Source organism: Crinia signifera, chromosome 6 (genome assembly GCF_055691185.1).
Source record: "Crinia signifera chromosome 6, ASM5569118v1, whole genome shotgun sequence".
NCBI classification, from domain to species: domain Eukaryota; kingdom Metazoa; phylum Chordata; class Amphibia; order Anura; family Myobatrachidae; genus Crinia; species Crinia signifera.
Window position 1 is genome coordinate 99,172,984 of NC_139222.1, and position 288,358 is coordinate 99,461,341.

General features: G+C 44.3%; 5 protein-coding genes across 9 annotated transcripts; 3 read left to right on the top strand and 2 right to left on the bottom strand.

Moving 5' to 3' along the window:
* The first annotated feature begins 32,885 nt into the window (after positions 1 to 32,885).
* MIMS2 (mitochondrial inner membrane scaffold 2) lies at positions 32,886 to 39,217 on the top strand. 2 transcript variants are annotated; one of them, XM_083146532.1, is made up of 3 exons: positions 32,886 to 33,243; positions 35,309 to 35,475; positions 37,687 to 39,217. In XM_083146532.1, the coding sequence occupies exons 1-3, from the start codon at positions 33,046 to 33,048 to the stop codon at positions 37,898 to 37,900; spliced, it is 579 nt and encodes a 192-aa protein (XP_083002658.1). In that variant the 5' UTR covers positions 32,886 to 33,045; the 3' UTR covers positions 37,901 to 39,217. The 2 variants fall into 2 exon arrangements, with proteins under 2 accessions (XP_083002658.1, XP_083002659.1); XM_083146533.1 differs by lacking the exon at positions 32,886 to 33,243 and adding an exon at positions 33,346 to 33,975.
* A 3,828-nt stretch (positions 39,218 to 43,045) lies between these two features.
* Positions 43,046 to 60,397, bottom strand: AURKA (aurora kinase A). Of its 2 annotated transcripts, none has more exons than XM_083146537.1 (9): positions 60,144 to 60,397; positions 59,011 to 59,073; positions 53,522 to 53,795; positions 53,128 to 53,194; positions 50,462 to 50,653; positions 49,200 to 49,338; positions 47,562 to 47,710; positions 46,490 to 46,664; positions 43,046 to 43,699 (listed from the first exon to the last, which is right to left on the bottom strand). In XM_083146537.1, the coding sequence occupies exons 2-9, from the start codon at positions 59,065 to 59,067 to the stop codon at positions 43,526 to 43,528; spliced, it is 1,227 nt and encodes a 408-aa protein (XP_083002663.1). In that variant the 5' UTR covers positions 59,068 to 59,073; positions 60,144 to 60,397; the 3' UTR covers positions 43,046 to 43,525. The 2 variants fall into 2 exon arrangements, with proteins under 2 accessions (XP_083002663.1, XP_083002662.1); XM_083146536.1 differs by having other exon boundaries at positions 60,082 to 60,395.
* A 47-nt stretch (positions 60,398 to 60,444) lies between these two features.
* CSTF1 (cleavage stimulation factor subunit 1) lies at positions 60,445 to 74,370 on the top strand. The gene is made up of 6 exons (XM_083146534.1): positions 60,445 to 60,633; positions 64,663 to 64,850; positions 66,042 to 66,319; positions 69,482 to 69,679; positions 71,134 to 71,524; positions 72,981 to 74,370. The coding sequence occupies exons 2-6, from the start codon at positions 64,682 to 64,684 to the stop codon at positions 73,238 to 73,240; spliced, it is 1,296 nt and encodes a 431-aa protein (XP_083002660.1). The 5' UTR covers positions 60,445 to 60,633; positions 64,663 to 64,681; the 3' UTR covers positions 73,241 to 74,370.
* A 12,455-nt stretch (positions 74,371 to 86,825) lies between these two features.
* CASS4 (Cas scaffold protein family member 4) lies at positions 86,826 to 188,232 on the top strand. Of its 3 annotated transcripts, none has more exons than XM_083146538.1 (8): positions 86,826 to 86,899; positions 169,280 to 169,705; positions 175,913 to 176,023; positions 177,922 to 178,065; positions 179,061 to 180,395; positions 183,646 to 183,723; positions 184,874 to 184,954; positions 186,770 to 188,232. In XM_083146538.1, exons 1-8 carry the CDS (start codon positions 86,834 to 86,836, stop codon positions 187,184 to 187,186), a joined length of 2,658 nt encoding a protein of 885 aa, XP_083002664.1. In that variant the 5' UTR covers positions 86,826 to 86,833; the 3' UTR covers positions 187,187 to 188,232. The 3 variants fall into 3 exon arrangements, with proteins under 3 accessions (XP_083002664.1, XP_083002665.1, XP_083002666.1); XM_083146539.1 differs by lacking the exon at positions 86,826 to 86,899 and adding an exon at positions 143,427 to 143,556; XM_083146540.1 differs by lacking the exons at positions 86,826 to 86,899; positions 169,280 to 169,705 and adding an exon at positions 170,701 to 170,807.
* A 56,394-nt stretch (positions 188,233 to 244,626) lies between these two features.
* On the bottom strand, positions 244,627 to 265,957 carry LOC146007023 (putative beta-1,3-galactosyl-O-glycosyl-glycoprotein beta-1,6-N-acetylglucosaminyltransferase 7). Its single transcript, XM_083145422.1, has 4 exons — positions 265,834 to 265,957; positions 251,662 to 252,678; positions 249,567 to 249,662; positions 244,627 to 245,193 (listed from the first exon to the last, which is right to left on the bottom strand). Exons 2-4 carry the CDS (start codon positions 252,632 to 252,634, stop codon positions 244,973 to 244,975), a joined length of 1,290 nt encoding a protein of 429 aa, XP_083001548.1. The 5' UTR covers positions 252,635 to 252,678; positions 265,834 to 265,957; the 3' UTR covers positions 244,627 to 244,972.
* Positions 265,958 to 288,358: the final 22,401 nt, after the last annotated feature.

The window sequence follows — 288,358 nt, forward strand, 5'->3', positions numbered from 1 at the left end:
TGAAGCTCCACCACCTTGCACGCCTCCTCCTCGCACGCCTCCTCCTCGTCCACCACCTCCTCGGCCAGCTCCTCCTGTGCCAGCACCTCCTCGGCCAGCACCTCCTGGGCCACCACCTCCTCGGTCATCACCTCCTGGCCCTGCTCCTCCTCGGCCAGCTCCTCCTGGGCCTGCCCCTCCTGGCCCAGCACCTCCTGGCCCAGCTCCTCCTGGCCCTGCTCACGGGCCTGTCTTGCACGTTCATGTGCTGTAAGAAAAATCAAAATGCAGAGTGTTAAATAAGGCACATGATTTGTTCATTCATCATTCACCAAAAACAATGACATATTAGACCCACATTACAACATGTCAAACAGGAAGTACCACACATATAGTGTATGCCATGTTTAACTCGTGATCAGCCAGGTTACCTTATTGGCTAAAAAAAGGTCATGGAAGCAATAAGGTACAATTGGCCATTTAATGTGTAAACACTCACATCGTGCAATGCTGGCCCTGATTTTCTGGAGCAAATCCGTCTGTCTCCGCCTCAGATCTGACCATCGCCGCTCCAGCCGAGCGATGGTCCTGCGCACCTGGGTGCGCGCGAATATGCGCCTGCGGGCCGCGGCATAGGCATGGCGCTTCTGCCTATTTGTAATAAAAGGGCCCGCACGCCCCAGCCTGGTCTCCATAACGGAGACCAGTGCCCTCAGCTCCGCGGGCGAGAATGGGGCTGCTCTCCCATAGGCCGCCATCTTAGCAATGGCACAATTCAAGCAAACATGTCCTGTAATTGTTATTTTGGGGGAAAAAGGGGATTGTGGGAAGGTACCGGCGCACAGGTTACTAACACAATTAGAGATGTATAGAGATACAAATGTGTATTAATTCCACAATGTTAGTAATTGGGTGCTGTATTAATTAATATACTACAATAGCTGGTGGAGGTGCTCCCCTGAGAGTAAACACAGTACTAGGAAAAGAGAAAAGAAAAGTACTCTCTGTTTGTGGGGGCACTACTTTTGAATTTTTTTTAAAACTTAGCTTTTAATTTGATTCATGATACTTTAAGCATAAAATAGGACATACTGAAACACACTCAACATGAAACACGTAATTTGTGGATAATATAATGCTGTAGTATTGTATAGCATATATCCACTATTCAAAGGTACATTTATCCTCTAAAAATAAAGTAGCAATACTTGGCTTTGGTTATTCTGGTGGTAACCAATGGCAACAGATACAGAATATGTTATTTCCTTCACTAATTATAGCAAAGAAATGTGTATTCTATACATCTACTTTCCAGAAACCGGCTTGTTTTCCAAATCTAAAATAACAAGACTAGATTCTGGTTGGTTTTAGAGGTAACCAGTAGCAACAAAATGCAAAAATATATTCTTATTGCAGACCGCAAATAGATTCAGGCAATTAGTTGGAAATCATGCAAGAATATATAATCCTATTGTAAATAACAGTTGTTCGATAGCCTCATGCAGTGGCTGTTATTTTATAAAATAACACAGTCAGGGGAGTAGCCCCTAAATAACCTTTTGTTTCAAGAAACAAGCAATTCATAGTAGCATACAGACTCAGCATTCCTGAATTGGATACATGGTAATGTTCAATTATTCACTTAAAAAATCAAGGTAATTTTGTTTCAAAAGGTCTGAAATGGCTTGCTAAATATTTGTAGAATAGTTTGAAGAAGATATATGTTACCATAAACAATTGTTTCTTGTGTCTCTCACTGAGAGCTACCGAACACTTTGGAAATAATTGTAAATTCAAAAAATGGCAGTAATTAACTGCACTCAAGGTCAATTATACATTATTTGCTCTGAATTGCGGTACAATATATGAAAACATAAGAGAGAGTGTAGTATACTCTTTTTAAATAAACACGGTACGATTGCCGTGCTGCGGCACACCTTAATTAATGGAATATAATCTTTCTAGTACAGTGACTAAATTAAGATTTCTTTATTAGTCTTTAATTAAGGGTAATAGTAAATATGACACAGGAATAGGGGTGAAAACAGTGGTGAAAAGAATACCCTCTTCCAATCCCAGGATCTGTCTCTGTGTCTTAATCCAGGGCAAGGGAAATTGCTTCTGGATGGATCCGTGGGAATTACCAGGGTTAGACTGAAGAAGATAGTACTGCTGTCCTGGAGGGTAGGTCGCAGGAAATTCTGTTGGTTAGTACCAGCGCAGAAGTGTCCTCACCATTCAGGATGAGTGTCTATCTGTGCAGAAATAGTGAGACAGATAGTGAGGAACCCTGGCCGCTGATGGTATGCTGCTGCTCCCCACTTGCCAGCAGCAGAGGTGGAGGGTGAGCGATACTTAGGCGGGTGCAGAGATTCTCAGAGATAGAGAAGGGCGATAGCAGGGGCGGGCTGGGCCGGGGGGCAGGGTGCCATGTGCCCCCCGGGCCACTGTACCAGTTGCTGCTGCGGGCCGCCTGGTGATGATCCACCCATACATCGTCCACCGGCACCTTCTCCTGTCAGCCGCAGCAGCACTGGCCGCGGCTACAGGAACATTGCCGCCGCCCACACTGCCCTGAGGACGCATTGTCCTCCTCTTGTCAGCGCCGCTGGCCGCCGCTACAGAAACATGGCCGCCGCTCCCCTGCACTGAGGACATGTCCTCAGTGCAGAGGTGACATCATGATGCCGACTCTGCCCGACTGCGTGTGAAGATTCAGGAAGTGGGCTGACTCACTGTAGGGGGGAGGTGTAGCGCGCAGCGGAGAGGAGTCTCCTGAGAACTTCAAGTACTGCCAGGCAAGTGGGCTCCTCTCCTCCACACACCATGCTTCATCCACCCCCTCCTCATAATCTATCCTTTCGGCTATTTCCTACCACCACTCACGGGCTATATGATATGAGAGAGAGAGATGACCTGCCTCCTCCTGGGCACTTCACATTCTAATGGTATACTCTGTCTCTCTCCCCTTCTCCCCCCCCCTCTCTCTCCCCTTCTCCCCCCCCCCCCTCTCTCCCCTCCCCCCCCCCCCTCTCCCCTTCCCCCCCCCCTCTCTCCCCTTCTCCCCCCCCCCTCTCTCCCCTTCTCCCCCCCTCTCTCTCCCCTTCTCCCCCTCTCTCTCTCTGTCTCCCTCCCCTTCTCCCCTCTCTCTCTCTCCTCCCATCACTCTCTCCATGCCCCCTCTCTCCATGTTCCATCCACATCCCCCCTCTCTCTTCATATCTCCATCTCTCTCCATGTGGCCTTTCTCATATGTGTAAAGGTCTGCATATTTGGAACTTTTATATGCAGCATGTTTTCTTTTTTTACATATGTATTAAGTTAAAAAAAATAAAATAAAATTATAGCCTGACTCCAGAGTGCACCACCCCCTTTAACACAAACTCAGCTGCTGTACACAGGTATACAGGAGCCAAACCATTTTAGTGTTGACTTTGCTTTTATTTATTTATACTGTGTATATATATATATATATATATATATATATATATATATATATATATATATATATATATATATATAAATATATAGTCCAAAATGTTGCCTGGCACTCCGCACAACCCAAAAACAACTTCTGCGGTGTCCTGTCCTCCCAAATGGGAAACATAGAAGACAGAGGATGCTGGACGGCACTCGCATTCACAACTTAAGCAATCAGTCAAATAAGAGTCTACACACGGAGGTGCAGTCGACGTTTGGGGTCTCTGACCCTTTATCAAGACAGAACAAACATAGAAGACAGTACTTACATTTATAGGTGAAAACTGTGATCAACCCACCCAGTGCTCCGTCTCGCGCTGGCCTCCTGGAGTACTATGACGTCACCTTTGCGCCTTAGCGCCGATCAGTCCTGTCATCACAGGGGGCGTGCCAGAAACCGTGCACCCATTACCATGGTGACAAAAGTGCAATACATCTAAGGAAGGGAAAAACAAGAGACATGAGCTGATGATCCCAATAGTGCAAGAGGAATTGCGGTATATTAATAGCATAGGAGATAATACAGTCTCGGGGATACAAGGCTCAAAGGAAACAACAGTATTAGAGTAACGGCCATGGTACATAAATGTGTAGAGACCTAGCCAATTAGTTGGCCAATTGAAGAGGAAACATTGAATGAAATGTAAGCGGAAACAATTCATGGGGCTAATTAGCGGGAATTGCTAGCAACCTCGGCAGGGTGCCGAATGTAAACACTGAGACAGGCAAACACAGCTGGGTGGAAGTGCAGAACGGGCTCAGGGCAAGTTACAGAAAGCTAGTGAAGGAGAGTTGCTCATTTAATCCAAGCGGGGACACCGTCTGCAGACGGTGTATCCATCTAGCTTCGCATCTGAGAAGCAGACGATTCCGATCACCGCCTCTAATGTTGGCAGGGATACAGTCGATCATTTTGTATCTGATAGAGGGGAGTGGGTGATTGTGGGCTTTGAAGTGACGAGCCACCGGCTGGTCTGATCCTTTGTCAGATAGCGCGGCCCTTATGCTAGTTTTGTGGTTGGCAATTCTTTCCTTAAATTGGGTTATAGTTTTACCTATATAGAGTAGCCCACAGGGGCACTTTATATAGTATATAACGTATTTGCTACTACACGTCAAGGGGAATTTAATTGGTATTTTTTCACCTGTATGGGGGTGGAAAAAATGATCACCCGTTTCCAAGCTGGAACAGGTAGTGCAGCCTATGCATTTGTAGTTGCCATTTTTTCGGGTGGGGAGAAAAGATTTAGAGGTAGGAGTAAATGAGCTGATGTCATTATGGACAACTATGTCCTTCATATTCCTGCCTCTTCTGAATGAGGGTAGGATCGAACTACCTTTTAGGGAGGGCAAGGTTTTGTTGCTTGAGATCACCGGCCAGAATTCACGGGCAGCTTTCATAAGTTTATTGCTGGCTGTTGTGAACTTTTGTGTCCATATAATTTTGTTATCAAGTGGCTGCTTCTGAGAGGAGTTAAGTACCAGCCTCCTGTCTAGACTCAAAACCTTTTCTTTGGTTTTCTTCAAAAGCTGATGGGGATAACCACGACTTAGAAAGTCAGCAAGCATTTTAGAGATTTCCAATTCTGCAGTTATGGGGTCACTACAAATTCTCCGAGCCCTTAGGAATTGAGAATAGGGTAAGCCCCATTTTAAAGAAGGGGGATGGTGACTGGAGCCCAAAAGAATGGTATTCTTGTCGGTCGGTTTTTTGTACAGGGAGGTGGCAATTTGGCGATTGGGCAAAATGCTTACTGCCACATCTAAGAAGTTGGTGGTAATGGTGCTGCAGGTGTAGGTGAATTTGATATCTGGGTCACTAGAGTTGGCAGAGAGCATGAGATCATGAAAGGATGCCTCGCTGCCAGCCCAAATTACAAAAATATCATCTATATAGCGATAATACAATTTAATGGCTTCAGCGGTGTTGGGATTGGAAAAGAAGATATCTCGTTCTACCTCATGCATAAAAATATTGGCAAGGCTGGGGGCGACGCAAGACCCCATCGCCACCCCCGAGCACTGCAAGAAAAACTTATTATCTACTTTGATAATAAGTTTTTCTTGCAGTGCTCGGGGGTGGCGATGGGGTCTTGCGTCGCCCCCAGCCTTGCCAATATTTTTATGCATGAGGTAGAACGAGATATCTTCTTTTCCAATCCCAACACCGCTGAAGCCATTAAATTGTATTATCGCTATATAGATGATATTTTTGTAATTTGGGCTGGCAGCGAGGCATCCTTTCATGATCTCATGCTCTCTGCCAACTCTAGTGACCCAGATATCAAATTCACCTACACCTGCAGCACCAGTACCACCAACTTCTTAGATGTGGCAGTAAGCATTTTGCCCAATCGCCAAATTGCTACCTCCCTGTACAAAAAACCGACCGACAAGAATACCATTCTTTTGGGCTCCAGTCACCATCCCCCTTCTTTAAAATGGGGCTTACCCTATTCTCAATTCCTAAGGGCTCGGAGAATTTGTAGTGACCCCATAACTGCAGAATTGGAAATCTCTAAAATGCTCGCTGACTTTCTAAGTCGTGGTTATCCCCATCAGCTTTTGAAGAAAACCAAAGAAAAGGTTTTGAGTCTAGACAGGAGGCTGGTACTTAACTCCTCTCAGAAGCAGCCACTTGATAACAAAATTATATGGACACAAAAGTTCACAACAGCCAGCAATAAACTTATGAAAGCTGCCCGTGAATTCTGGCCGGTGATCTCAAGCAACAAAACCTTGCCCTCCCTAAAAGGTAGTTCGATCCTACCCTCATTCAGAAGAGGCAGGAATATGAAGGACATAGTTGTCCATAATGACATCAGCTCATTTACTCCTACCTCTAAATCTTTTCTCCCCACCCGAAAAAATGGCAACTACAAATGCATAGGCTGCACTACCTGTTCCAGCTTGGAAACGGGTGATCATTTTTTCCACCCCCATACAGGTGAAAAAATACCAATTAAATTCCCCTTGACGTGTAGTAGCAAATACGTTATATACTATATAAAGTGCCCCTGTGGGCTACTCTATATAGGTAAAACTATAACCCAATTTAAGGAAAGAATTGCCAACCACAAAACTAGCATAAGGGCCGCGCTATCTGACAAAGGATCAGACCAGCCGGTGGCTCGTCACTTCAAAGCCCACAATCACCCACTCCCCTCTATCAGATACAAAATGATCGACTGTATCCCTGCCAACATTAGAGGCGGTGATCGGAATCGTCTGCTTCTCAGATGCGAAGCTAGATGGATACACCGTCTGCAGACGGTGTCCCCGCTTGGATTAAATGAGCAACTCTCCTTCACTAGCTTTCTGTAACTTGCCCTGAGCCCGTTCTGCACTTCCACCCAGCTGTGTTTGCCTGTCTCAGTGTTTACATTCGGCACCCTGCCGAGGTTGCTAGCAATTCCCGCTAATTAGCCCCATGAATTGTTTCCGCTTACATTTCATTCAATGTTTCCTCTTCAATTGGCCAACTAATTGGCTAGGTCTCTACACATTTATGTACCATGGCCGTTACTCTAATACTGTTGTTTCCTTTGAGCCTTGTATCCCCGAGACTGTATTATCTCCTATGCTATTAATATACCGCAATTCCTCTTGCACTATTGGGATCATCAGCTCATGTCTCTTGTTTTTCCCTTCCTTAGATGTATTGCACTTTTGTCACCATGGTAATGGGTGCACGGTTTCTGGCACGCCCCCTGTGATGACAGGACTGATCGGCGCTAAGGCGCAAAGGTGACGTCATAGTACTCCAGGAGGCCAGCGCGAGACGGAGCACTGGGTGGGTTGATCACAGTTTTCACCTATAAATGTAAGTACTGTCTTCTATGTTTGTTCTGTCTTGATAAAGGGTCAGAGACCCGAAACGTCGACTGCACCTCCGTGTGTAGACTCTTATTTGACTGATTGCTTAAGTTGTGAATGCGAGTGCCGTCCAGCATCCTCTGTCTTCTATATAAATATATATAAATATATATATATATTTGTTTGTTCTGTCCAGCACTCTCCTTCAGGATATAGCGATCAGTGCCTTTCACATAGATAAACACCTGCAAAAATGAAAGATGGCACTCCAGAGGGACTGAGGTGAAAAAAGCTTTATACTGTAGTTTGTGCATAAAGAAATGTGCCAACGTTTTCACTCCACCTTGTTTTTTTTTTGCCTTGAAAACGGGGTGTGCCAGCCCCGAAACGTTGGTGCATTTCTTTATGCACAAACTATAATGTTTTTTTCACCTCAGTCCCTCTGGAGTGCCATCTTTCATTTTTGCAAATATATATATCCTCCATCCTTTTTGGAGGCAAGAAGAATTATAGTGGCAATCAAATGATTGTCACTAAGAAAGCGCAACTGCACTCCAATAATACACACTATTCAATTAATCAAGATGAGAATTTATTTAAAAATACATATTATAACAATTCATGCATGAAATACAATTCTTAATAAAAAACACACCCACAGACAAGACATACAACATGTAACATAAAGAGTCCTATTTCTAGGCACTTAGGGCCTTATTCTGGTTGGTGCGGCCGGGCCGTACGCGTACGTTCCGGGGTTTTTCATGATCTGCGCATGCGTACATTCGCTAATGCGCAGGCGCGAACACTCCAAAACGCTTACGGACGGGTCTCTCCGTGCGAAAAAACCTGTACGCGAGAGTACGGGCATTGGGGGCGGCATAGGGGCGTGTTGAGGGGAGCGGCCGAAATAATGAGGGAAAATGGGCGTAAATATGGGCGTACACGGGGGTGTGCACCAAAAATGAGCGGTGCTACTACCGCATGATCGCCTAAAGCACCGTTCATTTCGGACACAAAACAGGCGTCCGCCAACCGCCAGCTCAGACCACCCCTACAGATACCGCATGCCTGCGTGCGCCTGGGTTTGCTAATTTACGCTGATTACTACTCAAACACATACACCTGAATGTAATAAGCAATGCTGCAGTCTATTAAGTCCAAACCATGATTTCACTACCTGCAAGCCACACACAGCACTCAAACACATTGGAAGCTTATCTTTCTATACTTCTCTACATTTAAAGGTTTGTTTAATTTAAGGTAAGAATCTTTTTAAGACCTGCTTATATATGCTAAGGTAGGTATTTGTTAAACAGTTAGTCACATTCACTACGTGCTTTCATAGACTTTACACAGTAGCACACTCAATCTACACAAGTCGACATGTGTCAACGTGTTCACTCTAATACAAACATAGGTTTTGTATTTATGATACAATAACATAAACCACATCTAACACCTACAAAGGATGTTTCAGCAATGTTTTAAGCCCATGCCCACTATTTTGCACACAATCTTTGTATAGTACCCAAAATACAGAACTGTACCACTATCTGATCTGCTATGAATTGGATTTTACTACACTCTGGATGTAAGATGCCACCAATCACATTATTGCACTCACATCTCTCTAACAAAGGATTCCTACATTTGCTTATGACACTGTAAAATCATATATATTTAAAAAGTTATACATGTTTGTTCACAAGCAATTTTCTCATGTTTGGCCGATTCACACATCTTTTTTTAGGGAGGACACATATGCATTCCTACACAAATGTACCTTTTGACCCTTGTTTGTCTGCCTCACCCACTCCATGAGGAAAGCATTGTTCTGGACCTGCTTTTACCTACTACTGTAGGAGCTACCTCACCTGCACACAAACTGCTTTCTCACCTATTAAGTTGCTCTGCACATGTGCTGACACAAACTAATTAGCAGGGAAAAGTTGGATAGGAACATGGGAATGGCCATGGAGAGGGTTACACATGGGAAACTTCTACCACACTTCAACAAATGTTCAAAAATACCCTGGTCAGTAAGTACACATAAATGTAGTATTTGTTTCACACAGGAAATTACACATACAACAATTTTGTTTTAATTGGTAAAATAAATTTATTTGCTGTTCAGCATCACAGCTTATTTGACACTTTAATGTCATAAATCAAATAAACAAATAAAATAGACACAAAAATAAAAAAACAGCCAGAACAAGAGGTTGCATATCTCCAAACATGTGTTACCCTGCAAATGCAATGGTGAAAGAAATGGGGACACCAGAATACGTACTGCAACAACCAGGGTGAATACTAAGCAAGATACACACCACCAAAAATGTATCCTGCATTTGTAGAGGTCAAAATAAGAACTTTAATGCCCATGGCACGAAAATGGATCGATGGCCAACTCAGGAAGTGGATGTCCAGTGCAATTTAAACATTTGGGGTCCAACCACAGAGGAAGTGAACCAGGTCTCATTATTTGGGCCCTTTTTTCCCCCTTTTAGATGGGGCCTTGGGGACAGGGGCCTTTGGCTCAGATGGCTTGCGGCGTCTTCCCCTAGTGGACACAGGAGGGTCAGCAGAGGTGGAAGGTTGGGGAGCAGCTTGGGGTGGGCCAGCAGATGGGGGATTGTCCCTTAGGGACCTGGCGGTGGTCAGCAGCTCCGCAAGAATTTCATTCTGGCGGCTGAGGTGTTGGCCAATGCATTGCATGCCAGCCGCCAGAGTGTCATTCATGCGGTTGAAGGCCTCACACTGCTGCCTGTTTGTGGCCTTCCAATCCGCCAGAAATTCCCCAACCTGCTGCTGACGGATCGCAGCATCCACCCCTTGCTGCTCGATCCTCTCCAGCATCACCATCACGCTCTCATCCCATGTCTCCTGTGGCTGGGGGTGTCGTCTTGGTGGAGGCTGGACCACTTGCTCCACCTGTGGCTCTGCAGAGGAAGATGCTGCCGGTTCATCCTGGGTTTCTGCTTCTTCTAGGATAATAATTGAAAACAATGTCACCATCACATACGCACAAAAAAAATATCTTTCAAAATACAATGCATTACTGTGACTTACCATCAAAAGCAGCAGCAAAGACCTCCGCCGGGAGCTCACTATCCATATTGGATATCCCCCTGACCTCGGCCACATCAATGACGTCCAAGGCGTCCTGCTCCAGGGGGGTATACTCCAAATTATCTGGCATAGGACCTCTCCCGGTGGACATGCTGTGGTTGTACCGGTCAGTCATCTTCCTCTTCAGTGTCGTTTTGAAGTCTGTCCACCTACAAGTTTAAAAATACAAATATCACCATGAGATATGTGCACCACTGTGCTACGTGACATTTCCTAGTGTGGGTGATCTTATGTTTTTTAGCCATATGTGTCCCACACACACATTAATGTCTCCATTAGGAGGCACTTCAGTGTCTCATCTCATTCATTAGGCCACTAAATGCACATACATAGATCACTATGCAGAAATGACATCATCCATGGCCAAATTATGCACCTCCACCTGTTGTGAAACTACACATTCCACCATAGCTTGACAGTGTGGTTATTATGGAGTAATTGAACTATGGGATGGCATACTAGGATGTGTAGTTTCTCACCAGCTACATGTGCACAGTTTGGTCATTCTTGTTTCAGTAGCATCATATGGAACATGTTACAACAACTCTTTCAAAAACACACTTTCTCTTGTCCCATCACATACTTCACATACTTCACATGAGCAGAACTGTGCCCATAACCTCACATCACACCAATGGTGCATGTTTCATATATCAATGTGGGTTATTAGACATGGTTGTGTTCACATGTGACATTGAAGTGTAGCACTATCTACAAACACACCTTTCTATTATTCTCAAAACATACATGTAACATATGTACACACATATGACATTATCAGGGGGACAAACACAATTGCCTTTTCTTCACCGCTTGCCAATCTCTGACCACTGGTGACACCTGGTTCACTTCCTCTGTGATCTTGTCCCAAAGGTTTCTCCTTGCACTGGCACCCGGCTTCCTGGTTGGCAATTCGATCCATTCGCGTGCTCTGGGCACTAAAATTCTTAATTCTGCCTCTACAAATGCAGGGTTTCTCTTTTTGGTGGTGGTATCCTGCTCAGTCCTCACCCTAGATGTTGCAGCTCGTTTTCTGGTGGCCCCAGTTCTCTCACCATGCACCTGCTGGGTCACACCTGTTTGGAGAGATGCAACCTCTTGTTCTGGCTGGTTGCTTGGCCCTTGTGGAGCTGGTGGAGGTTGAACAGGGCCTGTTAGTGAGGGGCCCGCTTGGTCTTGCAGGCTACTTCTCTCTTGAGCCCTCCTTCTCCGCTCCTGTTCCCTCTTCTGCAAAGCTTCAAGCAGGGATTCTGCTGTAGCTCTCTGTAGAGCGTCCTCAGCTGCGGAATCGTCTGAGCTAGACATGTTTGCAGCAATTCTGGCCTGCATCTGACTGAATATTTATATGTTAATCTCCCGCCATGAACAAGGGGGCGTATATTTTTCCCCGCAATGTAGTTGCTAATTTACGCCGATATTTCCCGCCGATAATTGCCGCTTAAATTACGCAGGTCTCAACGCACCTGATCAATCACCTGTATATGCACATACACAGGTTGTGGAGCATTGTGTGCTACATCGTGAAATGTGTGCACCTGTCATTCCAATGATGAGTGTTGTCAGCTGGTATCTGTTGGAGTTCGTGTATGCTTTGTGAGTCACATTTCAAAACATCACGTTATAATGCTTTCCTTACATATGTAATGAGTATGAAATTGTCATACACCAACATGTTGCATTGTGCCCCTTTTAGCAGCGTATTTATTAGTAGACGGTTGCGTGTATTCTTTTCCGCACACTGTATATACAGTACGTCTCTCCATGGAAATCGGTGTATTGTGCCCCTTTTAGCAGCGTATTAGTAGACGGTTGCGTGTATTCTTTTACGCACACTGTATATACAGTTCCTCTCTATACATTGAATGCATGCTGTTGGTTATGGTGTGTGTATATCGGAACGGTCCGCGTAAGTTTCTATTCGCATCCAGTTTGTTAATGTAAGAAGGATTAATAAAGTTAATACTAAACAAACAATTTTTTACACCAATCAGCAAGCACCAAAAGTGATATATGTACCTGCAATTAATAACTGCGCCATTGCCACTATGACTTCAACCAGGGCTCGCGCGTTTTCGACCCAGGAGCTGGTGGCCTTGGTTGAGGTCATGGACCGTTGGCTGGGGCCCAGGGGCCCATATGTGTCCAACATGGACAAGCGGCGGGCGTATAATGCTGCCCGCCGCCTAATATACACCCGGACCGGCGTCCGCAGAAGCCTGGCACAGGTGGAGCGCCGCTGGTCTGACCTGCGCCGGCGGCAGCCAGTGTTACTTTGCTCTATTCGCCGCCATATTGCCCGATGTAAGTTTTTATTTACTAGTATGTCTGCGTTTTTTTGCAATGTTTTCTGTACTTTTTATAAATATGTTCCTGAGTATGTGGGTGTATATGGGTGTATATGGGGTGTATATGGGGTGTATAGGGGGTGTATAGGGGGTGTATATGGGTGTATAGGGGGTGTATAGGGGGTGTATATGGGGTGTATATGGGGTGTATATGGGTGTGTATAGGGGGTGTATATGGGGTGTATAGGGGGTGTATAGGGGGTGTATAGGGGGTGTATAGGGGGGGTTTAAGTAGTTGCTCAGGAAGAGGAGGAGGAAGAGGAGGAGGAAGAGGAGGAGACAATGGGTCCAGCTGGGGCCCACCAAATTTCGCCATCCCCTTCCAACAGCCACTCCCCAACCCCCACCCCCACCCCTACCCCCTCCCATAACATCAGGGTAGGTATACATGTTAAAAAAATCAGATCAAACTAATTATGGACATAATTTAGTACATACACACAAACACCAACATAAATTTATTTAAAAGTAAAAGCAATGTGGGGACACATAGATAGTGATTAAAATGCCACATTAGAACATAACAAATATACATGTAATGAGGGTTAAAATTTTGTTTTATTAGGGTCTTTATTAAGGTAGACAATTGAGTTAATAGAAAACAATAATTGAATAACAATTAGAATAATTAATTAATTGTCTGAATTTTAGTTGAAAGGCAAGATTTGCAGGTCCATACATGTGAAGGGTATGCCAGCGTACACGGACGTACGCTCACTCTCACGAGCGGTGACATAAGCTGAGTTTTCCATTGAAAACAATAGCGACCCGTCCGTGCAAGCTGGCGTACGCTCAGATTTCCGCAAGAAGTCGGTGGGAAGACGGACGAGAGACGTCCGTAAACGGTGGCGTACGCTCTGTTGTACGCCAGTTGTCGGAGTGTAAGGGCTGGGCCGTCCGTGTACGCTGGCGTACGCTCAATTGTACGCCACTCCCCTTTGACGTTGTTTCTGGCTGTACGTATGCGGCTGAGTTGTGGGTGGACTTAACCTCAACGGCCGTGTACGGAGAGCGTACGCTAATATGGAACGTACGCACGTTTGGCCGCTCCGATCAGAATAACCTCCTGTATGAGGCTAATTTTTAGTCTCTAGTGAGGCTTAATGAGGCTTTTTGTATGGCTTACGATATGTAGAATGAGTGAGGCAAAGATTCGTTATAGTTACCAGTCCCAAACTTTGGCTTATTAAGGATGTCTCCTCTGAATAATCATATCACCACAAAAGTCATTTTTCTGAGTTTTGCTCTCTACCTCCACTGAGGGTGAGCACTCCAGGGATTGGGTGTTGAACCAGGTGTTTTAGTCTGGAATTACCGGCAGATGAATACCGCAGAGTATTGAGACTTCTCTTCAGATGGCCACGGGTACTGGACGGATAATGGGGCTCCACATACGCATTTCTCCGCCTTGGAACTGTATCAGCGGCTTCCTCAGATGAGATACAGTTCCAAGGCGGAGAAACGCGTATGTGGAGCCCCATTATCCGTCCAGTACCCGTGGCCATCTGAAGAGAAGTCTCAATACTCTGCGGTATTCATCTGCCGGTAATTCCAGGCTAAAACACCTAGTACAACACCCAATCCCTGGAGTGCTCACCCTCAGTGGAGGTAGAGAGCAAAACTCAGAAAAAGGACTTTTGTAGTGATATGATTATTCAGAGGAGACATCCTTAATAAGCCAAAGTTTGGGACTGGTAACTATAACGAATCTTTGCCTCACTCATTCTACATATCGTAAGCCATACAAAAAGCCTCATTAAGCCTCACTAGAGACTAAAAATTAGCCTCATTAAGTGCCTAGAAATAGGACTCTTTATGTTACATGTTGTATGTCTTGTCTGTGGGTGTGTTTTTTATTATGAATTGTATTTCATGCATGAATTGTTATAATATGTATTTTTAAATAAATTCTCATCTTGATTAATTGAATAGTGTGTATTATTGGAGTGCAGTTGCGCTTTCTTAGTGACAATCATTTGATTGCCACTATAATTCTTCTTGTTCACACGTGTGGGAGGTACACAATCCTCCTGAAAAGAAGGCTGCAACCACACTCCAACATTTAAATAAATTGTGCCTTGAGTTATATGCTGAGATAATTGTCTGGTTATTGAAACATAAAAGTAACACCAGTTAAGATCAGCGCTACTGTATGACCTCCTTTGGTCACAACTGCCCTTTTTGGAGGCACCTGGACAATTACAAATCCATTGAAGGAGTGCCGGATCACTCAAAACTATATATAGTTTTGTGTGATCCGGCACTCCAGTCGGTGAATTGCATCAGGGTATGCCTCAATAAAGTGGTGGGATTATCTGGTGGGGGCACCAACAAAAATCTTGCCTAGGGCATCCAAATACTTAGGGCCGGCTCTGGCCACACCTCAGGAGTGGACAGGTGATAACAATAATCATCTATGGCGGTTAGTTTGGTATTTGGCCCTGCTTTTGCCTTAAGCGTCCCAAAACCTCCTGTTATAGAGGAGCAGCCTGCATTGTCCTCCTGTTATAGAGGATCAGCCTGCGTTGTCCTCCTGTTATAGAGGAGCGGCCTGCGTTGTCCTCCTGTTATAGAGGAGCGGCCTGCGTTGTCCTCCTGTTATAGAGGAGCAGCCTGCGTTGTCCTGTTATAGAGGAGGAGCAGCCTGAGGTGTCCTCCTGTTATAGAGGAGGAGCAGCCTGAGGTGTCCTCCTGTTGTTATAGAGGAGGAGCAGCCTGTGATGTCCTCCTGTTGTTATAGAGGAGGAGCAGCCTGTGATGTCCTCCTGTTATTATAGAGGAGGAGCAGCCTGTGATGTCCTCCGGTTACTATAGAGGAGGAGCAGTCTGTGGTGTCCTCCTGTTATAGAGGAGCGGCCTGCGTTGTCCTCCTGTTATAGAGGAGCAGCCTGCGTTGTCCTCCTGTTATAAAGGAGCAGCCTGCGTTGTCCTGTTATAGAGGAGGAGCAGCCTGAGGTGTCCTCCTGTTATAGAGGAGGAGCAGCCTGTGATGTCCTCCTGTTGTTATAGAGGAGGAGCAGCCTGTGATGTCCTCCTGTTATTATAGAGGAGGAGCAGCCTGTGATGTCCTCCTGTTACTATAGAGGAGGAGCAGTCTGTGGTGTCCTCCTGTTATAGAGGAGCAGCCTGCGTTATCCTCCTGTTATAGAGGAGCAGCCTGCGTTGTCCTCCTGTAATAGAGGAGGAGCAGCCTGAGGTGTCCTCCTGTTATAGAGGAGGAGCAGCCTGAGGTGTCCTCCTGTTATAGAGGAGGAGCAGCCTGTGATGTCCTCCTGTTACTATAGAGGAGGAGCAGTCTGTGGTGTCCTACAGTTATAGAGGAGCAGCCTGCGTTGTCCTCCTGTTATAGAGGAGCAGCCTGCGTTGTCCTCCTGTTATAGAGGAGCAGCCTGCGTTGTCCTGTTATAGAGGAGGAGCAGCCTGAGGTGTCCTCCTGTTATAGAGGAGGAACAGCCTGAGGTGTCCTCCTGTTATAGAGGAGGAGCAGCCTGAGGTGTCCTCCTGTTGTTATAGAGGAGGAGCAGCCTGTGATGTCCTCCTGTTATTATAGAGGAGGAGCAGTCTGTGGTGTCCTCCTGTTATAGAGGGGCAGCCTGTGGTATCCTCCTGTTATTATGAATGGGGTGTTGTTGTTGTTGTTGTTGTTATTATTATAGAGGAGGAGCAGCCTGTGGTTTCCTGCTATTATTATTATACAGGGGGAAAAGTTTTTTTTTTCTTTTCCAGCCCTCAGGCCCCCCCTATTAAAAAGTTAATCGTTTTGTACCTTTACATAATGTTCAGCGTTATGTGAACTTTTGTGAAAAAAAAAATTATCTTTACACATTTTTTTTTTCATTATTTTGATACGTAAAAGTTATAATAAAGTATCTATGGTATAATCAACTCCAGGCCTAATCTTTTTTTTAATGAATCCATATTTTTTAAATGAAAAACCTCCATTTAACAATGAGCTCTTACTTGTGGGCCAGTGCTCTGGACTTGCCCCCCAGGCTAAAAGTTGCCAGCCAGCCCCTGGGCGATAGTATGGGAATCCCCTCTCCTGGTTGTACGCTACTGCTCCCCACTTGCCTGTGGTAGTGGTGGAGAGTGAGCGGCACGTCAGAGAGAGCCGGGATATCCCAGGATCAAGTGGGAGGCAGGTTGTGGACAGACTGTCTGGCGTGTGTCCGCAGCGCAGTGTCCTTAGAAGAAAATGAGAGGAGGAAAGGGAGAGCGGCACGGGTGCCAGGGACTACCTTATACTGTCAGTTGATACTGAATTGTGCAGGTTGCCGGTGTCAGCGTGTCGGGAGAGCGGCACGGGTGCCGGAGGGTACCTGATACTGTCAGTTGACACTTCAGTTGTGCAGGTAGCCGGTATCAGCGTGTCGGGAGAGGAAGACTCACCACCCGTGCTGTGTCAAAGTGCCGAAGTGGTACACATGCCGTCAGCAGTCATCTGGTGCGCGCTGCTTTGACGGTGGGTTGAAAGGTCAGATGGCCGTTTCGCATCTACCGCTTCGTCAGTGTAAATGTGTGATGCCTATGAGGCATTTTATATACATGTGTGTTAATTGCCACTTAAGAATATTGGTGAAGATTTCGACCCATTGTATTTTCAGCTTAAAATTAAGGCTTAAGTGGCAGTAATATCTCCGTGGTAGTGGAGATTTAAATGTACGTTTTATCCAGGTATCTTCTTATGAGAAAGTATTTACCTTGTTATGGGTATTGTTAGAAAGAAGAGAAAGGTAATTAAAGGAATCATTGAATGAAACGAACTATAATTATTTTATGAAATATGTTGATTGGTATCTTTAAGGGTATTATTGGAGATATTTATTTATTTATGTACATCAAGTACTGTAGTTAGGGTAAAGTAGATTGTGTGTATTAAAAATTAACAATATTTTTATTATCGTTGCGGCATATTACAAATAGCAGTCCACTCAAATATAGTTTATGAACTGGAAAAATTATTTGTTTATTTGAAGTTTTTATGCAATATTATAACAGTTAATGTTTCTATTGAGGCGAAAGAAAGAGAAAATTGTGAGGTGTTTAGATTTAATGTTTGTGGAAATGGATGACTGTGAATGTGTTATACTGGTGAATAATAATTAATGTGATGTTTTTTATATGATGAAAGAGAAAAATGTGGGATATGTGTCTTAATGACCTATTTATTGTGTCTATGGGTGTATTTCACTAACTGTGTGTTTTTTTATTTTATTTTTTTGAGAGCCAGACAGGGTGAGATAGGTAACCGTATCCGGTTGTGGGGGTGTCCTAGTATTAACATTATATTTTTTTAAAGAAAAAAGAGTGCTAAATACAATAAGATAAATTAGATTAAATAAACATAAAAATAAAAAAAACCACACAATTAGTGAAATACACCCATAGACACAATAAATAGGTCATTAAGACACATATCCCACATTTTTCTCTTTCATCATATAAAAAAACATCACATTAATTATTATTCACCAGTATAACACAATCACAGTCATCCATTTCCACAAACATTAAATCTTAACACCTCACAATTTTCTCTTTCTTTCGCCTCAATAGAAACATTAACTGTTATAATATTGCATAAAAACTTCAAATAAACAAATAATTTTTCCAGTTCATAAACTATATTTGAGTGGACTGCTATTTATAATATGCCGCAACGATAATAAAAATATTGTTAATTTTTAATACACACAATCTACTTTACCCTAACTACAGTACTTGATGTACATAAATAAATAAATAAATATCTCCAATAATACCCTTAAAGATACCAATCAACATATTTCATAAAATAATTATAGTTCGTTTCATTCAATGATTCCTTTAATTACCTTTCTCTTCTTTCTAACAATACCCATAACAAGGTAAATACTTTCTCATAAGAAGATACCTGGATAAAACGTACATTTAAATCTCCACTACCACGGAGATATTACTGCCACTTAAGCCTTAATTTTAAGCTGAAAATACAATGGGTCGAAATCTCCACCAATATTCTTAAGTGGCAATTAACACACATGTATATAAAATGCCTCATAGGCATCACACATTTACACTGACGAAGCGGTAGATGCGAAACGGCCGTCTGACCTTTCAACCCACCGTCAAAGCAGCGCGCACCAGATGACTGCTGACGGCATGTGTACCACTGCGGCACTTTGACACAGCACGGGTGGTGTGCGTCTCTTCCTCTCCCGACACGCTGATACCGGCTACCTGCACAACTCAAGTGTCAACTGACAGTATCAGGTACCCTCTGGCACCCGTGCCGCTCTCCCGACACGCTGACACCGGAAACCTGCACAATTCAGTATCATCTGACAGTATCAGGTAGTCCCTGGCACCCGTGCCGCTCTCCCTTTCCTCCTCTTATTTTCTTCTAAGGACACTGCGCTGCAGACACACGCCAGGCAGTCTGTCCGCAACCTGCCTCCCATTTGATCCTGGGATATCCCGGCTCTCTCTGACGTGCCGCTCACTCTCCACCACTACCACAGGCAAGTGGGGAGCAGTAGCATACAACCAGGAGAGGGGATTCCCATACTATCGCCCTTCTCTATCTCTGAGAATCTCTGCACCCGCCTAAGTATCGCTCACCCTCCACCTCTGCTGCTGGCAAGTGCGGAGCAGCAGCATACCATCAGCGGCCAGGGATCCTCACTATCTGTCTCACTATTTCTGCACAGATAGACACTCATCCTGAATGGTGAGCAGGACACTTCTGCGCTGGTACTAATCAACAGAATTTCCTGCGACCTACACTCCAGGACAGCAGTACTATCTTCTTCAGTCTAACCCTGGTAATTCCCACGGATCCATCCAGAAGCAATTTCCCTTGCCCTGGATTAAGACACAGATACAGATCCTGGGATTGGAAGAGGGTATTCTTTTCACCACCGTTTTCACCCCTATTCCGGTGTCATATTTACTATTACCATTAATTAAAGACTAATAAAGAAATCTTAATTTAGTCACTGTACTAGAAAGATTATATTCCATTAATTAAGGTGTGCCGCAGCACGGCAATCGTACCGTGTTTATTTAAAAAGAGTATACTACACTCTCTCTTATGTTTTCATATATTGTACCGCAATTCAGAGCAAATAATGTATAATTGACCTTGAGTGCAGTTAATTACTGCCATTTTTTGAATTTACAATTATTTCCAAAGTGTTCGGTAGCTCTCAGTGAGAGACACAAGAAACAATTGTTTATGGTAACATATATCTTCTTCAAACTATTCTACAAATATTTAGCAAGCCATTTCAGACCTTTTGAAACAAAATTACCTTGATTTTTTAAGTGAATAATTGAACATTACCATGTATCCAATTCAGGAATGCTGAGTCTGTATGCTACTATGAATTGCTTGTTTCTTGAAACAAAAGGTTATTTAGGGGCTACTCCCCTGACTGTGTTCTTTTATAAAATAACAGCCACTGCATGAGGCTATCGAACAACTGTTATTTACAATAGGATTATATATTCTTGCATGATTTCCAACTAATTGCCTGAATCTATTTGTGGTCTGCAATAAGAATATATTTTCGCATTTTGTTGCTACTGGTTACCTCTAAAACCAACCAGAATCTAGTCTTGTTATTTTAGATTTGGAAAACAAGCCGGTTTCTGGAAAGTAGATGTATAGAATACACATTTATTTGCTATAATTAGTGAAGGAAATAACATATTCTGTATCTGTTGCCATTGGTTACCACCAGAATAACCAAAGCCAAGTATTGCTACTTTATTTTTAGAGGATAAATGTACCTTTGAATAGTGGATATATGCTATACAATACTACAGCATTATATTATCCACAAATTACGTGTTTCATGTTGAGTGTGTTTCAGTATGTCCTATTTTATGCTTAAAGTATCATGAATCAAATTAAAAGCTAAGTTTTAAACAAATTTTCAAAAGTAGTGCCCCCACAAACAGAGAGTACTTTTCTTTTCTCGGTACTTATGTAGTATCTGGGCTGCCGATTTCTTAATCGGGTCGGATCGGGAGATCGCATCGCATCGCATGCGACCATGCGATTCGATGCGATGCGATGCGATGCGATGACCCGATTTTTCCATAGGAATCAATGTTAAAATGGACTGAGTCCATTTTAACATGGAATTCAATGGGAAAAATGGGTCCTTTTCATACCCCTACTATCCAAGTGGGCATGGAGTTGGATATAAACCTGTGGCGAGCGTAGCGAGCCACCGAGCCCGAAGCGTGGCGAGCGAAGCGAGCCCCGCGAGGGGACGAATACCGTCCCCTCGCGGGGCTCGCTTCGCTCGCCACGCTTCGGGCTCGGTGGCTCGCTACGCTCGCCACAGGTTTATATCCAACTCCATGCCCACTTGGATAGTAGGGGTATGAAAAGGACCCATTTTTCCATAGGAATCATTTTAACATTGATTCCTATGGAAAAATCGGGTCATCGCATCCGATATCGGATGCGATGCGATGCGATGCGATGCGATATCGCATCGCATCGCATCTGATTGTATGCCTTAACTTAAGGCATACAATCAAAAAATCGGCAGCCCAGATACTACATAAGTACCCTTTTCTCTTTTCCTATGTCCTGTAATTGGTTGTTCAGAGTGATATTTGGTATTAACGTTATTGTTCATTTTGTCATTAACAGCGTGTATGCCCACAACAGACGGCTAAACCATTGCATCGCAAAACAACACTTGCTGTAGCTTTGCATAGCTGGGCAGACCATGCCATTACTTAGTATTTCCAAAACAGACAGGGTGAAAGAAGTTTGCAATCCATTATATATAATATATTATATTCACCAAACATGGGTGAAAACAACAGGTGAAATAGTGTGCATCACTAGCCAGTTACACCTAACTCTACAAGGTACTAAACTAGACAGCTTTATTATGGTGAAAGCTATACACCAGAAACATAGCAAATAGTGCAAGCCCTTTTCCCAATATTAGGCCATGGTGCCATGTGAACACTTACCTTCTACTGGCCCACACTAGAGATGTGGAATGAATGAAATGTACCTAGCATCAAGCCAGTATTTGGAGACCTTTCACATGTGATTTGGATGCAAGCACTGATTACTATTGCCTGAGTGGTGGACTGGATTAATATATGGAATGGGTTAGTGTCATTTGTTGTACATACCAAACAAGTGCACAGTACAAATGTACATTCACATATACATTTCATGTGTGGCCACAGTTTTAGGTGTTTATTGGTGTTCAAATCTGCCATTAACTACTGAATCAGACTTAGCAAGTATGCCTGTTTTTTTTTCCTGGTATGGGCGTGGCCTATGCGCCGCACGGTCTACGTTGCCGTACGGAACGCTGCCGCACGGAACGCAGGGTGTCGCTGATGTACACCAATTAAATTATATAAAGGTGTGCTAGAAAGGCAAAAAGTTGTTGCAAACATGGCTGGATCTCAATCTGAGGGAGACCAGGAGTGCCATGAACTCTTTGAATGCCTGGACTCCAGCACCTCATATGTGCCCCTCACCCCAGACCACCCAGTGGGTGAAGAGCAGGCAGCTGGGCCATCCACATCAGCCCAATCTGCAGCTGGCCCATCTTCTGCCTCAGCAGAATCATTGGGAACACAACAGGTGGCTTCCCAACAGAGTAGCCTGGCCAGCACTTCAAGTACAGCGACAGGTGGCCGTGGGCGTGGGCGTTGCCGAAAGGGGCCAACAGAGGAACCAAGCAGCAGGAACATGGCATTCGAAGCGCAGGAGCTTGACATACTGGTACTCCGCGCACGGGATTGGATCGAGTGTCCACAGGACAGGTTGACACACACAAGGAGATGGAAGATTTGGGAGGACATAACTGCGGAGATTTATGCGGTAGCTCCACAAGTTCGTGATGCGGAGCACGTTAAGAAGAGGCAAGTTCATGTGTGTTACATTTGAGCAGTACAAGACCAGTAATGTTTAAATTAGATGTTAGATGGAGTTGGTAAATGGTCGGTCACGTTGCTTGGAGCCACAGACATGATTGCCATGTCATTTAATCGATAGTTATTGTAGGGTGAGTGTGAATGTATCTTCTAAGGGTTGGTTTGATATTTTAATCGAATGTAAGTTTTGTGTAATGAAGCACATGTTGTAATCTGTTGCAGATTGCAATGGTTGCTACAGCAAACATCAGGAGTGACATGTAGTAATATGTAAACTTTGATTGCAGGTGGCACGACTTCAAAACCAACCTCAAGAAGAAACTGACCAAACGGTGGGAACACAGCCACACCTCTGGGGCTGGCCCCATGCCAGGCTGCCTGAAGCTCACCCCCCTGGAGGAGATGGCCGAGTGCTGCATTGCAGTAGAGGAGGTCCGGGGGGGGGGTGAGCAACATGGATAGCGAGGCCCTAGCGGAAGTCTTTGCTGCTTTTGTTGAAGGTAATTATTTGCCATGGCATAAGTAGTTGGTACTAATTTGCTTGGAATGTGTTGTAATTGTAATTTTGTCTTTCACCAGCATCCCTAGCGCTTGGTCAAGAATCTCTTGAGGAGGTGGAGGAGTCTGTGCCACCTGCCACCAGTGGCAGGCATGTGCAGCAGCAGCAGCCACTGGCCGAACCGGATTACGACAGGTGGGTGCAGGTGCTTGGGCAGATTCACCAGCAGGGAGAGTTAGCATCAGAGCGGATGCGTAGGACCGAGGAGGTCATGCAGGATTTGGTCAGCACCCAGCACACAATAGCTGGGAGCCTGCAGGCTATTGCTGAGGCCCAGCAGGCCATGGCTGGCACCCAGCAGTCAATAGCTGCAAGCCTGCAGGTGCTGGCAGATCAAGCCCTGCAGCAAAATGACCTCCTCCTCCACCATAATGAGCTTATGGTGGAGCTAGTTTCCAGCAATAGGGCCCTATTGTCATCCATTTCTGGTGCATTTCCACCAGCAGCACTCCCTGCTGGCAGAGGGGGAACACCATCCCCCCTCACCAACATCTGCTCCACCTGGGCCACCATCCCAACGTGGCCGTGGCCGAAGAGCTGCTGCACGTGGCAAGGATCCTACCAGGGCCAAACGTGCCCGCAAATGAACTTGTGTCCGCATTAATCTCCACCCTTATGTCTTCCCAAATCTTTCATTTAGCTGTGTGTGCCAGCTTCCTGTGTCCAATCCCGTGCAGAGGGTACCCACATTTGCCCTCGGTTCGAATGTCTTGTTTGGTTCCCCTGTTGCCCTCTTTCGGCTACCATTACTGTCTGCTGTACTTGAAGTGTTGGTGCTATACTTTTGTTGTGAAGCCACCTGATGTGTTCCTAATGATTCTGCTGTGGCTATGTATGTCAAAAATACATTTATTTTTATTTTTTATTTTTGTACATTCCTGCCATGGTACCTTTTTATTTGTTGCATGTGTCAAATAACATGCTTTCCATTTTATTTTTGAAGTTATTGTAATAAATGTATAATTTGATCCCCAAATGTGTGGTTTAATTGTTAAATGTAGAAGTGACATGTCTATTTATATTAGTGATAGTAAGTTCTGTCCATTGGTTGCAGTGTAAATGTGTGTCCAAACTGCAGCATATATGTGTGTGTTTAGTAATGGTCCATTTAAGCTGCAATGGTTCCAATTGAATCACTGACAAGCGTGTAATTAATGAGTAATGAGTAAAGGAGTGGATTGTATTGTGTTCAGCTGACATTGGTTAAGGTGCGCCCGTAGTGATTAGGCGTTCCGATTGCCCAGCGTATGACCGAGTGGTGTCCGCAAACAAATATTTGCTTATGGACACCGCATATTTCTAGCCTTTTGGTTCGCGTGCATTCGGTGTGCTGTCCAAATGCACGCCTACCAGAATGAGTGCACTCCCTCGTGCACGCCCATGTTTACGCCCAGTTTAGCCCACTTTGAAAGTACGCCCCTGTGTAGTTCCGAATGACGCCCATAATACGCCCATAATACGCCCATATTTCCCGAGTGATTGCGGTGCACATTTCTGTACGGTATTAGTGAGAACAAGTATGGAGACCATGCGTGGCACATGCGCATAGCGTTGCCCACGCATGCGCAGACGGCTAAAAAACGCCATCCGAAAGAGTGCGCTAAAGTAAGCATCGACCAGAATAAGGCCCTATATGTGTTTCTTTTTGTCAAACAGTGAATATTTTTACAAACTGATTTAAAGGCAGCATTGGTATTACATTATTTGGTACTTGTGGATTATCACGGCTCCCATCGCATGCCATCGCATGCCATATATAGTGGCATGCGATGGCATGCGATTGGATGCGATTTTTGCAGGTTTTTTTTAACAAAATCGCATGCGATAGCATCGCATGCGATTTGATCACATGCGATCGCATGCATTTTTTAACAGAAAAGCATCCAAATGCATTGAAATTAGTATCAAACATGTTCAATGGCCCCCAAATGTCATTTTTGAGGCTGTACCATCCCCACTATCAATGTGAACCCGAAGCGTGGCGAGCGCAGCGAGCCCGCGAGGGGCGGCGGTACGCGTCCTACGACCTTTTCATACCCCCACTATCCACGTTGGCGTTTAGTTGAGAACAGAAAGTGTGGCGAGCGCAGCGAGCCACCGAGCCCGAAGCGTGGCGAGCGGACGCGGACACCTGTGAAGCCCGCGAGGGGACGCGTATACCTGTGAAGGTATCCGTGTCCCCTCGCGGGGCTCGCTACGCTCGCCACGCTTCGGACTCGGTGGCTCGCTGCGCTCTCCACACTTTCTATTCTCAACTCCATGCCGACGTGGATAGTGGGGGTATGGAAAGGTCGTAGGACGCGTACCAACGCCCCTCGCGGGCTCGCTGCGCTCGCTAGGCTTCGGGTTCGTGTTGATAGTGGGGATGGTACAGCCTCAAAAATGACATTTGGGGGCCATTGAACATGTTTGATACTAATTTCAATGCATTTGGATGCTTTTCTGTTAAAAAACGCATGCGATCGCTTGCGATGCGATTTTTTCATGTGCGATGGCCATCGTGGGAGCCGTGATACTCCACAAGTACCCATTATTTAAAACTTGAAGGGGCTTGATAAATAGAATAGGCCGGGCCAGCTTAAGACTTGGGGGTAATTGGTGCATTTAAGTCAGGGAACCCCTAGTAATGGGGGTATCAGATTGTGCAAACCTCCCAATATAACCCATTCCGGGAGGGACAAAATGCTCTCTATCTGGACTTCCCTCTTAATAATGACTGGATACTGTTTAAAGCTCCACCTAAGTGAGAGATAACTATTTTATAAAGTTATCTTGTAGTGAAACAAACACAAATTAACCTTAAAATACAAATCCTTATCATCCAGCTGTTGTGGAACTACACATCCCAGTATGCCCTGCAACAATTGTAGCATGGCCAAATAGCAAAACTGTAACAAGGCATGCTGGGATGTGTCGTTCCACAACAGCTGGAGGGCCAAAGCTTCCCCATCGCTGACCTACACCTTATGGTCGATTAGCATAATGAGCATTTTTGAAGCAGGGAACAACTCCATGTTGCCGTGCCCCGCACACCGTGGTTACGCCATACTGATAGCATTACAAATTAAGTGAAGCTGTGTACACACGGGGGGCGATAGGGGCTGAAATCAGCGGAAATATGGTCGCTGGCAACTATATTGCCAGTGATGGGAGTGTGCCCCGGCGATAAATCGCCGGGTGCGCGCTCCCGTTTTCAACCCCGTTCTAAACGTTGCACCTGCGACTAGCTGATTACCTCTGTGGCACCGCCGGCAGAGGTTCCCTTTCATCAGCGACCATCTCTGGTCGCTGTTGAAAAGGAGAAACTGAGCAATATATGGCTAGCAATATATCTCCCCCGTGTGTACGGGGCTTTATTCCTGCATTCAAGTTCCCCACAAGAACACTTCCCCTAGCCCTGTAACCTGCTTTGCTATATGCCATCCCTGCAGCGTTGAACTTGTCATACACTGTCGCATAATGCAGGTTCTGGCATACCTTATCTCCTTCCAATGCAAACACTGGGGAACGCCTACAGAGGCCTGTGACCAGGCGGTTGGGGCCAATGTCACATGCTAACAGAAAAATGCCCGGGGGACCCACCACATAGGAGGGGGGGGGGGGGGGCACCAGCTACACAATTACAATGCTGCACAACCCCGGAGGGCATCATCTGATGCTCACACCGCTGCAGGACACTGGACAGAGCCTGAGAGGAGAATGCACTGGATTGCAAGTGCCCTTACACATCCAAACTGAGGTAAACTATGTACCCATGCATAGCATGTGCGGGTTGCTAGTAGAATAATAAAATATACTATATAATTTATGGTGTCACATCCAAGAATAGAAGCAGCATATTTACTAGCTACACACTGGGACAGGAATCAGGAAAGCTACAGTAGTTATGTCACTGTGTTTTGTCCCCTTTGATAGTGTGCCCCTGACACAAGGGGTACCGTACACTATCCCCTGCACCCCTCCCCCCCTTAATCTGGCTATGACAACAGGAACTAAACCGGTACGAGAGGAAAGGGCGTACTATTGTTTTTTTCTTTGTATCCACTGTTTATGCCATATTATGGAGCAGGCTTTGCTAACCAGTGGCTCTCCAGCTGTGAAACTACAAATCCCAGCATGCCCTGTCACAGTTTTGCTATTTGAGAATGCTAAAACTGTGTCAGGGCATGTTGGGATGTGTAGTTCCACAACAGCTTGAGTGCCATAGGTTGGCCAGGTCTGTTATAGAGTTTATTTACTGAAATCTAATAGCAAATTAATTAACAGACAAAATAAACAGTTTATGTGATATATTCCCGATGCACCAAGATGGGGTGGGGGTTCCGATTACCTGGGCCTCTGTAGAGTTCCGCCACCTGTGGCCCCTTATCTTTAAGCTCCTGCGCCCACAGGAAGTCTTGGTGACCCTGCCCAGAGCATATGCTATGTTATGATAGTGCTACTTTGCAATTACAGTACAAATTGCATGCTTTTCAGTGCATTTTTACCTACTATTTGGTTCACAATTACTTTACATGTACATTAACATTGAGAAATCTAAAGGGGCTAGATACTGAGGGGGGCTTGGTTAAATCTGGAAGGCATGGCCACATCCCATAATGAAAAATTAAAAATACTATGGGCATATTCAACTTGATTTTTTTTCTGTAGATCTCACACCGCAACATTTTTGGTAATGAATTTGAAGAGAGGTTTTTTTCACATGGTGCTCAATATTTGTGTGGAGAACCTCCGGAGCACGTGCAACTTTTCCTAAAATCCATATTTTAATAAAAAAATGATTGACACTTGCTTTGGAACGTTTTGAACACCATGTTAATGCCTAATTAAGCAACTTGTGCTTTCTAATTAGCTTAATTAGTCCAAAATTACTCACCTTCCGTAACATTGCCCTCCTCCTCTTCAACAGCAAAAGGCTTCTATGGATCAAGCACAGGATCTACCTCACACTTTGCACCCCATCCCCTACACTAGCACTAACCAAGCACCCCCCCCCTTCACTAGGGGCGTAGCGAGGGTGGAGCCGGCAGAGCGCGAGCTCCAAGCGCCGAAGAGTAGCAGCCCGGCACCACACTGGCTGACCGACGGAATGCCGCCCGTCCACAGCAGAGGCGCAGAGTCTCTGTCTGACAGCATTACAGAGACCTGCACCCTGGCTGCAACCACAGACAAGACACACTAGAGATATAGGGTGAGATTGAATAGGATGAGATATTCAGAAAGTGAGAGATTTGGGAAGAAATCTCCAGTTTTTTTAAAGCGGCAATCATTTACACTGCAAAACCAGTTTGATTTTGCAGTGTAAATGATTGCCGCTTTAAAAAAACTGGAGATTTCTTTCAAAATCTCTCACTTTCTGAATATCTCATCCTATTAAATCTCACCCCCTGTGTCTGTCACACTGACAGACGCTAGAGGTGCAGGAGGACCTCTAGCAGCTGTCTCCTTTGCAGCGGCCATTTTTAGAGGGGCACAGGGTCTCTGTAATACTGTCAGAGGGTCTGCACCTCCGAGGCAGACAGGCAGGTGAACTGGTGGGCGGGCAATTTAATTCCCCCTGGGCAATGAGCATTTAACTCCCCCTGAGCAACAAGCATTTAACTCCCCCTGGGAAATGAGCATGTAATCCCCCTTGGCAACAACCATGTAATCACCCTTGGCCACAATCATGTAACCCCCTATGGCAACAAGCATGTTATCCCCCTTGGCAACAAGCATGTAATCACCCCTGGCAATGAGCATGTAATCCCCTCATCTGCTGGTATTACCGCCCCAGGGAACCCCTGGCAAAAAGCATGGAACCCCTGGCAACCAGAATATAGGTAAGCGGCACTTCAGAGGCATTATGCGTTTAAGCAGCACTAGTGGGGTTGTTATATTTGTAAGCAACACTAGTATGAGCATTATGCGTGTAACACAGTGGCAATACAGGGGGGCATTATATGAGAAAGTGTACTACTGGGACCATTATGTGTGTAATGGGGCACTGCTGGGGGGGCATTATATGTCTATGTGACACTACAGAAGGCATTATGTGTGTAAGCAGCACTACCCCCCCCCCCCGTACACACGACACTACACTACAACCCAGCATCCACTTGCGCACACACTGCACTATGCTTCCACTCACGTAGAGTCACACACTAAACTACCACTCACCCAGCATCCCCTCCCTGCACTACACTACCACTCACCCAGCATCCCCTCCCTGCACTATACTACCACTCACTCAGCATCCCCTTGCGCACACATTGCACTACACTACCACTCAGCATCCTCTTCCCCCACACACATTGCACTACTCTACCACAAACATGCCACCCCCACACTACACAACACTGACCTTCATTTTGCATATCCTCCCCACAACATTAGCCGCAAGGTCCACTAAACATTTTTGGTAGCACATTATCACCCCCAATTGAATATGCCCCTAAGTGTGGCACCAAGTAGAGGTAGCCAACGCTGCAAAGGTGGATATTTTTACCCCTCAGCAGCTGGCCCAGGATTCAACAGTGCCCCTCCAACAGGCCGATGCCCTGGCACTTAGTATACTTTCTCTGTCCCTGCATATACGTGTAACAGTGGAGCTTGCTCCTGAGGAAGCCGGACAGTGAACATCCGGAGAAACGCATTGAGCTCTTTGAATGACCATTGATCCATCCATCTTTTTCATGTGAGGCCCCACCTCCCACTGACGTCCACAAAACTCCTGGTTCTATTGGATTACAAACATCATATAGGATATCTGCAATATTCCTAAAACATCCATTTAAAGGAGAAGACGCCAAATAGGGAGGTGAATTACCCTACAATAAGTGAACTTTGGGACTCTGTCACAACTTTGCTCTGGTCCACAAAATCGGCAGGAAACATCGGATGGTAATATATATATTACCACCATTACCTATTAAGCCATTCTATATGTAGCCAAACAATTCAGGCATTCACCTGTTATTGCTTATTAGCATATTAAATTGATTTTAGTAACTGTAATATGTATATGTCATATATGTGATTATTAAACAATTTTTGTAAATTGAGTAACCGTCTTGTCTACATATTGGATCAGCCAGCGCTGGCACACCCCCTATTTTTTACATTGTAATTATTTGGGTTTGACAGCCCAGTGCCAGCAGCTGTTGGTAGCGCACCACTATTTTCCTTTTTTCTTTCAGGAAGTGATTCCTGTCTGACCTGAGCACTGCAGTGAGGCGCCGGGATCAACATGTGGGTAGCTATGTGCAAAGAAATGATGGTATATTATTAATTAATATAAAGGGAAGGGGTAATTAAAGAGGGGTGGTGCTTTTAAATATTATTACTATTATATTTATACTTTTTTTTGAATATTATCAATGGTACTCTTTACCTAGAAGGGCGCCCACGATTTTGATCTTGGGCAGTGGCGTAGCTACGTTTTGGGCACCCCCCCGCCATTAGGGGGGGCGCCCCCCGTCGCCGCTCCGCAGAGCACCCCTACCCCGCCGAGTACCCCTACCCCGCTGCCCATGCAAATCCCCCCTCAATCCCCCACAGCCTTACCTATAGCGCTGGTCCCGGCGGCTCCGTTCTTCTGCTGAGGACCACCAGAAAATGGCCGCCCCCATACAGCAGACAGTTTCAGAGAACTGAGTGCTATATGGGGGCGGCCATTTTGTTGTGGTCCTCAGCAGAAGAACGGAGCCGCCGGGACCAGCGCGATAGGTAAGTCTGCGGGGGATTGAGGGGGGGTTTAACTATAGCACCGCAGCCCCCGGCGCCCCGCGGTGGCGGGGGCTGCGGTGCTATAGTTACGCCCCTGATCTTGGGCATCGCAAGGTAAAAAAATTACCGCGATTTCCCATAGGGAACAATTTTAAATGTCCCAATTTACCCGATTTTCCATAGGGAACAATGTTAAATGGCCCACAGAGGCCAAATAGGCACCCTGAAGTGTGAAATGGCCCCCCCAATTGTTAACACCACCCCACAATCAACGTCAACCCGAAGCGTGGCGAGCGGCGGCGGTACACGTCCTACGACCTTTTCATACCCCACTATCCACGTCGGCGTGGAGTTGAGAATAGAAAGTGTGGCGAGCGGAGCGAGCCACCGAGCCTGAAGCGTGGCGAGCGCACGCGGACACATGTGAAGCCTGCGAGGGGACGCGGATACCTGTGAAGGTATCCGCGTCCGCTCGCCACGCTTCGGGCTCGGTGGCTCGCTGCGCTCGCCACACTTTCTATTCTCAACTCCACGCCGACGTGGATAGTGGGGGTATGAAAAGGTCATAGGACGCGTACCGCCGCCCCTCGCGGGCTCGCTGCGCTCGCCACGCTTCGGGTTGACGTTGATCGTGGGGTGGTGTTAACAATTGGGGGGGCCATTTCACACTTCAGGGTGCCTATTTGGCCTCTGTGGGCAATTTAACATTGTTCCCTATGGAAAATCGGGTCAATTGGGACATTTAACATTGTTCCCTATGGGAAATCGCTGTAATCGCGTCGGTCACATCGCATGCGATTTTTTGGTCGCATGCGATGCGACCGACGCAATTTACATTTTAACATGTATTTCTATGTAAAATCGCGGGCATCGCATCGGTCGCATCGCATGCCATTATAATGGCATGCGATGTACATGCGATGCCCACGATGGGAGCCCTTCTAGGTAAAGAGTACCTTATCAATTAATACTACAGAGAGGGGAGTGTTAAATATTATTAAAACTACAAGGAGGGGGCTGTTATATGATATTTATACTTTGGCCACTCACCACCACCCACCGTCCACCACCATGGCCCTGTGTGGTGTGCGCTCAGCTCCTTGGCTGCTGACGGGCTCACACCAGCACCATTGTACCTTTGAAATATGGTGCCTGCACACCAGCCTATCAGAGCTCGCAGATCGGCAGGCATAGTTAAAGATTAGCTGCCTGACCGCAAGCTCCGATTAGCTCACGAGCCTGCAGCATATTTCAAATGTCCGTTGGTATGAGCCACTCAGTAGCATAGGAGATGAGTGCACACTACACAGGGCCGTGGCAGTGAGTGCTCTCCTCCTCTCTTCTCTCCTCCTCTCCAGCACTAATATGGAAATTCTCAAAGGGGCACTAATGTCAATGTGTAAGGGACATTACTGTGTGGCATAATGTGTTATGGGCATTACGGTGTGGGGCATTATGTGTAATGGATAATTACAGTGTGGCATAATGTGTTATGGGCATTATGGTGTGGGGCATATTGTCTCTAATGATCATTGCTGTGTGTGGCAAGGCCGCACTGCAAAGCCACATGCATTTTTTGGAATGGCCATGCATGCCTGCAAATACTTTATTTAAAAAAAAAATTAGGAGTTAATTTTAAACGCCCCTGGTGTATATGGTCCAGCGATGAGAGGTGAGTGCTGGTGCGCACTCCCGCATCATTGTCGACCGCCGTATTGGCTCATCTGCTGGTATTACCACCCCAGGGAAAATCGCTTAGATGGGCAATAATTGATCAGCGTGCAACTGTCTCACTACATTTATTCATATTAAACTGATGTGCAATAAAATACAATTTGGCCCCAAGGGTTACGCTGATGTCATGCACTGTGCTATTTAGTTATGTTATGTTATTGTGCAAGACAGACGACTTTTACATTACACAAGAAGGGGTGAGGGAGGGGACCTGTACTTATGGGAGGGAGAGATAAAGCAGATTAGTAAGGCCCGGCTGTCATGGAGTAGATAGCGTGTCACTGTGCGGGCTACGTGTATAATACTACGGTCCGTGCATTAGGTATAACACTGTACGGGCGGCTGTGAGCTAGGGCTAATGCTTGTGCAGCTGTCGCCGCCACAATGCTGCCTGTCCCGGGATTACTCCTCCTCCGTGGCTGTGTGAGGCGGTCTGGCCTGCTCGGGCTGCGCGGGGTGGGCACGGTTGCTGTACGGCTTCAGTTTCTACGGGAAGCCGGGGCTGTGCGGCCTAGCTCCTTCTCCATTCTCGGCGTTCCCTCGGCGACAAGGACTGTCGCTGCCAGCAGACACATGTCCCAGGTGGGTAGCTGGACAGATAAAACCAGGAACAGCATGGAAAGTGCCAGCAGGCTGGGGGTCTGTTCCTCCAGCACAGGAAGGTAGGTGGCTGCTGAAGAAGGGGCTCCCAAAACTGGCAGGGGGTTCGAGAATTTACTTTTTGGATCATATTAAACCACCAGTTATCTGAACTACATACCAGCAGTGCCTGGGCCTCAGCTGTCACCCACCTGTCATTGCTGGCACTAACCAAGCTCCTGACCATTAACCCTGTCATCCCTACACACACCTGTAATCATAGTAGCAATCGCACAGGTAGGTGCTTGGGCGTCACAGTGGGCATAGGAGTCACAGACAGATGGTTAGCCCAGAATTCATAGGTAAGTGCATGTGTTTTTGAATGCGTCAGACAGTTGACAGGTGGATGATTAAAGGAGCTGTCAGGTGGTTTGGGGACAGGCGATAGATCCAGGTAGATGTGTTTGGGGATGGATGATATCAGTTATTTGGGAATGAGATGGGTGATAACTTGTAGGGAATGGTTGATGGCTGGTAGGTGGGCTGGGGTATGGACGGTAGCCAGTAGGTGGGTTGCCGATGGACGAGAGCAGGTTGGGGATGGAGGATAAGAGGCAGGCAGTGTGCATGTTTGGGGATGTCTCCAGTACTGGGAATCTAGTGGATAAATATATGAGGGAGCCCAGAACTGACATATTGCCTGATAGCTGTTGGAAGGGAACCTGGAATCTACAGGTATGTGTTTAGGACAGGCCCCCAAATCTGAATGGTGTGTGTTTGAGTGAAGATGGTGCAGTACTGACGTGTACAGCAGGGTTCCAAACTTTAGTTGGTACTTGTGTATTATCACGGCGCCCATCGCATCGCATACCATAAGGCATACGATGGTATGTGATGCGATATCGCGCGATGTTGTACAATGGCATACAATTTTAAAATTTATGACATTGTATATGGCATACAATGCCATGCAATGCGATGGGATGCGATTAAAAATTGTATAAGCACCCTAATGGGTGCTTACAATGTTAAATGCACCCCCATGTCACCCCCCCACTATAAAAGTGAACCCGAAGCGTGGCGAGCGGCGGCGGTACGCGTCCTGTGACCTTTTCATACCCCCACTATCCACGTCGGCGTGGAGTTGATTTCATAAAGTGTGGTGAACGCAGCGAGCCACCGAGCCCGAAGCGTGGCGAGCGCACGCGCATAACTTCACAGGTATACGCGTCCCCTTACGGGGCTCGCTGCGCTCGCCACACTATATAAAATCAACTCCACGCCGACGTGGATAGTGGGAGTATGAAAAGGTCGTAGGACGCGTACCGCCGCGCGGGCTCGCTGCGCTTCGGGTTCACGTTTATAGTGGGGGGTGGCGTGGGGGTGCATTTTACATTGTAAGCACCCATTAGGGTTTTTTCCCTTTTTGTTTTTTTTGGTGCCTAAAATGAAATACCGTAGAGGCAGGTATAATAAATGATAAAGGTGGAATTTGGTGGATGATATAAACACACTGCTTTAATGGTAACTTTAATAAACCTCTTGTATGTTACATCTTACTAGGATGCATGTTTCAGAGTATTACAGTTAAAGAGCATACACACTCTACAATTCGCTCCCCGTTAACTATATTGTTGGGGCTCCTGGGTGAAAGACATAGGGCATCAAAACTGAACAATATTGTTCAGTGATGTCATCAGCTCCCCGCTCAAATTGAGTTGCATGTACAGATTATGAGGGGGGTTTGTGTATTGTTTGGCATGCACCCACTGGGTGATATTTTAAACCATATTGCACAGAAGGGCTAAAATGAGTGATATTGTTTAAAATATCACATAGTGTGTACACACGTTTGAACACAAAATTTAGTTGGTTATAGTTCTTATATTTTTGGTTTGAAAAATTAGCGAATGCTACAAATTTGACAGAAAACAGTATGACTGATCCACAATTACACATTAACAAATTGTTTAATCTAAAGTTAACCACTTAATTTTATTATATATATGTATAATTTTTTTTTTTATATTACTGATATACTGTATGGCGTTATTGTTTTTTTTTATAGAGCACCCCTGGCAAAGAAACTGGCATCTCTGCTGATAATGATGGAAATAAGCCAAACAAAACGCAGCAGCTGAAACGCGTCTTTAAGGAGTATGGAGGTGTTGCTGTTGCTTTCCACGTCGGGATTTCTTTAGCGTCTCTGGGAATATTTTATGTGCTTGTTTCAAGGTATAATTGATAGCCATTTGGGAGCCTTCATATTACTCAAAGTGCTATATGTGTAAAAATTCCTGGAATCAATGAACGCTGAGCTAGCGGTCACCTTCTCTTTCTCCTATGGCCAAAATCTTGATATACAAGTGGGAATACAAAACCTGTTCAGATTTATTATCCCCTCTTCTGCTTTTCTGAATGAGGAGGACAGGGTGTCTGTACATAGACACCCTGATTGCAGGAGCATGCATGGGGGTGATAACCTATAGTAGCTGTGTTAGATTATAACATATGGGTTGCTGACCATGACCAATCAGAAATGATCAGAGCTTAAAGTGGTTTTGGGGAGGTAATGGAACTCCTCCCCACCACCAACCTCCACCCATCACAGTCACTTGACAGATCCACTCTCTGTTCATTGCCACCACCAAAGTGCAACAAGGATTTCATAATGTGTATAACAAAAACATTGTCCCTTTAAAAGCTGTTCTTTAACATTCTGGCTGTATAGTTAGATTGGTACTGAAATTCTGATTGGAAGCAAAAATAAGGGTAGGGCAAGAGCAAGGTAACTCCTCCTATGACTGGGATGAATACCTGTTTGATACCGGCCATATTGCACAGGGAATGTTGCATGCCCTCTCCCTAGCGTTCATTCTAGCACCCTATATCTTTGAACCCCATGCAGTTCCTCTTCCCTGCCTTGGGTGCACACTCTGCTGTGGTGCTTCTAGTACAAGTCTGGTCTGAATATCAGTGCTGAAATACAGATCACACTTGTGCTAGAAGCACCAATGCTGAGAGCAGAGACGAGGAACTGTACAGGTATTTAAATATGCTGGCTGCAAGTATAAACATTACCTATCATTATTATCATTAAAAGGTTTCTTATATAGTGCAGCATATTCACATATTTGTGCTACCCACAAACCTCTAACCCAGGCTACATTATTACCACTTTATCAGTACATTATTATCACTATATATACTGTATCTGTCATATTATGAAAACTTGTAGCCAATTTACCTCATAGGTTACTACATAATGCTGCCAGGGTTCTGCCTAGTATGCTGCTCGCCCTGCTCCTGTGCATGCTGCCGTCATGGGAATGAGGTCACTTTATGAACTCTCTTTCTCATTCCCAGCCTGCCATAGGATGGGGAAGTTGGGACATGGCACTGTCTTGTCGACCACCCATCCATCTAATTTGATATGTGCGGTGCACTGCCGGCAAGTGACCTGCTTTGCAGTCCGGGCAAAGTGGGCTAACGTTCCGCCTCCAAATACAACTGATGGAGCACAGTTCTGGCTCAATTTACCCTATGGAAATGAGCTTCAATGCCCACTTTACATAAAGTGTTGCCTGCTTACTCGGACTGGTGTTTAATCATTCACAAGCAAAGTGTAGGAGGCCTCCAAAATCTAGCAGAGCGCTGAACAGAGAGCTAGCATAGCAGAAAGCAGTCCGTGTTAGGGGGAGGGTTATCACTTAATACTATTAAATGACACTTCAACCAATCAGCTCCTGACAGTTTGGAGCTGATTGGCTAATGCAAGATTAGTAAGGAGTGATAACTAGAATATCACTTGTTGTTAAATCTGCCCCTTATGTAGGGTACACACCAAAACAATTTGGGCTCAATTCCCCCAATTCCAATGCAATTACGACCGATTGTATGTTAAAAAGCAGAATTGGGCATGTTTTCAATGTGATTCCGATCTGATGCGCGTCCCCGCTGGTCGTTTGGTCACTTTGACAAATCCTTACTGCAGCAGGTAAAATCTCCAATCTCCCTTCAACTGGGTACAGATCGTGAGTAGATCATGCGACCATCGTACAATATCAAGGAAATGGTCGCACAATCATGGTTGTTCTGGTGTGTACCCAGTGTTAGTTCTGTAATGGTGTTTATTACAGGTGCAGCCTTGAGGCAGGTGCAGGGACATCTTGTACAAGTAATTATGGGGCAGATTTATTAAGCTCGGTGAAGTGATAATGTGACTGGTACTTGATCACCGGCCAATCAGCGCCTAACTGTGAAGTTACAGGCTTGGTTTGAAAAATGACAGGTAGGAGCTGATTGGTCGGTGATAAAGATCAGACACTATCACTTCACCGAGCTTAATAAACCTACCCCTATGTGTATAGTTCAACTAAATAGATGTTTATTGAATAGTTGAAAAATTAATTTCTTTAATGTTATCTTTCATTTATTTCCCCACAGTGGACTGGATGTTTCCTGGCTTCTTCTTAAAGTTGGCTTTAGCGAGGCAGTCGTCCAATCCAAGCTGGCTGCTGGCACCAGTACCTTTGTGTTGGCTTACGCCATCCATAAACTCTTTGCTCCAGTGCGGATCAGCATCACAGTAATGTCTGTACCTTTCCTGGTCAGGTACTTTAGAAAGATCGGTTTCTTCAAACCCCCTTCTCAAACCTAGCATCGGAACCTGGATATAGATTTCACTTCAGCCATGTTCTTTATAGCCACAAAGTATGTCTTTGTGGCAGATAAAATCATTGGTCCATAAGGATGAAGAACTACCCTTTACTTGAAATATGTTCCATACTTTATCTGACACTGGAGGAAGCTATGTTTTCATAGCATGCAATCTTAACCCTTTGAGTGGCAAGTGAATTTTTAAAAATAAGTGTAAAAGTGGCTGAGCAAACATTTGTATTCATCATAATGACCTGTAATGTTTACCTTATGTAAGAAATAAAATCTTATTTTTTTTTTTTTACACATTTTTTATTTTAATTTATATAACAAATGTGAGCAGCGTTTGCAATTTTTTGGCAGATATTTTGCACAGCTCTTAAAGATGTTGGCACTCAAAGGGTTAAATAACAAGCGCTGCACTAATAATGATTTAAGAATTGCTGCGCTAACAGATTTCTAATAATTGTGAAATTGCTAGAAAAGTATATAGTAAAATGTTCAGGTCATGTGACCTTAAATAATGGTGTTTAATGAAGTGCACTTACTGCCCTGAGAAGGCATCCACTTTTTTTGACTGCCATGTGGCAGCGTTATGAACAGGAGACTGGTCCTCATCAAAGCTGCACTACCGAACAGCCCCTGCTGTGCAATTTCTCCCCCCAATTCACAATTGATGCCTGCACTCTGCAATGTCCAAACACCTAGCTTATAAGTGTGGGTATATTTTGCTTATGCTGGCCATGGATTGTCAGACAGAGAGACACCAGTGGCTATATGTAGAGTTTGGCGGCCATGCAGGATTTTGGCCGAACTCTTTTTTTTTTTTTTTAAAGAGCAATAATTTACAAGGCAACACCATGCTTTGTAAATGACCGCCCCTTTAAAAAAAAAAAAATCTCCGTTCAGCCCGCATCCCGCAAAACTCAGCGGCTTATTACATTTGGCGATAATTATTGCCATACACTTGGCAGATAATTGATTTCTCTGTCTGACATAAGTAAAGTATATCCACTATCAGATCTGAGCTGCATTTATTGCATCTTTTGGGCATGTTGAAACATTTCTGATGCCGGACTTGATGTTCGGTTGTGGCCACACCATGTGCAATTATTGGCATGGTCAGCCAATAATTGAACAGTATACAGCACTCTTTACCGGCATATTATCGCACGGTTTGAAACAATGTTGTGTAACTGGTTTAAGATTGGACGGTCCTATAAATAAATAAAAAACAACACATTTATTGTAGCATAATTGCATAACGCTAGTTGTTTATTTTTGCAAATAAAGTTATATTTGACTTCTTTGCACTTCACTCTTTAAGTCTGTTTTCGATTCTGACTACATAGCTGTTTCTGTCAGACCTTTCTGTCACTCCATGTTTGTTTTACACCAGCAGGTGCCCAGACAGAATGTAAAGCCTCTATGCTAGATATAGAGCTTACATTTGAAGCAAACAGTATAAAGGAATATTTAAGTTGCTAAAATATACTTGAATTCAGTCAGTCAGCTGAGCATTCAAGCATATAGAATTCTAGCCACCAGCTTGTCAAAATGACACAACATGGCAGTGTCAGCACCAGAATGGAGCATACTTGAATTGCTCTATTGGTGCTACCTAGTGGCTGCCACTGTGCACAGCACCTGAATTCCCCCATATATGTGATTTTTATCCTTTTATAATAAAGGATGGCTCCAGAAAAGATTAAAATTCAGAAATGAGACATTAACCATTTAGATTAAGATGTGTGTGCGCATGATTAAAACTGAACAGGGTAACCAGTATCTTCACAATTATTTTCTCTCATCCCAGCGGTGCATAGGAAAATTAGTAAATAGGGTCTTATGTAAACCATGGGTCCTCAAACCACAGCCCTCCAGATGTTGTGAAACTACAAATCCCAGCATGCCTTGCCAGTTTTGCTATAAGGGAGTGTTAAAACTGTGGCAAGGCATGCTGGGATTTGTAGCTTCACAACATCTGGAGGGCCGCAGTTTGAGGACCCATGTAATAGACTGTAATGTATGAAATGAGACCTTATAAGGTATTAAATTCTCCCCATAGATTATGGATGTGACAGATGCTTGCACACATGTTGCTTGTTGCAGCACCTCATTTATCTGCTTTGTATTTTATTTGCTGGTCCACATTATTCATCTTTATACTGATAAAAAAAAACCACAGCTGGTGGCCAGGCCCATTGAGAGGGTCAGGAATTTCAAGTATGGAATGTGGGTCGAAACAAGTGATTTAAACGCAAGCTAATGGCTAATATGAAGGAAATTAGAGGGCATTAAATCTTTCAGCTCTGCATGGTAATAAGCTTTGATGTGAATATGGAACTGCTGTAAGATATTTCCAAGACCTTTGATTAATTTAAGACAAAGAAAAGACTATGGGGGAAACTTATGAAAGCTTGGAGAGGTGTAACGTAAAAACCAACCATGAGTAGTTTTTTATTTAATCAAAGAGAAATAACAGCCAATTAGCTTCTGCCTTACATTTGACATACTAGGAAAATGACAGTAAGGTGCTGATTGTTGGTACTTTCTCTTCCTATGTTGATAAATCTCCTACATACCTATCAGCTTTGTGCCAGACACTAAGAGTCAGCTATATTAATCCTGGAGAAGAGATAAAATTCAAAAAGGTGATAAATGCATCAGCCAATCAGCTCTGGTCAAGTTACAGGCTGCATTTTGAAAAATTACAGTTATTGGGCAGGATGTTCCAACATTCACTGCACCCCCCCCCCCCCCCCCTTTGCCATCCACCGCATTCTTAATTCATATGCGATCATTAATACAAGGGAAAGCTCTTGAGATAAGTTGTCCCTTGCGATGCTGCTCCGGCGCTGGACTTCCGGGTCTGAAACTCAGGAGTCCATCTGCGCAGAGCATGGCGTCGTGCTCTGGGAGGGATCTGTGACTGATCCCTCACACAGCCTATAGGCTTCTGTAGGTAATCACCAGCTTCTGCTGGAGATTCCCTCCACAGCGCTGACTCAAAATACAGAAGTGCGCTAAAAACCCAGATAACCGGGTTTTTACCGCATTTCTGCTTTAGAGCATCCTGCCCAAGAGCTGGTTGGCTGGTGCCTTTTTCTCCTTCAATTATATCTCTTCTACAGGCTTAATACATCTCCCCTAGATTTGTTGCTCAATCTTTCCTACAACACCTGCAGGTAATGCCTGAGGGCCCATAGCATTCCCTGTGGATGAGATACAGCATGTGTTTCTTCATTATTAGACATTAATCTGCATGCTAGGCTAGACAGATATAAAATAGCAGCATAGGGTCCCTTAGTGAAATCTCATCTACTGCATGATACAGTTTCTCATCTTCTGTGTGATTGAGCTGCAGTTTCTCAACTCTCTGTGGATGAAGCTTTTGTTTGGCAATGGCTGCTCCTACATATATCTTTCCAGAATATGAAAATATTTCTGCCCTCCTCCCTGAAGTCAGGGATGGTTTGATTAATATGGGAAACTAGTTGAAAGATATAGTGTCAAAACCAAGAATGCTTGCAAATGCATAGGAAGATGGTCAGTTTCTTATAAAGCTCAACAGAATATGCTGTGCTGTATAATAAGAAACCGTGATAAAAAACAAACTGGGTAGTAACAAACTAACAGAGGTAGGAGGGCCCTGCTCGCAAAATGGGGGCGCAAAATGCTGGGAGCCATGCCCGGCATTCGAACTCTGGTATGATGTGAACAGGTCATCAGGGTCCAGCTTAAAAGAATGAAGGCCAGCCCCATTGTCAGCTCCAATAACACACCTTGCGCCCCCCCCCCCCCGGCAATAAGCCAGGTCAGTGCCAGAGCTTGCATACCGCAAGTGATGGGTCGCTCCTGGAATTGACATGGTCCTAATCCAGGGAGCAACCCCGGCATTTGCAGATGGCCCTCTAAACAAATTTATTTTTATTTTTTAAATCATACATACAGTTTCATCCGGCAGGTTGGGTAAATGCACAGATGTGATGGTTTCTGTGGTGTGCAAACACATCAGCCTTCTTACTCTCCCAATCTATTATACCTGGTAAAGGAAAATCCAACGGATGTTCTCTAGAAACCAACATCCATAGCTTGCAATAAGTAATTTCACATTTTGGAACTGCATGAAAGCCCTTTGTTTTGCCACAATTGAAGTTAAAGCCCACACCATAGTCTTATCATGTCTCACCCTTAAGCTGCGCATACAGTTTAGTTACTGACCCGAACAGAACAGTGTACTGCCAGCCACATCTGGCAATGTATGTGCTGCTTTGACTAATCCAACATTTTCCCTTTAGTTTTACAGGAGAGAATGGTTTCAGTGTGTCAGACATTTTATCTTTAAATGGGGGAAGGGAATTAAATTGTTATTGCCATATCTCCCATATGAAAATGGTCAGGGGTGATACTTAATGGATAGTGGCAATGGCAATTATGGGCAGGTTTAGCTGGTAAAGGAGCATGCTCCAGCCAGCTCTGCTCAGGCACCCTTTTAACCAATTAGGTTAAGAATGTGCTACAGTGAATAGGTAGACATCTAATGGCTTTCATGGTCAACCGAGACAAGAGGCAGACATGAAAAGAACATGAGATTTTGGGGTGTTACTTTGTAGATTAACACATGAACCCCAAATCAATGTATAGTTTGCTTCACTTTCCATACTTCTGACATGTCACTATTCCCAATCAGCATCCACATGGATGAAGTAGAAAAAATTAATTGTGTTGGGCCATGGATAGCTTTAACACCTGGACTGTTTAGGTTGCTATACACGAATGCGATTTGGCTTGGGCCAAGAAGTTTGGTGAAATTGGGCAAATGGCATGCATTTTAGATCTGCTCCGATTCAATGCACAGTCCCATGTGCATTGAATCGAAGCCCCTAGATCACAATGCATGTAGGATCTGCCAGATCGGACAGCACTTGCTGGGATAGTGTACAATAGATCACTTGCAAAGTAAGGTCCCGGGCAGCTCAAGGGGGATATTGCTTTGAGAGGCTCAACTGTGTATGGCCATCTAGCCCCCGAGAACCACCTTAGGAATCACTGGCTTAGCTACAAGATTAAAAGAGGGATACGGCTTTTCACCTGAAGCTTTAATAAGCCCCAATAACTTTTAACACAATGTAGAACAAAAACATCAAAACAAATTATTTTTTTTATTTTACATATGTAGTTATGTTTCAAAAACGGCCAAAATAAAAAAGGAGACATAACACATTAAAAAGTGAAACATAATTTTTAAAACATATATACAAACAAACGTAGTAGATCCAATGACCTATTCACAGAGTCAAGCAACTGTTGAAGACTGCAGCAGCAGCCTAAATAAATACACCAAGGCATTCGTATCGCTATTGCACCAGCCAACCCAACCCCGAATACAGCTTTCCACTTTGAAATGGGTTAATGCTAAATCTCCATTTTGAACTTACCATAACTTACTGATTAAACGGGCACTAGGGTTACTTTGGAATTCAATGGATGGTTTATAGATTATTCCAGTCAGACAAGGGGATGTGGGAGTGGCTTTTATGTGTGAAGATTACAAGAATTACTGTTTAAGTCTGAAAAATATTTGCTACTGAAGCAGCGTCATGAAGGATTGCTTGCCCACTCATCATAGATCTTTTTGTGTGGTACCCTCCTTCTTGGAATGCTTAGAATTTTGTATAACCCAGGGATGTTCAAGAACATCTTTCAGGGGCAGTCTATGGTTTGGGTTGTGCTTCAGCAGTTTAGAAACAAGATCTCTAGCGCCCTCCGACACATATGGTGGGAACTGGAACTCCACCTGCAAAAAGAACAGATACGGATACCTTTAACATCAAAATTTTATCCATTTAAGAACCTAAAATGGTCTTGTATTAAAAAAAAAAAAAAAAAAAAAAATTATATATATATTAATATATATATATATATATATATATATATATATATATATATATATATATATATATATATATATATATATATATATTCTGATCTAGTTAACCATATTGCCCAAATCCCCCATCATGTAGTGTGTATGGAGATTTATTTTCTTTAATTGAACATCACTGCTGCAGCTGACTGGGGAAAGTGGGGGTAGTGCCATCTCAGACTGATTGCAATAGGAGGTAGGGAGAATCTTGCTGTAGCAGTGGCTGGGCAATAGCCCTTCCCTGTGCCGAGGGAGTGAGAAAGCAAGCAAGCACAGTGGCTGGCATGCTTTCCTAATCTGGTAGTTGCCAAAAGATTGATTTCCAGCAGCCACCAATGGGCATTTAAGAGCTACATCCGATGCAACAGTGTCATTGACGGCCCAGCTTGGTGTGGTCACATCCAAAGCAATACACCAAAACAGCGGTTCCTGACCCCAAAGAGGGTCCCGATCACCTCAGCATGGGATCAAGGCTCCATGTCGCTGACAGACAGGTTAGTGTCTGTAGAGTGGGGGACAAGGGAAAACTCATTAAAATAACAGTAGCAGTCACTTTTTTGCTGTAATTTGCTGGGATCCTGTAATCATTTTTATTGTCCGACGGGGGACTCTGAGCAAAATAGTTTGAGAACCCCGGTACCAAATAGTTTACAAGGATTGCTTACAGTTCATTTCCGAAATTACAATAAGACTGATTGCATCACAGTAGACAATGGGTCCTACAGTCACTAACTTATCACACACATAATTCAAATGAAAGAGTATGAAATAAGTGTACTAAACTGCTCTTGTCCCATCCAGGTACTATTATGGTTCCCTTTCCATAACTAATATTTTAAGCAGATTGCTGTAGTGTAGAATAAATATTGTGGTTTTTCAGTAAGATTGATACGCAAAGAAGGGCATTTATAAGTCACTGAGCAGGGACAGAGGAGTGTTACAGACTTCAGTATTCAGACATAGCAAATAATAAATCAGCTATATTAATTCAGCCGTCAAGTCAGTGTGCATTATACAGAATGACCCGTCACAATCCTAGGCACAGCAATTCCCCAGATACGCCAATCTGCATGTCCCTGCCACGTGACACTGTTACTGTATACCAGAGTGAGTATCTCAACACGAGTCAGCCACCAACCAAAGAATTACGATAATTGAAGGTACACTTCTGCCTTTACATTCATACACAATTATGATAGCGCCTTTTCAGGCAGATAACCGACACTAAAATTGAATAATTTAAGTTGACACGTCAAGCTTATCTTACAGAAAAGAAAGGTCACAAGATAATAGTGGGATGAAGTGGAATCTTTCCTGGTTTCCCACTCAGGGTAAAGTCAGGGTAAAGTCAGCATCTAGCGATCTGACCCATTCCACAACAATGAACAACTTGCCGTCTGTGTGGTTTATTTAAGAACCCAAAATGCACCCTCACAGCCCCTACCTAAGGAATTCTTTAGCCTTTCCAAATCAGAGTTAATAGTGTAACCAACTGTCACATGGGGTCTCCTGATCATTTGCACAGGGGCTGGCTAATTACTTTCCCCATTCCTTTGAAGCTGAGCAACTAGGTCTTATCAAAGAGAACACTGACACTGTTTTAGCTGGTTACAGGGATCTGGTGGTCTCCTCTAGCCTGTTAAGGAAGACCTCCTGCGGTAAACAACTTGTTTGGGGATAGACAAGCTAGGCCTGATCCCCATCTCTGACCAGTTTCCTCCTGGATTCTAGGGAAATTACTTTCCTGGCCTGAGAAGACATTTACAATACATATATGCCTCAAGGTGCCCACAGACGCTACAATTATCGAATGCGTTTTGTACTTTTTAAGCACAAATTGCATCTTATGTACAATTATTGGATGGTGTTTATGTTCCCTGGAGCCCGATATTGTATGTCTAAAAAAGTACGTGCTGCACGTACTTTTTAGACTACATCTGAAATTTAACATTACAAACATGGGTTCATCACATGCATCCAAGTGCACATCTCATAGCAAGCTGGAAGAAAAATTGTATAGAACCATTGTACAGTCAAAAACGCATAGCACAGTACAATTGTAGCATCTGTGGGCACCTTTAGATCCAGAGGAAGGAGATTCCATCTGCTTGACTTAAAGGCCATCTTCACCTTAAGCAGAGGCCCTGCTGTGCAAGGGTTGTTTGATCCCTACATAACTACACAGGGGCAAATGCAGGTTTTTTTTCAATAAAACTAGCATTTGCAGTCATTTATCAATGCAATGTTATTTACCATTATCCCGGCATCAGAATAGCGTCCAATCATTACAAAAAGACAGTATTAGGCATAGACCAGAAAATGTTTACTATGTACACCCAGTTTGGAGTGCATTAATACATAAAACACTTGGCTTATTGAAAGCATAAGCAAAGTGTTAGCGACTAGAATGCCTCATGATACCGCATGTGTTGGGAGACAGCCTCATCAATAACTGCTAATAGCCAGTACTGTAGGTTTAACAATGTGGCTTTGGGCTTTTCAACTGTACCCCTTGATCACAATGTTATCTGAAGCTGAAGTTCCTGCGTGACTTGAGCAGCAGCCTGCCATTGGTCACATCTGTCATTCTGTTTATACTTTGAATTCAGCAGACAATCTGACATCACACTCATCTCTGTCTGTTCCCTCTGTGGCACCTACCTTTGAAATTCTCCGGTACGTTTCCTGGTGAGTTTCCGCTTCAAATGGAGGCTTCCCAACCAGAAACTCATAGCAGAGTACACCGAGGCTCCACAGGTCTACCTTCTCGTCATGCATCCGACCCTCAATCATCTCAGGAGGCAAGTAGTCTAGAGTTCCACAAAGTGTTGTCCTCCTGATACAATAAAAATGTGGGTAATTTACAGAAACAGTTTGTTCATCATACATATATAATAAATCTTTCAATAGATATTTGAGCACCAAGACCGCAGAAATTAAGCGGAGGTGAAAGTAAAGATAATGCAATGAACCCATTCATGGCCAGTATTAATGATGCACTGGTTTAAGTGGTACTGTAATCAAGTTCATGGATTAATCACTGCCTTATGGGCATTTAATATATTTACCTAGCAATACATGATCTCAGACCAATATAAAAAATTTGACATTAACGGTCTGTCCATTACTAGATTCTGCATGACTAAACTGCTCAGGAAATCGGATGTACGGAATTTCTATTATCAATCTCGCTGATACTCTGACAGTGCAATGAGTTCAGTGGTCAATGTCTTCACATGAAAATCAGTCATCAGAAGTAAGTCTGCCTACGTCTCTGCAGAAAGCAATTTCACATCACTGCTGTTGCTAAAGTCTGAGGGCAACAATAGGTTATTTATTGCCTGGTCAGAATGACCGAAAACTAAAAATCACATCCTGGCTTTAAAAATCTCTATTGATGTAGTAATGAGGCATGACCATTTCATGACCAGGAAAGAGTTAGTTTATGTATCCATTTTAAAAAGGAACACGTTGACATGTTGCGTTACTGCCCTAGTCAAATCACAATACGGAAGAGACAACTTTGGAATTATCATAAGCAGAACTATTAATGTACGAGCTAAACAAACTTACTTGTTGACTACAGAATTTCATTTAATCTGGTTCTGCAGAAGGATTCTGCCCTCTTGTGGTCAATACAAGGCTACACTTGAAATCAAAACCACCACTAGCCACAGGCAAAGATACTTCTAAATTGCATTAATTTATCACTGGCCCTGGACAGGTTACTTACCTTGAGGATGGGGCATGCACTGACCAACCAAAGTCAGCAATTTTAAGCTCCCCATTGGAACCCAGGAGCAGATTCTCCGGTTTGATGTCTCGGTGTATAACCTTCTTGGAATGGCAATACAGGAGTGCATCTGCAAGCTCAGTGATATACTGGGAATAAAATACCAAAAGTTACCATATGGTTTGGAAAAAGTGTTTATATGTGGTCTGCAGTACTAATACATTGCAGGAGCTGTGTACATCACTGAAGATTACAGAAAGCCAAGTCATTAACTAAGGGGAAAGATGAAGCCACATTGTATTGACATAGTTTTTGCAGCTGGTGAAAGTCAAAATCCAGCAGCTCTGAAGTGGCCTTTGTGCCCCAATTTTTTTTGTATCAGTTTGCTTACATGTCAGAGCATGCAATATGCAGGGTTGCTAGCTACACTGACTAAAAATAAAGGAGGGGGCTACCCAAATGCATTGGTTAGCTGAGACATTTGTGTTACGTGCCAGGTTATATGGGCTAATTGGATATCACCCTAGATGGATCTCAGTACTTGCATTAAAGACATCATCAATTCAAATTGTGTACAGGGTATGGAATGCAGCGGTAAAAGATTGGGCTATTTGTGACATTTACATTGGGGGGGGGGGGGGGGAATAAAATATCATCCACCACCTACGCATGCTTAATAATCGCATATGCACTAACATATACATATGCGATTATTAACGAAAAGGACAGCTCTTGAGATAATAGCGGCTCCGGACTTCCGGGATTGAGACCCTGGAGTCCCTCTGTGGATACCTCAAACAGTGCTGCGGAGAGGAGCACAAGAATGTCATCTTTAACCTATTTTGACCCGGATAGGTTTAATTGCTTGTTTACAAGAACTGACCTGTTTCTGAATAAGGTAGATCTTGATTGGAATAACGACTGCTGTTAAAAAGGGATTACATGGACTCCCATAAGGAAAGCCATCAGGAATGCCAGGGTGATCAGAACAGTGAACACAACCCCCTCCACTAAGTGGACCAAGGAGAGGGAAGTAAAGATGCAGTTCCAGTGTAAACTTTTCTGCATTCACTTTTATGGCAGCACCAAAGTATAGACTACAATCGGGTCCACAAAACATTTAGTTTATGGAGTAATGCCATGCTCCTGTCCAGCAATTACACATAGCCTGGATTAATACCTCCAGCAATAAAGATGGTCTGCCAGAATTTTAGCTAAGTGATCTGCGCGGTTTTCAATCTACACCAAGCTGTATCGCAATTCCTAAATTGCTGCTGCATTACTTAATGGACTTCTATATGCCGTGGTATTGCTCAATAAGAAAATACTTCACATGGGTCAAGATGCATCAAACCTTGATACAGGATGTACCATCCAGCCAGCTACAGTCATTTTCAGAACACAGAAGTGAATTGCTGGTACTTTCAGGTAGAATACAAACACACATGAGAGGTTTACTATTTCTAGCCTCTTGCATATCTCCAATAGTAAGAATCCTAACATCCATGGTGTTGGGACAAGCTTAATTGTCAGTCTAGAACAGGAGGTGGTGCTTCAGAGACTGGAAACCTGACTGGACTTCAGACATGGCTCTGGCTGTGCATAACTAGAGGAATATTAAATACCAATTTTACTTACTGTAGCAGACCTCTGGTCATCAAACCTGGTACACCTCTGAAGTTCCCGGTAGAGCTCTCCCCGGGGAGCATAGTCCAGGATAAGGTAGACTCTGGTTGCATCATGAAAATAGCCATATAGTCTGAGAATGTTGGGGTGTCTACAACAAGGAAAAGTATCACTAGTCTTCTAATAAAGATTTAAATACAATATGCCATTTTAGTACATCACAGAACTTAGTTATGTTAGGCACAATTTGTGCAATAGAACACTGATTTTTTTTCAGATATTAAATAGCGGTCACCAGCACAGGCCAAAAGTCAAATAGGGGAGCCAACTGCCAATATTGCCAGCCGGGACTCTGGCAGTTGGTGTAGATCCCCCATTTGAATTTTGCACTGCAGTCCGCCCTTGGAGCTGACATTTTTGGGTCTGGGTAGGTACTAGCTATCTGCCCTGATTCATCATTCACACAAGGTCCCTTAAGGGGCATACAGACCTGGCTTTTTGGCTGAGCCACGAGCTTCATCACTGCGCACTCATGATGCGGTGTGCTGAATGATTGTGCTAAGCAGGGCGTTGCCTATTTTAATAGGCAAAGCCCCTTTATCTCCTGCAGGGAAAGCCAGTGCTTGCACTGGCTTTCCTTAGATCGAGACGTGCGGGACCACGCATCACTAACACTGCAGGGCATACACACAGAGTGATCAGTGCTCCATATCCAAGCGATCTAGTCAGATCATAAGAAAAGGAGGCTGAAATCGCCCTATATGCCCTATAACTCTTAAAATTATGGCCTTATGAATCTTGCTACAGTCAAATTGTATAGCTTGATATGAGAAAGTCTACCACACATTGCTGGTACATTTTGGCAAATCAAGAATGGTAGACAAATTCTGTCTAAGCCATTTATATAGAAATCCAATGTATAGAGTGTAAAGTTGGATACTTAAGGTGCCCATACACTGTGAAATGAACTCTGTATGCTTTTTGCATGCCATTTGTACTAGACATAATAAAAGCACAGACTGATGAGCTGTGTGCGGGAGCACACATTGCACCCGAAAAATGCAGTGTATAGGCACCTTTATAGCTCAGGCATAACATTTTAAAACCAGGGATGGGGAACCTTACACCCTTTAGCTATTGAACTACACCACAGAATGCCCTGCAAAAGTTTTAGCATGGCATGCTGGGATGTGTAGTTCAACAGCTGGAGGGCCAAAGGTTCCCCATCCCTGTTTTAAGTGCAACAAGAGTAACCAGTACATCAGTAAGCTCACCTCAAGTGGGACTGGATTTCTACCTCCCTCCGCAATTGATGCTCCACACCACCCTTCTCCAGCTGAGTCTTAAATAGAACCTTCAGTGCCAGGATGAATTTACTCTCCTTCTCCCGGGCCAGATACACATTGCCAAACTTCCCTTTTCCTAAAGGCCGACCAATTTCAAAGTCATCCAGACACCATTGCTTCCTGCAAAAATATAAATGCTGTGAGTTCACAACTGGAATTCAGCAACATTCAAACACTTAGCCAGAGTCACCGAACTTACAATTGAAAGTTACACACATGACTGGTACATAGGATTAATCTATAAAAACATACCCATCTTCACCAGCATTGGCTAGAGGCATAACTGACCGTACACTTTCACAAAGCTGAACAGTGCACAGTTCTTGTGATACTAGGAGGATTTGTCGTCATCAGATGGGATAATTGTTGACCCAGCAAAATTAATAATGCACTTTGTCGTGTTCCCACAGCCAGCGTAGTCAGTACGTTCACGGCTAACTGGAGCTTATGTAGTTAGCTTAGTCAGCGTTATGCAGGTAGTGTAGTTAGTCAGCGTTGTGTCACCGCTTATTACATTGTGTGGGTTATGGCTGCCAAACCATTGACCATTTTTAACCTGCCACAGACAGAGGAGGAGTCAGTGATTTATTTTCAGCAGCACCACTTACTGGCAGAGACAAAGACCTGTGTCAATGGCCATCCTATGGCACTTAATGTGAAGGAGTGTATGTGGCGCTGCCACATAAGAGGCTGCAGGTATAAGGTTAGTCTCCATGGGGCAAATTGGTTTTGTGGAGGTCACCTATCCTTTCTGACCCTTCCACGCTTCATTTTTTTCATGGGCCAAGGAGTTGACGGTCACCTATCCTTTCTGACCCTTCCACGCTTCATTTTTTTCATGGGCCAAGGAGTTGACGAGTGTAAGATTTGGTAAGCGGCACCTCAAAACTGCCATATTGTACAACAACTTGATGCGAGAGGTGAGCACCCTTGATCTCATGGCACGACTCCAACGCCAGATTGGTGGAACTGGTGAAAATTGTAGGTGGACGAAAGTCTATTTGTTCAACGTAACAGCCACGTTGGACGTGTCGTACCACAGCAGTGGCTCTTTGGTGGGATATCACACGACACCGGTGACTGTCATCACACCAGTGGCCAGCCGTGAGGAAGCACACCTTGAGCCAGGTAGCACAATCTACTCGGACTGTTGGCGTGCGTACAATATGCAAGAACTTGAGCATGCTGGGTACCAACTCATGTGCATAACCACCGTTATAACTTAGTGGACCCAGACACTGGGGTCCATACGCAGAATAGCAAGAGGCTCTGTGGCTCCTGCAAGTGGAAGAATAAGAGGCAGAGGGGCACTGCACACCAGTACCTGGACTCATACTTGCAGGAATTCATGTGGCGCAAAACCGTAGGGGCGGAGGATGCTTTCCTGCACCGACTCTTGTCCCAACTGCAGACAAAGCAGCCGACGCAGAGGATGACACAGCTGCAACATCAGCTGCATCTGTAGGGGCTACTTTGCCGGAGGAATAAGTGTTCTTGACCTTTCTGGGACTTGTTGTAGTACCCTATTTAACATTGCTCATTGTTTTTCTTCTTTCGGTTAGTAAAATCCATCTGACAGTGAACACGTGTCATCATGGTTTCTGATGGATGACATGTCCGGTATGAATGTGTCCCTGAAACACCCCCACTATCCACATCATGGTTTCTGATGGATGACATGTCCGGTATGAATGTGTCCCTGAAACACCCCCACTATCCACGTCAGCCCGAAGCGTGGCGAGAGCAGAGATACACGTCCTCCCGACCTGTTCAAACCCCCACTATCCACATCGGCGTGCCAGTATGTAACATGGAGCACTGGCAAATGCGTCCTTTATTGTGAATGAGATGCACTTACGTCCGCACCCCTGCTTTGTACACGAGACGCACCCGCTACTGAACCCCTAACACTCTCCCTGAAGTGGACATGGGCAGGGTTGCCATACCCTGCCAAAAATTACTGAGATGCACTTGCTTATGAGATGCTCGTGCGTCTCAGGCATGATCACCTGTCCACCGGCGTCCGCCAGTGCAGGGGATCTGGCAGTTACCGGCGAGGCGCGAGAGGCGCTCACTAGGCTTGCCAGTGACAGAGCTGCAGCTCGAGGGGACAGTACGGTGACTACACTAAGCTGCCGTTGGGCTACGCCGACAGCGTAGCATATGGTGGCGCCATGAAACTACACAAGTACCAAAAATATTTGGTAAAAAAAATAAAATGAATATGTAAAAAAGGAACTCTGAGGCAGATTTATTAAGCTTGGTGAAGTTATAAAGTAGCCGGTAATAATGCAACAGCCAGTCAGAGCCTTACTGTCATTTTTCAACCCGTCTAAATTCAGTTAGGAGCTGATTGGCTAATACGTTATCGCTTCACTAGGCTTCTTAAACCTGCTCCAATGTTCTTTCCTGTAAAATAAACTAATTTCATTTAAACATGTATGAAGAAGTTTACCAGAAGCCCATATTGTTTTAGCCATTTATCTAGCAAATGGAATACCCCCATAATATTTTAAAGCCTATATGTACCGCAGTACATTCAGTACAGACAGGATGTTAATCTACATAACATTAAACAAGTTTTGGCTACTTACCTTTTCCCTTCTACCTTGGTAGAAGCAGTGGGTTGAGGCTTGGCCTGATCTGCATTTATTTTCTTTTCTGTAAAATATGAAAAAAAAAAAAAAAAAAAAGGAGGGGAGGAGGAATTCAGTTAGTCTCAGCGCAATCGTAATCTTAACACAAAAAAAAAAAAACAAAAAAAAAAAAACACAGAACCCGCGTTGTATCCACTGATGTCACTTTAGACAGGAGCCTGTTGCACAGAAACAATTGAATCACCCCCATTGTCTTTAGAGCTGCCCACTGTAGTGGTCTCTATGCGTGAAAGGGTTCAACTGTTTACACTTAAGGCTCTAGCATCTTGTTAGAATGTCTGGGGGAGAGAAGACACTCATCACACCCTCTTTTACCAGCAAGATATCTTACCAGCAGTACTGTGTGTTGGAGCTGGATCTTTATTCTCATTAGCTGGCTGCGATTGGCTTGTCTTTGGTCCCTGGGTTGCAGGCTTGGATGGGGGCTGATAACTTGGCTGTACAGTCAGTTGCTTCTGATTAGGCAAGACCGGCTTAGGTGCAAGGACCCTCTGCGGAATATTTGAAGACAGAATTCTTTGACTTGCGCTACTTGTTCCAGTTGGCTTTGCATGAGCAGTCTGCTGCTGAGACACTGGGACACGCCTTGGGCCATCGGACATACTCTGTTGTGATCAAACATGAAAGAAAGTTGTGAAACTAACATTTACGTCCAGTGACCACCACCTTAGTGCCAGCAAATACACTGTGCCTAGCCAGTCAGTTAAGAATATTAACCTAAAGAGCTACATGTGGTTCTGATTTTTGCAACTGTGAAAAACTGTAGCAACAAAACTACAGAATTTCCATTAGACAAATATTTTATATATATATATATATATATATATATATATATATATATATATATATATATATATATATATATATATATATATATATATATATATATATATATATATTTGGAGAAGCAACATGGGGGAGGGGGGGATTAGATTTGGTCATACTAAGGAAACTAAAAGATTACATATTGAAATATTGAAAGAAATTAGAAAAAATAAACACAAGAATCAGAACAAAACCGTAGCACGTACTTTGTAATATTTCACAAGGAAGTGTGTGATGGCAACAAAAACCATTTCGGCATAATTTTAATTGTGGCATAAAAAAATAAAACCATGTCACATCATAGCATGTCAGCTCTGACTACCCTCAAGGTAGAAATAACGGTGCGGGTAGAGGAACAGAAGGGAGGAAGCGTGTAGCAACACCCTAAATGGGGGTACAAAGGGGTATAAATCAATAGGTCAACACAGAAAGGTCGACACAAGGTTCTCACTTTTTTGGGTGTCTGTCGCATGGCCCGTGGCACTCGCCATGCTTCAGGCACTTTTTGCCCACAGGGATGGTAAAGTATGAGGAAGTCAGTTGAAAGAAAAAAAAAAACTTTCCTATTCCGACCATGTTGACCATTTTATGTGTCGACCAATAGTGGTGAACTTAATAGGGTATATTCTATGTGAGGGGGGGGGGGGGGGGGGGGGGCAGGGAGAGCGGCTGGCAGTGAGCAGCGCTGATAGCTCACAGTCCGCATTCAACTCACCCCCCGCACTCACCTTTTCCACATTGCCAGTTCTCTGAGGCAAGGTGAAAACGGCCGTCAAAACAGAGGCTCACTGCATATGTGGCGAACCTCGCCATTCAAGGGAATCCTCACTGTTTCCCCAGAAAATAGAATTAGGCGAGCAGCTGGCGAGGGGGTTGGATGGCTTTTCCTTGCCAAAAAATAAATCCATCCTCGCTGGACAAACCCCCTTCACCAAGGGCATTGAATACTGCCCAATGACTTCATACCAGAACAATGTAGGTGGGGTTAGATGCACTAAATAACCAGTGAATTTAAACACCATCCAGATATTCTCCAGCGTTTGGTCCAGTAAACCATCAATTAAATTATTTCACCAGAAATATCACCTTTATCAATATTAAAAGTGCTGCTCCAATCATGGCATGAAACACCCAAGCTAGGAGATTTAGAAATACAGTATTTTAAAAGCCTATTTAACCACCGACATTATCCACCAGATATGGTATAAAAGTGGGTACACACTAAGATTTTCTTTAATATGCATATTGTTCAGTGGGTACCTACTAGATCGTTTACAATAACCCTCTTTTCTAAGTATGCAATAAAATCTGAGAATATCAGTGGCAGCATGCGTGCGGGGGATCCACTGACATCACTGAACAATATAATTCAGTGTTTAACCCAGGGCTGGGCAATTATTTTGGGTGGAGGGCCGCTTAATACTCCCAATAAATATTAGAGGGCCACACACATATCTATACTATAATACATACATATAAAATAGCCTGGCAGCTCCTTACTTTTACTATTCTTATTTTTCACAGGGCCATGGAGCCTGAGTGTGGGGGAGCCAGGAAAGGTAGCTGGTGGTGCTGCACGCCTGCGTAGCTGCCTCAGTCACGCGACCACCAACACCCAACTGCGCTCACCCCACACAGCATTACTGGGAGGGAACACTGCGACAGCCGCCTCCCGCCATTGGTTGGTGTGACCACGTCCCCTCCCACACTGCCAGTAATGCTGTGGGGGCGCAGTTGGGCATCGGCACCGCAGGTAAATAAGCGGCCCATCTAGTCGGGCCACTTTTCATTGTGCTATAGGTCAGTGCGGTGGGCCAGTTGTGAGCATCTCACGGGCCTCCTGTTACCCACCCCTGGTTTAACCCATGGACCGTTCTATTCGCAGTACTGCGGATATCACTAAAACCCAGGTAGCCAATAATGTGGATGCCTTGGACCCAGGATCACAATCCCGAGTTTGCAATGTAAAACCGGAATAAGTGGTTTAGCAGTTTATCCCAGAATTGTGTAACAAACCAACAGTGGCAGAGGAGATCCACTAAACAAAAATTAACCCTTTGAGTGCCGACAATGCTACGGGCGAGCCTCAAAATATCTGCTAAAAGTGCCAGCATTGCTCAGTGACTATTCTTTTAGTAAATACAGCCCAATCAATTAATTGAAGTTTAGTTAAATATTGCACCCAAAAAAAAGAAGTCGCTGTGAGTTATGCTGGCGATTTTAGCTGATATTTGGAGGATATCACAGAAACATTGACGCAAAGGTTTGCGTGCCAATTTTCACAACTATTTTGACAAATTCCCTTGGCACTCAATGGCTTAAAGTAAAGACACAGACCACCATAAACCCAGTGAGATAGCACTAAAATTCCTATTTAGGGGTTATCATGGCGGCAGGCTACGCTACGTTTTCAGCGTAGGCTAAGCTACGTTGTCAACGGAGCCCAACGGCTGCCTAGCGTAGTATCCCCGAGGCAGCCCTGCGTAGTCAGCGTAATGTCCCAGTCAGGCAGTTAAGTCACCGTACTGTCCCAGGTGTCCCTGGCAAGCCTAGTAAGCGCCTCTCACACAATGGGGCAGATGTATTAAGCCTCGCGAAGAGTTAAACTGGAGATAAAGTGGAGAAAAAGTGGAAGGAGATAACGCACCAGCCAATCAACTTCCAACTGTCCTATGTTAAACACTGCTGATTGGCTGGTGCATTATCTCCTTCCACTTTATCTCCAGTTTATCTCTTCGCCAGGCTTATCTCTTCGCCAGGCTTAATACATCTGCCCCAGTGCCGGTAATCGCCAGATCCCCTGCACTGGCAGAGAGGTGATGATGCAGGTGCCGGCAGAGGCGCTCCATCTGCCTGAGACGCGTTCTCCTGACCTGTTCATACCCCACTATCCATGCCAGCGTGGAGTTGATTGTATAAAGTGTGGCGAGCGCAGCAATCCCGGCAGAATACATGTCAAGTAATCCGCGTGCGCCCGCCACGCTTTGGGCTCAGTGGCTCGCCACACTTTATAAAATAAACTCCACGCCGACGTGGATAGTGGGGGTATGAACAGGTCAGTAGGACACGGGGCTCACCACGCTTTGGGCTGGCGTGGATAGTAGGGTTGTTTAAAGAAAACATTCACACCTGGCATATCTAATAAGTGGTGACTGACTACGCTAACTACACAAGCTCCGGCTAGCCACGAACATGCTGACTACATGCTACCTGCGTAACGCTGACTGACCATGCTAACTACGTAATCTCCGGCTAAACTACAAACATACTGACTACGCTGGCTGCAGGAACATGACGCTGATACCGACAGGGACGCTGACTGCGGGAACACTACACTGATTCTGACAGGGGCCGCGGGAACACTACGCTGTTTCTGATATTGTCACTCTGCTTTCTACGCAGCTGCTGCCGAGAAACTACACAAGTACCAAAAGTTTATTTCATCCTTAGTGTCAGTTATGCGAGAATAGCGAGGATTCATTTCTGTTTGTCCACAAATTGCTACATTGATCATAAATAGTTTGAATTTGTAATGGACCGCCAAACCAGCCTAATTTCTCGGATATGGAGCAGGGTTGTTCCTGGGTTCAACCCGGGGACCTGGGCGGTGTGAAAGGGATAGGGGGTACTTACCATGGTTGCCGATCCTCGGTGTGCTGTCAGGCCGGGGATCCACAGAGGCGGCGGGCACAAATGACAGGACAGGCGGTGGATGAAGATGATGCAGCACTCCAGCGTCCTCACTGCTGCCAGAGAGCTGCGTCAACTGCACTCACCACCTGTGTGGATCCCAGGCCTGCACCGAGGACCAGCAACCTGGGCGAGTACTCGCCGCCTGCCCACCTCCTTCACACACCAGAAAATACAGGGACTTTTGTGGTGTGAAAGGGGCCCAGCATGATTCCTGTTCCATATTACCAGGTGGGTCCCTGCATTTTCTGGTGTGAAAGGGGTATAAGGCACCCTAGCGTGCCATGGCAAACAAACCATTTGGGAACCACTGCACTAGGCTGTTTTAGCAGTGCACCGCACCCAATTTTAAACTCCCTAAATGCACTTTGCTGACCTCAGCAGACCAGGTGCGCACTGCGTTCCAGTGATTCCGTTCAGTGTTGAAAAGTGAGCGGGTGTACCTCAGGCAAAAGCAACCCTCAATACCTGACAGAGCATCAGAATCTGGCACCATCCCCACAGCCCTGACGAAGCATGGCACTATTAACTGGGTTAAATGCAAGCCATGCCCTCTCCACCAGCAGACTGCAGAACAAAACCTTCTACCCACACTGGGATATGGTTAGCTCTAGATTCTAGTAGCAGAAAGGACCTGCAATGGAGGCCTGTGAGCAGCCTGCAATGGAGGCCTTTCCACCAGTGACTGGAATACCATCAGGCTGACTTTCCATTCGACTGTGGCGTTCTAGTCTCCAACCACCTTTGCTGCTGGGACTGCCTGGTTTTTCTCCCACAACTACATCTGAAGCATGGCGTCCCTGCTGAGAAACCTGTGCAACCTTTATAATGGACTTCACGCTCAGTGCTGTCTTTCACATGTGCTTGGAATGGTTTAACCAAAAACCTGGAATGGCTCCATGTACTAACTGTCCACTTGTACTCTACCCTACCAGATGCAAGTATCCAGCCTGCCCCTGACCCCAGTTGGTCAGCCTCCAAGCTCATCATAGCAGCCTTACTGGCACACATTCGGAGTATCTGTAGGACACGTGGGCCTGCAGTAGGGATGGATATCATTGCCATTGATGGCAATAGTGCAACTGGTCATCGATAGTGCTAAGCTATGCAATGGTTGACCATCAATATTTAGTGTTCCTTCTAGGAACAGGGGCGGGCAGGGCGCCGCTGCACGGGGCGGACCGGGCCGCTCCGTGATGAAAAGGGGTGGGACAGGCCCGGCCACCCCGAAGGCTCTGCACTGCATTTTATTCCCCGTTAAAGACTAATCTAACTTTATTTTTCTGTAACAGTGAAACGCATTACCTTCACGTTACAGCCAGAATGCCCACTGTGATTTTCTTTCGCTGAACGTTGCTCCATAGCGTCCTACAATAAAGCAAAGTCTCACAAGTCAAATACAGTCAACTTAACATACATACATTAACTGGATTACGGCTTACAAGACACTTTTTGGTGGAAATAGTTTAACATAGCACGTTCCACAAAAATAGAGATGCACCACAAACATGCATTGCTACAGCAACAATAGGAGACAATGTCACAGCAATAGGCTTTCATGATGTTCTGCTGTGCAGTGCGCATAACTGAATTACAGTTCAAAGCAAATTGCAGAAAATACAATTGCAGCACTACCACAACAAACACATCAAATGAGCTTCAACATATATTACTGTTGAATGCTTCATGTAGTGGTTATTAAACTACACAAGATCTCAGGCCTACAGTTAGTTCTAGCCCGCATATAGCCATGCAATATATTGTTACACCCTGCACTCACCTGTATGTCACCAACCAATCTGACAAGATGACCCACAACGGGTGTGGTATAAATACCCGACAGTCATTAGTCAGACGTCGGAATCCCGACTGCACAGCGTGGGGAGCGCAATGAAGCCCCTTGCGGGCCACCTATTTTATTCTCCCTCTATGGGGGTCGGGGACCCCCACGAGGGAGCTGTCGGGATTCCAACCGGCACCCCCCACAATGGCCAGGAGCACACAATTGGTAAAAATTGAGTGATATGGCTGTTGTGTCATTGAAATCCAAGTCTGAAGGATACAACTGTCAAAAATCACCTAATTGGTAACCCACTTTACATGCAGTATGTACTGATACATCACAGCATATAGAAGTGTATAACTGCACAATATATTGTTACACAGCATCACAAGTTTGTTAAGCAAGGAAAAATTGGCTGTTACTGGTTGCAAAAAAGACAAATACACAATTATTCTGACAGCACCTTGCCAATCCAGACTTCAATGTATACACAATGTAGAGCATCGAAATCATACATAGAGAATATGTACCACAAACACAGATAACATGCGCGCGCACACACACACGAGCACTAGGATCAGTGGAAAACTTACTGCACGGACGAACTGCGAGCTCTTGAGTCAAGGGCCACGTATAAGTGCACAGAGTGACACACCTCGCTATGAAGGTAGACAGCGTCAGCCAGGCACGTCTCGTAGTGAGCGCTGCAGGGCGAGCAGTGACACCGACCACCGAAAACAGGACAGGTCGCAACGCTATCCACTTTCAGCCCCGGAACAGGCCGCACTCCTCCTCTATGCCAACCGCTCCGCCCACTGATTCAAACCTCCCGCTTTCAAGGTTCTTTAAACCGCACTTGGCGTTGATTGGCTGCTGGCGTCAAAAAACTCGCAGCTGATTTGTAGCCTGGTCGATAAACCGTTGTAGGCGGGCGGATAGGTTTGACGTAAACCAGGGGCGGGATTAGTGTCAGATAGCGCATGCGCGGTTACTGTACTACTGATGCGGGGGCACGGGGATGAAGGGAACGCGTGACGTGTTTAGCAGTTGCCCGCATCGCGCCAGTGACGTAGAGAAATCCGGTAGCCCTGCTGCAGTCTCTCATTCATTCGCCGTCAGCGCTAGTAATTCACCGTCACCCAGCTGTGAGTATACACTGTACACAGGGCATGCAGTTGGCAGAAATGCCTGAGCAGGATTAGTTAGCTGCGGCTCAGTGAGGGAAATTAGTTGCTTTCTTGGGACATGTGCTAGTAATGAACAGTGATTTTGAAATGCTGTATATAATTATACATGAGAAAGTCTCGTTGAGATAAACTGTTTTGTTTATCACAAAAATTCGGGACTATGTAAAAACCGGACCCGGACTGCCGGACAAAACATCAAAATCTGCAGTCCGGAGCTTGTAGGGTCTGGTCCGGGGGGTGTCTTGTCCGGGGGAATCCCTGGGATAATTATCACCAGGGACATGGGGGAGGGGAGAATACAGCCTCCCCGTGTGGTCCGGACCGTCCGGTTTTTGCTACATGCCCGGACCATACAGGGAGGCTTTATTCTACCCCTCCTCCTCTACCTGGTGACAGGTGTCACAGGCAGCCCCCCGGACAGGACACCCCCCCGGACCGGACGCTACAAGCTCCAAAATGCAGACTTTGATGTCTGGTCCGGCGGTCCGGGGGTTTTGTCCTGGTCCGGTTTTCACCCATACCCCAAAAATTCCACTAACCTTATTGGACACGATGTATCACATGACCCTACATTATTTCCCAAAGCTCTCACATCTTATCTTCCGAGTTCCGACTGTCACCAAAATGTCATCACCGAGTCAGAGCTGCACCCACATCATTCACAGAGACACTACTGACAGAAAAGAAACACATGCCTGCGTGACGGCCGCACACATGCCCTCCTGACGGACAGCCGCCCTCCGGACGGACAGCCGCCCCCATGCCTTCCTGACGGACAGCCGCCCCCATGCCCTCCTGAAGGAAAGCTGTACTGTCATTGGATTTTTCCATCTAATCCTAACTAAAAACCTAATTACCGGGTTCATGCCGGGTTTGTTGCTGGTATGACCCAGTAATAGGTGCGATCTGAAAGGGCTTACCTGGTTCAGCAAAATGGCAGCAACCCAGCATTACGAACCGGTAATAAAGCAGGGTTCTTACCGGTTCTTTGCAGGGTTGCTGTGCAGTGTGACCGGATTAATTGGGTCGAGTGACCCGATTCTCATTCACACTGATGGAGGAGGCAGTGCTTAGAGCAGTGTCCGCGCCAATCGCTGAAGAGGCCAGAAAGTGCAAAATGCAGGGTTGCTTCAGGACTGAATTGTATCAGTCCCGGTGCGACCCTGCATTTTGTGATCTGAAAGTGGTATAACAAATCCTTATTACGGACTCCTTATTTATAGTTTGAGTCAGTGATGTCTGTCTATCTCATAAATAAGAAACTATGCTTGTCTGATTGCAATAAACTCCAAAACCACTGAATCCCTTGCAATGCGTATTTCACTATGTGTAGGTAATTTCCACAGGCAAGTTTTAGGCTAAGTATTCTCACAATCTGTCATCAATAATTTTTTTGAGATTTCACAATGTCTAGGAGAAAAGATTCACTTGGACATGACTGGCAAAATAATGCCTAAGCAGCAGAGGCGTAGGGAGCGGAGCCGGTGGAGCACGAGCTCTGGGCGCAGAGACATCAAATGGTGCCGGAGTCATGCTCCCCACAGCCTCCCCCATCCGCTCCCTTTTTTAGCATGCTCCAGTAATCAGGCAGCAGCGGCCACCCTCACCAGCGATAGCGGTGCTATGGAGCTGGCGGTAGCGTCAGGGTTGGAGCGGTGCTTTCCCGCCAGCAACAGCGGATTTGCTTTGACTTCCTAGCGGGGGGGAGTTAACCTCTTGTTGCCTGAGGCATCGGGTGCTGGAAGAAGTAGTTAGCAGCGGCGTGCAGTAACCCACACACACACTCAGCGCCATGCCAGTCAGCGGTAGGATGCTCCTTTTTTTTTTTTTGTGGTGCAGCAATGATAGTTGTCACAGTGTGTCCAGACTGTGGACTAGGCAGGGTGGATATATGTATGAATGGATGCAGTTTGTGGTTGTGCATGTATGAGAGAGGTATTGTACTGTATGTAGTATGTATGTATGTTGGGAGTGTATGTATTAATGTATGTACTTTATGTATTTGTGTGTGTATTTATGGAGGCAGTGTAGTTATGTATGAAAGTAGTGTGTGTGTGTGTGTGTGTGTGTGTATGTGTATGGAGGCAGTATATGTATGTACTGTATGAGGCAATGGACTTATGGATGGATGTACTGTATTTCCTGCATGCAGGGAAACCAGTAGGTGTGGACCCACATGGTGCGCATAGCATGGGCACAGCCACATTGGTGCCCCTGTACCTGCCTGTCAGCAGATCAGTTATCAGAGAGTTTTTGGATGTCATTGTTGCCAATTGCTGTAGAGTCAGCAGTAAAGCCCCGTACACACAGGGGGAGATATGTTGCCCAGGAATATATTGCTAGCAATATATTCCTGAGCAATATATTGCCCAGTGTCTCCTTTGCATCAGCGACCAGAGATGGTCGCTGATGAAAAGGACCTCTGCTGGGGGAGCTGCAGAGGTAATTAGCTGGTCGCAGGAGCAAGCTCCTGCGACCAGCGATTACAATGGGGCAGAAAACGGGAGCGGGCACCCGGCGATTTATCGCTGGTGCGCACTCCAATCACTGGCAATATGGTCGCCTGCGACCATATTCCCAGCGATTATAGCCCCTATCGCCCCTGTGTGTACACAGCATTAGCTGATGTTTAATATATGTGCCTTTTTTCACTGTCACTGCATTTTATTCAAATGTGCTGTGGTGTTTCCCTTCCCTACCTGCAGCCCTGCATCTCTGTTAACTCCCTGTCACCCGGTATCTTATTTTCTCACTAAGGGCGTTATGTATATCCTCTCCCTACAGTTCTGCGTCTCTCTCTATCCTCTCCCTACAGTTCTGCGTCTCTCTCTATCCTCTCCCTACAGTTCTGCGTCTCTCTCTATCCTCTCCCTATAGTTTTGCCTCTCTCTATCCTCTCCCTACAGTTTTGCGTCTCTCTTTATCCTCTCCCTACAGTTCTGCGTCTCTCTCTATCCTCTCCCTACAGTTCTGCGTCTCTCTCTATCCTCTCCCTACAGTTCTGCGTCTCTCTCTATCCTCTCCCTACAGTTCTGCGTCTCTCTCTATCCTCTCCCTACAGTTCTGCGTCTCTCTCTATCCTCTCCCTACAGTTCTGCGTCTCTCTCTATCCTCTCCCTACAGTTCTGCGTTTCCATATCATCTCCCTGCCATTCTGTGTCGCTGTCAGGGGGGGGTGCGCGAAACATGCCCTTGCTCCGGGCACCGTGGCACCTAGCTACACCACTGATGAGCAGAGCCGGGTACGACAACAAATGTACACAGTACTGTGCAAAAGTTTTAGGCAGGTATGGTGAAAATGTAGCAAAATTCGAAGTGTTAATAGTTTTTATCAATTAACAAAAATGCAAGGTGAATGAACAGTGGAGAAATCTCAATCAAATCAATATTTCACAACACCATGTTAGCATATTGGGAGGAGTGGCACAGACAGCCACCCTCTACCAACGTTTTAGTCATACTTGTCTACTTTTATAGAGTCTCCTCTCTGGGAGAAGCCCAGAGAGGAGACTCTCTGGAGGTGGGGCAGAGCTTGATGTATTTCAGCCCCGCCCCATCACGGTAAATGCCGTGTGTTTCACAGCTCTTCGGGGAGGGGCTAAATGGCTTGATTTTCATCATTTTAGCCCCACTCCCTCTTTTAGATACAATATACAGTGCTATATATACTTGCTTGTGTGGTCGCCACACACAAGCACAAACAACTGTGAGGGCATCTAGGTCACCGTGACAATAAATAATCAAACCACTTCACCACTGAACAGTGTAGAACTAAACTGCACTACCATTTAAAACATTAAAAGGTGATGCCTCACGAGATACATGATTTCTAGTATATGGCACCACCTTTAGATGTTTTGAGTGTACATAATATTTAATTATTGCACAAATATTTAATTAGCTTTCTAAAAATACCATATTGTGTGCATTTTTTTCAATATTCTCTGAGGATAATTATTCTTATTTTTTTTTTAAATTGTTTTGCAGATTGCACTCACCTGCTACAATGTATAGATATAAGGTAACAATGAAAGATCGCCATCAGCTCTACAAGCTAATAATCAGCCAGCTGCTCTACGATGGACACGTTAACCTTGCTAATGGTCTGATCAATGAAGTTAAACTGAATTCAGTTTGCGCTCCTTCAGAACAGTTACTCCATCTCATCAAAGTGGGTGAGTAGAAATGTCTGATACAGCTGTGATTACAGAGCCAGGCTGCTTGCACACTACATAGATGTAACTTGAGGCCAAGGGTCCAACATCAACCTGTCTGGCCTCTCTGATTGATAGTGTCTTATACTTATTGGAGCAGCCACTAGTTCATAACCACATTCCTGATATGTATTTTCCTTTAGACTGAAAGAGTGACTGAGAATGAAGGACCAGATTGTTGTGTTTAGGGGATGATTCTAGTTTGATCGGTCCACGGCGTAATCACACCGGGAACCGATGTTTTGCCTCTGTGCATGCATGTGCAGGGCTGATGTGTGAGCGCTTTTCGACGACTTACACAGGGTTGGGGGGAGGGGCGAGTTGGAGGCAGGCAGGAGGCATGCCCTGGGTTTTCATCGGCGTTCCCACAAAAATGGTGGGTGCCAACGCAGGAGGGCAGCTGCCTGCTAGTCGGAGTGACTAGGGGCTGTGCTGCCAGGATGTCCGCTGTCTGCCACGTTCTCGGACCCGGGACACCGCAAATATAGGTCAAGACTGACTTATATTTGCAAACAGGGGAAAAATGGATCATTTCCCCCACCCGTATGCTCCCCTGCAAATGGATGTTTATGCAAAACATCCATTCACAATGTGGCGGGGAAATTCACACAGTGGGGGCCGGAATTCGCTCAACTGGCAGGCGGCCTTAGCTCTAAGCAGCGAATTTACACGAGTCAACCAGAATCAGGCCCTTAGTCTCTCCGACTTAAAGATCTACTCATTCCATGGGTTTTTACAACCAATGACACTGTTAGATGACACATTTATGTGAGCATCCAATTAAATAATACTCCTTCCATTGAAGAGGAGTTGATGATGGATACTAGACATAATGTAACAAATTAATTTAGCCATGTACTTACGGTATATTAACTTTGCAGGCTATATGATTTAAATAACATTGTTTTTTTTAACTATTATGTTCTTGATGCAAAATTTTACATTTTATTATATTAAGAGCTTTTACTGTTGCATTTTAATGTCTGGAACCATGATGCAGCAATAAAGATGGTGTAATGCTTAGCATTACTGCCTCATAGCACTGTGTCATGGCATCTATTCTATGTAATTTAAATACATATAAAGTATATTGTACAATTTTCATGTTCCATTTTGATAATGGATCTTCATAGTTTGTCTTGTTGTTTGAAGGCATGGAGAACGATGACAGTGCAGTTCAGTATGCCATAGGCCGCTCTGACACAGTGGCTCCCGGCACAGGCATTGACCTTGAGTACGATGCAGATGTACAGACAATGTCTCCAGAAGCCTCAGAGTATGAGACCTGCTACGTAACATCACACAAGGGTCCCTGTCGTGTGGCCACTTACAGCAGAGATGGACAGCTGATTGCCACTGGATCAGCCGACGCGTCCATAAAGATCCTGGACACCGAGCGGATGCTGGCTAAAAGTGCCATGCCGATTGAGGTACAGCATTCGTATACTGTCAAATGTTCGTAAACTGACAAATGAGAAATAGTAGTAGTTTTTATAAGATAAATTGTACTACTGCAGTACTCTGATTGCCTTGTGTAAAAGGCATGTTTGTCAGTACGGCGCAACAGTTTTGGTGCTTGCAGGTTGCTTTGCCTTGTAGGATCAGTCAACTTCAACCCTGAATGATAAATCAAGTTCATCTCTGCATCAAACAGCTGCATAGATGTCAATAGAACACAGAGTCAAAAACAAGTGCAATAGCTAAAAATAAGAAACATTTATTAGACAATATTAATACCTAAAAATGCTAATGCCTGAGAGTAGGTCAAGCTAAAAGCATTAATGTTTTTAGAGGGGTTCAGTATGATTTACCTACAGTCATAATACCGACCAACATTGGTCGATAGTCATAATGCCAACATGATTTTTCTTTACTTTTTTTGGGTTGTCTAGGTTGTCATGGACACCGTATAAGTGTACCGCTGCGCTCGGCACAATATTATATTCCTCATCTAGTGTTCACTCTAGGAATTTTGCCGGGCAGGGGGGCGGTCTGGGGCTGCCGACGTCACACTTGTGGGCGGTCCCGGACCGCCGACGTCACTAAAGGGGGTGGGCTTGGCCCCGCCGAAGATGCCGTCACCACAGGGGGAAAGGTGCCTTGATGCCGGGGAAGCGCCGGGCATCGCCGTCTAAGGCGGCGCTGGGCTTCCCCGTGCAAGGAGTCGGGCAGGCACCAGGCTGTTTTAGCGGGGCGCTGCTAGAGGGGCAGGGCGCAGCGCCCCGCTAAAACAGCCTGGCGGGAACATTATCATCCTCGTCCACTGGGATGGTATAGAGCAGTGGTAGCCAACCCTAGCCCTCGAGAGCTACCAACAGTTCACATTTTTCAGACAACCTAACAGCTGCACTCATTAATCACTGACACATTTTAAAAGATGCACAGATGGAGCTAATTAGCTCACTTGTGATTCTGTGAGGAGACCTGCAAAACATGCACTGTTGGTAGCTCTCGAGGACTAGGGTTGGCTACCCCAGGTATACAGTCTCAAGCCACGTATACATAGTTCAACCCCGGCGGCCATCGATACTGATTCCATATCGATTTCCGGCGAATTGCTAGCATCGAGCAGGAGGAAGCGAGGGATGGCACGAGGATAGCGGAAGGGGGGATGCTGGATTGAGCAGCATGGAACTTGCTTTGATCAGAACAAAGCAGAAATAGACTTGTCTCCGGTCTATTTCTGCTTCCGATGCAGCAGGGCCGTGCATTGGGATTGACTGCAGCAAACACTGTTTGATCCGGTATCCTTTTTGATTTGATTTGGACAACTACTTTCCAAGATGGTAAATACACGTGGTAAGCTGTTGCCGATGGGATATTATTTATCAATTTATTACATATGCATCTTAGGAGATAGTCTTAAGATAAGAATTAGACTTTATTGGATCATTCCTGGTAAACATCGGTAGAAAGGAATGGGTAACACTGAACGAATATATAAATGTGGTATGTCTTGTTTGTCTATATATGTGCAATAGGGGATTGTTACTAAATGCAAATATTTATACAAATTGGGCTTTCTAGCCTGGTATTTTCAATAACCTGTTGTATTGTATGTCATTATTTTTGATATGGAAATAGAAAGAGAAAGAAAAAAAATTACGCTGAACTGGGCCATGTGTACACAGCATAAGTAAGAGATGGAGGTACTTGTTTCCTAGCATGGCGCCCATCGAATTGCATACCATAAGCCATACGATGGTAGGCAATGCGATGGAAGTCGATGTTATACCATTTTAAATTGTATACCATCGCATTGTATGCCATATACAATGGTTTACGATTTAAAATTGTATAAGCACCCTAATGGGTGTTTTCAATGTTAAATGCACCCCCACTATCAATGCCAACCCGAAGCGTGGCGAGCGGCGACGGTACGCGGCCTCCGACCTTTTCATACCCCCACTATCCACGTCGGTGTGGAGTTGATTTTATAAAGTGTGGCGAGCCACCGAGCCCGAAGCGTGGCGAGCGGACGCGGAATACATGTAAAGTAATACGCGTCCCCTCGCGGGCCTCGCTGCGCTCGCCACACTGTATGAAATTAACTCCACACCAACGCGGATAGTGGGGGTATGAAAAGGTCGGAGGACGCATACCGTGGCCCCACGCGGGCTCGCTGCGCTCGCCATGCTTTGGGTTGGCGTTGATAGTGGGAGTGCATTTAACATTGTAAGCACCCATTAGGGTGCTTATACAATAAAAAATATTATAGTGGGCCATTTAACATTGAAAAAACCTATTAGGGTGCTTATACAATATAAAATTGCATTGCATGCGGGTATATGGCATGCGATGCGATACAATGCATAAGATGCCATACGACTGAATATCGTGGGCGCCGTGCTAGGTAGGAAACAAGTACAGAGAAGGAAAAGCACAAGAAGGTAGAGGGCCTAACTTGTGTGACACTTTGAGGGCTGGTTGCTTATGCTGGCCATACACGAGACCAACTTTCATCCAACTAGTTGGTTGGACTAAAAATCTGGTACTGTATGGGTGCAAAAATCTTGTGAGCTGTATTACATGAATCCTGGTTTTCCAAGAGAAAAAACTACTTGTGTCTGCAGAAAGGAGGAACCCTAGGCCATATGGGTTTTAAGCCTACGTGGGAATCATGTTTTGGGAATTGTTTTCTACTCCTAGTGAATGGCTGATTTTCATCATTATTATTATTACTACAGTAATCCATTTACTTGGAGCCAGTGCTTTATGAGTACTGGTAATGGATTTGCTTGCTCGGCTACGCTGTGAGTATGGTATTAAAATGGCTGCCTTCTCTGTGTAGAGAAATAAGCTTGGTTATACGAAGAGAGCAGACTTGTGTATAGATGACTTGGATTCACTTTAAAATTAACAAAAAGGCTGCTTAGATTGGTAGAAGTATTTGTATGGCCATGAGGGGCATATCAAACAATTCCTGAATGAATTAATTCTGAATACTTGATTTTGTTTCCAATAGATGTTGATTTGTTAAAGTACGGACAAAGCTCTCACTTTTTATACTATTCCTCCTTCCCTCTCCCTTCTTCTATAACCTCATCCTTGATTACAGATTATTCATAGTCTTGTTTCCCTATCTTTGCCAGGTCATGATGAACGAGACAGCCCAGCAGAACATGGAAAACCACCCTGTCATCCGAACGCTGTATGACCATGTTGATGAGGTCACATGTCTAGCTTTCCACCCCACAGAGCAGATCTTGGCCTCTGGCTCCAAAGATTACACCATGAAACTCTTTGATTATTCCAAACCCTCAGCCAAAAGAGCCTTTAAATACATTCAGGTCAGTGGTGTTCACCTATATGCCGGTGAGACAAGTTTAACCATTTCATTATCTACAATCTCCTTGAATTTGTGAACTCAACAGGCGGTATTTACTGTAAGATCTGCATTGAAGCAACTTCATTTAATGCATTTGCCTTAAACCAGAATCACCTTTCTCCACAATCACATCTTGTTTTGGCACTATTGCTCAAGTTAGTGCAATCTTTTGACATTTTGCTATGTAAACCCACTGAACTTCAGCAGAAATTTGACAAATAATGATTTTTTAAATGGTTGTCACTAATGTGAGTTTTTTTGTATGTTGACTATTCACTATTGTCTGTCCCGTTTCCAACATGCATGGACCGGGCCTCTGACGGCTCCCGCTGCAGCGAGCGGTGGGGCAAATGTTAGGGGGAGAACCACTCAGTGATGGGGAGAGGGCAGAGCAGCAGGGGCAAGATGTGTTGGAGCAGCGGGCAGAGGGGGTAAGGACAGGGTGCAACAGCAGGCAGATCATAATGACCCAGCAATATATTAGTGTTCATTAAGAATGACGAAAGGCTCGCCGACAGTCTGGATTCCGACGGTCGTTTCTTTGTCATTGGAATCCAGACTGTCAAGAGCCAGACAGTTGGAATCCAGACTTAAATGGACAATCCACGACCTACACAGAGGGAGAATAGAATAGCCCAGCGGGAGAATAGAATAGCGAGCCCACAAGGTGCTTGAATGCGCTTGCCCCCCCCTTCCTGTCGCAGGCGCCTGACATTTGGGATTCCGATGTCAGGGAAACAACTGTCAGAATCCCGACTGTTTGAGATTTATACCATACCCATTCAATAAATATTTATATTTCTTAAGGCACTTAGGGAAATGGGGGAAAGGTTAGGGTTAGACATTTAGAAGGTAAGGTTAGGCTTCTGGGTGGGGTGATTAGGTTTAGGTGGCTGGGTATGGGGGTTGGGTTAGGCCCTAGCAGTAATATTTAGGCCTCAGGGAGGTTATGGGGGAGAAGGGTGAGGGTAAGTGGGATGGTAAGTATACTTACATAACCCCTGTCAGGATTCCCTCCTTCCAGATGCCGGTATTCTGAATCCCGGGCAGCCGTATGTATTCCAGCCAATGATACAAAGACATTAGATAGGGATATTTCTAGACTATAAGTTGAAGCTGATCTTTTTGTCTGGTATATTGAGTAGGAAGCTTTGTCAGGAAAACTTATGTCAGAGCTCTGTTTTTATTGTGGTTTCTGCATGTAATAGAGCTTACATTTTGTAACAATAGTTTGGTTCCACGTCTGCAACACCACGTGAAACATTGGATAGTCTTCTAGAACAGCTCCGCATTTCTTATAGTCTTGTAAATAATTGTTCATTTCTCTTCACATATTTTAGAACCCTCCCTACATACACTTGGACTTTTCTCCCACTCTCAGTCTTCTAATAGGTTATCATTTCTATAATTTACCAGGAAGCAGAAATGTTGCGGTCCATCTCGTTCCATCCATCAGGAGACTTTATCATTGTTGGCACACAACATCCCACGCTTCGGCTCTATGATGTGAACACTTTCCAGTGCTTTGTTTCCTGTAACCCTCAAGATCAGCACACAGACGCTATCTGCTCTGTCAACTACAACCCCAGCGCCAATACGTACGTCACTTGCAGCAAAGATGGCAGCATCAAGCTCTGGGATGGAGTCTCCAACCGGTGCATAACCACATATGAGAAGGCCCACGATGGGGCAGAAGTGTGCTCTGCCATCTTCTCAAAAAATTCCAAATACATTCTTTCTAGTGGCAAGGACTCTGTGGCTAAGCTGTGGGAGATCTCTACTGGACGGATGCTGGTAAAGTATACAGGTATGTTGTTGCAATTGTTTTTACCTTTTTAGGGCATGGCGAAGCTAAACCTTTTTTCGAGATGCGCTTTCATTTGTGAGCTGTGCACAGCTTAGCACAATTAGGGGTAGGTGTCCAACAAGATAGGAGTATAATGATGGCATGTAGGGAACCATTTTGTGAAGATCTCTGGAAAACCGCTCGGATCAAGTTTCATAAAGAGGTGGAGCTCCGGTGTGTCAGTCAAACTCTGGTGTCCTGTGTGCTCATTTCAAGGATTTGTGTTCAACACTACAAAATCACCCTTTCCATTTAGTAGGGTAGTAACCTTTAATTTTAAATGAGTTACATTTATTGGAATCTGTCATGTACTTGTGCATTCTGCCAGTGAGAAAAACTATTATCTATATTGTTACTGTTCTATAGTATTTCTTTTCAGATGGGAACCTAGTTACCACTTGTGACCAGCAGGGGGCAAAGTTGTATTGAGTTTTTACCATCCAGTGAATTGAGTTTCGGTCCCTAGGTTAACCACTGAAGATCAACAGGGCTTAGGTAGACACATGAAATAGGTTGACGTGGCTAAGGCAAGCATTAGGTCAACAATAGGACGGTCGACGGTCAAAAGTTCGACATGAGTCTTTCACACTTTTTTTTAGCCGAGCTGCTGACAGGCTGTGTTTCATACCCTAGAGGGGACAGAAGGGAAAGGGGGGGACATGATAGAAATCTTAAAATATATCAAGGGTTTTAACATAGTTCAGGAGGGAAATTTTCTTCAAAGGAAAAGAAGTAATAGAACACGAGGACATGCACTGAAACTGGAGGGAGGTAGGTTCATGGGAAATGTTAGAAAGAATTACTTCACAGAAAGGGTAGTGGATAAGTGGAATAGCCTCCCATCAGAGGTGGTAGAGGCTAAGACAGTAGAACAATTTAAACATGCTTGGGATAGGCATATGAATATCCTTACAAAGAAATAAGGATCAAATAGGGTTGAGATTACCTGAAGGGTAAAAAAGGGGCAGACTAGATGGGCCAAATGGTTCTTATCTGCTGTCAAATTCTATGTTTCTATGACATTCATTATGCATTGATATACACAATTAATATTTGTGCAAAAACCTTACTAAGAATGTTGTATGGTCTGAAATGTGAGGAGGTGACATCAACCCTAGCGCCACCACTGAATTCTAATATGGTAATAGTGTGCCAGTTAATGGAGAATGATAATGAAAATGTGTGAGAGGGTTAATAAATGATAAACTGCATTAGCCACAACCTGCATGTGCGGAGGCTGGCCTGACAATAGGAAAAAACAGCACATCTGTTGCTAAGAGCAGAAACCACAGCATTCCTAAGGCCGCCCTTGCCCTGTGTAGGTACCTAGCAGAGCACCCCTTACTCATATTTTCTTTTAAGTCTATGCCCTAGGCAGAGCCACTGTAATTTTTTTTTTTTTTTTATCTCTGTGTAGGAGCTGGACTGAGTGGGAGGCAAGTGCACAGGACACAGGCTGTATTCAACCACACAGAAGACTATGTTTTACTCCCTGATGAAAGGACAATTAGCCTGTGCTGTTGGGATTCCCGAACAGCAGAACGCCGAAACCTCCTCTCCCTGGGACACAATAATATAGTTCGCTGTATTGTCCACTCTCCCACCAACCCTGGATTCATGACCTGCAGTGATGATTTCAGGGCCAGGTTCTGGTATCGCAGATCAACTACAGACTGATGATTGCTTGCTACACAAACTCTAAATATGTAGACTTTACCTTTTTTTTAATTCAAGACCTATTCATTTGGCCACAACTGAGGATCAAATGATTAAACTGTCCTATTCGTTACCTGTTTTTTGGACATGTGCATCAAGTGTTGATGATCTACTTAGTCAGTCTAAAGGCCCCCACACACTAGAATGATTTTTTTGACCGATCGTCCGATATATCAGACGATTATTGCCGATTATCATATTGCCGATCTAAAAATAATCTGATATATCGGATGATCGGTTGGAAATCGCACAATTGGCCAAAAAATCGTTCTAGTGTGTGGGGGCCTTAAGAGATGGATGTACAGTTGGAGCATACAGAAGTGACATCTCCAGCACACTGATGTTAGGCCAGTCTGTAAGAAACCTGTATATAAGGCCTTATTCGGATTGGATTGCAAAGCACAATTTTCTTTAATACCACTCTCAGACAATTTTGCCAGTCCCAGTCTTGCCTGTCCCATGTGTTGTTTTCTGCGTGAAAGGGGTATAATGGACCAAACTATGCTTCACTGCAGGTGGGTCAATTGTAGTGTGCAAAGAGAGCCAGTATTTACCCTGCAACAAAGTAACTCGCCCAAAGCTAAATCTCTCTGCACATGTTACGTTTGCCGAACCTGGAGTGCACATGTTTTTGTCCATTAGAGGGAAATTTGCTTTGATCCAGTGAATTCGGCCAATAGTACTGGAACCATAAACCAAAATTAAACCTGTAGCAAGATGACTACTGCTTACCTTCACATAGTGCTATAGCCCTTTCTTTCTGCATTTTAGAAAATATAATTTACACTATCCGCTTAAACTGCTTACAAGTTTGTATTATTGTAAACCACACACACAGTTATAGATATGTACTGACCCAAAACTTAAGCTGGCCATACACCTAAAGATTTATTGTCCAATCTGGGTGGATGAAAAGAAAACCTGGTAATTTATGGGAGCAAATGACAGTTGACCATTTTCTTCGAAATGCTGGAAAATGACACAAACTGTCAGTATTACCAGCTTTTTGGAAAATACATCTTTAGATGTATAGCCGGCTTTACATGACATTGCATTTATTTTGTATCCTGAAAGTTTTTTTTTTTGTTTTTTTTTTTAAAGATAAAAATTGCCAATAAAGGATTATATTTCTTTTTCACAGTGAATTTCCAACTTTATTTGAAATCCAAGTGCAAAGCATAATTTTAAGTACATTACACTGTATGCAATTGTGAGTAAAAAGTAGTTTGGATGACTGCAAGTGAGGAGTACTTGAATGTGCTGTATTTTTCCCATATGGTAGTGAGGTAGCAGAAAAGCAGTTATTTGATCATTAGTTGTGGAATGTAAATTTAGAGAAAATTTAGTTTTATTTGTTCATGCTCCAAATGCCATTCTTGTTATATCTAATTTTCTTTATATTTTTAGTCAGTACATTTGTCTTTTGTCAATTTGAATTATGAATTAAATCCTAAATGTTTGTGTGAGTTTTATGTATATTAATGTTTAGGAGAATAAAATGTCAGACAGCAGCATGATTTCAATGTGAAACACCACCTGAAATGTTGTTCTTTTCCTGCCATGTTGTCATTAATAAGTGCACAAACTTTGGAGACTGCCATTTTCATTAGCTGAACAATATTCCTCTTCCCACGTTAATGGTGACATCACTGAGAAACTAATTATTGGGCGCAAAGTGCTTCATGACTGTTTCTAGCATAGTAAGACGCTCAAGCACTGTCCTCTCTGAATGTTTACTCTTGTGTTTAGAAAGTGCAGCCCCCATCAAGTGAACCCATTTTTCAGCAAGTTCCTAATTTATAACTTAGCAATTGCCATGTTTACAATTCAATCACACTACATAGTTACATGATAGTTAAGGCTGAATAAAGACTTGCGTCCATCGAGTTCAACCTTTAGCGAGTATGATCTATTAGCTTCATCCCTTGTTATACGTAGTGTATTTTGATATCTTTAAAGACAGTTTATGATCATTGTTTTTAACCAGTAGATATTTGTCCAACTTTATTTTAAACTTATTTATTGTATCTGCCGACACCACCTCTCCAGGAAGAAAGTTCCATAGTTTGGCTGCCCTGACCGTAAAAAAGTTTCCTTTTTAGGGAACAAAATCTTTTTTCCTCTAATCTAAACTCGTGTCCTAGAATCCTTCCTTGCAGTTAAAAAGGGTGCCTGACAGTTCCTTATATTGGCCCCTGATATATTTGTACATGTTAAGCATGTCCCCCCTTAAACGTCTCTTCTCTAGTGTAAATAGTCCCAATTTATTCAATCTGTCCTCATAGCTTAAATTCTCCATTCCCATTATAAACTTTGTCGCTCTTCTCTGGATTTTTTCCAGTTCTATGATCTCCTTTCTATAGGGCGGGGCCCAGAATTGCACTCCGTATTCCAGATGCGGTCTAACCAATACTTTGTACAGTGGCATAATTACTTTTGAGTCCCTACTCTTCATACCCTTTTTATACATGCTAGTATCCTGTTGGCCATATTTGTTGCTATATGATATTGAGCACTACACCCCAGTTTGATATAAATATGGACTCCTAGGTCCTTTTCAAGTTCTGAATTACCCAATGCCTCCCCACTTCGGTTATACATAGCACATTGGTTATGTCTCCCAAGATGCATAACTTTGCATTTATCCACATTGAACCTCATTTTCCAATTTTTTTTTCTTATTTATTTAGGTCACTTTGAAGCGTGAAGATATCCTCGGATGATCTAATTACTCTTCTCAGTTTTGTATGGTCAGCAAAGATGGAAACATTGCTGAGTATTCCCACCCCAATGTCGTTAATAAATATGTTAAATAAAATGGGCCCCAGTACCGACCCCTGTGACACTCCACTTATTACTGGTATCATATCTGATACTTCTCCGTTCACAACCACTCTCTGTTCTCTATTACACAGCCAGTTCCCTACCCATCTACAAATTCATTCCCCAAGTCCCAGATCCTCCATTTTATTTATCAACCTCTTATGAGGCACTGAATCAAAAGCCTTAGCAAAATCTAGGAAGACACGTCTACAGCATTTCTAATATCAAGGTTGTTGCTGACATCCTCATAGAAGCCTAGTAAATTTATTTGACATGAGCGATTTTTTATTTTTTTACAAAACCATGTTGGCTAATACTGATTAAACTATGGAGATCTAAATATTTTTGGATCTCGGCCCTTAAAAATCCCTCAAATAATTTACCAACTATTGATGTTAAGCTCACGTGTCTGCGCTAGAATTCAACTTAACATATGCTGTCTGGTTTAATGCTCACCTGGACACTGGCTTTTAAAGATGAGACCGTCACAAAGCCCAAAAATGGGGTCCGTTAATGGAGATTGCAAGCTTATATAAAAAAAGGATGCAAAGTAAGAATGCTTTCAAAATAGAAGTAGTTTATTTTTATTATTTAACAATGTGAAAAGAATGAACAGAAGAGAAATCTAATGGTGTATGCACAAAGTGCGATTTTTACTATATAGTCAAAATCAATAGCAAGTTAGTAAAATTGCACTGTGTTTGGCTGCATTCGATCCGGATGTGCAGCCCCGTGGCATCAGAATGGAAAGTAGAAAAAGACTGTGCAGCACAGTCTTTCTACTATGTCGAATTGAGGGCCATGTTGCTCATTGCAGCATGGTGCCCTGCCTGGTCCCGGTGGTCACCGATATATCGGCAGTTGCTGGATCGCAACGTGTGTATACAAAATCAATATTTGGTGTGATCACCCTTTGCCTTCAAAACAACATCAGTTCTTCTAGGTACACTTGCACACAGGTTTTAATGGAGCCCTGAAGAGAGGTTGTTCCAAACGTCTTGGAAAAATATCCACAGATCTTCTATAGATGTAGGCTTTCTCAAACCATTCTGTCTCTTTATGTTATCACAGACAGACTTAATAATGAATCATGGCTTTTTTTGGCCCCATATGTAGTACTTGTTCTTATTTACACTAAAGAGCATTCTACATAGCATTGGCTATATGTTTGGGGTGGTTGTTCTGCTGCGGGGATGGTACTGTATGATGGATAAGTCCCTGCCTATATTTCTCAGCATTGAGGTCCCCATTAAACCTGACTAAATCCTCAACTCTGTTTGCTGAAATGTAGCCCCAAACTGTTGCCTGCAGACATTCATTATTGTACTGCTCTTCAGCTCTTTGGTGGACAAACTTTCTGTTACAGCCAAATATTTCCCATTTTTACTTGTTAGCCAGCACACCTGCTGCCATTTTCCTGCACCCCATTTCCTATGTTTTAATGCATCGTTAAGTCACTTGGCTTTGTTTCCACAGCATAGGTATGGTGCCACAAAACTGAGAATCACAGCTCTCCGCAGCTGGGTACTCTCTCGCCTGTGGTAAACGCAGACACATTCCGATATCCGCTGGTCTGTTTGGCAGTCAGTGTCCTCTTCCTTCATTGGGTGAGCCCGCACTCTCAGAGCATGCGGCCATTACTGTCTTCCCATTGTACCACACCACACCGGAGTTCCCTCCAAAACCAGCTATGGCCCTATGACAATCTCTATCAGCTGACTGCTCACAATTGAATCGACAGCTGGATTTCTAGCAGAGGTCATTCCTTCCTCCAATCAGCGAAGAGCCAGGAGTATAAATCTGGATTCACAGCACAGGCAAATCACCAGTGCTTTGTTGTATGCTTTGGATTCTCAAGACAAGTGCAGTTTCCATCTACCGCACTCCATGGTTCAGGCACATCCCAGTCATCCTTATTAGCTGGTACTACAATCATCCCAGCGATCCTGCATCACTGATTCTGCTACATCCCAGTGCTGTGCAGAGCTGGTACTAGCATAGCCATAATCCTGAGTAGCCCTACCATCGGTACGTCTCAGAACTCAATGGAGCCTATCACTGTCCCATCTGTGGATGATGAGATTCTACATTAAGCCAGTCACATTCTGCCCAAAGACCCCAAGTCACAGCCCAATATATAGACCGGATTCACAAATAACCACATTTATGGTTGCAGTTCTTTCTTAAAGACCACTTCTGGCTAGACTTCTCTAAAGAGTAGATGGGTGTACCTGGGTCCTGCTGGTTTCTGCCAGTTCTGAGCTGGTGGCTCAGCTAGACAAAGGGAAGTAAGCATGATGAGTCTTTCACTTAATGGTGATTGAGCATGGCTCGTTAAGCAGTGTAAATTAGCTGCTTACCGAGTGGTTATATGCCGCCTGCCCCCCTTTGCCGAGCAAATGGGTGCATTTGCATGTGAATGGATGTGTTCACTGACACATCAGTTCGGATGTGGCCGTATGAGCAAAATGTCCTTCCATGGACAACAACCATCAAATGATTTTTCACCCGCTCGCAGATAAAAGTCAGTCTGATCTATATTTAATCTGGAGATGACCAAACAGGGGGGGTGGGCACTGATGTCTGCCGCCCTCTCTGCAGGCTTTGCCATGTCTGCTTTCGCATTGGGTACCCCCAGTGGTTTTCAGGACGCACCCATTGTTTTTGTGGGCATCCCTATATGCCATCCCCCTATCTGCCCACTGACCTGTGTGAACACCTCAGCAACTGTGATAGCCGCACCATTGGTCTCCACCCCTAAGTTTCCTTGGCCTACCACTGTTCCTAAGGTCCTTAATGTAGCCATTTCTTTGTGCTTCTTCAAAAGAGAACATCTTGAAACCCCCCAGTCTGCTTTAAAATATTTGCCTGGGATAGACCTTGTTAATGCAGTATAACCACATCTTTTTGCTTACCTTTGTAGCAGAATTTGGTAGTTCCTCATCTACTTTTAAGCCATCTGCACAGCTGTTTCTGTTTCATTTAATGACTGTGCTTCAAGCTACATATTGAATTGATGATCATTATCACCTGTTTGGTATGAATGGTTAATCATGTACCTGACTATAATCCTACAAAATCCCTGACTTTGTAGGATTATAGTGAGAACTACATATACATTTTCAGTTTATATTATAAACTATATTATAATATGGCTCACCTCCCACAGTGTAACCTTCGTAGCGTGACCAACATGGCTACTGTACCTCATCTGGTACATTTGTGGATGGGATGAAAAATACATGGACCTGAGTGCCTTGTTGGGACCCTACTCTACACTTCAATCACCCCATTTTGTGTCATTTCATTTAGGGGTAATGTATTCCCCCCCAATCCTACACAGTGTGCCCAAGATGGCTGCCTCACCTGGTACCTTGTTAGTGTGGAACACACAACTCCTGGAAGTTATTAACCAAAATGCCTGCACCAACACTACATTATGCCTACTGTGCTCTCCATGCTTTCTTTTATGTCTATGGGACTTATCTATTGCTGTACTCCCCAAATCCTATGTATTATGGCCCCGATTCTATTCTGTTTGGCTTGTTGTGAATTCGCAATGGGGACCGATTGTAGAAGATATGAGCATAAGCAGGTCTTCTCTGCGGGCGCCCTCGGAGACTTGCATTGTCTCTGAGGTGCTCACAGCGGGGTGGGGGCATACAGGAGACGGGCAGGGGTCATTCACATGCGAACACCCAGGGTTTACTGGGCATACCCACAAAAGTCTGGGTGCACTCAGGAATATGCTGGGCATCCCCATGTGAACGGGGGAAGCTTCCTGGCTTCTGTGGGCGGGCAGCTGACATCCCACGTTTACGTTGACCTGTTTACGGAAAAGGGCGCCGCTAATCTAAGTCACCAGGGAGTGACTTAGATATGCGAGCACTTCTAAAACCATTCGATGGCCGGCGACCATCGGATGATTTGGGGCACTCACGCAAGGCTGCAAATGGATGCATAGGCAAATCATCCATTCACAGCACTGCAGAGAAAAAATGTGGATAGCGGAGGCGGGTGTTCGGGCGAATGGCGCTACAATGCTCGCAAATTAGGGAAATCACACTGCTTTGTGAGCAGCCAGAATAAGGGCCTAATTGTGTTATTTTGATGTCTGTAAAGCGCCTTGAGTCCTGTTGGAGAAAGTTTGCTATATGAATTAAACTTCCTTATACCCCCCTTCCCCAATAACGGTGAGCATCTTTGCCCACTGTATTGCGGCACTTAAATAAAATCACAAAATGTCCTAAATGACAGGGAGAGACATGTGCCTTGGTGCCCCCCTTGAATACCCATATTGTCATTTAAATGTTAGCACTTACAATTTCCCATGTATTGGAAAAACATTTAAGTACAAAGCTAGTTCTTTATTGTCGGCGGTGCGGACTTGCTTGGTCAGTTATATGTGGGTCTCTTCCGTATCAGTAATGCCACCTATCATACAGTAGGTAATGTGGTTTACAATGAGATATTTACAGACTGAAAGAATTGGTAAGCAATAAGAAAATAAATATTAATTTTTACTACAGAAGACTAGACGAGTGAAATAAGAAAATGTGAACAAAAATAATGTTTAATAAAAAAAAATAATCACTGTGCATAAAAATACGGGGTGAAATTTTATAGGATGAGAGATTCAGAAAGTGAGAGATTTGGTAAGAAATCTCCAGGGTTTTTTTAAAGCGGCAATCATGTACACTTCAAAATCAAACTGGTTTTGCAGTGTAAATGATTGCCGCTTTAAAAAACCTGGAGATTTCTTACCAAATCTCTCACTTTCTGAATCTCTCATCCTATTAAATTTCACCCAATCACTCAGCAACAACAGGTAGGCACTGCTAGGCAAGAAAAGGGTCATAATGTTGAATACTATATAGTCAAAATCTGAAGCACAATTTGCACCGTGTGTATGCACCTTAACTTTTGCAAACAGCTGTTCTCACCATGTAGTATGGTTTCATTCTTTGAATTTCTTTCTAATCCCTTTATCTCGCCTGTCAATCTGATCCATGTATGATCATTTTCAAGTAGCACAGGAGTATGGAGGCTGGCATGGGACATTTGTGATATTACTGAGAGATGAGATAATGTAACGATGCGTTTAGGTCCAAAAAACATACGCTCAGATAAAATGTACCACCTATAGTCAGGGTTATTTTTCAGCAGGCTCCAGCAGGAACTGAGGCCCTTATTCTAGTTCACTATTTCTGACAAAATATTTCTTAGATGGACAAAACCATGTGCACTGCAGGTGAGGCAGGTGTTACTTGTGCAGAGATAATTAGATTTGGGTGGGGTTTTACACCTGCCTCACCTGCAGTGCACATGGTTTGTCCAGCTAAGAAATATTTTGTCAGAGTGAACTAGAATAAGGGCCTCAGTTCCTGCTGGAGCCTGCTGAAAAATAGCCCTGCCTATATTCCTGTAAGATAGCTCACCACTCTTTCGGCTGAATGTCTGCCAGGTACCTCTGTGCTAACCACTAGTGAGAACACACTATTTTAAAGGGTTGTGTCTCATGCAAATATAATATACAGTATATTGTAGATAGTTGGTCAATTGTTTTCTTAGATTGCCACCACTGTGAACATGGGTGAGTTACATACTGTGGCCACATACCACCCATATAAGGATATAGCCGAGAACTTGACAAGATTGAGGTCAGGAAGTTGCACATATCCTGTATATTTCTGCAGGGTGCTTATTTTCCTCTTTTTATATATATATATATATATTTTTAGACCACATCTCATGGCCAATGAGCAAATCAGGAAGTTGATGTTCATATATTTTTTTTAAACTGAAAGTGAAGTAAACTATTTTTCCAAGTAACTTGAACTAAAACTAAAAGTAATGCTTATTGTTTACAAGGGAAATCATTTATCATTAATATTGCCACAGCTCTCAGAAAGCTTGTCCTCAGATGTCTGATGTTTGGATAAGCCACTGTAAAGTGTGTTGTGTGTTCTTGGGCAGTGTATGCTACAGAGCTGAGCATACCCAGGAGCTGAGCATGTCTAAGCATTTCATCTCCATGTCCCATGGACCTCTGGAAGAGTAGGAGACCCTACTCTATCCCACCCACTTCAAGGAGCATATCATGGGTAAATTATGAGGGGGTTGTGCCAATATGATGAAAGTCTATGAAAATGAAGGAACTGACCCCCAAAACATCAGTGATCAGCTGTATCTCCCTTCTAGACATTCTCCAATAGATAATTATTTATTTATTACCTACCAGTTATTTATTTAGCACACACATACGCCCTTATTCTAGTTCACTCGCAGGAAAATTCATCCTCTAATGGACAAAACCATGTGCACTGCAGGGGGGGGAATGTAACATGTGCAGAGAGAATTAGATTTGGGTGAGTTATTTTGTTTCTGTGCATGAAAAATACTGGCTGCTTTATTTTTACACTGCAATATAGATCTCACTTTGAAGTAAACCGCCACCCAAATCTAATTTTCTCTGCACATGTTACATCTTCCCCCCTGCAGTGCTCATGGTTTTGTCCATTTGAGAACTAATTTGACTTTGCGAGTGAACCAGAATAAGGGCCATATTCCACAGCGCCTGAGCTAATGTACATGCACATTCATTCATTCTAGGGTTCATTTTGTTGTGAGAATAAAATAAATACAGGCAAGTATGGTGAGAATATGGGTACTTGTGTAGTTTCATGGCGCCGTGCGTCTGAGTCCCGCTTCGCTCGCCCATGCTGCAGGCTCGGTGGCTCGCTACGCTTGCCACCGAGTCTAAAATCAACTCCATGCCAATATGGATAGTGGGGGTATGAACTATCCATGTTGGCAAGGAGTTAAGTTACTTTATTTTACATAGTTTGTGGCGAGTGTAGAACCCGGAAGTAGCACGGCGCCATGAAACTACACGAGTACCAGAATATGTAAGTGGCCTGTAATGGGGTGATCTTGCATAGGCAACATTCATTGGGGGGGGTCTGGTAAAATTGTAAAATATTCAGAGGTAAATGTCAGCATGCATTACACCCAGTGGGTGAGATTTAATAGGATGAGAGTTTCAGAAAGTGAGAGATTTGGGAAGAAATCTCCAGTTTTTTTAAAGCTGCAATCATTTACACTGCAAAACCTGTTTGATTGTGCAGTGTAAATGATTGCTGCTTTAAAAAAACTGGAAATTTCTTCCCAAATCTCTCACTTTCTGAAACTCTCATCCTATTAAATCTCACCCAGAATGTCATCTGCCCTAGGAGACTGATTCTGGTTCACTCGCAAATGCAAATTCTCTCTTTAATGGACAAAACCATGCTGCACTGCAGGTGGGGCTGATGTAACATGTGCAGAGAGAGTTAGATTTGGGTGTGGTTTGTACTGCAATCTATCTATATTGCAGTGCAAAAATAAAGCAGCCAGTATTTACCCTGCACAGAAACAAAATAACACCCAAGCCTAACTCTCTCTGCACATCTCTATGTTACATCTACCCCACCTGGTTTTCTCCATTAGAGAGAGAATTTGCATTTGCGAGAGGAGCAGAATCAGCCCTCAGTATAGGGCTGATGCAACTGCGTACAGATGATGATGAGTTTTAAACCTAACCTACAGATTGGGGCAGGGGGAGCACCTTATGATGGGCTTAATTCATGCTTGATCGCAAGGCAAATTTGTTCTCAAAATGGGCAAAACCATGTGCACTGCAGGTGGGGCTGATGTAACATGTGCAGAGAGAGTTAGATTTGGGTGGGGTGTGTTCAAACTGAAATCTAAATGGTAGTGTATGGGGCCTACACACGGGCGATTTGAGGGCATTTTCTAAGCGTTGTCACTAGAAAATGCCCTTACATTGCTCTATGTGTAGAGGCCATAACAATAGAGATGCATTGCCCGGTGCGTCACTATCGCCCAGCGATTAATATCAAGCATGCTGTATAAATCTAGTAATTGCCGGTGTCAAGGCCAGTGTTCTCACCGGAGGCCACTGGCCCTGACAGATTACCCAGCGGCACATCGCTGTGCAGCACTGTGTGCTGAGTGATCTTGCTGTTCTGAACGATCTAGCAAATCTCCCCGTGTGTAGGCCCCATAAGAATAAAGCAACCAGTTTGAAAAAGCTGGGAATCCCCCAGCGAATCACGCAGGCATGGACACCCCACTACCATTCCTCCAATCTGTGGATTACAAATTTGGATTCCTGAACCAGGACTTTGTCATTCACCACCAGCAACAGCCATTTGTTCACAAACAGGAAACAGAGCCCCCGGCGCCACTCCAAGCGGTAATCTCTCTATCTGCAATTCAGCGCAGGACTCTTCCCCACAACCGCGAGTGGTTCATTGAACTGTCCAACAGTGGTGCACTTAGTCCATGTATATGGAACAAGATCCTAATTAAAAGGAACATTCTAGGTGTGCCTATACCAGTGGGTGTGGTATAGGGTTCCGACAGTCAAGATCCCGACAGTCATTAGCCCGACGTCGGGATCCTGACTGGCCGGACTCAGACAGCATGGTCTATTCTCCCTCTATGGGGGTCTTGGACCCCCACAACGGAAAATAGCGGGTGGCCGTAGGGCACCTGTCTGTCTGCGTTTTGACAGTCGGGATCCCGGCGTCGGGTAAATGACTGTCGGGACCGCGTCCGGCACCCATCCCAGTATCCATCACATGAATTGTTTTTAAAGTTGTTTATTTATTTCTTTTTAATGTATTCAGTGTTGTATTAAACCTACTTATTTCTATATAAAATAATGAATTCCAGCATGCTGTGTGATAATTTGGTGTATTTCCTCTAAGCGCAACTTTTTAAATTTTTCTTGCATAAATATTTACTCTGCACAGAAACAAAATAACACCCAAATCTAACTCTCTCTGCACATGTTACATCTGCCCCAACTGCAGTGCAAATCTAAAAAGGTGCATTCCATAAAAATAATAAAATATTGACCGAATAGTCAATAAAAAAAGTATACAAAACACAACTCGTAACACAAGCGATGTTTACAGTTCCTTTTGGAGCAATGGTGAAGAATTAGCTTTTGCCGGTAACTGGTTGTGGCATTGAAGATTATTCTGGTTGGTGCGGGCGGACCGCGTTCGCACAGTACTGAGGGTTTTTTTCAACTGCGCATGCGTACCATTCTGTATGCGCATGTGCCACGACAGCACACCGTGCATGAACGGACCTTCCAGAGCAAAAAATCCTATCCGCAAGCGCGCGGCCACAGTGGGCGTGATGTGGGCGTTTTTTGGGGAGAGGCCAGACTGTGGGCAAAACTGGGCAAAACTGGGCATATACCTGGGCGTACACAGGGGTGTGCACTAAATCTGCACGGAGGGACATCCGCCTTGCTCAGCGAGCGCACAGTGCATTTTTGGCCCAAAACAGTCGGACGCCAAAGAGTGCTCAATATCACTCTTAAGGTGCGTACACACGGGGCAATATGATCGCTGGCAATATATTGCTAGCAATATATTGCTCAGCAATCATATTGCCCCGTGTCCCGTTTTCATCTGCGACCAGAGATGGTCGCAGATGAAAATTTAAACACTGCTGGGTGAAGAGGCAGGGGATGTCGCTGGTCGGAGGAGCATGCTCCTCCGACCAGCGACCATTCAGGGGCTGAAAACAGGAGTGCGCACCTGGCGATTTATCGCTGGTGCACACTCCAATCACTGGGAATATGGTCGCTCAGCGACCATATTCCCAGTGATTTCAGCCCCTATCGTCCCCGTGTGTACACAGCAATACACAGCACTGAAATACTTTGCAAAGTTCTCTTTCTACACTTTTCTTTCTCACCATTTCAAGGTATGTTTATTTTTATGTTGTATTAATCCAAATACACATGTTTCAATGTGTCCATTTAGTAACTTTTTAACCATCTACACCCTTAATGCAAGTGTGCTTTTAATGTTAGGAAAACAGGATACACAATTCATAGGAGTCGACATGTGTCAACTTTGTCACTGCAACACAAACATACAATTCCAAAAAAATTATTTACACAGCTCTATTTCCCTTTGAAGTTGGATTCTACCAATTATCACAGTAGCAGACCAATTGCTGGTCCAGACAAGTGACGCGTATGCTTCTGTGCTCGGGCGTACGCCGCCTCCTCTGATCGGAGCTGCGTTCTGTCTCCGATCGATGGGTCTGTGGACCATCCGTGCACGGGAGCGTACGCTCATATGAACGTCACTCCCCATTGTCGATTGCTGACTCCGTCTGTGCGCGGATGTGTTGTAGGCGGAATTACGCTCTCCCGAGAAAATTTGGGATTTGCTCGGACGGACCGTATGCACAACGGTCCGCCCGCACCAACCAGAATAACCCCCATTGTCTCCTGTCTTGCCCTCTCCTTCCTGTTCCCCACTGTCTTCTGCCTGGCCTTTTCCTGCCTGTTTCCCGCTGTCTCCTGTCTGGCCTTCTGCTACAGTACCTGTCCACTATTTCTCCCTGGCCATCTGCCTTCTCTGCTTATTCTCTACAGTATATGCATTTTCTATAAAGGTTAGAAATATCATGTCGACATTCATCATGTCGACATCAGGCACCACTTTTTTGGTACTTGGTTTTTGTACGATTGTAGGTTGTTTGTTTATGTTTTAGGACAAGATTGTAATAGTTTCTCTAGTTCTTGCGGAGATAATTCCACCTTGCCAGAACTTCCTGAACTGTAAGGCGGCCAGATGTGCTGCAGCTGAGAGAGCGTGACTGTGAAGTGCTCTCAGAGCCAGCACAACAGTCTGCATGATCGGAGGGCACCGAGACAGCTGTCTAGATATGGAGCAATCCATCCAGTACCTCATGAAAAAGGTGTGTCACTATCCTGAGGGTAGAGGGTACAATTCAGTCCTGTTGGTGACTGCTGCTGGGCAGAAGGTTACATTACATGTCTAGTGCATGCAGGGATACTAGTAGCACTGGCAATGCAATAAGCAAAGGATGTGTTTTACTGAGTTTTGGTATTTCTTTTTTGTCACAAACCATAAAAAAAAAAAAAAGTTTCATTATTAATAATATTGCTTTCACATAATTTTAGTAAGAATTATAGGTTTAATATGTTGTAGCAGAATACAGACTTTAATATTTTACCTTTGGGTGGTGTGTTATGTATTATAATATATCCTAGTATGTATTGTGTTTTATTCTTATATATTGAATGCATATTGTATACTAAGTCTAGTGTTGCAAGAGTATGTGTTCTATAGTGCATGTCTAGTGTATACAGGGTGCTAATGTATAGTGAATGTATAGTCTAAACTAGGGGTATATTTACTAAGATATCCAGATAATACATCAAAAGTGTTTAGGTAGACAGTCAATACGCCAATACTAGAATGTAGACATGCATAAGATCGACGTGTGCAAGTTCAACATTGATAAAATGTCGACACAATCAATCAGTCGGCATGTCAAGGGTTGACACATGAAAATGTCAACCTGCTTTTTTACAAATATATTCACTTTATTAACTTTATTTTATGCATGAATGTTTTGTATAGTAAATAATATATATTGTGCAGACAAGCATTTGGGTGTTAGTGTTATATCAGGAATGTTATAGTGTTGTGTGGATATATAGGGGATTATTCTGGTTCATTCGCTCGGATGCGAATTCGCATTCTTTCGAGTGAGCCAGATACCGCCTTGGGAATGGTGCTACGCTGGCCCACCATTCGCAAGGCGCATACGTTCGCAATGGCTGCGAATAGATGTTTTACATAAACATCCATTTGCATGCCACTGGGACCGTCTCACGTCTTTCGATGGTCGCCATCCATCGAAAGATGTGGAAGATGCACGCATATGTAATGTTTCTCTGAGCAACCTTACATATGCGTGTATGCTCGGGGGGAGGTGGGCTGACATCCGGTGATGTCAGCTGCCCGCTCCCCGCATGTCCGTCACAGCCTCTTTAGCATGAGAACCCCAAGTGTTCTCATGGGACACCTACGAGAAACGCTGGGCGTTCCCATATGCTAATGCGCCAGCCCGCACAGACGTTAGGATGGTACACTGCTACAACATACTGTGATGTTACTACTAAAGTTTCTTAAGCTAGTTACACACTAGACAACATCTCTTATATATTTAGCCAGATCTGTCACTCAACCCCTGTGGAGAACGTTCCTGTGTAGAACAGTTTCACTTTCATGTGTCTGACGTTCCACCCCCTTGACATCATCTCCCCCCGCCCAGCCAGGGCTACAGTACACGCCCACCATCCACCATTACTCCACAGCCACCATCCACCATTACTCCTGCACATCCCTACCCTCTGCCAGGACCCCCGCGACCCCCCTCCCGCGATTCGCGGGACCCCCCGCGACCCCCCCCCTCCCGCGATTTGCGGGACCCCCCCGCGACCCGCGATTCGCGGGACCCCCCCTGACACCCCCCCCTCCCGCGAATCGCGGGACCCCCGCGCCCCCCCCCCTCCCGCGAATCGCGGGACCCCTGCGACCCCCCTCCCGTGATTCGCGGGACCCCCGCGACCCCCCCTCCCGCGATTCGCGGGACCCCCGCGATCATCCCCTCCCGCGATTTGCGGGACCCCCGCGACCCCCCCTCCCGCGATTTGCGGAACCCCCGTGACCCCCCCTCCCGCCATTCGCAGGACCCCGCACCCCCCCTCCCGCGATTCGCGGGACCCCCGCTTTCCACCCTCCCGCAAGTCGCGGGACCCCCGCGACCCCCCCTCCCGTGATTCGCGGGACCCCCGCGACCCCCCTCCCGCGATTCGCGGGACCCCCGCGACCACCCCAGTATCCGGACTATTGTTAGACAGCACTTGCATCGACAGCCATTACATCGACACCTCAATAGGTCGACATGGTTTTAGGTCGACATACCATTAGGTCGACATGTCATTATGTCGACAGCTCATTAGGTCGACAGCTCATTAGGTCGACATGTTTTTAGGTCGACACTGCCATTAGGTCGACAGTGTCTATGTCGACAGTCAAAAGGTCGACATGGGTTTTTTCACTGTTTATTGAGCCGACATGTGCCGACAGGCGGTATTTCATGCCCTACTATCCACTAGGGCGTGGTGGGAGAATAAAATAGTGTGCCGAGCGCAGCGAGGCACCGTGCCCGAAGCATAGCGAGCGGCTGCGGTACACTTCAAACTGTGTCCATGTCGACTGTGTCGACATTTCGACCAAAAAAACAGTGAAAAAACCCATGTCGACCTTTTGACTGTCGACATAGACTCTGTCGACCTAATGGCAGTGTCGACCTAAAAACATGTCGACCTAATGAGCTGTCGACCTAATGAGCTGTCGACCTAATGAGCTGTCGACATAATGACATGTCGACCTAAAACCATGTCGACCTATTGAGCTGTCGAACTAATGGTGTCGATGTAGTGGCTGTCGATGTAAGTGCTGTCTAATATCCGTCCCAGACCCGACCACCCCCTCCCGCGATTCGCTGGACCTCCGCGACCACCCCCTCCCGCGAAACGCGGGACCCCCGCGACCCTCCCGCAAATCGCGGGACCCCAGTGACCCCTCCCTCCCGCGAGCCCCCTCCCGCGATTCGCAGGACCCCTGCATCCTCCCCTCCCGCGATTCGCGGGACCCCTGCGACCCCCCCCTCCGGGCATTAAAAGGGCCCCCCGCGACCCCCCCTCCCGCGATTCACGGCACCCCCCCCCTACTGTGATTTGCGACCCCCCTCCCGCAATTCGCGCCGCCCCCTCCCGCGATTCACAGAACCCCCCGTAGCGCCCCCCTCCCGCGATTTGCGGGCTCCCTCGGCACTTCTCGCGATTTGCGACCGCCCCCTAATTCACACATTCGGGGACCCCACCTCCCGCGATTCATGCCCCCCTCACGCAATTCACGGCACCCCCCACACCCCCCTTCCTGCGATTCGCAACCCCTCACGACCCCCCCTCCCACGATTCACGAAACCCCCCGTAGCGTCCCCCTCCCGCGATTTGCGGGCCCCCTCGGCACCTCTCGCGATTTGCGACCGCCCCGTAATTCACACATTCGGGGACCCCCCCTCCCGCGATTCATGCCCCCCTCACGCAATTCACGGCACCCCCCATACCCCCCTTCCTGTGATTCGGAACCCCCCACGACCCCCCCTCCCGTGATTCATGCCCCCTCCCGCGATTCACGGACCCCCGCACCACCCCCCTGCGCCCACCCTCCCTTGATTCACGCCCCCCTCATGCAATTCACGGCAACCCCCCACACCCCCCCTCCTGCGATTCGCAGCCCCCCCACGACCCCCGCCTCCTGCGATTCATGACCCCTCCCGTGATTCACGGACCCCCGCACCACCCCCCCTTGACTCACGGCACCCCACGCGCCCCTCCCGCAATTCACGGACCTCCGCAACCCCCCCTCCCGCAATTCACTAACCCCGACAACCCCCCTCCCGCAATTTGCGGACCCCCCTTCCCACGATTCAAGCCCCCCCGCACCCCCGATTTGCGGACCCCCGCCCCCTCCCGCTAACCGCGGATCCCCACACACCACCCCCCCTCCCGCAATTTGCAGACCCCCCAGACCCCCTTCCGGCAATTCCACCCCCCAGCGGACCACCGCGGCCCCCGCTCCCGCATTTCACGTACCCCCGTGACAATAGGGGATCCTGTACCACCACAAGCAGGTACCGCCCCTAGGTGGGAAATCCGGCCCTGGCTGCCGCACTGCAGGTTTCCCCACTGCCCTCTGCACCAGCGCCACAACTTTTATCAATGTCTTGCCCACATACCACTATTATACAGCCTCCTGCTCTCATGCACGCTCACTCCCACCCAGTGGGAGGAGACGCTCACACACTGCCGGGAGCTGCATACTGTCCCCCACCCTCCTCCAGTTCTAGGGATGCCCATCGACCATCAATGATTTTCAAATAATCAATGGTTTATGGCCGATGTTGAATACTTTTGCCATCAATGTGGGAGGACACTGCCCTGCCTCCTGTTCTCCTGCCCCGTAACTTCCGCCAGTGGAGACCCGCTCACCCTGTGTTGCCCACATTCCCCTATCATGCTTTACCGCCCAGCCTCCTGCTCTCATGCACCCTAACTCCCACCCAGTCGGAGGAGACACTGACTCCTGTATTTCTGTGCTGCCACGCTGGACCCTCACCCACTGGCAGAAGCTGCACAGTGTCCACCACCCTCTTTAGTCCCCCGTATGCCCACACACCCCTATCACTACCCAGCTTCCTGTTCTCCTGAACCGTAACTTCCACCACTGGGTAATCGCTGACGCTGTGTTGCCCACATACCCCTATCATGCCTCATATCCCAGCCTCCTGCTCTCATGCACCCTAACTCCCACCCAGTAGGAGGAGACACTGTCTCAGGGCCACCGTCCGGTACTCCTGTGCTGCCACGCTGGACCCTCACCCACTGCCAGAAGCTGCAATACAGGGCATCTTTCATACAATTCTAACCATATTTCTCACAATACAAATGTTCACAAATTAAGGGGCGTAGCCCCTTACGCCGGTGTGAAGAGCGCCCGTAGGGCGCGATGAATCACCTAGTTTTAAATATATTTTCTGATAACAACCATTTGGTCTGACAAATTCTTAAAATCATTCAGTGTGTACGCACTATAACGACTAGAATAACAATGAGAAAATTGTGCATTGTGTATGCTACCAACAACAAAAGCTATGTCTTTGTGTATTTAAATGAGGCAGAAATCCATCGATTTGGTAGTGCCAACAACTCATTTATATTGCCTGGTCATTTGTAAAATCACGCAGTGCGTACGCACAAATATTGTTTGCCCATGCGTTCCAGGGAGTTTAAGGGAAATTGTGAGTGAAATTGTGTCGTTTGCATATTATCTAGTGTGTACACAGCTTTAAGTACATTAAGACATGATGACATGGCTACACTCTATGTTATTTACTTATTAACAGTTATTTATATAGTTCACATATAGGGACTGATGACTCATACAGATCTCTGTGCATTGATGCAAATTGCGAGTTTGTACATACAGCATTAGTACATAATTGCACATGTCTGCATTATTTTAAGTCGAACACAGAACTCGGCCAGATGTGGCATTCTATGAAATTGGTTGTATCAGGTGGCAACTGGGTGATGACAATGCAGACCAACGGACTACCCTGACTTGTGGGAGTGTTGTGGGAGTTTATAAAAAGGTCCATGATTCTATGTCATACTTACAGGGAAGGCAAGGCTGTGACAGATATTTGCACCTAACAAAAGGCTGGTAGAAGTCCCAATATTAATTATGGCGTAAAATGTCAATTAGCTCCTCTGATTTCTGCTTGCATGAACCCTCACATAAGCTGGCAGAATCTCACCTTAGCATAAGGTCGTAAATATGGCTTACACAAAGCAATCCACTGTACATGTGACTTATAATCATCCTTATTGCGCACATCATATCAACCAGGACTTAAAGTGGTAATGCAGAGGTGGGGGAACTTATTTCTCTATGCCACCTAATTACCCACCCTCACCATCCCCCATTTGGCAGATACAGGGCCAGTGGTAGGGTTTTGGCATCCCCCTGCAAACTAGAATGCTTTTCTGTGAGAATTACTGTGCAGGGCCAATGTGGAGGTTAAAATGTTCCACCTCACCATTTGAGGTGGTGGAACTCAGTTCCACCCCGTTCCCCTCACTTTAACCCCTGATACCAACCATCCCTTATATGCCTCCATATAGACTCCTGCACCTCAATACAGCTACAAATAGTCACATAAAGCCTTACTGTATGTCTTTTTACAGCACTGTATGGTCTTATGCTCCCACTATATAGTTCAAGGTATCTACCCAGGTCCTCCAAACCTACCAAGGCTCTTCACATTTATGTTAATGATCTAGAATGTTAAAGGGTTGTATTGAACTCTGACTTGAGATGATTCACACTAAATTTCCCTTAGTGGTGGCCAGAGTTGACCTAGTCAAAATGTTGACAAAAACAAGTCAACAGGGTCATGTTGTAGACAGTAAAAAATTTTGACATGGTCAAAAGGTCAAAATGTTAACAAAAAAGTATATAGTCAAAAGGTTGACATTCAAAACGACAACATGGTCAAAATGTCAACATTCATTGTGTCAATTGTCGACATTCATAATATACACTTTACAATACATTCCAAATATAGACAGATCTAATGTCAACAGGAATATCATTATGCCAGCTGGTGTAGGCATCCACAACATAGTTTTGTAATCATCGATTGATGAGGCATTGGTACATGGAACAAGAAAGGTGTAAAGTCACCTGCTCCCCAAGACTGTAGCTAGATACAAACTCAGGGGCACCGTCTATTCTCAAACACAAATGATGAGCGGCCCCGAAAGTGCTGTCTTTGTTCAGAAGTAGTGCCTCAATCTTCTCTATCTCCGGAATCCCTCGTGCGACGTCTCAATTTCTCACATTTCACTAATTACTATTTCACATATCTAAAGTAAGAAATCGGGACATCACAACTAGGGATACCGGAGATAGAGAAGATTGAGGCATTATGTTTGTACAAAGGCAACACTTTTGAGAATACTCATCATTTGTGTTAGGCATTGGTAAATTTTGATAAACATTGGTACATGAAAGTGTTTTAACTGATTGATGGTGACATATATATATCTAGAAGATAAATATGTCAAGATATTAGGTGACACTCCTCACCGTATACGTGAATGACAGCACTTAATTCTGAAAAAGAAAACACATCATAACTAAAATGGGATAAATTAAGAAAAATTGAGCGCCTCCTAGTGTGCGGGGGTGATATAGCAGCCAACATATTGTGTGGTAACACAACATAACATTGGTTATTCCATCAATCTTTTAGAAAAAAAACCCCAGTATTTTAAAATATGCAATATGGAAGCTATGAGTCTGTGTTCATGATCTGCTTTATATGCAGCTATGGGTCGGTGTTGTTTGATGGTTCCTTTCTAATTATTTATTATTTATTAACAGTTTCTTATATAGCGCAGCATATTCCGTTGCGCTTTACAATAGGAGACAGTGATACAACAAACAGGGTATTTACAGACAGTCAAAAGGTAGGAGGGCCCGGCTCTCAAGCTTACAATCTTAATTAATTGATCATTTGCATTATTATCAAACTAATTAACCACTAAATTGGCTACCTGCATTCTGTGTGGGTACTGGTGCATTTTCTATCCAAATTTTTATTTTGGTATTGCTGCTGACCCCACAACATCATATCATGCGATCAGGAAGCAGGGCCGGCACTGGGTGCACTGCTCCCCTGTTACACCACTGGACATATATATATTTACTGCATATAAGTTGTAATAGTTTTCTACAGTGTCTTCTCTGTATTATTAAAAGTGAACTTGCCGTCTCCATACCCTGTCTGTGCTTTATTATGTACAGGCTTGCTCTTACAAAACACCATGTGGTGGAGATATAAGACAGCATTCATTCTTGGCAGCATCCTGTGTCCACAAAACTCTTTTTCCACATCACCCAAAAAGTTATTTTTTTCACTGATAAGAGCTTTGATGTTACGCAAGGCTGAAAATCACTGCAAGGCTGCAGAGTCTTTACAGCAGAGCGAGGGTGCCTGTCTGGGAAAAGCTGGGACAGATCTGCCCAAAACTGGATTTAAGGGGTTGTTCTGGTTGATTGGCTCAGATGCGAATTTGCATTCTTTCGAGTCAACCTAACCCCGCCTTGCGAATGGTGGGGTGACTATCGAATAATGTGGAACATGCACCCATATGTGAGGGTGCTCTGAGGCACGGGGCGTGCACGTTCAGAAGGAAGAGGGCAGGCAGCTGACATCCGGTGATGTCAGCTGCCCGGCCCCGGCGCCCACATCATGGCCTCATTAACATGAGAACACCCAGTGCGTTCACATATGCTAATCGGGCCACCCACCGTCCCACACCCCTCTCCGAACCCGCCCACTGTCCTGTGTGCGTGCACCAAGCGATCTGACTATGCAACCTGCGTATGCACATGCGAACGAATGCATGCGAACGAACGCCCACTGCGAACAGACCGGAATAAGGTCCTTAGTGTATGTCCTGTTTTGTATAGCATTTCCAGTTGAGAATGTTTATACGTACTTTACATATGATGAGTCTGAATAGAAATAAGCTCATTGTACAGTGCTACAGAATATGTTGCCGCTATCCAAATAAAATATCTACATCAGATCCCATCATTTTAATAATAAAGAAAAGGGAGGCATGGGGTACTTATGTGCTTTAAGGCCCCCCATACATTGCAGCAAAATCTCCTCTTGGAGAAGTTGCATGTGATGCACCTTGAGCCGCCTAGAATCCCAGCCAAGCCTGACCAGAGCCGGAAGCAATCCTGCAGTCAGGGGGGACTCAGAGGGTCCCAATGTTATTCACCTGCAATTTGTGCTCTTTTCCTGCAATTGATCATCAAGCATCATCCTCTGATATGTACAATCTCCAGGCAGAAAACACCACCCATTAAATCCTTCACCCCCACCCCCCCACATTTAATGTAATACAGCTTCTGTACTTTCAGAAACACCAAACACCTCAAACACCACAATACTTTATGACACATAAATGGGTTATGGTGAGTGAATCATACCTCAAAGAGCGCTATTGTCTCATTGTAAAACTGAGTCATAGCAGTGCGTAGCTGCCAACTGTCCCTGATTGAAAGGGACAGTCCCAATGATTTGTGTTTTTCAATGTCCTATAATGTATTTCCTTAATGTAACATGACGTGTGGGCTGGGCTTTAAGATTGGCCAGGACTGAATGAAGAATGTCCTTTCCTCTCCCAGTCTTATCAGCAGACACCTGGAAATTGTTTCAAAATGTTTGCATCAATGTACTATTCTGTATAAAGGCTGGGTGGGTCTACTTGCAGGAGTTATTGTTGTACTATATTGTAGTGTATTGTATTAGAAGCAGTAGTTTGTTTATTTATAAGGCGCCAGATGTGTCCGCAGCGCCGTACATAGCAAACAAAAAACAAATTACAAGGTAACGTACAGGGTGTGGTGATAAAACACAGCATAAATAGGGGTATAGCTGGTAGAACTAAAATCAGGATCAGTTCTGAAGTAGGTGTCGAAATGGTCGAGGAGACTGAAGATGAAGTAGAGGAAGGGAAGAACCGGGCAGGAGCACAGGTGAGGTAAAGAGGCAGGGTGAGTACGTGAGAAAGTAGGGCCCTACTCATAAGAGTTAACAGACTAAAAGGAGGTGGGTGGACGAACGAAAAACAATAGGATAAGTACTGTAGGAACGGATGGAGGGGTAGGGTAGGCAGGATAGAAGGAGCGAAAGAGGATAGGAGGAGGAGGGATAGGCTAGTCGGAAGTGGGTTTTGAGGGAGCGCTTCTTAAATACATTACTGGGCCAGTAAGGAGGTTAGGATAGTACTTATACACTCTCTAGGCCTCATTTGTTCTTATAGATCTGGTTTGTTTGCTTATTGGGAAACAGCTTGGTACTCATTATTGCACAGAGCATATGTTCGGGCTTATTTTGCCCTTCATAGAACCATGTTGCACTGCAGGCCGGTGAGAGGTTTAAAATATGCAGATTTACATTTTCAAGGGGCGTGTGCTTACTAAAAAACCTGAATTGTAGTGTAAGAATAAAGAACAGTCAGTACAGGTTGAGTATCCCGTATCCAAAATGCTCGGGACCAGGAGAATTTTGGATAACGGATTATTCCGTATTTCGGAATATTTTAATATTTCAATGATGTATTTTGAAGAATCTTGCATTTATGCTGTATAAACACATAATATACACACAAATATATTTTATTACCACATAAAATACACACAAACATATTTTAATTGTTCAAAAAACAAGGTTTCAAAACGTGAAACAAAATGTGTATACTATCTGAATTTGAATGCCAAGCAATCATTGTCTTGCACATATATAGTGCCAGTTACATATCATGTCCCCAGTGATGCTGTTACATATGTCCCCAGTGAGTTTTTAGCAAAAAAAAAATTTTTTTTCACTTTCTGGAATGTCCGTATTTCGGAATAATTCGGATAACGGATATTCGGATACGGGATACTCGACCTGTATTTATCAGCATGCAGAAAGAAAAGGTGATGCCTGTATTTGTACTCACTGCATTGAGTTGTGTGTTGCAGTTACATAGTTATTTTTTTGTTTTTTGTTGTTCTTTGTTCTCAACTCACAATAAGGCAGCTCGGGTATAATGCTGCAATGGTAACTGGGTGCTGTAACACATAATTAGTGGAATAGTGCCATGGAAACTAGTTCCAAATGGGGTTATTCAATTCTTTGTACAAGATCATGGGGTGATTCAGGTTGGCTCGGTAAGCAGCGTAATTTCACTGCTTACCGAGCAGTAAAACATCGCCCGCCCCCTGCGCCAAGCGAATGGCCACAGCTGCATGCGAATAGATGTGTTCGCTGACGCCGTCCATTGAATAATTTTTGGCTTGCTCGAAGATAAAAGTCAGTCTGATCTGACTTTTATCTGGGTCATGCACATGCGTATTTTCACCCATACACATGCGCAGACCCACAACGCCGGTCCCCAGACTGAATTTGCCTTTCGGTGAGCCAACCTGAATCACCCCTGATAAGTGATCACCAGATGGAGCAATTGGATGTTGCTATGATCAGGAGTGAGTCCTGAGTGCACCCATCTCTTCTGCTTATATACTCCTGTAGTGGTGAGCAGCAATGTGAGAGAGTTTGGACTTTGGGGTGCTGCTTTCTTGTCACGCCCAGTACTTTTGATGTACACCCACAAACAATTGAATAGCATTGTCAGGCACCATTACTTACCCCAAGATGGTGAAAGTAAAGCCTCTGCTCCCTAGTGCACACACTGTATGCTATCTTAATGAATATCACTGAGAAGAGGCACGCACCAGCCGAGGAGGACGTACCCGCTTCACAGATCAAGCAAAGTAAGATGCCTCTCCTGCTACCCCAACCCCCCGCCCGCCCCTTCCCTCCAATGTGAGCTGAACTCACCTGAGCACACAGTGACAATCAATTCATTTTTTAATGTAATTTTTTCGAAGTGAGTGGGCGTGCCCCCATGCTGTACACGGGCCGACAGTGCTCTCTGCGGCATTGCGCACCCCCTGCACTAGTAGTAACCAGTACCCTGCTAGGTCGGCATATAACCTTTGCTTGACCCCACCAAGATGCTCCGTTCCCTGCAGAGAACTAACATAATGATATCTCTGTAAGCATGTCCTCCTGTCTACCCCTCTCTAAATAAAGTGTACTTGAACAAAACTCATTACAATGATGAGCAGGAAATCTTCAGTTATATTAGTGGCATGCTGCTGGTATAAATGCACGAGAGCTACAAGCTTACAGGGTTTGTGCAATACAGATTTTAATAAAAGTGCTATGAGTATGACATTTAACAAGTCTTATATTACGACTTAGCATCTTGGGGCACATTTATCAAATATTTCTCAATAGCTGAGAACATAATACAAAAAGCAAGTGACAGGTGATACGTGGCGCAGTGCTGCCTTAATTCACAATCCCTGAAGATACACACTTACTTCAAAAACATACAATTGGAAAGAATTGGGATATAGAAAAATGGAATAATGGCGCAATGGAATACTTGAAGTTTTTTTCCTTATGTTAAAGGCTCCTCCTTAGGCGAGATGAGGTTGTTCTCACGCAGGTATAGATTAACGGATTATAGTGTTCAGTAGAAAAACATAAACAATAAACAATTAAAATTTAAAATAGTGTGTGTGTCACTTTGTATAGACCATTAATTAAGTGATAATTTGAATAAGGAGGTCGGTTTTAGTCCCACAGGCGTACCAAGACTCACGTTGTTTTAAGATGGTATCCCTCTCATAAAGGTTTCTTTGGTACGATCTTGGGGAATTTCACTTCTCAATAGGGATTTTCTCCGTTGTAAAGTGATCAATTATTTTCACACGTGCTCAAAGGAAGAAAATAAGTTGTGTCTAAGACTCAAGTGTGATCTGATTTTTTTATTTTTAAATTATATGGGTGAGTGGGGGGCTGAACAAAAATGATGAATTTTGACAGCGTACCTCACTTACGTTTTTTAAAACTGAAGAACACATGTAAAGGTTTCTTTACTTTAGAAAAAGAGGGCGTACCCCTACTCACGATGTAATCAGAAGATTTCAAACCTTTAAAGGTTTCTTTACATGTGTATCTCCCTGGTGCAATAGGTTATACAACTGTGCAGATCCGATATACATCTACTGGCCCGGTAACTCCAATGATCCAGATTCCATAAAACAGAGAGTTTCCAGATATAACTCAATACAACAATGATATTGTAAAGATTTGTTGTATTGAGTTATATCTGGAAACTCTCTGTTTTATGGAATCTGGATCATTGGAGTTACCGGGCCAGTAGATGTATACCGGATCTGCACAGTTGTATAACCTATTGCACCAGGGAGAAACACATGTAAATAAACTTTTACAGGTTTGAAATCTTCTGATTACATCGTGAGTAGGGGTACTCCCTCTTTTTCTAAAGTAAAGAAACCTTTACATGTGTTCTTCAGTTTTAAAAAACGTAAGTGAGGTACGCTGTCAAAATTCATCATTTTTGTTCAGCCCCCCCACTCACCCATATAATTTAAAAAGAAAAAAAATCTGATCACACTTGAGTCTTAGACACAACTTATTTTCTTCCTTTGAGCACGTTTGAAAATAATTGATCACTTTACAATGGAGAAAATCCCTATTGAGAAGTGAAGTTCCCCAAGATCGTACCAAAGAAACCTGGTACTTATGTAGTATCTGGGCGTCCGATTTAGAAATCGGGTCGGATCGGGCACATCGCATCGCATCGCATGCGACCATCGGATGCGATGCGATGACCCGATTTTGCCATAGGAATCAATGTTAAAATGGACTGAGTCCATTTTAACATGGAATTCAATGGGAAAAAGGGGTCCTTTTCATACCCCTACTATCCAAGTGGGCATGGAGTTGGATATAAACCTGTGGCGAGCGTAGCGAGCCACCGAGCCCGAAGCGTGGCGAGGGGACACAGAATACCGTACCCTCGCGGGGCTCGTTTCGCTCGCCACGCTTCGGGCTCGGGGGCTCGCTACGCTCACCACAGGTTTATATCCAACTCCATGCCCACTTGGATAGTAGGGGTATGAAAAGGACCCCTTTTTCCCATTGAATTCCATGTTAAAATGGACTCAGTCCATTTTAACATTGATTCCTATGGAAAAATCGGGTCATCGCATCGCATCGCATCCGATGGTCGCATGCGATGCGATGCAATATCGCATCGCATCGCATCTGATTGTATGCCTTAACTTAAGGCATACAATCAAAAAATCGGGTGCCCAGATACTACATAAGTACCAGAAACCTTTATGAGAGGGATATTATCTTAAAATAACGTGAGTCTGTGGGACTAAAACCTACCTCCTTATTCAAATTATCACTTAATTAATGGTCTATACAAAGTGACACACACACACACACACACAATTTAAAATTTTAATTGTTTATTGTTTATGTTTTTCCACTGAACACTATGATCCGGTAATCTATACCTGCAGGAGAACAACCTCATCTCGCCTAAGGAGGAGCCTGTAACATAAGGAAAAAAACTTCAAGTATTCCGTTGCGCCATTTTTCTATATCCCAATTCTTTCCAGCTGAGAACAGAAGCATCACCCGATGTGGAGACACCCGGTACGCACTTTGCACTGTCACCCCTATACACCGGAGGCACAGTTTTATAGGTTTTCATTCTAGTCTATAGGCTAAGCCCAGAGGTGCTAGTAATACCTAGGTGTTCAACAATGACTTGGTATGTAGTGGGCAGTGGGGGTGAGTATCTAATGCCCCTTTCACACCAAACTTATAACCTTGGTCACTGCTGGGGCAACCCAGCTCCAGGCTTGGAGTGAAAGGGTCTACCCGTGTTGTGTGACATATTAGATCATCAGTGTCTCAGTCGACAGTCAATAGGTCAACCACTATTGGTAGACAGGCAAAAGGTCGACACGTGAAAATGCTGACACCTGAAGAAAGGTTGCCATGACCAAATTGTCTAGACAATCAAATGTCAATAAGGAAATGGTCGACACGGGTGGTGTCCAGGTTGGCATGTGTCTACATGGACCTCCAATTAGTATAACACTCTGCACGCCATGCTTTGGGCTCAGAACACTATTATATTCTCCCTCTATGCCAACATGGATGTTGAAGTATGAACAAGTTGGTTTAAGAAAAAAACTCATGAAAAACTCATGTTGATCTTTTCATGTGTCGACCGTTGGCATGTCGATCTTATGCTTGTGTCAAGCTTTTGCCAATGTTGCCCTAGTGAACCCCTTTCATATGTCAAGCTATTTCATGTCAACCAATAGATACTGTGGACCTATCGAACAGATACCGTTACCCAGGTCATTTTCAAGTGATGCACAGGAAAGACCCAGCAAGAACCCAGGTCCAGCCTTCGGTGTGAATGGGGATTGAAGCAGCTGTGACACAACTTAACACCATGTTCAATAACCCCGGTCGGACCATGGTTTCTAGTGTGAAATGCGTGTGAGAGCCAGAGGCATCTGCATATTGTGATGCACTTTACAGTTGGGAACAGAACTGTGATAAAATAAGACATAACAGACAGAGGTAAGAGGGCCCTGTTCTCAAGCTTACATTCTACAGGGAATATGAATGTGTAGGCGCTACATATTGCATTTTACCTCAGTCAAATTGGGAGATATTTGAGATATTTGGAGATAAAGAGCTGTATGTGTAGTTTGGCTGATAGCCTTATATGTAAAGCAGAAGTATTTTACACTGAATTACATATATTGCTACCAATGTAAGGACTGACAGAGTGGGACAGCAACACAAAAACATTTTGTGTGGCAAATCATCTTAAAGGCCCATAAACACTGGGTGACTTTGAGCTGAAAGCCACTCAAAACAGCAAGTTTCCCTGCACGCTCCCGCTTCATCGCTGGGAAAGCTGCTCATCTGCTGGTATTACCAGCAGATGAGCGGATTTGAGGACAGCTTTGCATCACTCTGCGCTATGCAAAGCCGTCCTCCCCCCGACATTGGTGCCGAGCAGGGGGAAAGCCGCTCAGTGTGTATGCACTGAGCGGCTTTCCCCCCACCGATGAAGGAGATCATTGCTGTCCATACACGCTGGGCATAGTCACCCAGTGTGTACGGACCTTAAGCATACCTCCCAACTGTCACGATTTCCGCGGGAATGTCCCGATATTCGGGGACATTCCCGCGTCCCGCCCGGGGCCGCCATTGTCCCGCGGTGGGGGGGACAGTTGGGAGCCCCCCAGATTGCCGAGAATAGACGCTGTGCGCATGCGCACAGCATCTATTCAGCGCCGACGAGCGGCGAAAACGGGGGCGTGGCCGGAGTTCGCGTCACCCCGTGAGACCACGCTCCCTTTTCTCGAGGCCACGCCCCCTTTTCGGGAGCGCGCGCGGCTTTGCCGCGCGAACGTCCCGACCTCCCAACTTCAAAAGTTGGGAGGTATGCCTTAAGAGCTGCATTCAAAATAAATAGTAGGGATAAAAGGCTATTAAAAAGAAGACTAATAAGGAGACAACTGCAATAATGATTGCAGGAGGTACAGTAATGATTGGAAAAGGAAAAAATGAACTTGCACAGACTAAAACCATACATTTAATATGTCAAACCAACATACAGATTAATTGAGTACTTCAATGCTGCAAATAATTGTGTTGGTGGTGCTCCCTAGAGTTATAAATGATAACAGATTTTTTGGGGAAAGAGAAAGATAACTCTTTTTATGGGGCAGTAATGATTGCAGGAGATACAGTAATGCTTGCAGGAGGTACAGTAATGATTGCAGGAGGTACAGTAATGATTGCAGGAGATGCAGTAATGCTTGAAGGAGATACAGTAATAATGATTGCAGGAGACACAGGAATGATTGCAGGAGATACAGTAATAATTTCAGGAGACACAGGAATGATTGCAGGAGATGCAGTAATGCTTGCAGGAGATGCAGTAATAATGATTGCAGTAGACACAGGAATGATTGCAGGAGATACAGTAATGATTGCAGGAGACACAGGAATGATTGCAGGAGATGCAGTAATGCTTGCAGGAGATGCAGTAATAATGATTGCAGGAGATGCAGTAATGCTTGCAGGAGATACAGTAATAATGATTGCAGGAGATGCAGTAATGCTTGCAGGAGACACAGGAATGATTGCAGGAGATGCAGTAATGCTTGCAGGAGACACAGGAATGATTGCAGGAGATGCAGTAATGCTTGCAGGAGATGCAGTAATAATGATTGCAGGAGATACAGTAATAATTATTGCATGCATTACAGTTTTTGCAAGATTACAAGATTTAAAATTGATAACTAGTGAAGATAAGAAAGACATTTTGCCTTCCTCATAGAGCTCTGTGGGCACAGCAATACATGGCAAAAAACTAACTACTATTAATAGCAATTGATAGATAGGTAAAACACCCCCCCCCCCCCCCAAAAAAAAACAAAAAACAAAAAAACAAAAAATGGGGGCTTATTTTTGTTTTTTAAACAGGCCCATACAGAAGTGCAGGTGGTGAATAGTGTGATTGCAAGTGCTTGGGGATAAAAGCATGTGGGGTATGCAATACATGGGGGCCGATTCGGGAGCTGGGCTCTGGGGGGCCGGGAGGGGCACCTTCCCGGGGGGGCGGGAGGTGGACCTGATTTTCGGGAGACTCGCGGCTATTCCAGGAGGGTAGGCGAGTATGACCTGAAGTCATGAAGTCACATGAAGTGACTGTTTCTGTTTGTTGTGTCAGTCACTAACAGAATAGTATTGAGTTGCAGCCTCTGTTTTTACCCACACACTACTGTTGTGGCTAAGTACTGGTGAGTCACACCCGGCTGAGATGGCAGTGTGGTCCCAGGAGCTTCAGTTTGTGGGTGTCATTTCTGTGTTAATTAGTAAAACATCTATAATGCTAGAAATGTTGCATTGTGGGAATGTGCCAGTAAAGTTACTTTAATGGCTCAGAGTTTATTGTTATCTACTGTCATCTGACTAAAGCGAACTTGTTACCTACAGAGAAGTTGGACTTAACGAGCTTTTTTTTAAAACAAAAACACACTTTGAAGAGTAAAACACACAAGCAAAACTAATTTATGTATCACTAAGAGCAATTAGAATGCAATGTAGTCACAAAATCTTTTAACAGCAAAACTTCTGCAGAAAACAGAAGACACCAGACAAGTGATTTCCTAACAGCTCTTAACCCATTGATGCCAGAAGTTTACGCCAAGTTGGCAGGTTGTGTGCCCCTCTATTTTTCCCACTTTAATTTTTGCTAGGAATAACATTTAGTTGTTTTACTTATTTTTTACCTTGATAACTGAGGAGCAGATTGAACAAGTGATATTCTTGTTATTACTTATTACAATTGGTAAATGGTGCCCCAGCCAATCAGCTCCTGTCATTTATCAAGCACATGACAGATTGGCTGGAGCACCATTTAACCTTAATAATGGGCCAAATGTATCAAGCTTTAAATAGTGATAAAGTGGAGAGTGATAAACAACCAGCCAATCAGCTCCTAACTGCCATATTACAGGCTTGGTTTGAAAAAATGACAGGTAGGAGCTGATTGGCTGGTTGTTTATCACTCTCCACTATATCACTTTTAGAAGCTTGATACATCTGGCCCAATTGAATGAGTGATAACAAAAACACCACTTGTTGTTAAATATGCCTGAGTTTTCTTTATTACAGTAAATATATGTTTTAAATTTAATTCATCCATATTTTGCTCTCTTAATCTGTGGCCCTAAAATCTAGTAAGATTTGAGCTGATTTCACCCAATACAGATGGATTGGAAATCTGCCCAAAAGGGATGATTTTGACATCCCCTCCGACCAGATGCGCTGTCCCGTGTGAATCGGGTCAGACCATACAGATTGTCCGCTCCTTGCTCCAGCGTCTAATGCAAACGGATCATCACAAAATGTCTGCCCCATACAGCAGACACTTTTCTGCTGTATGGGGGCGGACATTTTGTTATACTCCATTTAGATTAGAAGCAGAAGCCAGGAGGGGACAGGGGAGTCGGGACCACAGACAAATCTTCTGCGGGTCCCGGGCTCCGATCACAGGTGAGCTCCCGGCCGGGGGCAGTGGCAGCAGCATTACAATAGCCCCTCAGACCTAGGCGCCCACACCTATACAGCGCCTCCCCGCCACCGCGGGGTCTGCGGGGCTATTGTTACGCCACTGGTGGCGGGGTCTGGCCAGCGATGGAGAGCAAGTAGCCAGGTGGCAGGTCCGGAACTGGAAGCCACAGCAGAATTTAAAAAAATATATATTTTTAAAAAGATATATGGCTGATTGGTTTAGAGAATTCTCTCAGCCAATCAGCTAGGCGGCCGGTTATCCCAGCAGAGAGCATTAGAAGGTGAGTGAATCTTGTATGGATGTGCGACAGGATAGCATAATGCAGAATATTCACAATTCATTTGCAGATTGCACAAGGTGGTTTTGCAGATGAACAATCAAGTCTGAATCGGGCTATAATCAGAATATATTACGTAACACTTTTTGTGTTCGTTCTTAATTCTCTTTTCTTTCCAACAGCATTTACAGGCCAACAAGTGATCCGGATGTGACACTTGACTCTAATGCTGTGTACACACTGTGTGATTTCGATAGCAAGTTAGTTCAAATTGAACTGTGTTAGCCCACACCCAATTCCCAATTCGATCTTGAGTCATGGCCGCGAATTACAAGCATGTTGGAACGAGGACCATGCAGGTCAATGCAGAGTTCCCCCATCCCCTGAGCTGTCCCTGCCTGCCGATGCCGGCACCTCACCGGCCACCGAAATCAAAATGCACTGTGTGTATACACCTTAAAGCCATGTACACACGGTGAGATACTGGCTAATGGACAATCTTGACTAAGCAATTTTGGCTAGATGCACTGGAGATTTGGACTGACACAGCTGTACACGTACACACAGAAATTTTATTTTTGGATTGTGGGAGGAAACTGGAGTACCCGGAGGAAACCTACACAAGCACGGGGAGAATACACAAACTCTGCACAGTTAGGGCCATGGTGGGAATTGAACCCATGACCTAATTTCTGTGAGGCAGTAATGCTACCCATTACACCATCCGTGCTGCTACTTCTGGGTTGTGCATCAGTATATAAGCAAGGGAAACACTGGGAGATTTTGGCTAACCTTCTAGGTGATTTTGACTATCTATTCAAAATCTCCTGTCAAAATCTCACCGTTAGGCCAAATTGGCAGGATTTGTCTAATGGGGTCACACACCTCTGCTGTTACGTAGGAAAGCTATCCTGCTAATTGATTAGGATGAGCAGCAAGATCAGTTGTGTGTGTCCAACTTTCAATGTCACTGAATCTAAAGCTTATGTTAGAGAAGGGAGGCAAATAAGATGATCTGGGTCTTATTACACCCAAATCCTCCCAATCCTGTAGTAAACCTGTTGACCCAAGCAGGCAACTTGTAAAACAGATTCACACCCAATCGCTGAAGGCCAGAACTGTAAGCGCTGTGCTCACAGCTTCTTTTGCATAGAATTTACTGCAAAAACTTCTAATACTTCCAGTGCGTAGAACAAACATGATCATAAATCATATACGGTAGCTGTGATATTGAAGGCGATATATAGGAAATACATTTGATTATTGATTAGGTACCTGTGTATTTTCACAGCGGCCGATATATAGGATGCAATATCGGCCGATATATCAGATGCGATATAGGCCGATATATCAGATGCGATATCGGCCGATATATCAGATGTGATATCGGCCGATATATATCGATGCGATCCGAAGGGATTTTTGACCTGTTCATATTCCCAGTATCCACTATGCATGGAGTTGATTTGATGTAGTTTGGTGAACGCAGCGAGCCACCGAGCCCCAAGCGTGGCGAGCGTAGCGAGCCCCGCTAAGGGACGCGGATTACTGTGCTTGCCACACTATATAAAATCATTATGAACAGGTCAAAAATCGCTTCGGATAGCATCGATATATCGGCCAATATTGCATCCGATATATCGGGCACTGTGAAAATACACAAGTACCGATTATTTTTGCTTTATATATCTGCTAAATGTTAAAGTTGGACATATGCATAGGCATACACTGTATGCATTTCTTTCACGGCACCCCTGGGATAAATGTTTTGTATTGATACATTTGGAAAAAAATGAAACAAAGTAAATTGTGCCTACCATTTCATCCTTATGCCCCTTTCCCACTGCAGCTAAAAAACGGTAAATTGACGATTTTCAGCGCAATTTACCGTTAAAGGCTGCGGTGGGAAAGTGACAGAGTTGAAATACCGTTTAAAGCTAAATGGTATTTCAACCCGTTTTTAAAGCAGAGTCCTACACGTTAAAATAACGTTTAAGAGGCAGTGGGAATGCCTCTTAAACGTTATTTAGCCTCCAGGCAGTCCCAGTGCCTGATGAGACCTAGTAGTTCTCACTTTGTGCATGTGTAATGAGTGCACGTGCATAATAAAGAGCCGCTCATTACATATGCGCATATGTAATGAGTGGCTCAATATTATGCACATGCACTCATTACATATGCGCAAAGTGAGAACTACTAGTTCTCATCAGGCACTGGGACTGCCTGTACCCTGCATGGATCCCCGCTGCCTCCCCACTGCCCTGCATCCCCGTGCAGGTAAGTACAAGGGGAGGGGAGGTGGGGGCACAGGGCAGGTACGGGGGTTAGGTACTGTACTCTTTACACTTGGGGGGGGGGGATTAGGCACTCTTTACACTGGGGGGGGTGGGGTTAGGCACTCTACATTTTACACGGTTCACTGTAATGGGAATGGTACTTAAATGGTATTTAAAATGGTAATCTGCTGCAGTGGGAATGCTAATACCATTTTAAATACCATTTAAGATTACCAGTACTTTAAACTGGTCTGCAGTGGGAAAGCAGCATTAGTTTGTATTATGTGGTGGTGTACAATTGTGCTTTTGTTTGTCCACATGTTTTATGATTGGCAGCAACTAGTACTGGATTTGCCTATTACTTTCACCATAAATAATTTTATTTCACCTTGGAACAGCAACCTTACCCGAGGCACCCCTACCAGAGCATTACAGCACCCCTGGGTGCCTAGGCACACAGTATGGGAACCACTGTTACAAGCATATAACCAAGTAGGAATACTTGAACTTCATGCAAGTGATAAACAATAATTCCTATTTCCACTTTTTTGTTTCAGAACCACAATGACAATGACAATGCCATAACCACAATGACAATGCTTTACATATACTTGTATAATAAAATAAAAAAGCATATCATCTTTGGCAGTAATAAATATATCAGTTATGACACTCTTGCCAAAGAGTGACTATAGCCATTATATAAGGATAAGATATAATTCAATGCATGTTCTCTGGGGCAGGAATGAGCCACAATTCTGTAATTACATTCTCCATATTACCATAAATGCTAATCTCTAGACTGTAAAGGCACCCATACACTATGCGATTAATTCCTATTTCACCCGATTCCAATGGATCGGGCGGTGAAATTGGCTCAAATCGTATGTTTAGGACATCTGATTCGATGCGCAGTCCTATGCAGACCAGAGTTGGAGGTCAGGCAAGCTGCACATTAGATAAATCATATGGGCAGTCATCAGCGCCACATCATGTGTGCTTTTTATCACCCACGATGGGCAGCAGCTCTCTCAGCCAATCAGCAGCTGCACAAATGGGACAACTCCTTTGCTTCCCTACATCTCAGTTGTATTGTGTACTTAGAATTGTGGTGTTAATTGTTACCTGTGCTCTGTTTCTGTTAGTTTTTCAGTTACTGTAATGTTTAGTTCTGTGTTCCCTGTATTGTTCTAATGTGTGCCCTATGTACGGCGCTGCAAATCACTTGTTGTGCTTCATAAATAAAATGTAATAATAATAATAATAATAATAATAATAATAATAATAATAATAACAACTCTATGACATAAAATAGTATTCTTGACCATATGCAGTTGTGGGGTTCAGCTAGTTGTAAGAAGCCACGTAGGCCTCAACAGTAATACAGAATATCTGCCATTGTCAATAGGAAAAGGGGAATAATTTGGCCACACTTATCCAAATTGCACCCAGATTTTCTTAAACCTTAATTTCACAAGGTAATTTTTTTTTGAGATATGTAACACCTCTTAATTGTGCTAAAAAGCAGAACTATTGGTGGTTAAGATTATATATATATATATAGGACATTATGGTCAGTGTAATGGTTAGCATTATTTCCTCACAGCACTGGGGTCATGGGTTCAATTCCCACCATTTCCTTAAATCTGGTTTCCTCCCACAAAAAACAAAATATACTGGTAGGTTAATTGGCTTCCAACAAAAAAATAATCCTAGAATGAAAGTGTGTGTGTATGTGTACATGTGGTAGGCAGGGCCAGAGTTAGCGGTCAGGCCGCCCCTTGGCACATAATTTTTGTCTGCCCCCCTTTTATTAATTTTAGGGACTAACTAATTATCATGGGTAATTATCCTGGCCAGGGTGCCAGTGTATGGTGAGGGGTGTATTACCCGAACAGGGGTGCATGTGTAGAGAGGACCTCTGTTACCGTCAGCCTTCTGCACTGCTTCCACACACTTCCTCCCAGCAGCAGCATGGTGCGTGTTCCTGCCAACGCGCTGCGTTGTTCTGTTATGGTAAGTGTGACGTGCTGCCACAAATCCGCCCAGGGCCCAACGCTAGACGGTCCTCCCAATGAAGAGGAAGTAGCCGCTACCATACCTCCCAACATGACCCTCTCCAGGAGAGACACAATGCTTTGCTCCTGGACTTTCCTCTTAATGTATGATTGCCATCAGCTGTGTTTCAAATGCCTTTTCATTTCAATGACAGCAAGAGGAAAATGCAGGAGCAGAGCATTCTGTCCCTCCTGGAGAGGGTTATGTTGGGAGGTACTGTATGTGCTACTCAGTGTGTGCCTGCAGCGGCAGTCCTCCTCTGCCTCCTTTTCTGCTTCCTCTGCAGTGTGTGCCTCCAGAGCCAGTGGTAGTGGCAGCCCTCCCCCTCCTTTGCCTCCTTTTCTGCCTCCTCCACAGTGTGTGCCTCCAGTGCCAGTGGCAGCGACAGCCCTCCCCCTCCTCTGCCTCCGCCTCCTCCGCCTCCACCCTCTTCCACTGCCCGTGCAGGCAGTCTGCAGCAGTTTTATGTCACACTGGGCCCGGTGACATGGCCCTCCCTGCTGCCCATAATAGGTGACCCCCCTAGGCCTGTGCGGTATATAAATAACTGGTAATAAATAAATAATATATAATGTAGGCCTTGGTGAGGAAGTACACACAGACAAAACTAGAGCACCTAAGTTTTTTGTATGTAAATCATTTAGCCATGGGCTGAAAAATGGCTACATTAACTATGATGTGGAGATTAGGGTGCAGGGCCGCAGACAGGGGGGTGCCAGGGGTACAGCTGTCCCGGGCTCTGGCCTCTGGAGGGGCCCGGGCAGCTGCCCACATTGCCATGGCATTCCCACCCCCACCCCACACACACCCCCCGCACCCGCACAAATCCCCCCACCTGGCGGCCAGGCGCGCACAATACACAGTGCAGCCTGCAGAGCGCCGAGCCTAGGATACAGAGGGGAGCCCCGATTCGGGGAGGGAGAATATGCTGCGCCGGCACCACCGCTGGTAAGTAATAGTAATTGGGGGGGGGCAGGGTGCCGGCTCGCGTGGGGGGGGCACCAGCGCGCGAGGGGGAGGGGGTGCCGGCGCGCATGAGGGGGGGTGCAGCTGGGGGCCTGGGCTGAAGGTCAGTCCCGTGCCCCAACATTACTAGTGGCGGCCCTGTTAGGGTGCCACGGAAAAAGTAATTGGAGTCATAAATTATATAAAAATATAAATTCAGGTTTAAATACACAGTTTTTATCAGCACTCCCCCCCCCCCCATTCACAATGGCTTACTGTATATATATTTCCTGGGTCTCCCTGTAGTCAGATAGTTGGATCATTATCCCAATAATCTGGGGACATGAAAGCATAACTGGAGACTGCAGGCTTCCCATGATAAGAACCTCTATCTCACTAGGGGCTGAAGGCTCTGACAAGCAATGCACACTAGGAGGTCTGACCTGTATTTACTTTAACTGACGGAAAGCTACTTAGTATTTTTTCCCATACCACAAATTCTTGTTTCATCCACCAGGAGCATTCAGGAATGACACTTCCTTATCTGCAGTATTCAAACACTGACTTGAAAGGTATTGCAGCCTGATAACATGAAATCTACATATTCCACAGTAGGAGTCAGCCCTCGGGAATGAAATGCGTAGGAAGCTACAAGCACCTAAATCAATCCTAGACATAGTTGTGTGGCAGCTGCATTATAATTTATCAATTTCATTTGTGCTGATAGTGAAAAGGAATGTGTTTTCTATTAAATGAACTAAAAAACTCTAATACTGTATTTGTATACATGTTTGCGTGTGTTTGTATACACATAGGATTGCGCCCCAATCCCTAAGGATTGTATAAACGTAGCACATTTCCCAGATCACTCTGTTCATAAGGGAAGGCAAACACGATTAGAGCAACATCACAGGACTTCTTTGATCAACACAATCTTAATCGATGTTTGGCTTCCATGGCTATTGGCCAGGTATACTTGCGTATACTAGGAATTTGTTTTCGGTGTGATGTTTGTTTTAGCACTGAAAACCCCAAATCAATTTGATTTTAATTGGTCTGAAATTAAAAATATAATAAATTATCAAAATTGACCTTGAGTCAACATACTCCAGAAATTTTGCATTGATATAAAGCAAAAAAAGGGGGAATTCAATTAGAGGTGAAAACTTTTCCTAGGTGAAAAAGGGTGGTAGCCTCAGGCTTTCACTCCCAGAGCATTTCAATTCCTGCCAGTTTTCACCCAAGCTTCAAGTTAACACCTATTAATTTAACTCTGTGATAAGTTTGTGGATTCATGGGTTAACAGGGTTGTGACACCAGTTAACACATTGGTTATAACTTATAAGGGAATTTGGTACTTGTTTCCTAGCACGGCACCCATCGCATCGCATACCATAAGGAATACGATGGTATGCGATTCGATGCAATGTTACAATTTTAAATTGTATACCATCGCATTGTATGCCATATACAATGGTATACGATTTAAAATTATATTATATATATATAAGCACCCTAATGGGTGTTTTCAATGTTAAATGTGCCCCCTATAAGATAAATAATTGTATAAGCACAGTAATGGGTGCTTACAATGTAAAAAGCACCCCCACGCCACCCGTACTATCAATGCCAACCCGAAGCATGGCGAGCGCAGCGAGGGGTGGTGTTAGGTGTCCTACGATCTTTTCATACCCCCACTATCCACGTCGGCGTGGAGTTGATTTTATATAGTTTGGCGAGCGCAGCGAGCCACCGAGCCCGAAGCATGGCGAGCGCAGCGAGCCCCATGAGGGGACTCGGAACACATGTAAAGTAATACGCGTCCCCTCGCGGGGCTCGCTGCGCTCGCCACGCTTCGGGCTCGGTGGCTCGCTGCGCTTGCCTCACTATGTAAAATCAACTCCACGCCGACGTGGATAGTGGGGGTATGAAAAGGTCGGATGACGCGTACCACACCTCCGCGCGGGCTTGCTGCGCTCGCCACGTTTCTGGTTGGCGTTGATAGTGGGGGTGGCGTGGGGGTGCATTTAACATTGTAAGCACCCATTAGGGTGCTTATACAATTTAAAATCGCATCGCATGCTGGCACATGGCATGCGATGCGATGCAATGCCGTACGACTGAATACCGTGGGCGCCGTGCTAGGAAACAAGGGTACTTCTGTAGTTTCACGGCGCCGCCGGCTCAGTAACTTGGCAGCCTGCCAGAGGCTCGCGTGCCGCTCTAGCTACAGTGTTATTAACAGAAACTTGGCAGCCTGCCAGAGGCTCGCGTGCCGCTCTAGCTACAGTGTTATAGTGTAACGTAGATTAATGAAGTGTAAAAAGGAGACAAAATGGGATAAATGGGGCTTATAAATCGCTCACCCCGGCACACCGCTACCACAGGGGGTGTCCCCAATGTAGACGCTACCTTATTTTGGGCTTTTAGCGTGTCAATTCTCACTCCCGCCACTTCAGGCTTAGGCGCGCGCTACGCTGTTTACGTAGACTAAAAAAAAAGTGAACAGTTGCCGAAAATGTCGTCTTCACTGTCTCAGGTGTGTGAGTGTGCAGGTGTGAATGTGTTCCTGAATCATCCCCACTATCCACGCCCACCCGAAGCGTGGCGAGCGCAGCGAGCCCCGCGAGGGGCGGCGGTACGCGTCCTACGACCTTTTCATACCCCCACTATCCACGTCGGCGTGGAGTTGAGAATAGAATAGTGTGGCGAGCGCAGCGAGCCACCGAGCCCGAAGCGTGGCGAGCGCAGCGAGCCCCGCGAGGGGACGCGGATACCTTCACAGGTAAACGCGTCCCCTCGCGGGCTTCACAGGTGTCCGCGTCGCTGCGGACACCTGTGAAGCCCGCGAGGGGACGCGTTTACCTGTGAAGGTATCCGCGTCCCCTCGCGGGGCTCGCTGCGCTCGCCACGCTTCGGGCTCGGTGGCTCGCTGCGCTCGCCACACTATTCTATTCTCAACTCCACGCCGACGTGGATAGTGGGGGTATGAAAAGGTCGTAGGACGCGTACCGCCGCCCCTCGCGGGGCTCGCTGCGCTCGCCACGCTTCGGGTGGGCGTGGATAGTGGGATTTACACAGTCGACAGCTGTTGCGTCGACTACTGCCACTGTGGACGGGCTTTAATAGTGTACCCCTAAACCCAGCTAAATTTAGATGCTTTTGTGTCTAAATTTAGATGTACCCCTCCACCCAACTAAATCCAGGCGCTTTAGCGTCTAAATTTAGATGCTAAACCACCTTTGCGGCTCCCAGGGAGCCTGGCTTTTGCGCCTAAATCCAGGCGCCCCCCTCCTTCTTAGCGGCTCGCAAGGCGCCTGGATTCAGAGGGTTTTGCGCCTAAATCCAGGCGCCCCCCTCCTTCTTAGCGGCTCTCAAGGCGCCTGGATTCAGAGGGTTTTGCGCCTAAATCCAGGCGCCCCCCTCCTCCTTAGCGGCTCTCAAGGCGCCTGGATTCAGAGGGTTTTGCGCCTAAATCCAGGCGCCCCCCTCCTCCTTAGCGGCTTGCAGGGAGTGTGAATCCAGGCGCATTAGCGCCTAGATCTAGGCTGCAAGCCATTGGATTTAGCGTGTACATGGGGGACACAGCGGTGTGCCGGGGTGAGTACTTTACAAGCCCCGGCACGTCAGCGTTGTGCCCGGGGTGTGTCCACTTGCCCCCGCTGTTGTCAGCGCTGCCCAGGCGCTGCCTATTTCACTGTGGAACTACAAGTACCACAGTGACCTGCCAGCGCCTGGGCAGCGCGCTGCTGCTGCTGCCCGGCCGCCACGCTGTTTACGTAGCTGTCAGTACAGCTAGAGCGGCGCGAGCACACTCTGTCTGAGCTAGAGCGGCACGCGCACGGTTAATCAGAGCCTCTGGCAGTCTGCCAAGTTTCTGAGACAGAGTGTGCGCGCGGCGGCGCCGTGAAACTACAGAAGTACCGAAACAAGTACCGGGAATTTTTTTTTGTTTTGGAGCCTGCTGTCAACTTCTGCCTTTGGAGCTTATTGGATAGCCCCAGGAGATGAATTAGCTGTCAGTATTTTGGTGGACCATTATGCAATAGATAACACCTATCCTTGTGTATCAATGCCTATTTCCCTAAAGACTTTAAACTTGAGAGCAGGGCCTTCCTTCCTCTATGTCTTTAACAACCCAGTTTTGTGTTATCATTGTTGTTTCCAATTATAAAGCCCAGCAGAATTTTCAGTGCTATATAAGAAGCTGTTAATAAATAAATCATAATAAAATAATGCATTTGCAGTTGCATTTGTTATTTCTTAATATGCAAGGTTACTAAACCTTAAACCTATATTAACTGACATTTTTGAAACCTTGAGAGCTACATAACTAAAAGTGTATTTGTCATTTAGCACAAGTAGGGGATCCTGAATCTTACGCTGATGCAATAGCATACCTCCCAAAGCTCCCAATTTTTACAGGACAGTCCTATTTTGGGGACTCTCCTGCTGTCCAACCCATGGGCAACAGTGTCTCACATTCCAAGGGGGTGGTGGTGGTGGAGAACATTTGAAATTGGGAGACCACCTATCACTCGCTGCTATGCTTAGCAGAGCAGCAGTGAATATATGCAGGGCGCATGCACACAGCATCTATTTACGGTGACAGACTGGGTAAGCATGCCAGCACCTCACAGATGCTGGGCATGCCCCCATAGTGAAAGTGGGGGGTTCGGCTTGCAATCGTGGCATTTGTGTGAAGTAGGAGTCCTGACTTACTTGAGTAATATGTATGGCGGTATGACAATATGGTTGGGTTGGGGGTTCCTTGATTTTTTTTCTATCTTATTATTCTCAAGCTGGTAATGACAAACAGACTTTGAAGACACTGTAAAGATAAAATTGAATGGAAGAGATTGGAACCGAATCCAGGCAGTAGGATAATGATTAACATTGAAAAGAGATGCAAAATCAGTAACACAAGAATGGTTTCTATAATAATGTGATCAAGGGGGAAATTTACTAAAGGAAATTTGTAAAAAAATAGGTGTATTTGTATCCAGAAATACACTTATTTTTGACATTTACTATCCCGAAAATACGGCAATTCGTATTCGTATTGATGTGCTATCAATACGAATACGAATTGCCGTATTTTCGGGATAGTAAATGTCAAAAATAAGTGTATTTCTGGATACAAATACACCTATTTTATTTACAAATTTCCTTTAGTAAATTACCCCCCATGTGACCAATGACCAATATGCAGATTATTTATCATATTTACTAATCTCTATTTCTCTATTACCAACTATTTGAAACACACTGATTCCACTATAATAAAACAGCTTGTAAGATTCACAAATATAAACATTTCCATATCTTGGAAATAAGCAAATAAGCACGTATGATGTAATATTGCCTAGCCTATACACAAGTTTATTAAAAATTTAACTAGAAGAGAAAAATTAATTTACTAGATTGGTACATACTAAATAGGTAAACAATTAGAACCTGTTTGGGCCAGCACAAGATGATCATTGTAGATTATTAATCAGACTATCTGCAAGTAATCAGGCTACTTGGCTTTAGTGTCCAGTTTGGCCAGACACAAAGAAGGAAATTTACTAAGATGGGAGTTCTATTTCACACTGGATGTTGCTACGGTCAACCAATCAGATACTAGCTATTATCTTCTAGAAGCTCTTAGTAAATTCCCCCAAAAGTATTAGTCTACTTAAATAATATCTGGCCATTTAGCATTTTGACAGAGCAGCCACATTACTTAAGTTGTATACACACTTTAAAATTGTCAGTCTGTTCTCCTGATATCATAGGAGTAGGGGTTAGGGTTCAGGTTAGGCTGCAGGTGGGGAAGGGGTTATGGTTAGGTACCTTGAACATAGTCTTTACACCACCCAATAGCAGCTATGCCCTGCTTGGATTTGCTAATTTTGATTTACAATAAATATAGATTTTTTTAACTAGCTATTTTAATAAAGAGTAACCCGGGTGTGTTTCATATTAGTGATCACTCAATAAATTAATATAATACAGGCCTGATGCAAATAGAGCATACAAAAAACAGAGCAGATCATTCTGTATTGGGTTGAATGGATATTTTTGGAAGCTTTGTAAACTGTTTAAAACAATGGGGGCCAAACCTGTCCTCAACATCTACCAACAGTTCATGTTTTTCAGGCAACCAGTGGACCCATAGTAGAAATGGATGCAGCAGGTTTAAAAATGTGACAATTATGGGGCCTACACACAGGGAGATGTTGCTGAGCGATCTGAACAAGATCTCTCAGCACACAGCGATGTGTCAGCGTTGTGTCTGCGATGTACGCTGAGTGACCGTCGATTAATTACATTTATTCAGCATGCTAGATCTTAATCGCCGGGCGATAGTAACGCTCGGGCCACGCAACGCTATCACTATGGCCCCTACACAGGGAGCGATGTAGGGTCATTTTCTAAGCGATCTAGTGACAGGGCCACCAACAGGGGGGTGCCATGGGTACAGCTGTCCTGGGCACCGGCCTCTGGAGGGGCCTGGGCAGCTGCCCCAAGCAGCATGGATCACCCTCCCCCCGCTCCCCGCCTCCGCGCCTCCCCAACCCGGCAGACCCCATCCAGGCATGCACAATGCACAGTGCAGCCTGCAGAGCGCCGAGCCTAGGACACAGAGGGGCACGGCACTCTGCACCCTGCACTGAGCAGTGTGCACTCCGGACCGTTAAGGAGGGAGACAGAGATGCCGCCACCGCTGCTGGATGCTGGTAAGTAATGGGGGTGGGGTGCACGTTAGTGCAGCCGTGCGGGGGGCGCTGTGCCGCTGGGGGCCCGGACTGAAGGTCAGTCCCAGGCCAAAACATTTCTAGCGGCGGGCCTGTCTAGTGATATTGCTTGGAATTTCCCTGAAATCACCCGTGTATAGGGGCCATTAGTAATGACGAGAACTATGCATCAGCTAGGTGATTTGGAAAACATGGACCATTGGTAGATCTTTAGGACCAGTTTGTCCAGCCCTGGTTTAAATCATTCATTATTGATCAATGTTCTTTGGCTTTCCACATTGAGTTTATAACTTCATGATCAATTTTGTGCCTGAGTAGAAACCAGTGACTTTATCCTTTTTGTCGTATCAATCTCTAAAAGAGTGCAAGAGTGATTCTAATTGTATTGGTTTATGTTATTCCTTTGTATTTGTATGGCAGTATTTAATAACGAACAGGTTTTCTGGATTACTTTCTGTGAGATAATTAATGTCCTAGTCAGTGAATTATCACACCTGCCTGGCTTTGGGATTTTTAGATTTGATAACAGTAGTGGCAGAGAAAGAGATTTCTCTAAGCAACCAGTGGAAACCATTAAAGCCAGACATCAGTTGCAGTTATCAAAGGAAGCTGATAAATGACAAACAATGAGATGGAGAGGCTTAAGGTCCCCATACACTAGTGCCATTTGGCCCGATTTCACCCGATTCTGATGGATTGAGAACAAGAAATCTGATAAAATCAGGCCAAATCGCATGTATTTGACATACGCTCTGACCTGATGCGCTGTCCCATGCTCATTGTTCAGAGTCAGAGGTCGGACGTGCTGCACATAAGGTAAATCCTATGTGCCGATGTCAGTGGCACATCGCGGTTGCTTTTTAGCACCTGCGATGTATTGCATCTGACTTCCCTTGAATTTCCCCGGCAGCTCCCAGGGAGTCCTTTTGCATGGGATACATCACATACAATTTATGTTATTAATAAATGGCACATCAAGTGCCAAGTTGGATGTTAGCCCTCCCGGGGAGCTCAGGGGAAATCAGGTCCGACAAGACAGGCTAATGTATGGGGTCCTTTACCTTGGCAAATATAAATTATAGAGTGTTTCTAATTGTGTTAAAAAAAAAAAAAAAAACAGAGCATGAAGGCAAAAAATATCACTCACCGTCCAGGGCAAGCCTGCTGAAATTCTGGCATTGCATGGTGGGGGGCATGGCCATGATAGCGCAATCGTGCAGGTCACGCCTCCTAAATATGACATATTATGCAGCTACGCCCCCCACCTCGCCCCTTTCCCATCCCTTCAGCGGGCCCCGCCCCCCTGCCTCAAGGAACTGGCAACCCTGCACTCACCATTGCATATTTTATTTATTTATTTACAGTTTCTTATATAGCGCAGCAGATTCCGTTGCGCTTTACAATAGTAGACAGTGATAAGACAAACTGGGTAACAACAGACAGACTTGGAGGTAGGAGGGCCCTGCTGCAAGCTTACAATCTATAGGGATATAGGGGGGAAACATAAGGACAGGCACCAGTAATAGCATAGCAGTTACAAGTCCAGAAGGGAAGCTATATAATACATAAGTGCCTCGGAGGGTTATGCATGTAGAACTTAAATATGATAGGCTTGCCTGAAGAGGTGAGTTTTCAGGGAACGCTTGAAAGTTTAGAGACTGGTGGAGAGTCTTAATGTGCGTGGAAGGGCATTCCATAGGATGGGAGCAGCCCGATAAAAGTCCTGTAATAATGAATGGGAGCTAGTGATCCGTGCAGAAGAGAGACGCAGATCTTGTGTAGAGCGTAGTGGTCGAGATGGGAGATATTTTGTGATAAGTGCAGAGATATATGCTGGTGCAGTATGGTTAATAGCTTTATAAGCAAGTAGAAGTGTTTTATATTGAATACGGTAATATACAGGCAAATAATGGAGGGACTGGCAGAGCGGATCAGCAGACGATAAGCGTCTTGCAAGGAAGATCAGCCTAGCAGCAGCATTTAAAATTGATTGCAGTGGTGAGAGTCTGTTCTTGGGAAGACCAGTTAGGAGACTATTGCAATAATCAATGCGGGATATAATGAGTGCATGGATAAGAGATTTGGTAGTGTCTTGTGTGAGATAGGGTCGTATTTTGGATATGTTTTTTAGATGCATGTAACATGATTTGGAGACAGATTGAATGTGGGGAAGAAAGGACAGTTCAGAGTCGAGGATGACCCCTAAGCAACGAGCTTGTGGGGTAGGGTAGATTATCGAGTTGTCAACAGCGATGGAGATGTCAGGATGGTAACTGTTCTTAGTTGGCGGGAATATAAGTAATTTCATTTTGGAAATATTGAGTTTGAGTTGGCGACAAGACATCCAAGATGAGATGGCAGAGAGACAATCAGAAACTCGACCCAAAACCACTGGTGACAACTCTGGGGTTGATAGATAGATTTGAGTATCATCAGCATACAAGTGATACTGAAATCCGAAAGAGCTGATTAGTTTGCCAAGAGAGGAGGTATAGATTGAGAAGAGCAGAGGACCTAAGACTGAACCTTGCGGAACTCCGACTGACAGAGGTAATGAAGAGGAAGTAGAGTTAGAGAAGCGAACACTGAAAGAGCGATCAGATAGGTAAGATGTGAACCAGGAAAGGGCTGTATCATTAAGACCTAGGGAGTGTAGTGTTTGTAAGAGAAGAGAGTGATCAACGGTGTCAAAAGCAGCAGAAAGATCAAGAAGAATAAGTAGTGAGTAATGGCCTTTAGACTTAGCCGTTACCAGATCATTCACCACTTTAGTCAGTGCTGTCTCAGTGGAGTGTTAAGAGCGAAAACCTGACTGAAGTGGGTCTAATAGGGTGTTAGAGTTAAGAAAGTTTGTGAGGCGAGAGTAGACAAGTCTCTCCAGTAGCTTGGAGAGGCATGGGAGCTGAGATATAGGACGATAGTTAGAGAGAGAGTTAGGGTCAGAATTCTGTTTTTTTTTAGAATAGGAGTTATCACTGCATGTTTGAGCAGAGAAGGAAAAGTACCAGTAGTAAGAGAGAGATTGCAGATTTTAGTTAAGGTTGGAATAATCACAGGAGATAGATTTTTAATGACTTGCGCAGGTATAGGATCGAGAGGAGAGGTAGTAGAGTAATAGGATAAGAAAAGTGCGGATACTTCCTTTTCATTTGTGGGCTCAAATGAAGAGAAAGTGCCAGAGGGTTCAGGTGGGAAAGAAAGAGGGTTAGAGGTTGTGGAAGAGCATACCATTTCATCTCGGATGTTATCAATCTTGTCCTTAAAGTAGGAGGCAAGTTCTTGTGCACTGATGGTAGCCGGTGGGGGAGGAGGGGGAGGGTACAGAAGAGACTTAAAGGTGTTAAAAAGTCGCTTAGGGTTGGTGGCATGAGAAGAGATGAGAGATTGGTAGTATGTTTGTTACAAATATATTCACCCTTTGTTGTGCTAAAAAACAGTACTCAAACTGGTTTGTTCAGCTCTTAAGTTCAAAATAAATTGTAGAAATTCTTAAATTGAAAAATTAATTAAAATTTTCACAGGATTTGACCATGTTAGCTTAATGACTACATTGTAAACTATCTTTATAATTTGTATGATTAGCACGTACTGTACAAATGTTTCTGCATCGCTGAATTGCCAAAGCTGAAATGTATTAAAACTGTGTGGCTTTGTTGACCAGCACTTTCGGTTGCCCCCCCCCCCCCCCCCTTAATGTCACTGTCCCCTTCATGTTGGGTTCTCCCAACTACCAATGCAGCACCAACCTCCCCCCTCATCCTTTACAAAATATAAAAAAAAGATAGGTCATGATGACGTAAAAAACAAAAGCTCACTTTAGCCTGAAAAGAAATACATGTGCTATTAATAACTCCCCTGTGCTAGAGACCAGTAGCTGTGGTTATGGCTGTGTGCGTCACAGTATAGAGATACAAATGTGTCGGCTGATAGAAAATAGTGCAGTTAAAATGGTGGATAGTTCATATAAGCCAGTTTCTGCCCTGAGCATTGTTATAATGTAAACCACTGGTCTTGTTATAATGGCAGAAGGATAATTATTCTCTGGTGGATTTGGAGGAAGACAATAGGGTGTGTACTGCTTGCATTAATGATATGACGATGATGATGTTTAATGTGGTCTATGAATCTATTGGCCGACTCTCAGATAACAATTTGCCTAGCTATCAGTCACATACATGAAGATGTAAGTACACGGTATATCATGGCAGAGGACAGAACACAGTGAATACAGATTTCTCACAACAACAAAAAATTGTTATGAGATAACATAATTACCAATTCCTCTCCCTAAACAAAAAGGCACGCTGTGCATCAGCTACCTGCTGCTGTCCCAGACCCTCTAGTACAGGGCTGGGCAACACCGGCTCTCCAGCATGCCTTGCATCAGTTTCAGCATGGCCACATAGCAAAACTAATGCAAAGCATCCTGGGATGTGTAGTTCATTAACATCTGGAGGGCCGGTGTTGCCCAGCCCTGCTCTAGTATCCAGTACAAAGAAATCTGCTCACAAACGTCCTACTTAATGAATCAATGTATGTTGTACCAAGTGCAAGGAGATCATAGGGTCATGTTGCAATCTCTGTTAGGAACTTTATCTCCTGTATGTTTGTCTGCTGGAACATATCACTAACACAACATAGACTTCAAATACTTATAATAACATTTATCTTAGGTGCTAAGGCGCTCACAATGCACTGTCCTCATCAGATATCAGAGAATAAATAATACAATGCAATCTGGTTTAAAATTCTCTTTCATTAAATCCAATTTTTAGGAGTGTGGTCTTTAATGTAAATCTGTCAATAACCCATACTTGCCTACTTTTGAAAACTAGTTTCAGGGAGATTTTAGTTGGTAATAGAATTTTGTACGGTGTCCCATTGAGGGGGGATGTCATGCTCCACCTAAAGGGCTTGTCTAGATCCATATATGGAGAGATTGTGAAAAATAGATTGCGAACATGGCACCTAGAAGTGTGGGTGTGTACTGCTACATCTGAGAGGACTTATATCCAAATGTAGATGAGCCCCAAAGCAGTTAGTAAGAGTTACTATACGTGCTAAAGTGCTGGGAAATGGTTCTGATGAGTCAATGTAAATGTATCTGTCTCTTATTCCTTTTTTCTCCCAAAAATGTAACAGTGTAATGTGGGCTAGGTGAAATGAGGGAGATTGCTAGACTAATGAGGGAGAGAGGCTGGAATGGGTCATATTGGGTGGTGGTCTATATAACAGCGATAGGTGCTAATTGAGCTGCTCATTGACATAATTACTCAGGTATATAAACCCTACAGATGTAATGACTCCATACACCTTGAAAAAGCCACTGTATAGGCGAAACGCGTTGGTGGAATGAGAGGGGATACTGATGCCCAGCAATGATCTTACCAGCATATTGGGAGCTACCTTGGAGACGGGACCAGCATTATACTATTTCCATTTGCACTGCGACTTTTCCATTGCTCCCCCTAAGAATCAGAGGGAGTACCTACAAATCCATCCATTGGATCTTCTTTACAAAACAGCCGGGGAGTGCTATCCCTCAAGTAAGAAGACTCCACAGAGGCCAATGGAGTACAGCATCGTGTGAAAACTTTGGACTCCCAGCGTATAGGATCTATCCAGGACACGACCCAATAGGCACTATAGGAACGGACTCCATTCCCTTATCAGAGACAGATATGGAACCGTATTAGCTGATCTATTACCTCTCAAACAATTTTCTAGCAGCATTTTTTAATTATTAATTTTTAAATATTGTCTTGATCGATCATTGGCTCGATTGTTTTTTTTATTATTTTTTATATTTTATGTCATTAAATGTATGTTCATTGAAATCCTAATATTTGTGGCATCTCAGTTGCTTATTTTATATTGAATTAGTGTTAAAATTGTATATCAGATCATAGCACAGTGTACTCTCTTCTTTTTTTGTCTATTGCAAATACTGTATGCCTGGAAAATTAGAGAAAATTTTCAGCCGTATGTTTGGCTAAATTAGCAGACAAATTCAGCAGTACAGGGGAGATTTTGGGCGGGATGTATTAATATACATCGCTGCCCTTCGCCTGACAGCCGCCGCGATGCTACCGCATATGTACTAACATATGCTGCTAGCATCGGGTTGCGGTGACGGAGACCCCCGCGATATCTGTGATGTGGTCTCTGCAGGGGTTCTCCGTCACATCCCGGCGGCTACCAGTGTCCCCCTGCGTCTCCTCCTCCCCCTGCAGCCGGATGTCCTCCCGGCTGTGACACCTGCTGGGGGAGGAGGAGACAATGGAGGATGGGAGGGGGGGCGCGCGGACGGCGGGCGGCGACAGAGGCCCATAGGCTTCTATAGGGTATCGCCACCCAGAGGGTGGTGATACCCTGCCCAGCGGAGACGGGGCGGATGGCTAATGGTAAATAGGAAAATGCGGTAAAAACCCCCGTTTTACCGCATTTTCCCTTTAGTACATCCTGCCCTTACTGAGAAGGACAATTATAGTCGATTCTGCATACAAACAGATACAACTGGGATCGACTGTAATCTTCCGAAAAGACGAATGAGAATACAGCACATTTACTATGCTACCATATTCTCCATATTCAAATTTGGTGCTGAATTTTAGAGCAGCCAAATATGTACGAGCCACATGTACGATGCTTCTCTGTGTAAAAAAGCCATGCAAACAGGGGGTAAACCATTCGCAATCACTCACCATCAAATTGATTTCACCCTGTTGGCGCTAAGTAAGTCTAGACTTACCCAGTGCTGTGATGGCCCTGGCGTCAGAAGCCCTCCCTCCCAATGGCTGTGCAACTGCTGCATTTTCTGGGGCAATCCAAGAAAACACAGGCCAGCCACCCACAAATGGTCCCCTTGCAAACAAAGCCAGCGATGACTAGCCATCTCTGGCTTTGTGCACATGGACGGTTCACGCAACGTACGCACGCATGTCTGGCCAACCAATAATCATTTGAAATGTGAATTCTCCCTCAATGGGAAGCATTGAGGGAGTTGTGATGCAGAGCTCGATGGGAGGGTTGGAGTAATGGTGCTGAGCAGGGAGGTAGTAGTGGTGTGGATCAGGGAGGGAGGGTTGGAGTAGGGAGGGAGTCATGGAGCAAAATAGGGAGGGTGGCATTGACAGCAGCAGCTAAATATTCTTTTTAATGGGAGTACCCCCTTTAGTACAATCCCTCACAGAGTCAGCGAGGGGAGAGAACAGTGTGATCTCTTGATTTGATATTCTTCAAGCATACATCATTAATAAAGGCCATCATGTTTGCGAAGAGTAGTAGGACGAATAGCATGCAAAATGATATGCTTGACGAATCATATCCATTAACATAAAGCATCAGACACACAGATATTAAATATTGTTTATAGGTATATGCATCAGGATGCTTTACCGCTGCTATTAGGTTTGCCAGGGGCTATCCTGTTAACCCCAATAACGGCATCCTTATCGCCCAATACCAGAAATGATCAGGCATAATCTCAGATAAGTAGCCACTGGAGCCCTGATGACACATGGGCATTTGATAGACATGGTGATAGAGTGATAGGTAATGATATGTAGTGTGTTACACACTTCACATTGGCACGTGCGATTGGTTTATATATACTACATCTGTGACTCATACTACTTTTTCCTCTGACTTTCAGACCTCGGGTGGTAGGACTCGGTAAGCTGTGAGCTTCGCAATTTACCAAGTCAACCAGAATGAGGGCCATGATTTTTTCCGCAAAATAGTACAAGACCTCAAACGTGAGAAAAAAAAACTACAGGGGAACGGTGAAGGGTTAAGTGCAGGTTGGGTTTGTTGCTATAGTAGAATGGATAGTGTTCCTCCAGTACAAAGACAAACAACAATTTGTCACGGGTGATAGCCAACAAATGGTTACTGGGGAAACCTGACTCCTCTCTGTGTCTGAATGAAAAAGTTGTGGTTGAAGTTTTTATAGATTCACAGGCTAGTGCATCCCTATTAGATGTAGGGAACGCAATATTAAAAACCTGTACTAATGATGTGGTTAAGCAGAATTCAGTTCAGAAATTGAACTTTTTGTACTAAAAGGATTTTTTTCTTATGTTGAACATTAAACAAAATGAAGAGAAGAAAAGGTTATACATTGAAAAGGGGCAAACATTGACAATTGCATTCCCATACCTCCCAACTGTCCTGATTACAGCAGGACAGTTCTGCCAATTGGAGGCTGTACCGCTATCCCTCCTGCAAGTGTCAATGTTCCGCAGACGGGGGGCAGTTGGGGGAGCTGGAGATCTCCGCTCCACTGCTTCTGCGCATGGCATCTCTTCAGTGCAAGGAGGGAGCTGGGAGCACTGGGCACACCCCCAAAGTGACAGACAATAGGTGTTACTGCGCAAGGCCACACCTCTCTGATAAAGGCCCCACCCATTTACCTGGTAGCCACACACCCTTTTGGCCTGGTGCGGCAGGTCCCACCAGTGGCGGATTCAGGGGGGGGGGCACCCGGGCACGTGGTAACCGGAGATATCGCCTGGCAAACCTGTAACGTTTTTTCCCCATAGGATAATATGGGACCCGTCAATTCCGACCCCTACCCTATTCCGATGGCTGCCAGTTCCCGCCATGGCATCACAGAAGCTTGTAGTTGATTTCATTCAATTCCAAATCGCTGGGCCTTCAATATGATACCAGGCTGGTCCAAATCGGTCAATCAGTTCCAGAGATATTGCGTGTAAACCGATTTTTTTATTTTTTAAATGTAATTTCATGGCTGTTCATGTTCTTTGAGGACAGATTACTCTGGAACCAAACGTTCCAGTTTCACTGGACCAAAATCATTCAAAGCCCACTCAAAAGTTCTTCAATATAATACTTCTCATGTAAATGGGTCAGTTGGTTCCTAAGATATAGCCGGTTAAATGAGATGACTGGTTAAAGGGGGGAGGGGTGGTTTTCTCTCCCCCTCACACCAGAAAATGCAGGGACTAGGCTGGTGTAAAAGTGGCCAACCTGGGAATGCATTTTCTGGTGTGAAAGGGGTATTATTTCAAATAGCCGGGACCTGCACTGCTCTGAATACCGCCAGGCTCTGCCACTGTCAGTGGCTATCACTTCTGCCTGGCGTGGCGGCTGTCCCCCATTTACCACGAGCATGTATTCCCCCTTGGCAATGAGCATGTAATCCCACATGGCAATGAGCATGGAACCTCTGGCAATGAGCATGGAACCCTTGGCAATGAGCATGTCGAGAAGCAGCACTTATGTAGCATAATTTTTTAATAGGCATTATGGTGTTTGGCATAACACATAATGGACATAATGGCGTGTAACTTAACGCGTAATGGACATTATTGTGTAAATTTTTAATGCGAGCCTTTGGTGGACAATGTCCCTGTTTATGAAGTGTATTGTGAATTTTGGCTTAATCTGTGTGGCATTATGTGAATTTTGGCTCAATCCATGTGGCATTATGGGAATTTTGGCTCAATCCGTGTGGCATTATGTGATTTTTTTCCCAATCCATGTGGCATTAAGTGAATTTTGGCTCAATCCGTGTGGCATTATGTGAATTTTGGCTCAATCCATTTGGCTTTATGTGAATTTTGGCTCAATCCGTGTGGCATTATGTGAATTTTGACAAAATCCATTTGGCATTATGTGAATTTTGGCTTAATTTGTGTGTGTTATTATGTAAATTTTGGCTCAATCCATGTGGCATTATGTAAATTTTGACACAATCCATGTGGCATTATTTTAATTTTGCCTCAATCCATGTGGCATTATGTCAATTTTGGCTCATTCCATTTGGCATCATGTGTAAGGGGCATAATGGGGTCTAGTATTTTGTTGCATAATGTGTAGAAGTTGTATATGGAGTTGACACGCCCCCAGTTGAGTGGCCACACACCCTTTTCCGGAGCGTGCCTTCGGCGCGCGCGCACAACTGCATCCTTCACTTTTGTCGCCATGGTGGGCCTGCGTACTTTAAATGCCAGGGCCTATTTTTAATTCCATTCCCACCCTCTCCTGCCGCTCTCTTAGCATGTACACTGGCACCACTAACACCGCCCCTCCCCCACCCAAACCCTTTTTTATCATGGTGCCCCCCCTGTCATTTTATCCTGGATCCGCCCCTGGGTCCCACTTATGGGAAACCAAAAGTTGGGAGGTATGTATTGCCATAAGACCTGCCGTTGGTGTCTTTCCATGAATCTAGACCTGATTGTAGTCAGGGCTGGATTAAGGAAGGGGCGATAGGAGTGGCTGTCTTGCAGCCCCCACACTTATAGAGGCCCCCACATACCAGCAGCAGATTCATGACTTACAAGTTCCTGCTCACCTCTAACTCTTTAACTCCTATGCACCGGAGGGACCCCCGCCACTGACTGTCCATTCGCCGCAGGAACTTCGCGGCTGCGGGGGGAGGTACAGCAGCAGCAGCGCACATCATCCCCTCCGGCTCCGACCTCAGGCTCCTACCATCATCCCCCGCAGCCCGTTGTTGTATGCTATTGGGCCTGATTCAGCGGCGGCGGTGCACATCATCCCTTCTGGCTCCGACCATCATCGACCACAGTTGTATGATATTGGGCCTTATTCAGCAGCAGCAGTGGCGGCGGCGCACATCATCCTCTACGGCTCTGACCTCAGGCTGACAGCCAGGTACCCCCACCTCCCCTCAGCAGCCGCAGAAACCCCCCTTCTCCCAGCACCCGGGGACAGCTTATTTATTTATTAACAGTTTTTTATATAGCGCAGCATATTCCGTTGCGCTTTACAATAGCAGACAGTGATACAACAAAACAGGGTATTTACAGACAGTCAAAATGTAGGAGGGCCCTGCTCGCAAGCTTAAGCTTCCCCCCTCTACGCCTTCAGAATTTTTATTTAAGTAATATATATATATATATATATATATATATATATATAGTCCTTTGGCGGCACTCCAAATTGAAAGGCAAATGGTTCCTAAGGTAATAAACTGGTGCCCTCCGATGCAGCGAGTGTGTGCTGTCTCAATGTAGAGTCCTGGGGGGGTACAGTGGCACTCAGAAATAATCCACACGTAGGCAAAGTTACATATATATATATATATATATATATATATATATATATATATATATATATGTTGCCTCCTGGCAACAAGCAATTTCACCCCCCTTGGCAACGAGCAAGCATTTTTTATGACATCCACAAGGAAAGGCAGTGCTGACCCAGGTTCAGTATAAATGGTGCAGACCCAGGTCCGACCCAGGTTGAAGTTCTGTGTAAATGGGGTATAAAGCAGGGTCAGACCCTGGAAACTCCAGCGTTCAAAGACCAGGGTCGGACCAGGGTTTTTGGTGTAAAAGGGGTATCAGTGATACCAGGCAGCATTCTCTACTGCCTCCCAAGAAGCTCATGAGGCAGATGCCCACAACCCAATCTGCCCCAGTTCAGAGGCCCCTAGAATTAGGGGACCCTGGGCAGTTGCCCATTGAGCCCATACATTAACCCTTTAAATGCCAACATCTCTGTAAGTGATGTGTAAAATATCTGCTAAAAATTCCATTGTTGCTCACATTTGTTATATAAATTCAAATAAAAAAGTGTTGTGTAAAAAAATAATACATTTCCTATATAAGGTATGCATTACAGGTCATTATGATGATGAATACAAATGTTTGCATGGCAATTTTTACACCTATTTTGACAAATTCACTTGGCACTCAAAGGGTTAAGATGGCCCTGCTGGGGAGGCTGTGGTCCTGCAAATGCTCTACATTTGCTTTGTTCTGTGGTGTGTATTTATAAGTATTGTTGTCATCCTCAGTTCACAGCTATATACTACAGTTGTGCTCATATGTTTACATAGCCTAGCATAATTTGTGACTTTCTGGCGATTTGTCAGAGAATATGAATGATAACTCACAAACTTTTCTTTCACTCATGGTTAGTGGTTGGGTGAAGCCATTTATTGTCAAAAAACTATGTTTACTCTTTTAACTCATAATGACAACAGAAACTACCCAAATGACCCTGATCAAAAGTTTACATACCCCAATTCTTAATACAGAGTATTTCCTCCTTTAACATCAATGACAGCTTGAAGTCTTTTGTGGTAAAGCTGCCCATTCTTCTTGGCAAAAAGCCTCCAGTTCCTGTAAATACTTGGGGTGTCTTGCATGAACTGCACGTTTTAGATCTCCCCAGAGTGGCTCAATGATATTGAGGTCAGGAGACTGAGATTGCCACTCCAGAACCTTCACTTTTTTCTGTTGTAGCCAATGACAGGTCAACTTGGCCTTGTGTTTTGGATCATTGTCATGTTGGAACGTCCAAGTACGTCCCATGTGCAGCTTCTGGGCTGATGAGTGCAAATTTTCCTCCAGTATTTTCTGATACCATGCTGCATTCATCTTGCCATCAATTTTGACCAAGTTTCCAGTGCCTTTGTAGCTCACACATCCCCAAAACATCAGCAATCGACCTCTGTGTTTCACAGTAGGAATGGTGTACCTTTCATCATAGGCCTTGTTGACTCCTCTGCAAATGTAATGATTATGGCTGTGGCCAAAAAGTAAAATTTTGGTCTCATCACTCCAAATGACTTTGTTCCAGAAGTTTTGAGGCTTGTCTCTGTGCTGTTTGGAGTATTGTAAGCAGGATGCTTTGTGGCATTTGTGTAGTAATGGCTTTCTTCTGGCGACTCGACCATGCAGCCCATTTTTCTTCAAGTGATTACAAGCAAACAGATCACAGGTGAGGTGATGTTGTCAGGCCAAAATCTCCAGGGTATGTAAACTTTTGATCAGGGTCATTTGGGTAGTTTCTGTTGTCATTATGATTTAAATAGAGTTGTTTAACAATAAATGGCTTCACCCAACCTAACCATGAGTGAAAGAAAAGTTTGTGAGTTATCATATTCTCTGACAAATGGCCAGAAAATCACAAATTCTGCTATGGTATGTAAACTTATGAGCACAACTGTATATAATAACAAGCATACTATGAGCATATTATTTGCTTACTAGAGAAGCGGGCAGGTGAGATTATACATTAAATTACAGTTCCATATGGAAAGGGCGGGGCCAGTGGCGTAACTATAGTCCCGCAGCCCCCGTAGTGGCGGGGAGGCACTTAGAAGGTGAGGGCGCCGGGGTGGCTGTGGGGCTATTGTTACCTGCTGCGTCTGCCCGGGACCTGCCACCGGTGAATCAGTCTGCGGTCCAGCTCTCCCTGCTCCTGCTGCCATAAAAAATATGACACCCAGAAAAGGGCTTCCCCTATACTGCAGACCGTTTTTGAGGATGCTAGAGGAGGCAGAGGCCTCCTCTAGCATCCTTAAAAACGGTCTGCTGTATGGGGGTAGCCATTTTCTGAGTGACACTTTTTTTATGGCTGGGAGAGCCGGACCGCGGACTGATTCACTGGCGGCAGGTCCCGGGGCAGATGGCAGGGGTAAGAGGGTTGGGGAGGGGGGTGGCTGCCAAGATTTGTGGCAGCGGTTGTGGCAGCAGTTAAGCCACTGGGCGGGGCTAAATAGCACAAATTGAGTCTTATTTCTCCACACCTCCTAATAAGTCAGGGCTACTCATTGCATTTTGGGCAGGGCTTTGTGACTGACACAGTCAGACACCACCTCCCAAAGTGGCATACAGCATCTAGGCCTCCAAGTTTAGCAATATCATTAAATGATAACTTTAGAGATATTTATTAAAATATATTTTCATAAAATATAAATTAAAATCAGGTTTTACATATGTCATTTTTCTTACCACTGAACTGCAGATGGAAATAGACACTTGTGTCATCCTTACACTAGGGGGCAAGCTCATGACAGAAGCGGCTTGTAGTGTTGTGGTCACAGATTATATACACCCAACGTGTTTCATAATTGTCCACTTCCTCCTAACATCCAATACATAATGCATAGCATGTCAGAAACATTACAGAAATACAATGATACATACCACTAATGTCAAAATTCAGTACAACTTGATACCGATGCCAGCTCTTTGTGACAGACTATTAGCGCAAACTCCATGCAATATAATGGATTCTCAAATCATGTACATTTTTCATATATTACAAATGTACAGTATATATACTGTATAAAGAGAGAGAGAGATTTAAAGTTTAAACACATAATTAAAAGGCACAATGTGAAATTAGATACATAAAGCATTGAATATATGTCCTGATTCTAATTGGTACATAATGCATGTAATTGCGCAGCTGAGTTGATTGACCATGTGCCACGATCTCAGTGAAGGTACTTTTGCATAATGAATCTTTGCAATGTTGCTCTCAGCCAATATTTAAATGCCGAGGTACTACGAGGTCTTTAAGAGGTAGTTTGTGTGAGGTAATGGGGAGTGGCCGCAAACTGCAGGTCTGTCAAGGCCGATTTCACAGGGCATCTCAGCATACATCTGCAATATCAATCATACACAGAAAACATGGCGCCGACAGTGTCTCAGATTCCTTGACTATTCTGTGTGACTGCTCCCCACTGCTGCCGGTCCCAGACACTGGTCCCCTGCCTGCATGGGGCCAGCAAATGCGCAGTAACTTCATACATACTGTGCATGCGCTAACCCAAGCCTCCATGGGCTGCCTTTGCAGCAGCCCCCGGAGGCATATTCAGGTTCCCGGGTCCGGCGCATGCGCAGCATCTTCTGCGGTACTGCACATGCGCAGAACCCATTTTTGGGGCTGCCCCACATTTGCGCACAGAGAGGCATCCCAGAGGGAGGGAACACCTTACCAATGGGACTACCTTAAGTGTCTGACAGGTCGGACTCTCAATAGGAAGTCACTGCCAGTAACATTGAAGCCAGAGCAGTCTCACAGACTGCATATGGCTTCACTTAGGCAGAGAACAGTGGTGTATTTTACCTGGAGGGGCAGCAGCCCTGCAGCCCATAGGTAGAAACCTCCACTGACAATGAGACATGTTGTCTGATGAACTCATGTATGCTATGAGCAATTACCATGCAATGGGGCGATTATCAGCAGAATGTGCATGCGCTGTGATCACAATGCCCATTAGTGAAATTGCTGCCGCAATCTATCACGAAATGTGGATTTTATGGAAAACTGATTGACAGAAAGTGATCATTCGGAGGTGTTTAGGGCAGTGGTTGGGAAAACACAGGCATATTATTGCCGTTTTCAGGCTGTGTATCTGCTGATGGCCAGGCCCGCCATCAGGAAGTTTGGACCCGGGACTCATTTCCAGTATATTGTATTTAGAAACAAAGGCACTCACAGGTGACTTTAAAATAAAACTTATCTTATGGTAAGTACATTTTGGCCTAGAACAGAACCAGGAACCCAGTTCCTGATGATGTCATATTTAATTAGAGGTTCAGGAACTGAGTTCCTGCTGGATCCTAATGAAAAATAGCACTGATTGCAAGTGAGCATCTCTATTCATTCCTGGGCGGCAGCTTCATTTGCTAACATTAGCAGCTCTGAAAAATAGAAAATAGCAATTGCAATGGCATTTGTGTACAAACATAAATTAAATCAATAGTACCCAGAGACAGATACACACAGATTAGATGCATTTGATTTACATAAATTTGAATGAAATAATCAAGTTTGCTTAACTACCAGTGAAGTAGAATACACATTTTAGTAAATTTCCCCTATAGTGTTAAACATGCAATGGATGACCATCGATAGTTTGACCTATCGATGGTCATCCATTTAGTTTGACAGATTGGCCTGTAGTCCAATCAAAACACAGGGGTGGGGCTTTCCGGGTGTCGGGGGTGGAGTTGTGCTCCGTGTCATGGCACTTTGAAAAAACAAAACAAAAGCAAAACATCGGTTTGATAGAGGGAAACCACCTGGTTCTCCCCCATTGATGACAAAAGTATTCGACATTGGCCATAAACCGTCAATGAATTAGAATCATCGATGGTTGATGGCCATCTCTAGCTATATGTTTGTAACAAGCACACACTACAGTTTTAGAACAATACCTCTTTCTGCTTAAAATGTCCTTGTATATTGCTAAAAATGCTGCAAAGCTAACATACTATTTTAATTTGCTCACTTGCGTCATTTCAAGTTCAGTAAGAATAATCCTGGTTGTAAGCATGTGTTACGGGGAATTCCTGGAAACGAGAAACTCAGTCACCTTAGCATGGCTGTTAACACTTCCAGGAATTTCTATAGCAGTTACTGTCAATCATCGGCCATGTGCTTGTGTTGAGCCGGGAATAGACAGCGATGTGAGAGACAGGGCAATGATCGGATTACATCCCCTGCATGGAATTGTGGACACAAAATCTGCTGCCAAGCAACTGCAAAATAAACAACAGTGGTGACTCAAGATAGGCTACCCCAATCAGCTTCAGAATAAGGTTGTGACTTGCTTTAATTAGGGCTGTCCATCAATGAATTAACCATCAAGGGATCATGGCTGATAGTTTTCAATCATTGAAAATGAGCAAAAAGGAATCAAGACTATGGGCCAGAGTAGGAGTATAGCAAAAAGAGCAAAAAACCGTGCACTGTGGCAAATCTGTGTAGCACTGTGTCATAGATGGTGGGACAGATTTAGGGTGGGATGTACCAAACTCCAGTGGCACATGCTGCAACACATTGCACTCATCGCATACGTTCTTATCGATAGCCAATCCTATTACTAATTTGCACCCAAAAGAGGAAGGAGATAGCAAGAGGGCTAACGAAGGAAAGGATCGGCCATATCAAGCAAGAAATGAGTGCATTTAACAAATTTTTATTTCATTTATTTTATTCTCGTGCATACCTGCTTACATTTAAGAAGTCCTGATAGTGATGACCATTCTAGAAAGTAACATATTGCTAGGGTATGTAATGTATATGCATTTAGTTTTACAGTCTGCAGAAGGCGCCTATATGCTACAGTACTTTTCCATTTTTAGCCATGGCAATGTCCGTGATTTATATGAGATGTAGCAGCTGTGGGTTCTCAGCCTGACTGACGTATCCTTTAGGGAAATGTCCCATAAACAATTAAAAGAATGAGCATTAAGCGAAATGTTTAATCAATAAAGCACTGACACATAGTAATGAAAATAGACTCAGAACTAATGTGAGAATGCTGTATAGTAGTCTGCCACTGTTATGGCCACGTCCCCAGAGAACTATCTTACAGAAAAAGCACTTACACAAGCAAAGAAAGATGGGATTAGGTTGTACACCTGAGCTAAGATCAGAGCAAGTGACTGTCTACAAATGGTCCAAATCAGGCTAAAACAGGCCCACACAGGCCGCAAAGGCAACCGCCGACCGGAACAAGGAAACTACACCTCAGGGGTAACTCAGACCTGATCGCACAGCCACGAATTTGCATGGTGGCCGATTATCGATAGACTGCTCATGTGTACGCCCCTTAGTATGCGTGTGAGAGGCTGTCCTGCAATGAAACCCTACTATTTTCTATAGGTTATTGGTTATTGACAGGAAGTAGGCGTCTGGGGGTGGAAACTCTGTTTAGTGGGAGTGCTAAGAAAAATGCAGGCGTGACGAGGAAAATGCTGGGAGTGTCTGGAAAAATGCTAGGCGTGCCTGAGTGTTTTAGGGGAGGGTGTGTGGTGTCAGCTCCAGGCCGGATACGCCTCTTTCCATCGCACCGCCGAGTAAGTCTCTGGCTACTCTGAGTCTGTGGTGACTGGGTTTTGGAATAATCGCTCAGCTGTGAATAGATTTGTAGCCGTACACATTCATTTGGAGAGCAAACACATTCATTTGCAAGGCGGAATTTCATACTAGCAGTGCCGCGGATTTAACGGAATGCTGGTCGCTGCAAATTCGTAGCCATGCAATAAGATCTGAATTGCCCCATAATCCAAAGGCAAACACCAAAGGGTGACATGGTGAGAAGTTGTATAGAACAGTTGGATATGCTTGTCTATGGACATACAGGAAATAAATAGGGGGAAAAAAACAATATAAACCAAAACTAAACTCCCTATTTAGATACAGAAGACATTTAGAGAAATGGTGCACCCCAAAGTGTTCTTTATTCCATAACAATGAACAAGAGTCTCTTTACCGTGTATGGAATGCGCTATAGAAATATGCAGTTAAGCTTTTGATTGTTTACTAGACGATGTTCATGCAAATGGTCAACGATTTTAAATATTGTGTAAGAAAGTTGCACAGCGTTAGCAGCACTGGTTGAGATACAAAAAACATATTGGAAATGTGTTGGCCAATCATTGGAGGGGGCTATTCAGACACTAGGACACATTGTGCCGCTATAGCACTTCCTGCTTTGAGTCATTGCAGGGGTGTCGCAGGAAGTCACCCAGTGGCGTGCGGTGGGGTGAGGCAGGTGAGGCACAGCCTTTCCTGTCATGCTAATATATATGCCTACGTTTTGAATTTATAAAGTATGTAAAAAATACAAAGAATATATTAAAAAATCTTATTTTATTATTCTAATCATTTTTATAGTCAAAACTCTGGAGTAAAAAGTCTATGGCAGGTGAGGCAGTGCCTCACCTGGCTACCTTTTCTGCACCTCTCTTATCAAAACTCAGCGAATCTCCAGCAGTGTATACTGCTGCACATGTGTAAAATACTGGGATGTACCCCTGGGCTCATATATTGTGTGCAAATCTGGCTCTGGTACTAGCCAGGGACTCCTCAGCCATTTACCTCACCGCACGTCCTGTCACCTGACAACATGTATTGACACTGGTTTGCGTAATTAGATGCTTAATCCCCTGCATTAGAGGCCATACTTTACTACAGTGATTTTGCACCTAGCATGATGCATGTTGTTTCAATGTAAACCAGAGAAGGACGCAGACATGATTGCAACAAAAGAGGCACACACAGACGGCGCTGAGTCAGACTCATGGTTTCTCTTTACTTGTTATTTTCTCACTAACAATTGTTAGCTTGAAAGCATACTAACACTGCAGAATACTATGCTGTTGCGAAACACTGTGATATTACCGCTTACACCTGATAGACTACCATTGTAATTAATAATGGCGTTCAAATATACTGGTTTCCAACATACTGGAGGAACCTAATTTTCATTAGTCTATGATTAAAAATATATATATATATAAATCAGTACAGATACATTTATCAACTGGCCCTCAAATATGTCTGGTTTCCATAACAGCATCCATGTTGTGCAACAGCTGAATGAAGAATGTGCAGCTTAGCTATTGTTATCATTATGCTGTAATGCAGCACAAATCACCAGGTAAATAAATGATAAATATGAATATACATGACAGGTATATCCAGCTTTTCAAATATCACTCCTACATTAAACTGACACACAAGTCTATGGAGGACTGGCCTGTGTCTTTCTATTCACAAACATTTGTTAATTGAATAATGTAAATGTCCAGACGAAAGGTGACAACACCCACTGATCTGTGCATTGTGTAGGTATTACCAGACATACATGTGAGTGCATTAGTGTATTAGGACAGGTAGTTGTATTTGTGCCCCACAGCTAAGTTTTTTGTGTAAGTGTGTGTATTATATATTGTTGACAGGCTGAAAATGCATAATCTAAAATGACTGTAACACTCAGTTCACAGTATTGTCACAGTTCAACCAACAGGATTTCGGCTTAACCCAAATATTCTTTTGAATACGCAGTCATTTGTAACCAAAATCCCCCTTGCCACTCATTTCAATCTGTCTATGTAGTCTAATGTAAATGCATAAGTCCATAAGATGCAATAGAGAAATGTTAGATAGAATCTGATTGGTTGCTATGGGCAACATTACCTGTTTATTTTTAGAAGCTTCAGTAAATGTACCCCATAATGTCTATCTTAAAGCCTGACTAGGTACATATAGATGGGTATAACTGCATATACATTTCTTATGTTATTTATATCCTAGCATTTATGAATTTATATTGCTCCAGCATATTTCATTGCTCTTTAGAACGGGGAGCAAAATAGTGACAAAATGAGAATCTAGAGGGCCAGATGTACTAAGCCCTGAAAAGTGATAAGGTGTAGAGTAATAAAGAAACAGCCAATCAGCTCTTACCTGCCATGTTACCAGTGGTGGAGGGGGGGGGGGAGCAGGTACTTTTTGCCGGGTCCCGCTCCCCCCTCCCTCCTGACAGGGAGCTTGGCAGTGGGGAGAGAGATGTCAGTCTGCCGCCACAGCACAGCCTTTCTCCCCAACTCAGCATACGCTGCTCAGTGCCATGTGCTGAGCTGGGGAGAGACTGAGACACAGTTGCAGTAGCAGCCTGTCATCTCTCTCCCACCACTATATTATACCGGGGCCCGGACGACCTGTCGGTGCACCTGCATGTTACAGGCTGAGTTTGAAAAAAAATGAGTATGTGCTATTGTATTAGCAGACAAAGCTCTTTTATTTATTAATTTATTAATTTATTATTTACAGTTTCTTATATAGCGCAGCAGAATCCGTTGCACTTTACAATTGTAGACAGTGATAAAACAAACTGGGTAACAGACAGACTTGGAGGTAGGAGAGCCCTGTTGCAAGCTTACAATCTATAAACAGGAATCTAAAGGCGTATACACAAGGTGCAATTTGAGCACAGTGGGTATACAGCTTGTGATGCTGATGCTCACCCCCGTGGGATCCACATCGCACGAAAAAATAGACTGTGCAGGCAAGACAATTTTGACTTTATTGTATACAGTCTAGTGTTTTAGTATCGCCAAAATAGGCAATAGTCAAAATGTCAAGTAAATATAGTCAAGATTGTATAGTTCTGGGCTCTAGCGACTTCAAGGGAAATGCAAAGTCAATATCGTACATAGCCAAAAAATCTCACCATGTGTGTGCACCTTTACACATGAGGTTAAGGTACCGCATAATGAATATTGGAAATATTTTCTTGCTCTCTTACCCCCTTGAAAATAATCCAACCACTCACCTCAGTTTTTGCATGACACACCAGGGAAATTATAATAAATGAAAAAGAATGACCCAAACAGGCATTAAATAGTCTATTTATAAAGAAATACCTTAGCCCCAGGGTGAGTCACAGCAGACTAATCTCCTCTATCACCTGACACTGTTCTGTAGGTGATTTGAAGTAAAACACTTTAGTATATTACTAATCTGGCTGATAAGTACTCATGTGCCTTGCAGGACACCGGTTTAATTAAGTTTGACATTTTTTTATAATTACACACTGCATAGATAGTTAAATAAAGTGTCTGAAAGCTATTATACCGCATTAGCTAGTGGATTAGAAACCAATGCATGTTTCATAATCCCTTTTAAAAACCGATGAGAAAGATTTAATTACAAATAAACAATTTATATAAAAGAAAATCTAATCTGGCCCAACAGAATATAATAACCACTTTGGTTTAAAACACACAAATGTCCGTCAAATTTCATCTTTGAACCTCAGAAAATCAAAGTGGATTCTGGGAAGGCAAAAAATCTTTCTAATGGATGTTCCTGTTTGCCTTAACCCCTTTACTGGCTAACCCCTAAGAAATTGTTGTTTTTTATGATTGGATTGAATTAGATTAAGAACATTTATTTAAAAGATATCCAACACATTGGCACCAAATGTAATAATAAACATAAACATAAATATAATCACAGCAGTCGATACATCAGACCATCACAATATTGTGACTTTACATTTTCCCGATATCTTCTCCCTTCTCCAGCCGCTGGTTGTACACAGGGCAGCTATTGGCAGCCATGGGGTGCAGCCCGCAGGGTCGGATTAAGGGCCTAATGGGCCTAGGGCCTATTATGAAAAGTGGAGGAGTGAGGCCAATGCCATGTAGGCATTTGGGGGGGGGATGCAATACAAAACAGATAATCATCCCCTTTAATCGAAACCAATCCCTGGTCTGGTATACCGACTTTTCAACTTGGTATCTCTTCTGTCTAGTTGTTTACATTAAGACACTGTTAACTGACCTTCAACTAGTGCCCTATGTGCACATCAAGGTATCTTTAAATCTTCTACTTTGTGACGGATAGATGAACACTGTAAGATTAACCGGGTCTCCTCAGCGGGTGACCGTAAGAATGTTAACTCACTGAGGGTCATTGCCCTATGTTCCACAAAAGGTTTCTTTGACTGGAAACGTCTCCACCAGGTACATCAAGTGATCGAGTCCAGCTCACCATACAAAATGTTTTTATTTACAAGATGATATACAGCAAATCTTAAAATCCAAATAAAAAGTCCAAAAGTAAAAAAGTATAAAAGAGGGAAGCCTGGTGCTAGTGATAAATCAGGGTGCCCTGGAAGGTTCCCCAAAACCAAGGCTTAAGATGATTTTCAGCAAGTTACCACAAGCTCCCCAGGCGTCCTCTCCTCCCAGCAATGCGTTTCGGGCTATCAGGCAGCCCTTTTTCAAGGGGGGATGCTCTAACATCCGTGCCCCCTTACCGCCGCACATTGCCCCACATCGCCTGCATAATTATCGCATATGCTGTAACATATGTGATAATTATGGCAAAGGACAGCTCTTGTGTTAAGAGCTGTCCTTTGCGGTGAGAGACAGCGAGTCCCATCGGGACCCGTCAGCTCTCCCCTCCCTCCCTTACCAGAAGCTGCTGCTGCTGCGGCAGGGGGCTGGCTCTCCTCCTCCCTGCACCCGGAAGAGGATCATAGTGCAAGGAGGAGGAGGTCACTGGTCCAGGCAGCACAGCACTGTTCTGCCCGAACACAGGTGAGGGGGTGGTCAATGCGGGGCGGCGGGGGTCGATGCGGGGAGGCGGTGGGTCAGTGCGGGACGGCGGTGGGTCGCGGTAGAAGCCCATAGGCTTCAATGGGGGCATCGCCAGATTTTTCTGGCAATGCCCCCTGTCACGATAAACCGGCGGGGGATGTTTAGAGCATCCCAAAATGCTGTAAAAACCCAGATAACGGGTTTTTTACTGCATTTTTAATTTAGAGAATCTCGAACCTTAGTACCCATATACTATAAGCCCATTGTCTCCCTAAATATATAAAAGTAGAAGTATTGCATAAATGTGTAAAATAGAAATACAATGTTAATACTTATGAATTATTATGAGTGCAGGCAAATCACCCAACTGTCCCAATTTTTGTGGAAGTCACACTTTTTGTTATTGCCTCGCTGTCCTACCTGTGGGCAGCAGTGTCCCATGGTGGTGGTGGTGGTGGTGGTGGGGGGTGTCAGCTGTGAATAGATGCTGTGTGCATGCATGGCGTCTATTCTCAGGAGAGAGGGACAGTGGGCATGCCAGCAGCTCACTGAGTGCTTTCCATGTCCCCAACAGTGACAGAAAGCAGGGGCCTGGCTTGCAGCTGCGGCATTCCCACAAGGTTACGCCCATTTAACCCATAGGCCACACCCCTTTTTGGGAGCGTGTGACTGTCCCATGTGTGGGGGTTCCCAATTTCACAAATTGAAAAGTTGGGAGGTATGGTAGGGTGCACTGTAAAGGGCCTCTACAACAAGCCAGGGCAATCAGCATCCACTCCACCCCTTAAATCTATATTGCACTGACACACACACACACATATATACTGAATAACATATATGTAGATGTTATCAGTCTCTGAGCTAGGAGTATTTTAATGGTGTAAAGTATTTTCTGTTTTGAAGGAGTCTATTTTAGAAACGTGTGAAGCTGAGGTTGGATGGTGGGCAGTGGAAAGGAGATTATGCATAGCTTGAATAGATGATCTGGATAAGATTAGCATATTTAACCCTGAGAGAAATAGTTGCTGTATTCACTGCAAAAATTCTGCCTCCCCTCCACATTATGTAAAAATATAGTGAATGATTTATTAATCCATATCTCCCATCATTCCTAGACTGTAAACCATCATCTGAGGTCACTAGACTGTCCATTGTCCTCTAAGTAAATCTACATTCCTCTGCTGAACCCATTGCTGATTTCATCATTTCTGAGGCAGTTGGTGAATTTAAACATCCAGTTGCTATAGAGAAAAGAGCTTGTGGTCTCCCTCCTCCTCCTCCTCCTCCTCCTCCTCCTCCTCCTCCTCCTCCTCCTCATATATCTCATATGCTTTTATTCTTTTCCACTACTCCCCAACAATCCTGTCATGTTTCCAGTTGTAACTGAAGCAGAGGAGCCTCAGCAGAACTGATCTAGGATCCTCTGTAGCTGGCTTGGTCACCTTGTGCCTCTACACATTGCAACTGCAAGTCCCAGCATGCTCGGACTCTTAATTCTACAATACATGACGATAATTACAAGTCCATACGTTGGGCATGCTGGGACTTCTAGTTCCACAGCAACAGGTGAGCCAATAGGTTTTCAGTTGGGCATGACCTTAGCTTCTCTGGGCAATACATAAAGTTGAAAAGGTAAAATTGTTACTGACGCAAAAAAAAAGATTTAATAAACTTTGTTTCAGAAGGATCTGCAACACGCACACACACACACCATATATATATATATATATATATATATATATATATATATATATATATATATATATATATATATATATATATATATATATATATATATATATATATATATATATAGCAACAGGCATGTAGATGGCACTCTCAAGATTGTACAAATTCTGCGCGGCGGCAGCAAGGATGAAATAAATGAATCAACACAGGCTTGTGTGTCAACGTTTCGGGCAAAGCGAAATAAATGAATCAACACAGGCTTGTGTGTCAACGTTTCGGGCAAAGCCCTTTATCAAGACATCCATGTCTTGATAAAGGGCTTTGCCCGAAACGTTGACACACAAGCCTGTGTTGATTCATTTATTTCATCCTTGCTGCCGCCGCGCAGAATTTGTACAATCTTGAGAGTGCCATCTACATGCCTGTTGCTACATCTTTTCTTCGAAAAACGGAAAGGCACCTCAAGTATTATATATATATATATAATTCCTTCTTTGTGTACAATATTAGGTGAATGCTACATTAACGCATAATCTCAAGCATTATTTTTTAAAGGGACCAGTTAACCTACCAGTATATTCTTGGAATGTGAGAGGAAACAGAAGTACCTGGAGGAAACTCATGCAAGCATACAACATAGAACATACAAACTCCACACAGTTAGGACTCTGGTAGGAATCAAGTCCCATGACCTCAGTGCACTAATACTAACCATTATATCAAGTGTGAAATAAGCAACAATATTATATAAATCATTCACTGTTCTCAATCATGACAATTGAGTATACAGAGAGGAATTGGATTGGTATAAATCGTTAGGTCGACGCTATTAAGCTCCACATGCATTGGGTCAACAAGTGAAAGTCGACAGTGCTTAGGTTGACTCATGAGAAAGGTTAACAGGGTCAAAAGGTCAACACAAGCATTGGGTGGACAATGGGAAGGTCGACAGGGAGTTTTAAACTTTTTACTGAGCCGACATGTGCCGACAGGTGGTATTTCATGCCCTACCATCCACTAGGGTGTGGAGGGAGAATCGACCAGTGTGCTGAGCATAGCAAGGCACGGAGCCCAAGGCATGGCGAGCGCAGCTAGGTCATGTCGACCTTTTCATTGTCGACCTAATACTTGTGTCGACCAATAGACCCTGTCAACCTTTTTCATGTGTCGACATAAGCTCTGTTGATCTTCAGTGGTTGACCCAATGCATGTCGACCTTAATTTGGTCGACCCAATGACCCATTCCTGTTTAGCAGAGCTTGCAATATAAGTGGTATGTTGCGATATGAGGTCAGAAGACAGTTCAAAGTTTAATTGATGACCCTTGTTTCCCATAACTACCAATACAGTACATTTCGTTTGTAAGGTTTTGCAATTCTATATACTTATAGTAAAACAAAGTGCAGTAGTTAGATTAGATGTAGGCTGTAGTTTGTGAGCGAAGGATACCCTACACATTCCCAGAGCCAACCTTTTTGATCTGCATTATAATAACACCCTGTGCCAATAGGAAGCAGGAGGTGTGGCTACTACGAATTCTATCCCATTCATCTTTAACTAAGTCTCAGTTAGGCAGTAGCAGTGGCAGGGTGGGGATTACTTCCCAGCATCTCCCACTGAGGACTCAGGGAACTCTCTGTTACTGGATACTATTTCAATCCCTCTGGCATGGACTATTAAATCACTGGATACAGAATGAAGGTTACTGTAAGTATTGATATTTCATTATCTGCTTATTCATTACTGACTAGAACATTTTTTTTGTATCCTAGTAAACACAATATTTCTGTGATGCAACTGTAGTGTAATCATTTGTAAGAAAGTAATAGTCTTTCCTTTTAATAGTGTTGCAATTAAAATATACAAAAGCATTAGACAGAAACGTTGTAATTCATTTAGCAACTATTTTAAAAAAAACTTTTAATAAATGATTTAAAAAAGTTTTAAAGCCATAACATTAGATGATTTCTTGCAAGGATTTGGGTTAGAAATGTCCATTTATATTCCTGCTGACAAAGGAGGTGGACTTATTATACAGAACAATCGTAATAAAATGTAACAAACAATTTCAAAGTTAGCACTACAGGTACAATGAGGACTTTCTAACACGTCACATTGTACTGTAGTTTTCTTCTAGTTGTGCAATAGAACTTTGCAAATGTTTACATGGGGTCCTAAATACTTGAAATTTTTTTGAAAGAGGGAAAAGGTCATCGGACTGTTAGATGGCAAACCTAGCAGAAAATGGTTCTCTAGTCAGTAAGGCAAATGCAATTCAGATGAGTTTTGCACATCTGAGCTCCTGTAAGATATGTGACATTCCTTGCTGAACACTGAATGTGACTCATGGGCAATTGGTGGAGGGTGACGGTGGCACTAGAAGCAGTTTATAATTACATTAATGTCATTTCCATTCTATTGGCTTGTATGTGGAAGAATGACTTTTATGTAGAGCTGTAGATTTTGCAAGCATGCTTTTCCCTGCCCCACAGAGCTTACAATTTAATTTGTCATGTGCAAATATAATAATATGTCAATGATGTCACATGAATGTGTATGGTATCGCTGGTACATAAAATAAACTCCATTACTAGTCATCTAGTTATTATCTGAATCACACCCTTCAGTTTACACTGCTGGGTCACACCCAGGATTTTGTACATTGCTCTAACCTGAGTGTGACCCCACTGAGACCCCTTTTTGAGACTTGTGGCAGAACTGACTTGTTGGGTAGGCGATGCTTTTTCGTGGAGATGAGGGGGGAAATTTACTAAGATGTGTATTCTCCTTCACATATGATGTTGCTATGGGCAACCAATCAGAATCTACTTCTTATTTGTTTAGCACCCTCTAGAAGATAGTAGACAGGATCTGATTGGTTGCTCATAGCAACATCACATGTGAAGTAGAATACACATCTTAGTAAATTTCCCCCGAGATATCTTATAGCGCCAGCTCTTCCTAAATTCTGATTGTGTTCTGGATCGCATTGACCTGGCTTCCATGTTTACCCTGCACCAAAGCCCGGGTAGGACCCGGGTTCAGACCTTGTACATATTCAAGCTGAAATCCTGAGGCACACGACCAGGGTTATTTTTCTGGGCCCCTATCATTCTAAGCAGAATCCCAGATTGCTGTGTGTTCATGTGCAATATCCCAGGATTTTGCTGCTGGTGTGAAAGGGCTACCAGATGTAAACAATTTTTTCAAGGTGCAATGGAACTTAAAATTACAGCATGTCTTACCATAACAGCGTTCCTAATCATGTAGTGTACTGTATTTCAAAATCAGGGAAAGGCAATCCAGCGGTGTTGGAACTACAAGTTCCAGCATGCACTGCCAGCATGCATTAGGAGTTTAACAAGTCATGTTTACTGTCACAGTCGGACAGACAAATGGTAGCTTTAAAGCTGTTGTGGCTTGCATGGCTTTCTGGAACTTGTAGTTCTACTACTGCCCACAAGCCCTAAATTGCATTCAACTCATTTAAAAGTTTATCATGTAATCCCTACAAAACACTGAGTATCCAGTGGACACTGTTGTGTTGTGACTCTGCTCTGGGCGTATATTATAATGTAACATGTGCTGTACATATCCAGCTGTCATATTTAAATGCCCGTGGTCTACATACGATGATCTCACTCTCTCTACACTCTACCAGGTGGACGTGGGAAGCCAGCACAGCTGGAAACTATTACTAGATCATTAGCTGAAGTAACACAATTTCCCAGGATTTGAGGCTGTGAATTACAATATCAGTAAAGTCCCGTACACATGGGGCAACCCACATCTTTTGCTGATGGGCTTAAGCACGATCGCCCAGCACACAGAGCGGTACACCCACGATGCAAACCGCGATGTGTGCTGAGCGATCTGTGCAGTGTGAGGCTTTGCCTATTGTTTATAGGCAAGCACTGTCTTTCCCTGCGCGATGGCGACACGCAGGACCGGCCACACACACGCAGAGCGATCAGTGCTCCATTTCTAACCAATCTAGTCAGATTGCTTAGAAATGTGGCTGAAATCCCCCCGTGTGTATGCCCCTTTACTCTGTGTGTTATGATATTACAGCATGTAGTCTCATAATAAGGCAGCCAATTTACTATAATTCTATTCAACTTAAGTTGTCATCTATGCAAAGAGAAGGCTTTGATTTTTGGGGCTAGAGCAATCTTCATGAAATCTATACATTATGGGCTGTGTAAGACATGATGCCCAGTGCCGCATGGATGTACATTGTTCCTTGTAAATTTATAGGTCATGCCAATGGTGTAACTAGAAATTTTGCGGCCCCTTGCTCAATGTCAGGGATTTCATGCTCATTGCCAAGGGTTTTGTGCACATTGCCAGGGGTTTCATGCTCATATCCAGCGATCTCAGTTAATGGTTAATGCTGTACATGCTGCACTTCCCTGATAGATGCTAGAGGTCCAGTAGATCCCCTGTCTCCTCCAAGGCGGCAACCATTTTTGAAGGGCCGTTGTGAACAGATTCCATGTGGGCAGCCATACTGCATGGAATCTGCACAGAACCGGCATCTGCACCCCCAAGTCACCACTTGATCTTCGGTGGTATTGCTACACCAGTGGGCTCTTCGCACAGTCCACAATATGTCTGCTTCGGCATGTAGTCAGGATCCCGAACTACAAGTCAGACTCACTATACTGGAATCCCAGGGCTCACAATGCAGACAGATACCCAAGGTGAGAATTAGGGTTAGGAATAGGTTTAGGCAATTGGGGGAAAGTTAAGATTAGGCTGCAGGAAGGGACAGTTATGGTTCGACTGCTGTAGGGCTGAATTAGGCATTCTGGGATGTGATCCATCAGTATTTCAATAACAACCCTATGCTTCCATTGTGATCAGGCAATGAATATTATATATCTCTCAGGTAGGGACAGGTTCTAGATTGTGCACTGATTCTGCATTTCATATGTTCTACAGTGCATTCCTGTTCTTAATCTGTTACAACTCTCTCTCTCTCTCTCTCTCTCTCTGGGCGGGATGTATCAACGCTTACCGTGGCGTTGACATCCCGTTTTCGCGTTGGTCCCTTGTTCGCTTCATGTATTAATAAAGTTTTCGTTTTCTATTGTTGAAAAAACTCCGCCGGGTTGAAGTATCGCGGAGTTTCCGGCGCGAAACATCCTCCCATTGGACAGCATTGTAGCTGAAGCGCTGTGTGATGTATTAACACTCGCAGCGCTCAGCTTCTCTTCTATATAATTCGCCTTATATTGCTGGCGAACTGCAGTTGTGACAGGTCAATTATTAAAGTATAATGTATTTTTACAGTGTGTTATTTACCTTATGAAAACAGGTTGTGCTGTGGGATGTATTTTACTTGTTGTATGGGAGGCAAGATTGGTTCTTTTTTGGAAGGTGTGAGGCACAGATCATCAGGGCTAGGCAAGAGGCAGTGTGCCTCACACCTCACTGCCTCTTGCCTAGCCCTGATGATCTGTGCCTCACACCTTCCAAAAAAGAATCAATCTTGCCTCCCATACAAGTAAAATACATCCCACAGCACAACCTGTTTTCATAAGGTAAATAACACACTGTAAAAATACATTATACTTTAATAATTGAACTGTCACAACTGCAGTGCGTCAGCAAGTCAAGCTGAGCGCTGCGAGCCGGGGAAACCCAGCCAGCAGCAGGACGCATCTGTGCATGCGCACAAAAAAAAAAAAAAAACGAAAAGATTTCGGGAGAGGTCCACATTAGCGCGGACCAAAGATATGCATAAAATCATCGTAAATAACGCGAAAATCATCGCAAAACAATCGCGAAAAAAGCGCGAAAAAACGGAGTCCACTTCACTACAGAAAAGTGAATATTGATACATCCCGCCCTCTCTCTCTATCTATATATTTTATATATATATATATATATATATATATATTTATTTACAGTTTCTTAAATAGCACTGCAAATCTATCTATCTGTCTATCTAGATATATAGATAGCAGCATGGACAGTGCTTGTATGATCGCTCTCTCAGAACACTCGCAAATCTTCAAGTGTGTGTAGGTCCCTTTAGTGCCTCAAATATATTTTCTGCCACTTGCTTGTGAAACCCTTTTGTATATGGGGACCTCAACACTCCCTCTTTCAACTAGACACTATGATGTAGTGGACAGCTTCCTATTCACCCCTCAGGCATCATAAACTAAGTTGTGTATTTGCTGTGGGCAGGATGCCATTGTAACTGCACTATAGAAGGAAAATGTTCAGGACCACTTGACTACTGTTAGTAAAACTGATAATTTGTGTTATCAGAAGGAACATTTAAGGTGAGCTGTACTAAGCTTTGAAAATAGGTAAAATGGAGATTGATAAATCACCAACCAATCAGCACCTGTCATTTTGGAAAATGGAGCATGTAACATGACAGTTAGGAGCTGATTGGCTGGTTGTTCATCACTCTCCATTTTATCACTTTTGAAACTTGACACATCTGGCCCGATATCTGACCCATGATGTTGTATCAAATCAGACACTTTAGTTGGCGTATTTACAATTCATTTTGTAGCTGTAAAGCATTAACAAAATACAAAACTCCTGGACACACTTATGGAACGGATGGCTGGTTGTATTTTATTACCCTATGCTCTGTTACTTTATATGCTAACTTTAGGATAAAGTGTTAATTTGACACCCAACCCTGTGACTTTTAAGGATTTTATGAAGTTGCTGAGGTAAAGGCGCAACGGTCTATCACTAATGACACCAAAAGCTTTTAACAGTGATACAAGTGTTGAGTATAAATCTTGTCACCTGACACTTTGTTTGGTCACTTGCAGTGTCAGTGTGTGAGCTGCAGTGACCTCAGGTGACTTGGACCAGTCTCCACCTGTTAATGCAATCAGTAGAGCAGAGCACATTGCTCTAGTACCAAAAGGTCTTTATGGGCCTATTTATCTAATGCAAAAAAGAATTACAATAGACAACAGACCAGACACTGAAAACCCCTTTTACCACCTTAGCTATATATTCACCTCACTTTACTGTAAAAGGAAAGTCACACTTTATTTATGCATTGAATGGAATGGGTAACACATTCTTCTTGCATTGTTGTAGGAATGTTTAACCTGTATTCATTCTGTATAACCGAGGCCATATATATAGAGCAGGCAATTAAGTTGGAAGAAAATCCTAAATGTACTCATATTATTAGAATAATAACATAAACATATAGGGGCATATTATTATTTACCAACATCAGCCAATGCACCACATAACAAAAGCAGCTTTGATGAATCAAGTGCATAGTAGACTAACAAATAGAACCTCTGGTTGCTATGAGTTATGCTGGGTACACACATCAGAACTATTTGGGCTCAATTCCCCCAATTTTGATCCAATTTCAACCGATTGTATGTAAAAAAAAAAGCAGAATTGGGCATGTTTTCAATGCAGTTCCAATCCGATGTGCGTCCACGCTGGGTGTTTGGTCACTTTGGAGATTTTACCTGCTGCAGTAAAGATTTAGAAACATAGAATTTGAGGGCAGATAAGAACCACTTGGCCCATCTAGTCTGCCCCTTTATTAAACATGTTACCTCAAACCATATTTGATCCTTATTTATATGTAAGGATATCAATATGCCTATCCCAAGCATGTTTAAATTGTTCTACTGTATTCGCCTCTATCACCTCTGATGGGAATTCCACTTATCCACTACCCTGTCTCTGAAGTAAATTTTCCTCAAATTTCCCCAGAATCTTCCTCCCTCTGGTTTCAGTGCATGTCCTCGTGTTCTGTTGCTCCTCTTCCTGTGACCCTGTACCTTCGACTGGGTACAGATCGTGAGCAGATCGTGAGCAGATCATGAGCAGATCTTGAGCAGATCTTGTGCAAATCGTGTGCTCCAGCAGATCGTGCAACCATCGTAGGATTTCAAGGAAATGGTCGCTCGATCATGGTCGTTCTGGTGTGTACCCTAGATAACAGTTCATAAACGCTGCGTACACATTTGTGGCAAGATTTTACTCTCAATGCTGGTGATCCAATTCTCAGTGATGTGTGCAACTACAGTACACTGCGGGCTGCAAAGGGAAATTTGTAATGTTTGTGGCCATGAGTCTATAGATTGTAAGCTTCCGAGCAGGGCCCTCCTACCTCCATGTCGGTTTGTATGTACCCAGTTTGTTTAATCACTGTTTCCAATTGTAAAGCGCAACGGAATCTGCTGCGCTATATAAGAAACTGTAAATAAATAAATAAATAATAAAATGAGTTACTGAAGTAATATTCTGTAGTGTGCTGCTGCAGGCTCCATCTATTCTGCATCCTGATTGTTGGACATCTGGCTTCTATTAATTATCCTGCAATGTTGATGACACCAGTGGGAGATAAACACAGAGTAGAGAAGACAGGAAACTGCACATTTGTGAAGATCTCCCATTAAAATCAAGACTTCCTTTTCTCATTCAACTTGGGCTGTTGGTGGATACATGATTAAGAATTGGGATTTCTTTGTTATGTGCTGTAAGGGTCAGTCAGAGACTGCCCTATTCATATGCAAATAGATCCCCTTGTAGATAGAGGACCTCAGTAAATAAAGCTGTAAATAGGAGCTTGGGGTAGGTAATGTCTCTGATTACCATTTCAAATACAGATGTTCTTAATGTTCACCTTTCAATTAGAATCTCCTGTGTGGAACTTTTCATTTGATCCATGTTTTACCTTCTATGTCCAGATAGATTTTGTGAATTTTTAAAAGGTATTTTTAAGTACTTTGACGCCTCAGAGATAATAAAACCACCTTCCATCCATTCCATTTATTACAGTATTCACAGAATATTGCAGGTAAGGCAAACCTCTGGAAATTGCATTTTTGGCTGTCTGGCCCCAATTTTAGGTTTGCTGCATCATGCTGTTCTGAGAGGGAGGAGATGGACTATTCTTTATTAATGTTGATTGCTGCGGTTTGCACAGATTGGAGAACACCATCTGTTCTCAGACTATGGGGGAGATTCTCTAAACTAAAAATGCAGTAAAACCCCCGTTATCAGGGTTTTTACCGCATTTTGGGATGCGGCGGGGGGCATCGCCAGAAAAATCTGGCGAAACCCCATAGAAGCATATGGGCTTCTAAAGCGATTACCCACCTCCCCGCACCGAACCCCCGCCAACCCGCTCCGCCTCCCCCCTCCCTCACCTGTGTCCGGGCAGCACAGAGCTGTGCTGCCCGGACCTGTGACCTCCTCCTCCATGCACTATGATCCTCTTCTGGGTGCAGGGAGGAGGAGAGCCCGGCGCAGCAGCAGCGCCGGGTAAGGGAGGGAGGGGAGAGCCGCAAAGGACAGCTCTTAACGCAAGAGCTTTCCTTTGCCATAATTATCGCATATGTTAGTGCATATGCGATAATTATGAATGCGATGGGCGGCGCAGGGGGGTGGAGCTGGGGTGCGGATGTTAGAACATCCCCCCCTGTGGGCCAGATTTATCAAGCTTCAAAAAATGATGAAGTGGAGCGAGATAAACAACCAGCCAAACAGCTCCTACCTGTCATGCTACATGCTGGTATTGAAAAATTACAGTAAGGTGCTGACTGGCTTGTTGTTTTCCACTCTCCACTTTGTCACTTTTTGAAGTTTGGTATGCCTGGCCCTATATGATGTGACAGACACACTTCCAATCTCACAGGAGCAGCACCTTTAGAAGGCAGTCAAAGGTGTCCACATACCTTTACACAGTCCCTGGTTTCATTATATTCACTGTATATATGACATTGGCATCTGCATAGCTGGCATTCTTGTATTTCTCCAGGACACAAAATGGCATCCTCCCCTATGTGTACATGACAGTTCTGCACGGATAGAAACTTCTGGTTCTTGCATTTAGTAACCTAATGTAAAAGTTTTATACTTGCTACTACACCTAGCTGGAGCCTCAGTTTTCTCAGAAGTTGCCGCTGCTGTTAGCTAGTTTCATAGGAGCCTCGGAGTGGGCTTAGGAGTAGGAATCGAGTGGTGCCTATAACTTAGCATGCTTCCCACATTCCTAGGCCCACCCATGGACTCCGGAAACTAGCCAATAGTAGTCCAGGGAAGAGCTTAGGGGTGTGAAAAGCATGCTGATTCCCTGGCGCCGCATGGCGCCCATTGTACACAGCGCTGCGGATCCCCAGGGGAACCACCCAGCAAATATATGACATATAGTATGGTTGTTTATATGTGTAAAGTGGTTCCCACCTGCACTACATGGTTGACACTGAAGCCATCGCTGATGAAATGTATGTTGCAAAAAAGATTTGAAAGTTGGTGAAAGTTGGTGTGCTGCCTAAATTCTGAAGAGAAACACAAAAAAATCCCATAGCAAAAAACCCCTCTCTATTAACCAGAAACAAAGATAATGTGGAAATATTTTTAAATAAAATGCAGAAGTAATATAGAGGGTACCCACAATGAGATATGCACTAGTTTTCTATTCAATTTTGCTTATAGAAGAATAGATAATCGAATGGGCATCGAATGGTTTTTCTACATTCTATGCAGATTTTGGGCCAGATTCTCTAAGCTTCAAAAGTGATAAAATGGAGAGTGATAAACAGCCAGCCAATCAGCTCCTACCTGCCCTGTCACAGGCTGTGTTTGAAAAATGTCAGACAGGAGCTGATTGGCTGGCTGTTTATCACTCTCTATTTTATCACTTTTGAAGCTTAGAGAATCTGGCCCTTAATCCCAATGCGCGCTCCCGTGTAGTGTAAATCTAATAGAAAAATTGTGTTATCAGGCAAGACTATATAGTACAGATTATTTATTTATTTACAGTTTCTTATATAGCGCATCCGATTCCGGGGGTGGCAGTCTGTAATCCATGAAAAGTTACACGTTTGAGCACACAAGCGGACTTTTCACAGCACACTCATTGGATTGGTTGGGTTTAGTCAGTATGCACAACTAAACCCGACCTAAATGAGCGCAAAAATCAATCTTCTGTCGCTTAAGATGGGATATTGGATGTGATATGACAATTGATTACGGCCCAATTGATTAAATGCTCTCAATTTAAAACTGCATAAATACATAACCCAATATGGGGGTTATACAGACCTGGTCGCTGTGAATTTGCAGGGTGGGCATAATCACTTCACTGCGTGCGTAAGGCTTGCAGTAGTCAAGGCCATTCTGTGCAGTTTGTGGGTGTCACCTGGCAGTTTTCTGGGAGTGTCAGCCAGGATGCTCTGGCCTTGATCAGCCTGATCCTATCACACTGGCCGAGTAGGTTCTGGGCTACGCACAGAATGCACACAGTGGAAAAATCATTCAATGGTGAGTGAGTATGAATGGGTTTGCAGTCCTCCGATATTTTCCAAGCTTTTCGCTGACTTGCACGGGGTGGGATTTTACTCTGGTGGGCCAATTGCTATCTGATCGCTGGACTCTGCTAAGTAGCAGCTGTGCATTGTGGTCTGGATAACCCCCTATATACAGTATATTGCACCACATCTCAATGTTGAAGTTTCCTCTCCTCATTCACACTGAAGCTGCTGAAGTGCAGCATGTAGTGTATGGCTAGCATTAGGAGGGCATTATTTTTGTGAGTTGAGATGCTAGAGTCGGTGGTATTGGTTTCTTAGTGTAATTTAGTAAATGTATAAATAAGACTGATGTAGCTGTTTTCGCCAGCCATAGGGCTCTTATTCCTTTTTACCAAATACATTAAATGTTCAGACTCACCATCACGTGTCTTTGCATGGGAAAGCTCATTTAGCATATATAGCATACCTCCCAACTGTCCCGTTTTTCACAGGACCACCCCGTTTTTTTGGGACGGTCCCTCCTCCCGCCCGGTGTCCAGCAGTGTCCCGCTGCAGGGGCGGGGTTTCAGTTGGGAGTCCCCCCAGCCTGACAGAATAGACACTGTGAGCATGCACACAGCGTCTATTAAGCGGCACAGACAACGAAGACGGGAGCATGGTCCTCATTTGCATACGCCACGCCACATTTACACAGGCCACACCCACTTTTCGGGCACTCGCGTGGCAAAGCCGCGCGAGTGTCACTCTTCCCATCTTCAGAAAGTTGGGAGGTATGTACAGGTCGAGTATCCCGTATCCGAATATCCGTTATCCGAATTATTCCGAAATACGGACATTCCAGAAAGTTAAAAAATTTTTTTTTTTTGCTAAAAACTCACTGGGGACATTTGTAACAGCATCACTGGGGACATGATATGTAACTGGCACTATATATGTGCAAGACAATGATTGCTTGGCATTCAAATTCAGTGCTGAGATAGTACACACATTTTGTTTCACGTTTTGAAACCTTCTTTTTGAACAATTAAAATATATTTGTGTGTATTTTATGTGGTAATAAAATATATTTGTGTGTATATTATGTGTTTATACAGCATAAATGCAAGATACTTCAAAATACATCATTGAAATATTAAAATATTCCGAAATACGGAATAATCCGTTATCCAAAATTCTCCTGGTCCCGAGCATTTTGGATACGGGATACTCAACCTGTATATAGTAATATCACTTGACTGCTTAATATCTGTCTTGCTTCTGACACCTCAGGATAACAATACCCAGCTGATGTAAATAATCAAAAAGTCAGCTCACGTAGGAATCGTATTACTGGAAACCGGTGCCTATTGACAAATAGGCCTAATAGTGTATAAGGTAACAATTACATTCTGTTGATTGCAGATTGCTGAATTCATATATCCATCTAGTTACATAAATGAAATCATTTTGTATCCACTAAATAATCTATTATAAAAATCAGAGATATCTCTAATGTTACCCTAGTAACCGCCGCTTTTAAAGCTGTATTCATTGGCCTATATTGGGGAAGGCAACAGGAAGTCATTAAGCTTTTAGCAGTTAACATATCTCAGGAGTTAGCTAAACATTGGATCTCTGGGTCAAAAAAGTATGTGCATGCTTGGATTTTAGCCACCCATGCACATTTCACTGTAACATTGTGCTGGCAGTGTCAGGATGTTAGGGAATATGAACATTTTTGTGGAGAACTGAGAGGTTTCTGCAGAGGTTCACAAAGCAACATTGGGATTATTCTATAGTGCTGTGATAAGCATCCATACAGGAGGTTAATTAATATATACAGTTTATCCCTTATCCAAAATGTTCAGTACCAGAAGAATTTTGGATAACGGATAATTCAGTATTTCAGAATATTTTTATATTTCAATGATGTATCTTGAGGTTTCTTGCATTTATGTTGTACAAACACATCAAACACATGAAATACACACAAATATATTTTATTTGTGTATAAAACAAGGTTTCAAAACATAAAACAAAGTTTGTGTACTATCTCAGGTACTGAATTTGAATGGCAAGCAATCATGTCCTTGAACATATTTAGTGCGAGTTACATATCATGTCCCTGGTAGTGCTGATACAGATGTCCCCAGTAGTGCTGTTATACATGTCCCCAGTAGTGCTGTTACAGATGTCCCCAGTAGTGCTGTTATACATGTCCGCAGTAGTGCTGTTACAGATGTATTAAGTAGTGCTGTTATACATGTCCCCAGTAGCGCTGTTACAGATGTCCCCAGTAGTGCTGTTATACATGTCCCCAGTAGTGCTGTTATACATGTCCCCAGTAGCGCTGTTACAGATGTCCCCAGTAGTGCTGTTATACATGTCCCCAGTAGTGCTGTTATACATGTCCCCAGTAGCGCTGTTACAGATGTCTTCAGTAGTGCTGTTATACATGTCCCCAGTAGCGCTGTTACAGATGTCCCCAGTAGTGCTGTTACAGATGTCTTCAATAGTGCTGTTATACATGTCCCCAGTAGCGCTGTTACAGATGTCCCCAGTAGTGCTGTTATACATGCAGGGCCGGCGCTACCCACTCAGCAGCTCCTGAAAAGCAGGGAGGCGCCATGCTGAAAAGGCGCTGTCTCCCTCCCTGCTCTGCTAAAGCTGCCTCAGCCCTCACTGTTACTGCCGCCCGCAGCGCCTGTCTGACTGCGGGCAGCAGTATGGAGAGGCTGAGCAGCTCCCTGCACCACGCACACACTGTCCTCCTCCTGCGACCTGCCCCCTCTTCCTCACGGACACTTGCGATGAGGCATGTAGCGCTGTCTGTGAATGCCTGGATGACATGTCATGTCCGGAGCCTCCCCTTACCCATTACTCCCTGTGCCTGTCAACTGTCAATCAAATGATGAACAGGCAGCAGCGCTGCTTCCCCTTCCTTCCCTCTTCTCAGTGTGCTGTGCCAGTGCCACTGCCAGTCCTCAACACTCCGCCCCTTCTATCTCCTCCCCTCTTCTTCCATCTCCTCCTTCTCTCGCCTCCTTTCCCCCTCAATCATGAGAGGGGTGTAATGTGCTGCACATAATTTTTGTACTGCTTTCGGATCGCATTGCACACACATTGCATGCATGCTGTGCGATGCAATCTAGCCAACAACATATGCGATTCTCGCAGCGTGTATGGGCACCTTTAGTGCCTGCAACATTTTGTGGACACAGCACTCAGATGGTGTATGCATACATGTACATGCACCCAAGATCCTCCATAGGATCACATGTTGCATATACTCCCACAATCGGGCTGCAGCTTGTTGCAATGGCAATGTGAAAGGGCGCAAAATGTATGGTTTGCAGGAGGGTGCCGGACACCCTAGCACCGGCCCTGTATACATGTCCCCAGTATTGCTGTTACAGATGTCCCCAGTAGTGCTGTTATACATGTCCCCAGTAGTGCTGTTATACATGTCCCCAGTAGTGCTGTTATACATGTCCCCAGTAGCGCTGTTATACATGTCCCCAGTAGTGCTTTTAGTAAGATTTTTTTTCCCACTTTCTGGAAACTATGGTTTTTGGAATAATTTGGATAACGGATATTTGAGAAAGGGATACTCAACCTGTATTCATATATTGTGGCTTTGTGAATACAAAATTGTGTTTTCTACTTATTTGTCTTCTGGTCTCTGTTAGGGTGTGTATGTTTGATTTTGATCTTTAAAGTCCTTTAATATTTCATATTACACTATGATTTTCTTTTAAACATATTTTAACTATACAGCTATTTTTTTGTATGTGGAAGATGTGCTGTCTTGATGCACACAGCCACAACAATCCAGTATAACTGTAGCTAGCAATAACGTGTTAAGAATTTTTGATTCAATGAAATACATAATTGGTTTTCGTGTTTCATTTTGTTTCTTTCTTGCATTTATACACAGTGCATCAGAATATGCTGTCAATGCAAAATGTTCAAACCATCTGCAAATTACTATTTTTGTTTCATTTCAAGTCAGATGTGTGATTGCATCACACAATTCGATTTTAAACTATAGTCAGACAGGAAGCCTTCACTCCAATCTTGTTGCAGTTTCCAAGTGTCGTTAAATCTAAAAAAAAAAAAAAATATGAAGCATTTTATTGTTAGTAGTAATAAGGTTAGGAAGAATTCATTTGCATAAGAATAGAATGTAAAGATCTACGTGAGGACTAATTAATGAGGAAAAAAGATTTATTAACGAGGCAATGTTTGGTGAAGAAGCCATTGTGTAGTCACTGATTATGCATCTAATTACATCTTTTGATCAATCAGGCAAGTAAAATATGCCAGAGGGGTTTTGTGACCTGCTGGTTTTTAGGTGTTAGGACAAAGTTAATCAGCTAATTGTACCTGGCTTTACCCAAACCCAGATTTCTTACTAGTATGGTTTAAAAGTGAATAAAGCAAATGTTATTTAATTGTATGTAAATACACTGGATGTTGTGGGGGTATGCGGTCGAATTGTCGACCCCACTTAGGTCGACAGTCTTTAGGTCGACACCACTAGGTCGACAGGCAACTAGGTCCACATGGATGAAGGTCGACATGGATGAAGGTCGACAGGTGTCTAGGTCGACATGGTTCTAGGTCGAGAAATGCTTTAGGTCGACATGGGTTCGGTCAACAGGTCGCGAGGTCGACATGGGTTATTTCACTGTTTTTTGAGCCGACAGGCAGTATTTTATGCCCTACCATCCACTAGGGCATAGTTGGAGAATAAAATAGTGTGCTCGAAACATTGCGAGCGAAGCGGTTGACTTCCAGCCGGCTGTGTCGACATTCGGGTCAAAAACCAGTGAAAAAACCCATGTTGACCTCGCGACCTGTTTACCTAACGCATTTGTCGACCTAGAACCATGTCGACCTTGTCCCATGTCGATCTAGACACCTGTCGACCTTCATCTATGTTGACCTAGAACCCTGTTGACCTAGTTACCTGTCGACCCAATGGTGTCGACCTAATGACTGTCTACCTAAGTGGGGTCGACAATATGATCCACACCCGTTGTGGGCATCCCGGCACTCAGGATGTTGGCGAACGGAACACTGTCAGAATACCTGTGCTGGAATCACAGCAGCCAATATTGCGAAAGAATATCCCTGGGGTATGTATAGGCCCATACACACTAGACAATATTGTCACAATATCGCTCAGAAAGGGCGATATTGGGAACAATATCTCCTAGGTTGTACGCTGTTCATTGTTAACTATGAGTGCTTAGGACGAGGGAGCCTTCGTTACAATGGTCATGCTGCAGCCTCACCATGACCGTTGTTCCCCCTGCCATCAGCCCCCTCTCATGTGGCATCGGCAAGTGTGTATGCCCCCCCCCATGCCGGGTCCCTGCCGCTGCGTATTGGCATTGGCGGGGATCTTCTAGTGTGTATGGGCCTTTAGGATTATGGGCCCCATACATCAGCAATCACAATTAATGGTTTTCCAGATCCAGTGATTTTTTGGTCAGATAAATGGTATTTACAATCTATCTGACTTGCCCACACATTACAGATTTATTTCAGTGATCGGCAGATTTTTCCCATCTAAAGATTGCATCTTCATATCTGGAAAGTGCCCATACATCACCTCAATCGATTGTCATTTCAGATGTTACTACTTTTCATAATTTAAAAAGAAGAAGAAGACGAATTGGGAATGCCCATGCCCATGAACCAGCCTGGTATCAGATTGAAGGCCCAGCAATTTGAGCTTCTGTGATGCCAGGGGCAGAACTGGGTGGGGGTTCGGGATTGGCAGGTCCCATGTTATCCTAAGGGGAAAACTTTCCAGTTTTGCCCGGCAGTATCTCAGGTTTCCGGGGGACCAGCGACGCGGGGCTAGGCTCGATGGAAAGCCCCAGTCCTCATCTACAAAATGGGCCTACATCTATTTGGACAGTGGGCCTGGAGCTGTAGCTCCATCAGGCCCATTGTTAATTCGGCCCTGGATATTAACAATACCCAGTTTGGCAGTTGATATTTTTGAATTAAATCATAAAACTAGAATCAAAATTGGCCATTTGAAATTAGTTCTAATAATGTCCTGTTTCCGCAACATACTAAACGGGAAGCATGGATTGTGTAGTGGTTAGGCATTACTTCCTGATAGCACTGAGGTTTCGACCATGGCCCTGTGTGGAGTTTGTATATTCTCCCCGTACTTGAGTGGGTTTCAATTGGGTACACAGGTTTCCTCCCACAATCCAAAAAATATACTTGTAGGTTAGTTAGCTCCTGACATTTTTTTTTTTTATAAATTAGCCTTAGTGTATTTGTGTACATGCGGCAGAGAATTTGGATTGTAAGCTCCTCTGTGCCAGGGACTGATGTACATTTTCAAATATCCTCAGTAAAGTGCTGCAGAATATGTGTGTGCTATATAAATAGCTGGTAATAATAGTAGAGTTGCAGGGCTCAGTGTCCGCTTCTGCGGGATGCTGTGACTGTGGGATTCTAGGGGTAAGACCTCTTGAAAAACTTTCACACAGGACTCAGGGAGCTGGATGTTTGTGGTAACACTGCACAGGAAGCAGCAAGAAGTATGTTCTGCACTGAAATAAGCTCCAGGGATTCTTTCGCCCTGGAAGGTCTGTGAGATATTTACACAAATGCACATGTTTTTTTCTCGACATGTCAGCTGCAAGCTTCACTTTGTAAGCTCCGCTCTCTTCATAGCCTCATCTGTGATCTATGTACATAAACAAAAACTTCAGCTATTTATGCATTTCTTGTAGCAGGGGGGAGGTCTTCTTAAAGAGGAAATATTCCCTAGTAAATATTTATTTATTTATTACCAGTTATTTATATCAGGGTTGCCTACTTACAGTAGTTTATAAGTCTCCTCTCTGGGAGAAGCCTGGAGAGGACACTCTCAGGAGCACTTAGGGGTCAGGGCCTGATGTAGACGTCATAAAACCCCACCCCCAGTACAGCAAATCTCGCAATTCAATTTGAGGAGGAGGCAGGGCTAAATGATGCGATTTGCATCTTTAGTCCGACCCCTACACTGAAAAGCCGCAAATCGTGGGAAATGAACGCTTTCCCCCACAATATTTTTGATACTATCTCAATCTAAAAGGTGCCCTTGTTCGTACACTATACTTGCCTACTCTGATGGTTCATGTGGGAGTCTCCCAATTTTGGGGGTAATCACCTGCACCTCCATCCCTCCTGCATTCTGCGCAATTCCTAGTGAGGAAATAAATATGGTGAAGCTGCTGTCCTGCGGAGGGAGTAGGGCCTAATGATGCAATGATATGCTAATTACATTATTTTAGCCCTGACGCTATACAAATATGGTCCAACAGAGGCATAAGCCCAGCCTCATCACTGTGTATTTGCTTCTTCTATGTGGCATCAGGGGTGGATAAACAAAGGAGGAGGCTTGTGTGTGCAGACTCCGTATACGCCTCATCCCTGCAGTGCTGTGCTGTTACTGCTTTTGGGCTCATTTACATTTGGATTTAAGACAATTTTATGACATGCGCCTCGGCTGGACATCTATATGATCATTTTAAAGTTGCATTTTCAAAGTCGGCATGTACCGGCTGAACCAATATTAATGAAAATGCAGCCTATTGATTTATTGCGAATCTGTAACTTCACTGAGGCAGGAAATAATGGACCACATCCTCCTGTATATTGGCTTAGAGTATAAGATGGCTGCCAAAAGTGCATGCTACAATTGAATAGCTCCAACAAATTTAGAATTTTGCTATGTAAAATGAAAAATATAGTTTTGAAAACTTTTTGTTTGCAAGTATACTTTTGCTATAATTTCCTTGTGCAAAACTAGCAGCATAAATTGAGTCATAGAATCTGAGCCACTTTTATGTACAGTTCAACGTTAGCTTTAGTAAGATCTAAATCAACCAATCATTGCTAATTGCAGGAACACAGAACAGAACATCAACTGGACCAATTAAGGGGAAGTTATGCAAAGACATACTACAGTATATTTGTACGAACTGACAACACAGTGAGATCTATGTGAAAATTTTGGTGTACAATTGCATTTTGTAAAATGTAATGCTTCAATCCCATGCTGCCTGTCAGTTTATATTTATTAGACTAAAACATTTATTTAACACATGAAAAGGAATGTGCTATGTTGTGACCCCATACAAGATATGGCCACAGAACAAACAGGATATGTTTACACTGCAGAGGATTCTGGGAAGTGACAGCACCTACTCAAGCCATCTTCTTGGGGGCACTACAGGAGGTCTCGATAGAAGCTTTTATTTGACAGGGATCATTCTCTCTGATTGTCATCCTATCGTTTCATATTTAATCAGAAAAATGGGATATGGCATGCAATAAGCAGAAAATAAGCCTTAAGGTTATAATATTCCTACTGTTCCAAGTCTGTTTCCAATCTTTCTATCTCAGCAACAATTCAGGGTTGAGTCAGAGGTTGACACAATTGTTTTTGCAACAGAATTTTTGAACAGAACAGGTATTCAAAAATATGCTAATGATGGTGCCTCTGGGATTTGAACAGAGACGTCCAGTGTCGGCAACTTTCATTTGCTGCTTATATTAAATAAAAGGCAGACCTCTGGGTTGCTCAGCATGACCATCACAAGAAATCTCCGGAGCCCTTGAATTGCATATGAATGTGCATTTGCAGGATCAGGCATTCCCCTATTACACCGCGATACGTCTGCATTTGTGAAGCCACTTCCCATTATCTCCCACAAACGGTCCCTACCTGTCATTCACTTTGACACTGGTGAAGCTGTCAGTCACAATTTTATACAGACTAGAGATATATAACAATTAACTCTTAATTTACTATGCTGCACATGCATAATGCCAGAGTATTTTGCACTGCAGAGAGGAGTGGGTCCAAATGCCCCCTCCTCTGTTATACCACCCCATGTCACTGAGGGATTATACAGGTCGAGTATCCCGTATCCGAGTATCCGTTATCCAAATTATTCCGAAATACGGACATTCCAGAAAGTGAGAAAAAAATTTTTTTTTTGCTAAAAACTCACTGGGGACATTTGTAACAGCATCACTGGGGACATGATATGTAACTGGCACTATATATGTGCAAGACAATGATTGCTTGGCATTCAAATTTAGTGCTGAGATAGTACACACATTTTGTTTCATGGTTTGAAACTTTGTTTTTTGAACAATTAAAATATATTTGTGTGTATTTTATGTGGTAATAAAATATATTTGTGTGTATATTATGTGTTTATACAGCATACATGCAAGATACTTCAAAATACATCATTGAAATATTAAAATATTCCGAAATACGGAATAATCCGTTATCCAAAATTCTCCTGGTCCCGAGCATTTTGGATACGGGATACTCAACCTGTATACATCATCTAGACCAGTTTAATTTGAAACAAATGACCGCATTAAGAAAACACACTTGTAAGCAAACTGTTATTATCGGCATTGTCAAAGCAAATATTGCAGATCATTTATTTTTAGTTATTTCTAAGTAATTAGATAATTAGAAAGATAAATGCATGGGGTAAGTGTTGAGATTGGCCAGTGTCGCAGCAATAAACAGTGCAGTGCACATATTGACAGGCACAAGATGGACAGGACTGTTGCTGTGTGCATCTGACAGCTGTGGCTCCAGGTCTCGTGGATGATTCCTTGCCTCTATGAATGGGTCTTTGTTCAGAGTCTGTCCTAGCGAAGCACACAACATATCATCAGCTGAGCTGACATATTCATTTTCCCTATTAACCAGCTGCTCTTTAAAGCAAATGCTCAAGATAAAAATATAAGGGTTTCGCGTTACCTTCCGAGTATCCGAAAACAACTTTCATTTTTTTTAAGAGAGGCTAAAAAGATTCACTGCTAGTTATTTAATATACAGTACATGAAGCAGCTTACTCAGGCTTTCTAAGACAACACTGAGTTTGGAATTTAGTGGTGTCTGACATTGTAGTAACTTTTCCATTTAATGAACATCAATAATACTAAGAACTAGAGTACAGTTGTTTTATATTAAAGACCAGAACACCTTTTTACTGAATGTGACATTCAGTGTTTATGTTTAAAGAATGTGGCTGTGTGGAGCTACTGTGTGTATCTTTGGAAGTGTGTGTTTCCCATATTTCTGGCAAATGGGGTAAGGGGTCTAGAAAAATAATTGGGTACCTGTGTAGTTTCACGGCGCCAGCTGTGGGTCTGTAAACTCCATGCCAATGTGGATAGTTCATACTCCCACTATCCACGTTGGCATGGAGTTGATTTTAGATAGCGTGGCGAGCGTAGCGAGCCACCGAGCCCGTAGCATGGGCGAGCACAGCGAGCCCCGCAAGGGGACACAGATGCACGGCGCCATGCTGGCACCGTGAAAGTACACAAGTACCAATAATTTTCTTTAAAAAACTCCTTTATGTAGGCCCTCCTCCTCCTCTCTAATACCCTTTTGACATCACTATGATGGGTCGGAGAGTCACAATAAACCCGGTTCGCTCATTATACAGAGGTCGACCTGGGTTTACCCCTTCTTATAACCTGGGTCGAATTGCGGGGTTGGTTGACCTGGGATACAATATGAGGTGCTTTGACACCCCACCTCATCCCAGGTCCATACATCAGCAATACGGCAATAACCCAGGTCTGAAGTGCGATGTGAAAGGGGTATAGGAGGCACTGACTTGAGCACTAGGTGGTGCACAGATCTCTCAGGAAAAATGGCAAGGTGGCCATTTTCATGGTGATTTTCCCCACTGCACATGCTCAAAATGTTGCACCATTTTTCCGAAGACCTGGTGCTGATGTGGCAGACCCCAGCGAACCCTGCAATTTAAAAAGGGAATACATGCTAACAGTAAAAGCCAGAAACAATGTCTGATAGTCCTAACCATGTCAAGTGTAAATTGGATTAATCGTAGTGTGAATGAGCACTTGTGTTGTAGGAACATACTGAGCACTTACATATTACTGTTAAAGTCACACTACAGTGGAGGTCATTTATGAAGCACAATCAATAGCACAAATACAGCTTTGGACCAACTCACACTCAATAGTGAGAATTCAATTGTTTTGTATTGCCAACAGCTCCCATCTTTAGTGATAAGAGAAGTTTAATCATTGTGCCAATGGTCTTGAGTACCATGGGTGCACATTTTTTCTTCTCACACCCTACTGAGGTAGCAAGCAGAAATCACTCTTTTGGGTGCGCAAATGCAGAATGGCCATTGCTTGCATGATTTAAGCAGCTTTACATATCTAAACTCAGTGTATTTGGGCAGGGCTGCCACTAGAAATTTTGGTCCGGGACTGATTTCCGGTCCGGGCCCCTCTGCCCCCCCATCCCCTCTCTCTCATCTCCCCCCCCCCCCCTTCACTTACCACCCGACTCAGCAGGTCCCGAAGCACAGACTTCTTCAATGCAGGAGGCCGGTGGCCAATTAAAATGCAGCACCTGTAGCGGGAGCAGCTCTGATTGGCTAATGGTACACGAGCTCTGATTGGCTCAGAAGCCGGTGCAGCATTTTAATTGGCAGTCACTCAGTGCACCGAGCGCAGCACAGGCAGCACAGCAGAGGATTGTGGTGGGCAAAATGAGCTGCCCGGGCCCTCCAGAGACTGGGGCCCAGGACAGCTGTACCCACAGCACCGCCCTGTCGGCTGCCCTGTATTTGGGCACAACATTATACTGTAAGTAATGGGCACCAAGTAACAACTGAAGATCACCCTGTCACTTTACATGGGAAATCGGGCATAAGAGGGCCCAAAATATCTACTGAATTCCAACTTCTGTGCATTACATTAGAAAAGGTTATTTTAGGGAACCGCGTAGGTCATTGTGGCTTTATTCTTCCAGCAGCTGCACTATCTATCTTATACTGTAAGTGCATTTAGCAACAAAGAACTTACACATGGTGCAGGCTATGTGGACAGAAAGACGGAAGTATGACAAGCTTCCTCAAAATGTAAGTTTTTTATGTATTGTAACCATTTAATGCCAATGAGTCAGTATGGATTTTAAAAGTTGCATAACAAGCATAAAATGTGGAATTTATTGTAGTATTTGGATGTCATTGCCTCACCTCAGTGAGGGTTCTATTTAGAAGCTGTGAAAAGTCCTTTACCACTTCTCAAAACCTTTGCCAAAGATCCCAAGCACAAGTATGGGGAAAGCAACAGGCCAACTTTTTAGCATAATGCCATCTCAGTATGGCATTATGCCGTACTTACCCATCCACTATCCTAGCAAAAGGTGGCACTGACTGTGTGATTCCTGTTTTTCACATGCACGTACCAATTTAAGTTGAAGCTTTGACAGGCTATGCGTGACCTTTGGCACACATGCCCACTATGGTGAGTGTCTGAGCTAAGTGTGCATGCGTAGCCCCTCTACTAAGACACAGTCCAGGATCTGTCCAAACCCTACTAAGGGGTTTATTCAGGTTGATTCGCAAAGCTGTGAATTCGCAGCCTTGCGAGTCCACCAAACCCCGCCCGACGAACGACCGCCCCCTCACCGTCCCCTCAAAGTGCGGCTTCGCCCGAACAGCTGCGAATGGATGTTTTGCATAAACATCCATTCGCATGGCTCGGGTAACCGACCACATCTTTCGATGGTCACCGACCATCGAATGATGTTTAGCGTGCACGCATATATAAGTGACTTTTCAGTTACTTATATTTGCGTGCACGCTGGCGTGGATATAGGTGGGCAGCTGACATCCTGTGATGTCAGCTACCCGCCCCCCACACCCGCGTCACTGGCGATGGGGCAGCCCGCAGCCCCCCCTCCCCGTCCATCTCCGCCCCCCCCCCATGCCGGCATGGGTGCATGCACCCGGCGACCCGAAAGGTCACCATGGGTGCACGCACCATATGCCTGCACATGCGCAGATACCCGCCTGCGCATGCGCAGACGCGCAACATCGGTACTGCGTGCGAATGGACACAGTACCAAATTGATCTGAATGAGGCCCTAAGTGTCTTCAGAAGTTTGCTGGGGAACGGCTGCACTACAATACACTGGAAGATTGCAGCAAGAATTTCTTTTTGAACTACTAGAAGAAATGTAACATTGTTGCCACAAATGCATATAAAGGCTACCATTACATACATTGTGTGACAAGGATCACAAACACGAGGACTCAGATGAAGACTTTGATGTTTATTTTCAACAGCAGGTCACAGCATACAAGGTTAATTTGTCAGCATACCAGGTTAATTCGTAATATACAGTAGCATATACGCAATCTCAGCATAACAGACTCTTGCAAGACTCCAATGGTCCCTACCATAGCCCATCCCTGACCTATCGCTTGGGCTGCTAATCCACCATCAAGAGCAAGCTGACTCTGCCCTGGAAATTCTTATAGCAGGAAATCCCAGGTGCTGCTGATTACACACCTGGGTTCTGCTACTGCTCCAAAATCTGGTTTGTAGAGAAATCTTTAAAAATAGAGCCCAAAACCTCCTCTTAATCTTAAAATAGTTGAAAACATATAGAGGAAGTTAATAGAGCAGAAAAGGCCAAGAGATGATCGTTTCCACTAATTTTTTCCACTTTGGTAGCAAGTCTCTTTATTCTCCGCCAACACTCACAGTGAAGCCGCAGATGCCATTTTATTGATGGTACAGACTGGTTTCCATCATCATATTTAGCAGAGACTCCCCTCTATGCAAATGTCATAATGCAAAAATCTCATTAGCACCTCCTCATTGCTGGTGCCTCCTCCATACACTTTTTAACCAGCTTTGTTATTCATCTAATAGCCCTGAATGTAACTTGGTTGTATGAAGCTGCAAAAGTGGTGGCGAAAACAGATAAACAAACAAATAAGAAGCAAACCCCACCTTCCAAACACCTGGTTACACAGGATAGTCAGCATCTTATGTTATTATAATATATCAAACCTCTTTGCAGACTACTAACCTGGTAATTACTTAGTCATCCCAAAGTCATACAATTTTATCGTATTCCAAGAAATGGCTGCCACTGCAAATGTTGAGCCCAGTACAAGCAGCAACGCCTGTACTTTTGGGGCCTCATCCACAGATGCGGTACCAACCACACTGCTTTTGGGGACCTGCTAGCTATGATAGGTGCATGGCTGTGTCTTTACCTTTACAATTGACTAATACCAAAACTAAGAAATACAGTCCACCATTAGTAGAGATTACTGCAAGCATGGTCTGCCATCTCCTGTCACTTTTATAGAAATTGTAGGTCATAAAACCACCCTGACTCCATGACCAGTTGTGTCAAAGATAAAGGGTTGAAAAGTCCAATAAAATGATGGTGGGAGATGTGGTGGTAAAGCGTCTGGTAATAATTATTTATTTCTTCAAAGCCTGAGGCAGATTGTATGCAGCTCCACATGCCTGTATAACACGCCTGCTTTCATTTAACATACTGTTCTGTCTGGGAACACATGGTGTATTAGACTATATTAATAAAATGACCCTATATTTTTGTTTTATTTTTTATACTAGATATTTGGGTCAGCCTGCTGTGAACAGTACAATACAGATACAGATACTGAGAACAACTAGTTATACTGGCTCTGTACATTTGTAGTACTTATTTTTAGGGGAAACTGCTTTTCACCAGGTCGTCTGAACTACTGATGTAGGGCCAGATGCTCTAAGCTTCAAAAGTGATAAAATGGAGAGTGATAAACAACCAACCAATCAGCTCCTACCTGACATTTTTCAAACACAGTCTGTGACATGACAGGTAGGAGCTGATTGGCTGGCTGTTTATCACTCTCCTTTTTATCACTTTTTGAAACTTAGTGCATCTCGCCCATAATATGAAAAGGCTCATAGATTAAAAATAACCACTTTGATTCCAAAAACCATTTAGGTAGTTTTAGATTCCTAATTACTATTATTCTGGGCGGGATGTTATAACATCCGCGGCCCCCCTTCGCCGGACATCGCATTATTAGTAACGGCATATGCTATAACATATGCCGTTATTCATGCAAGGGACAGCTCTTGCGGTAAGAGCTGTCCCTTGCGATGCGGTGCCGGCACTGGACTTCCGGGTCTGTGACCCGGGAGTCCATCTGCGCATGCGCAGACCCCGGCGCCGGCCGCAGGGCACGCTGGGAGGGATCCGTGACGGATCCCTCAAACAGCGCTGCGGTAAGAAGCCCATAGGCTTCTGCAGGGATTCGCCAGCTTTAGCTGGCGATTCCCTCCGCAGCGCTGACACTGCGGAGGCGCCATATAGCATATAGAAATGCGGTAGAAACCCCGAAAACGGGGTTTTTACCGCATTTCTGCTATATAGCATCCCGCCCTCTATATGACAACTGTCTAATTAATTTTCGCACAATTTTGCTCATGTAAGGCCCCCTGAAAATGTTTATCAAGAGTAGTACTTTATATATCCTGAAGGAGCACGATTATGTTACTGCCATCAAGACTAGGATAAACTAAAAAGATCACCACATAGAACTTAGGTTACATATGCCATTGATGAAGAACATGAGTCTGAATCTGGATGGTCCTCTATCCTCTTGTGCATCTACTGACCTAGCCTTTCTTCTTGTCTGCTTCAGGGATCCTGTGTGCTCGCTCTTCATTGGGTACAGTGTCACTGGGGTAAATTTACTAAGATGAGAGTTCTATGGAAGATGGGATGTTGCCCGTTGCAACCAATCAGATTCTAATATCTTCTAGATTTGAATAAGTAGAAACTGATTGGTTGATATGGGCAAACTCCCATCTTAGTAAATTTACCCCATTGAGTGCTGAACATCCTTCCACTCATCATCTCCTGCCTGTCCATGCCGTATATAGTGTGTCTCCCAAATGTCCCATCCATGTTGACCCTAGTTTGTTGGTCCTCTGCTTTGTGTGTTTCCATTGTTATGTCAGATTACATTTACTGTACTTTGCATATGTCTATTTACACTGTTACCGGTATATTGCCTATATTGTACTACAGAAACCATTTGACATCTTAAAAAATAAATAAATAAATAATAATATTAGAATACATTGGAAAATTCTTCTAAAATTCCCAGAATTCGGTAAAAAAAAAAGTCCTCTAATTTAGTTTTCCTGATAAACACTGGTGATTGGAAAAGCATGAAAATTCCTTTCCAAGATAGTGCAAGATGTATTATATGATATATATGTCAATATTTGTAAACAACCTGTCGTATGTCTTACAGAACATGTTGGCGAAAGCTTTATACGACAACAAAGCAGAGTGCTCCGATGAGTTGGCTTTCCGCAAAGGTGATATTCTGACTGTACTGGAACAGAATGTCTTCGGCAGCGAGGGATGGTGGCGATGCTATCTACATGGGCGTCAAGGCCTTGCCCCAGCCAACCGACTGCAGCTATTTACCATTACCCAGAATGACTCCCCAATTACGCAATTCAACTACAATTCTCTTGGGAGGCAGCAGACAATACAGAACATCTATCAAGTGCCCTCAGCGCCTAAAACAGAGTCTGCACCCATGTATGAGCAGATGAGCAGCCTGTACATAAGCCCAAAAACACAGCAGCCTACTCCAGCAGATATCTACCAGACTCCCATTTCATCACCTGCACAGGTTTTCTTCGACAAAGCCCAGAGCTCTTCCAACCAGGTAAATATTTCATCATGTTATCTAATAATTGTATGTTTTCATACTTACTATTGACACTGGATAGTGGAAACAGCAGGCATTTACAGACTACATATTGGAATGGGCACTGTGAAAGTTAGGACCAGGATACATTTATATAATGAGTTTAGGGGGTGAGGCCCCCTGGGTTGGTGTGGCTGGGCCGCTTCGGGGGATCATCATTGTAACACCTCCTGTGAGCTTTAGCACCCAAGCTGTTTTTTTCTAATATCAAATTATTATTTCTGAATATTAGCACTGAGCTGCTGCTTCAGACTGATATAACGCCTTTACTAATGTGATTCCTTGGAGTGGTTGGGTTGTGCTGGCTCGGCGGGTCCCATGCTCTGTACTTGAATCTTAGGAATGTTAGGGACGCACTTGGTAAGGTCATCTGACTATGGTGTGTGGGCCTATTTTTGGAAGCCAAAAAAGATGCCAAGAACCTCAATTTAAAGTTAAATTGCAGAATTTCTTATAATTGTTCTGATTACCAGGTTTCTTAGGGCTGGCCCAACAGCCGTGGCCCTGCCCCCGTTCTCGGTCGGCTCGCCTCTCATTTTGCAGGCGGGATTCAATGTCCCCCTGCTGAGCGCCGAGAAGGGGGTGTGGCTGCGAGAAGTTGTCAGAAATCGTTGAGCTGCCGCCGGGAGCTCGACAATTACAGGCCGTTCTCTGCAAACAAGCCCGACTGCTTTTAAAGTCGGCTTGTTTTGCCAAGAAGCCTGTTCAATGCTGTCGGGGAAGATAGCATTGAATAGGCACCCGCCGCTATTTCCAACGGAGGAAATAGCGGTGGCGGAGGATTGAATATCCCCCTTAGTCTTTAGAACATGGGTAGACAACTCCAGTCCTCGAGAGCTACCAACAGTGCACATTTTCCAGGTCTCCTCACAGAATCACAAGTGAAGTAATTAGCCCCACCTGTGGATCTTTTAAAAGTCAGTAATGAGTGCACCTGCGTATCTGTGAGGCGCTGGAAAACGTGAACTGTTGGTAGCTCTCGAGGACTGGTGTTGGCTCCCCCTGCTTTAGAATGTGCACCTGCAGTTTTGTGTGTGTGTGTGTGTGTGTGTCAGCCATGGTAGGATCACTGGCATAATCTTTTCAGTGTGTGCGGTGCATTCTGAAGGGTAGGGTCAGACAATCAGGAGTGACACAGCTGGGGTAAAAGCATGTAACAGTGGTTTTGAATGACAGATGGGATAGAAGTGAGCAAAAAGACTATAAGGGGCATATTTACTAAAGCTTATACAAGTTAAAAGAGGTGATATTGCCAATAGTGACCAGATTATCTCTATCATTTTTCTATTGCATTGATTCATATGACATTGTGTTGTCTGGTACCTATCCTCTTGCAACTTTTTGCTTTATCTGTGTGGGTATGGGTCATTGGGTCGACCCAACTTAGGTCAACATGCATTGGATCAGCCACTGAAGGTCGACACCTGAAACAGGTTGATGTGGCTAAGGTTGACATTAGGTCGAAGGTCGACAGTCAAAATGTCGGCATGTTTTTTTCACGTTTTCCCCGAATGTCGACATGGACTAAGTGTACCATGTCTCCTTGCATGACTCTCTGTGGTCGTTATGCTTTGGGCTCGCTGCCTTGCTGCGCTCCGCACACTATTTTGTTCTTTCACTATGCCCTAGTAGTGGATGGCAGGGCATAAAATTCTTCCTGTCGGCACATGTCGGCTAAAAAAACACATAAAAAACTCATGTCGACTTTTTGACTGTCAATCTTCCTATTGTTGACCTAATGCTAGTGTTGACCTTCCAACCCTGTCGACCTTAGCCATGTTGACATATTTCAGGTGTCGACCAAAATGCATGTCGACCTAGTGACCATATCCCATCTGTTTAGCTTCAGGATTATTCTTGTTGTCCTGGAATACAACAATTCTGTTTTTCTTATCTCTGTTTTAATCATCTTAAAATAGAAATTGGGTTAATATTTTGTAAGACATTGCCACATTAACACTACTTTATGTAGACTTGCCCTTTGCCTTGAATAAATGAGATTATTCTGTGTCAGCATTTGGCGGTGTTGCTGAGATTTGTAGGCCCACAACAGCTGTAGAGCTGTCTGATACATTGTCTGAAACCAGTGTAGCATGTTGCAGTTTTGTCTCCCAGCAATGAGGAAACCCTTCTGTTTCTGTGCCAAATGCCATGAAAAGAAAAACATCAATCTGTTTCTGCTGATGTTGTTATTCTAGACCCACCAGGAAAAAGGAATTTTAGGCATATAATCAACCCAAATGGATTTCCAGCAAAACTGCATAATTTTCTAAGGAACATGGGGCCTAATTCACAGGACACATTTTGTTTGCAAATGGACAAAACCATGCTGCGCTGCTGGTGGGGCTGACATAAAATGTGCAAAGAGAGTTAGATGTCTTGAAATTAAAATATAAGTTGCAGTGTAAAACTAAAGCTGCCAGTACTATTTATACCCTGCACAGAAACAAAATAACTCACCCAAATCTAACTCTCTCTGCACATGTTACACCTGTCCCACATGGTTTTGTCCATTTGCTAACAAAATGTGCCCTGGTCTAAATAAAGCCCTATGCGCACTGCAGGTGGGGCAAATGTAACATGTGCAGAGAGCATACTTGCCTACCTGACCCTCTCCATGAGGGAGACAATGCTCTGCTCCTGGACTTCCCTGGTAATGTATGATTGCCAGCACATGTGGTGAGCTAGGTAACTGATAAGAATGGTATTTCACCACAGGTGATGGCAATCATACATTACCAGGGAAGTCCAGGAGCAGAGCATTGTCTCCCTCATGGGAGGGTCAGGTAGGCAAATATGGCAGAGAGAGAGAGAGTTAGATTTGGTGGAGTTATTTTGTTTCAGTGAAGGGTAAAGATTTCAGTTTCAACACACCCCACCCAAATCTAATGCTCTCTGCAGTTTTCCCCACCTGCAGTGCCCATTTTGAGCATAAATCTGCCCTGCGATCTACTCTGAATTAGGCCCACGGTGACCCATACTTGGGCTGATTGGGTTGTGGTTCATTAGGTTGACAATGTCTCGGTTGTCATACACAAGGACAACACTGGAAAAAGGTTGACACAAGCAAAGATCAATATGGAAAAGGTTGACACATGATAAGATCTACATGAGTTTTTCAAGTTTTGGTTGATGTCATAGTTACCAATTTATGTTTTTGCTGGTGGGTGCTCAAGCCAAAAATATAGGGGAGTGGCTTCATGGGAAAGGGGCGTGGCCACAAAATAATACTGATTTATCTTATGGAGCACAGTTGTCTCCAATATTCAAATTAGGGCAACAGTGCCAAATACATAAATGCCCACACAGTGCAGGTACAAAAATCCCCCCCACAGTGCCAAATTGTGCCGGACGGCTCCCAGACAGTCGGGATTCCGACAGTCATTACTCCGACGTCGGAATTCCGACTGCTCTCTCGTGGGGGTCCACGACCCCCATAGAGGGAGAATAAAATAGGTGGCGAGCGCACCTATAAAACAGGTGGCGGTACTTGTTTCCTATCTGGGCGCCCGCTAAGTTAATTGCGCACCATGCTATTCTCCGTAGAGAAATCGGATCGCATCGCATCGTACACATACACGATATTGAACGATGCGATGCGATGCGATCCGATTCGATTTCCCATAGGAAACAATGTTAAATGGCTCAATTTAGCCAAATTATCATAGGAACAATAGTAAATGGGCCAAAAACACCCCTGAACATTGAAATGTCCCCCCAAAAGTAGTTGACGCCACCCCGCCATCAACGTGAACCCGAAGCGTGGCGAGCGCAGCGAGCCCGCGAGGGGCGGCGGTACGCGTCCTCCGACCTTTTCATGCCCTACTATCCACGTCGGCGTGGAGTGAGAATAGAATAGTGTGGCGAGCGCAGCGAGCCACCGAGCCCGAAGCGTGGCGAGCGCAGCGAGCCCCGCGAGGGGACGCGGATACCTTCACAGGTAAACGCGTACCTTCGCGGGCTTCACAGGTGTCCGCGTCACCATGGACACCTGGGAAGCCCGCGAGGGGACGCGTATAACTGTGAAGGTATCCGCGTCCCCTCGCGGGGCTCGCTGCGCTCGCCACGCTTCGGGCACGCTGCGCTCGCCACACTATTCTATTCTCACTCCACGCCGACGTGGATAGTAGGGCATGAAAAGGTCGGAGGACGCGTACCGCCGCCCCTCGCGGGCTCGCTGCGCTCGCCACGCTTCGGGTTCACGTTGATGGCGGGGTGGCGTCAACTACTTTTGGGGGGACATTTCAATGTTCAGGGGTGTTTTTGGCCCATTTACTATTGTTCCTATGAGAATTTGGCTAAATTGAGCCATTTCACATTGTTTCCTATGGGAAATCGAATCGGATCGCATCGCATCGCATCGCATCGTTCAATATCGTGTATGTGTACGATGCGATGCGATCCGATTTCATTACGGTGCCGTACGTAGAAAACCTGGGCGCCCAGATAGGAAACAAGTACCCAGGTGGCCACCGTGCCCGCAGCGTGGCGAGCACCGTGAGCCCGCAAGGGGCTTTATTGAGCTCCCCACGCTGTGCAGTCGAGATTCCGACATCTGACTAAAGACTGCCGGAATCCCACCTTTCGGGTAATTATACCACACCCGTGCCAAATACATAAATGCCCCCACAGTGCCAAATACATAAATGCCCCCACGGTTCAGGTACATAAATGCCCCCACGGTGCAGGTACATAAATGCCCACACAGTACCTGTGCCAGCGATGAGGGAGGGGGAGTGCAGTGGGACACGGGAGAGTGGGCCGCTGCTTAGCGGGTGGGTGCTCATCAATTTCCGTGGGTGCTCGGGCCCTCAAGCACCCACAGAATCGGCACCTATGGTTGATGTCAATGTCAGCTGCACATCTTCCCTCGCCATGCTTCCGGACACTTTACGTTCCCAGTCAGAGTCCATGTGGATGGTAAAGTATGATAAAATCCCAAAAGTGAAAAAAATTGAGAAAATCTCATGTCAACCTTTCCACGTCTCAACCATTGCCACGCTGACCTTTCGCTTGTCTCAACCTTTTGTTAATCGATCCACCTTTTGGTGTCGATCCATTGACTGTGGTCATAGTACAGTATCGTCTGGATCCCAAGCTAAGTTTAAATCGCACAATAAATCAGAGTCAATGAGTATCTTTGTCTTACTTACCCATTAACATCATTCATTAATGTTGCTTTTAATACAATTTGAATGTATGGGTTCCACAAAAAAAGAAAATGTAAAACAAGAAAATGCACATGTAAATACAAGCTATAAGTGCTCTTCCTTTAAATCACCCTCTGAGATACTGTACAACACAAATGTTTAAGCTGTCAACATATTCAGCTGTTGCCAGCAGCTGGGCAATGTCCCTGCTCCAGCCAGAAGGATTGTGCTGATCGCTCCACCACATATTTACAAGAAGAGCAAAAATGTTTTATTTATAGACTTTTTTTGGTATACAGTGATGGCCATTTAATCCTCATCTGTATCCAGGCACAGAAAGCTGAATCTTGTGCTAAATGGGATTTGACTTCCTATCTGAATTTTTGGTAATGCAGATGTAGGATTCCAAGATTTATTAGGTCCTGGGAGATGGGGGAAAATTAAACAAAATGTATAAAATAGGGATAAAATGGAGAGTAATAAACAGCCAGTCAATCAGCCCCTAACCATCTAGTCACATACTGGGTTTGAAAAATGACAGTTATGGGCTGATTGGCTGGTTGTTTATCACTCTGCACTTTATCACTTTTTGAAGCTTGATACATCAGTCCCTAAGTGCCTTATTCATAAAACCATTGGTTTGAGTACAATTCTGATGGTGTGGGGTTGGCTGTGGTATAGCGGCACGTCAGTCAGGATTCCGATGGTCAGTGTATCGACATCGGAATCCTGGCTGCCAGTAGTCCAACAGGGGGGCGAGCGCATTGAAGCCTATTGCAGGTTTGCTGAACTCACCACACTGCGGTTTTGGTGGCTCAGCGGCAGCTAGTTTGGGGGTGGAGCGGGTAAAGCACCTAAGCATGATGGTGTCCAGATCCATTGGATCTGAGCCTGTTAAGCAAAGACTTGCCCAAGTGTCTTATGGGAGTATTTGTGACGTCAGCAACAGGCCGGATATGCCTGTTTTCATCGCAGCCACTGAGTGACATTATTATTTGTTCTGTTTTGTTTGCAGCATATGTTCACCCTCCCAAGAGCTTCACGTGCCTCAAGAGCTACCAGTATAACTCAGCCGGAGTTGTATGATGTCCCACCTTCCAAACTGAATATACTGTCCGGCTCCCAGGTAGTACACAGTAAACAAACTATAGAAACCTCATTACTATTAGTATGTCAGAAGATGAGCCACCCATTGGGTGGAATTAAGAATAAAGACACAAAGTTCACGTACATTATACTGTATAATTCAGATATTGACCACGGAACACTGCCTTATTCTACAACCAACTGACCTATATAAATAAGAATTTGAAATACCATACATTCTTTTCTGCTATGATGAAAAAGTTATATGAAAGGATCAGACTGAAACAAAAAATGATTGTACTATGATTATAAACAACACAGTCCTATCTGTTCCCAATCAAAAAGATTAGTCCAGTCAGTGAGCGAAATGCACTACAGGAAAAATGCGGTAAAAACCCTGTTTTCAGGGTTTTACCGCATTTCCCGATGCACTAAGCCCCTCACTTTGGGAATTTGGTGCGGAGGGTTACCCTATAGAAGCCTATGGGCTTCGCTTTGCAGTGCAGGTTGATGGATCCGTTACGGATCCATCCCAGCATGCCCTGTGGTTGCTGCTATGTGCAGACGGACATCCAGCTTTAAATGGAAGAGCTGTCATTTGCATTATAAAAGCATATGTTTGTGCATATGTGATTATTAACAATGCGATACCTGGCGATATCTGGAGGGATGCATTGAGTATAAAAATAATCCTCTTGAAATGATATTGTATACAGGTGAATTGACTAGGGGCTGCTCATCATATTGGATTCCATCTTTGGGGACTATTTAATTAGTAGCAATGGGCAAGGGTTGTTGGCTTTCCCATAATTGTCCAGTACCTTGTGACCTCCAACATTGCAAATTACTTACATATTGCTACCGTTTCAGTTATCTTTCCATCTACTGCTTAACTTGGTTGTCCTGAGTATTGTAGTGGGTGGAAAATAACACCTATAGCCAATCAGATCATGACAGTACTGTATTTTAGGAAATTAGGTGAGGTGGGGAACGGACCAAGCAGGATGCCACATACTCACAGTTAGATATTAGAAGGTGTAAATTTACTAAGATGGAAGTTCTATTGAAGATGGAATGTTGCCCATAGCAGCCAATCAGAATCTTCTTTCTTTATTTAGCACCGTCTAGAAGATAATAGATAGTATCCATAGGCATGCGCACATTGAGTGTTAGGGGTGCAGAGGCACCCCTTAATGCCGTGCACCCTTATGAACACATCCCTGCCGCTAGCAATACCAGCAATACCTTTTACCAAAGACGTTTGCTTTTTTAGAACTGTACTCCATTTAAAGAAGCGTCCAATAATCAGTTATGTGTGTTTGCATTGTTGATTGTACTAGACCATTGTCATATACATACCTGAGTCATCCATATATGTCTTTGACATTATTTGCATGTAGTGTTACACAGAGTAATTAGAAGACTAAAACTGAAATAGGCAGGAGGTTATGGTGTGATGAGTGCCAATAGATGATGGTAGACATGTGTGATTGGCTGTGTTGGACACACCCAATGGGCGGTGTTAGACATGCCCAAAAGGTGGTGCTAGACACACCCTTTTGACGGTGCACCCCCTAATAAAATGTGCTGCGCACGCCTATGATAGTATCTGATTGGTTGCTCATAGCAACATCCCACCTGAACTAGAACTCCCATCTTATTAAATGTCCCTCTTAGAGTCCCGCACTACAAAAAGAGCCAAATGTTTAGTCCCTATTATACCAATGTGGGAAAGCTTTTTACATAAAATAACATTCATAGAGCCCCCATATTTAATCTCTAATTACAATCAAGTAATGGACAGTATTCTTCAGAGCCAAAGGCATATTCACAAAAATAAAGATGGTAGAAATCTTCACACTTCTGTGGTGACTACCTTGTGCATATTGCTTATCAGTCCTGTCAGTATCTGAACTGAATGTTTTTTTTTTCTTTAAGAGAGGTACAACCCCGTCTCCAGTCAATGGGCATTCTCCATCTATCTCATCAAATGATCAGATCCAGCAGCAGCAGATCTATGACATCCCATCCAGCCCAGACACCCCGGAAAGGATCAACCTCAGGGGACCCAAAGCCTCAAATGTAAGCATACAACCCCTGAAAATAACTGTTTTTCATCATGCCATATTTTTGCCTAGGCAGAAAGTCAGCATCAATTGAATACCCCCCTAACTGTATGTTGTAGTTGAAATGTGAAATATGCATATAGCAGGGTTGGCTGATTTAAACCACCTTAATTTATACCAAATGTTTTTTCTTTTAATGCTGTGACTACAGGTATAGTGCATATTTTCCTATTGTATGAGAATCTCCCTGGTATAATTCAACAGTCTCATGGCTTGTGCTTCTTATTTGAGTGAGGTCAAACCAGGAAGCACCGCAGTGCCGAGTTGCTCTACTAGTGCGGGGGCTTTGAGACCAGCCCCACTGCTCACCTGCTCAACAGCGGGGGGGGGGGGGGGGGAGGCGGTCCGTGGGTGGGGTGGGCACCGCTCAACTGGCTCCACAGGGGGGGGGGGCTCCCAAGTTCCGCTCTCCAGTGGCTGATGCCCCCAGGCAAATGCCTAGTGGTGGGGCCGGCCCTGAGGGAAACCAATGTAGGAAATTCATGCAAACAACAGGGGAAATAGGGAGGGTGGGTGTTGATTAGATGGGTATAAAATCTGAGTAGCATCCTCTAGGACTGCAAATTCCTCAATCCAATAGGACAGAAGAATCCATCAACTAGCATTCTCATTTTCAATTTCATCTATCTGTGAGAGTACTTTATGTTTTAATATGTTTAGTGTGTCTACATATATTCAGATGTAATAGAAATAAGTACTGTAGCAGTAAAAAATGGTTTTATAAAAAAAGATGTAAATAAATCCTATTAAAACCTAACATTGTATTGTTAATATTAGAAAGCATTAAAACATGGGTAATCAATGTTTCTAATATAAAGCAATGTTTCACAGTATTAACATTATAAGAATTTTTAAAACATTAATGTAAAAATAACTAGTTAAAAATGTATTTTTAAACGGTTTTTCTTTCCCCCAACCCTTGCATATAGTGATTGTTTTTGTCCACAACAGGTCTATGATATCCCTCCCACTGGTACATTGGTTCAGAAGAACAGACGTGACTGTCCACCAGTGGTTGCTAATTTCAACACTCTACCAAACCCTCGCAAGTCAGATTGGATCTATGATGTCCCGTTGTCACCTGAGAGAAACAATTTAAGTATGATTTCTGGAAAAATAGACAGACAATTAGTGTATGATGTGCCGCCAACTTGGTATGGGCCAGTACAACCCAAAGCAGGGAGTAGCTGTACAGCAAGTCAAATATATGATGTCCCACCAGTGCAAAATAAATCATCAATAACAAGTCAAAGTCTTTATGATGTCCCAGTACCTTATGATATATCCCCCTTGCATCAAAATGGAAACTCACGAAAAGGTTCAGCATTTTCAAAACAGAAGATGGAACAAGATTATTCCAAGGAAAACGTTTACGATATCCCACGAGGGTCAATCGCAGGATCTCCACCAAAGTCCGAGATGAATAGTTCAGTGTGCAATGAGCGGATTTATGATGTTCCCCCGCCACTCCCAAGGAATCCCAAACCATCTAACCATAAGCTTGAACAAGATCGTTTTTCTGTGTCCAGCTCGGAAAGTCGAACCAGTACATTATCTACATCTTCAACTACTTCTTGTGAGTCTTTAAATTTGTCCTCTCAATTTGACAGCACAAATCAAGTGATTCTAGAACCAGAAGTGGTCATCAAGAAGCTTACTGAGCTCCAAGAACGGGTGTCTAGTTCCATAGCAAGTCTCATGATCTTTGTGAGCAGCAAGTGGAGACTTCAGGAAAATATGGAGTCAAACATTGAGGACATTCACAGGGCTGTTGACAGCATTATCTCATCGTTAAGAAAGTTCACAGACTTTGCCCAGACCATCAAGGTCCATGTCTCTCACTTAACAGATATTAACATTCAACTGAGGATTAACAACCAGTTGCAAACTCTTACAGACTCTTTCCAGACTCTCTCAAATAATCAAGAGGCCATTAATTTCTGCAACTGGTCGCTGCAAGCATTAGTTATTAACAAGCCACACACTACACCCGATGACCTTGATCAGTTTGTTATGGTGGCCAGGACAATTCCAGATGACATTAAGCGGTTTGTGTCTATCATCATAGCAAATGGAAAGCTTTTGTTCAAAAAGAAACAACATGAACAGAAGCCAAAACCTGTGAAGGAATATAATGTAAACCTGAAGCCAAGGGTTCCAGCGCACAAAGCGTCAAAGGTTCTCCAAGAATCATGTGTCAATAAAGCTGGAGAGAACAGAAAGGATAGTAAATACCAATTCCAGAGGCAGAAAGCCATAGAAGACAGTGGATATGTCTACCTGCAGGTAATTTCAGGTTTAATACATTAATTAGGTATGATTATGTTCTTCAGCATCTATAATATTGTTGTTATATCTGGCTAGTTAGCAAAACTGCTAAAAGACCAACTTAGTTGGCTGGTTGTACAAATATTCATGCATTTTAGCCTATGTCTCTTAGGTCTGATTAGGAGTTGCTAAATTTTTTTTGAGTTTAAAGTACCCTGTACTTATCGCTCCTTATATTTGGAAATGCAGGTATGTTCCCCACAATGAAGTGTTCTAGGTAGATATGGTGGAATCTTTATACGTAGCTATCTAAATCAGCCCTTTATGGAACTACTTCTCAAGTTCTGGCCACCTTAAAAGTGCATGTTCTCCGTGTTACCTTCATTTATTTACTGCTAACACATGTTAAAAGCTCCTCAAGTCATTCTATTTATTCCACACCTGATTCCTAAGCACCATACACACTACATGATTTAAAAAAAAAATGTTTCTTATTTTGGCCCTTCTGAGCAATATCTTAAAAAAAAATAGCAATATAAAAAAATTGTTTAGTGCATATGCTCAATATCCTTAACCATCATTAATGATGTCGGTGGTAGTGTCCGCCGGCTAGTGTGTACGGGGCTTGAGAGAAGGCCTGGAAAATATTTACTGTTTGTATGTCCCGAGGACTGGATTTGAGAAGCACTGTTTTAGGATCATCTACCTAATTTACATTGGCTTGTAATCTTTCTGGAGTTTTTAAGATAAAATTTATGACTCCTACAGTAACTCAACCCAGTATATTTTTGGACACTTCCTGAAAATCCAGATATCATGCATATTCAATAAAACACAGGATTTACCCATGGTCTGGGATTTTAATGATCAAACCTCACTGTTTTAGTTTCACTGTGTGCCTAATGTGTTTCAAGATAGACATACATTTCATGTGATGTTAAAATGCATAAGTACTTTGACACTTATTGGAAGAAAAAAATGCTCTGTAATAACATTATTCTTATTGGATTTCTAATACTCAGCATTTGGAAAACTGCATGCATAGTGGAACCTTGTTAGAGCAGTGTCTTTTCATTACATCGGGCTGATGACCAACACTCTTAATAACCAAAGTAGCACATTAAAGAGGTTTCTTTATTGATTGGACCAATCAGTGTACTAATGCACCCATCATACTCCCAACTTGCTGCTAAGAGTGATCTCAGGCTATTATACCATTTACATCCAATTATAGATGTATAAGATCTGATATCCTATACACCGATAATACAGAATTGAATTCTGTTTAACCCTTTCATGCAAGAAGCAACTACTTGTTTTTAATCCTATATCTCCTATAAAAATTCTCTTTTAACATCTCTAGCATAGTGTCCTCTTTTTAGGAGTTCACCAAACGTGGAAAGTATGCCACCTAGTGGCAGTTTTTAATTCCTAACCAAAAGGTCAAAATTAAATCACTGAGGAAAATTCACCAGCACTTAGCACTTCATTGATCTCTATAAAATTATTTTAATCAAACATAGCAAAGCAGAATAGGTACAAAAAAAATGTGATTCAATTGAAGTATCATTTAGTGTAGGGATAGCCAAACCGGTCCTCGGGAACAACCAACAGTTAACATTTTCCAGACCACCCAGCTGGTGCACAGGTGTAATGATTACTAATACCTCTTTTACACTGCCCAAAATATCCAGGGTTATTGAACATGGACATGCAGCAACCCAGAGTATTGTGCAGTGTACTGTAAATGCACCCAGTTTAATTATGCAGGGTCGAGAAGATCTCATGGATCAGTGTGTTGCGATGTACCTACACAAACGCAACAATAGATGTTACATTTGTTTGGGTGTTCTCTAACTTTCTTGATGTGACTTGTGTAAATTATGGGCTGCTGTACAGAATGTCTGGATTCAATGTAAAAAATCACGGCCTAATTCAGATTTGTAAGTAAACCTGATGATTGACGTGCAAATTCGATATTTAGGTGTCTGCGCAGGTGCAAGACTTGTTCTGTACATGTGCAGAACATGTCTTGCAATATCGCTTGCAGCCCTGTTAGCCACTGAATTTTGGGGTGGAGCAGAGGAAACCATCACTGGTCTTTAAAATGCCCCATTTTTGTAGTCAAGCCAGGTCCAGGGTTAGTGTTGTCAGATGCAGACTTCCTGGACTCAGGTGTCCAGATCCTACATCCAGTCTGAGTAAGATTCAGCTTGAGAAGTCTTACCATGCTCTGCAAACATTGCAAATCCTAATGGTGATCTGAGCATCCCGGTGGTCATGACAACGGTGTACAGTATACCGACAACGGCATTTCAACTGCCTTCAAAGCACTACCACCAGAACATTGAATGGGATCATTCATATGTATCCCTCTGAAGGGGTGTCATCAGATACAGCATACCAATCGAGAAGACAGTTAGCAACATAAGTAGAACAAATTGGAACCATAGCAAAAAAAAAAATTCCATTGAACTTTTTTTGTAAAATATTGTTTCATGATGATAGGGCAATTTTCATGTTGCAGATGCATGTTGTCCACTCAAGTATACACGTGAATATCATCTATAGCTTTATAGTTTATAAAATAAAATGTTTGTGTTTTATAAACCATGCAGATAACATTTTAAAATATTAGGTTATCATAATTCATGCATGAAATGGTTAAAAGCCATTGACTAAAAATTGATATTCTTGTATTTGTTTGACATTTAGAATTTTTTTACATTTATGTGCTAAATTAATATATAATGTGCTTAGAATAATGATATATAATAACTCCTTGCAGTATTGATTTTTTGGTGTTGGTGAGCTGCAAATATTATTATTAATCTAACTCATGCCAGCACTGTGTATACAATTCTCTTTCTTATTGGAAAATCTGAGGCATTAGAAACTGTCCTGGTTACTGGCAGCAGGCAATATTTTTTATATATTAATTTATGTACATTTATGTACAATTTTTTTTTTGTTATTTTTTTATTTTATCTTATTTTACTTTTATTTTTATTTATTTATTTATATTTATGTATTTTTTTTTTCCTAAATTTCAGTCGATAAATTTGTTTATGTTTGATATAACTTCTGTGTATCAGAAAATTTAATAAAAATTACTCAATGTAAAAAAAAAAAATTATATACATTTTAAGGCCTGCATATTAAAGTCATGTTTGTGGGCATACATGTAATTTTATATAAATATTAATTTTAAACAAGTCATTATTGTAACAAAGATTGAAATACAATTATTTGCTTTTCGTGTTTCTAGAAAAAAGAAGATTTTGAGAAAATGCTGAATTTGTCTCCAATTCAGCAGCTTGAAAGTAAAACAAGTTCTGAAGAAAAGGTAATGGCCAAGTGTATCAAAAAGCAATACATTATAGATATGGAAGGCTCGTCTAGCTAATTAAAACAAATCGGTCGTCATTGATGAGGGGCATTTACATTGATGGATACCTGCTGATGCCTATTAATGATCTTGAGATTTATGAACATAATTTTATGATAACACACCTTAAACTGGACCCCCTACAAACTGCATGCAGCATATAAAATATAATATTAAATAAGAATATTTCTAGAAAGACCACGAGCATGATACATTGTGCAGGGTGAGCCGATTACCACATATGGACATACATGCACAGATGCAAGGGCGTCACTACCATAAGTGCAGGGCTGCAGCTGCTATGGGGCCCAGACTTGAAGGGGGCCTATCTTTACTGTCTAAGTCATTTTATTTATTTATTAACAGTTATATAGGTGGTTGCTAGGGGCAACATCCCATCTTAAATAGAACTCTCATCTTAGAAAGTAACCCTTCTGCTGCATTTTTGTTAGCAATATTTCTTTAGTTAAACACATTTGTTTAATTAGAGTATCTGTTTTCATACTGATTTGGCTACTGCTATAATGGTATGGAATACAGCACACCCATTAAAAATAGGTAGTTCAGTGGTCGCCTGAAAACAATATTGAAAACACTGAAAACATATGTATATGTGTAGAATGAAGTCACGCAATGTCAAATTGCATTTTTAATTTATTGCATAGGCATCATATGTATCATGCATATTGTGCTTAATGAGAAAATAAATAAATAACACATCAGGTATATATTGCAAACAAGGAGCCCCATATTGCAGAAAGCAATGCTAGTATCAATACTTGCAGAACTTCCCAAAGTATAGTGTAACTAATGTTATAGAGCAATATCTTGCAATAGCAAGCATTTAAGCATAGACATACCCATAGGTGGTGCTAGGCACATCCTTTAAGCAGAGTGTGACACGCTCCCCTCAACAGCGCACTGTTCTTTGCGTGACACATCCTGCTGTAATCTCCCTGATTCCAGATTTTAAAAGCAGGCATGTTCTACAGTCTTATCAGCATCTTTATATAAGGCTATTGTAAAGCCGACAAAATAGATCTTTACAAATTAATTTAAATAATTTATCAGTATAAGTGACCTTTTGTATATTATATTTTTGCTATAGAGAAAAGGATGGCTGAAGCCAGATTCCCATATATTAGCCAGAGAAGCTCATGAGAAGAAGAGTGACTTGTGTTTTCCAAATGTAAGTGCTAGTTGTGTGTGATTCCATATGTTCTAGTGTTGGGAAAACCGGGCAAGTGACAATAAAGCCACATACACACTATGCGATAAAGGCAGATGATATGCAGTGTGTATGAACGATAATAATGCACACTCCCACAGGTCATTATCATCCCCCTTTCTCATCTGTACATGCACTCCAATTTTGCATATGTCGTTTATGACTAGGTGCATATTGCATGTGATTTATCACATGCAATTCCCAGGGAGCTGCAGGCAGAGGGAGCAAGGCAGGAACTGGGAGCCGAGCTGGAAAAAAACCCATACAAATGAATGTACAGCTACTAATTGGCTGAGAGCTCTCTCAATCAATCAATCAGCCAGCCAGCTGCCTCCTATTTTTGCGGCCGCTGATTGGCTGAGGGAGCTCTCAGCCAATCAGTGGCTGCACATTCATTTGTATTTTTTTTTAATTCCCCCACCGCCCACTCCCCCCACCCACCTCTGCATCCCCTTGCAGATTTGCAGCGTCCCCCATCCACCTCTCTGCGTCCCCCTAACGGTCTGGGCTTCACATGGGATTGGATCGGATATCATACACATGCAATTTGGGCTGATTTCACGCCCCAACCCATTGGAATTGGGTGAAATCGGGCCCAAATCACATAGTGTATGAAACATGGATGAAGTATATTTACAGAGAAGGTCCTAACAGAAACCTCAAAACTAAAAGTGGATAAATCAATGGGGCCAGATGGGATATATCCAAGGATGCTAAAAGAGCTTAAAGATGTGCTGAGAGCACCATTAACAGAATTATTCAACCAGTAACCAGTTTCAGGAGCAAATCCAGCAGACTGCAATTGCAGAATGGTCAAGAATGTGGCAACTACAGTTTAATGTTCAAAAACCCAAAGACTAAATACAGAATCTAGGGTACTCCTACGGATAAGGAAATAGAACTAGTAGTCACTATTTCAAGTGGCTTACTGGCAGGAAAGTAATGCAAGAAAGTAATAAGAAAGTCAAGTAAGATGCTTGTATGCATGGGGATGGGAATCAGTGGAACAAAAAAAAAAAAGACATAATAACGCCACTGTATAGGTCACTAGTATAGGTTCATCTGGCATACTGTGTGCAGTTCTGGAGACCATATTTCCCAAAGGATATAAATACATTGGAGATTGTACAAAGGACAAAAATGGTGCATGGCCTACACCACAAAACTTGCCCAGAAAGACCTTTGAAGCAGAGAAGGTAAAGGGGGAACATGATAGAAACTTTAAAATATATCAAGGGTTTTAAGAAGGTCCAGGAGAGAGACATTCTTCAAAGTATTATAACACAAGCACATTTATTACAAAAATTACAACATAGAAAAGGTAGTGGATAATGGAAATAACCACCTGTCAGAGGAAATAGAGGCAGTAGAGCAATTTAAACATGCTTGGGCTTGGGCATATTGTTACAAAGAAATAAGGATCAAATAGGGTTGAGATTAACAAAAGGTAAAAGAGGGGGCAAACTGTATGGGCCAAGTGGTTCTCATCTGCCATCCAAGTCTGTTTCTATGTAAGCAGAACCATTATAATACACTCTGCAATTTAACATGGAGTTTTTAGGGTCACACTCTGTGTTATCAGGCAAATTGTCCAACAATATCGCAGCAACATAGCACAATCTGGGTTCAGCATTAGTCTATAAATCAGATTTAGTCTGACCTTAATCATATCATTTTCCTTATGCAGGTGATGCCCAGTAATTAGGATTCAATGTGTACTGTAGAAATGATCATTTAATGTCATATACTGTAGATTTCTTGTTTTTGTATCTACAGAGTCCAGGAGAATCTTTAACCAAACAAGACACCCTACAAGCAGCAGAACCACAGATAAAAGTTCCCCTTTCTGAGCACTGTCACCTTTACTTCGGTGCCCTGCAGAAGGCCATCCATGTCCTTAATGACAGTCTCACCAAAAATGAGATGCCTGAGGTCTTCATAACCCATGGGAAACTGATTATCATGGTTGGACAGAAACTGGTAGATATCCTTTGCCAAGAAGTGAAAGTCAATGAAGCTCGCAATGATATTCTGTACAAGAGTAGTGAGCTCTGTGGTCTTCTCAAGAACCTGGCCATGGCGACTAAGTCTGCTGCCATTCAATACCCAAACCTAGCCACAATGCAGGAACTACAGTGTAGGACACAGGAGCTGTCTAACCATTTGCAGATTTTCAGAGCAATGGTGGAATGATGATTCCTGTAACACTGACATTTAATTTATCAACTTCTAGATCTGTGAACCTAATCAACTGTAGGGACACCACGTGGGCTGTACAGAAATGGTGTACAAAAATGACCAGTGAGTCAGATTTGGACTACAAGACTGAATACTTACAAGTTATGAATGTTTTCTTGTTACATGTATATGGATGATACTTACACACTGATTGAGTGCTTTGTATAGTCTGTATCGGTCTGGGATATAAGCCCCATCTACCTTGATGATGTCAATGGAGGAATCAGCATGACATCCAGGGTGTAGTTGGCATTAGACAGGTGTTAGAAATCACCCAGTAACGTTAAGCCTCATATAAACCGCATTCATATTTTGTTATGTGTGTGCACAAATTGTTCATACCACACGTCAAAGCCACACACCTCATTTTGCCTCAATATTGATATATCGTTGATATCACTAGTTCTTAATGAATTGACTAAATTCTAATGAAAATGCATATGAACAGGCAACAGAATTCTCCATATACAAAATATTTAAAGCCCTGGTCCTGTGCGGCTAGACAGTAGGTGCTTCTGGTTGCTATATCTTTGAACTTTAGGCGATTAATTAAACATACATTATAACTATCAGGATTCCCTAAATGGTTCATGGTGCATGCATTGCCCCTTTCCATGAAAAGGAGTTTGGTGGTGTTACACAAGGAGTTGGAGCTGTGCCACATGCCCTAAGGAAGTGGGCAGCTTTCAGAAGCTGGACAGTCCCCTTTCCCTCCCTAAAAAACAAAACAAAAAACCTATGCCATGCACACCTATTGCAGGTACCTGCGGCTTCCTGGAAGGAGGACAAAAAATTTTGATCCGGGGGACAGTGAGGTAGTCTCCTAAAATCCAACTGTCCCACCTAAATGGGATAATTGTAGCGTATGGATTGCATCTGAAGGTAACATGAACTGGGCCATTTCAATAGACCTTAGGCAGAAAACATTGCTGGGTTTATCCTTAAATTGTAAATATTTATGTTTAAATTGAAATATGTACAGATATTCTTTCTTCTTTGTATGTGACTTTTTGAAAGAATTTGTAATTAATATAAAAGAATATTTTTAAAATGTGTTTTTGTCAATATTTGTGGTTCTCTTTTCAAAGCAATTGACTAACGGATTTTTGCAGTTTAAAGAACAATGAGATGTTAAAGCACAATGAGATGTTAAAGCACAATGAGATGGTAAAATAGATATTTCAACATTCAAGCATTGTGCTCAGTCTGCTCGGAAAGTGCTTGTAAAGCAGCAAACACACACTTGTCCAATCCTTAACACAGGCATGTCCAAACTATGGCCCTCCAGCTGTTGTCAAACTACAAGTCCCATCATGCTTTGCCACAGTTTTGCTATTAGGGAATGCTAAAACTATGGCAAGGCATGCTGGGATGTGTAGTTTCACATCAGCTGGAGGGCCACAGTTTGGACATGCCTGCCTTAAGAGAACAGACTGCTTATACAATCTTACTACAGACCTGGTTATAGATTCTGCATTCAGTCCATGCCTGCAGTACACAATTGTCCAGATTTTCAGCAGACCGCATCAGACCTAAGGATGAGGATGGGATGGCCATGTAGAATAGCTTTGCCATCGATGGGGGAGAACCAGACAGTTCTTCATCGATGGCACAGCATAACCAAATAGTTTTTTTTAAATTTCCCGAAGGTGATAATATGGTGGGGTGAAGGGAGTTAAATATAAATATCAATAAGGGATAGGGACCAACGATCTTTGTGTTTCCAATTATATAAAAAATAAAGTGGAGACCCCCCCCCCCAAATAAAAATAAATAAAGTAATAATAATAATAATAATTAGTGGCTAGAAAAACTGACGACACAGGTCGACTATTACAAGGCAGAATTAATAAAGTTCAAAAAATCTAAAAGAGCGACAGTTGATCGGGACTACTCAGAAAATAAAGTCTATGCCTGGGTGAATTACAGCAACCAATCAGGAAGACAGGCCAGAGGCCGCTATAACAGAAAACCTCGTTTTGATACGGGTTCTTCAAGCACGGGGGCCTCTACGGAAAGTGAGAGTTCCCTTACAACCCCAAGCACTTCAAAGCTTCCCCCTTTAGGGGTTACCCCCAGGGACAGACGAGCGGCCGCCAGAGGCAATCTACAAGAAGAGGGGGGCAGTGGGCGCGGCAGAGGAAAGCGCTGGCGGGGAAGAATACCCTAATATTCAACCTATCAAACCGCATCCTCACAACCAGCGAGGAGAGTGTCCTAAACAAAGGACTCTCCTTTGTCCCCTCTAACCCCTTCGACCCTTTTAAGAGCAAAATCGACTTATATAAATTCAACAGGAGCTTGAAGCTCAAAGAATTTTTTGGCAAACAAGAACGTACAGAAGGTGAATACCTTACGTTCATGAACAAATCAACATTTGAACCCCCCTCAAACAATATTGCTATTAAACAGTTCACTGCTTCAATGGACAATACTATCAAACAACAGTCCAAGAGTCCAACAATGAAGATGAACCTGTCATTTGCTGAACAACAAGCGCTAAAAAATCTGAGCGAATACACCGATATTATTATACATGCAGCAGACAAAGGGGGTGGGATAGTGGTCCAAAATGTTGACGATTATATCAAGGAACTTGAGAACCAATTACAAGATTCATCAGTATATGAAAGATTATCATTGGACCCGACCCGTGCTTATCAAAAGGAATTGGTTGATGTACTTGACATGGCTGTAGCCAAGAATTTGATCACGGATAAAATCAAGGAAGGGATAATAGTACAAAATCCCAAAATTCCGTTGATCTACTGTCTTCCCAAACTCCATAAAAATCCAATAAAACCGCCGGGCAGGCCGATAATCTCAGCCAGAGAATCTATTTTTTACATTGCGTCACAGTTCCTTGATCACTACCTTCAGCCAATAATCCAGAGCCAAAGCACCTTCTTGAAGGACACTACCTGTTTTTTACAAAAATTGAACATTCTTTCACCACTACCTGAAAGGAACCTGATGGCAACCATTGACGTGGTCAGCCTATACACAAGCATCCCGCATGGGCGGGGCCTAGAGGCAACCAGACAGCTTTTGTGTACCAGCAGTGATTACAAAGGCCCAGACGTCAATTTGTTTATTGAATTATTGACCCTGACGCTCACGAGGAACTATTTTACATTTAATGGCTCCCTATTCCGTCAAAAACAGGGATGTGCTATGGGGTCCTCAGTGGCCCCTAGCTTTGCCAATGCTTTTATGTTTTTGGTCGAGAAGTCAGTGTTTTTCGATGACCCTAATTGTGCTCCATTTATAACCTTTTACTGTCGTTACATTGACGATATTTGTATCTTCTGGAAGGGGTCAGAAGAGAACCTCAAAGCATTGCTACTGGACATCAATCAGAGAGACGAACACATCAAATTTACCTCTGAATATAGTGATTCCTGTATTCATTACCTTGATGTCGCAGTAAAGCTGGAAAATAATGTCATCAGCACTTCCGTTTTTTATAAAGATGTCGACAGGAACACGTATCTAAATGCAGCAAGTCACCATCCTGCAGCGCTAAAACGAGGGTTGCCATTTTCGCAATTCCTTAGAATGATTCGAATTTGTAGTGACAGAAAGGAAGCAGAACTACAAATTGACAACCTTGTAACTAAATTTCTACAAAGGGGGTACCATGCACGTGATCTGCAAAAAGAGAGACAACGGGCTCTGCAAATAACAAGAGAACAAGCCCTACAGCCGACCAAGAAAGATACAAACATCAAAAAAGTCATTTGGCCCATGGAATTCACTACTGGATCCCCCGCCATCATTTCTGTAGCCAAGGATCTCTGGCCCAGTGTGTCACACGATCCTCTCCTGCCGATGTTGAAAGATGCCAGGCTAATGCCAGGGTATAGAAGAGGTGCCAACATCAAGGACAAAGTCGTCAGGAATGACCTAACTAAATATAAGAAATCTGCCCCCAATTTCCTCACACGCAAACCAGGCAATCACAAATGTCTGGGATGTACCACTTGTGGTTATCTTGAGGTGGGTGACACGTTTGCCCACCCAAGATCAGGAAAGCGGTACAAGATCAGATACCCTTTGACCTGTTCCACTTCTTTCGTGGTGTACTTCATCCGTTGTCCTTGCGGCCTTCTCTATATAGGGAAGACCGCAAGGACCTTTAAAGAGAGGATGGGAATGCACCGCTGCAGCATCAGACAAGCCCTGGAGGGAAAGGGAACTGAACAGCCCGTGGCAAGGCATTTTCGAGAACTGGGCCACTCTTTGGCCACATTAAAATACAAAATGATTGATTGGGTTCCTCCCAACCACAGAGGAGGCGATAGGAACAAGATCCTGTTACAAAAAGAGGCAAAATGGATGCACATATTACAAACGGTGCACCCTTTGGGCCTCAACGAATTGATGTCTTTGAAATGTTTTTTGTGATGGTTGTACATCTAATAATTGATATTTTAGCCCGCAGGTTGTTCTCAGCTGGCTATAGCTGATCACGATTTATCTTGGCTTTGCTCATGTTCTGGAAAACATGTTTTTCGATTTTTTGATGTAAAAAATTTTTTCATCAATTTTTTTTCGTCAATACTTTTTATTAATTAATTTTTTTCAGGTTTTTCGATAATGGTGTTGAATGTTTCTGTTTTTTCACACTTTTTTCCTACTTTTTTCCTACTTTTTGATATATCTTTTCATCTCCTGTCCAAGATTATGCTTAAGCTATTTATCTGCTTCTGCAGTTGTCATTTTGTATGATTCTAGAGTCCATGTCACTCAGAAAAGCATTAGATTTAATTTTAACATCGTAAGGTTTTATTACCGTCGATGGTGTACTGTCCCTTGACTTGATTATTCAGGACAGGCATGTAATACCATGCTTGGCCATGCATAAATTATTTAAGTAATTCTCCAAGTACACCCTTGTTAGAACAAGGTTTTTTCAATTATGCATAAGTATATGCTGCAGCTTATTATTGTACTAAGTCAGAGGTTACTGCATGGTCCGAATTTTTGGTGTGTTGAAGTCAACACCGTTCTCATCTTTTGTATGCTATAGGTTTCTATTGTGGTGTTCTAAAGGTGAAGCAACTGCGCCCCCAGCGGCGCCTAGTACCGTGGGTTCGGGTGAGACGTCAGGGTAGCGGAGGATGATGACGTCACCGCGACACCGGGAAACAGCGCGGCGGGGAACGCAGCGGCGTGCTGGTGGTGGTAAGTGCATTTAAATGTTTTTTGTATCATATATTTTTGTTGTCCTGACAAAGGGAACATAATAAAAAGTTCCCGAAACGTTGTCGATTAAGACCGTCTGTAGGTCTCTTTATTGAGCTGCTGGGGAGTGCCAGGCACGGGGAACCTTTGGTCCCATCTGTGAACTGTATTACGTTTGGCTGTGGCACCCGCTTTTTCTACTGAGCTGTTGGAGTTCCGGATCACACTCTGCAAATATCTATCTATATATATATATATATATATATATATATATATATATATATATATATATATATATAGAGATCTGGAAAGACCGCACTCTCACCCAACAAAGCAACACTTGGGGTGCCCGGCAAAGGTGCACGCAAAGGCGTGTACCCAAAAATAGTCCAGGATCCACACTGAGTGTGGAAGCAGAGCACTCTCCAAAATCACAAATCAGCCTTGTGATTTAAATAAAAAAGTTATTTAATTCCAATTAGTGCAATAAGGCAATATACGTAAATGTATATGCATGCTCCGACGTTTCGGTCCCAACATGGACCTTTATCAAGGAGCCTATGGCATACAAGAGGTTACAGTCAGTAAATGCATGTATCAGCTGAACAAAGAAAACATACATTTGAACTGGAGAAAAATGACATAGTTACGTTTTGCATCACAATAGCGTTCAGTCAACGGTGCAGAGATCAGCCTGGTACAGGATAGGGTCAGCAAGCCAATCCAGCTGCCCTCCTGTCCGGCTATTTATACCTGTCTGAGGGGCTAAGTGCTGGATAGCGCCACAGACACGAGTCTGTGTAGCGCTATAGGACTTCCGGTGAATCCGGAAGTTCAGCGGCAGAAAGCCGGCCGCTGGACCGCACGTTTGGAACGCACAGCTTCCGGGTTAGCCGGAGCTGTGCGCGATCCTGGTGATTAGGGTTAAATTAGCATGGTAGAAGTATTAAGGTTTTCGGGGCTGTCATTTATACGGGACTATCCCTATGGCATTAAGGAAGTGAAGGGGATTACATTTAGAAACCATGCTGCGCTGTTAGTAGCGTAAGGTATATAGCCGGACCGCTGTATTGTATCTACCAGGGGGTAATGTGAGGTGGTAATAAAGTGATAATTCAATTAGGGTCATGAAGTGGGATTTTAATCCCGTGAATAAAGGGATTGCTATTGGTGACAGTGTCAGTGGGGTTGTATCAGTGCATATTGGGTACATGCACACAGATACACACACACATCAACACACATGCACAAACATATGAAAGTGCACATGCGAAGATGCGGGTGCATATGTGCGCATGCACTCCTGGACCCGGGGGGTTCTGTGATCTATGAATGGACTTACAATACTGGGTGGTGTTTAATGGTGGGGGTCGTGGTACCAGGTGCTGGAGTTAAATGGTGAAGGTGTCCTGAAGGAATACAGATTAGGGATGGGTGCCATTCCCTTAAGGGTGTGCTGTGCTTTATCTATTATAGTATTAATATTGTAAGTAATTAGGTGGTTTTAAAGGGGTAGGCTATAGGTTCTGGTGACGTGTCACTAGGTTATACATTAAAAGGACAAATATATTGCAGGAAGCAAAAAAATGAAAAAACAAATAAACAACAAAAAGCACAAAAATGGAAAATGGTGTAGGAGCAAAAAAAGGAAAAGAAAAGACATGATCATAAACTGTTTGACAAAACTTGTTCAATATAAACGTGAAGGTTAGGCAATGTCATCTCAGGAATATGGAAAGGGGATTGTTCTCGTTGAGTCCCTTGGGGGCTAAGGTGTCCAATTTGTGGATCCACCTACTTTCCAGTTTTCTCAGAATCAGGCCCCTGTCGCCTCCTCGGGGGGGTGGGGGTACCCAGTCAATTAAACGACAACGTAAACTTGAGTTCTGGTGTCCCGCGGACAGAAAGTGACGTGGTATTGGTAATTCAGCCTTCTTAAGTTCAAGCGCAGCCCTGATGGAGTTGCGATGGTTCGCCATTCTCTCCCGGAACTTTCTGGTTGTCATGCCGACGTAAGCTAGTCCGCATGGGCAGTTTAGAAGGTATATTACGTGGTCCATGGTGCAATGTAGTCGGTACTTGATTTTGATTGGTCGACCAGTGTGGGGATGTGGGAAGGTTGGGCCTGGTGTGAGACTGTTGCAGGTTGTGCAACCAGAGCATCGGAAGCAGCCCGGTCGTTTCGAGTATAGCCAGGTGGTGTTGGTGTCCATCTGAGGGCTCATAGTTGGACGCATAAGAAGCTCCTTCAGGTTAGGACCCTTCTTGAAGGCCACCATGGGGGGGCCAAAGTTGTGCATCTTGAGGGTGTGGTCTGAGGCAACAATGGGCCAATGCTTCCTAAGGCTTTGTTGAATTGTGGCAGAGGTGTGGTCATATTTGTTTACAAAGACCATCCTTTTTGGTTTAGGTGTCTGTGTGGTCGTTCGTGATCTGCTCATATTACTTCTGGCTTTGATCAGGCATCTGTCGAGTGTGGTTCCAGAGTATCCTCGTTGTTTGAAACGTTCGGTCATTTCAATTAGTTGGGGTTCCATGCTGGTGATGTCCGTATTATTCCGCATGACCCGCATATATTGAGAAATGGGGAGGTGCTCTTTTAGAGCTGGTGGATGCTGGCTTGAAGTGTGAAGAAGCGTATTTCGGTCTGTATCCTTGCGGTAGAGACTTGTTTGTAACTTGCCATCGGTTATCTGGACCTTAATGTCAAGGAAGTTTATCGATTCACCATCGATGAGGTGTGTGAATTTTATGGGGTGGTCTTTAGAGTTGAGAGATTCCACCATGTCCGAAAATTCATCTGGTGTGCCCGCCCAAAGTAGGAAGATGTCGTCAATAAATCGCCGGTAGAATCTGATCTGTTCGCGATACTGGGGTAAGATGTGTTGGTTCTCGTAGTCGAGCATATACAGGCCTGCATATGAGGGTGCCAGGTTCGACCCCATCGCGGTGCCAGACACCTGGATGTAGTATTGCTTCTGGTAGGTAAAGTGGTTGCAGTGCAAGATGGTATCGGCCAATTCAACCAAGAATCCTGTTGGTGGCGTTAGTGTGGGTCGTTCATCTAATTTAGATCGTAGTGCTCGGAGGCCGTCCGTGTGAGGGATCACCGTGTACAGCGAGTTTACGTCCATGGTAGCAAGGTAGACTTGGCTGGTGGAGATGTCGATCATCATTAGTTGATCAATGAAATCAGACGTGTCCCTGATGTAGGTGTTGCTGGAGATGACCAATGGTTGTAGATAGTTGTCCACGAAGATGGCCACGGTGATCCCTCACACGGACGGCCTCCGAGCACTACGATCTAAATTAGATGAACGACCCACACTAACGCCACCAACAGGATTCTTGGTTGAATTGGCCGATACCATCTTGCACTGCAACCACTTTACCTACCAGAAGCAATACTACATCCAGGTGTCTGGCACCGCGATGGGGTCGAACCTGGCACCCTCATATGCAGGCCTGTATATGCTCGACTACGAGAACCAACACATCTTACCCCAGTATCGCGAACAGATCAGATTCTACCGGCGATTTATTGACGACATCTTCCTACTTTGGGCGGGCACACCAGATGAATTTTCGGACATGGTGGAATCTCTCAACTCTAAAGACCACCCCATAAAATTCACACACCTCATCGATGGTGAATCGATAAACTTCCTTGACATTAAGGTCCAGATAACCGATGGCAAGTTACAAACAAGTCTCTACCGCAAGGATACAGACCGAAATACGCTTCTTCACACTTCAAGCCAGCATCCACCAGCTCTAAAAGAGCACCTCCCCATTTCTCAATATATGCGGGTCATGCGGAATAATACGGACATCACCAGCATGGAACCCCAACTAATTGAAATGACCGAACGTTTCAAACAACGAGGATACTCTGGAACCACACTCGACAGATGCCTGATCAAAGCCAGAAGTAATATGAGCAGATCACGAACGACCACACAGACACCTAAACCAAAAAGGATGGTCTTTGTAAACAAATATGACCACACCTCTGCCACAATTCAACAAAGCCTTAGGAAGCATTGGCCCATTGTTGCCTCAGACCACACCCTCAAGATGCACAACTTTGGCCCCCCCATGGTGGCCTTCAAGAAGGGTCCTAACCTGAAGGAGCTTCTTATGCGTCCAACTATGAGCCCTCAGATGGACACCAACACCACCTGGCTATACTCGAAACGACCGGGCTGCTTCCGATGCTCTGGTTGCACAACCTGCAACAGTCTCACACCAGGCCCAACCTTCCCACATCCCCACACTGGTCGACCAATCAAAATCAAGTACCGACTACATTGCACCATGGACCACGTAATATACCTTCTAAACTGCCCATGCGGACTAGCTTACGTCGGCATGACAACCAGAAAGTTCCGGGAGAGAATGGCGAACCATCGCAACTCCATCAGGGCTGCGCTTGAACTTAAGAAGGCTGAATTACCAATACCACGTCACTTTCTGTCCGCGGGACACCAGAACTCAAGTTTACGTTGTCGTTTAATTGACTGGGTACCCCCACCCCCCCGAGGAGGCGACAGGGGCCTGATTCTGAGAAAACTGGAAAGTAGGTGGATCCACAAATTGGACACCTTAGCCCCCAAGGGACTCAACGAGAACAATCCCCTTTCCATATTCCTGAGATGACATTGCCTAACCTTCACGTTTATATTGAACAAGTTTTGTCAAACAGTTTATGATCATGTCTTTTCTTTTCCTTTTTTTGCTCCTACACCATTTTCCATTTTTGTGCTTTTTGTTGTTTATTTGTTTTTTCATTTTTTTGCTTCCTGCAATATATTTGTCCTTTTAATGTATAACCTAGTGACACGTCACCAGAACCTATAGCCTACCCCTTTAAAACCACCTAATTACTTACAATATTAATACTATAATAGATAAAGCACAGCACACCCTTAAGGGAATGGCACCCATCCCTAATCTGTATTCCTTCAGGACACCTTCACCATTTAACTCCAGCACCTGGTACCACGACCCCCACCATTAAACACCACCCAGTATTGTAAGTCCATTCATAGATCACAGAACCCCCCGGGTCCAGGAGTGCATGCGCACATATGCACCCGCATCTTCGCATGTGCACTTTCATATGTTTGTGCATGTGTGTTGATGTGTGTGTGTATCTGTGTGCATGTACCCAATATGCACTGATACAACCCCACTGACACTGTCACCAATAGCAATCCCTTTATTCACGGGATTAAAATCCCACTTCATGACCCTAATTGAATTATCACTTTATTACCACCTCACATTACCCCCTGGTAGATACAATACAGCGGTCCGGCTATATACCTTACGCTACTAACAGCGCAGCATGGTTTCTAAATGTAATCCCCTTCACTTCCTTAATGCCATAGGGATAGTCCCGTATAAATGACAGCCCCGAAAACCTTAATACTTCTACCATGCTAATTTAACCCTAATCACCAGGATCGCGCACAGCTCCGGCTAACCCGGAAGCTGTGCGTTCCAAACGTGCGGTCCAGCGGCCGGCTTTCTGCCGCTGAACTTCCGGATTCACCGGAAGTCCTATAGCGCTACACAGACTCGTGTCTGTGGCGCTATCCAGCACTTAGCCCCTCAGACAGGTATAAATAGCCGGACAGGAGGGCAGCTGGATTGGCTTGCTGACCCTATCCTGTACCAGGCTGATCTCTGCACCGTTGACTGAACGCTATTGTGATGCAAAACGTAACTATGTCATTTTTCTCCAGTTCAAATGTATGTTTTCTTTGTTCAGCTGATACATGCATTTACTGACTGTAACCTCTTGTATGCCATAGGCTCCTTGATAAAGGTCCATGTTGGGACCGAAACGTCGGAGCATGCATATACATTTACGTATATTGCCTTATTGCACTAATTGGAATTAAATAACTTTTTTATTTAAATCACAAGGCTGATTTGTGATTTTGGAGAGTGCTCTGCTTCCACACTCAGTGTGGATCCTGGACTATATATATATATATATATATATATATATATATAAATAAAACCATCCCTGAACCTATCTGGCCACAGAAAATAGGAAGAACATGGGGTTACACCTATTTTCAAACCACAGCACCATCCTGAACCAGCCAGGGGCACGATGCCATAGCAGGGGGAGATTTTCAGTGTGGTATCCCCTACCCTCATATTAACCAATCCCAAAACTGGTCAGCACAAGGCTGGAATTCCTCAGAAAGTAAATACCCCAAAAAATAAAATGGGGTCCCCCTTCACAGCACCATCCAGCCTTGGACTTTTACACACTCCTGGTAGCTGTAAGTGTAATTGTTCTTGGTATGTTCAGGGGTGCCGAGAGAGGGGGGGAGCAGGTACAATTTACCCGGGCCCGGGCCTGTCAGGGGGGCCCTGGTCTGGACACACAGGTTTTTTTTTATTTGGTGGCAAGTACCCCCAACATGACCCATTCCATTAGGTACAAAATGCTCTGTTCCTGGACTTCCCTGCCAGTGGCAGTTACAGAGGTTGGACTCCAGCACAGTCCAAAATTCAAAGAGGGGCAGTCACATCAACTGCCAGTGAGTCCAGGACAGTGATGCTTGGGGTGCCAGTATATATGACCCCCCCTTTTTGAATATTGGACTGTGCTGCAGGCTTACATCTGTAACTGCCACTGGCAGGGAAGTCCAGGAACAGAGCATTTTGTAACTAATGGAATGGGCCATGTTGGAGGGTATGTGTAAATCCTTTGCAAAGAGCATGTAACCCCTGGCAGAGCATGTTAACCCCTGGCAGAGCATGTAAATCAGGGCAGACAGGTTAATCCCTGGCAGAGAATGTTAACCCCTGGCAGAGCATGTTAACCCCTTAATATGCAATGAGCATTACGTGTGTGGCATAACGTGTAATGAGCATTATGGCATGTGGTATAATATGTAATGGGTGTGTGACATGTGTAATAGGCATTACAGTGTAAATTGTTGTACGTGTATCCACCTTGGAAGCAGTGGCGTAACAACGGGTCCGTAGATTGTGCGGGAGCTCCGTCCGTGGGGGCCCCAGGAAGTTGTTGTACCGGGGCCCAGGATTTCTCTTGGCGGCCCTGGGTATGTTAATATAGTTCTTTACAGTTGGCCCACAGTTTTCGGCATGCCATCATTTGAAGAACAAGTGCCGGCATTCCCAGACATTAAGGACCCCCTGGAACTGGTAATCTGCCTTTTAAGAAAATATTAAAATAAAGACAAGTCATGTAAGGTTAAAATCTTTTCTTATGCAGCAGCTTCATTTGGAGGAGGCGGCAAGTAACCCTTTGGGTGCCAAAGTTGCTGTGAGAGATAATATCCACTAAAGATGACAGTGACTGGGTTTTTTTGGGGGCGCAATGTTCAATGAATTGCCATCAGATCATTTGTCGGCAATAAAGTGATACATATTCCTCGACTTCAACCCTGGCATCTGTAGCAGATATTTTGCACATCTCTCACAGCTACATTTGCACTCAAAGGGTGGCATTATTGCTACCACCCCAGGGCTTATAGCAGCATCTCTTGTGATTTTTATATTTGGGGTAGTGGCCTATTTTACATGGCCACCGCCTCCCCATTGCTTGCAGTGTCAGTGTTAACTTTGATATTCCCCTATGGCCACCAACTTCCCCGGATTTGCATTGGTATGTTCACTTATTATTTTCACCTCTAGGCAGAATCCTGTAACTCTTTTCCATGGATACCACCTCCCCAGGATTTATAGTGGCATCTTCATCTGTTATCTTGGGTCAGTGGCCAGTGTCTTGCCTCAACAGAATAGAATTGTGACACTAAGTCACTACATACAACGCTCACTGTTTCACTGAACAGGCACTCAATTTAAAGAGAGTCAAGACATGAATTAACTCAATACTCCTTAGTTTATTATACAAGTATCAAGCTAAAACATAATACAATATAATTCTAACAGTCTAGAGATTATTGGTATAAGTTTTCAGTTAAAAGCATCAATACATCACCGGATATTGTAGCATCACCCGAAGCTTTGTCCTTGATTGGGGAATTCCAGCAATCAGCACGGGGAAATACCGGGACTCACGTAGCACGTCTGCTGCGTCCAAGATGAATTCCAAATTCCCCGTAGAAATCCCCAACCTTATATACCTAACTTTTAGCTAACGAACTATTAACTAACTAGCCAATCTTATATATCTAACTTTTAGTTAACGAACTATTAACTTACTAGTGTCGCCTTGAGCAAACATCTTGCGACCACGCATCATACTGTACTGTTGGTTTAAACTAGTTTTAACAGCTTTTGCCTCTTGTAGGTTTGAACTTTAATAACCCATCCTGCATAAGAAAGTTATGGCTCCCTGTAGCACAAGATGGAAGACAATTATTCTTCTTTATATCATACACACCATACAACATGCCCGTCACAGGCGTATCCACCACAATCGGTCCTTAATTGTTTCCATCATGTGACGTACGATGTCATAACTGATTTTGGCCCTTTACAACATATTTTGTAAAAAACCACACAGTTCCAGATGGTGATTACCAACATCAAAATACATATTACTAAGATAGGGTGTATTAAAACTTCAAACATCTTTGAGGCAGAGGGTGAGAGGCCAGTAAATGCATCCCACCAATGATGCGAAGTTGCATCTTGAATATCAGATCCGATTTTGATCAGTTTTCCAGCAATAATTGTCGTGGTCACTTGATGTTCCTTAATACTAGTATTTAATAATTTTATATGTGTCTGAATATGTTCTGATTCATTAAGCAAAGCTTTCAATTTGTTTAGATTAAAATCCCAAGTAGGTATGTGGGTATCTTGTGGCCTCCAAAACTTAATTACTTTCTCATGTTGTTCTTCAAACAATATATATGTTTGATTCTCCCAAATTAGGGATGATATATTTGCTAAACATCCTACAAAAGGAACTTTCATTCCTGGAACAGCCACTTGGTCAGTTACCAAACATACCTGCTGTGGAGCAATCTCAATCATCATTCTATAAGCAAGAGGTAATATAGTCCATTGACAAACATTAATTCCTTGCTGCAATAAACATGGTTCATATGCATCTTACCCTCTAAAGATGGTGTGCATATATCTAAGTTATGTGTTCTATTTTTCTCATCTAAATACATACCATTCATTTTAGGCATCCAGTACCACTGATGACCTGGAGGGCCCAAAAGCAATGGCAGGACTATATACTTACACATTACTGATTGTTTCGTTACATTATACATTACCACTGTTCCCATACACATTGTATCATTACATTGCATTTTCTGAGCGTCAATATGTACCCAAAAACTGCTCATGACAGTCTTGTTAAACATTTGTCTCCAAATCTGTTCATTACCGGTCATCAACATGCTTTGCATTGACACCTTTTGTGACTGTTCATTCATAGTCTTCAGAGTACATATTGTCCAATTAACAAACTTAGTAACATTGGTGTCAAAACCTTGATCAAAATACAATGAGGCAGAAATCAATTGGTTAGTCAATGTATGTACACCAACTGATATTTTTGCTGGTTCAAAAATAGTTGGCATCCATTGTGCCTGTAAAGTCAGTCCATTATTGATTTTACTTCCAGCATTATGCATTCTATTAGCTAAAGTTTCAATGTCCCAACTATTGAGTACTCCAGTTACTGTTCCCACCCCTCCCAACAAAGTGTCATACCATGCTCGTTTTCTTCTAGCTAAACATTCTACATTGGAGGGTGGAAACACAATTTGGGCTAATATTACAGTCTTTTGTGCATTGATTCCAACACGTTCACAAGTATCTGGCAGTCTTTTGACTTGGCCTGGATCTATTTTAGCAGAGTCAATGTTTATAAACACCAGATATTGTCCCCAAGATGTGCGATTATCAATTACTGTAGCATTAGTACACACCAAAGTATCAATTTCTGTAATATTAAATTTCCATTCATATTGTCCTTTATGTTCTAGGGAACAATTTCTTACACTTCTTACTCGATCCCGCAGGGGCCAATATGGAAAAGTTGACCCTCGTGAGCAACAACTAATATTTACACTGGATGTTATGTTGATAGTCCCTGTTGTATTATGCAAAGCATATGTGGGACGGTATCCTGTATTATCAGCCACCGATCCACTCCATCGAGTTCCTCCGAAAGTTAAATTGGCAATAAAGCACCTTGTATTGCTGGCACAGGTAAAGTTGTCCTGCTTTCGTGGTTTGGAATCATTCTTCCATCCCCAACGGGTCAGAGAAGCGTTGTCTCGTTCCACCGGAACTCCGGGCGTCCAAGCTTCTCCGACGTTTACAGCCAGTAACAGCATACCAAGGATTCCAAGGGGTATAAAGATGGATGTAGGAATCTGTAATGTAAACAGGTCTGATTATTCACGTAAGTAACATTTTTCTTGTGGAACGTACTCCCACTTTTCCTGACCTGGCTTCATTACCAATAAGACTCGGTCCTTGCCTACTGCAATGACTTCAGCTTGCTCAGTCGGTCCGTGAGTCTTCTGGACCCAAATTTTGGCTCCTACATTGACAGTGTCAGAGGACCCAAAACCTTTGTCTCCTCTTACAGTCAAGGTAGTGGGGGCTTCTCCCTCCTTCAAATTTTGTATTAATATTGGGATCAATAGCAACTGGGCTATACGGTCCCCGGCTGCTACTATAAAAGGCTCTTTTCCAGAGTTATGTAAGATTACCTTCAACTCTCCTTGGTAATCTTGGTCAATAACTCCTCCTACAACCATAAGTCCTTTACTGGCCATGCCTGATCTGGTTGATAATTGCCCATAATACCCTTCTGGTATTTTGCATCCTATCCCTGTGGGAATCACCTTAGTGGCTGATGGTACTATAACTTCTGAATGTAGTGCATGCAAATCTGCCCCTGCTGAGTAAGGGGTAGCTCTAAATGGTTGTTTTGCCTGTTTGTCTGTCTTCCAATATATCAAACTGTCTATTTTGACAGTATTGATAGTTAGATTAGGGGTCAACATAGGGTCTGCAATGCTTCAGACAGATTGTCCCTCCATTGACCATACCCATCGTTGGAGCTCAACTTTTTCAAAGCAGTTTTGAGAAGGCCATTCATTCTCTCTATTAACCCAGCCGCTTGGGGGTAATATGGAATATGGTATACCCACTCAATGTTATTGTTTTGGCCATAATCCTTCACCTGTTGTCCTGTAAAATGACTACCATTATCTGATTGTATTTGTAATGGCATACCATAGTATTGTACTATTGTCTCTAGTGTCCTAATAGTACTCCATTGTGTTGCTGATTTGCATGGGAAAGCAACCAACAATCCTGAAAATGTGTCTACTGCTGTGCAAATATATTTACATCCTCTGCTTTCAGTAAGAGGCCCTACAAAATCTATTTGCCATATTTGCCCTGGTAGCTTACCTCTACCAATATGTCCCATGACCGTGTGTGGTACTTCCCTTTTCTGCATGTGTTGACACAAGGGGCACTGCAATATTACTGATTTTACGATATCCATCGTAATGGGAAGACCCCTATCCTGTGCCCACCTGTAAGTGGCTTTCTCTCCCAGGTGTCCTGACTTTTGATGTGCCCAAAGGGCTGTACCATGAAGCCATGTTTGTGTTTCTTCGCTATTTTGCGTTTCAGCCACTGTAGCAGTCTTGGGTTTAATGGCTGCCTGGGCATCTGCTTGGGAATTAAATAAACGTTCCAATGAGTCAAGAGGCATGTGAGCATCTACATGAAATACAGTCACTTTAGTACTTTTTACAATATCTTCAATTTCTTTCCATATCTCTGATCCCCAAATCTCTTTCCCATGAATTTTCCAATCATGACTTTTCCAGCTCATCATCCAAGTAGCCAAACCATTGGCCACTGACCATGAGTCTGTATACACATAACACTGTCCCCCTTTTTCCTGTCTTAATGCCAAGAATACAGCATACAATTCAGCATACTGGCTACTCTTGCCATCTCCTTCCTTCACCAAAGTCTTCTGTAACTTAGGATTTAAAGCTACTGACTTCCACTTTCTGGATCCTGCAACGTACCTGGCTGAACCATCCGTAAACCATGTATGTGTTTGTTCTTTTTCTGTTAACTGGGAATATGGTATTCCCCATCTCACAGGTGACTCTTCTAATTGTGTCTTACCCTTGGGTTGACTGTCATATGCAAGTGCATCTGCTACCTTTTCATGTAGTGTAGCCACTCCTCCCTCTCCTGCTTTACTTCTTTGGGATATGTACCATTTCCATTTTATAATACTCTGTTCCTGTGCATGTCCTATCCTGTTTGATTTTGGATTTGACATTACCCAATTCATTATTGGGATCCTAGGTCTCATCAGTACCTCATGTCCTAGGGTTAACTGTTCTGTGTCAACTAGTGCCCAATAACACCCCAACAATTGTTGTTCTAAGGGGGTATATTTGTCACCTGCTTCTGGCAGCTTTTTGCTCCAGAATCCTAACGGCACTCGTTTTCCCTCCTGTTTTTGCCACAAGGACCATGTAGCATACATGTCCTGTACAGTCACATGAAGCTCTACTGGGCCTTCCTTAAGAGGCCACAGGTCTACTGCCTGTTGTACTGCCAATTTAGTCTGATCAAAAGCTTCTTGCTGTTCCTCTCCCCAGGTAAACTCAAACTTCTTCCGAGTTACCTTGTACAGGGGAGCCAACAACTGTCCTAAATGAGGTATATGCTGTTTCCAAAATGCGAACAATCCTATGTAAGATTGTGTCTCTGTTTTATCCCTGGGTGTTGCAAAATCTAAGATTTTTTTGTCTAGCTTTGGGGTGTATTTCCCTATGTCCTTTGTTCCACTGTATTCCCAGGAATTTCACTGTTTGTGCAGGTCCCTGCACTTTGGCTGGATTTATCTCCCAACCCTTTCCTTTCATGTGGTCAATTAACTTAGTTAATTGCTCTTGTACTTGTCCCTCACTTTCCCCTTGAATCATTATATCATCGATATAATGCGAGATTTGCATTCCTGATGGCAGAGCAAACTGATCCAAGTGTTCTCCCACTACTCTCTGACATATTGTGGGGCTATGTAACCACCCTTGAGGAAGTCTCTGAAAGGTGTACTGTCTTCCTCCCCAAGTGAATGCAAACTGATCTTGTGCCTTCTCTTCAATTGGAATAGTGAAGAATGCATTCGCTAAATCAATTACTGCGTACCATGTTCCTCCATGTGTTTGTATCTGCTCTATAATAGTGATGGTATCTGGAACTGCTGCTGTTAATGGGGGAGTGTATTTGTTCAGTTCCCTGAAGTCTACTGTCATCCTCCAGGTACCATCGCTTTTCTTAACTGGCCAAACTGGGTTGTTCCAGGCTGAAGTAGCATACCTAATCACTCCAGTGTCTAACAGTTCTTTTACTGTTTCTCCTATCTCTTTGTGTCCTCCTGGAATACGATATTGTTTCATCGCAACCAGTTTTGTAGCAGGAGGAATATGTTTAGGATCCATTTTTACTTTTCCGACCGTGATGGGTCGGGCTGCAACTATGGAGTTGGTTTTTACTCCAAAGCTATATTTTCCTGATGTTAAGTGTAAGGTCATTCCCTTGAGTATATCAATTCCAATGATAAACTCAGGTATTGGCACCACCAACACAGAATAGGTTTGGACCGGTAGGTTTCCAATTTTAAGAGGCAATTTCACCCTTACCCCTTCAATTATCTTTCCTCCTATTCCTGCAATGTGCATGCGTGGTCCCCTGTAGCGATTTGGATTACCACTAATTAAAGTAGCCTCCGCCCCTGTATCAATTAAAGCTGGGACTTCTTGGACATTTCCTTTTTTCCAATGTATTCCTAATTTAACATATGGTCTTTGATCATTTCTAAATTTTATAAAGGGTCTCAGCGCGATAGGTTGGGGAACAGGGGCTTGGCTCTCATCCTATTCAGAATCTACCTCCTCTTGCGGAGGAGGAGGGGCGGTAGCCCTAGGTGTCATTTTTGAGGCAATCATAGCAGCTACATCTGCCCATGGATAGAGCTTCTCAAATTGTTCCCAATCTGGAGCTCCACTTTCCCTGTTTTTCTTCTGATCTTTATGTTCTTTTAATGTCTTAGTGGATTTATCATCAGGCGTGTTTTTTATGTCGGCTACCTTTTTCCCTGACAGGATTTTCTGTTTATACAATTTCCACAGATATTGGGTATCTTTCCCATCTATTTGATCTTTACTCATCCCTGCTTTCAACAGGGCTTGAAACATTTCTTTTCTAGATATTCTGTTTGGATCAGAAGAATTTCCTGTCCGTCTATCATAATTAGGGTTATCCGGGGGAGGTCTCTCTCTCTCCCTTTGAGTCCAATCCCCCATCTCCTGCAATTCCCCTATTTTTGTTGTGATTTCATCACAGGTCATTTCTTGACCCGTCATTGATATCAAAAGAGTCATAATAACCGGTTTATAAGTAGGGGATGCCCACTTAATAATCCGATTTCGGGCTGCTATAGTCAAGCCTTCTGCCCCGTAAATATCTGTTCTCCCACCAAGTATAGCAGTTTTCATTGCCTCCTCCTTGCATCGTTGAATAGCCTCTCAGGGCTTGTCTGCCGTGGATACCTCACTATTTTGATGTTTCAAGGCTACCCCATATCCTGCTAGTACTGTCAAGTTTTGTGATGACTGATCAGCGTTTAACTCCATCCATCCCCTTACATGTTTCATAACTGCGGGATCCCTACATAATGTCATAAAATGACGTATATCTCCAATGTCTAACCGAATCCCAGAGGCTCCAGTATCCACTAAACGTACCAGCCATGCTAACAAAGACTCCCCAGGTTTCTGGGAAAACTTTGCCAACAAGTCTGTTATCTCCTGTTGGGTAAAATCTTCTAATATCATTTGCTCCTGCCTCTGTCCATTCCCCGTGGTTATTTGTTTTCTCTTAGTAGCTGGATTAATTTTTACCACTGGGGGGTCTATTTCAGGTGTAAGATCATCATCATCCGAGGTGTCTTCTTCCCATACATCTGCATCCCATTTATCTGGATCCCAATCTAGGGATGCAGTGGCAATAAACCTTCGCACCTTATGGGTATCCACCCTCCCACGTCTCTTCTTGTATTTTGTCTGTGCTACCTTTATTGCCGCTTTCTCTGCAATATCCTCATAATGTTCTGCCTTCCCAGTTAATAGCTTATTGCTACATTGCAACATCACTATCTGTCCATCTTTTTCAATGACCTGTTGTTTTAGATCATTACATGTGGCTAATAACTTCTGAGTTTTCCTATGTATCTGCCGATATGCGGACAGCAATATCCAGCAGCGTCTGCCTAAAGCAACTGCATCACCTGTCTTAACAGGGACACTCTCGAGTACTTTAACAACATCGAGAGGTTCTGACTCTTTTAACTGCCTATCCCAATTCTCTGCTAGCCCTGCGTTTAAGAATTCCTGTCCTAATTGGTGGTAGGGTGCCTCGGTCCAGCCGGGCACTTCTACCTCAGACTTTTCTACCTTTTTTGCTTTCCTAAACATATTTTAAAACTATGGTGGCAATATTGTTTTATCAACACACTAGCGATAGGCTGCCACGTGCAGCAGACAGAGTCTAATCGCTGATTGTGATGTATTAAATATGAAGCCTCACGTAGCGTTATCCCAGGAGATTGGGAAGCATAAGACCGCTAGTCTGTTGGCATTCAATACATCAATACATTTACAAGATACATCCCATCCTCGTCGCCAATTTATGTCTTGCCTCAACAGAATAGAATTGTGACACTAAGTCACTACATACAACACTCACTGTTTCACTGAACAGGCACTCAATTTAAAGAGAGTCAAGACATGAATTAACTCAATACTCCTTAGTTTATTATACAAGTATCAAGCTAAAACATAATACAATATAATTCTAACAGTCTAGAGATTATTGGTATAAGTTTTCAGTTAAAAGCATCAATACATCACCGGATATTGTAGCATCACCCGAAGCTTTGTCCTTGATTGGGGAATTCCAGCAATCAGCACGGGGAAATACCGGGACTCACGTAGCACGTCTGCTGCGTCCAAGATGAATTCCAAATTCCCCGTAGAAATCCCCAACCTTATATACCTAACTTTTAGCTAACGAACTATTAACTAACTAGCCAATCTTATATATCTAACTTTTAGTTAACGAACTATTAACTTACTAGTGTCGCCTTGAGCAAACATCTTGCGACCACGCATCATACTGTACTGTTGGTTTAAACTAGTTTTAACAGCTTTTGCCTCTTGTAGGTTTGAACTTTAATAACCCATCCTGCATAAGAAAGTTATGGCTCCCTGTAGCACAAGATGGAAGACAATTATTCTTCTTTATATCATACACACCATACAACATGCGCGTCACAGGCGTATCCACCACAATCGGTCCTTAATTGTTTCCATCATGTGACGTACGATGTCATAACTGATTTTGGCCCTTTACAACATATTTTGTAAAAAACCACACAGTTCCAGATGGTGATTACCAAAATCAAAATACATATTACTAAGATAGGGTGTATTAAAACTTCAAACATCTTTGAGGCAGAGGGTGAGAGGCCAGTAAATGCATCCCACCAATGATGCGAAGTTGCATCTTGAATATCAGATCCGATTTTGATCAGTTTTCCAGCAATAATTGTCGTGGTCACTTGATGTTCCTTAATACTAGTATTTAATAATTTTATATGTGTCTGAATATGTTCTGATTCATTAAGCAAAGCTTTCAATTTGTTTAGATTAAAATCCCAAGTAGGTATGTGGGTATCTTGTGGCCTCCAAAACTTAATTACTTTCTCATGTTGTTCTTCAAACAATATATATGTTTGATTCTCCCAAATTAGGGATGATATATTTGCTAAACATCCTACAAAAGGAACTTTCATTCCTGGAACAGCCACTTGGTCAGTTACCAAACATACCTGCTGTGGAGCAATCTCAATCATCATTCTATAAGCAAGAGGTAATATAGTCCATTGACAAACATTAATTCCTTGCTGCAATAAACATGGTTCATATGCATCTTACCCTCTAAAGATGGTGTGCATATATCTAAGTTATGTGTTCTATTTTTCTCATCTAAATACATACCATTCATTTTAGGCATCCAGTACCACTGATGACCTGGAGGGCCCAAAAGCAATGGCAGGACTATATACTTACACATTACTGATTGTTTCGTTACATTATACATTACCACTGTTCCCATACACATTGTATCATTACATTGCATTTTCTGAGCGTCAATATGTACCCAAAAACTGCTCATGACAGTCTTGTTAAACATTTGTCTCCAAATCTGTTCATTACCGGTCATCAACATGCTTTGCATTGACACCTTTTGTGACTGTTCATTCATAGTCTTCAGAGTACATATTGTCCAATTAACAAACTTAGTAACATTGGTGTCAAAACCTTGATCAAAATACAATGAGGCAGAAATCAATTGGTTAGTCAATGTATGTACACCAACTGATATTTTTGCTGGTTCAAAAATAGTTGGCATCCATTGTGCCTGTAAAGTCAGTCCATTATTGATTTTACTTCCAGCATTATGCATTCTATTAGCTAAAGTTTCAATGTCCCAACTATTGAGTACTCCAGTTACTGTTCCCACCCCTCCCAACAAAGTGTCATACCATGCTCGTTTTCTTCTAGCTAAACATTCTACATTGGAGGGTGGAAACACAATTTGGGCTAATATTACAGTCTTTTGTGCATTGATTCCAACACGTTCACAAGTATCTGGCAGTCTTTTGACTTGGCCTGGATCTATTTTAGCAGAGTCAATGTTTATAAACACCAGATATTGTCCCCAAGATGTGCGATTATCAATTACTGTAGCATTAGTACACACCAAAGTATCAATTTCTGTAATATTAAATTTCCATTCATATTGTCCTTTATGTTCTAGGGAACAATTTCTTACACTTCTTACTCGATCCCGCAGGGGCCAATATGGAAAAGTTGACCCTCGTGAGCAACAACTAATATTTACACTGGATGTTATGTTGATAGTCCCTGTTGTATTATGCAAAGCATATGTGGGACGGTATCCTGTATTATCAGCCACCGATCCACTCCATCGAGTTCCTCCGAAAGTTAAATTGGCAATAAAGCACCTTGTATTGCTGGCACAGGTAAAGTTGTCCTGCTTTCGTGGTTTGGAATCATTCTTCCATCCCCAACGGGTCAGAGAAGCGTTGTCTCGTTCCACCGGAACTCCGGGCGTCCAAGCTTCTCCGACGTTTACAGCCAGTAACAGCATACCAAGGATTCCAAGGGGTATAAAGATGGATGTAGGAATCTGTAATGTAAACAGGTCTGATTATTCACGTAAGTAACATTTTTCTTGTGGAACGTACTCCCACTTTTCCTGACCTGGCTTCATTACCAATAAGACTCGGTCCTTGCCTACTGCAATGACTTCAGCTTGCTCAGGCGGTCCGTGAGTCTTCTGGACCCAAATTTTGGCTCCTACATTGACAGTGTCAGAGGACCCAAAACCTTTGTCTCCTCTTACAGTCAAGGTAGTGGGGGCTTCTCCCTCCTTCAAATTTTGTATTAATATTGGAATCAATAGCAACTGGGCTATACGGTCCCCGGCTGCTACTATAAAAGGCTCTTTTCCAGAGTTATGTAAGATTACCTTCAACTCTCCTTGGTAATCTTGGTCAATAACTCCTCCTACAACCATAAGTCCTTTACTGGCCATGCCTGATCTGGTTGATAATTGCCCATAATACCCTTCTGGTATTTTGCATCCTATCCCTGTGGGAATCACCTTAGTGGCTGATGGTACTATAACTTCTGAATGTAGTGCATGCAAATCTGCCCCTGCTGAGTAAGGGGTAGCTCTAAATGGTTGTTTTGCCTGTTTGTCTGTCTTCCAATATATCAAACTGTCTATTTTGACAGTATTGATAGTTAGATTAGGGGTCAACATAGGGTCTGCAATGCTTCAGACAGATTGTCCCTCCATTGACCATACCCATCGTTGGAGCTCAACTTTTTCAAAGCAGTTTTGAGAAGGCCATTCATTCTCTCTATTAACCCAGCCGCTTGGGGGTAATATGGAATATGGTATACCCACTCAATGTTATTGTTTTGGGCATAATCCTTCACCTGTTGTCCTGTAAAATGACTACCATTATCTGATTGTATTTGTAATGGCATACCATAGTATTGTACTATTGTCTCTAGTGTCCTAATAGTACTCCATTGTGTTGCTGATTTGCATGGGAAAGCAACCAACAATCCTGAAAATGTGTCTACTGCTGTGCAAATATATTTACATCCTCTGCTTTCAGTAAGAGGCCCTACAAAATCTATTTGCCATATTTGCCCTGGTAGCTTACCTCTACCAATATGTCCCATGACCGTGTGTGGTACTTCCCTTTTCTGCATGTGTTGACACAAGGGGCACTGCAATATTACTGATTTTACGATATCCATCGTAATGGGAAGACCCCTATCCTGTGCCCACCTGTAAGTGGCTTTCTCTCCCAGGTGTCCTGACTTTTGATGTGCCCAAAGGGCTGTACCATGAAGCCATGTTTGTGTTTCTTCGCTATTTTGCGTTTCAGCCACTGTAGCAGTCTTGGGTTTAATGGCTGCCTGGGCATCTGCTTGGGAATTAAATAAACGTTCCAATGAGTCAAGAGGCATGTGAGCATCTACATGAAATACAGTCACTTTAGTACTTTTTACAATATCTTCAATTTCTTTCCATATCTCTGATCCCCAAATCTCTTTCCCATGAATTTTCCAATCATGACTTTTCCAGCTCATCATCCAAGTAGCCAAACCATTGGCCACTGACCATGAGTCTGTATACACATAACACTGTCCCCCTTTTTCCTGTCTTAATGCCAAGAATACAGCATACAATTCAGCATACTGGCTACTCTTGCCATCTCCTTCCATCACCAAAGTCTTCTGTAACTTAGGATTTAAAGCTACTGACTTCCACTTTCTGGATCCTGCAACGTACCTGGCTGAACCATCCGTAAACCATGTATGTGTTTGTTCTTTTTCTGTTAACTGGGAATATGGTATTCCCCATCTCACAGGTGACTCTTCTAATTGTGTCTTACCCTTGGGTTGACTGTCATATGCAAGTGCATCTGCTACCTTTTCATGTAGTGTAGCCACTCCTCCCTCTCCTGCTTTACTTCTTTGGGATATGTACCATTTCCATTTTATAATACTCTGTTCCTGTGCATGTCCTATCCTGTTTGATTTTGGATTTGACATTACCCAATTCATTATTGGGATCCTAGGTCTCATCAGTACCTCATGTCCTAGGGTTAACTGTTCTGTGTCAACTAGTGCCCAATAACACCCCAACAATTGTTGTTCTAAGGGGGTATATTTGTCACCTGCTTCTGGCAGCTTTTTGCTCCAGAATCCTAACGGCACTCGTTTTCCCTCCTGTTTTTGCCACAAGGACCATGTAGCATACATGTCCTGTACAGTCACATGAAGCTCTACTGGGCCTTCCTTAAGAGGCCACAGGTCTACTGCCTGTTGTACTGCCAATTTAGTCTGATCAAAAGCTTCTTGCTGTTCCTCTCCCCAGGTAAACTCAAACTTCTTCCGAGTTACCTTGTACAGGGGAGCCAACAACTGTCCTAAATGAGGTATATGCTGTTTCCAAAATGCGAACAATCCTATGTAAGATTGTGTCTCTGTTTTATCCCTGGGTGTTGCAAAATCTAAGATTTTTTTGTCTAGCTTTGGGGTGTATTTCCCTATGTCCTTTGTTCCACTGTATTCCCAGGAATTTCACTGTTTGTGCAGGTCCCTGCACTTTGGCTGGATTTATCTCCCAACCCTTTCCTTTCATGTGGTCAATTAACTTAGTTAATTGCTCTTGTACTTGTCCCTCACTTTCCCCTTGAATCATTATATCATCGATATAATGCGAGATTTGCATTCCTGATGGCAGAGCAAACTGATCCAAGTGTTCTCCCACTACTCTCTGACATATTGTGGGGCTATGTAACCACCCTTGAGGAAGTCTCTGAAAGGTGTACTGTCTTCCTCCCCAAGTGAATGCAAACTGATCTTGTGCCTTCTCTTCAATTGGAATAGTGAAGAATGCATTCGCTAAATCAATTACTGCGTACCATGTTCCTCCATGTGTTTGTATCTGCTCTATAATAGTGATGGTATCTGGAACTGCTGCTGTTAATGGGGGAGTGTATTTGTTCAGTTCCCTGAAGTCTACTGTCATCCTCCAGGTACCATCGCTTTTCTTAACTGGCCAAACTGGGTTGTTCCAGGCTGAAGTAGCATACCTAATCACTCCAGTGTCTAACAGTTCTTTTACTGTTTCTCCTATCTCTTTGTGTCCTCCTGGAATACGATATTGTTTCATCGCAACCAGTTTTGTAGCAGGAGGAATATGTTTAGGATCCATTTTTACTTTTCCGACCGTGATGGGTCGGGCTGCAACTATGGAGTTGGTTTTTACTCCAAAGCTATATTTTCCTGATGTTAAGTGTAAGGTCATTCCCTTGAGTATATCAATTCCAATGATAAACTCAGGTATTGGCACCACCAACACAGAATAGGTTTGGACCGGTAGGTTTCCAATTTTAAGAGGCAATTTCACCCTTACCCCTTCAATTATCTTTCCTCCTATTCCTGCAATGTGCATGCGTGGTCCCCTGTAGCGATTTGGATTACCACTAATTAAAGTAGCCTCCGCCCCTGTATCAATTAAAGCTGGGACTTCTTGGACATTTCCTTTTTTCCAATGTATTCCTAATTTAACATATGGTCTTTGATCATTTCTAAATTTTATAAAGGGTCTCAGCGCGATAGGTTGGGGAACAGGGGCTTGGCTCTCATCCTATTCAGAATCTACCTCCTCTTGCGGAGGAGGAGGGGCGGTAGCCCTAGGTGTCATTTTTGAGGCAATCATAGCAGCTACATCTGCCCATGGATAGAGCTTCTCAAATTGTTCCCAATCTGGAGCTCCACTTTCCCTGTTTTTCTTCTGATCTTTATGTTCTTTTAATGTCTTAGTGGATTTATCATCAGGCGTGTTTTTTATGTTGGCTACCTTTTTCCCTGACAGGATTTTCTGTTTATACAATTTCCACAGATATTGGGTATCTTTCCCATCTATTTGATCTTTACTCATCCCTGCTTTCAACAGGGCTTGAAACATTTCTTTTCTAGATATTCTGTTTGGATCAGAAGAATTTCCTGTCCGTCTATCATAATTAGGGTTATCCGGGGGAGGTCTCTCTCTCTCCCTTTGAGTCCAATCCCCCATCTCCTGCAATTCCCCTATTTTTGTTGTGATTTCATCACAGGTCATTTCTTGACCCGTCATTGATATCAAAAGAGTCATAATAACCGGTTTATAAGTAGGGGATGCCCACTTAATAATCCGATTTCGGGCTGCTATAGTCAAGCCTTCTGCCCCGTAAATATCTGTTCTCCCACCAAGTATAGCAGTTTTCATTGCCTCCTCCTTGCATCGTTGAATAGCCTCTCAGGGCTTGTCTGCCGTGGATACCTCACTATTTTGATGTTTCAAGGCTACCCCATATCCTGCTAGTACTGTCAAGTTTTGTGATGACTGATCAGCGTTTAACTCCATCCATCCCCTCACATGTTTCATAACTGCGGGATCCCTACATAATGTCATAAAATGACGTATATCTCCAATGTCTAACCGAATCCCAGAGGCTCCAGTATCCACTAAACGTACCAGCCATGCTAACAAAGACTCCCCAGGTTTCTGGGAAAACTTTGCCAACAAGTCTGTTATCTCCTGTTGGGTAAAATCTTCTAATATCATTTGCTCCTGCCTCTGTCCATTCCCCGTGGTTATTTGTTTTCTCTTAGTAGCTGGATTAATTTTTACCACTGGGGGGTCTATTTCAGGTGTAAGATCATCATCATCCGAGGTGTCTTCTTCCCATACATCTGCATCCCATTTATCTGGATCCCAATCTAGGGATGCAGTGGCAATAAACCTTCGCACCTTATGGGTATCCACCCTCCCACGTCTCTTCTTGTATTTTGTCTGTGCTACCTTTATTGCCGCTTTCTCTGCAATATCCTCATAATGTTCTGCCTTCCCAGTTAATAGCTTATTGCTACATTGCAACATCACTATCTGTCCATCTTTTTCAATGACCTGTTGTTTTAGATCATTACATGTGGCTAATAACTTCTGAGTTTTCCTATGTATCTGCCGATATGCGGACAGCAATATCCAGCAGCGTCTGCCTAAAGCAACTGCATCACCTGTCTTAACAGGGACACTCTCGAGTACTTTAACAACATCGAGAGGTTCTGACTCTTTTAACTGCCTATCCCAATTCTCTGCTAGCCCTGCGTTTAAGAATTCCTGTCCTAATTGGTGGTAGGGTGCCTCGGTCCAGCCGGGCACTTCTACCTCAGACTTTTCTACCTTTTTTGCTTTCCTAAACATATTTTAAAACTATGGTGGCAATATTGTTTTATCAACACACTAGCGATAGGCTGCCACGTGCAGCAGACAGAGTCTAATCGCTGATTGTGATGTATTAAATATGAAGCCTCACGTAGCGTTATCCCAGGAGATTGGGAAGCATAAGACCGCTAGTCTGTTGGCATTCAATACATCAATACATTTACAAGATACATCCCATCCTCGTCGCCAATTTATGTCTTGCCTCAACAGAATAGAATTGTGACACTAAGTCACTACATACAACACTCACTGTTTCACTGAACAGGCACTCAATTTAAAGAGAGTCAAGACATGAATTAACTCAATACTCCTTAGTTTATTATACAAGTATCAAGCTAAAACATAATACAATATAATTCTAACAGTCTAGAGATTATTGGTATAAGTTTTCAGTTAAAAGCATCAATACATCACCGGATATTGTAGCATCACCCGAAGCTTTGTCCTTGATTGGGGAATTCCAGCAATCAGCACGGGGAAATACCGGGACTCACGTAGCACGTCTGCTGCGTCCAAGATGAATTCCAAATTCCCCGTAGAAATCCCCAACCTTATATACCTAACTTTTAGCTAACGAACTATTAACTAACTAGCCAATCTTATATATCTAACTTTTAGTTAACGAACTATTAACTTACTAGTGTCGCCTTGAGCAAACATCTTGCGACCACGCATCATACTGTACTGTTGGTTTAAACTAGTTTTAACAGCTTTTGCCTCTTGTAGGTTTGAACTTTAATAACCCATCCTGCATAAGAAAGTTATGGCTCCCTGTAGCACAAGATGGAAGACCATTATTCTTCTTTATATCATACACACCATACAACATGCGCGTCACAGGCGTATCCACCACAATCGGTCCTTAATTGTTTCCATCATGTGACGTACGATGTCATAACTGATTTTGGCCCTTTACAACATATTTTGTAAAAAACCACACAGTTCCAGATGGTGATTACCAAAATCAAAATACATATTACTAAGATAGGGTGTATTAAAACTTCAAACATCTTTGAGGCAGAGGGTGAGAGGCCAGTAAATGCATCCCACCAATGATGCGAAGTTGCATCTTGAATATCAGATCCGATTTTGATCAGTTTTCCAGCAATAATTGTCGTGGTCACTTGATGTTCCTTAATACTAGTATTTAATAATTTTATATGTGTCTGAATATGTTCTGATTCATTAAGCAAAGCTTTCAATTTGTTTAGATTAAAATCCCAAGTAGGTATGTGGGTATCTTGTGGCCTCCAAAACTTAATTACTTTCTCATGTTGTTCTTCAAACAATATATATGTTTGATTCTCCCAAATTAGGGATGATATATTTGCTAAACATCCTACAAAAGGAACTTTCATTCCTGGAACAGCCACTTGGTCAGTTACCAAACATACCTGCTGTGGAGCAATCTCAATCATCATTCTATAAGCAAGAGGTAATATAGTCCATTGACAAACATTAATTCCTTGCTGCAATAAACATGGTTCATATGCATCTTACCCTCTAAAGATGGTGTGCATATATCTAAGTTATGTGTTCTATTTTTCTCATCTAAATACATACCATTCATTTTAGGCATCCAGTACCACTGATGACCTGGAGGGCCCAAAAGCAATGGCAGGACTATATACTTACACATTACTGATTGTTTCGTTACATTATACATTACCACTGTTCCCATACACATTGTATCATTACATTGCATTTTCTGAGCGTCAATATGTACCCAAAAACTGCTCATGACAGTCTTGTTAAACATTTGTCTCCAAATCTGTTCATTACCGGTCATCAACATGCTTTGCATTGACACCTTTTGTGACTGTTCATTCATAGTCTTCAGAGTACATATTGTCCAATTAACAAACTTAGTAACATTGGTGTCAAAACCTTGATCAAAATACAATGAGGCAGAAATCAATTGGTTAGTCAATGTATGTACACCAACTGATATTTTTGCTGGTTCAAAAATAGTTGGCATCCATTGTGCCTGTAAAGTCAGTCCATTATTGATTTTACTTCCAGCATTATGCATTCTATTAGCTAAAGTTTCAATGTCCCAACTATTGAGTACTCCAGTTACTGTTCCCACCCCTCCCAACAAAGTGTCATACCATGCTCGTTTTCTTCTAGCTAAACATTCTACATTGGAGGGTGGAAACACAATTTGGGCTAATATTACAGTCTTTTGTGCATTGATTCCAACACGTTCACAAGTATCTGGCAGTCTTTTGACTTGGCCTGGATCTATTTTAGCAGAGTCAATGTTTATAAACACCAGATATTGTCCCCAAGATGTGCGATTATCAATTACTGTAGCATTAGTACACACCAAAGTATCAATTTCTGTAATATTAAATTTCCATTCATATTGTCCTTTATGTTCTAGGGAACAATTTCTTACACTTCTTACTCGATCCCGCAGGGGCCAATATGGAAAAGTTGACCCTCGTGAGCAACAACTAATATTTACACTGGATGTTATGTTGATAGTCCCTGTTGTATTATGCAAAGCATATGTGGGACGGTATCCTGTATTATCAGCCACCGATCCACTCCATCGAGTTCCTCCGAAAGTTAAATTGGCAATAAAGCACCTTGTATTGCTGGCACAGGTAAAGTTGTCCTGCTTTCGTGGTTTGGAATCATTCTTCCATCCCCAACGGGTCAGAGAAGCGTTGTCTCGTTCCACCGGAACTCCGGGCGTCCAAGCTTCTCCGACGTTTACAGCCAGTAACAGCATACCAAGGATTCCAAGGGGTATAAAGATGGATGTAGGAATCTGTAATGTAAACAGGTCTGATTATTCACGTAAGTAACATTTTTCTTGTGGAACGTACTCCCACTTTTCCTGACCTGGCTTCATTACCAATAAGACTCGGTCCTTGCCTACTGCAATGACTTCAGCTTGCTCAGGCGGTCCGTGAGTCTTCTGGACCCAAATTTTGGCTCCTACATTGACAGTGTCAGAGGACCCAAAACCTTTGTCTCCTCTTACAGTCAAGGTAGTGGGGGCTTCTCCCTCCTTCAAATTTTGTATTAATATTGGGATCAATAGCAACTGGGCTATACGGTCCCCGGCTGCTACTATAAAAGGCTCTTTTCCAGAGTTATGTAAGATTACCTTCAACTCTCCTTGGTAATCTTGGTCAATAACTCCTCCTACAACCATAAGTCCTTTACTGGCCATGCCTGATCTGGTTGATAATTGCCCATAATACCCTTCTGGTATTTTGCATCCTATCCCTGTGGGAATCACCTTAGTGGCTGATGGTACTATAACTTCTAAATGTAGTGCATGCAAATCTGCCCCTGCTGAGTAAGGGGTAGCTCTAAATGGTTGTTTTGCCTGTTTGTCTGTCTTCCAATATATCAAACTGTCTATTTTGACAGTATTGATAGTTAGATTAGGGGTCAACATAGGGTCTGCAATGCTTCAGACAGATTGTCCCTCCATTGACCATACCCATCGTTGGAGCTCAACTTTTTCAAAGCAGTTTTGAGAAGGCCATTCATTCTCTCTATTAACCCAGCCGCTTGGGGGTAATATGGAATATGGTATACCCACTCAATGTTATTGTTTTGGGCATAATCCTTCACCTGTTGTCCTGTAAAATGACTACCATTATCTGATTGTATTTGTAATGGCATACCATAGTATTGTACTATTGTCTCTAGTGTCCTAATAGTACTCCATTGTGTTGCTGATTTGCATGGGAAAGCAACCAACAATCCTGAAAATGTGTCTACTGCTGTGCAAATATATTTACATCCTCTGCTTTCAGTAAGAGGCCCTACAAAATCTATTTGCCATATTTGCCCTGGTAGCTTACCTCTACCAATATGTCCCATGACCGTGTGTGGTACTTCCCTTTTCTGCATGTGTTGACACAAGGGGCACTGCAATATTACTGATTTTACGATATCCATCGTAATGGGAAGACCCCTATCCTGTGCCCACCTGTAAGTGGCTTTCTCTCCCAGGTGTCCTGACTTTTGATGTGCCCAAAGGGCTGTACCATGAAGCCATGTTTGTGTTTCTTCGCTATTTTGCGTTTCAGCCACTGTAGCAGTCTTGGGTTTAATGGCTGCCTGGGCATCTGCTTGGGAATTAAATAAACGTTCCAATGAGTCAAGAGGCATGTGAGCATCTACATGAAATACAGTCACTTTAGTACTTTTTACAATATCTTCAATTTCTTTCCATATCTCTGATCCCCAAATCTCTTTCCCATGAATTTTCCAATCATGACTTTTCCAGCTCATCATCCAAGTAGCCAAACCATTGGCCACTGACCATGAGTCTGTATACACATAACACTGTCCCCCTTTTTCCTGTCTTAATGCCAAGAATACAGCATACAATTCAGCATACTGGCTACTCTTGCCATCTCCTTCCATCACCAAAGTCTTCTGTAACTTAGGATTTAAAGCTACTGACTTCCACTTTCTGGATCCTGCAACGTACCTGGCTGAACCATCCGTAAACCATGTATGTGTTTGTTCTTTTTCTGTTAACTGGGAATATGGTATTCCCCATCTCACAGGTGACTCTTCTAATTGTGTCTTACCCTTGGGTTGACTGTCATATGCAAGTGCATCTGCTACCTTTTCATGTAGTGTAGCCACTCCTCCCTCTCCTGCTTTACTTCTTTGGGATATGTACCATTTCCATTTTATAATACTCTGTTCCTGTGCATGTCCTATCCTGTTTGATTTTGGATTTGACATTACCCAATTCATTATTGGGATCCTAGGTCTCATCAGTACCTCATGTCCTAGGGTTAACTGTTCTGTGTCAACTAGTGCCCAATAACACCCCAACAATTGTTGTTCTAAGGGGGTATATTTGTCACCTGCTTCTGGCAGCTTTTTGCTCCAGAATCCTAACGGCACTCGTTTTCCCTCCTGTTTTTGCCACAAGGACCATGTAGCATACATGTCCTGTACAGTCACATGAAGCTCTACTGGGCCTTCCTTAAGAGGCCACAGGTCTACTGCCTGTTGTACTGCCAATTTAGTCTGATCAAAAGCTTCTTGCTGTTCCTCTCCCCAGGTAAACTCAAACTTCTTCCGAGTTACCTTGTACAGGGGAGCCAACAACTGTCCTAAATGAGGTATATGCTGTTTCCAAAATGCGAACAATCCTATGTAAGATTGTGTCTCTGTTTTATCCCTGGGTGTTGCAAAATCTAAGATTTTTTTGTCTAGCTTTGGGGTGTATTTCCCTATGTCCTTTGTTCCACTGTATTCCCAGGAATTTCACTGTTTGTGCAGGTCCCTGCACTTTGGCTGGATTTATCTCCCAACCCTTTCCTTTCATGTGGTCAATTAACTTAGTTAATTGCTCTTGTACTTGTCCCTCACTTTCCCCTTGAATCATTATATCATCGATATAATGCGAGATTTGCATTCCTGATGGCAGAGCAAACTGATCCAAGTGTTCTCCCACTACTCTCTGACATATTGTGGGGCTATGTAACCACCCTTGAGGAAGTCTCTGAAAGGTGTACTGTCTTCCTCCCCAAGTGAATGCAAACTGATCTTGTGCCTTCTCTTCAATTGGAATAGTGAAGAATGCATTCACTAAATCAATTACTGCGTACCATGTTCCTCCATGTGTTTGTATCTGCTCTATAATAGTGATGGTATCTGGAACTGCTGCTGTTAATGGGGGAGTGTATTTGTTCAGTTCCCTGAAGTCTACTGTCATCCTCCAGGTACCATCGCTTTTCTTAACTGGCCAAACTGGGTTGTTCCAGGCTGAAGTAGCATACCTAATCACTCCAGTGTCTAACAGTTCTTTTACTGTTTCTCCTATCTCTTTGTGTCCTCCTGGAATACGATATTGTTTCATCGCAACCAGTTTTGTAGCAGGAGGAATATGTATAGGATCCATTTTTACTTTTCCGACCGTGATGGGTCGGGCTGCAACTATGGAGTTGGTTTTTACTCCAAAGCTATATTTTCCTGATGTTAAGTGTAAGGTCATTCCCTTGAGTATATCAATTCCAATGATAAACTCAGGTATTGGCACCACCAACACAGAATAGGTTTGGACCGGTAGGTTTCCAATTTTAAGAGGCAATTTCACCCTTACCCCTTCAATTATCTTTCCTCCTATTCCTGCAATGTGCATGCGTGGTCCCCTGTAGCGATTTGGATTACCACTAATTAAAGTAGCCTCCGCCCCTGTATCAATTAAAGCTGGGACTTCTTGGACATTTCCTTTTTTCCAATGTATTCCTAATTTAACATATGGTCTTTGATCATTTCTAAATTTTATAAAGGGTCTCAGCGCGATAGGTTGGGGAACAGGGGCTTGGCTCTCATCCTATTCAGAATCTACCTCCTCTTGCGGAGGAGGAGGGGCGGTAGCCCTAGGTGTCATTTTTGAGGCAATCATAGCAGCTACATCTGCCCATGGATAGAGCTTCTCAAATTGTTCCCAATCTGGAGCTCCACTTTCCCTGTTTTTCTTCTGATCTTTATGTTCTTTTAATGTCTTAGTGGATTTATCATCAGGCGTGTTTTTTATGTTGGCTACCTTTTTCCCTGACAGGATTTTCTGTTTATACAATTTCCACAGATATTGGGTATCTTTCCCATCTATTTGATCTTTACTCATCCCTGCTTTCAACAGGGCTTGAAACATTTCTTTTCTAGATATTCTGTTTGGATCAGAAGAATTTCCTGTCCGTCTATCATAATTAGGGTTATCCGGGGGAGGTCTCTCTCTCTCCCTTTGAGTCCAATCCCCCATCTCCTGCAATTCCCCTATTTTTGTTGTGATTTCATCACAGGTCATTTCTTGACCCGTCATTGATATCAAAAGAGTCATAATAACCGGTTTATAAGTAGGGGATGCCCACTTAATAATCCGATTTCGGGCTGCTATAGTCAAGCCTTCTGCCCCGTAAATATCTGTTCTCCCACCAAGTATAGCAGTTTTCATTGCCTCCTCCTTGCATCGTTGAATAGCCTCTCTTAATGTCATCCAGGGCTTGTCTGCCTTGGATACCTCACTATTTTGATGTTTCAAGGCTACCCCATATCCTGCTAGTACTGTCAAGTTTTGTGATGACTGATCAGCGTTTAACTCCATCCATCCCCTTACATGTTTCATAACTGCGGGATCCCTACATAATGTCATAAAATGACGTATATCTCCAATGTCTAACCGAATCCCAGAGGCTCCAGTATCCACTAAACGTACCAGCCATGCTAACAAAGACTCCCCAGGTTTCTGGGAAAACTTTGCCAACAAGTCTGTTATCTCCTGTTGGGTAAAATCTTCTAATATCATTTGCTCCTGCCTCTGTCCATTCCCCGTGGTTATTTGTTTTCTCTTAGTAGCTGGATTAATTTTTACCACTGGGGGGTCTATTTCAGGTGTAAGATCATCATCATCCGAGGTGTCTTCTTCCCATACATCTGCATCCCATTTATCTGGATCCCAATCTAGGGATGCAGTGGCAATAAACCTTCGCACCTTATGGGTATCCACCCTCCCACGTCTCTTCTTGTATTTTGTCTGTGCTACCTTTATTGCCGCTTTCTCTGCAATATCCTCATAATGTTCTGCCTTCCCAGTTAATAGCTTATTGCTACATTGCAACATCACTATCTGTCCATCTTTTTCAATGACCTGTTGTTTTAGATCATTACATGTGGCTAATAACTTCTGAGTTTTCCTATGTATCTGCCGATATGCGGACAGCAATATCCAGCAGCGTCTGCCTAAAGCAACTGCATCACCTGTCTTAACAGGGACACTCTCGAGTACTTTAACAACATCGAGAGGTTCTGACTCTTTTAACTGCCTATCCCAATTCTCTGCTAGCCCTGCGTTTAAGAATTCCTGTCCTAATTGGTGGTAGGGTGCCTCGGTCCAGCCGGGCACTTCTACCTCAGACTTTTCTACCTTTTTTGCTTTCCTAAACATATTTTAAAACTATGGTGGCAATATTGTTTTATCAACACACTAGCGATAGGCTGCCACGTGCAGCAGACAGAGTCTAATCGCTGATTGTGATGTATTAAATATGAAGCCTCACGTAGCGTTATCCCAGGAGATTGGGAAGCATAAGACCGCTAGTCTGTTGGCATTCAATACATCAATACATTTACAAGATACATCCCATCCTCGTCGCCAATTTATGTCTTGCCTCAACAGAATAGAATTGTGACACTAAGTCACTACATACAACGCTCACTGTTTCACTGAACAGGCACTCAATTTAAAGAGAGTCAAGACATGAATTAACTCAATACTCCTTAGTTTATTATACAAGTATCAAGCTAAAACATAATACAATATAATTCTAACAGTCTAGAGATTATTGGTATAAGTTTTCAGTTAAAAGCATCAATACATCACCGGATATTGTAGCATCACCCGAAGCTTTGTCCTTGATTGGGGAATTCCAGCAATCAGCACGGGGAAATACCGGGACTCACGTAGCACGTCTGCTGCGTCCAAGATGAATTCCAAATTCCCCGTAGAAATCCCCAACCTTATATACCTAACTTTTAGCTAACGAACTATTAACTAACTAGCCAATCTTATATATCTAACTTTTAGTTAACGAACTATTAACTTACTAGTGTCGCCTTGAGCAAACATCTTGCGACCACGCATCATACTGTACTGTTGGTTTAAACTAGTTTTAACAGCTTTTGCCTCTTGTAGGTTTGAACTTTAATAACCCATCCTGCATAAGAAAGTTATGGCTCCCTGTAGCACAAGATGGAAGACAATTATTCTTCTTTATATCATACACACCATACAACATGCGCGTCACAGGCGTATCCACCACAGCCAGTAAGTGCTTTTGCATTACCACCACCTCCTCTGTCTTCTGTTTTCAGGATCCCTTGCTTGCTTCTCCTCCACCATTGCACCGAAAAACAAGCGACAATCAGTTGGACAGTGAAATCAGACCCACCAAAGTCTGATTCGGCCCCATAGGTAGGCTAGCCTCTTCTACATAGCTTTAAATAATCCTATTTAGGCCAGCCCCCCCTAACACCCTGTAGAACAGCACATCAGATAAATTGTATGGTACAAGTGTATGCAATAAGATAAATTGCATGAGATTTGTCACGGATTGATAAATTGCATGCAATATATCTTATGCCAAATAAGCACTCCAGTACAAAATCAGACATGCAGGGCTCCCGGGAAGCTGCCAGGGAAATCTGATGCAATTCCAAGCCTCAGATAAATTGCCCTAGTTTATGGCCACCTTTACTTGAATTAGGAAGCCATCTCCCAGAGGAAGAGCTGCTAATGATCTTACACAACATAAATACAGGATTAGTAACAAGAAACCTAGCGACAGCCCATGGGGATCATCAAGCTATTTACACAGTGACTAATCCACTTTGTATTGCCATATAATACAATATTATATAGTCTGGTGCCCACACACTAGAAATATATTTCGCATAAATTAGCCTTGAAATCTTTTGTCTGTCCTGGACATCTTTACCAAAGATTTTTCTTAAGATCCCGTGTGCGTTCCGATGGATCTTTTGTTAAATCTTCTGATCTTTCATGCAGCACGTAAGATCAGAAGATTTAGCAAAAGATCCACGGGAGCGCGCATTGACCGATATCAGCCGATTTTCTGCCGATTATTGGTAAATATCGGACGATATATCGACCAATTTATCGGAAATCGGCCAATCGTCAAAAAAAATCGTTCTAGTGTGTGGGCACCTAAAGGTGATTACATTTACAATATAGGGTGAGAGTACAGTTTAATCAGAATCAGAATCGACTTTATTGGTCAGGTGTACTAACGTATACTCCTCCGGTTTCCATGACATCAGCCAAGTATCCACATAAATGACACATACAGGATACATAAAAATAACTCATCCTCAAACCTGCCCTCCAATGCATATGCAATACATTTCACCAAGTATGGGGCCTGATTCAGCCTAGCCGCCCTGCCAAATGACCCCCTGCCCTGCAAATCCCTGCATTTGCATGCTAGTGGATGTGTACACTTACAAATCCACTCGTATGCAGCCGCACAGGCGAAAAATCGATCGATGGTCACTCATCATTTAATGATTTTTTTTTTCTCGTTTACAAATTATCTTCGGGGCAGGCGCTGACGTCATGTGAGAAACTCACCATCAGCACAGCACAGTGGAGGGGCTGCAGGCAGCTTTAGCGGTCGGCATATGCGCCATCTCTGTCACACCTACGATAGTGGTGGCGGGAAGTTGGGCACATGCACATTTGATGGGCTGTCTCCAGACTGCTCCTTAGTGGCAGCAAGAGACATGTAGGGCTGACACAGCATCAATGCCACGATGTGCAATGTCAGCACCCCTGTGATTGAACACAGACCTATAAGGGTAGGCTGTTGCTGTCAGACTTTAAATTTATTTTTAGTTAAATTAAGCAGGCATTTAATAAGCACTATGACCCCCATATTTTTTGACCGCCAAGTATGCGTCCCCTCTGAGCCCCCTGTCGCCAGGTCTGACTACAAGTACAAGCATGCCCATGCCCTGCCGCAAATTTTCTATTAAGGGATGCTAAAACGTTGCCAGGGCATGCTGAAATGCAGGGCCGCAATCAGAGGGGGATTGTGGGAACTGCAGTCCTGGGCCCAGACAGAAAGGGGGCAAAGGACTGGAGTCTATCATGTATAATTTCTCCTCATTTCACTTGACACAATATACTTGTAGGGGTTGAGTAGTGCGGACACAGGAGGTCTCACTAGACATGCCAGGGGTTCGACAAGGGGGAGTTGACCCTGCCTATTTTGTCAGTCCCGGGTCCCACAGTATTTGATGGCAGCCCTGCTGGGATGCAGAGCCGGCCATAGCCTAAATGACATCCTAGGCAAGATTTTGGCTGGTGCCCCCTAGCACTGCCACTAGTTCCGCCTCTGCTCCCCTTTCCCAGCACCATCAACCCTCATCATTTTGGTGCTCCTACCCACAATATTTTAAATAGAAACAGTGCACACATTCGGTGCGGGAAGGGGCATGGACATACAATAGTACCCCCAAGTCAAATTATGCCACACAGTAGTGCAACTTTGTACAGAAAGGGACAACTTTATTCACATTATATCATGCGATGGTGTCCTTTATTCACGTTACATCACACAGTAGTACCACTTTACCTTATGTACATTACTCCTCACATTATTCACATTATATCCTTAGAAAAAAATCCTGAAAAAATATTGTATTTTAAGCACCTCCATGGCCACACTGCAACCCAGCACAAAGCAGTGTGTGCTGGGCAGAGGAGAAGAGCTGCAGCTGCTGCTGTCACTTAAGGGGAGGGGCCCGGGGCCCCCACTGGGCCCTTCCATCAGACTTTGGCCTGGTTAATTTGTACCCTCTACCCCTTTCTCTCAGCACCCCTGATAATACCACACAGTAATGCCCCTTACACATGACACACATTATTAATGTCCTTATAAACATAATGGGGCAGATGTATTAATCTGCCTATAACGTTTGGCGAATAACGATTCCCGCTTCTCCAGCATAACGTGGAGAAGTGGGCAAACGTTATATGCAGATGTATTAACCCCATCCCAGCTGATAAGGAGAGCCGTTATCCCCAGCGTGAACGGCTCTCCTTATCGTCTCCCTCGCCGCCCCGCACATGCTCACTCGCCGTCCCCTCCCCCCTGGCCGGCTTTCTGGGCATGCGCGAGATCTCGCTAAAACCGCGAGATCTCCAGCGCAGCCCAAGCCAGACGCAGGGCTAGCGTTGTCCCCACAGTGGGGGATAGGACAACGCTAGCCCTGAGCTGGCGAAGCGGCCGGGGCGAATTAACGCCTTGAAGGCTGTTAATATATCGCCCTGGCCATTAATCCCTGGGGGGGATTGCAGGGGACAGCCCCGCCGAGCGTAACTCGGCGGGCTGTCACTAGCACGTTAGGTGCGCTAGTAATACATCAGCAAAAACGTAATCCCCCCCAGTTAACCAGCGTTAAGTGCATTTTTGCACTTAACGCTGGTTGATACATCTGCCCCAATGCCCCTTACAGATTATGCAAACCTTTATTAATGCCCTTCATACACATAATGACACACATAAAGCCCCTTTCACATATGTTGCACAGTATTAATGCCCTTATACACATGACACACATAATGCCCATTACACATATGTTGCACATTATTAATGCATTTATCGAGACACACATAATGCCCCTTACACATATGCCAAACACTATTGCACAACCAACCCACCCGCAGACCGCACTCACACAGCCGCTAACACTGTGACCTCTGTCTCTGCTTGGATACAGATGTTTCCTCCTACATCTTGCCTCAATAGGCCATGCAGCTCCTGGCCAGTTCTGCTAACATTGGGTGCCTTTTTTTGCTGAAAATTCATCTTATTTGCATTATGTGACCAGGACACACAAGGAGCTTCCGATGATTAAAATGATATGTGGCATGCCTATATTCTGTGTGCGACTGTGGCTGTACCTGCAAACGGAATGCTCTGTTACAGTGATTTTCATGAATACACTATTTCATATGCAGATACAGCCTCACTCACACACAGAATGCTGCATATCATTTTAATCAACAAAAGCTGCTGGTGCCCCTGGGCATTCCAAACGCCCTAGGCATTTGCCTAGTTTGCCTATGCCTAGGGCCGGCTCTGCTGGGATGTGTAGTCTTACAACAGCTGAAGAGCTCTAGCTTGTCTTGGCCTGATATAGGCTTTCATATCAGTGATTTACAACTTGCATTTTGCACCACACTTTATTTAAGACCATTGTATTAAAGTATATGGAACACTAGGTATACAGTAAAAGGTGCCAAATAGCTTCCTCCTTCCATTGTAAACCACTCACTGAACTTGTATGTACAGTATGACTCTAAACAGTAATAATAATAATGTTATTTATAAAGCACTTTTCTCCTAATAGGACTCAAAGTGCTTGCATTAGCCTTTTACAGCACAAAATACAATATAAACTTAACAAGGGGCATTAGTGAAATGCTTGGATGAACAGGAAAGTCTTGAGTCTATTTTTGAATGTTTCCAGAGTGAAAGCTTCTCGAACTGTGCGGGGAAGTGAGCTCCATAGAGTTGGAGCCACAACGTTGAAAGCTCGATCCCCAGATGAAGTCAGGGAAATTCTGGGTATTGTTAGTAATCCTTCTACAACCGATCGCAGTAATCGAGTGTGACAATAAGGGATCAGAAGCTGCTTCATATACCATGGGCCCTGGTCATGTAGCACATAGAAATTTTTTATAATTTGAGCCTATCTCGTATTTGTTCAAATTGTTGGTGAGCTTACATAGCCAGATTAAGAGGGGACGCAGGGGATAATATACCTTGGCCCCACTTCTGTCAAGGGGCCACCGGCCAGAGCACAGTGACATCACTAGCTCTCCTGATTCCTGTCCCAGTGTGCAAGTGTTACAGAGGCCGCTGGTATTCCTGAATGTGACAAGATATATAATACAGTAGATTTCATTTTCGATGTGTATTTTGAATTTATTTAACTTGTGTTTGTTCCACTTCAAGAAAATGTAGGTGGAGCTATAAACAGTATTATTAACCCCTTCCTGACGCAGCCAGTTTTTGCCTTCCTGACAGAGCCCTTTTATTCAAATCTGACATGTATCACTTAAGTGGGGATAACTTTTTTTGCTTTTACTTATCCCAGTGATTTTGAGATTGTTTTCTCGTGACACATTGTACTTCAAATTAGTGGTAAATTTGGGTCGATACAGTCTGTGTTTTTTTGTGAAAAATACCAAAATGTCGTAAAAAAATGGAAAATTTAGCAATTTTCAAAATGTTAAATTTTCTGCTTGTGAGACAAATAATCATACCACTCAAAATAGTTAAAAACTAACTGTCAGACGCCGCCGCCGTGCAGTCGCCTCCCCGTCTTCCGAGGTGCACGGCGGGCGGTCCTCTGACGATCAGGACGTTGCTCAGCAACGCCCCGAGCGTCAGCAACGTCCTGAGCGTCGGTGACGTCACGCCCGGCGTCCAAGCATCGGGGCGTCGCTTGGCAACCACGTCCTTCTGCCGCCCGGCGTCCTTACCCGCCGCGTCATCACGACGCGCCCCGCACAGTGTGCTGCACGCACACTCTCTCCTATAAATGGAGATTGCTCAGCCCAGCAAGTCGCTGGTTATAAGGATTCCTTAGGCACCCTGGGGTGTCTTTCTCGTTTTCCTCAGCTCTCCGCAGTTCCTTCCCTGCATCAGACTTGGGGTCTCTCCAGCTCTCAGACCCGCATTACCTCCCTGCCTGTGGTCGCTGGATCCTGCAGCTCAGAGGATCTGTGCAGACTTTTCCCTGGCTTCCGGCTTCCTGCAGTTTCCTTGGAGATATTCCTGCCTTCTGCCTTGTGCCCCGGAGTGGTATCGTTACTCACTCCTTATTACCCTTTTTTCCTGCTGTACCGTGGTTTATTATTTTGTGTGTTGTTATTAGTGCTAGGTTTTGTCTTTTGGGGTTACCAGGGCTCCCGGCCATTGCCTTCGTCCATCTCCCTGTCACCTGTCTCGGCCACCGGGGTCATTCAGTTAGTTCTCCCCTTGTCCACCTCGTTCCTCCAGCGGTAGGTTGTCGCCACCACCTAAAACGCTTTGGAGGGCACCGGAGTTGTACAGGCTTAACCCGTGCTTCAAACGTGGCTGCCGTGCGAGAAGATTTAGGGCCTCCGCACCTACCGTGGGACGTACAGGGTGACAACGGAGTCAGGGGCCGAGACAGTTTCCCCCCTACCGGTGCTGATCATCTCCATCTCCTGGTCAGTCACCTGCCCTCGCTATTACCCAGTGGGCCTCCAGGGCTATCTCCCTTCATTACCCTGTTGATCTCTCTGTGGCCCATGTCGACCGGTGATGATTACCAGCTAGGACCCATTTAGCTTCACGGTTACCGGGTCTCCTAGCACGTCTGAGCCGCGTCGATACCTCCCCTTTGGGTTCCCGGCACCTTGTGCCTAACAGTATAACCAGCCAACTGTGTTGTGGGCCCATTCACCCCCGCAGTGAACGGTCCATATTCCCTTACCGCTATTTTTTTTATTTTCTATTGCTTGGTCGTCATGGATCCCAACGCGGCCCAAGCTCTGGCCAATCAGGTTTCGCTCCTGACCAAACAGTTACAGGAGTTATCTATTAAGGTAGATACCAAATTCTCAGCTCAGCCACCAGCGGTTTCTCATCAGGAACCCAAAGTTAACTTCCCTGATAGGTTCTCAGGTCATAGGCCCCATTTCATAAATTTTAGAGAGAGTTGTAGGTTGTTTTTTCAGTTAAAACCACACTCCTCAGGTTCCGAGCAACAGAAAGTGGGTCTTGTGATTTCCCTTCTCCAGGGGGACCCCCAGTCTTGGGCCTTTAGTCTGGCTCCAGACGATCCTGCTCTCCGCTCGGTAGATGCCTTTTTTCAGGCATTAGGAGTCCTTTATGACGATCCTGACAGATCAGCCTCCGCTGAGGCTTATCTTAGAGCCCTGAGACAGGGTCATCTTTCTGCCGAGGAGTACAGCGCCAAGTTTAGACGTTATGCCGCCGACTCTGGGTGGAATGATCCAGCCCTACGGAGTCAGTTTCGCCTAGGTCTGGCGGATAACGTTAAGGATGGCTTGGTACAATATCCCTCTCCTCCTTCTTTGGATAAATTAATCCTTCTAGCCATACGAATCGATCGGAGGATTAGGGAGAGGCGGTGCGAAAGAGAGGCTCAAGCGCTTCCCAGTTTTGAGCTCCCAGAGGAGGCTCCCCCAGACCTGGGTGAACCCATGCAGCTTGGGGCTACCAGGTTATTTTCTAGGCTCACTCCTAAGGAGAAGGCCCGACGACGTTCCCTGGGGCTATGTATGTACTGTGGATCTAAGGATCATATCCTGAACAAATGTCCCCTGTTACAGGGAAACGGCAGAGCCCAGAAGTAATGGGGAGCATCTTCTCGGGCCTTTCATTGTTTTCCCCATCTGATTCGTTGTTTATCCCAGTTAGTTTCAGTTCCTGGGAGGGTAAGGCGTTAGTGGATTCTGGCGCCGCAGCCAATTTTTTGGACAGTAAAATTGTCAATGATTTGGGATTACCGCTGCAACCGTTGACGTCCCAGCTCACCGTTTGCGGATTAGACGGTAATACCCTGCTCGGTGGAGCAATCACTCATTTTGTGGAGTTATTGGATTTTCGAGTTGGACTTTCCCATTCGGAGAGCATAAAGTTTTTTGTTCTTCAGTGTCCCATTACTCCTATTGTGCTTGGCCTTCCCTGGCTTAAGAGACATAACCCGGTCTTTGATTGGCGGTCTGGGGAATTGATACGGTGGGGTAAGGAGTGTTTTGAGCATTGTATCAGTTTTCCAGCTCTTCTCACCACTTCCATTCCTGCTGGGTTACCTGCCCAGTATGCTGAATTCGCTGATGTTTTTTCTAAGAAAGAGGCGGACTCTCTTCCTCCGCATCGCCCGTATGACTGCGCCATTAATTTGTTACCCGACTCTAAATTACCCAAGGGTAGATTGTACTCTTTGTCTTTGCCTGAGGAGAAGGCAATGCAGGAGTACGTGGAGGAGAGCCTAAAAAAAGGCTTCATCAGAGCCTCTAAATCTCCAGTTGGAGCAGGTTTTTTTTTTGTTAAAAAAAAAGACGGGACCTTACGTCCCTGCATTGATTTTCGTCAGTTAAATGATATCACGGTAAAAAATTCTTATCCCTTGCCGTTGATCTCTGTTCTTTTTGATCAGTTGCGTGCAGCTGTGGTTTTTTCGAAGATTGATTTACGCGGAGCTTATAATCTCATCCGCATTAAGGCGGGAGATGAGTGGAAGACGGTGTTCAACACTCACTCGGGCCATTATGAGTACTTAGTCATGCCGTTCGGCCTTGCCAACGCACCCGCTGTGTTCCAGGACCTCATCAATGATGTCCTCAGGGAGTTTTTAGGTATTTTTGTTGTGGTGTATCTTGACGACATTTTAATTTTTTCTTCTTCTTTGGATCTTCATCGCCAGCATGTCAGAGCTGTGCTTCTGAAGCTTAGGGAGAATAATCTTTTTGCCAAACTCGAGAAATGTGAGTTCGAGGTAGATTCCATTTCGTTCCTTGGTTATATTATCTCTCCCAAGGGTTTCGCCATGGATCCTGCCAAGCTTAAGGCCATTCGGGAGTGGGTGCAACCTTCGAATTTGAAGGCGGTTCAAAGATTTTTGGGCTTCGCTAACTACTACAGGAGGTTTATTTCCCACTTCTCTGATATTGTGTCCCCCATTGTGGCCCTCACCAGGAAGGGAGCCGATCCTGCATCTTGGTCTGGTTCTGCCATTGAGGCTTTTAAAGAGCTCAAACGGGCATTCTCTTCTGCTCCCATTCTTCGACACCCCGATCCCGAATTCCCTTTTATCCTTGAGGTAGACGCATCAGAGATTGGCGTAGGTGCGGTTCTTTCTCAAGTGGACAAACTAGATGGCTTGCTACATCCTTGTGCTTTCTACTCTAGGAAATTCTCGGAGGCTGAATGCAACTACGATGTCGGCAATAGGGAGTTGCTGGCCATTAAATGCGCCTTAGAAGAATGGAGACATTGGTTGGAGGGGGCCAAATTTCAAGTCACGATCTTTACCGATCATAAAAATTTGGCATATTTACGCTCAGCCAAGAGATTGAATTCGCGGCAGGCGAGGTGGGCTCTGTTTTTCGCCAGGTTTAATTTTTTAATTACTTATCGACCTGGGGCAAAAAACGTTTTAGCAGACGCCTTGTCCAGGAGTTTCGCGGCCATGCAAGATCCAGTATCTCGTCCCGAGCCCATTATTCCACCTTCATGCATTCTGGCTGGACTCACGCAAGGGCTACTGGATTCGGTGCTGCTGGCCCAATGTTCGGCTCCTGCCACCACTCCGGAGGGTAAATTATTTATTCCCCAAAAGCTCCGGGAGAGGGTCTTTTCTGAATTCCATTCATGTAAATCCGCCGGCCATCCGGGGGTTTCCAAGACACTTTCCTCAATGTCGCGTGCGGTCTGGTGGCCAAACATGAGGACAGAAGTGGAGCAGTTAGTGTCCAGATGTAACGCATGTGCTCAGAACAAATCTTCTCGTCTTTCCCCCATAGGGCAGCTTGTGCCGTTACCTGTGCCTGACAGACCTTGGACGCACATCTCTATGGATTTTGTTACGGACTTCCCACCATCGTCGGGTTTTAATACCATATGGGTTGTGGTCGACAGATTTAGTAAAATGGCACATTTTGTACCCCTCAAAGGCTTACCCTCGGCTAAAACGTTAGCCTCCTTATTCATCACCCATATCTTTCGTGCTCATGGGCTGCCCTCTGACATTGTTTCGGACAGAGGTGTCCAGTTCGTTGCCAGTTTTTGGAAAGCAGTGTGCGTAGCCCTGCAGGTTAAACTCAGCCCATCGACGGCCTTTCACCCACAGTCGAATGGTCAGACGGAACGGGTTAACCAATCCTTGGAACAATTCCTACGGTGTTACGTTTCCAAGACCCAAAGGGACTGGGTGGAGAATCTGCCTTTTGCGGAGTTTTCTTATAATAATGCTTGGCATGCCGCCACCAGAAAGTCCCCGTTTTTCTGCAATTACGGTTTCCACCCTAGAGCGAATTCCTTCTTTCCCACGGATGCCAAAGTGGGTAATTCTAGGTGGGTGGCTTCGAAGAGAAAGGTTTGGCGCATGGTTCGGGGAGCGCTCCTCTCTGCTGCCAGGTCAGCCAAACACTTCTCTGACCGCCACAGGAGACCGTGCCAGTTCAAGGTTGGGGATTGGGTCTGGCTTTCTACCAAGAATATCAAGCTCCGGCAGTTCTCACGCAAATTGGGCCCACGTTTCATCGGTCCCTACAGGATTATCAAAAAGGTTAACCCGGTCGCTTTCAGATTAGGGCTGCCCCGCTCTCTCAGGATCTACAACACTTTCCATTGCTCTCTGTTCAAACCTGCTCTCCAGCCGGTTGTCCGCAGGCCAGTGCCCATCTTACGTCATGGCCAAAAGGAGTATGTGATTGATTCCATCCTGGATTCCAAGACTTCCAGAGGGAGGATCTTCTTTTTAGTACATTGGAGAGGTTTTGGACCGGAAGAGAGGTCGTGGGTCGCTGATCAGGATCTCCATGCTCCTTCACTCAAGAGGAGGTTTTTTCAGTCGTTTCCTGACAAACCCGGTTTCAGAGGTCGACTGACCTCTCCTCGAGGGGGGGGTACTGTCAGACGCCGCCGCCGTGCAGTCGCCTCCCCGTCTTCCGAGGTGCACGGCGGGCGGTCCTCTGACGATCAGGACGTTGCTCAGCAACGCCCCGAGCGTCAGCAACGTCCTGAGCGTCGGTGACGTCACGCCCGGCGTCCAAGCATCGGGGCGTCGCTTGGCAACCACGTCCTTCTGCCGCCCGGCGTCCTTACCCGCCGCGTCATCACGACGCGCCCCGCACAGTGTGCTGCACGCACACTCTCTCCTATAAATGGAGATTGCTCAGCCCAGCAAGTCGCTGGTTATAAGGATTCCTTAGGCACCCTGGGGTGTCTTTCTCGTTTTCCTCAGCTCTCCGCAGTTCCTTCCCTGCATCAGACTTGGGGTCTCTCCAGCTCTCAGACCCGCATTACCTCCCTGCCTGTGGTCGCTGGATCCTGCAGCTCAGAGGATCTGTGCAGACTTTTCCCTGGCTTCCGGCTTCCTGCAGTTTCCTTGGAGATATTCCTGCCTTCTGCCTTGTGCCCCGGAGTGGTATCGTTACTCACTCCTTATTACCCTTTTTTCCTGCTGTACCGTGGTTTATTATTTTGTGTGTTGTTATTAGTGCTAGGTTTTGTCTTTTGGGGTTACCAGGGCTCCCGGCCATTGCCTTCGTCCATCTCCCTGTCACCTGTCTCGGCCACCGGGGTCATTCAGTTAGTTCTCCCCTTGTCCACCTCGTTCCTCCAGCGGTAGGTTGTCGCCACCACCTAAAACGCTTTGGAGGGCACCGGAGTTGTACAGGCTTAACCCGTGCTTCAAACGTGGCTGCCGTGCGAGAAGATTTAGGGCCTCCGCACCTACCGTGGGACGTACAGGGTGACAACGGAGTCAGGGGCCGAGACAGTTTCCCCCCTACCGGTGCTGATCATCTCCATCTCCTGGTCAGTCACCTGCCCTCGCTATTACCCAGTGGGCCTCCAGGGCTATCTCCCTTCATTACCCTGTTGATCTCTCTGTGGCCCATGTCGACCGGTGATGATTACCAGCTAGGACCCATTTAGCTTCACGGTTACCGGGTCTCCTAGCACGTCTGAGCCGCGTCGATACCTCCCCTTTGGGTTCCCGGCACCTTGTGCCTAACACTAACATAGACCATATGTCTACTTTATGTTTCCATCATTATTTCAACTTCCTTTTAAATTTTTTGGACACTAGGAGGCTTAAAATATGAATAGCAAATTCTCAAATTTTCAAGAAAATTTCAAACACTGATTTTTTTAGGGACCAGTTCAGTTCTGATGTGACTTTGAGGGACTTGTATGTGAGACACCCCCATAAATGATGCCATTTCAAAAACTGCACCCCTCACAGTATTCAAAACAGCATTTTGGAAGTTTGTTAACCCTTTAGGTGTTTCACAGGAATTAAAACAAAGTGTAGGTCAAATTTCAAAATTTCATTTTTTTTTGCAGATTTGCAATTTTAATAAATTTTTCTAAGGAACACAGTAGATTTTACTAGAGAAATGTGACTAAAAAATGATTCCCCCAATTCTTTTGTTTTCATAAATATCCTATATGTGGCCCTAGTGTGCACGTTGACCAAACCACAGGCTTCATAATAGAAGGAGCACCTACTTGATTTTGGAGCCTCCTTTTTATGAGATTATTTTTTAGGCACCATGTAGGTTTCTAGGCACCATAAGATGCTAAAAGTTAGGAACCCCCCCACAAGTGACCCCATTTTGCAAACTACACCCCTCAAGGAATTCATCTACGGGTATAGTGTACATTTCAAACCCCCAGGGGTTTCACCAATTGTGGTACAACTGGGCAGTGAAAATGAAAAATTTAATTTTTTACACAAAAATGCAGTTCTGGCTCAAAATTTTTCATTTTCACAAGGAATGAAGGAGACAAAGCACCCCAAAATCTGTGCCCCAATTTCTCCCGAGTACGGCAATGCCTCACATGCAGGGCTATTTTTGTGCAGGCTCCAGCAGGAACTGTGGCCCTTATTCTAGTTCACTCTTTCTGACAAAATATTTCTTAGATGGACAAAACCATGTGCACTGCAGGTGTAAAACCCCACCCAAATCTAATTATCTCTGCACAAGTAACACCTGCCTCACCTGCAGTGCACATGGTTTTGTCCATCTGAGGAATATTTTGTCAGAAAGAGTGAACTAGAATAAGGGCCACAGTTCCTGCTGGAGCCTGCACAAAAATAGCCCTGCTCACATGTGACCAAAAAATACCATTTGGGTGCATGGCAGGACTCAGAAGGGAAGGAGTGATTTTTGGATTTTGCAGCTCAGATTCTGGTGGAATGTTGGTGGGTGCTATGTCGCATTAGCAAGACCCCTGAAGCACCAATACAGTGGAACCCCCCCACAAGTGATCCCATTTTGCAAACTACACCCCTCAGGGAATTCATCTAGGGGTATAGTGTACATTTCAAACCCCCAGGGGTTTCACCAATTTTGATACAACTGGGCTGTGCAAATGAAAAATTACATTTTTTACACAAAAATGCAGTTCTGGCTCAAAATTTTTCATTTTCACAAGGAATGAAGGAGACAAAGCACCCCAAAATCTGTGCCCCAATTTCTCCCGAGTACGGCAATGCCTCACATGTGACCAAAAAATACCATTTGGGTGCATGGCAGGACTCAGAAGGGAAGGAGTGATTTTTGGATTTTGCAGCTCAGATTCTGGTGGAATGTTGGTGGGTGCTATGTCGCATTAGCAAGACCCCCGAAGCACCAATACAGTGGAACCCCCCCACAAGTGATCCCATTTTGCAAACTACACCCCTCAGGGAATTCATCTAGGGGTATAGTGTACATTTCAAACCCCCAGGGGTTTCACCAATTTTGATACAACTGGGCTGTGCAAATGAAAAATTACATTTTTTACACAAAAATGCAGTTCTGGCTCAAAATTTTTCATTTTCACAAGGAATGAAGGAGACAAAGCACCCCAAAATCTGTGCCCCAATTTCTCCCGAGTATGGCAATGCCTCACATGTGACCAAAAAATACCATTTGGGTGCATGGCAGGACTCAGAAGGGAAGGAGTGATTTTTGGATTTTGCAGCTCAGATTCTGGTGGAATGTTGGTGGGTGCTATGTCGCATTAGCAAGACCCCCGAAGCACCAATACAGTGGAACCCCCCCACAAGTGATCCCATTTTGCAAACTACACCCCTCAGGGAATTCATCTAGGGGTATAGTGTACATTTCAAACCCCCAGGGGTTTCACCAATTTTGATACAACTGGGCTGTGCAAATGAAAAATTACATTTTTTACACAAAAATGCAGTTCTGGCTCAAAATTTTTCATTTTCACAAGGAATGAAGGAGACAAAGCACCCCAAAATCTGTGCCCCAATTTCTCCCGAGTACGGCAATGCCTCATGTGTGACCAAAAAATGGCAGGACTCAGAAGGGAAGGAGTGATATTTGGATTTTGCAGCACAGATTCTGGTGGAATGTTGGTGGGTGCTATGTCGCATTAGCAAGACCCCCAAAGCACCAACACAGTGGAACCCCCCCACAAGTGACCCCATTTTGCAAACTATACCCCTCAGGGAATTCATCTAGGGGTATAGTGTACATTTCAAACCCCCAGGGGTTTCACCAATTGTGGTACAACTGGGCAGTGAAAATGAAAAATTAAATTTTTTACACAAAAATGCAGTTCTGGCTCAACATTTTTCATTTTCACAAGGAATGAAGGAGACAAAGCACCCCAAAATCTGTGCCCCAATTTCTCCCGAGTATGGCAATGCCTCATATGTGACCAAAAAATACCATTTGGGTGCATGGCAGGACTCAGAAGGGAAGGAGTGATTTTTGGATTTTGCAGCTCAGATTCTGGTGGAATGAATGGTGGGTGCTATGTGGCATTAGCAAGACCCCCGAAGCACGGTGAAATGATGAACCTAATAATCCATAGATGTGTGGTATATTTTAAAACACTCCTTTATACATAGGCCGGGTTTGTCGGGGCAAGTTTCACAGTGGAAAATAGTATCCTTTCTTATTCCCTTTTTATAGCAAACTTTGCACCTTTTTTGTGTCCTGCCCTTTCTTGCAGTGGAGGGGATTTCGTTAGGAAAATGCTGCCCTGGTACAATACGGGGGCCAGTACTAGAAGTACTGGGGCCCTCTGCCTGCTGGTTCCCAAATATTAGGCCCTTTATGACTTCCTCTTGAAAGTGCATAAATGTCCCCCTCTGGCCGGTAGAACGGAATAGCACGTAAGCGTTATACAGTGCCATCTGGATGATATACACGGCCAGCTTCTTGTACCAGATTTTTGTTTTCCGCAGGGGACTGTACGGCTTCAGTACCTGATCTGAAAGATCCACTCCGCCCATGTACCTATTGTAATCTAGGATACAATTAGGTTTTGAGGTGTGGGTACTGGTACCTCGTACAGGGACGGAGGTGGTACTGTCTCCATGAATTGTTGTCAGTATAAGGACATCCCTCTTGTCCTTATATTTGACCAACAACATATTTTCGGTGCATATTCCCCTGCTTTCACCCCTTCTCAGTACTTGGGCAATGTGCGTTTTTGGGAGGCCTCTTTGGTTCTTGCGCACAGTACAGCAAGCTGCTGTACCTCTTGAACCAAGGGCCTTAAACAGGGGGATGCTAGTGTAAAAGTTATCCACATAGAGGTGATAACCTTTATCCAGGAAGGGGTGCACTAAATCCCAGACAATTTTTCCACTAACACCTACGAGGGAGGGGGGGCATTCTGCCGGTTCAATTGTTGAATCCTTCCCTTCATATACCCTAAACCTGTGGGTGAACCCTGAGGTGCTTTCACACAGCTTATACATTTTTATGCCATACCTTGCCCTCTTATTGGGAAGGTACTGGCGGAATTTAACCCTTCCTTTAAAATGTATAAGGGACTCGTCGATACAAAAATTTTTTTCAGGGATGTACATCTCTGCAAATTTGGCACTGAAATGATCAATGACCGGCCTGACTTTGAATAGCCGGTCAAAGGTGGGATCATCTCTGGGTGGGCACTGTGCATTATCGGTGTAATGTAAAAATTTAAGGATTGTCTCAAAACGAGTCAGAGTCATGGCCATACGGTAAAATGGGGTGCTGTACAGAACATCTGTACTCCAATATTGCCTAATTTCTGGCTTTTTTACTATGCCCATATGTAACACCAGACCCCAAAACGTCATCATCTCTACTGCATCTACAGGCGTCCACCTAGCAAATGATGACGTGGGGTTTTGAGCAATAAACTGCTGGGCATATAAATTACTTTGGTCCACCATTAAATTTATAAAATCATCAGAGAAAAATAATTTGAAAAAGTCAATTTCTCTGAGACCTGTTGAATCAAATTGGATTCCTGGGATGGCCAAAAACTCTGGAACCTGGGGCTCAAAATTGTCTGGTGGTGGGGTCCATACGGGATCAATCATTTGGGGGGGGTCTCAGCTGCTCTACGGGGGCGTCTTTGAGGGGGTCCCTCATCACCAGAGGAGGAAGAGGAGCTTAAGACGAATCCTTCAAATTCCCCGCTTGCATCACTGGCTGTGTCAGAGTCAGAGGCAAGCATGGCATATGCCTCCTCCGCTGAATACATTCTTCTGGATGACTGGGATGACATTTGGGATGACATTTGGGCTGACATTTGGGATGCTATTTTTATTTTTGTGTTTCTGTAAGTGTAATGTTTCAACACGTGTATAGTGTAGGGGGGGTACAAACTTTATTTCAACACGGGGGTATGTAGTGTGTAGTGTGTATGTAGTGCAGAAAAAAAAAATACTTTATACAGGAATTTGATCCCAATAAAAAAAAAAAAAAATTGAAGGGGTTAAAAAAAAAAAAAAAGGTCCTGCGCCAAAAATTGAGCACAGATGTTGGTCAGTAACGTCCGTCACTGAACAGCGCTCAAAGGCAACAGGACACCCACAAAAGCAACGTGGGTGTAAAAACAAAAAAAAACAATTTAAAAAAACTGCAGAAAAAAAATGATATCAACCCTGTGCCAAAAATGCTGTTCAGTGATTGTACGTCACTGATCAGCGGCCACAGGACACCCACAAAAGCAATGTGGGTGTAAAAACAATTAAAAATAATTTACCACAGCACTCTCCAAAAAAAAAAACAATTTATAAAAACTGCAGAAAAAAAATTATATCAACCCTGTGCCAAAAATGCTGTTCAGTGATTGTACGTCACTGATCAGCGCTCAGCGGCCACAGGACACCCACAAAAGCAACGTGGGTGTAAAAACAAAACCCCACTGCACTCTCCAAAAAAAAAAAAACTGCAGATCTGTGATGCAGTGATGCAACACTGATTAGCAGTGAGGGGCAGCAGGCACACAACTGTGGGTGCAACCTGACAGGGTATATATAAAAAAAAAAACCCTGGACCCCCAAAAAGTTGCTGATTAATTTAAACTGATCAGCACAAAAGGGGGGGCAGCAGGGGGGGCAGCAGTCAGTTGCACACGCAGCACAACCTTTGGTGCAACTGACAGGTATATATATAAAAAAAAAAAACCCTGGACCCCCAAAAAGTTGCTGATCTTAATTAATTTAAACTGATCAGCACAAAAGGGGGGGCAGCAGGGGGGCAGCAGTCAGTTGCACAGGCAGCACAACCTTTGGTGCAACTGACAGGTATATATATATAAAAAAAAACGGTACTCTTTACTTAGAAGGGCGCCCATCTCGGCCATCTCGGGCATTGAATGCACTAAAAAATCAGGTGCGATGCGACAGACGAGATGCCCGAGATTTCCCATAGGGAACAATGTTAAATGTCTCAATTGACCCGATTTTCCTGTTCAATGCCTCAATTGACCCAATTTTTCCATAGGAAACAATATTAAATGGGCCACAGAGGCCAAATAGGCACCCTGAAGTGAATAATGGCCACCCGAATTGTTAACGCCACCCCACGATCAACGTCAACCCGAAGCGTGGCGAGCGCAGCGAGCCCGCGAGGGGCGGCGGTACGCGTCCTACGACCTTTTCATACCCCCACTATCCACGTCGGCGTGGAGTTGAGAATAGAAAGTGTGGCGAGCGCAGCGAGCCACCGAGCCCGAAGCGTGGCGAGCGCAGCGAGCCCCGCGAGGGGACGCGGATACCTTCACAGGTATCCGCGTCCCCTCGCGGGCTTCACAGCTGTCCGCGTACCCTCGCGGGGCGCGCTGCGCTCGCCACGCTTCGGGCTCGGTGGCTCGCTGCGCTCGCCACACTTTCTATTCTCAACTCCACGACGACGTGGATAGTGGGGGTATTAAAAGGTCGTAGGACGCGTACCGCCGCCCCTCGCGGGCTCGCTGCGCTCGCCACGCATCGGGTTGACGTTGATCGTGGGGTGGCGTTAACAATTCGGGTGGCCATTATACACTTCAGGGTGCCTATTTGGCCTCTGTGGCCCATTTAACATTGTTTCCTATGGAAAAATCGGGTCAATTGAGGCATTGAACAGGAAAATTGGGTCAATTGAGACATTTAACATTGTTCCCTATGGGAAATCTCGGGCATCTCGTCGGTTGATCGCACCCGATTTTTTAGTGCATTCAATGCCCGAGATGCCCGAGATTTTTTACTAACGATGCCCACGATCAAAATCGTGGGCGCCCTTCTAAGTAAAGAGTACCAAAAAAAACTCTGCACCCCCAAAAAGTTGCTGATCAGCTCAGATATAGTGATCAGCACAAAAGGGGGTGCAGCAGACACAAAATATAGCACTCTCTATCACTCTCTATCACTCTCTGTCACTATCTCTCACTATCTCTGACTATCTCTGACTATCTATCACTATCTGTGACTCTATGACACTGCAGCAGCAGCACACAGGAAGTCACAAGATCCAGGAAGCATCCAGCTGCTGGCAGCACGCTACCAGCGGTGATCAGCGGTGATCAGGTAAGTATCAGGCAAGGTTCAGGTATGTATAGCAGGACAGAGTGGCCGGTGACCGCTCTGCACGCAATTCCAGACCGGAATGGCGTCTGCAGCGCAGTCACCGTTAGTTTAAATGGCGCGCCATGGCTGTGATTGGTCCGTCGGACCAATCACAGCCTTGGGGGCAGGTGGGGTGAGGTGTCGTCGTCACCGATGACCCCCTCATGCCCCCTTACACCCGGCGGTGATTGACACCTGTGTTACCGAGCGTCTGATTCGCCGGTAACACAGGAAAACGCTGTGAATGGCTGTTCACATTGAACAGCCAATCACAGCGATCGCCGACGGGGGGGTGGCATCGCCGCCCCCCCTGGGCATGCAGGGACATGTCTGCTGTCAGGGACAGCAGACATCTTCCCTCTGTCACTGCGTCTCTAGACGCAGTGGCACTTTGAAGTCATGATGTATATATACGTCATGTGTCGGGAAGTACATCACGGCCATGACGTATATATACGTCAAATGTCGGGAAGGGGTTAAACTATTAGTTTAAAAATGTAATGTATTGTATGTATACATAAGGAATCGGGACATCTGTCAGAATGAACTTAGGTCTACAGTCATTAGGTCGACCCCACTAGGTCGACTGGCAGGAAGGTCGACCTGACTTAAGGTCGACATGGGCCAAGGTCGACATGACTTAAGGTCGAATTTGCATAAAGGTCGACATGAGGAAGGTCGACTGGTCATAAGGTCGACATGGGTTTTCCACTGTTTTTTATCCGAATGTCGACACAGTCGACATGGACACAGTTGGCAATGAGAATCGGACCCTCACATCGCTCGCTTCGCTCGCGATGCTTCGGGCCCGGCACACTATTTTATTCTCCCACCACGCCCTAGTGGATGGTAGGGCATGAAATACCGCCGGTCGGCACATGTCGGCTCAAAAAACAGTGAAAAACCCATGTCGACCTTATGACCAGTCTACCTTCCTCATGTCGACCTTTATGCAAATTCGACCTTAAGTCATGTCGACCTTGGCCCATGTCGACCTTAAGTCAGGTCGACCTTCCTGCCAGTCGACCTAGTGGGGTCGACCTAATGACTGTAGACCTAAGTTCATTCTAATAGATGACCGCATCCCATACATAACCGTTATCTTCCAACATGACCCATTCCAGGAGGAACAAAATCCTCTCAACCCGGACTTCCTTCTTAAACTATGATTAAATAGTTCAACACCTGTGGTGCCAATCATATATAAAGAGAGAAGTACATATATCGAGCTGTCCATCCGTCTTAGAATGGGTCATGGGGGTTATTCTGGTTCACTCGCAAAGGCACAATCACTCTCTCATGGACAAAACCATAAGCACTGCAGGTGGGGCTGATGTAACATGTGCAGAGTGAGTTAGATTTGTGTGTTTTATTGTTTCTGTGCAGGGTAAATACTGGCTGCTTTATTTTTACACTGCAATATAGATATAAGTTTGAAGTACAAACCCCACCCAAATCGTACTCTCTCTGCACATGTTACATCAGCCCCACCTGCAGTGGATAGGGTTTTGTCCATTAGAGAGTGATTGTGCCTTTGCGAGTGAACCAGAATAACCCCCATGTTTGTAAGTATTTAAAATACCCCCCTTCCTCATGGCCCCCCTGTTTTAAGTGCCCCGGGCCCCACAAAGCTTTAATCTGGCTCTGGATGCAGATGACAGTCAGGCTCTGCTGTTTGAGCTTTGCTGCATTTGCATATTGCAGAGAAAGTTATAGAAATACTTTACTCTTGACTGATGATCATGTACAATACTGTATATCATGTTCACGTCCTTCAGGATCTCCCATGCAAATAGGCAAAATGTTCCAAATCAGGCTGCAATTTGCACATAGTCAAATACAGTATCACATTCCTCCTGGAAACTCAGACGTGTTGATTTTGGACTGCAAGCGTTGCAGGTTATCTTTGGTCTGAGGTCATGTGTTGGTGGTCTTGGAATATTCATCTTCAAAATACCAGTTCTTTTCAACAAGAACTTCTGCTTTCTTTAGAACGTTAAGCCTGTAATGTCTTTCCAGACAGTCCGTGACTAGTGGATATTGGTTTGGATCGAATTTGTTGGCAAATAAATGAGGCGATTTAGTCAGCCACTGCAGGTCTCCAAGTCCATATACGCAGATGTCCCGGACATAATGGCCTGGAAAGAGAGAGAACAATGCTCGTTATTTAGTCTCAATATTCATAGATTTAAAAAAGAATCTGTGTTTTGTTGCTACTATACACATTAAGTTTATGTAGTTATTTATGGTACATGAGAATATATAGCTTACATGTAGTTTTGGTGTATGGGTCATAGGGTCGATAGAACTTAGGTCGATAACTGTAGGTCGACAGTCACTAGGTTAACACATGAAATAGGTTGACATGGTCATTAAGTTGACACAAACGTGTTTGGTTGTCTATGTCGACATGAACACCATATAAGTGTACCACGTCCCCTCACATGCCTCTCTGCGGCCCCCTTGCTTCAGGCACACTATTATGTCCATGTCCACGCATGTTCATCTTTTCATGTCGACCAATTGCAGATGTCGACCTAATGACCATGTCAACCTTATGCACGTCAACCTATTCCATATAACGACATAGTGACTGTCGAGCTAATGCCTGTAGACCTAATGATGGCATCCTGTAGTTTTGCAGGTGTTGCATGCCTGCTACCTATTGTCTATTTAATCCTTCTGTATGCTACCTGCTTATGGCCCTCTTCTAATATCACACACCTATTGCCTGTAGGTCACAGCTGGAGTATACTGCATTGTGAATATATTTGTGCACTTCAATTTTATACCTACATCCAGGGTCTGACATGAGATTTGGAAAACAGTTCCAAACCAGGCCAGACCTGTGCCAGATTATTTCTCACCGCAGTGATGATCTGGGTCATTATTGGCGCCATTCACACTGCACACTGGTGCAGTGCCAGTACTTGGAGATGACATCATCTCCTTGCGCCTGAATTCTGCTCTCCCCAAGTTGTACATGGAACTTTAATCAGACAGCCTGGATTACATGTTTACACTAGGGGTGTGCACCTGACACTTTTTGTGTTGTTTCGTGTGTCTGTATCTTTGGCCGTGTTTTGGGTCTGTATTTTTGCTATTATTAACCTCAATAGCATTAATTTCCACTAATTTCCAGTCTATCCTGAACACTTCACAATGTTTTTTTTAGGCCAAAAGGTTACACCAAGGTAGCTGAATGACTATGTGGGTGTCACAAACATGTTGCCCATCTAGGAGTGGAACTGCAGCAGCAGACAGGATGGCAGTTTGAAGAACTAGGCCCCAAAGAGCACATAATGCCAAAAACCGAGGTGCAAGATGGACTTGTCCTTGGGCCCTCCCACTCACCCTTATGTTGTGTACATAGGACATGCTACATGACTGTGGCTGAAATGATTGGTTTGTTTGGGCCCCCACACAAAAAACAAGCAATTCATCTCTTCCTGTACAAACCAACTCTACAGAGGCAAGATGTTGTCCTTATCCTCTGACTCCTCACCCCCTTCAGTGTGTACATCCTCATCTTCACAGATTATCAATTCGCCCCCACTGGACTCCACAATCATAGGTCCCTCTGTAGTCTCTGGAGGCTGGTCTTCATTGTAGAATTGATCATTCATTTTGATGAACATCAACTTCTCCACATTTTGTGGAAGCAACCTCCTACGCCACTTGCTGAACAGGTTCCCGGCTGCACTAAAATCTCTTCTGGAGTACACACTGGAGGGGGGACAACTCAGGTAAAATAGAGCCAGTTTGTACAGGGGCTTCCAAATTACCTCTTTTTCCTGCCAGTACAGGTACGGACTGTCTGACATACCTACTTGGATGCTTTCACCAAAGTAATCCTCCACCATTTTTTCAATGGTGACAGCATCGTATGCAGTGACAGAAGACATGTCACTAATTTTTGGCAGGTCCTTCAATCCGGACCAGATGTCCAAACTCATTCCTGCCTGCCCTGCATCACTGCCAGCGGGTTGGTAGGAAATCTTTGTCATTTCCTCACAGCAACTGGTGGGTGAGAAAATGAAGGAGAAGTAATTTTGTGGGTCTCCCCCCTAATCCACTCTTCTCATGTCTCCTCCTGTTCCTCTCCCTTGCTTACTTCTCCCTCTGTCCCTCTCCTCCTCTCACATCTCTCCTTGTTCCTCTCCTTCTACCTCTCTCCGTTTTTCTCCCTCTCTCACGTCGCCCCCTGTTCCTCTCACGTCTCCCTCTGTACCTTTTCCTCCTAAGTCTCCACCTGTTCCTCTCCTCCTCTCACAAATCCCCTTGTTCATCTCCTCCTCTCACCTCTCCCCCAGTTCCTCACCTCCTCTCACGTCTCCCCCTGTTACTCTTACTTCTCTCCCTGTTCCTCTTATGTCTCCCCGTTTGTCTCCCTTTCTCATGTCTCCCCCTGTTTCTCTTCCTCTCTCACAGCTCCCCCTGTTCATCTCCTCCTCTCACAGCTCCCCATTCCTCTCCTCCTCTCACAGCTTTCCCTGTTCCTCTCCTCTCACACCTCCCTGTTACTCTCACTTCTCCTAGTTCCTCATATGCCTCTGCCTCTTCCTTTTCTCTCAAGTCTCCCCCTGTTTCTCTCCTCTCACATCTCCCCCTGTTCCTCTCCTCCTCTCACATCTCACTGTTCCTCTCCTCCTGTCATGTCACCCCCATTCCCTCTCCTCTTCTCAGGTCTCCCCTATTCCCTCTCCTCCTCTCACATCTCCCTGGTTCCTCCTCTCACATCTCCCCTTGTTCCTCCCCATTTAACATTTCCCCCTATTCCTCTTCTCCTCTCCTTTCACCTCTCCCTATTCCTCCTTTCAGGTCTTCCCGTTTCTCCTCCTTTCACCATGCCCCCTGTTCCCCTCTCAAACCTCACCCTCTCATCTTTCTCCCTGCATCGCCCTCTCATCTCTCCTTGGTCCCCCTCCTTTCATGTATCCCCATTTCTCTCCTCCTCTCATGTCTCCCCCTGTTCCTCTCCTCCTCTCAAGTCTCCCCTGTTCCTCTCCTCCTCTTACATCTCCCTGGTTCCTCCTCTAACATCTCCCCTTGTTCCTCCCCCTTTAACGTTTACCCCTATTCCTCTTCTCCTCTCCTTTCACCTCTCCCTATTCCTCCTTTCAGGTCTTCCCGTTTCTCCTCCTTTCACCATGCTCCCTGTTCCCCTCTCACACCTCACTCTCTCATATTTCTCCCTGCATCGCCCTCTCATCTCTCCTTGGTCCCCCTCCTTTCATGTATCCCCATTTCTCTCCTCCTCTCATGTCTCCCCCTGTTCCTCTCCTCCTCTCAAGTCTCCCCTGTTCCTCTCCTCCTCTTACTTCTTCCCGTTTTTCTCCTCCTCTCATGTCTACCCTGTTACTCTCTTGTTTATCCCTGTTCCTCTTACATTTCCCATTGTTCCTCTTCTCTCACATTTCCCCCTGCTCCTCTCCTCTTCTCATGTCTCCCTCTGTTTCATGCTCCCAAACCTTTCCTTGTTCCTCCTCTCAAGTCACCCCCCTTTCCCCTCTCAAGTTTCTCCCTGTTCCTGCTCCTCTCACCTCGCCCCCTGTTCCTCCTCCTCTCACCTCCCCCTGTTCTTCCTCCTTTCACCTCTCCCCTTGTTCTTCCTCTCACTTCTCCCTCTGTTCCTTCTCCTCTCACCTCTGCCCCTGTTCCTCCTCCTTTGAAGTCCCACCCTTTTCCTTCTATTGTGTCTCCTCCTGCTCCTCCTCTTGCATCTCCTCCTGTTTCTCCTCTCACGTCTCCCCTTTTTCCTCCTCTAGCATTTCCCCGTGTTTCTCCTCTCACATCTCTCCCTATTCCTCCTCTCACTCTCGCGTCTCCCCCTGTTCCTCCTCTCATTCTTGCGCCTCCTCATTTTTCCTCTCACATCTCCACAGGGTCTCACATCTCCACAGGGAAGAGTCTATGCCAGGAGCCAGATGCCGATGCCACGATGGCATGTGTGATGTAAATGGCAGTGCCTATTTTTAGTCTCAGTTCAGTCCTGGAGTGTGTGGTACAAGGCGGGAGGGGGCTCTTGCTTTTGATAAGGGGCTCCCCTGCCTTCCCCTCATTAAAAGACTCCACCCCCTTCATTGACACCCATTTTGTAGGGCTGCTTTAGAAATTTCCTGGGCTGGTATTTCAACCCAATCCGCCCCTCTTGAGACATGACCACTGTCTGCCTGAGAGTGACTTCAATTTCTGCCCACATGAACAGGCCCCTTTGTGGCCTAATTCTGATCCAGCCACATGGGGCCAGATGTCTTGACATCTGAGTTTAATGTCTGTACGGGATGCCGTTGACGATTTCTTAAGGGAAAACCATGGTCTCCATTTCATATGGCCTGACCATGTCACACTTTAGCAATTCAAAATGTTATCAATTTATAGTGTGATCATGACGCACAGTACTGCATTCCTGTATTGAGTTATTATATACAGTATGCTTCCAGATTAGGAGCTGTAATATCCTCTGCCATGGTGCTAAAGAGTGAAAGTAAATGTGAAGATAAATGCTTACCATTACAGCCAGAGTGGGAAACCCCCTGCTGATCTTTCCATTTAATAGCTCGGATGTTCCCCTCCCATCCAGCATTGGGTGTGGCACCTGGGACACCTGTATTATAGAGATTAGCACAATGCAATAGTTTGGTTTCAAATAAATTGTAACATTCATAAAAACTATTTAGATATAAAAGAAAAAAAACATAATACACTCATAGGCCAATTCAGACCTGCCCGCTAGGCAGGGCCGGTGCTAGGCACCGGAGCGCCCCAGGCGGGGGGTCGTCCCGGCACCCACCGTTGCGCTGTTAGGGGGGGGGGATGATGCGGCCGCTGCGGGAGGGGGGATGGAGGATGCAGTCGCTCCGGGGGGCAGAGCGGGAGCTGTGCGGCAGCCGCCGAGTTTACTGGGAGTAGGGGGGAACCCACTCACCTGCCGGGTGCCTGCCATGCCGATCCACAGCGGCGTCTGGCAGAGGTTGGGTAGTGATGCAGCAGCCACTGAGTTTGCTGGGAGTGGGGGGAAGCTGCTCATCTCTCCACAGCGGCATTGGGCGGGTGGGTTGTCGCCGGAAGTGAATTGACAGGGGGAGATGCATCGGCAGCCGACTAGGTTGCTGGGGGTGGCGGGGGAGCCGCTTACCTACATCCAGGGGGGTTCCCAGCTCCGGACTACCGCCCTCCAGTGGCCGGCGCCCTAGGCAAATGCCGAGAGCTACCTAGTGGTGGCGCCGGCCCTGCCGCTAGGCTGCGAGTGTTTGGAACCTAGCAAGCAGATTAATGCGCCCCATCACATGCACGCCTCCTCGACGAATCCAGGGCAGGATTTGCTAATTCTCTTAGTTTATTAGGTAATACAGAAATTATTACTACATGAGCATGCCCAAGATTATGGTTCATCCACCTTTCATTTGTTTTTCATATACCAATATTCCTATGGATCACAAACTGGTCCTAATAATGTAATAAAATAATTTGGTCAGGAATGGAGAAAAGAAAGTTGAATTCAAATGTACAAACCAGCAGTATTTTATCAGAAGCTGCTCATCTGCAAACATCAACATAAAATTGTTCCAAATGTTTGGGCCCTGGGATTGTTTTTGGTACCCATTGATTACCTGGATACTGGAATTTGTCCATGTCTTCATTATGCTATGACACCCACATTTAAAAAAAATCTTAATGCATGTGTTGTTTATGGTGTTTTATGGACTGGAATCTCCATGTTTGACCAGAGTTGCATATCTAAATAATTCTGGTTGAAAAACATCTACAGTATGAAGTTTAGGCATTCAGTACAAACAAAAAAATCTGTAATCCCTAACCTTGCGCCAAGTTTCAGACTTTGCTATGGTCTTTTTAAGAAGGCATTTTTTGAATTAAGTCTATTCCCGGACTACAACTGGCCTCACATAATCAAATTCAGATACTTGACTGGCCAAATAGCTGAAGTCAAATTGCACAGATCTGGGGCCAGATGCACTGAGCTTCAAAAGTGATAAAATTGGATCAGCTCCTGCCTGAGAGTTTTCAAACACAGTCTGTGACATGGCAGGCAGGAGCTGATTGGCTGGCTGTTTATCACTCTCCATTGTATTACTTTTTAAGCTTAGTGCATCTGGTCCCTGATTGTTTAACATACCTGTCTATTGACTGGATGGATCATATATGTCTTTAAGATATTACTGACAGATAAATGCCTGCACACAATTGTGTTCCTCTGTAAATAAGATTTTGTTGTGCTGACATTTTGTAGGGAACGCAGTTTGAGTTTGGTCAGTCTCAGTGGTTGTTTTGGCTTTACATGGAGTGATGTTGCCTCCAATTGGTCAAAAACTGCTTCAATGGCTGCCATAAGTAATACAATGGACTGGATAGAGCTCGAACAAAACTAGCATTTGTTCCTATTTGATTATACTCAATGGGGGAGATTTACGAAGATGGAAGTTCTATTCACATGGGATGTTTGTATGGGCATCCAATCAGTATCTACTTTTCATGTATTTAGCACTTTCTATAAGATAATATATAGTATCTGATTGGTTGCCCATAGATACATCCCATGTGAACTAGAACTCCTTACTTAGTAAATTTACCCCAAATTCTCTTACCTGTCATCCTGTTAAGAGTCACCCAGTAGTGCTCATCTGGACTGTAGGCATCATTTGACCACTCAAGAAGATCTTTTGCACGCTTGTCTGATATTACAAAATGCACAAAGTCCCTTGTAAGGGCATAATAAGCTGTTCCAAAGTACAGGGTGATGTTGTGAGGCGGACTTTCTTTCTCTTCTTTGGTTGGATACACATATGACTTTTCCATGTGAACGTATTCTTTGTAAGTGAAGCGTGTCCGGTATTTCATGTGTTTCGGCTGTATCACACCAGGCGTCAGATTTCTGCCGTTCCATTTGCTTTTTAGATACTGTACGATTTCTTTGTTTGTTTTAATGGGGAAGTCTTGCCCACAAACATTGATAACATGCTTCCATGGAACATCGGAGTGTACCAGGTCCTCCATGCAGTTGATGTCTGCCTGTAGGCGTGAGATTCCTGCGTACACAACAATCTCCTGTCTTGTAGAAATAAAAATGTTTTGGAAGCAGTTGGCCAATCTCCGCACAGCTTGGCTGTATTGCTTGGGGGACTTTCGGTCAATGTGTATGCAGTAGACATTCTGAGGAGCATAGATGGCAGAGAGAAGTTTTACAAACATATCCAACTTTTTGTGTATGGTCATGATGTAAGCCAGGGGGTAGCCGGCTTCCTCGTCAGACAGCGGCTTTGTTATAAAGTGTAGGTCTTGTATCATGGTGGAACAGTTGTTTGTAGACTGTAGATTGACAAGTTCTTTGTTTCTGGCCAGAAGGAGAGCCTCTTGGCAGTAATTCCCCACCACGAGAGCTGCGGGCTTCCCCTCAAATAATGCCCTGCAAAGCTCTCCTGGATAGAAGCCACATTCCTTTACTTCTTTTCCAATGTCTGTTCGCTCCTCTTGCTGGTTAAAGTTATTAATTGCTAATAAGACAATACAGAGCCCAGCACATAACATAAATCCTGACTTTGTACAACCAAGAAAGCTCATGGTTTTCTCTCCCACAAATTATTTAACATCCTTTGTTTTAAATCCTACATGGGAAAAAATAAGAATGTTTATTTGAATTAAAGACTGACAACTCTGATATTCTCAGTAGCATTTTTTTTTTAAGTTTTACAGCATATAAAAATATACAGAATAAACAAGAAAGAGAAAGTGTGTCTTGGTGTGGTGCACCATAAGGATTAGATGCCAATAAAAATTAACTTGTAATTACTCGTTCTAAAAACTTGCGAAATATAAAAATAAACACATAAATGACAAACAAGGTGAAAATAAGTGCGTGTTAAAAAAACAGTTCACCTTGTTTGTCATTTATGTGTTTATTTTTATATTTCGCAAGTTTTTAGAACGAGTAATTAAAAGTTAATTTTTATTGGCATCTAATCCTTATGGTGCACCACACCAAGGCCCTTATTCTGGTTGGTGCGGCCGGAGCCGCACACGGTGCTCCGGCCGCACAAACCAATCCCCGCCCACGAGACGGATCGCCACGGCCGTCCGTACACGGACGGCTGGCGATCCGCATAAAAATGGTGGGGCGTACGCCTCCACCATGGTGGGAGCTGCCCCCTGCATTCGATGGTCGTCGACCATCGAAGGCAGGGCCGCACGCCACAGCAGCTCCCGCAAGCTGAGACCACACGGACAATCGTCCGTGTGATAGCTTGTATGGGGGCTGAGAGCTGACATCCGGCGACGTCAGCTTTCCGCCCCCATCAGTGGCGTCATACCCTGATTAGCATGCATACGCCCCGCGTTTGCATGGGAACGCCCATGAAACGCGGGGCGTATACATAGGGAAATGAGGGTATGAAGCCCCTCACGCCCCTATACGCCCCCTTTGCGGCGGACGAAATACGTCTGCGGCGAATGGGGCTGCACATGCGCAGATTGACCTCTGCGCATGTGCAGACTAAAAACATCGGCGGTACGGCCGCACGCGGGCCGTACCGTCCGATTCAGAATAAGGGCCCAAGACACACTTTCTCTTTCTTGTTTATTCTGTTGTATTTGTGTCAGTGGTAGCACACCCCTAATAACTGATATGGTCATATAAATCATAAAAATAACAGAAAAATTAGAACAATAGGGGGTCACACGTTATATTATCAATTGCTATATTCTATCCTGTGCGGTGGATTATCCCACTCTGTTTCTTGTATAAAAATATACACCTGGGCAGTGATTTGTTACAATAGGAATGTGAATCTGTTTACAAGAAATCCTTAGACTACTGTACACAGAGGCAGAACTCTGGGAGGCAATGGAGTTATCTGCCACCGGGCTCCTGCTTCCAAGGGGGCAACTACCAGTTTAATTCAGTTCATTGAAAGCCGTCAATATCGCTTCTGAGTTCTGAAATATATGTGTTTTATTTTCTCTCTCTCAATAGATAGATAAAGATATATATATATATATATATATATATATATATATTGTATATAAGTTTGTGTGTGTGTTTGTTGGGGGGGCAGGGGTGTCACCAATATATCTTACCTCCGGGCAATTGGAACAAACTTATACCACTGACTGTACATCACCTTGAAGCCTTATATCAGTTTATAATTTATCTGTGGGGGAACAGATAACATGCTGTAAAGGGTTGACCATTGAAGGTCGACATGAGCCAAGGTCGACACATGGGAATGTTGACATCATTGGGTCGACACAAGCATTAGGTTGACATTGGCTAGGTCGATAGTCAAAAGGTTGACTAGGGTGTGGTGGGAGAATAAAATAGTGTGCCGAGTGCATTGATGCAACCTGCCATAAGCATGGCGAGCACAGCGCCAGGTGTCTATGTCGACTGTGATGACATTTGGGTAAAATAAGTGGAAAAACCCCATGTCAACCTAGCCCAATATCAACCTAAGCCCATGTCAACCTTCTCAAATGTAGACTTTGGGTCATGTCAACCTTCAGTGGTTGACCCAATGCATGTTGACCTTAGTGCTCTCGACCCTATTAGCAATAACCCAGTAAAGTATCATTGGTGTTAAAATATTGTACCTGTTGGTTTTTTAACATTATGTTTAATTCAGGACAACACATAATTCCTATAGCCAGTGAGATGCAGTCATAGGCACATTACCCACAAGATAGCCCACAATTTACGGGTGCAGTGTATATAGGAGTTGTATATGGTGAGGGGGGAGGGGGTGTAGTGTACATAGAGGTGTGGTTGCATATTCCAAAAATATCTCTATCAGGCATACCTCACAACATTTTGTCTTGTTGCGCACTCCCACATAGGGGGCATGGCCTCACAAACCGGGAAGGACTTTGCGGAAATTTCCGTGATCAAGAGGCCATGCCCCTGTCTCACACTGCGAGAGCTGCTGGCCATGCTCCCAGTCCCTCTCACATAGTGAATAGATGCTGTGCACTTGCAGAGGTGCTTCAGCATCAGCGGACGTGTCAGTGTCAGTATATCAGTGCAAGTGTCTGTGTGTCTGTGTGTCAGCATCTGTTTGACACATGTAGAAGTTTTTTTTTATTTAAATATTCAAAACATGCAGAAGCAGGCAAAAGCAGTCTGCCGACCGTGTCATTGCAAATTAGAGAGAAGTTGGCTGGAGGAAAAAGTTTGGTACTTATATGTTAGTTGGGCGCCCAATTAGCCCACCGAGCCCGAAGCGTGGCGAGCGTAGCGAGCCCCGCTAGGGGAAGCGGATTACTTTACATGTATTCTGCGTCCGCTCGCCACGCTTCGGGCTCGATGGTTCGCTGCGCTCGCCACGCTTCGGGCTCGATGGTTCGCTGCGCTCGACACACTATATAAAATCAACTCCACGCCGATGTGGATAGTGGGGGTATGAAAAGGTCAGAGGACGCGTTCCGCCGCCCTCGCCACGCTTCGCCAAGCTATTTTTAGGACATACAATCATATTATTGTATACCTAATGTAATGGCATCGCACACCCTATAAAATCGCATGCGATTTTGCGGCAGGTGCGATGCAATGCGATACTTTGGGGGCACACAGAGCAGTGGATAAATTACATCACATGACACTAAAATGGCCCATGCAATGCGATGCAATGCGATTTCCCTACGCAGAATAGCCCACTAAGCAAAAAGCTTAGTGGGCACCCAACTAACATATAAGTACCAAAATTTCTTAGGTTGGCTGGTCTGATAAACAAAAAGGTGTGCACAATGTTTTTTTTTTACATAAACCAGCATTTGCAGGATCTGACCCAGCCCACCCGTAACAAAATACAGGCTGTCTGGGACCAAATGCAGACATTTCTTGCTCTGCACTGCAGAGGGAGATGGTGGCTCAAAGTGCACTTAGGGAAGCACCATTGACCTTGAAGGCTATCAGTCCACAGACTGTGTCACTGCTAACTCCCCCAGGCATATTGGGGGAGATTCTGTAACACAGAAATGCGGTAAAAACCCCATTATCTGGGTTTTTACCGCATTTCTGTATGCTGTATTAGCCCACCGAAGTGTTAGCACTGCGGAGGGAATCGCCAGCAAAAGCTGGCGATTCCCTGAAGAAGCCTACGGGCTTCTTACCGCAGTGCTGTGTGAGGGATCCATCACGGATCCCTCCCAGCGTGCCCTGCGGCCGGCGCCGGGGTCTGCGCATGTGCAGATGGACTCCCGGGTCACAGACCCGGAAGTCCAGTGCCGGCACCGCATCGCAAGGGACAGCTCTTATCGCAAGAGCTGTCCCTTGCGTTAATAACGGCATATGTTACAGCATATGCCGTTATTAATAATGCGGTAGCCGGCGAAGGGGGCCGCGGATGTTACAACATCCCGCCCATTGTCATTATGCCGATGTGGGGGCCCCTAATGAGACAGGCAAAGGCACTTGCACCTCAAAATATTTTTGGGGGTTTTAGGTCTCTTTTCTTATTTGTTAATGTTTTTTTTTAACCTTTATTGGTCCTCTAAAAATGTGCATTTACTGTGTACTTTTAATTGTCATAAGTGTTTTTAAGTATCATATACAATTTTTTTATTTTTTTAGTTTTCTTTGAAGTTTTACATGTGAGTTTAAAACTTTAACTTTATTACAATAGGCAAGTTGTATGTACACAATGGAAACACATCTAAAAGTGAGTTTGTACATCCAGAGCTATGGGAGTCCGAGGAACATGCGGGTTTGTAAATTTTTCAGACTCTAATACATTGGTCGAGTTTTAAAAATGCGCAACTTTAATGGCAAAATAGCACATTTACAAAACCCAGACACAATGACATTTAGGACAGGGGTTGTAGTTGCAAAATAAACCTATGGGGCCAAATGTAATAATTTGCCATATACACGTTCTAGCATAGCGTATAAACAGTAGTGTTTACCTGTTTTGAAGTTGCTACACGTCCTGCCATATTCAGCGGGCCAACCATAGATGCCTACCAATGGCACGCCTCTCCATGTCACTTACCCAGTGGTATGACATTTAGACAGAGTAGTATTAATAGTTATTGTGCTTTGTACATATTAAAAACAACGCAGTGGCTAGGATAGGCATGGAGTGACTTAAACATAATAGCTGGGTGTGACCCTGGGTGACATGTGACACGGAGAGCCTATGGCAATGGCTCTTGGCTGTTAGCTGGTGGAATAATATCCCAGGAGAGGGGAGGAGTCTCCCTCTTTTTCTGGAAAATTCGTCCTGAGTGCAGCTAGCTGGGTTTGCTGCGTTGCTGTGGCAGAGCTTGAGATTTTGAACCAGAAAACTGAACATAACTGTGAGTAGTTAGGCTCTCATACCTTATAGAATGCCCCGTGCTGCCTCCAGACGGCGCCCCAGGCGTGTAGTGAGGCCTCCGGCCCGCTTTGCAGACGCCGATGGCTCTGGCGGTGCTGAGGTGCCTGCCCCCGCTTCTGCTATTCCTCTCCCGTCCGGTGGCCCAAGAGGGAGGCGTGGGGCTGCTGCTGTTTCACCAGCGGTGGCTCCGGGGTCATCCCCTCACGGTCACCGGGCTGGCGTGAGAGGGTCTGCGGCGCGCGGTGGTGGCGTGTCGGCACGCTCCCCGCGTGGAAGGGCGGTAGCGGGCGCCGGGCCTAGCCTGCCTGAGGCGATCCAGGCTGGCCGGGGGCTCTCGGGCGCCAGAGGGGGACGGAGGGGGAGCGGTCGCGCTGCTGCTGCCGCGTCCCGCCGCGGGTGTGACGACGTCATCCCCCCGTCGCGCGGTCGCGGTAGTTCGCGCGGCAGGGGCACGTCACGCGGCGGGCGCAGGGTGTCAGTCAGCGCCCGCCGCGAGTCCCCACGGGGTAGGGGGGAGCCTGCAGAGGAGATTAGGCCGCAAGGCGCCCGCGGAGATGGCGGGCGGCGGCCATCTCAGTCAGAGTTAAGCTGCAGCAGCAGCAACATGGCGGCCGGATCCATCCGTCCTGCTGGACGGCTGGGTTCCAGGCCGGGCTTAGACAGGGGGGCGCATCAGGTCCTGGCAGATCAGGACAATGAGGTAGGCTGGCAGGAGGATGAGGGCTGGGAGGAATTACCTTTTCCCTCCCCAGACCCAGAAACGCCTCACTACGGCTATAGACCTTCCTGGGATAGGGGGCAGCATGATGGGCAAGTGGAGGCTGGCGAGCCCTCGGCGAGGGGGGCTGGCAGGAGGCATGGTGCCTGTCACCACACTCGCAGGGGCACACCTGCGAGGCCGGGGGCAGGGGCGGGCTCCAGGCCTAGGGCATCTTCAGGGGCCTTTGACCCAGCCCTGCTATCAGCCGCCCTGTCCTCCATGGCGGGGGCCCTAGCCCCCCTGGTGGAGGGCTGTGACGATGATGGGGCTGCATCATATGCAGATGGCCACAGCCCATCGCAGAGGGGGCAGCGCATCCCAGGATGTGCGGAGTTCGTAAGGGCCTTTAGGGGCCGGGACTCCTCGGCCTCAGGAGGGCGCCAGGGTCGGTCTCAGGCGTCCCGTCCCAACGTTAGATCCAGCAGGCGTCTCGCTGCATGTGCTCCTCACGAATGGCCCGCCAGGCCGCTTTCATTTGTTTCCTCAGAGGCAGAAGACAGAGCTGTGGGAGAAGAACACATAGCCAACGTCGAAGAAGATACAGACGATGATGACGCTACATGGGCGGCACAGCCAGAAGCGGCAGGTGAGGACGGTTCTGATGGGGAGGCTGATTCAGTGGCATACTCCTCCACGGTTGTTTCTGGCTCTACTGGCCATTCCTCCTCCTCCTCTTCCTCCTCAGAAGGTGGCTCTGAAGAGGGTAGCACCAAGAAAGCGCGTAAGCGTGCAGCGAAATATGCTAGGAAGGAGGCAGGCCGGCAGGCTCTTAGCTCCAAGCGGAAGCGTAACGCTTCTTTGTCCAGGAGGGAGCGCAAGCGTAGGAACCTTCCGGGGGTCGTACACTGCGACTACACTGCTGTAACGAGGGGACTTAGGGAGAGTTGCAGGGCCAAAATCCAGAAAGGGGATTTTGTGGACCTATTCAGCCTCACTGATGAGTCCAAAAAGGCGTTAAAGGGGGCTAAGGCAAAAGGGGGAATAGGGGTGGAGGCTTTCCGCTCCTATGATAACTGGCTCTCTGGTTTCTGTGTGTTCGCCGCATGCTACCTAGAAGACAGACCAGAGGAACATATGAATATAATCCGTTATATTCACATGGTCCATGACATGTACAGGTCATATGGGGGCGTGTCGTGGAGGACTTATGACGAGCAGTTTCGGCGTAAGCAGGACTGCTTGCATATCATAGATTTTGGGTGCAAGGACGTGGAGGTCTGGATGCGTTTGAGCAGGCCCCTTGTCGAGCCCGTGGAGGCGGCTCGCCCCGTTACAACTGTGGCCAACGCCCCCACGGTGCAACATCGGCCCGCGAATGAAGTTATCCCCCACAAGCGCCCCGCGTCGGGGGGTAGGCCTTTCAACCCGGCCGCGGCAAAAGGAAAATGTTACTCTTTCAACAATTCCTTTTGCAACCAGGGTCAGCGCTGCCGGTACAAACATGTATGTATCAATTGTTCCGGTAACCACCCCGCCTCCAATTGCTTTCGGGGTGGCCGCCCCTCCAGAGGGGCGGCTGCTGCGTCAGCACCCAGGCCCTTAACGTCCACCAACGCTCGATAGGGCGGCTACTCCGGTGCGGGTCGGAGCCATGATTCCATGGCTCGATGTGTACCCGGACAGAGAGTCCGCCGAGTTTATTAAGGAGGGTTTCACAGTTGGTTTTCGTCTCCCCATATCAGGGGAAGTTATGGGAGGGGCATTTAGAAACCTCCAGTCAGCACGTTCGCTGGCTCATGTTTTGCAGGAAAAAGTTGACAAGGAGCTTCGATTGGGTCGCATGGCTGGGCCCTTTCCGGCCCCTCCCCTGCCTAACATGGTGATTTCACCGGTGGGGGTGGTGCCGAAAAAGACTCCCGGTAAGTTCAGGCTCATACAGCACTTGTCTTATCCTGTGGGCAGCTCAGTTAATGACTCCATTCCTCCAGAGTGTTGTTCTGTCATATACCAATCATTTGACGAGGCACTGGCCATGGTTAGGGCAAGGGGAACCGGGGCATTAATGGCTAAAATTGACGTGGAATCAGCCTTTCGGCTCCTTCCTCTGCACCCCGATGCTTTTAGGTACATGGGCTTCCGCATTGGTGCCGAGTACTTCGTCGACAAGTGCTTGCCGATGGGGTGCTCTGTATCCTGTGCATTTTTTGAGAGGTTCAGTACCTTTTTGCATTGGTGTGTAGAAAGGTCAGCTGGACTTAAGGGGATCGCCCACTACCTGGACGATTTCCTGTGCGTGGGCCCAGCCGGCTCCAGTCACTGCTCTTCCTTGCTGGATGCAGCCCGTTGTGTCTTTGAGCAATTTGGCGTGCCCATTGCGGAAGACAAAACGGAGGGGCCCTCCACTTCGCTGTCATTTCTAGGGATAGAAATAGACACAGTCAGGGGTCATTGCTGCCTGCCTCAGGATAAGGTTAGCAAGCTGAAGGATACGGTAGCTGTCTTTTGCGCGGCGCGAAAGATTACCCTGCGCCAGACCCAGTCCCTGCTAGGCCAACTGAATTTCGCGTGCAGAGTCATCCCTATGGGCCGTCTGTTCTGTCGCAAGCTTGAGAGGGCGACCACGGGGGTCTCTAAGGCGCACCATTTCGTGCGCCTGTCAGCCGAAATCAGACGGGACCTATTGGTCTGGTCTGCTTTCCTAGATGAGTTTAATGGGATTCGGATTTGGCTGACCCCGGTGCTCGACAACTCCAGACTGCAACTTTTCACAGACGCCGCCGGCTCGACAGGGTTCGGGTGTTTTCTGGGTGGCAGTTGGTGCGCTCAGGCTTGGCCCGCGTCTTGGATTTCAGATAAGCTTACAAAGGATTTGCTTTTGCTCGAACTTTTCCCTATTATGGTAGCCATAGAAATCTGGGGTAGTCGCCTAGCCAATCACAGCGTCCTATTTTGGTGTGACAATTTTAGCACTGTGCATGCCATTAACAATCAGAAGGCAAAATCGCTGCTTGTGTTGAGAGTGTTGGCGCAGCTTTTTCTTCAATGTCTCCGCTACAACATTGTGTTTAAAGCTAGGCATGTGCCGGGCACACAGAATGAAGTAGCGGACGCATTATCACGCTTTCAATGGGATCGTTTCAGAGAACTTGTGCCGACTGCTGACGTTGTTGGGGTCTCGTGCCCATCTTATGTTTGGCAGGTCATCAGGCCGGATTGGAGGGGCTAGCAGAGCGATCCGTGGCTCCGGCTACCCTCAGAATATATAAGCAAGCATGGTCCGAGTGGGAGGCTTATTCTGGAAGCGCTAGGCAACAAGGTAGGCGGGGCCAGAGACTGTTGCTTTCCTTTGTATGGAAACTGTATAAGGCGGGCAAGTCAAGGGCAGTGGTCGCGCGCTACCTCGCAGGGATTTCATTTTTCGCGCAGCTGAAAGGGGTCGATGACTTTACTAAATGCTTCCTGGTACGGAGAGCCATGAAAGGCTGGTCGCGTCTGGCGCCGGCCGCACCCGATCATCGACGCCCCATTGATTTATCCTTGTTGTTAGCTCTGATAGGGAAGATTAAGTTGTTTGCAGACTCAGTTTTCGAAGCGTTAGTTTTTTCGCTAGCCTTTTCTATGGCATTTCACGGGGCTTTCCGTGTGTTAGAGTTAGTTTCCCCCTCCAAATATAGAGAGGCTTCGCTGCAATTTGAAGACATACGCATAGAACAGGAGGCGCTTTGGTGTAGGGTTAGGAAATCCAAAACCGACCAGGCGGCAAAAGGAGTATGGGTGCGCTTAGGATCCGCGGTGCCAGTAGCGGCATGCCCCGTGGCTCTGGCTAGGCAATATGCTCAGGTGAGGCCCAGCCTGGGGCACTCGTGGCTGGTACACTACAATGGGTCTCCGCTCACGAGATATCAATTCAGTTGGATGTTACGAAAATGCCTGATAGAACTAGGTTTGGCACCCGGGGAATTTGGCACCCATTCCTTTAGAATAGGCGCCGCGACAACAGCTGCGGGCTCTGGCTGGTCGGTCACAGATATTAAGAAGCTAGGGCGTTGGCGCTCCGCGACTTACAAGAAATATATTCGCCCGAACCTCCTAATATGATGTATGTGCATGTGAGGTTTCCAGTTGGCTGGTTGTATTCCTGTGTTACCCCCCTACCCACCGTTTCCTACTCGGGGATTAGCTACGCTCTGTTGTTGGGCCAGCGTCCGGAGTTTTCTCGTTTTTTTTACCTGACCTGACGGACTGAATCTGGCTTATCATAATTCGGCTAATTCGGCACCAATTAAGAGTCCCTCAGCAGGTCTATACGTTTTTTCTCCGGCCGAGTAATCCCCTGTTTTCCTTACCCTTCCATCACCCTTACCCACCCATGTTTGTCCCTTACCTTTTGTCTCTAGGAGAGACTTCAATCGTGATTGAAGTAGTTCTTCGCACCAAATTGTGCAACAACCAAATTCTTTTTCTTTTGGCAGACCCTCCTTATAACATTAATGCTTGTCCTTAGACTGAACCTCAACAAATTAGTAGAACCACCATCTAATTTCCTAATTAATTTTCCCCGTAGGTATGGGATACGACAGGTGCAAAGTATGGATAGTGGGCCACTCCTTCGTGCATTGGGCGGGCCGGCTGGTGGCCTCGGGCAACGGGCCCGTCTTCAAGTGCTCCAACATGATAAGGTGGTTGGGTGTGAGGGGGATGTCCTGGCGCGAGCTAAGGCCATTCCTCTTAGAAAATGTGAGAAGATTTGGATTGCCTGAAATACTGGCTATCCATTTAGGTGGGAACGATCTTGGGAAAATGTCCCAGTTGGAGCTGAGAGCAGTGATTTTGAGTGACCTGGCCGCAATTAAGAGTGCTTGGCCCACATGTCTGTTGATTTGGTCATTTGTGATCCCTAGGCTATGTTGGAGGGGTGCAAGGGATTGCAAGGCGGTGGATGAGTCTAGGAAGAAGCTGAACTCCGCCGTGGCCAGATGGGTGCTGGGGGCAGGGGGTGCCATTGTCACACATGGACGAATCAGATTTCGGTACCACCAGCTCTATAGGCCAGACGGGGTTCATTTAGTGGAGGAGGGTCTAGTGTTGTTCATCGAGGACATTCTCGGGGTTATAGATTCAGTAGTCTAGTTGGTGGCGGGGCGGGGTCTCCAGAGAGGGGTACCCCGCTTTGGCGGGAAAGAACGGCAAGTTTAGAGTTGTTAGGCGTTTATTGAGTTAAGTTTATGGCGTATTTGGCAACTTTCGGTGCGCTTGCCCCTCATTGGCTTAGGCCTTCGCTAGATTACCCGACCGGGGATAGCGAGCCCACCCGGCTGGGTGGGTAGACAACGAGTGGGTTGAGTGGAGACCGCTTCCTGTGATTAGGCCAAATTACGTATGTTAGTTTGGGGGTGGAGTTGGGTAATAGCCGTTCTTTCTTGGCCACCATTTTAGAAATTAGAAAAATTAAAATAAAATTTAAATAAAATTAAAATAAAATAAAAAACAAATAAAAACAAAAATAAAAACAAAACCTAGTTTAAACAAAAATTATTTTCAATAAATTTCAGCTAACAAATTTCTGCCAAACCATGTCTCCGTGTCTTTATTTATTTATAGAGTTTAAGATCATTATGTCAAAGGTAACACACAAAAGTCACACATCTGCTATTGCAAGGTTTAAAACAACGCAGTGGCTAGGATAGGCATGGAGTGACTTAAACATAATAGCTGGGTGTGACCCTGGGTGACATGTGACACGGAGAGCCTATGGCAATGGCTCTTGGCTGTTAGCTGGTGGAATAATATCCCAGGAGAGGGGAGGAGTCTCCCTCTTTTTCTGGAAAATTCCCCACCCTCCCGTCCCTTGAGTTTTTGTTAGACGATTAGGATGGTTATGGGGGGTTTTTTGTGTCTGTTCTTTTAATCGCGTTAGCTGATAGGCGGGAAAGAACGGCAAGTTTAGAGTTGTTAGGCGTTTATTGAGTTAAGTTTATGGCGTATTTGGCAACTTTCGGTGCGCTTGCCCCTCATTGGCTTAGGCCTTCGCTAGATTACCCGACCGGGGATAGCGAGCCCACCCGGCTGGGTGGGTAGACAACGAGTGGGTTGAGTGGAGACCGCTTCCTGTGATTAGGCCAAATTACGTATGTTAGTTTGGGGGTGGAGTTGGGTAATAGCCGTTCTTTCTTGGCCACCATTTTAGAAATTAGAAAAATTAAAATAAAATTTAAATAAAATTAAAATAAAATAAAAAACAAATAAAAACAAAAATAAAAACAAAACCTAGTTTAAACAAAAATTATTTTCAATAAATTTCAGCTAACAAATTTCTGCCAAACCATGTCTCCGTGTCTTTATTTATTTATAGAGTTTAAGATCATTATGTCAAAGGTAACACACAAAAGTCACACATCTGCTATTGCAAGGTTTAATGCTGTCTAATATTTATCATGGCAGGCTTCAATATGGTATTGGAGATAAAAGTAGATGCAGGATATGATGTAATTCCTATATCCGGACTGTGTATCTATTAAATATGTGCTGAATTTACAAAATCTTGTACATAAACAAGAAATCACAGTCAGCATTTAAGACAAAGCTGCATGTGTTGTGAAACACAAATCCATGTCATGTCTTCAGGGAATACTAGCGCATTGTCCTGAATGCCCACCATTCACACAATGGGTGAGATTTAATAGGATGAGAGATTCAGAAAGTGAGAGATTTGGTAAGAAATCTCAAGGATTTTGTAAAGCGCCAATCATTTACACTGCAAAACCAGTTTGATATTGAAGTGTAAATGATTGCCGCTTTAAAAAAACTGGAGATTTCTTACCAGATCTCTCACTTTCTGATTCTATCATCCTATTAAATCTCACCCACTGGGCCAGATGCACTAAGCTTCAAAAGTGATAAAATGGAGAGTGAAGAATTAGCTTCTGTGTGACATTTTTCAAACACAGTCTGTGACATGGCAGGTAGGAGCTGATTGGCTGGCTGTTTGTCACTCTCCATTTTATCACTTTTGAAGCTTAGTGCATCTGGCCCAGTGGGTGAGATTTGGATTCAGAAGTATATAAGTCCGACCATGTATGTGATCACTAATAGCTAACTCCTACAGAACCAGCCACTCCTCTCCATTACATCTCCCAACTGTTATTTTCATGGATGCAATTTAGTACTTGCAGCCCTAGATACTGATTCATTCTAAATAATGTGCTTTACTGTTATCATTGTCTTTTTCGCATCCACGTGGTAGCTTGCTTCTGCTGTAAAACCACCCAGGGCCAAGTGCACTAAGCTTGAAAAGTGATAAAATGGAGAGTGATAAACAACCAACCAATCAGCTCCAACCTGTCATATTTCAAACACAGTCTGTAACATGGCAGGTAGCAGCTGATTGGCTGGCTGTTTATCACTCTCCATTTTATCACTTTTCAAGCTTAGTGCATCTGGCCCCTTGTGCTTTTACACTTTTACTGTACACTTTTATATTAAATCACCATGGGTCAGATCCCCATGGTGATTTAATACACATTTGTATACAGCCCAGTTCTCGGTGATTTTACCATTTTAAAATAAATTAAAATTCTTTATTTCATCACTGAACACCTAGTGATGACATCACTAAGCAAATGTCTTTGTGAATGTAATAATTAGCATGGTACATAAAAGTAAAATAGCTATCACTTAGACGTTGCTAATGATGGATAAATCTAGTTTAACTAGCTGCTATTTTTGAACATTTGTAATTGTTGATGCACTCTTACCTTCAGCTCTTCATTTGTGTATTTTCAGAGTTCCTAGAACCCAGATGAAGCCTCTTCCCCCTGCAGAAGTCACAGAACACAAGTCATTTGGTTGTGGGTGCAGTGGTAGACATTACCAGGCAAGGTTGTGTTTCCAAGCAAGCGTTATTGTGTTTCCTATCAGTACGCCTACGCCCCTGAGACCACACCAAGGCATCCTTTAGGGCGTCATTAAATGAAACAGATCTGTGAGAGACTGTGCTTTGCGTTCTTCATCTGATATCATTGTGGTTATTTTTCTTAAACCGTTAGTGATATCTGTGTCAGTTTTTCCATATCTTCTATTGTATATGTTTATTATCATCTTTGCCACTATGTGCGGGAACTTTGCCCAAGCAGTTAGATGATAGAAATAAACAGATTATTTAATATAAAATGACTAAAAAAACAATAGGCTGGTAATACATGGCACATGTAAATGCATACAGCTATATATATATAAATGCATACAGCTATATATATATATATAAATAATGCAATGCTCCATGAGACTAAATTTGGATTTCTCTAGCCCAGTGGTTCCCAAACTTTTTTGAATCACGACCCTAGAGAATCGGAATACTTTTCACGGCCAAACAATAAAAGTAATTTGTGTTTATATGCTATTCCTAGGTTGTTGTGGTGAGGGACAGGATTCACTTCTGTTTGTCCACATTAATTATAATTGGAAGCCACAAGCACTGGTTTCGCCTATTACTTTGACCATAAGTAGTTTGACTTGGTCCTGGACCACCAATCCAGGGCACCCCTGAAAGTGTCCTGATGCAACCCAGGGTGCCTAGGCACACAGTTTGGGAACCCCTGCTCTAGCCTAACTGTCATGGTTGTCAGTTTTTTGTCCAGTGGGGGACACCATCCAGGACCAACTGTAGAATATAACCCAACCACAGCCATATTGGAGGCATGCCTCCTCAGTGTGCTATGCAGAAGATCTTGGGTCTTGCCACAATCTTTTGATGCTACTATATACCCTCTCTTTCCCTGATTAGAATAGTGTTACATCAGTTATGGCAGTCGGCTTCTGTTGTTTTCAATAAGACTGACTCAGACTAGGGCACGCTGATATGTGCCCTTTACTGCAAGTTACAGAGGAGTCTATGGTATGTTATGGGATGTGCTCTGGGGAACAATCGAGTAAAGCAAGCTACACAAAGAGCAATTAAACCTTGCCATAGAGTCCCATGACACAGATGACACAAAATTAACCCATTCCTGTGAGCTATGTGATAATCTGGGCAGGAAACAGAGAACAAAAACTGTGCAAGTTATACTGTCACTTTGAGAAAGGTAGTGCCAGACTTGCTTGACCTTAATTAATGTTTCCATGGTGACCCATTTTGACAGGTATTTATACCTTTGAAATTCTTTAGTTGTGGGATGCATAGGCCCGATTCTGGGCCAGATGCGCTAAGCTTCAAAAGTGACAAAATCGAGAGTGATAAACAGCCAGCCAATCAGCTCCTACCTGCCATGTCACAGACTGTGTTTGAAAAATGTCAGACAGGAGCTGATAGGCTGGTTGTTTATCACTCTCTATTTTATAACTTTTGAAGCTTAGTGCATCTGGCTCTCAGACCTGATCGCCAGACTGCTATGTTTTGCAGCCCAGCGATCTGTTATGCCACCAGAGTGAAATCCAGCCCCTCTGCACAGCTGCGAATAGCATTGTAGCCATGTGAATAGGGGGAAATCCATTTGCAATCACTCACCATTGAATGGATTTTCCCCCACCTCCCCCCGTGTGTAGCAGGGAGGAATAGACTTACACGGGACTGCAATGGCCATGGGGAGATTGAGGCTGCTATCGCCAGCGGTCCTCCCTCCCAATGGCAAGGAGCTGTCCGCATTGTTTTTGTGGCACTCATAGAAAATGCAGAGGTGCCACCCACAATTCCTGGCCGCCTGTAACTCAGCCAGCATATGGCCTGCGTTGAAAGGCCATCGCTGGCTGTGGCCACAAGGGGGGCTCGCGCACTGCAAACCGCATACATGCGAGTCTTCTGATAATCAGCAGGGCTACGAATTTGCTGGTAGTGTCCGGGATAACCCCGGTGCCTAAGCATTTTTGAGGAGTGTGTGTGATGCCAGCTCCAGGCCAGATATGCCTTTTTCCACCGCACCACTGAGTAAGTCTAGGGATATGCTGCTCCTGCGATGACATGCCCAGTGTAAAAATCATTTGATGGTGAGCCTGTTACCATGGGTTTTGGACATTTTCGTACAGCTGCAAATGGATGTGCAGCTGTACACCTTCATACTCACAGTGTGCACATTAATTTGTAAGGCGAGATCTCACTCTAGTAGGACGGTGGCTCAACCGAATACTGGTCACTGTGAATTTGTGGCCATACCATCAGGTCTGAATCAGGCCCAAAGGGTCTGAGAAGCTGTCTCAAATTAAAGTGACAGTTACTTTTGCCTTTTAACTATTGTCTCTTTAAATATTTAGTCTATATTGCCAGTCAGGCTTGTTCCTGCAACTTGCAGGCTTTCCTGTCTGCATGTGTTCAGATTTGCAACACACCCATCCTAAACTTGGCCTACTTTAGAAAACTCTGTACCATCTACCCTGCTGTAAGGCTTGTGTCTAGATCCACTTCTGTGATTTGACTAGGATGTGTCGTTAGGTGAGGGTGGAAATTGGTAGATACCCTCACAGCATTTTTTATTTCATCTGTAATTTACATTATTGTACCCTCGCGCATAACTCACAACTGTCCCGATTTTCACGGGACCGTCCCGGTTTTGGACTAAGGCTGCATCTACACATTGCGTTTTAGCAGGATGAAGTGGAACAGGAGCTGTTTAGCAGGATGCTTACTCAAGAGGACATATAACAAGTCTACTGCATTCTGCTAAAACGCAGTGTGTAGATGCAGCCTAATAGTGGTCCGAGCTCAGTGAGGCGACAAGCCGAAAACTCCAATCTTAGTAAATTTCCCCCACTTTGTTTAATATGCTTGGAGATTGGTGTCCCTCAAAATTAGATTGCAGCATTTTATTATCCTGCAATGAGATCTCCATTCCCCAGCTATCCGTATTCTGACACAGCGATCATGGCTTTACGCTAGTGCTCTTAATAAAGAGATTAAAAAAGTCTTCATATGATGAAATGAAACAAGAGTAAATACAAAACTGATCAAAAATAGTTTGGCTTACCTTGTATTAGCGAGCGACGTATATTTATATCTGTGCTGCATTGAATGCTGAGAGTTACTGACAGTATATATATACATGACAAGTGTGTCATGTAGCTGGTGATTTGTTTGTGGCTTAGATATTCAGTGACTAGAGTAGACATGACTTTCAAAAGCAGTCTGTTCCATGATAATTATAGTCTCCCTATGCAAAATTCCCAGGAACACACTGCAGGTAATGCAAATGTAGATGTGCTCACAGTGTGATGTTGTCAGACTACGTGTAGTTGGGTACCTGCTATTCCTGGTCTCCTTTCCGACACCGCTCGGCTGTTCCCTGCCTGCTTCACTCGCCTGCAATTCAGAGGGCGGAGGGACAAGGGCACCCCAGGTAGACAATACCCCAAAACACCCCACAAAATGGTCACCACACGTTAGGACGGTGATCAAAGATTTTATTTAGCTCCAAGGAAACTGGATCACCGCTTTGAGGAATGATGAAGAATATTTCACAACAAATAAACGCAGTTGTAAGAAATGACATAAGAACAATTCACATTCTATGAACAAAGATTTAAGAGGAATTTCCACCTGCATGATGCTGTGCGCCATGTGGTCACTGAGGCACCGTAGGCCGCACCTCGCGCAGCACCACCACAAGAAAGGCAATACACCGTTTTCTATAAATAACTTTATGCAACAATGCGAGTATAAGAAGAAGACGTAATGCAGGAAGATATCGTGCGCGATGGGGCCGCCCGTGATACTGACGGGCCACACTTTGCACGATACACTCTGTCCCCAACCTTTCGGTTAACTCACTGTGGAGAGAGATTTACAACATAAAAATCTTTGCAAGGGTTCCCCACTAAATGGCGGTAAATACTGTATGCAATAATTCACTTTCAATATAAATAACCACAAGTGTCCATATGCAAATTATTAACCAGTCCCTGAACTGCAGTTCAATGATCAATCCTAGATACCATGTGGCCTAGGTGCACCGTATTGGTAATAAACCTAAAGCTAGATTGGGAATCCAGGGTACTTGTGTCCAGTGCTCCGGCACAATATGAGTACTTGAAGCAAATAACAAGAAAAGGGGAAAGCTCCTTTATGGCAATGCTGGTGGAACTGTGGCCCAACACAATAAGTAAGGGTGCAGTGTTCTCCGCACCAGGTCACTGGGGCCAACAGGGGCAGTTGTAGCTGGTGGGTTAATGAAAAAGTCCTGTCCCTTGGGCTGCTGCCACTGGTGGGGCACTCTCAATGTGGGGAAAGCAGAAGCAGCCTGGTGTAAACGGCTAGTACAGAGGCCTAAGACGGCGCCTGAGTGCGGGGGTGTCAATAAGCCTGTAGCATGGGTGAGCAAGGCTGTGACAGGGTACCTGGGTCTCTGGTGCCGTTGCCAGCTCCTGATGGTCACTACTGGAACTGAGAGCTCACTGCGGTGCACTTGGGACCTCTGCTGGGCACTTGGGACCTCTGCTGGGCACTTGGGACCTCTGCTGGGCACTTGAGTCCTCTGCTGGGCACTTGGCTGCTGTGTGGGGTCCCACTCCCTGCGTAGTGTGCGTCTCTCTCTCTTCGGGTCTCCCCGGCGGCTCAGCTGTCACTCACCGCCAGGCGTCAGACCGCGATCTCTCCTTCCTCCACACTAGCCGGGTGCTTGTCGGCGGCACTGTCCAGCTCGCTTCTGGCGCCGGACTTGGGCGTCACGCTGCTCTGTTCTGGCTTCCCCTTCGCCTGTCAGCTCTGGACCCGCGCCCTCCACACTCCTCTCTTCTTCCGCCGTCCAGACTCAGGTACCGCCCGCTCACCTCACTCCTCCCCTGACTTTTCCTTGCACTCTCCTACTCACGTCCTGCGCTGGCAACATGTCTTTCTCTCCAGCAATAGGCTGGGACGTCCCACAGCCTTGGCGCCCCCCCTTAGCCACCAATGAAAAGGGGCCCCAGTGATTTCAGCCAGCGATCCAGCTGCGGGGGGTTGCCTAGCAACCCCCCAAGCATACATGAGCCCACCATATTGACGATGGGCAAGAAAAAGGGCAACAAGGGAAAGGTGGGGTACCCCTGGTTCTGGAGTACCACAACAGCAGTAGCGCATTAACTACAAGGCAACCAAAGCGGTTGTAATAATGTGGGGGTTCAGTATGATTTACATACAGTCAAAATGCAGATGATTAAAAACTGACCATCAACCGACGGTCAAAATACTGAAGCATTCAAATTGCCCACATTCATTATGCCGACACGGACAAAATGCTGACATTTAAACAGTCGACAGGTCAAAAATTTGCATGATTTAAAAAAAAATTGCTGTGTATGTCGACATTGACACTGTATAAGTGTACCGCTGCGCTCGCCGACCTTTGGCCCAGCACACGATTAAAATATAACTCTATGCCCGCTTGGTTCGTGAAGTAAGAACAAGTAGGTTTCAAAGAAAAAATCATGGAAAACTCATGTCAACTTTTTGACCGGTCGGCATTTTGGTTGTCGGTAGTAGGTAAATTGACTGCATCCCTATTGAGCTATGGGGTCCTGCTGCATTCAGTGAGGGGAACAATTATCTAAAATGCAGTTACTGAGTGGTGTAATGGAAATGAGAGGTGAAAGTGTAAATGCAATGCAATGATATATAAGGGGAATAAATCAGGAAATAAAGTATAATGCAATGGATTATTTGAGGAAAGGGGGCCCTAAATCCTGATTTTGCTTAGGGCCCCATGAGGTCTGAATCTAACCCTGGCTCACATAATGCATTTTTTTTTATTTTTGTTGTTTTTTTCCCCTCAGATTATCTTTTAAATGCATAAGGAAAATGTGAAGAACCATTTACTGCTGGCACCATGCTACTCTGGGAATGTAGCATGGCGCCAGCAGTAAATGGTTGCAAAGTAATGCAAGGTAATGTTAATACAGATGGTTGAAAATAAGCAATGACCAGAGCCAGCCATAATTAATTTAATGCTATACGAAGGATTTGGCTGGTGCCCCCTACCACCCCACCTGTTCTGCCTCTGACCCAGGCAGGAGCCCTATCCCAGTAAAGCACCCATCACTTAGCACAGGGTTTCCTACCCTCCCATAATGGGCGAGAGGCTCCCTCACGGATTCCGCAGGACCCAACTCCCCCACACCAAGCCCCCATCATCTCCTCAGCCGCTACATTTAATTACCACGATTCACAGGGTTTTTGGGGGGAGGGAGTATTTAGGAATATCAATGTGTACGTCATCAATAGAATACGACTTAGAATCACCATTGCTGGTAAATCGCCGGTAAAAACGCCTGGAAAAATAATCACAAATGCTGAGTAAGCAGTGAGGGAGCATAAACCGCTGATAGGTTCCCCAGGTCACACTTGTTAGGTGTCATGTGACATGTTAATTAGGATGGGCACAAGGCCTATCAGAGCAGGGGGAGGGATGTAGACAGGGTAAGGAAATCACATGCTAGATGTGAGATCACTCTGTCCTGAGAAGCCCCACCCCAGGGCCGGCGCCACCACTAGGCAAGGTTAGGCATTTGCTTAGGGCGCCGGCCACTGGAGGGCGGTAGTGAGCCGACCAGCAGCAGTAGCAACAGCAGCAGGAAGCTACTACCGCAGTCCGCAGAGGAGAGGATCAAGAAGAAGCAAGCTGCCTGCAGCTATTATGTAAGTATTCAGTCCCCCATCCCCATCCCCCCCCCCCGCCGGAGCCCGCCCATCTGTACTACCTTGCTGCGCTGCCGCCTGCCAGGCGCTGACAGACTAGTCAGTCAGTCGCAAGTCATCAGGCCTGGCCAGGCTGGCCTACAGCTACAGCAGCCAGCGGGAAACTTCGGCCCCTGCCCCCACCGGCAAGTCAGCGTCAGCGACACAGACAGTGAGTGAGCAATGCTCCTGTCTTGTAAATCTCCGGCGGGTGGAGGAGCCGCTGCCGCCCGCCTCCTCCCCCGCCCGCCAAGCTACTCGGTGACACTGCCACCATCCTCTCCCTCTGGATGGTGGCAGTGATTTTTACACGGTGGTGCTTGCTTCCCCCCTCTATGGGGGGGTTTCATCCTCCTCTGCATGGTGGCAGTAATTCTTTTTACAAGGAGGTGCAGGGGGGGGGGGGCGGTATACTGTAGGTTTGCCTAGGGCGCCTAGATGCCTTGCACCGGCCCTGCCCCACCCACCCTTCCCTATTTCTCTCTTCTTCGGCGGCGGTAAAGAACGGTCATCCTTTTAAGATCTTGTGTGTGTGTGTGTAGATAGTGGGGTGCACTCTCCCTTGACATTGTTTGTCATGGGCCATGCTTCTGTCTGGGGGACGGCCACACCACCTGCCAGGGTGGATGACCGGGGAGAGTGATCACCAGCGATGGTGTGTATATGTAGTCATCTGTAACCCCCACTTTCCTATAGTGACCGTTCTTTGGTGCTGCCACCATTTATAGTTATAGTTTAATTGTCAAAAATAAATTTGACATTCATTTTTGAAACGCCAGCACTTTGTGTCCGTGTCTTTTTCATTAGATAAGTTAGTTGGTTAAGATTAAGTTAAGGTTTAGTTTTGTTGAACTGTAAAGTGTGGTCCTGGGGATACCAGATGGCGAGTTTATACACTTCATTTTCCAGACGTATTTGCCAGAAATGAAAAATGAAAAAATAAATAATTTTTAAAAATGGCGTGTATATTGTTGTGGTACTATGATCCCAGAAAGCAGGCAAGGACTTGGAGAACCACAAGTCCCAGCATGCAGGGCATTAAAGGGCCCGCTGGGACTTGTAGTCCCACAACAGTACAAATAGTTAAATAAAAAAATACACACACACCAGTAAAGTAAAACTTCATTAAATTACGTATTTGTATTTAGCGGCTGTATATAATGGAGGTAATGGAGGTTATGATTGGCAGCCACAAGCACTGGTTTTGCCTGGTACATTGACCATAAACAATATGAATTGATCTTGGTCCACCAAACCAAGGCACGCCTGCAAGTGTCCTGAGGCACCCCAGGGTAACTAGGCACCCAGTTTTGGAACCACTGCTTTATTGGGTAAAAAATGGCACTCACCAGACTTCAGGGCGATGTTTAAAGGGATTAACCAGATTTATTCATAAATTGCTCAAAGTATAAGCCAAGTTTTGGTCCTCACAGGGACCTTTCTCAAGGCTAAATTACTGTAAGTTTTTCATTAATAAAAAAACAAAAAACGGGCTTGTTCTAAATTCACCATCCATGTCAGCATAGAGGGAGAATATAATAGTATGCCAAGTGTAATGAGGCACTGAGCCCGAAGCATGGCGAGCAAAGTGAGTGAGGGTACACGGTACACTAACTGAGGGTCCACAGTTGTCGTCAATGACACCAAAAAAACCTGAAAACTTTTTCATGTGTCTACCTTTTTATGTTGACCTTTTGACCCTCTCGACCTATTGCATGTTGACCTTTTGGGGTAGACCTATTGTCTGACTATCTAGAGACTGTCTTTCTAATTATCCACATCCCAACATGGGATATTGGTATAAAAGCGGTATTAGTAATTTTTTGGGTGATATTCTTTTTTACAAACCTATCTAGTGTTGTGAAAATAGTTTTTGTGTTTACATGCTTATTACTTCCAGGGACGCTGATAGCTCTGTCGGGCCCCAGTAATGAGAGGGGGAGTGGCCAATGCAGGGGGTGTGGCCACTCCCTATTCATGTAAAAATAGTAGCGACCATACACTGCACAGGTGGATGCAGGCACCCCTCTGTTGATTTGAGGTGTAAAATATGTGGCCCAAGACTCATTAACCCTTGCAAAACTACAGCGACTTATTCAAAATAATAAATCATAAAATGGTGCATGTGCCCACTCTGACCGCATTCTTCATGCCCAAATCAGCCTTGGGCCACCAGACAAAATACAATTGGATCATATGTAAGTGACACCCCTCTGTTGATTTCAGGTGTCAAACTTGTGGCCCAAGACTCATTAACTCTTGCAAAACTGCAGCTACTTATTCAAAATGGTTAAATATGGAACACATGCCCACTTTGCCAGCGTATTTCATGCCCAAATTAATGTTGTTCCAGACAAATTTCAAGTGGGTCATATGCCAGTGACCCCCTCTGTTGATTTCAGATGTCAAATTTGTTGCCCAAGTTCCATTATCCCTTGAAAAGGGAATGCTCTGAATAAGAAGCTGTACATCGAATAAGAAGCTAACTTCAGCCTTGTGAAATAAAATCTGATTGATTGGTATGGGTAAGATCCTATCTTCAAATATAACTCTCATTTTAGTAAATCTACCCCCTAGTCTCAGAACATGCACACACAAAGTTATCTGTCTCATTTCTGTTCAACTGCCATAAATCATGTAAATCTTAATAGCAAATATACAGGGAATTCATAAAAGTGAATTATTTACATTTTCCCACTAGATGGCAGCATAATACTACATTTCAAGATTGAAGACTATTACTAACGATGCAATATTTATTTCCCTCAATATGTGTGATTTATTTGTTCAATTTCATCTAACTGAAATTAATATCTATTTAAGAATGTTTCCATCATATCAAAATGAGCAATTTATTAATTAAATAATTAATTACATAGCACATGTCTCAACGAGAAATGACTCGGCCATCTGAGCAAGCCTTTTCTGATGTCTTATAAAGTAATTACTCAGGAACTTTTTCGCCGATGTATTGGTGTCTCGCAAGGCAGTTTTGAAGGTGAAAGCATAATTTTATTATCCATAGTTTTGTTTTATGATATTTAATAATTAGTAGAAAAAACCCTAAACAATCAACACAGAACTTCTATATAAAAGATGCACCAAATAATATATTAGTGAGGAAATGTCCAGTATTGTGTACAGTGTATACATGTCTATGCAGCAGTAAGAATCGGTGCTCCGACATCAGAGATAATCCTGGGAAATAGTACCATGGTAATTGCACCGCCACGGGGTGGAAACAGTCAGAGATTCACGGATTGAGGCCCAGGTGTTCCCTGTAAAGACGCAGTAAATGGCACACACTCCTGATTGATGGGAACATATTGCTCCAGTCAGTAAATGGTAATGGACCATTGTGCACTTACATCTTCTACAGGTTCTACAGCTGCTGTGTGCAGAATAAATCCATATGAGAATTAATGTATGCGGTTGTTAGGTCGACTCTATTAAGGTTGACATACATTGGGTCAACCACTGAAGGTCGACACATGAAAAAGGTTGACCTGACTAAGATCGACAGGGTCGTTTGGTCGACACAAGCATTAGGTCAACAATGCGAAGGTCAACGTGGGTTTTTCACATTTTTTTGAGCCGACATGTGCCGACAAATGGATTGCAGTGAATTCCAGATCCAGCTAATTTTCGCCAGCCTTGCTAAGCAATTTGCAGTCTGTGCAGCGGCTGTCTAATCGCTGGGTGATCACAGAGCACTGCTAAAAATTGCTGCAGCAATCAGGTCTGAATAACCCCCTAAGTTATTACACTCTAAAGCTGTGTACACACGGAGCAATATGACCGCTGGCAATATAATGCTCAGCAATCATATTGCTCAGTGTCCCGTCTTCATCAGCGACCAGAGATGGTCACTGATGAAAATGACATGCTGCCGGGAGAAGAGGCAGGGGAAGTCGCTGGTCGGAGGAGCATGCTCCTCCGACCAGCGACCATTCAGGGGCTGAAAACGGGAGCGCGCACCCGGAGATTTATCACAGGTGCACACTCTAATTGCTGCCAATATGGTCACTCAGCGACGTGTGTACACAGCTTAAGTGGCATTGCTCTGTTCAGGTGGCATTGTTCTGTTCTTTCTAAATATGTTTCTATACACTAGGACTAGGTGGAATATGTTGTGTTCCATATAAATATTTGCTATTTGTAAAGACAGCGCATGTGTTTTCAGAACCATTGGATTTAAAGAAACTCAGATTCATAATAATAACATACCTCCCAACATGACCCTGTCCAGGAGGGACACATTTCCCTATAGATTCTTCTTATCAATTACCCTGTTCAACAATCATTAATTTAGAGGGAAGTCCAGGAGCAGAGCAATGTGTCCCTCCTGGAGAGGGTCGGGTATGTAATAATAATAACAAGGTCATTTAATATATGCACAATGAATAAATATACATTTGCAAAAGTGTTTCTATATAAATATATTACTAGGTGCCACTAGGTGGCATTGTTATGTACTATATCAGTGGTTCCCAACCTTTTTTCTCTCCCGTACCCCTTGATTAGGCTTTTCATTGATGAGTACCCCCTCTTCTTAATTTAAAATATAGACAGTACCTTTGAGTGGAGTGGAAGTGAGCGCTATGCGTATCCTTATGCATGTCCTTATATTAAGGAGTAGCGGACAGGAATCGTGCTCTTCCCTGTCTGGCCGCTGGTTGTGTATTGTCTCCAGGGTTCCCACTAACACCTGTAGGATTAATTCCGCTGCTTCCTCCACCCGTGTCAGTGCAGGGCAGATGATCGCTGATGTCTGAGGGCAGCATGGGTAGCTCCCAGTGGATTGCTGGTCAGGAAAAAGCACAATGAGACGCTGATGACGGTGAAGACAGAACCATAAGTTACACAACATGGTTCTTCTCCATAGCAATGGATCTTCTTCTGCCATCAAAACATTTTTTTCATCTTCCGCCATTACCAATATTATTTTCAAGTACCCCCAACTGGTCTGCAGAGTACCCCCAGGGGTACTAGTACCCCAGGTTGGGAACCACTGTACTATATTAATATGTTACTACACATTACCATAGAAAAGAACATGATTGTTGCTATAGCTTTTAATAAATAAAACTTTATTTAAAATGATATTGCAGGTAATCCTTTATTTATATCCTTAAAATTCCAAAAACATAAATGATATGCAATAACATAGAATTTGGTATGGGTAAGTCACTTAGCACAAATTGAAAATATAGGGCCCTATCCACATTTATTTAGATCCAACAAAATGCGTTTGTTTCTACAATTCACTGTACATACATGTACAAGGTATGTGTTTATGATTGGTGAGAATATTTTGTAAGGAATAAAGGATTTCTGACCGTCACTTGTACATGACTAAAATAAGAAAATTAGACAATAGTGCTGTATTCCTGGTGAGTTGAACATGGGTATGTTTCATTAATAAAATGACATGTAGAAGTTTTGCACTCTCCATAGCCAAAGTACAAATATGCTTGTCACATTCTGCCATTGTCACACTATACAATTTTAGCTGAAGATAGTCTGGTAAAGTGTTTATATAATGACTTACGCAAAGAGCCTTAGGGGGGGATGCTCTAACATCTGCGCCCCCTTACCGCCGCCCATCGCCGGCTGCCGCAAACATAACTGTTGCATATGCTCTAACATATGCGATAATTATCACAAAAGATAGCTCTTGCGTTAAGAGCTGTCTATTGCGTTGACCCGGCGATGAGCAGCGGGTCCCGGTGGCTCCCCCCTCCCTCTCTTACCCGGCTGCTATTAATAATATCCTATACTGTATGTCATGCCATATGGATTATACTGTACCTCACAATCATTTCTGATTGTGAATAGTGGGAATCACCAATATACAATAATTCTGTTATGTACACCACAGTTTGTTTACTTTTTTTTTATTATATTAAGATGTTTCTCATTACCTATCTTTAACTTTCAACATATGATTTCAGAATATAACATGTAAAAAAAAGGGTAAATCTGTCCCATCATATTACAGGTTGAGTATCCCGTATCCGAATATCCGTTATCCGAATTATTCCGAAAACCATACTTTCCAGAAAGTGGAAAAAAAAATTGTTTAGCTAAAAACTCACTGGGGACATATGTAACAGCACTACTGAGGACATGATATGTAACTGCCATTATATATGTACAAGAAAATGATTGCTTGGCATTCAAATTCAATATCTGAGATAGTACACAAATTTTGTTTCATGTTTTGAAACCTTGTTTTTTGAACAAATAAAATATATTTGTGTGTATTTTATGTGGTAATAAAATATATTTGTGTTTATTTTATGTGTTTATACAGCATAAATGCAAGATACTTCAAAATACATCATTGAAATATTAAAATATTCCAAAATACGGAATAATCCGTTATCCAAAATTCTCCTGGTCCCGAGCATTTTGGATACGGGATACTCAACCTGTATAATGTGTATTGCTCCAAAAAGTTTTAAGTGAAACTGAAAATATAGAGATAGATCTCTTGATGAGATCAGTTGATGGTGACCTCGCTTCTGCTCCTCATATGTGTGCTGTAATAGCAGTGAACATATGAGTGAGAGTCCAGTGGGTCAGTCAGACTCTGATAGAATTGAGAAAAAGAGATTGTATCTGCTAGCGCATATCACTTCTTCCACCACTGTCAGTAAATACCATTGCAGGGGAGTTTACCCTACAATGATAGTCGCAATCTATTCAATTATCTAATGACTGCGCATGTATGCAGATTGTAGCCTGCATGCGAGAGCTGAAATAATGACAAAAATAGCAAAAATATCTAATCACAATCCACTTGCAATTTCACTGACAGGAAGCTGGCATTTGGGGGTGGTAACCGGATGTTTTCTGGGAGTGTCAGACAAAATAAACACAAGCCTGCTCAGGCATTTTAATGGAGGGTGTCTGATGCCAGCACCGGCCTCAATCAGCCTATGGGCGGGATGTACTAAGCTAAAAATAAATTTTAGGGGGTTTTACTGCATTTTCTAATGTACGAATACCCAGCCGCCGCGCCATCGCAGTACAGGGTATCACCACCTTTGGGTGGCAATACCTTGCCTATGTGCTTCTATTGCTGTCCACTGCAAACCCACCACCTCCGCCGACCCCCCTCTCCCCCTCCCCCTGGCTTACCTTCCTGCAGGTCCTCTTGGACCCGGAAGGTAAACTGCTCCTCCCCCTTGCAAAGCAGCCGGACATCCTTCCGGCTGCAGGGGGAGGAGGAGGCACTGAGGACAGCCTACTTAGCTGTCACGGCATGAGGGGAGGAGGAGGCGCCCAGGGAGGTGACAGAGACCCACATTACAGGTATCGCGGGGGGACTCCGTCACCACACTGCGATGCTAGCCGCATATATTAATACATATGCGCTAGCAACACTTCGGTATGTATCGTGATATAATACATCCCGCCCTGTATCTGTATCTGAATGTTCAGACTTACTCACATTTGTACAGACTGGAAAAATCATTAAGATGGAATTGCATTTGGATGTGCGACAGGATACCAGACAGCAATATTTTTGCAATTCACTCGCAGATTTGCACAAAGTGACTATGTATTCGTGGCAACTATCTACTCACAGTCATCTGCAAATCTGCAGATGAGTGATCGGGCCTGAATCAGGCCCAATATTAGGTATAAAATCGAAGTGGGTCAGAGTTTGCAGAGACACCAGAGATGCCACTTGCAATGGTCAGACCTAGTGGTTTGTAGATCATAAACAAAAATAAATACTAGGAAAAGTACCAGGAGTAATTCCATGCACAGACTAGAACCACCTAACTGTTTATTGCTCATGTGTTTCCCCTGTGTTATGGCCTGCTCACCTTCACTTGCTCTTTTTTATGTAGCATAAAAAATTGTAAGACTTTTCATCTTTAGGGTTCCTGGTATGGGCAATCTGTCTACAGAATACCACCAATGCTTCACAAATCCAATGTCATCTGAACCCAAACAAAACCGCTGACCTCGTGAAAAACCCCATGTCGACCTTTTGACTGTCGACATAGACACTGTCGAACTAATGACATTTTCGACCTAAAATCATGTTGAACTTTTCCCATGTCGACCTAATGGTGCCGACCTAATGACTGTCAACCATCATGCTGTAGACCAAATGATCGCATCCCACTAGTTTATTGTTGTTACCAGTGGGGACCAGTGTGATTGTTTTTTTTTATATGGGGGCTAATAAGTTTGTTTGGTACTTGTTTCCTAGCACTACCACACCGATCATGATCTTGGGCATCGCAGGTAAAAAAATCGCGTCGGTTGCATCGCATGCGGGCTAAAAAATCGCATGCGATTTCCCATAGGGAACAATGTTAAATGCCTCAATTTACCCAAATCAATATAGGGAACAATGTTAAATGGCCCAGAAACCCCCCAAAACACCCCTGAACAGTGAAATGGCCCCCCAAAATTAGTTAACGCCACCCCACGATGAACGTGAACCCGAAGCGTGGCGAGCGCAGCGAGCCCGCGAGGGGCGGCGGTACGCATCCTCCGACCTTTTCATACCCCCACTATCCACGTCGGCGTGGAGTTGAGAATAGAATAGTGTGGCGAGCGCAGCGAGCCACCGAGCCCGAAGCGTGGCGAGCGGACGCGGATACCTTCACAGGTAAACGCGTCCCTTCGCGGGCTTCACAGCTATTCGCGTCCCCTCGCCACGCTTCGGGCTCGCTGCGCACTCCACACTAATCTATTCTCAACTCCACGCCGACGTGGATAGTGGGGGTATGAAAAGGTCAGAGGACGCGTACCGCCGCCCCTCGCGGGCTCGCTGCGCTCGCCACGCTTTGGGTTCACGTTCATCGTGGGGTGGCGTTAACTAATTTTGGGGGGCCATTTCACTGTTCAGGGGTGTTTTTGTGGGTTTCTGGTCCATTTAACATTGTTCCCTATGTTGATTTGGGTAAATTGAGGCATTTAACATTGTTCCCTATGGGAAATCGCGGGCATCGCATCTGGACCATTTAATGATTTTTTAGCCGCCTGCGATGCGACCGACGCGATTTTGACTTTTTACAATGCATTTCAATGGGAAATCGCGGGCATCGCGATTGTGGCCGTGCTAGGAAACAAGTACCGTTTGTTTTTTTTCCTGTGGGGGCCAATGTTTTTTGCACTGTGGGGATCTCATGGTTTGCTTGGCAATTTTAAAATCTTTAAATCACTTAAATTTTGTAGTGTGCCGCAAGGTAAAAAGTTTGAAAATCACTGCTATAGATAGTGCCTATCCTTTTGTATCCTTCTTATTTTCCTATAGATTGTAAGCTTGCGAGCAGGGCCCTCCTATTTCTATGTCTGCCTGTGATTACCTAGTTTGTCTTATCACTATTGATTCCAATAGTAAAGCGTAATGGAATATGCTGCGCTATATAAGAAACTGTAAGTAAATAAATAAGCAGATACATAATTCAGGCTGTTGCAAGCGAATAATTTTCTGGTATCATGTGGTTTATTTATGCAGGCCCTGTATAAAGATTCTCATTGCAAACAGAAATCACAGAATCTCAGAATTTTCCCTTGCATACGAAAATATTTGATTGCTGAGTACATTTTGCTGACTGCAAATAAACAGCTTTAGGGAGAACCGTAACTTGTGATCTTACCAGTTAATGAGACTTAATAGCTTAGAAAGCACCAACATTTACTGCAGCTCTTTATCAGCTGGGGTTAACAAAAGGTACAGTAATTTCATATACATTTATATGACCAATTTAAATGCATGCTGGATTTTGTAGTTCCACAGCAGCAGACACTTGATGCCTAACACTAAATACTGTATACGTGTAGTTTTAATAAATACCAGCAAGGTTTTCGCACAGAGAAGTCCATTGGCTGTGTAGCTAGTTGGCTGTTTTGAGTTGTAAGATGCACTATTAGGTGCCCATCACTTACAACATTAAGCATTGTACCATCCCTGCGGAGTAGCTGGTTTCCCGCCCTTTTACTTCCCAGGAACGCTAATCGAAATTGACTCAGTCTGCATCTGTGCTCTGTAACCATCTAAAATCTAGATGCATGCGCTGTGCTGACACATCTTCAGCCTAGGAACATTGGCCAGGTGTCTGTCTCTAAATAAGCAGCATTGATCATCAATGACACGTCCATGGATGACTCTAACCAATCAGATTCTATCTATTATCTTCTAGAAGGTGCAAAATAAATAAGACGTAGAATCTTATTGGTTGCTATGGCCTATCTTCAATAGAACTCCCATCTTAGTTATTTTACCCCTAGAGCCAACACTCCAAGAACCCTAACTATATTATTTGTATAATATTCAAAATAAGAATACTGAAATACTGATATAATTTAAGGTTAACATATGTGTTGTTGTTTTTGTTGTTATTATTATTATTATTATTATTCTTGTTATTAATTAAAAAAAATTATGTTGCACAAGCAAATTCAATTGTGGGGTATGACTGGGGAGAAAATACATTATTAAACAGTGAGGTAAGAGGACCCTGCTTGCAAACTTACAATCTGCAGGATACAGTATAAGATCATACCAGACAATTTATGGTTGATACAAATTAGAAGGAATGGCTTACCAGCAAGGGGGCATCGCCTGACAGGAATGCCAAGCCACTCCCTATTTTCCACATACTGTACCTGGGTCGGCAAAATGCGTTTGAATAATGGGTGAGTGTGGTCCCCCCCAACTTCCCCACCCCGCTGGCTGGGCCTGGGACATCAGTATAGAAAAGGGACTGTCCCACTGAAATCAGGACAGTTGCCAGGTCTGTATTATACATACAGAGTAGTAGAGCAACATAGTATACATTTATGCAGGATTGGTTCCTTTGGCAATAGTTTATACAAATGGTCTGAATAAGCTTTTTAACATGTCTTTGATGGAGTGACTTTATATTTAGCCTATGAGGCAGAAGTGACAAATAATAACTCTGATATAACATACCTCCCAACATTAAAAGAGTGCTTGTGCCTGAAATTTTGGGGGCATGACCTGGCAACAAGGGGCGCAGTATGTAAATTGTGTCCCTCCCACAAGGTCACACCCCCATTTTGCTGCTGTGGGGGCATGGCCAGCTGGCCATGCCCCCAGCCCCTCTGCCAGCATTGATTCACTGCTGTGCGTAGGTGTTGGTGGGACTCCCAACTGCCCCATCCCCCTTTTCAGGACACTGACAGCCTCGGGCAGGATGCGGGAACATCCCAAAAAATGGGAGTTTCCCGCAAAAATCAGGACAATTTGGAGGTATGATATAATGTTACACAATATTGAGTAAGCCACTGAGTAAGCTTTTCCATTTCCTCTTCCTTACAAAATATCCATCTGGATGAAAGGGGCTCAGGGAGCTGTTGATACTGTTATGGGGAATTGTTACAAGCCATTTGCAGTGAATCTGTGCACTATGCTCCAGCAGCCAAATTCTGTGTCCAGCCTCAGCTGCTGTATAATTAGCAGTTCTCCTCTGGTGTCTTACTGTCCAGGTGCATTGTGTCTCCTCATCAAGAGCTTGGTTTCTCTTGCTGTTCTGATTGGAAAAGTCTCCCTTTATTACCGAGCCTGCCCTTTACCTGATGCCAGTTATAGGTTCTTCTTCCCTGTCCTGCAGTGTCTGGCATCCTGAACTCCCACTTAGACCTGGTTCCTCCAGCCGGGGCCATTGTCTTGTGTTTCTGGCAGTCAGCTTAACCTAAGTTTCTGGGAACTTTTATTGTGCTAATATTCTATACCATCCTGCGCATTGTTGCACCTGCCAGCATCTATTGTGCTATTGCTATATATATATATCATTCTGTGCATTATTGCACATACTTGCATATACTGTATAATTATCTTATTACCATCCTGTGCATTGTTGCATTTGTTATCCTTGTGTCTATACTATACCAGTGCATAGTATACTGTGGTAGGATTTGGTTTTGGTTCACCTGTGATAACCCCTTTGCCAGTCCAGTTCATTTACTGTGCACAGCCTCCAATATCTGCTTTGTTCCAGTTAAAGTCCAGGTGGCATCCCAGTAATTGGTAGACCTAATTCACCAAGGAAGGCCAGCTATTATTGGTGAAGGGTTTCCTTGCAGGTGATTTCTGGGTACGAGTAACCACTCAGTGTCACCCAAGTACTTCCAGGTGGTCCTAACCGGGAGGGTAAGAAAGATACATATGGGGATTGGGGGCTCTGGGAACTGATGACATTGCCATGTGGGAGGCAAAGACCTATCAGGATGGCAGCCCAGGGGGCTTATAACACTACTTTGGGGGAGACAGACATATGTGGATTGGGGCTTATGAGCTTGATGACACTTCTATGGGGGTGAGGCAAAGACATATGGGGATTGGAACCCAGCTGGCTGATGACATTGCTATGAGGGAGGAGGAGACATATGGAGTGGGGCCCAGGAAGATATGAAACTGATATGAGCATGGGTGGAATCCATCATCCACATGGGTAAGAAGGAACCCATCATGTGGACTACTGATGAATATGGTGACCAGAATGGGAGGGCGTATTGAACAACAAATTATGGCTCCACTTCCAGCAGGCTGCACTGCTTCCACAGCACAGCTACACAATACAGGGAGCAAAAAAAAAACAGAGGTGTCTATGGCTTCATATACTTCTTACCTTACTACTTTAGATTCTACAGCCTGTACTGGGAATAACGGTGCTGAGCAGGGAGAGGTGTAATGAGTGATGCTACTGTAATCTGTGCTCTGCTGGCTGGTAGTGGGATAGTGGATGAGGAGTGCTGTGATTGGTGATGGCTACTGTGCTGTAAGGTGGCTGTGCAGTGTAGGAAGCAGATTGCTTTAAGGGTGGGGGGGCTGTGCATTGTAGCGAGCAGGGTGCTGTGCAGTTTTGGGAGAGGGGTGCGGTGAGGAGGCTGTGCAGTTGGGAGATGGGTGCTGTACGTGTGAGGAAACTGTGCAGTGCTATGAATGCTGCACGTACACCAGAGCAATTTGGTCACGTTTCATCCAATTTCGACAGATTGGTCCAATAAAGTGTCAAATCCTATGTGTTTCACCTTTATTCCCGATCTGATGTGTGGTCCCGTGCACATCAGATCAGAGCCAGAAATCGAAAGGCCTGCGCTATAGATTTATCAGATCCTGCAGGCCTTGCTGGGATCGCATCCTATACATCATATGTGAATGTGATGCCCAGGAAGCTGCCGAGCACTTCAAGGGAAATCTTATGCGACTTCTCCATCCATGAAGTCGCATAAGTGTATGGGAACCCTTAGGATAGGGGTGCTGTCTGGGCGAGGGAGGCTGTGCAATCCGTGGAGAGACTGGGGTGCTGTGAGGATAGCTTGTGCCCTGCAGAATGCCTTCTGAGTAGGGGGTATAAGGTCCTTTGCCCTAACACCTGTCCCTTTTTTCTTTAGTTACTGGGAGGGAAGAACTCTGCTGGGGCACTAGCCTAAATCTTGCCTTGGGCACTAAATTGATTAAAGTTGGCTCTTGTCAATGTACAGTTTTGTAATGTTGGACAATTAGTAATGTCAGTGAAGCACTGGGGAATATGTGTGAGCTCCATTAATGTAAATATTTTTCCAATGCTCTTACTATACCTAAAAGACTGGAGCTGCACTTTTACAGACCAGTGCAGTAACAAGGAGAGGCTGCAGTTGCTATAAGGATGATCCTGTTAATGATCGCATAGTATCTACACCATTGAAGTGTTTTTTTTTCTTTCATAAAAAAGTAATGATTATACACAATACTAACATATCTTTTCCTCCTTTGCAACATAAAAAGAGACAGTAATGTTCATTGATGATTTATGTTGATCTGGTTTATGTTTCATCTAAATTGCGAACAGGCCAATAGGAAGTAAAATGCCATCTGTTTTGTTATATAGCACGGCAGCTATTTAAGGCAGTGTCTTGACAATACAGCTGTGTTACCACTCTGCTAGTATATTAAGTGGTTGTCTTGACTCTACCCGTTGTTTAGGAGAAACTCACGCTATGCATGTTTCATTTTGAAATCCCCTCTACCAGTGGGAAATGCGATGTACACTTGTGTGCCCAGAGGCTCTGCCACATGGTCTATTGCAAACAGTCACGTTCATCTTTACTGTAACAGTGTAACATTATTATAGTTCTTTTTTTCCATTATGTCTTTTCCATGTTCTATAAAGTAGCAATCTATAATAATAACAATAACTAAAAATATATATTTCATTCTGCATTAAACTCAACACCTGGTTCACAATAATGTGAGCAAAGGACTTTTTGCTGCTTTGCTTGTATTGCATTAAGATTAAATTAAAATTATTTTTATTATTGTTGTTATTCTTATTACTGCTTAGTATCGAGATGTTTATTTAACACCGGTAAAAGAAGAAGAAAAAAAGTGCATAACTGTTGTAATGCTTGTTGCCAGGGGAAGTTACATGCTTATTGCCCAGAGGAAGTTACTTGCTCATTGCCTGTGAGTGCACGCTGCCCAGGGGTGCGCTCTGCGCTTCCCTCTGCTGTCAGGTGCTAGAGGTGCAGGGGTGGATACTGGGTGCACATGTAACACCAGCATAGTTGTTATGGCCTCAGTAGGGTGACTGCTGTCGTACTTCATCTTACTTGCAAAGGACTGTTGCAGTCAATTGCTTAGTTAAAGTCGTAGATGTGGCTGCACAGATCAGCCCTGCTGGACTTATATATGGCAGCTCAGGACAACACTACTGGACTAATATATAGAAGCACAGAGCAGCACTACTGGAATTATGTATAGCAACACAGGGTAGCACCTTTGGACTTATACATGTCTGGACAAGGCAAAGTTACAGGGATTATATATGGCTGCACAGGGCAGTACTACTGGACTAATATACAGCAACACTACTGCACGTATATATGGCTGCACAAGGCAACGTTACTGGACTTATACATGACTGCACAGGACAGCACTACTGGACTTATATACAGCAGCACAGGGTAGCATTACTGGACCTATATATGGCAGCACAGGACAGCACTACTGTACTACTAATATACAACAGAACAGTTCAGCACTACTGCACTTATATTTGGCCACACAGTGAAGTGATACTGGACTTATATATGGCTGCACAGGGCAGCACTACTGGACTAAAATACAGCAGTACTGGACCTCTATATGGCCGCATAGGACTGATAGGGCAGGCAGGCAGCAGCCAATTATCAGGTAGACAGGCAGCAACTGGGGGGGGGGGGGGTATGTTTGGATCTCGGGTCCAAACCCGCTCATCTATAATTAAAATCCATTTTACTTGTGCTTGAGCTATAGTACTCATATGTAACAAGTTTTACCATTTAAAAAGAGTTTTATCACTTGTTGATAAATGAGCCCCTTAAGGTGGTAAATATAGACTGAGTCCTAAATTTAGTACAAGCATCAGGCAACATAATTTAATTAAACCACATATAATATTTACCATGTTCATTATATGGACACTGTCTTCAGGCATCAGATGAGTCATTTGTGTTAACTGTAGATATAGCTTTAAAAAAAAAAAAAAAATTATCAACATGCTTGGTAAAGATCCCAGCTATGTCAAAACTTTATCTAAACTTTCTCAATCCATGCTGATGTATGTTTATGGGAATCTTGGGAATTAGCATGTTAAGTAATATCCTACAGCAAGAGTTTTCCTAACTCT

Coding starts and splice junctions, on each gene's coding strand:
- CSTF1 (XM_083146534.1), top strand. CDS start 64,682: ATGTATAGATATAAGGTAACAATGAAAGATCGCCATCAGCTCTACAAG. Junction 64,851..66,041: donor ACTCCATCTCATCAAAGTGG/GTGAGTAGAAAT, acceptor TGTTGTTTGAAG/GCATGGAGAACGATGACAGT. Junction 66,320..69,481: donor AAAGTGCCATGCCGATTGAG/GTACAGCATTCG, acceptor TATCTTTGCCAG/GTCATGATGAACGAGACAGC.
- CASS4 (XM_083146538.1), top strand. CDS start 86,834: ATGATCGGAGGGCACCGAGACAGCTGTCTAGATATGGAGCAATCCATC. Junction 176,024..177,921: donor ATATACTGTCCGGCTCCCAG/GTAGTACACAGT, acceptor TTTTTCTTTAAG/AGAGGTACAACCCCGTCTCC. Junction 180,396..183,645: donor GTGGATATGTCTACCTGCAG/GTAATTTCAGGT, acceptor TCGTGTTTCTAG/AAAAAAGAAGATTTTGAGAA.
- MIMS2 (XM_083146532.1), top strand. CDS start 33,046: ATGCTGCCTGTCCCGGGATTACTCCTCCTCCGTGGCTGTGTGAGGCGG. Junction 33,244..35,308: donor CCAGCAGACACATGTCCCAG/GTGGGTAGCTGG, acceptor TTTTTTTTATAG/AGCACCCCTGGCAAAGAAAC. Junction 35,476..37,686: donor TTTTATGTGCTTGTTTCAAG/GTATAATTGATA, acceptor ATTTCCCCACAG/TGGACTGGATGTTTCCTGGC.
- AURKA (XM_083146537.1), bottom strand. CDS start 59,067: ATGGAGCAACGTTCAGCGAAAGAAAATCACAGTGGGCATTCTGGCTGT. Junction 53,796..59,010: donor ATTCTGGCTGTAACGTGAAG/GTAATGCGTTTC, acceptor TGATCACAACAG/AGTATGTCCGATGGCCCAAG. Junction 47,711..49,199: donor ATGACCAGAGGTCTGCTACA/GTAAGTAAAATT, acceptor TTTTATTCCCAG/TATATCACTGAGCTTGCAGA.
- LOC146007023 (XM_083145422.1), bottom strand. CDS start 252,634: ATGAGCTTTCTTGGTTGTACAAAGTCAGGATTTATGTTATGTGCTGGG. Junction 249,663..251,661: donor GACTCTTAACAGGATGACAG/GTAAGAGAATTT, acceptor TCTATAATACAG/GTGTCCCAGGTGCCACACCC. Junction 245,194..249,566: donor TTCCCACTCTGGCTGTAATG/GTAAGCATTTAT, acceptor CTCTCTTTCCAG/GCCATTATGTCCGGGACATC.